Genomic DNA, 288,358 nt, shown 5'->3' on the forward strand with positions numbered 1-288,358 from the left:
TTTTTTTTTTAAATTTTGGCCGGGGTTCTCCTTAATATCCATACCAGACCTGAAGGGCCTGGTATGGAATTTAGGGGGACTCCCACATCATTTTTTTTTTTTTAAATTTTGGTTCAGGGTTTCCCTTTGGGGAATTCCCATGCCGTTTTTATCAATGAACTTCTATGTGTATTGTCGGCAATGCAATAGCCACGGGTAGTTTTAAATGGGTTTTTTCCTTCAAAATGTCATTTTGCTGTCAGACTGTTCTAAACACAGGAAACATGCGCCCCTTTACAGGCATACTATAGACACCCCCCAGGTACGAAATTTAAAGGGATATTACACTTTTATTGTTTGACTTTAAGCATTATTAAAATCACTGCTCCTGAAAAAACGTCCGTTTTTAAAACTTTTTTTTGCATTGATCCATGTCCCCTGGGGCAGGACCCGGGTCCCCAAAAACTTTTTATGACAATAACTTGCATATAAGCCTTTAAAATTAGCACTTTTGATTTCTCCCATAGACTTTTAAAGGGTGTTCTGCAGCATTAGAATTTGCCGCGAACACCCCAAATTATTCACTGTTCGGCGAACTTGCGAACAGCCAATGTTCGAGTCGAACATGAGTTTGACTCGAACTTGAAGCTCATCCCTATTTGAGGACCCTGAGGAGGTGATAACCTGGTTAGAATGCCAAGTGGCACCGGAGAGAGCAGACTGACACCGCTGTAAGTACGCTTCTTGATACCTCTTACCACGAACAATATAGCATACAACTCCCGTTACTTGTTGAAGACCTGACTAGAACACAACAGCTATGTGTTGGGCACTGAAGCGGACATATACTGATCTAACTGCTAGATTTAAATGCTCTTCACACTAGCCCGTTTATTTGTTCAGTGTGCTGGATTAAGGACCCGTTACGGAGCTGTGGGTTGTATCCTTGCTACGAGAGTCAAGTTCAGACTATACTGTTAACAAGCTGAAAGGGCATTAGCAAATGTTTTCCCTGGGGGGGGCTTTTTTACCCCCCCTTTTTAATTTTTTTCTTTTTTACTTTTTTTCCTTACCCCTATTTTTCATTTTAATTTGTTTTCCCCTGATATCTTATGTGGTTCATTATGCTTTCTGGGAGGACGGAGCCCCAGAGTAGACATAGTCCTGCCCCTAAATTGCAAAGTGCCGCGAGACTTTACCCCACTTAACACCAGAGGATATGGTTGTGAGATTGGGCGCCGCTGCAATGAACAATTATTTACCGCTTTCTTAACACGGAGCATATTCCGTCACCATTCTCTAGTGCGGTGGTTCCAAATACTCACCTATTTATGGCTTTACCATGCAAAGTTTTTTATTTTCTTGTTGGGGAATTTCCTTTGGTTTGGGGATGATGCCTGCAACAGTTGGAAAGGTTTTAGGGCGGGGTGGGGGGTGGTGGGGGGGATAGTTCAACCGTTGAACAGATTTGTATGTGTTGTATCTAGACTGCACACTAAACAAAGTTTGGCTATATTGCTGCAGATATTAAATGCTATGCTATACCTAGTAATGTGTACACTAAATATACGGTACAGACATATGAGAATACTAACCAAAAAATTAGACACACACATGATAGCTGAAATGTGTAACTGTATGGAGGAGAACACATGGGGACCTTAAAATTCCTCACCTGGAACGTGCGGGGCCTGCGTGAGAGGATAAAACGCTCGGCAGCCCTCACGTTCCTTAAAAAACAACACGCTGATATCATAGTCCTAGTAGAGACTCACGTGGAAGGGAGATTACAAATGGCTCTCCGTCGACCCTGGGTTGGATGGGCATTTCATTCGACATACACATCCCACGCACGTGAGGTATCAGTTTTAGTGGCCAAATCGGTACAATTTGAACTTATAGAGGTCTCCACAGACACACAGGGACGGTATGTCTTTTTATCTGTTAAATTACATGGGGAACCTTTTCTCATTTTGGCTTTCTATGTTCCTCCCTCATTCTCCATACCCATAATCTTAGAGGGATTTACATTCATGACCAAATACCCCACAGTCCAAACAGTTTGGCTGGGGGATTTCAACACCATGCTAAACCCCTCGGTAGATAGGCTTCAACCCTTGAATCCACATCCAATAACCAACAGAGAAACCAAATTTGCCAAGCTAATTTCCCCTTTTCACCTTGTGGATTCTTGAAGATATAACTACCCACACAAGCAATCATTCTCTTGCTTCTCTTCTTCCCACAACTCTATGTCTAGAATTGACATGATATTGCTATCACAAAGTCTCACACCTCGACTACTAGAGACAGTTTTCTCTCCCAGGCTGTTATCTGACCACAGCCCATACTGGATTACATTAAGCGTGCCCACTGACAAACCAAAACGGAACTGGCAATTAAATCCATTTTGGCTCTCACTGCTCCCTGAGGACGATGAACTCACGAATGAATGGAAGTTGTACTTCAGAAACAATGACCATTCAGCCCCCATGACAACAATCTGGGAGTCTTTTAAATCTCATGTTCGCATGATACTCTCAGCTCGCATCAACAGAATTAAACTAGACTCTTCTAGAGAGCTTGACAGAGCGGTAACGGTACTATCCCAAACTGAACAAAATTATATGGGTGATCCCTCTCCCGCAAACGCAGACTTACTTAAGCTTCAGACTAGAGTGGCAACCCAACTCCAATATGAGAAAGAGCGGCACAAAATGTTCTTTGCTAAACAAAAGTTGTTTGAGCACGGGGAAAAGGCTGGCAAGCTCCTAGCATACCTGGTACACAATGAGGATAGACCCCCGGTGGTGATATCCCTGTATGGTCCTGGTGGTCAATCCATTACTGATCCCCACACAGTCACCTCCATGTTTAGAGAATTTTTTAGAGACCTTTACACTTCAAAAAGTTCTGAGGACAAGGGCCCAATGAACTCCTTTTTGGAGGAGACGGCACTTCCTCAGTTAACAGAAGACCAGGTTAACCTCCTCGAGGCACCTCTAACCGAAGAGGAAATAGCGGTGGCAATTGCTGGATTTGCCAGATCCAAATCTCCTGGCTCAGACGCCTGCCTATAGAATTCTACTCCCAGTTCAGCGATATTTTGATCCCAAAACTTCTAACCTTATATAACCACTTATTCGAGACATTTACACTTCCCGCTTCTATGAGAGAGGCAACAATAGTCCTCATACCCAAACCGGGAAAAGATCCAGGATACCCCGAATCCTACCGCCCAATCTCCCTATTACAGGTGGACATCAAGATATTAGCCAAGGTACTCTCCCTCCGACTCAATCAAGTTATTCTTTCATTGATCCATGCAGATCAAGCGGGGTTCATGCCTGGTCGTAACACTTCGTTCAACTTACGGAAATTATTCATAAATTTACAGGCCACACATGAAAATGTAGGATCCCGGGTGGTTGTCGCGCTTGACACGGCCAAGGCGTTTGACTCGGTGGAGTGGGGATACCTATGGCAATGTTTAGGAAGGTATGGTTTTGGCCCCAGGTTCCTTAAGTTCCTTAAGTGGATCAAGCTACTTTATCAAACTCCTACAGCTAGAGTGGTGGCGAACGGGTGGCCGTCTCAAGAGTTTGACCTCAGTCGAGGCACGAGACAGGGCTACCCTCTTTCCCCACTTCTTTATGCCCTAGCTGCAGAGCCTCTGGCCGTGTCTATCCGTGCACACCCAGGGATTGTGGGGCTACGAATGGGAACCTTAACCGAAAAAATTAGCTTATACGCAGACGATACCCTATTGTATCTCGCTGACTCAGGCCCTTCCCTTCAAAATGCACTACAGTTGATCGAACACTTTGGAACGTTTTGCGGTTTAAAGATCAACTGGGAAAAGTCCCAAATTCTACCAATAGATAGCTTCCCACCATCTGAGTCATGGACAGAAACCCCACTAAAAAGAGTAGATACAATCAAGTACCTAGGAATCCACATATCCAGAGATCCGACTGATTATATTTCCCTCCAATATTGAACCCCTCTTTTCACTAGTCAAAACCAAAATACACATATGGGCCCGTTTACCTCTAGGAGTATGGGGTCGCATAAATCTGATAAAAATGGTCCTCCTTCCATACATCCTTTACATATTGTGGCATACCCCAATTTATCTCCCATTAAAATACTTTAAGTCTCTTGAAGCCCTGCTCAAACCCTTTGTATGGGGGACTGGCAGACATAAAATCGCATGGTCAGCGCTTAAATACCCGACAGACATTGGGGGAATGGCCCTTCCGGATCTGAACCTCTATTACATTGCATCACAGTTATCACAACTATTTCACATAGACAAGACAGATAACTTACGTTTCCTGACCCTTCTTTGCTCCAAAAGGGTGCAACTTACCGGCGATTCCCTCTATGCAATATCGGCAGGATCTAGGAATACTGAGATGGGGGGTGACATGAAGTCCTTGGTATATCACTACAGACGTATTTGGGACCTCGCTTCCACTAAATTAGGAATACCTAGATTACCCGACCACACACCGATATGGCACAATAGAGACATGACAGAATTTATACGCATCCCGGACTTGGAGTTGTGGGAGTCTAGGGGAATTTACTATGTACACCATTTGCTTTTCAATGGAACCCTCAATACTTACAACACACTTAAGGAGGAATTTTCTCTTCCAAATGTTATGTTTTTCAGATACCTGCAAGTAAGACATGCGACCCAAACACAATTTTCGCAGGCTGGGGCCTCGCCTACTCTTCATCCCATTATGGCTATTGTTCAAAATGCAGACCCACGTGGACTAATATCCACATTTTATAACATGCTTCTGATTCCCACTTCATCAAAAATAGCGTTTGATTTGAAGCCTCGTTGGGAGAGAGAAGTGGGCCTAATGGAAAATGAGGAATGGGAGGAAGCTCTCGAGACATGCAAAGCAGTATCACCAAGACTTTCAGACAGACTTTCTCAGATTTACATAACACACAGAACATACCTTACCCCAATTCGAGTAGCCAGATATAAGCGTAATCAGTCTACTCTTTGCCAGGTATGTGGACAAAAAACAGGCACGTTCTACCATTTAATATGGACATGTACTAAGATTCAACAACTTTGGAAACAGGTTATAACGTTTCTGCACGATACTATGGGCTCCCCAATAGCGCTAGAACCAAAACAATGTCTCCTAGGGATATTCCCAGACACAGTAGACAAGTTTACCAAGGTATTCCTTCATGAAACCCTATTCTCTGTCAGGAAAATCATTGCAAGAAAGTGGATGAGGCCATCCCCCCACCCAATGTGGCAGAGTGGAAAGCAGAAGTTAACGCAACATTGCCGTACAAAAAATATATTTACATTAATAGAGGCTGTCCGACAAAATATAACAAGATTTGGGATCGCTGGCTGCAGGAACCTGAAACTTGTAATTAATTATAAGCTCGCTTAGTAATACAACACTTAGACCTCTGTAACTAAGGCTTTAGTTCAGATAAACACAGAGAAAGTACAAATCAAAAAATACCATCGTACATGTTGTTCTCCCACAATGGTCATGTCTGTACCACACACAATATCTCCCTTATAGACCAAAATGTATGTAACATGCATGAGAACGTTACATTATGCATATATATATTACGTGTACTAAAATTAAATAAAACATATGTTCAACGGGGGTAGGGGGGGAGGGGGGAGATAATATCACTCATTATATTGGTAGTATTTAATAGATGTTTCCATTTACTTTTACATTAGCATGTATTACTCCTAATATTGACTCTATTAACAGTGTATATCTCTCCTGTTTATCATGCAGTCTATGTATAATAGTACTACTCTGTATTTATATGCACCATCTTTAATGAAAAAAAAAAAATTATGAAATTCCCCATGATACGCTGAGGGTTCTGGGATAATGTGCCTCCACTAATTCTAATTTTGGGGATAGTAAAGGATCTGGACTTCAGAATCATTCTACTAGCTAACATAGAGCCTATTTTGTCGCCTTGGTAATAGAATCATGCTCTATTCCAACATAGCTGTTTTTCAGTCTTAGAAGTCAGGCCTAAGTTCAGGGCCATGCGGGCTGAATCTAAACCTTCGATGGGTACAGAATTCGGATTCACCTTGTGTTTCCTCGATAAAGTGGAAAACTAGTTTTTCAGCTGTTCTATGTTGATTTGTCTAGCCCTGTTGATCTGGGAAGCTATTTGAATGAGCTTCCCTCTGACTGAGGCTTTGTGTTCTGCCCAAAGGCATGAAGGAGTGATATTTGGAGTGTCGTTGGTTTGAAAGTAATCCACAATCACACTTTCGATTTACTTAGATATGATCGGATCAGTGAGGATGGACTCATTAAGTCTCCAGCGTCTGCTGGATCTATGGCCTGAGGGACGCTGTAGAGTCAGGAAAACCATAGAGTGATCCAACCTGGTGTAGTCCCTAATATAGGACTTAGATGCCAGTGGGATCGTGGCAGTGGCTATGAATACATGGTCTATCCTGGCAAAGAGTTATGTGGGCTAGAGTTGTGTGTGTAATCTCGCAATGTTGGGTTAATCTCTTTCCAAACATCCACCAAGCTGCGTTGAAAAAATGATTTTAGCGATATGCAGGCTCTGTTTAGAAGGTCAGGTAAGATGTTTGCCTGTGGGGCGGGATTTATCCAGACCCTGGTCAAACACAATGTTTGAGTCTCCCCCAAATATAACTCTACCTCCCAGCATAGGAGGCAGGAGTAGTAGCATGGACTGGAAAAATGAAAATTGCCCTTTGTTGGGAGTGTAATATGAAACAAAAGAGTATATCTGATCATCAAGAGCCCTTTTAATCCTCCGGGTCTGCAAGTTCTGATTTGAGGGAAAAATTACACTTGTGGGAGAATAGAATGGTGACCCCCTTGGTTTTGTCATCAGCGTTGGCCGTTTAAAAGGTAGGGAATTTGGAATGAATAAAAGTAGGGCAATACCGCTTAGGAAAATGTGTTTCTTGTAAAAGGGCCACATTTATTTTTCGAGTGTGCAAATATTGTAAGACTTTTTGCCTTTTGACCTTGGGGAGTTCAGACCTTGAACATTGTGAGAGACCACCCTTAAAGGGTGACATACTGGAGGGGTGTCAGCCATGGAGCAGAAGGGAGAACCAAACAATCAACATAAGGGCACTTACCACCGGGTCCCCATAGGTCCAAGAGCAACATCCAAGAATGAGAAAGTCACTTGGCTCCATTGACACATCCCCTGAGGCTTTCCCCGACTCGGTCACTGCAAAATAACAACAGTTGAAAAGGCAAAGAGGAAGGAAAGCAGAAGACAAGATAGTCTCCCGTAGGGTGGAGGAGATGGTTTCCACATAAGGATGGGCGACCCTAACATCAGTCCCTTTTGCGAGGAAGGGAGCAATCCTGTTGAGAGAAGGGTAAATACCTTCTCTCAACAGGATTCCCTCTGAAGGCGGAATTACAAAATGCATCAGGGCGTGACCACGCGACCTACCAGCTGGAGACAGGCAGCGTCATCCCAGGACTCATTGAGGTGGGTGGGCGTTCGGAGCTCCGACCAGCAGTGAGCCAATGCTGTGCATGTCTAGCTGTTTTTTTATCTTTATTGTGTAAGCGCACTTACTTAAGGGGGGTTTCCTGTGGGTTTTTTGCAATAAACAACTTTACACTATGGAGAGCCTCCCCTTCTATTTTTCTACATGATATTACATGATCTTGACTGAGGAGGATAGAGGGATTCTGGCGGTGGAGGAGCTGATCTGAAGGAGAAAGGAAATGACAGGCTTGTCTTTGTCTTACCTCTGGTAAGCTCACATCCATAGGGGTTATTCACGCGGTGATGTGGTGATGGTTTAGTTACCCATGGATATGTGCACTCTAGAAGAAATACATTCCCTGATTTTGATTATTGTCTGTCTTATGCAATGAACTGTTCTCATGAAATCTTGGAGTTTATGCAGTAGATACAATCAGTGTCCATACACTATTGCTGGTATTCTATGAACAATCGATTTGGGACTGTTGGTTCTCTTTCAGCTGCATTGGACTTTTTTTTTTTTTTTTTTTTTTTTTTTTTTCAATAATTTTTCAACAAATATAAATCAGCATAACAAAATGTATAAGGAAAAGTCATGACAATTTACATAGAAACAATCAAAATAAAATTAGTGCAAACATTGTAAAGAAGCATGGTGAGGATATCTGTATAGATAGAAATCAGCTTCTTCCCGAATTGGGTCATATATTAAGAGAGAAATAATTCCATACAGTATCTATGCTTCTATCTCAATTACATATTCAAAACACAAGGATGCTCAAGAGGACGTGTAAGTTGGAATCAAAAAGGAGCAGAAATGGAAGGTTCAGAAAAAAATTTTGAAAATTTTGAATCCTCCCAAGGTTTCCAAATTTTTTCAAATTGGGGAGTTTTACCTTCAATTTTTGCTGTTAAATGTTCCATCTTACGCATATCTGTAATAATGGAGAGGACGTGGTGTAAAGTGGGAGCGTTGGTAGAGAGCCAAAGTCTAGGGATGGCTCTTTTTGCTGCCAAAAGTACAAAAGACCCTAATCTCTGTAGTGGTTTAGGAATACCCGGAAAAGGTAGACCTAACAGGAAATGTATGGGTTTTAATGGAATAGATGTGGCGAAAAGTGATTGCAATATATTTTGTATCTCAATCCAATATGTACCTAAGACATGACAGTCCCAGAAAATGTGAAGGTGCATACCTACGGACCGTCCACATTTCCAGCACAAACTAGAAAGAGACGCATTTTGGGCATGTAGCAACTCAGAAGTTTTGTACCAAAGAAATATTATCTTAATAGCGGTCTCCTTTTGTGCCACACATCTGGAAACTTTAAAAGCCGACTCCCAGATTTTACCCCAATCTATTAATGAAATTGATCTGTTTAGCATTTTGGACCATTTTGTCATGTATCTATGTATGGAGTCATTTAAAGGGGGTGTTGTCTGGAGTATTTTATATATGGATGAGATTAGGTTTGGTTCGTATGGGCCATTTGTACACAATAATTCAAAAGCAGTGGGATTTTCTAAAGATAAGGAGGGGAAGCAGGATTGGAAAAAATGTTTAATTTGTAGGTAGAAGTATTCTGTAGATTTCGGTAAGGCGTGTTTTTCTTTAAGGACTGAAAAAGGGAAAAGCTTATGTGTTACTGGGTGAACTAAATGTCGCAGCTGAAACGTCCCCACGTGTGTCCATGCAATTGTTCGCAGGTATGATAATCCGTCCGGAATTTCTGGGTTAAAAAGGAAATTCTGGAGAGGGGAGCAAGGTAAGGAGAGATGAAATTTGTCTCTACACCTTTTCCAGATTGATAGTGTAAAAAGCATCGGGGAGAGACACAGAGACCTTAGTTGGGGTATGAATTTCTTAGAGGAAGGCCATAATAGATAGCATGGATGTACAGGGGCAGTAATCCCCATTTCAATTTCGGCCCATCTATTTGCAGCCTTCCTTGAGGTTCATGTTGTCAATACTCTAAGATGAGAGGCATAGTAATATTTAATAAAATCGGGGGAGGCTAATCCACCTTTAGCTCTAGGAGAAAGGACTACCGATTGAGCAATTCTATGGGATGCATTGTTCCAAACAAAGTTAAGGCACTTTCTCTGGAGATTTTTCAACTGCGACATAGGGACTGGGACCGGAAGTGTTTCAAAAAGGTACAATAATTTGGGCAAGACCAACATTTTAAGAACGTTAATCCTACCAAGAAGGGAAATTGGGATAGAAGACCAATGTTGTAGGAGTTTAGCAATTTCTGCAAACATAGGAGGGAAATTGGCTTGATAAAGTGGTATGAAGGGGTAAGATGAATTCCTAAATATTTTAGTGAAGTCTGGCACCATCTGTATTTAAATCTGTTTTGTAAGGAGCTGAGTATATCTGAGGGTATATTGATGGGGAGAGCTTCTGTTTTAGTCTGATTAATACAAAATCCTGATAAGGATCCGAATGTGGAGAGGGTTTCGTGTAAGGAGGGTAATGAAATCTCGGGGTGTGTGATGGTTAGCAGAATGTCGTCTGCGAAAAGAGAGAGTTTGTAGTTCTGATGTCGTAATGGGATTCCTCTAATATTAGGATGGGATCTAATAGCTGCTGCTAAAGGTTCTAGACTTAATATAAATAATAGGGGTGACAAAGGGCAGCCTTGTCTCGTACCATTACTGAGAGTAAATCGTTGCGAAATATAGGAGGACAGCTGGACTTGAGACGTAGGGAGGGAGTATAGGGTATGTAGAGCTCTTATAAAGGGGACTGAGAATCCAAATTGGGTTAAGACTGCGAAAATGAAGGGCCAACTTAAACGATCGAAAGCTTTTTGAGCATCTAAGCTCAAGACTATGGTGGGACGTTTAGTTCTATTTATTAGGTCTATCAGATCTATGGTTCTTCTTGTATTATCTCCAGCATGTCTCGAGGGTACAAATCCTACCTGGTCTCTGTGGATCAGGAACGTTAAAAGTGGGGATAATCTATTGGCTAATATCTTAGTGGAAATCTTGTAATCTGAGTTTAATAAAGCAATTGGGCGGTAGTTGTCGGGTAGTGCAGGATCCTTACCTGGCTTAGGGATTACCGTTATATTGGCATGTAAGAATTGTGAATGCGGGATGGATCCCTTAAAAAAGGAGGAGAATAGGGATTGTAGATAGGGGGTTAAAATATGTGTAAAGGTTTTATAATAGATGTAAGGGAGACCGTCAGGGCCCGGAGATTTGTGGGTTGGAAGATTTTTAATCACCTCTCCTATTTCCTCCCCAGTAATCGGAGAGTTAAGGGAGGATAGATGGTCAGCAGAGATCCTTGGTAGCGGGAGGGAATTTATAAATTTATCAAACTCTGATTGTGAGAATTGAGGATGTGAATCAGGACCTAAACAATTATAAAGCCTCTTATAAAAATCACCAAAGACCTTTGACATAGCTTTCGGACAGTATGTGGGGGTGCCATCAGATTGTATCAAGTGGTCGGGTATAGATAGAAAGGGCCGTGGTTTTAATTTGTTCACTAGCATCCTATGTGGTTTATTTGCATAATCGTAAAATTTTTGCTTAGCCCACAACATGGATTTGGAAATTTGATTCATATCAAAAGACTTAATCCGGTCCCGGATTGAGATGACATTTCTCAGTTTTTCCACCGTGGGGGAGGCCAACAGAGTTCTTTCCGCTGGCTGTTGTTGGGTAATAAGATCCTTTTTGAGTTGTACAGAATCTTTCTTTAGGCGTGAGCCTATAGCTATGCATTCACCCCTAAAAAAGGCTTTATGGGCCTCCCACAGGGTGGAAATCTCCGAGACAGAACCATCATTTAGCTGGAAAAACTCAGTTAGTTTCTGCTGTAGTTGGGTTTGAGATAAAGGGTTTTTAAGCAAAGATTCATTGAGGCCCCAGTGGCAGGTTTTAGTAAAAGACTTTGTCAATAATACATTGAGTTCAATGGGTGCATGATCCGACCGGGTAATAGGATTTATTTCAGAAGATACTACATAGGGCAATAGAGGGCCTGTAATAAGGAAGTAATCTAGTCTAGAATAAGACTTGTGGGGGTGAGAATAAAATGTATAGTGTTTTTGGGTCGGGTGTTTTATCCTCCAAGAATCAAATAGATTATGGGATCTAACTAGTTTGCGAAAGGATGTTGATAGTTTCTTAGAGGAAGATTGTGGGGTGGTTTGGAATAGAGTTTTCCTGTCCCTGGTCGGGGACATGCACACATTGAAGTTGCCTCCCATGATCATGAAAGGCTGGGAGAAGGGTTGTAGTTTCTCAAAAACTTTTTCAAGGAAACCGATTTGTCCTACATTTAATGCATAAATGTTAATCAAGGAAAAAGAGGTAGATAAGTGACTACACTTCAGGAATATGAACCTACCGTGAGGATCTAGGTAGGAGGAGAGTATTTTTATTGGGCTTGTGCGTTTAATAAGAATTGCCACTCCCGCTTTTCCAGAGGGATCAGAGGCAGTATATGCTACGGGAAAGTGTCTAGAAGCAAACTTAAAGGAGCCACTGGGTTTAAAATGGGTTTCCTGAACCATAATCACCTCTGCTTTGGATGATTTAAATTCTTTTAAGGCCTGACACCTTTTGCCTATGGAATTTAATCCTTTAACATTACAAGAGTAAACTTTGAGGGCCATATTTGGTTAAACAAAAAAGTGCTAATGCAGTATAAAGACTGTGAGCATATAAATGAGCATCCTTAAAAAGGAACATTTGAAAACAAACATTTCTTACAATTGTTATATTGATGTAAGTACAACACTGAAAAAACATATATAGGTCAAAAAGAGAAAAAAAGAAAAAAGACCTGCATATGAAAACTCCAAAGGAGGTAAAAAAATTAGAAACTAAATTGCATAAGAAGATGAAAAATGTTAAAAAAAGAAAAAAGAGAAAATAATTTTTGAAAAGCCTGAGAAAAAATTTCAGGCTGCCCAGGCATAAGCCTTGGGTCATGAGGGGGGGCATGTTAGCCTGCAGGGATTAATGGAGGAGGGGGGGAGGTGGGGAGATCCTCGTCTCTGTTTTTTGTAAAACCAAAAAAAGAACAAACAGACAGGAGGAGCAAAGGTATTTGGCATGTTATTATGAACAAGTAGATAAATCTTAAGACAAGCTGGTATATGACAGAGAAGTATATATAAGAAAAGAAAAAAAAAAAAAAATTAAAGGGGGGAAGAAAAAAAAAACCCCAAGAAGGCATTTAACAAAGACATCGGTAAGAGGTGTGACCTCTCAATAAAGTGACCCGATCACTGTGAGGTCACTAGGATATCCATGGTAAATATTATCTGGCCATGGAAAAAAGGCCAGAAAAATTGAGAAAAGAGAAAATAAAAAATAATAAGGTTGGATATCTGTGACGATTGGCTCGTTGTGGGGTAGAGAAGTTCTTCTGGGATCTTCGTTGAACTGGGGTCCAAATTTTGGCTGGAGTGGTAAGTGGTTTGGGGTTCGGAGCTTGGGGAATAGAATCTTCCTCAGGCAGGGGGGGAAGACCTAGGTTGCGGATAAAGGCTTCACTTTCGTAAAGATCTCTCAGGGAATGTTGAACACCATCTTTGGAAATGGTTAGGCGGAAGGGGAATCCCCAGCGGTATGGAACTTGATGGTTTTGTAGATGGGTAGTAACAGGACGGAAACTGCACCTTTTGGCCAAAGTGATTGGGGAGAGATCGTTGAATATCTGGATTTTGTGTTGTTTATAGTCAATACGTGACTTGTTACGCGTTGCAAGTGTGAGGGCTTCTTTGCTGGCAGTAGGAGGAGGCTTTGGGGCCAGAGATCTATGCGCCCTGTTCATACGCCAGTCTATGTCCGGAATGTGTGGGGCTAAAGTGACGAATAGGCCTAAAAGGTAGGGATGTAGTTCCTTGTCGCTCACCGTCTCAGGGATTCCCCTAATCCTCAGATTCTGGCGTCTTTCACGGTTTTCCAGGTCTTCCTGTTGAAGTTGAAGTAGGGAGACTGTATGTTTCAGGTTGGAGTTGTCCTCTTCGAGAACATGTACATATTGGGTCAGTTCATCGAATTTGTTCTCCAATGTGTTGGTGCGTTCACCTAGTTGGCCGATTTCACCCCGTAACTCCTTTGCTATTTTGCTCACTTCTTTAGCAATGCTGCGGGTTAATTCGTGTAGTAATGAGTTCAACTTTGTGTCTAGGACAGCTCGGGTGGAAGAGAGTGTTGGGAGGATTGAGACCTGTTATCATCTTGGGTCATGCCTTCCGGCAGAGAATGTGGGTTAGCAGTGTCCGAGGATCTCGGTTGTTCACTGGAGATCGGGGATCTTTGTTTATATAAGAAGCGATCCATGGTATTAGGGGTCTGCGACTTTGGCGGTGGGATAAAACCTCTATATATTGCCTTCTGGAAGCCAATCTTTCCCATGCAGTGTTAGGAAGGGTCTGATGTCTTGTTATGATATCGCTCCTGCGATTAATAGGGAACTGTTAGCTTTGTAGGAGCATCTCTTAAAGAGACGGGGATCAAAGGACTCCTCTTACATGTCTGCTTCCCTGCACGCCGGTCTGGGGATGGTCACATTAAGGATCAGGGAGTGCTGAGGTGACAGCTGTGAGATTTGCAGGTATATGAAAGAATTTGGTGCCTGCAAGTGATCTGTAGTTGGTTAAACTGCAGGGAATAGATTGTGGGGGTATTTGGAGTACCAAGATGGCCGCCGACTTCCAGGACTAGGCCGAAGCCGCGGTCTGTCCTGAAGGCTGAGGCCGGTCGGGGGGGTCCTATCCCGGGTCTGGACCGGGTCTCTAGGGCCTAAGAAACAGGGACTCTGGGGTCAGGTACAGCAGAGCAGCAGCGGAAGAAGGCTCGGGCGACAGCCCTTGTACTCACAGAGTCCAGGATGGCCGGTGGAGAAGCCCAGGAGTGGCGGCAGGCCGTGGGGGGATCCAGGATGGAAGGAGAGAATCCCACTCAGCTCTCCTTCATGCTGTGGGTGTCTGCCTCCTCTCGGTGGTAGCTCGGATGTCCCGGTCGGGAGGTTCCCAGAAAAGGATCCGTTCGTCCCCCGATCCGCGGCTTAAGCGAGCGTCAGGCTCCGGACAGGCCGCAGGCCTCAATATGGCAGCGGTAGCTGACAGTCCAGGGCAGGCAGGAGGCCCAAGGAAGCCCAGACCTGCCTGATTCCAAGCAAGATCCAGCCGGATCTTCAGCGGAGAGGGCTGGGGTCGTTCCCAGCAATAGACGGGCTCCCTCCCAAGGGAAACAAGGCAGGGATGGCAACGGATGGGAGATACCCGGACGGAGCCCAGCACACACACGTCCTCCCTGTATCACGTCCGGCCACGCCCCCTTGGACTTTTTTTATGATTATAAATTTCAGGTCTACTCTCACCCCCTTGGGAGTTTAGTGATATTATATTGATTAGCCTCGGACTATCTGAGAATAGAATTAGCAGAATTGAATTAGAGAATTGAATTATCTTCCCATAAGAGAGTATATTTTGTTGTATAAGGGTAAATACCTGTTCTTCAAGACAGGAGGAGGGGCATGAGCACCACTCCAGCCGTGAGGTGTCCCCAAAAAAAAGAGTGTAACTGTGGCATAAAGCCAGCTTATGAAACTAGCGCCCCAATGGTAATTGACTCTGAGGTAAAATAATTTTACAGGAAAGTACATGAACCTCTGGATTGTGAGTAGGTATGGAGAGGGAGGGGGGGAAGGGAAGAAGGTAGGGGGGGAATTGGGCCAATGCTGGGTAAGAAACGGTCTACATGAAGGGGGGCAAACCTAAAAAAACAAAACAAAACAAAACTAGGACTTGGAACTCCAGATCTGGGGTCCCATGAATCTGAATATACGAGGGGTTATACCCTGAGTAAAACATTTGGAAGTCATAAAAAAAAGGAAAATAAAACAAGGAGGAGGGGGGTGCAAAAACAAACCAGCTCAAACTAGGTGGAGAGAATAGAGTGATCGGTGGGAATGGAAACTGTCCCATCCCTCTATCTTTGCCACAAGTAGCTTTGGTGCAAACTTACCCAAATATGAGACAACCAACAAAGTAGTTCCATAAAGGAGGAAACCACTTAAATCAGCCTTAGCTGAGGCGTACAGGGTGAGAAAAACAAAGTTAGCTCTATGAGCTTCAGCGGGTGAACCAAATCTTCCTGGCAGTCAGTAAGGAAGTGAAGATCAACAATCCTGAACCCTTCAAGGGGGGGAGGGCTTCCTTGGACTTTTTGGATTCGGTGTTCTCTCAAATTGGTGGCAGCAGACTTGAAGCAAGTTGTCCTTTCGAGGAGTTAGAAGCAGAGCCATGTGAAGTTGTGGGTCATGCCGAATGAGGCCTAGATGTAGAAGAAGTCTCCCCCCTCTGTAAAAGAAGAAAACATATAGGCTTTTCCTTTGAAGAAGAGTTTGAGTTGAAATGAGAAAAGACACTAATACTTAATTACCTTTTCTGTCTAAATCTGAAGCAGAGGTTTGAGGGCTCTTAGTTTTTTTTTTTTCAATCATGGAGGGGGACAAATCCACAAAAATCTGGAGATTATGGCCCTGGAATGAGAGCTTGGGTAGAGAGCGAGATTGATGCATCACTTCCTCCTTAACGGCATAAAAATGTGGTTTTACCACAATGTCCCTTGGGAGTCTGGCTGAATGTGGGGGCTTAAGGGCTCTATGTGCTCAATCTGTGCTGTGGGATATCTGGGATCAGTTTTCCTTTATGAAGGCATGGATAGTATCAGGGACCCTGAAATTGTAACTCCTATTCCTGTTCTCAAGGTCATCTATTTTAGCCATAACTGTCTCTAGTTGATCTTGCAGGACTTGGATGCAATCTGTTTTTTTGTTTGTTCTGGAAATTGTGGAATCTAGTTTATTTTCCATAACTTCTAGACATGTGCAATTCGTTTCGTTCCAAAATAGTTTTTTAACGGATTTCGACAAATTTGTAAATTTGGAGATATCCAAACAAGAACCGATTTAACGTTTTTTTCCGAATTCGAAAAATCCGAATTTACAAAATCCATAAATTCAAAATTAGAATTTTTGAATTTCTGAAAATTTGAAAATACAGAAATACGAAAATCAGAAATGATAACTGATTGATAATAACTTAACTATTATTAACTATTAAATTATAGGTATTGGAAATGCCTTTTAAATTTGGCTGTTGGGGGAGCGTGACTGGCATGTGAGCAAGATGGTAAGGGTAGAGCTCCTCACACTGGCCCGCTATTCAGAGCATCAGAGTATCTGCCGGCTTCCCGCTGTCTCCTACCACATCCCGAAGCCCGACTATCACCTCCACTGCATCCATGTGAACATGTCACTCAAAAAAAAAGATGACCGGCTCCCCCTCCTGTGTCCTATATGTTCCAGCTGGCCACGAGGCACAGCCAAAATGGCACAGCGGCCGGAACAATATCAGATATACCTCTCCTCCTCTTGCAATCAGCACAGCCTGTTCTCTCCCAGCTGAGCCAGGACACATCCCTGAGTGCCAGAACAGAGCCCCCACTGTCTCCACCGGGAACCCCAATCTCCAGCAGTCCTGCAAAGGCAAAAATGCGCCTGGATGCCTCTGCAGTCAGCCATGAGGTGAGCCTCAGTACTGCATTAACCTCTTCCCTGCCGATACAAAACCTTAGCCTGACTTCATAGCTCCCTTCCCCACTGTGGGACAACCAGTGAGGGGCACCACGCTGAAGGACATGTTAATGTCCTTAAAAAGCTCTTTGCAAACTGACATGCTTTCACTCATGCACAGATTTGGCCACAGCCTAGATGTGCTGGAAGATAGAGTCTCCCACATTGAAGCTAACATGGGAGATTTCACTAACACCATAAATGACATCATTGATGCTCAGGAAGACCAGGCTCATGATTCTAGGTGGATAAAAGATAAAATAGCGAATATTGAGGATAGGTCCTGTCAAATAATATCAAAAACCTTGGTATACCAGGATCAGTACAGACCCCTGACCTATCCTCATACGCCTGAGGCCTAATTAAAGCTATACTGCCCCATACAAAAAATATAGTGCTGGTCATCGATCGCATTCACAGACTGCCTAAATCTACATTTCTCTCCGACACTGTGCCTAGATACGTGATTCTCCATTTTTTTACGTCAAAGAGCAATTTATGCAGAAAGCGAGAGCATTAGGCACCTTACCTGACCCCTATGACCAACTGCAAATTTTTGCGGACCTATCCCAGCACACACTGAGCCACTGCAGACAACTTATCACCGTCACCAAATCGCTATTTAACAATCATATCCAGTACCAATGGATAGCTCCAGCCAAAAATTTCCATCATTCATAATGGTACAAAGCACACAGTGTCCACGGTTCAAAATGGGATACGCCTCCTGCAGCAATGGGGCATCATTCCGGATACAATTGATGCAACTCCCATGGATCAGAGTACTCACAGGAGCCAGCAATCTTTCCCGTTACCACAAAGATCCAAAAGAACCCGTTAAAATCATTTAGCAGATGCAGGAATGTCCGCCCGGAGGCGAACCGGCGTGTTGCTTGCCCATACTCGGTTTTGTGAACTCTCTACCCCCAACCTCGCATTCCTTGGCACCATTTGTGCCTTGCCTCAGAAGTCAGAAGTGTTGACCTAGAGCAAGTTTTGATTTTCTCTCTTTTCTTTTTAGTTATTCCTTCATTCTTATGCCCCGTACACACGGTCAGATTTTCCGATGGAAAATGTCCGATCGGATCGTGTTGTCGGAAATTCCGACCGTGTGTGGGCTCCATCGGACATTTCCCATCGGATTTTCCAACACACAAAGTTGGACAGCAGGAGATAAAATTTTCCGACAACAAAATCCGATCGCGGCAATTCCGACCGTGTGTGGCCTGTTCCGACGCACAAAGTGCCACGCATGCTCAGAAGAAATTCCGAGACGGGACAGCTCGTTCTGGTAAACTTAGCATTCGCAATGGATACAGCACTTTCGTCACGCTGCAATGTTAAAATGGTTTAATACAGCGCACTCTTCTTCTTTATAATGTGACAAGAATTAAGTAGTTTTGCTGCTCATATTCACACACACTTCTCACAAACTTTTATTTGTGTTTTTTTTAGTGGGATTCCCTGAATATATTGTTATTAGTTGTCACATCTGACAGTTTTATATTATTTTTTTGGATTTTCAGCCTTATTTTTTCTTTAATGTTTTGATTTTTTCCAAGGCTGATCTTTGTTCAATGTTATTTTTAGTTTTACTCCAGAATATTTTTGGGTGTGTTTTGTGTGTCAAGTTACCCCAACACCATTGATATCTTTTATTATTTAATCTCAAGGAGATTGTTTGTTGTTGGTGTCCCTTGTTCATTTCACATTGTATATTTAAAATGTACCTGAATCCTCACAAACAAACTGTCCTTTTTGAAGTAAAACACATAGGAGAGTATAATTCCAAACAAAAATCCTTTATTAAGGGATCAGAACCAAACAAAGAGGAAGGCAACACTGGATCAACAGGAGAAATTAGCGAAGCCTGGGACCCCCACGGCAGACATCAATTCTTCAACATCAAAATTGGTGGCCTGAGGAGTCCATATGTAAGGGAGGGCAGTCTGGTCCAGAATTCGCAGAGATCCGGATAGCAGCAGATGACATCTGTGTCCCCAGGCTGTGGTACCACAAGAGGCTGCATCTTTTGGCCGACCAGACTGAACCCAGGGCAATCACTGTCTGGTCTTCCTTCCACGCTTCCTTCTGGGCTGTGGCTGTGCAGTTGGAGATGTGGCAGGAGGAGGAGGAGGACCTGGAGGAGGAGGAGGACTAGGAGGACCTGGAGGAGGACTGGGGGGACCTGGAGGAGAAGGAGGAGGAGGACCTGCAGGAGGAGGAGGAGGACCATCCCAAAGGTGTGTCTGAGGTGTCATTTGGCCCCTCATACCTTTCTCAAGAGCATCCAATATGAGGGCCTCACACATGACTTGTTGGCCCTCCTCCATCCTCTGCATTTTATATGCAATGAAGGCAGCAATGTTCTCCTCCATGGTGTGGGGTGCTCCCAGGACCTCTGTAGCCCTCCAAAAGAATCCTATAGCAGCCTCCTCTAGGGCACTCCTCCTACTGCCACTTTCTCTTTTCAGGGGGGGTGGAGGGACCTGCAGATCAGCCAGCCGGCTCGGCCCGGCCACCTCCTGGCTGAGACATCCCTGTGTATGAAAAAGGGACATGGTTGTAATGTTTTGCATCATCAATCACAATCCTAAATTAGTACTCCCAACTAACATCTAGTTAACATCATTGATTGGACAAGCAGAAATATTTCGAGGAATGCTATACCTGGCTCAATCTGGGCTCCTCCACATGTGGCCTGGAAGGCCCAGGTTGGGCGTCAGAAGCCTCAGCCGGGGGGGAAGGAAGCGTGGAAGGAAGACTGGAGAGGGATGGCCTGGGTTCAGTCTGGCCTGCCATAAAATGCAGCCTGTCGTAGTACAACATCCTGGGGACATAGATGTCATCTGCTGCTCCGGATCTCTGCGAATCCTGGACTTTCTTGCGCTCCCTTAGATATGTGCTCCTCAGGCAACCAATTAATATCTTTAAATAGGTGATGTCTGCCGTGGGGATCACCTGCGTCACAATTTCACACAATTGCACCCGTGCTGCCTTCCTCTTTGTTTGGTTCTTGAAATGGGGGTGTTTAATCTCCCACAGACAGGGCAGCTCCCGTAACATATCTATGAATACTGACATGAAGTCATTATCTTTGAGTAGCATATCCATGTTCACTGCAAGACACAACACAAGACAAAGCCTAATGTCAGACAAAACTCTCCTAATCTTGTTACAATATAGGCCTCAATCTAGAAGCAGTATAGGCACAAGTTTGTCTCTTACCTTCGTTCTTACGATCGGCGCGTCCAATGCTCCTTCCTCCACTCACAGATCGTACGTAATACGCACGCGTGTTACGCTTTATACACACTGCGCATGCGTGTAACTCCGCCCGCCCCTGATGTTCTTTCTAGTCTATTCCCCGCCCCTTTTCGTTCGGCGCAGTGGGTGAAGAGCACATGGCGGAGTTAGAACAGGTGCATGCTAATTCTAGCAACGAGGAGGAGGAAGAGGAAAGCCCGGATCCGGACACATCCCGATCCAGAAGGAGACGTTTTAAGGCCACAAATATGTCCTTTGGGGAGATGTTGGAGATGGTCGACATCATGAAGAAGTCCGACTATGATGGAAAGTATGGGCCTTACCCCAACCCCAACATCAGAAAGGCCAAGATCATGGCGAAAGTGGTCAAAAGCCTTCACAGGAATTTCGGGGTATGAAGATCTAAAGATCAGCTCAGGAAGCCGTGGTCGGACCTGAAGTTGAGAGAGCCAGAGCAGTACCGAAAGATCCGGAGAGTGCTGCAAAAAAGTAAGTAGTTGCGCTGTGTTCGTATTCCTTCTGTCTTTATTACGTTCGTGCTGCTCCATATGCTTTGATTAATTGTAACATTTAAAAGGGCAACTTTAATGTTCATGGGCCCATTATTTGTTCGTATCAAACATTTTTCTTTCGGCCTCTAGAACACCATTGTTTAGGCCATATGCATTTTCCTACATTTTTTTTGGGCCTACTTGGATGCCAAATATTTGTTTGTGTAGATGGGTTTGTTACTAGAATGAAATGCAAACTAGATTGTGTGTAAGGAGAGGACACTGAGCAGCTGTTTTCACATCTGGACACTGGAGCACTAGTGTGGGACACAAGAACACCATTTTTATTAGGGGGCCACACAGGTGCTCCAGTGTATACTATAGTACATCTGTGAAGCTTGTACCAAACAGGTAAAGTATTGTAGCTTGACAAAGGGCAATAAAAAAAATACATCTTGGAACTCGGCTAAAATAGACAATTGTACCCCACTTCCAAGCAATGTTTCCTATTTCTAGTTCTGCCATCAAATATCTGTGTGCTAATTATACCATTTTTGTTTTACATAGGGGAGAAAAGACTCGGAGGACACCCCTCATCTGAGGAGACCAGAGACCCCCCACCTCTGGAAGAAGGGGAACTTACACCAACACAAGCTGAGTAGGAGAAAGAAGAAGACGTGGTGGAGATTGGCACCACAACACGTGAGTGTCTGCGACCACAGGCTCAGGTAAAAGAGATGGATGGTGGCAGATTTTTGAGACCTGTTTTTTTTTTTCTTTATCTCTTTTTAGGTGTTCGTGATGTGAGGGATAGAGAACGCTTTACTTCAGAAAGTGCCCAGATCCTGATCGGGGAGATCATGGGGTGTAATGCCGAACTGCAAAACATCCAGCAAAAAATCCATGATGTTATTAAAAAAAATAATAACATCATTGATGTTTTGGGGCGAATTTAAAACCCCACAAAATCACTTTTTGTATTGTGGTTCAATCTTTTAAATTTTTTGGAAATGTTTTGAAAAGCCAAATTTGGAGGATGCACCCAGTGTGCCAACATGTGCTATCTGCCATCACGGGAGATCAATGGACGCGTTTTGGGGGTGCAACCCCTTCCTCAATTATAAAGTCGCGTTGAGGAAGGGCTTGCTCCCCCAAAACATGTCCCTTGATCCCCCCTGATGGCAGATAGCACATGTTGACATTGGTAAATTTGTGTGCATCTTCCAAATTTGGCTTTTCCAGGGGTGATTTCCCCCATCTGAACGCTATATCAAACCCAGTTCCTAAATACTGATGTCTGATATAGCCTTCAGGTTTTACCTAATGTGAACTTTGTAAGTTCAAGTTTTTTGGCTTTCTTGTTGGTTTTACACAGGCCTGTTTTATCTGAAATGGACATTTCAATTTTTGATAATGCTACTGCAAAAATTGTTATACAACAAACATGTTGGTTTGTTTTAAAAACCTTTGGTAAATGCACATGTGATTGTGCAGGTATAAAAAAGTGGCTTACTCAAGAATGTGTGGATTATTGTCTCAACACTACAACACTTTTGGGGTGATGTAATAGCTGTTTTATGCAAAAGTGGGGGTTATTTCCTAAGGGCAAATCCTCTTTGCACTACAAGTGCAGTTTCAGTGCAGTTGCAAGTGCACTTGTAGTGAAATGTGTTTTTGCATTTAGGAAATAACAGCCAACAGTGCTTTGTATAAGGTTACCCAATCACAACATTTTCTGCACTCAAAACATTTCTGTCAGGGTCAGCTAAAACAAACACAAGCAGTAAATGTCCACAAAGATTTTCTTTTTTTTTTTTATTTTAAAAAGGCTTCACATATTGTCTGGCATATTGATAGCCCCCTACCCGCAAAGAACTCCAGGTAGCGTAACCGGACATCACGGGCACTCAGGGAGGGCAAGCCAGGACGGCCACTTTCAAGCGCCATCAGTGTGGTTTGATGTAGGATTCCGGCCTCAGGCCCACTGAGCCAGCATAGTTGGCCGAATGTTTCCGTAAAAAGTTATGGAGAACACAGCACGCAAGTATTATATGGTTCAGTTTATACTCTGCCATATGGATAGGTGTCAGAAATAGGCGGAACCGGCTGAACAGGATTCCAAATGTGTTCTCCACCACTCTTCGGGCTCTGGCCAGCCGGTAATTAAAAACCCTCTGTTCCAGGGTGAGGGTCCTCATCGGGAATGGCCGCATCAGGTGGTCCCCCAGCGCAAATGCTTCATCAGCAATGAACACAAATGGGAGTCCTTCCACATTGTCCTCTTGAGCTGGCAAGTCCAAGTTGCCATTATGGAGACGCCTGTAGAACTCCGTCTGGGCGATGACTCCACCATCGGACATCTGGCCATTCTTCCCCACGCCCACATACAAGAAGTCGTAATTAGCCGACACCACCGCCAACATCACTATACTAATAAACCCCTTGTAATTATAATAGTACGACCCCAAGTTGGGTGGTGGGACGATGTGGACGTGTTTCCCATCAATTGCCCCTCCGCAGTTAGGAAAGTCCCACCGCTGGGCAAAGTGGGAGGCCACAGTCTGCCATTCCTGTGGCGTGGAAGGAAACTGTTGAGGAAAAAACAATAAACATTACTATTTTTACTCTGAAACATGGCAAGCAGATTAGACACAAACATTATGGGGCAACCTCCAGATAGCATTTATTAAGGGGAATTTAACAAGGCCAAAGTATAAGGTACACCTATCATATTCCCCCTCTCCCCCCCTCTCATGGGCCATTTCTAACATTATGGGGTGTGTGGAAATCTTGTACAGGTAACCCTCTTCACTTCATTGAGAGATGAATGCCTAAATAATGGGTCTTACTTGGAACAGCCCCTCCTTAGTTACACTATTGGCAGCCCACTGGACAGGTAAGAAGTGTCTGAATACAAAGATATAAATACACACTGTACACATTTGAGGACATTTGGACATTCTGCTATTACCTATCAAGATAATAATAGGATACAAAAACTTTAAACAGTACCATTGGAAAGTATACAGGCAGGCCCTTGCACTACATGCTTTGGGTAATTCAGCCATAAATCTGACAACAAAAGAGATGGGTATAGTGTGTATGGGTTTGGCAAAGTCAGCAGATAGATGATTGAGGATAGAGAATTGGGATCAGCTGACTTAGCAGTTGGGGGAGGGAGGGTTACTAAAAATTATTTGGGGACTCCACAAAAAAAAGCCTCTGGCACTCTACCTGAATTTAAATCAAAAATAACATTACCTAACATTTTAGGGGGTGTTTGGGGTAAAGCACTACTATAGAGCTGATAAAATACATTGTTAAGTGACTACATGAGGTGAATATAGGGGCAGGAGACACCATGCTGGGGAGGTTATTGAAGGGCAAATATGTATGAAGGACATAAAATAATAATTACATAAAAATCCAGCATGCATGAGAACAAAGGGGACATTCACAGCATATTACAATCATGGTAATTAGGGAATGAGGAAAGAAATACAATATATTATCAAACATTAAAGACAATAAAATGTGATATAAAAGGATAAAAATCTTACCTTCATATACTCCTTCTGCAGGACCTGTATGATGGCAGAACAGGTCTCTGGGATGATGATACCCAGAGCCTGGGGGGAGATGCCTGTCAAGAACTTCAAGTCCTGCAGACTTCTCCCTGTGGCCAAATACCGCAAGGTAGCGACCAACCTCTGCTCCGGAGTGATGGCTTGCCTCATGCAGGTATCCTGCCTGCTGATATAGGGGGTCAGCGAAGCCAACAAACGGTGAAATACGGGGTCCGTCATCCTGAGAAAGTTCCTGAAATCATCAGGATTATTCTCACGGATCTCACGGAGCAAAGGATATGACAGAACTGGTCAAGCTGAAGCAACCAATTCTTGGTCCATGAACTCCTCCCCACCCTGTTCATGGACTGGACTTGTGTCAAGGTCAGGACCCCAACACCAAGCCCCCGCACAGCACGAACTCTACGAGGAGTACGCATACGAAACATGGCTAGAAAACGGTCGGCTGCTCAGAACGAAGTAACAGAACGCACTGAAGAACAGCAAGGCCTGTGAAGAGCAACCTGAAAAACAGCAAAGAGCAGGCAAGATCACACAGAAAACTCTGATACGAACTGACTGCACGCACTGAAGAGCAGATACAAACCCACAAGCACAAACTGAACCGCAGAAAACGATCTGAAAGCCACGAGTCTGAAAAAGCACGAATCATCTCTCACCAAACTTTTGCTAACACGAGATTAGCAAAAGGAGCTCAAAGGGTGCTGCGCTTGGTTCTGAACCGGCCTTTTCTAGTCTCGTCGTACGTGGTGTACGTGACCGCGTGGTTGGCGATCGGAAATTCCGACAACTTTGTGCGACCGTGTGTAGGCAAAACAAGTTGGAGCCAACATCCGTCGGAAAAAATCCTAGGATTTTGTTGTCGGAATGTCCGAACAAAGTCCGACCGTGTGTACTATGCCCTATTACAGTTACCTTAGTGACAATAGCATGTTGATTGCTCTTCCTTTATCAATTTTGCTGACTGCTTACTTCAAAGCTCGCCAATCCCACAGCTAAGAAATATAAACCAATGACCATCAAAATCTTTTCAATCAATGTTAGGGTCTTAACCACCCAGCGAAACGGGCTTCTCTCTGGAAACTTGCTACTCAAAACCATTGCAATATCCTATGAGCCCAAGAAACACACTTTCAAGAGCCTAACCCTCCTACCTGCTCCAACAAAAACTTCACCAATATTTTCAAAGCCTCAGCTCCTGTAAAGAAAAAGGGCATAATAATTGCCATCAATAACTCTCTCCACTTCCAGTTACAAGAATGCATCAAGTATACTGAAGGCCGTTTCCTCATCCTTCGATGTACTATCAACAATGCTCCATACACCATCATTAATGAATATGCACCAAACGTCCACCAACTTCGCTTCTTCCGAAAACTACTCAAAAAAGTAGCCTCAATCGAACAAGGAGCAATCATTTGGTGCAGAGATTTTATTGCCACCCCAGACCCTGGTCTGGACTCCACCGTCTTATCCACAAGAAGCAGACCCGCACTAGACACCCTTCTATCCTCCTTCACATTATACGCTGTGTGGTGATGCAAACATGTAGAACATGTCACAACACCTACTCGAGAATAGATTTGTTTCTAACAGATCAATGGACCCTCCAGAAGATTTCCTTATCTACTATCCTACCCATAACATGGTTGGATCACTCTCTGATCTGCCTCACTATAGAGGACTGTCCGAAATCACCACCCGCTTACCTATGGCATATGAACATCAAGATTCCACAAACCACCCCATATGCAAGCTCCTTATGTGACAACCTTGAGGACTTTTTTCTTTAAATGAGGACTCAGTTGAAGATCCCAATTCACTATGGGCCACACATGTGTGGTATTTTTATTCAATTAGGGGCCAGGGATAGGAAGTTAAGGAAGCACCATCTTGACTCCCTTCGCTCAGAGATCCAGACCACTGATTTGCTCAATAAATCCCAACCTTCTACTGACCTTAAATCTAAGCTGATTAAGCTGCGACTTGACTTAAAGTGGAGTTCCACCCAAAAATGGAACTTCCACTTTTTGGATTCCTCCCCCCCTCCGGTGTCACAATTGGCACCTTTCAGGGGGGAGGAGGGAGCAGATACCTGTCTAATACAGGTATTTGCTCCCACTTCCTGGCATAGATCACCGCGGTGATTGCGGTGACCTACACCACTTCCGCCGCCTACCCCATCCTCCCCTGCTGTATTCTGTGAGACACAGAATACAGCAGGGACCTGTGAGGACGCGCAGCGCGGCTTGCGCATGTGCAGTAGGGAACCAGGAAGTGAAGCCGCACGGCTTCACTTCCTTATTCCCTTACCGAGGATGACGGCAGCAACAGCCGAGAGCCGAAGGGCGGATCGGCTTCGGCTGCCGACACCGCGGGCTCCCTGGACAGGCAAGTGTCCATATATTAAAAGTCAGCAGCTGCAGTATTTGTAGCTGCTGGCTTTTAATATTTTTTTTTCAGCAAACCTCCGCTTTAAGATCTCACCTCTTAGAAAATTTTGACCACCAACAAAAGCACCTCAAAATGCACTTTTATATTCACGGAAACAAATCGGGGAAACTTCTAGCCCAACAAATCCAAGGCCAGAACACTAAGACTCAAATACCTTACCTCTACTACCCCTTGAAGAAAACTAAAGTAATAGACCCACACACCATAGCGGATTCATTCAGTAGCTAATACAGCACCCTATATAACTTAAAGGCTGATACATCTCTTGCGCATCCAAATACAGGTTCTATACAGACCTTCCTTGACTTGGTTCACCTCCCTAGTCTCTTAGCTGATCAACTAATCAAGCTTAATACCCCGTTCTCTACCACCGAAGTGGGTAAAGCCATTGACTCCCTTCGAGGCACAAAGCCCCTGGCCCAGACGGTTTTGCAGGGGAATATTAAAAACTTTCAATATTATCCTATATTTCAACCTGTCCTGCATAAGCATATCACAAATGTTTTTAATGCTGCTGCTTCCTCGGCTTCATTCCCACAAGAAATGTTAAAAGCTTTGATCGTTAACATATCAAAGCCAGGTAAGGAACCTACTATACCCCAACATTTTTGGCCCATCTCCCTACTCAACCATGACACCAAACTTTACGCCAAAGTAATAGCCAACAGATTAGTGGACCTATTACCTTCTCTCATTCACCCAGATCAATCCAGGTTCACAAAAGGACACCAAACCTCAGACGCTACACGTAGAATGATCAATATCATTCACCATGCTGAGTGATTGGGGATGCCTTCTCTGCTACTCTCTCTAGATGCAGAGAAGGCATTTGAAAGAGTCCAGTGGCATTATCTAGATATGACACTGTATAAGTTTGGATTTTGCGGCCATATTCTCTCAGCCATTATGGCCGTATACTCCTGTCCCTCAGCTCAAGTTTACAAATCTGCCATGCTATCAAACCCTTTCTTAATAACCAACAGTACAAGACAGGGTTTCCTCCTCTCTCCCTTCATCTTCAACTTGGTTATTGAACCATTGGCCGAAAAAATTTGATCCCATTCAGGTATATCTGGTTTCAAATTTGGCTCCATGGAGTATAAAATTAATTTATTTGCAGATGATGTCATACTAATGCTGACTAATCCTTCATCTTCCCTGGCTTTGGTACAACAATCTTTAAAGGAATTTAGCCTTGCCTCCTACTACAAAGTGAACGCATCTGTCTCATATTTTGCCTTTAGGTTTACCACACAACTTACACACCACTATTGCAAACAAATATCCCTACGTCTGGGCTAAGGATTCCATATCATACGTAGGAATAAAACTTACAAAATCTGTGGCCTCCCTACACCGGACTAACTTTATGCCTTTCTTAAAAAATCTGCCTAAGGATTTAGAGAAAATCACTAAACTCACATTGTCCTGGTCAGGCAGATTATTTGCATTTAAAATGATCCAACTGCCACAGCTACTGTACCTATTTAGATCCTTACCCATTCCAATCCCACTAACTTTTTAATTCCCCACAATCGTTACTGAGAAGCACGGTGTGGCACAAGAAAAAAAAAACAGAACTGCTCAAGCATATCTCATTAAACACAGATCTATGGGAGGAACAGGGTATATCTGCTTCAGGGACTATTATGTAGCTTCCATACCAACACAAGCAAAATCATGGTTTCAACCTAGCTCTGCATGCCTGTGGGGTGACATTGAAGCCCTCCAGATTCCAGGGCACAACCTGAAGTACTGGCTACTTGGTACTCACTCAAGGAAGATGAGCAATACCAATTGTAAGGATGTTAGAGTGCTGCTTTAAGATATATTAGATAGAAGAAATGTATTTTGCTTTCTTATGCAGAAAATTAGACATGCAAAGATTATTTGCGAGCTATGTACTTGAACAGGATGTACGTGTGGTTAGCTTGACATTTAGCGATATATGAAGTGATAAAACAATGGTCGCATGTCTGGAACGATTGGCAGATTGCCTAGCATACGTGGTCACATATATATAAACTTATATTTAGATATAGCCTGAGGGATATCTCTAGGCAGAATATGCAATTTATGACGTTTTAAGCTTATTTTTTCATAAAGTCTATGCTTCAATCTCATTGGCTGATAATAAGAGGGAGGTTTTTCTCTCTCCGTAAGTGTATAAGATATATGCAAACCCAGTAAACCATTGTAATTTTGAATCACCATCCCATGTGTGTGTCTTGATTACCGATCGATCAGAGAGTCCTATAACCCATAGGTCCAACCCGGGTTCAAAGAAGAAATAGGGGCGACTTAACACCAATCTCTCCCCCACAATCATAGCCACAGTAAAAGCTTTTGATTATTTCATGGCTAACACTACAACAGGGGACAGCCCCTGTAAAATCCCAATTCCAATCTCTGTGCTTTCACTACTCATACCAGAAATGAATATGAAATCCTGGGAGGAAAAGGGAATCATACTCCTATCTGATCTATACTCAGGTGACCCCCTTATCCCATTTCCCTTCTTACAGGAATCCTTCGCATTACCGAACAAGGAGTACTTCAAATACATCCAAGTAAACTCACTGCCTAATTGGTAATCCCCATCTCCACAAATATGTTCACAGAAAAATCTGGAAGTACCTTGGGTCTGATACCATAGCTACTAAAGGTATTACCCTTTTCTATAGCTTACTACAAGCCAAATCCTCATTTATCAAAATGCCCCCTATGACCAAATGGGAAAGAGATATAGGTACTACTTTTAATGACCTCCAATGGAAAACTGCCATAACCTCTAATCTCCGCATGACATGCACCTCCAACTTATGGGACCTTACTTACAAATTAAATCTCAGATACTGCAGTAAAAGTGCACTAATCTACTTTAATATAGTGTAGTAAAAGTGTACTGGGACACTTCAATATACTGCAGTAAAAGCGTACTAACGCACTTCAATATACTACAGTAAAAGTGCACTAACGCACTTCAATACACTGTAGTAAAAGTGCACTTGGATGCACTTTAATCAATGGAAGGTGGTGTTTGGTGCACTTCAACTCACTACACAGACACGCTCCACTGACACACTACAATATACTGCAGTAAAAGTGCACTAACGCAATTCGATATATTGCAATAAAAGTGCCCTGATGCAACTAAATATACTACAGTAAAAGTGCTCTGATGCACTTGAATATACTGCAGTAAAAGTGCATTAATGCAATTCAATATACTGCGGTATAAGTGCACTAACACTATTCAATATACTGCAGTAAACCTGCCTTGACACACTAAACTGACACTAAAGTGAAAAAGGAAGGTTGCAGTAAACTCACACTGCACTATCACTATATTCACACTACACTGACCCTCTACACTCAAAATATAATCACAATTTCACACTATAGCACACTAACTAAATCAGGGGTCTCAAACTGGCGGCCCTCCAGCTGTTGCAAAACTACAAGTCCCATCATGCCTCTGCCTGTGGGATTCATGCTTGTAACTGTCAGCCTTGCAATGCCTCATGGGACTTGTAGTTTTGCAACAGCTGGAGGGCCACCAGTTTGAGACCCCTGAACTAAATAGTAGCTATGAACAAAGCCCTGTTCTATCCATCTCAACTCCAATATCACACTGCAAATGGCTGCTGTGGGAAGGAACCTTTTATAGTGTGGGGTGGGTCTATGAGCAATGAGCCATGATTGGCTCATCATGAAGTCATCATGACCTTCTCTAATCATGGCTCTGGCAGTGTTCTTGATTGGGCAAAGCCTTTATTGCTTCAGCCAATCAGGGCTTCTAATGCACTGTGCAGTGCAATGCATTGTGGGGTGTTCGGCAGGCCGAGCAAATGGTCGAACGCCCCAAAAATTTGGGTGTTTGCCGAATAGGCGAATAGCCAATGTTCAGGCTGAACTTATGCTTGGCCCGAACCATTCAACCAACACTAATTATCATATTGGTTTTAGGAGGTGTAAGTACACTTTTTAGTGTAATAATTGGAATTTAAGAATAAGTATATAATGTAATATAAAAATAAGTGGATTTTTTTTTTAAGATCGATAGTGCAAAAATACTGTTTTTTTTTTTCTTCTTTGCATATAGTCAGAAATTCTTTGCAAAGTGAATTTTTACCACATTTACTAATCTAAGGAAAAATTCTCTTGCAAAGTGAACAGTGTATTTGGTTTTAGAAAATAGAGTCATAGAGTCTCTTCTCTCATAAAAATGCTAATTGTCAGCATTTTATTTAAAGATCACACTTTAGTTTTGCTTTAAACATTGAGCAGTGGTTGACTGATCTCTCAACTACTCTGAACACAAATGTAGAGGGCTAATTTTCCACTGACATCCAATGTACAGTAAGAGGTCACTTCTACACAGACCACCAGTGTAAAAGAGAAAAAAGATGGATATTTTAGTGGTGTGATGAATCTATGAATCCTGAATACATATGGACCATAAAAAAGGAATAATAAATATGTACTACATATACAGTATATAATAAATTGATAATGTGACTGATTGCCCTAAAACTGCTAAAATTGTTACATGACTAGGGACAAAAAAAAAATCATCTTGCCCTTACCTTTTAACTGGGAATGAGTTTTCCTGCAGACAGTAAAGCTTGGATAGTTCACAGTAATGAATCTAGCAGATTTCTTGCAAGTTATCGTGATTTATGTGTAAAAATATTGAATGTAATAAGGAGGCAAATTAAAAGATTTTCAGCTAAACGCTAAGTCACATTTGATCAGTTCATATCTTTAGTCCAATTTGCTTAAGCATGTGCATTTTCCAGACTACATTCAAGATGCTGAAAACCCAAATCGTGCTAAGAAGACTTTGGGAGTGTTCATGCATTTTTTATGCTCTTTTGGATATTAGATAATGCTAGTATAACTTAAGAAGCAAATTTATTAACAGCATATATATTTTTCATACTGATTCCATAACTGTATATTTTTGCTTTGATGTGACTAGCTACAACAGTTATGGCCACTGCAGCCTAAAATGTAGTGCATCTTTATGATATTCTTTTACTTGATCACTTTTGGTCTGCTAAATATAGCTTCTTTTTTCATAGTACCACACTGTATTGTCTTAAAAGTTTAATAAAATGTCATAATAGAGTGTGCAAAAACACTTCAAACCCACAACTTCACATTGCCCAAACTCCTTCCACGTATCCCCAATTATTCCTAAGATATTAAAAACATAGATGACTTTATTTAAAATAGTAACAGCCATTCAGGTACCACATGCATGAGGAGACACATGTCTCAGCACCACAGAGCATGGTGGGAGCAGCACTTCACTGAAACAAGTCACATACAGTATCTCACAAAAATGAGTACACCCCTCACATTTTTGTAAATATTTTATTATATCTTTTCATGTGACAACACTGAAGAAATTGCACTTTCCTGCAATGTAAAGTGGTGAGTGTACAGCTTGTATAACAGTGTAAATTTGCTGCCCCCTCAAAATAACTCAATACACAAACATTAATGTCTAAAACACTGGCAACAAAAATGAGTACACCCTAAGTTAAAATGTCCAAATTGGGCCCAAAGTGTGGCCACCATTATTTTCCAGCACTGCCTTAAGTCTCTTGGGCATGGAGTTCACCAGAGCTTCACAGGTTGCCACTGGAGTCCTCTTCCACTCCTCCATGAGGACATTATAGAGCTGGTGGATGTTAGAGACCTTGCGCTTCTCCACCATTCATTTGTGGATGCCCCACAGATGTTCAATAGGGTTTAGGTCTGGAGACATGCTTGGCCAGTTCATCACCTTTACCCTTAGCTTCTTTAGCAAGGCAGTGGTCATCTTAGAGGTGTGTTTGGGGTCATTATGTTGGAATACTACCCTGTGGCCCAGTCTCCAAAGGGAGGGGATCATGATCTGCTTCAGTATGTCACAGTGCATGTTGGCATTCATGGTTCCCTCAATGAACTGTAGCTCTCCAGTGCCAGCAGCATGACACTCCCACCACCATGCTTGACTGTAGGCAAGACACACTTGTCTTTGTACTCCTCACCTGGTTTCTGTCACAAACAATTGACACCATCTGAACCAAATAAGTTTATCTTGGTTTCATCAGACCCCAGGACATGGTTCCAGTAATCCATGTCCTTAGTCTGCTTGTCTTTAGCAAATTGTTTGTGGGCCCTTCTTGTGCATCATCTTTATAAGAGGCTTTTGCAAAGTGTCATTTCTTCAGTGTTGTCACATGAAAATATATAACAAAATATTTACAAAAATGTGAGGGGTGTACTCACTTCCGTGAGATACTGTAGCATTGCCTTTTTTTCTTAAGTGTTGCAAGCGCTCTCTTTTCCTCCTCAAAGGTGCATAGCAGCCCGTTTATTTTGTTAACTGCTAAATCACCCATCTCCTCCTCCTCCTACTTTTTAAGTGTGCATGGCAGCCACTTATTATCCCTTTTCATTATTGTCCTCCATCTCCACCAATACCACCATATCTACTTTGGTTTCAAAACATTCAAAACATTTTTTGGCCAGTGCTGCTCATATACTCTATTCCTCCTTTATCTCTTGCACCTGAAGAACAGCCACTTGCTTTACTAGTGTTGCTCATGAGCCCTCATCCTCCTCTAATTCAGCTTATTTTGCCATATTCCTTTTGAATGACTAGAGACAAGACTTTAATAATGATACTGCTGCTGGAGTGGAAGAAAGAAGTTTCTCCAAATGATCCCCATGCCCTGTGTCTTCCATTTACACAAATGTGTTGCTTACATTAACCACAGTGTCAGGTACTTAGCCACCATTATTTTGCCTGGAAGTCATACTCCAGCCACCATTACTTTTCACAGAAGGCAATCCATGCTCTCCACCAGCATGTGGAATGCCATGAGCCACAAGGAGGCAGATTAGTAATACAAAAAGGAGGGTTTGTGTGCTAGTGTAGAGCAGGAGGAGAAGGGTTGGGTGCTGGAGGTGAGGGGGGTAGAAGAAGAAGGCTCCAAGAGGGATGTTTCACCCCTACCTGATACAATAGGAAAATCTGGGGGATCTACTTTCACTATCCCAGAAGGAGCCCAGCAAACCCCACTTTGAGGATGTGACCTATAGCAAACTCTTTTCCATTCTTCCTAATTGTGCAAGGATCCACCATGCTGAAGGTATAGCTGCAAGGGGTAAACCTATGCCTATGGGCTGCCTTCAGCACAGGGGGAAGAGCAGACAGCCAAAAATTAGGTAGGGAAAGCTTACAGCCAGGTGGAAGGAAAGGCAGCAGCAAATATTAGAGCATAATTCTACAGTTATATGCTGCTTGTTCTTCTCTTTTATAAAAAAAGAGGTTATTCACACCTAAAGCGACAAGCAAAAGTTATACTAATGGGGGGGGGGGGGTGTATGTTTAACAGTATTTTGTGTTTATAGCCTATTTTTTCTAAATAACTCTCTTATTTATTTTTTCCTTGTAAGGCCTTCCAAGCCCTAGTGAAGAAAACATGGGCGGGGAAAGCAAGGCAAACTAGCTACTACAGATAATAAAAGCCCACCTTGTCCATATGCAAAAATAAAAAATGGGTTCCTTGCAAAATAAGTTGCCAACTCAACTCAGATATTGACTTTGCAGAGGTGACAGCTATAAGACATTCTCTTGGTGTTATCTGCACATGATTCTCTGATGTAAAATAGTTTTTTATTTGTCCTCAACTGCATTCGTGGGCTCACCTGACAATGTTGAATAAAGATAGCATAATGGAAAAAGGTGGATACTTAGGTTTCAAAAGAGATGGAAGTCTCAATCAAGAAACCCAATGAAAGAGAACAAGCAAAATTTAATAATTAACACATACAGCAAATATGTGAAACAGATCAATGATGCGAATTGAGAATGGAACTGTTTAATAGTTTAGAAAGGACATTTCTGAAGTGCAGAGAAAATGATATTGTTACACAAAAAATTAATAGTGGGCTCTCTGTGCTATGGGGCGGAGAGGTCACAAAGTCAAAGCACACACAAAATCTTCATCAGAGCACCCTTCAAGGAGTCATGGACGTTCATGGTGAGTGTGCCCAATCACAGCTCTGAAACACACCTGTGCAGTGGCCAGGGAAAGATCTATGGAATGGGGCATAGTTGACAGGCAATATCAGAAACAGGGACAAACAAAAGGTCAGGGTGGGTGTTGAACAAGCACAGTCAGATACAAGTTCGTAACTGCAAAAAACAAGACTGCAGAATAACCTGCTTCGACTTCCATGGACAAGAATACCTATGAAGTGCTTGTGTTATGTCTTTACATCTTTAACAAAGATATTTCACTTAAAACAAATGGAACTTCTGTTCTAAAGAGCACTGATGTTGATGCCAAAGTTAAAGGTTTGCTATCTACTTTGCTGTGACTATTGCATGGAGGCCAAAGCAAACATTAAGGACATTTGTTTAAAAAAAAGTTATATATTTTTCCATCTTGTTCTGCTTAGTCATACAGTGTTAGTCACACTACTATTGATAATGACACAAAAGCTTAAAAAAAGACTGAAGGTACCACAGATATAGCAAAAACAATGATGAAACTGTAGAGAATACAGCAGTGTAAAACTGGCCAGCAGTAGGAGTTAATCATTGGAAACAGGCCTAACTGCTGTATTCCAATCTTTTAGTTTATCTACAGTGATGAGGGAAGGAGTGCAGTAAATAACATTGATGGTGAGTGAGGTGGTTTAGGTGTACACTGTACGTGTTCTTATTTTTTCCCTTTCAAACTATGAAAAAATAAGCTCCCGAATGGACCATCAGCAACAGCTGCCTTATGTGCTCTAATCATCCCAAGCTTAAAATAATAATCTAAAAAATTAAGGGAAAAGAGTCAATATATTAGAAAAAAAATCATCTAAGATGTTGCCAATTAGCTATCAGTTGTTGCAGACAGATATTGATCCTAAAAATGATTTTAAGTGTAAAGGTGTAAAGGTCCATGCATACAGATAGGGCCCATAAGAAAAGGTACTGAAGTACTGCAATCTAAAGAACTCAAGCAAAGTTTGTAAGAAGTAAACCCAGCCTAGAAAATGTCATATGAATTTTAACAGTTGGAAATACGGATATGAAGTTACTTGCCTGAGCACTTTGTGTTAAGGGGTGGCAATGCTCTACCCTGTCTCCCACAACCTCCTGACTAGAGATGGGCTGAACAGCCCCCTGTTCGGTTCATGCCTTAACTTTGGAACTTCGCAAATGTTTGGAGTTAAAAGACGAATCCCAATAACCTCCCTGGTGGTAATTCCGAGTGTGGCTTGGGGTTAAATTTCAGTACCATTAGCGGAAACCCCGAGCCACACTCAGGATTGCATCTCAGGATCCTGGTGCAGTATACTTACCTTGTCCCCAGAATCCTGCGATGTCCCCCCCGCTGTGTCCATGGGCTGTGTCCTCTGCCCAATGCTCTGTGTGCCGGGCTCCACTCCCTGCGAGTGCCGCGTCGCATGGGGGTGGAGCCCAGTGGCAAATTCAAAAAGTACACAATACATAACACATATAGTAATGTAATCTGTAAGATTGCAGTGTACTGTATCGAATCATTTCACATCCCTTTTGTCCCTAGTGCTTTGTCCAATGCCCTGCATGCCGTTTTATATTATATATACTGTTCTTTCTGCCTGGAAACTTAAGATTGTCCATGGCAACCAAACAGTCTCCCTTTACATCAAAAGCGGTTTTAGACCAGCTAGAAAACAGCGATAGTAATTTAGAACACTTGCAGAATTGAGCGATAGTGAATCGTAGGGAAATTCATTTTATAATCATTATATTAATATTTTTTCTAATTATAGTTATTTATTATATTATAATTTATTGTTTCATTTTTCAAACTTTATCATACCCAGGATGCCTACTAGACTTTTGTTTGGACAGATTTAAGTGTGTTATTACTAAGAATTACAGGCCTACAATATAAAATGCCAAATGTCTATGCAAAACAACGTACCGATTTAAAACGCAAAAATCTGACATAATCATACCGCCAGGGTGGCTATAGTCTACGTATGGAATCCGAACGGAAAAAATCTAAAGTGCCAATTTTGAAGGCTTATATGCAAGTTATTGGGCATACAAATGGTATGGGGGTCTGGGTACTGCCCTGGGTAACATGTATTAATGCAAAAAAGTTTGAAAAAAAAGATCATTTTTAAATGAGCAGTGATTTACTGATGCTTAAAGGCAAGAAAGGGGGCTTCCATCATGGCAAATATGGAGTGTGGTGGTCCCATCCCTTATGTACTAAATCATAAAACAAAGAATCTCCAAAGAATTCGCTTTGACATCATTTTTTCAACACACGTATCATTTCTATTCAATTCCGGTCTGGCACAAATGATAATACAATATTTGATCTGAAAGGCCATGGGTGCTACTTGAACACAGAGTCATTCCTAGGGAATCCATACATGTACACAACTTTTACAACTCTCAAAACCCCTGATGCTTAAAGTGATACTGATGCTTAAAGTGAAACAAAAAAAAAAAAAAATGAAAAACTCCTTTAAATATAAAAACATTTTTTTTCCTCAGTTTAGGCCGATCCGTATTCTTCTACATATTTTTGGTAAAAAAAAAATCACAATAAGCGTTTATTGATTTGTTTGCACAAAAGTTATAGCGTTTACAAAATAGGGGATAGTTTTATGGCATTTTTATTAATTTTTTTTTTTTACTAGTAATGGCGGCGATCAGCAGTTTTTATTGTGACTGCGATGTTATGGCGGACATGTCGGACATTTTTTACACATTTTTGGCACCATTGTCATTTATACAGCAATCAGTGCTATAAAAATGCATTGATTCCTGTATAAATGACACTGGCAATGAAGGGGTTAACCACTAGGGGGGGGGGGAGGGGTTAAGTGTGTCCTAGGGGAGTGATTTCTAACTGTCAGGGGGATGGGCTGGTTTGTAACGTCACAGTAAAAGTGTGCAGTAAAAGTGCACTGACACACTACAATATAATGCAGTAAAAGTGCACTGGCTCACTACATTATAATGCAGTAAAAGTGCACTGGCGCACTACAATATAATGCAGTAAAAGTGCACTGGTGCACCATAATATACTGCTGTAAAAGTGCACTGACACACTACAATAAAAGTGCACTGACGCACTACAATATACTGCTGTAAAAGTGCACTAATGCACTATAGAAAAGCAGCCTGCTATTACTGCAGTGTGAATGAACAGGCACAGCTGTGAAAAAATCAATTGCAGCCTGCAAAATTAGGAGATATTCCCTTTAAAAACACACATTCAGTTTGTTATGGTTGTAGACAGTGCAAATGGGGGAGCTGTAAAGAAGCTGGAGGATGTACACTAGTGGCATTAAGATGAAAAATTCCAGTACCTTTTGCAATTAAAAAATGCTCATATAGAGTGTGTTTGTACAGGGGTTTAGGAGAATTTAGGAGTGTTTAACGTTTTTTGCCATAAAGCTCCAATGAAAAATGCAAACCAGAAAGGTTTTTATGCCTCTAAGCGCTGATCTTAAAATATGCCCTCTAAACATCATAATGTGCATGGAGACCTAGGATAACATTGAGCTCCTTCTACAAGCAAAACACAAAACTCCTGTATCAGCAGCACTCCCTATACTTACCTTATCACAGCTAAGCACATTGTCAATATGGCTGCTGAGATCCCACCTTTTAATAGTGAGGGGACTGGCACATAACAAGGCCATTTTAACCGGTTCCCGACCGACTCCTGTACATTTACGTCGGCAGAATGGCATGGCTGGGCAAAGTAATCTACCCGTACGTTACTTTGAATTTTCTGCCGTGTGCGTGCGTGCGCCTGCCGCGATCTCCGTGAGTTGGGTCGCGGGTCCCGTGCACTCGATCGCCGCAGGCATACCCGCGATCGCCTCACGGAGAGGACGAACGGGGTGATGCCATTGTAAACAGCATCTCTCCGTTCTGCCTAGTGACAAGTGTCACTCGATCTCTGCTCCCTGTCATCGAAGCAGAGATCAGTGACGTCACACACCAGCCCATCCCCCTGACAGTTAGAAATCACTCCCCTAGGACACACTTAACCCCTCCCTGCCCCCTAGTGGTTAACCCCTTCACTGCCAGTGTCATTTATACAGGAATCAATGCATTTTTATAGCACTGATTGCTGTATAAATTACAATGGTCCCAAAAATGTGTAAAAAATGTCTGACATGTCCGCCATAACGTCGCAGTCACAATAAAAATTGCTGATTGCCGCCATTACTAGTAAAAAAAAAATATTAATAAAAATGCCATAAAACTATCCCCTATTTTGTAAACGCTATAACTTTTGCGCAAACAAATCAATAAACACTTATTGCGATTTTTTTTTACCAAAAATATGTAGAAGATTACGGATCGGCCTAAACTGAGGAAAAAAATGTTTTTTTATATATTTTTTGGGGAGAATTATTATAGCAAAATGTAAAAAATAATGCATTTTTTCAAAATTGTCACTCTTATTTTGTTTATTGCGCAAAAAATAAAAATCGCAGAGATGATCAAATACCACCAAAAGAAAGCTCTATTTGTGGGAAAAAAAGGACGTCAATTTTGTTTCGGAGCCACGTCACACGACCGCGCAATTGTCAGTTAAAGCGACGCAGTGCCGAATTGCAAAAAGTGCTCTGGTCAGGAAGGGGGTAAATCCTTCCGGGGCTGAAGTGGTTAAGCCACCTGAAATGAGTTCAGGTGTTAGGAAGTGCATTATTGGTAGTTATTTGATATGGCAATGAATGGCTGCAGCAGCTCACCATTTTTGTGAGCTGCAAATAGGTTGGTCTTGCAGCAAGCCCAATGCACAATCCAAACCCATAGCCATCCCCACTTGAAACTTTCGTAAAACAGAGCATCCTTTTATTATTTGTGTGCGGAGGGAGTATAGCAACATTTTAAGCAAAAATACCATCATTGCAGTTAAAATATGCTGAATAAAACTAATAAACCTTAGAATAAGCGTGAATTAAATCAATCTTTTTGCTTTATCTATGCACCTTTATGGTTCCTTTATCAAATGTTAGGTCTCCAAAACAAACAACATACATGAATATAAGACCATGGACTTCATTCACTAAAACAGATCTTATGCGGTATTTAGGTGATCTGCCACATTTTTCCAAAATATCACATGTGATGCTGAAAACATCAGTTCACTATCCCTTTGTGCGGTAAAATCCAAAACCGCTTGATAAATACCACATAAAACAGCATTAAAGTCAATTCACAAAAGGAAACAAAAATTAAAAATGCATGCAGTAAATACATTGTGGTATTTAAGGAATGGATAACTTTGGTTTGTTAAGGAGCCACCACACCTCAATGGGCAGGGCATGGAAGTGTTTAAAAAAAGGTGCCAATTCACAATCTAATGAGAATTTGGTGAGTCATTATTGACATTTGGCAGCTGGACGTAGCATTGTTCTTACCAAAATCACTAACAGCTTTTTGAGGCTATTTTGTTGGAATTTTAAGCCATTCAAAGGAGGGCGAGAAGAAGAAGAGTGGTTATAATGTGTCAGGACACCTTACCTGATCATTTCATAGAAGTAGAAGCGCTGACTAAATTTTGCCTGCCCAAGGAGCTGATTATGGTGCTGTCTGGGGGAATTGTGAGTTGCTAGCTGTCCTGCATTTTCTTGGCAAGGCCTCATTTCAGATGGTAGCTGGAGAGGTGGTTGGAGTATCCTAGCCATCTTTTTTCACATCTACTTAATTTGGACCTGCAGGGTTTCAGGCAAGATGTACCCAAATACAGGTATATATACTTGCCTACCACACATCATGAGTGGGATCAAATTAAGAATGGTTTCTATGCGATAGATTGCACTCATGTTCCTTTTTCTTCTCCATCTGATAAAGAGCACATACACTATATTGCCAGAAGTATTGGGATGCCTGCGTCTACACGCACATGAACTTTAATTTCATCCCAGTCTTAGTCCATAGGGTTCAATATTGAGTTGGCCCACATTTTGCAGCTATAACAGCTTCAACTCTTCTGGGAAGGCTGTCCACAAGGTTTAGGAGTGTGTCTATGGGAATGTATGACCATTCTTCCAGAAGTGCATTTATGAGGTCAGGCACTGATGTTGGGCCTGGCTCACAGTCTTTGCTCTAATTCATCCCAAAGGTGTTCTATCAGAGTGAGGTCAGGACTCTGTGCAGGCCAATCATGTTCCTCAAACTCGCTCACCCACACTATATTGCCAAAGTTAGTGGGCCACCCCTCCAAATCATTTGGTGGAAGGGGGATTATGGTGTGGGTTTTTTTTTCAGGGGTTGGGCTTAGCTCCTTAGTTCCAGTGAAGGGAACTCTTAAGGTGTCAGCATACAAAGACATTTTGCACAATGTCATGCTCCCAACTTTGTGGTAACAGTTTGGGGATGGTCCCTTCCTATTCCAAGATGACTGCATACCAGTGCACAAAGCAAAGTCCATAAAGACATGGAAGAGCAAGTTTGAGGTGGAGGAACCTGACTGGCCTGCACAGAGTCCTGACCTCAACCCCAATAGAACACCTTTGGGATGAATTAGAGCAGGGACTGTGAGCCAGGCCTTCTCATCCAACATCAGTGCCTGACCTCACAAATGACCTTCTGGAAGAACCATCAAACATTCCCATAGACACACTTCTAAACCTTGTGGAAAGCCTTCACAGAAGAGTTGAAGTGGTTATAGCTGGAAAGGGTGTGCCAACTCATTATTGAACCCTACGGACTAAGACAGGGATGCCATTAAAGTTCATGTGCGTGTAAAGGCAGCTGCCCCAATACTTTTGACAATATAGTGTATATCATAATAGAAAGGGATACCACTCACTAAACTTCCAGGTTGTTTGAGATGCAATATGTTCATCCAAAATGTGGTCACTGGCTTGCCTGGATCTGTTCATTAAGCCCACACATTAAAACAGTCGCAGCTCTACCAGGATTTTGACAATATCAGATTAACCGGAGGCTGACTTCTCGGTAACATACCTTTTATTATAATATATATCTAAATGCATGGCACATAGATAAATTGATAATGGAAGTTTACTGTATATTCATATGTTTAACTCACACCTTCCAAAAAACAATACAAATCAGATTGTTTGGCTTGGCTCATCTATTGGCTAGTGATGGCTATTAAACAAATAATCAAAATCAAAGTGATAAAAGACTTGTTGCTTCTGTTTTATTACATCATACAAGCGATCGGGGCAAGGAACGTTCTGCCACTTTTCATTGTCCTTCTGCCACAGTAGGTTGCATTATTCCCTAGTTTACTATTTAAATGCCAGGGCCCAGAAAGGATGGTGGGTGGCGTTTAGAAAAGGGCAACCCCTTCTGCCCCTTGTAGATTTATTTGGCTGCCTGGAGAGAAAAGAACATTGCATTCGCAACAAAATTACACCAGGATTGCAGCTGCATCTGCAGCCATGATCCAGTCTAATGCCCCGTACACACGATCGGACATTGATCGGACATTCCGACAACAAAATTCTAGGATTTTTTCTGACTGATGTTGGCTCAAACTTGTTTTGCGTACACACGGTCGCACAAACTTGCCGGAATTTCCGATCGCCAACCACGCGGTCACGTTCACCACGTATGATGAGACTAGAAAAGGTCAGTTCAGAACCAAGCGCGGCACCCTTTGGGCTTCTTTTGCTAATCTCGTGTTAGTAAAAGTTTGGTGAGAGACGATTCGCGCTTTTTCAGACTCGTGGCTTTCAGATCGTTTTCTGCGGTTCAGTTTGTGCTTGTGGGTTTCTATCTGCTCTTTAGTGCGTGCAGTAAGTTCGTATTGGAGTTCTCTGTGCGATCTTGCCCGCTCATTGCTGTTTTTCAGGTCGCTCTTCACAGGCCTTGCTGTTCTTCAGTGCGTTCTGTTACATCGTTCTGAGCAGCTGACCGTTTTCTAGCCATGTTGCGTATACGTACTCCTCGTAGAGTTCGTGCTGTGCGGGGGCTTGGTGTTGGGGTCCTGACCTTGACACAAGTCCAGTCCATGAACAGGGTGGGGAGGAGTTCATGGACCAAGAATTGGTTGCTTCAGCGTGACCAGTTCTCTCATATGCCTTTGCTCCGTGAGATCCGTGAGAATAATCCTGATGATTTCAGGAACTTTCTCCGGATGACGGACCCCGTGTTTCACCGTTTGTTGGCTTCGCTGACCCCCTATATCAGCAGGCAGGATACCTGCATGAGGCAAGCCATCACTCCGGAGCAGAGGCTCGTCGCTACCCTGCTGTACTTGGCGACGGGGAGAAGCCTGCAGGACCTCAAGTTCTTGACAGGCATCTCCCCCCAGGCTCTGGGGATCATTATCCCAGAGACCTGTTCTGCCATCATACAGGTCCTACATAAGGAGTATATGAAGGTAAGATTTTTATCCTTTAATATCACATTTTATTGTATTGAATGTTTGCTAATATATTGTATTTCTTTCCTCATTCCCTAATTACCATGATTGGGATATGCTGTGAATGTCCCCTTTGCCCTCATGCATGCTGGATTCTTATGTCCTTCATACATATTTGCCTTCACTAACCTCCCCAGCATGCTCTCCTGCCCCTATATTCACCTCATGTACTCACTTAACAATGTATTTTATCAGCTCCATAGTAGTGCTTTACCCCAAACCCCCCGTAAATGTTTTGAAATGTAATTTGTGCTTTAAATTCAGGCAGAGTGCCAGAGGCTTTTTTTTGTGGTGTCCCCAAATCATTTTTATTAACCCTCCCTCCCCCCAACTGCTAAGTCAGCTGATACCAATTCTCTATCTATCCTCAATCATCTATCTGCTGACTTTGCCAAACCCATACACACTATACCCATCTCTTTTGTGGTCAGATTTATGGATGAATTCCCCAAAGCATGTAGTGCAAGGGCCTGCCTGTACACTTTCAAATGGTACTGTTTAAAGTTTTTCTATCCTATTATTATCTTGCTAGGTAATAGCAGAATGTCCAAATGTGCTCAAATGTGTACAATGTGTATTTATATCTTTGTATTATGACACTTCTTACCTGTCCAGTGGGCTGCCAATAGTGTAACTAAGTAGGGGCTGTTCCAAGTAATACTCTGTATTTAGCCATTCATCTCTCAATGAAGTGAAGAGGGTTACCTGTCCAAGATCCCCCCCTATAATGTTAGAAATGGCCCATGAGAGGGGGGGGGATATGATAGGTGTACCTTATACTTTGGTGTTGTAAAGTTCCCCTTAATAAATGTTATCTGGATGTTGGCCAAGAATGTTTGTGTTTTTAATCTGCTTTCCATGTATATGTGCAAAAATACTAATTTTTTTTGTTTTCCTCAACAGTTTCCTTCCATGCCACAGGAATGGCAGACAGTGGCCTCCCACTTTGCCCAGCGGTGGGACTTTCCTAAGTGCGGAGGGGCAATTGATGGGAAACACGTCCACATCATCCCACCACCCAACTCGGGGTCGTACTATTATAATTACAAGGGGTTTAATAGTATTGTGATGTTGGCGGTGGTGTCGGCTAATTACGACTTCTTGTATGTGGACATGGGAAAGAATGGCCGGATGTCCGATGGTGGAGTCATCGCCCAGACGGAGTTTTACAGGCATCTCCAGAATGGCAGCTTGGACTTGCCACCTTCAGAAGACAATGCGGAAGGACTCCCATTTGTCTTCGTAGCGGCTGAAGCATTTGCGCTGGGGGACCATCTTATGCGGCCATTCCCGATGAGGATCCTCACCCCGAAACAGAGGGTTTTTAATTACCGGCTGGCCAGAGCCAGAAGAGTGGTGGAGAACACATTTGGAATCCTGGCCAGCCGGTTCCGCCTATTTCTGACACCCATCCTATGGCGGAGTATAAACTTAATCATATAATCCTGGCGTGCTGTATTCTCCATAACTTTTTACGCAAACATTACGCCAACTATGCTGGCTCGGTTGGGCCTGAGGCCGGAATGATACATGAAACAACACTGACGGTGCTTGAAAGTGGCCGTCCTGGCTTGCCCTCCCTGAGTGCCTGTGATGTCCGGTTACGATACCTGGAGTTCTTTGCGGGTAGGGGGGCCATCAATATGCCAGCAAATTTGTGAAGCCTTTATCAAATAAAAAAATAAAAAAAGAAAATCTTTGTTGACATTTACTGCTTGTGTTTGTTTTAGATGACTCTGACAGAAATGCGGTGAGTCCAGAAAATGGCGTGATTGTGTAACCTTATACAAAGCACTGTTGGGTGTTATTTACTAAAGGCAAAGACACTTTGCACTACAAGTGCACTTGAAACTTCACTGAAACTGCACTTGTAGTACAAAGAGGATTTGCCCTTAGGAAATAACCCCCATTTTCACAGAAAGCACCAATTAGAGCCCCACAAAAGTGTTGTAGCGTTGAGACAATAATCCACACATTCTTGATGAACAATCTTTTTAATACCTGCACAATCACATGTACATTTAGAAAAGGTTTTTAAAACAAACCAACATGTTTGTTGTATAACAATTTTTGGGGTAGCATTATAAAAAATAGAAATGTCCATTTAAGCTAAAACAGGCATGTGTAAATCCAACAAGAAAGACACAAGTCTTGAACTTACAAAGTTCACATTTGGTAGAATTTGAAGGCAATATCAAACATGAGTATTTAGGAACTGTGTTTGATATTGCGTTCAGATGGGGTGAAGTCACCCCAGGAAAAGCCAAATTTGGAAGATGCACACCAATTTACGAATGTCAACATGTGCGACCTGCCATCACGGGGGATCAAGGGACGTGTTTTGGGGGAGCAACCCCTTTCTCTCAGCTACTTTATTATTGAGGAAGGGGTTGCACCCCCAAAACGCGTCCATTGATCTCCCATGATGGCAGATAGCACATGTTGGCACACTGTGTACATCCTCCAAATTTGGCTTTTTGAAAAATCGCTAAAACATTTAGAACATTGTAGCACACCAAAAAACAAAGGGATTTGGAGGGGTTTTAAACTCGCCCCAAAACATCAATGATGTTTTTATTTTTTGTAATAACATCATTGATGTTTTTCTTGAGGTTTTCCAATTGTAAATTACAGCCCATGATCTCCCTATTAGGATCTGGGCACTTTCTGATGTGAAAGGATCTGGATCCAGAACATCACGATCACCTAAAAAGAGAGAATCCAAAAAAAAAAAGTATCAAAAATATGCCGGCATCCATCTCTTACCTGAGCCTGTGGTCGCAGACACTCACCTGTTGTGGTGACAATTTCCACCACGTCTTCCTCCTCCTGCTCTTCTTGGGTTGGGGGTATTTCCCCTTCTTCCAGAGGGGGGGTCTGTGGTCTCCTCGGATGAGGGGTGTCCTCTGAGTCTTTTCTCCCCTATTTAAAACACAAATGGTATAATTAGCACACAGATATTTGATGGCAGAACTATAAATCTGAAACATTGCTTGGAAGTGGGGTACAATTGTCTATTTTGGCCGAGTTCCAAAATGGAGCATTTTCAGTGTCCTTTGTCAAGCTTCAATACTTTACCTGTTTTGTACAAGCTTCACAGATGGAGACCCCCCTATAGTATACACTGGAGCACCTGTGTGGGCCCCCTAATAAAAATGGTGTTCTGGTGTCCCACACTAGTGCTCCAGTGTCCAGATGTGAAAACAGCGTCTGAGTGTCCTCTCCTTACACAGAATCTAGTTTGCTTTTCATTCTAGTAACAAAGCCATCTACACAACCAAATTAGTTTCAGACAAGTAGAGCGTAAAAATTGTGGCCAAATGCATATGGCCTAAACAATGGTATTTTATAGGCCGAAAGAAAAATGTTTGATACGAACGAATAATGTGCCCATGAACATGAAAGTTGCCATTTAAAAATGTACACTTGTAAGAAAAGCACATGGAGCTGCACGAACGTAAGAAACATAAAGAATAGGAACACAGGACAACTAGTTACTTTTTTGCAGCACTCTCCAGATCTTTCTGTACTGCTCATGTTCTCGTAATTTCAGGTCCGACCACCGCTTCCTGAGCTGATCTTTCGATCGTCGTACCCCGAAATGCCGGTGCAGACTCTTGACCACTTTCGCATAATCTTGGCCTTTCTGACATTGGGGTTGGGGTAAGGTCCATAATTTCCATCATAGTCGGCCTTCTTCAGGATGTCCACCATCTCCAACATCTCCCCAAAGGACATATTTGAGGCCTTAAATCTCCTTCTGGATCGGGACGTTTCCGGCTCCGGGCTTTCCTCCTCCTCGTTGCTATAATTAGCACACACCTGCTGTGTATCCGCCATGTGCTCTTCCCCCACTGCGCCGAACAAAAAGGGGCAGGGAATAGTCTAGAAAGAACGTCATGGGCGGGCGGAGTTACACGCATGTGCAGTGTGTATAAAGCGTAACACGCGTGCGTATTACGTACGATCTGTGAGTGGAGGAAGGAGCATCGGAGGCGCCGATCGTGATAACGAAGGTAAGATCTAAACTTGGGCCTATACTGCTTCGAAATGGAAGCCTATATTGTAACAAGATTAGGGGAGTTTGGCCTGACATTAGGGTTTGTCTTTTGTTGTGTCTTGCAGAGAAAATGGATGGCTTCAATGACCACAACTTCCTTCTCCTGTTCATAGACAAATACAGGGAGCTGCCCTGTCTGTGGCAGATGAGACACCCCCATTACAATAATAAACAAAAGAGGCAGGCAGCGCTGGAGAAACTGCTGGAGTTGGTGAAGCCGGTGGTCCCCACAGCAACCATCCCCTATTTAAGAAACAAAATTGGTGGCCTGAGAAGCACTTATCTTAGGGAGCCCAAAAAGGTCACAGATTCCCAGAGATCCGGAGCTGCAGCAGATGACGTTTATGTCCCCAGGCTGTGGTACTATGAGAGACTGTGATTTCTGACAGACCACACTGGAGTCAGGGAATCCCTCTCCACTCTTCCTTCCACCCCAGATGAGGCTTCCGATGTCCAACCTGGGACTTCCAGTCAGGAAGAAGTGGAGGAGCCCAGCTGGAGTCAGGTATAGCATTGTTCTCCAGATTTCTGGTCAATAAATAAATGATGTTTACTAGATGTTATTATTGATCACTAATTGCTGATTGAAAAAAGTGTTTTACATATCAATAGACAGTAGTGGGCAACCAAAATTGGGACAAGAATGAAAAATCCTGGGCTCAGAATCATAGTCTGTTATATTTGATAACATTCAATTTGCAACAGTCAGGAGGTGACAATTGTGTGTGATTGATGAATAAAAAACTAAAACTATGTCCCTTTTTCATACACAGGAAGACCTCAGCTAGGAGGAGGCTGTGGAATGTGGCAGTCAGGAGGAGGCGGGGATTAGTGGCAGCCAGGAGGAGGCGGGGCTAAGTGGCAGCCAAGAGAAGCCTGGGACCAGTCGCAGCCTGACTGAATCGCAGGTTCCTCCCCTCCGCCTTCCATACAAAAGAGTGAGGAAGACGACTCACATGCAGGATTCAGCGCTCAGGCTCATTCAGGAGGCTTCTGCGTCCCTCCGAGCCTTACCCACTCCTGAAGAGGCCTTTGCCTGCATGGCTGCCACAAAACTGCAGGGCATGCAGGAGGGTCAACGCAAGCTATGTGAAGACCTGCTTTATAAAATCCTAACTAAGGAGGTGAGTGGGGAACTAACACCCAAGACCGACGTGATTGAGTTGGACCATCCTCCTCCTCCTGCTGCCACAACTCCACCACCAGAGCCACCACGTGGAAGGAAGCGTGGAAGGAAGACAAGAGAGTGATGGCCCTGGGTTCAGTCTGGTCTGACAAAAGCTGCAGTCTCTCGTATGTCCACAGCCTGGGGACACAGATGTCATCTGCTGCTTTCCGGATCTCTGGGACTTCTGGACCAGACTGCACTGCCTTAGATAAGGACTCCTCAGGCCACCAATTTTGCTTGAAAATAGTTGATGTGTGCCCTGGGGGTCCAAGGCTTCACCCATTTCTGCTGTTTCTCCAGCGTTGCCTCCCTCTTTGTTTAGTTGTGAGCCCTTAATAAATGTTTTTTTTTTTTAATTTATACTCTCCTATGTGTGTTTTCATCCAAAAAGGACAGTTTGGTGAGGATTCAGGTACATTTCTAAAATACAATGTGAAATTAACAAGGGACAACAACACCAAACAATCTCCTACAGATTAAGATTAAATAGAACAACATATCAATGGTGTTGTGGTAACTTGACACAAAAAACACACACAAAAATATTCTGGAGTACAAATAAAAATCCAAAACAACAAAAATCAGCCTTGAAAAAAATACAAACCAAAAATAACTAATCTGCCTTAAAACCAAAAAAAAAAAAAAATACAACACCAAAATAATGTTGTCAGATGTGACAAATCAAAATATATTGAGGGAATCCCGATAAATAGTAAAGAAAGAAGTTTGTGAGAAGAGTGTGTGAATATGAGCAGCAAAACTTAATTCTTCTCACATTATAAAGAAGAAGAGAGTGCGCTGTATTAAACCATTTTTTACATTGCACCGTGACGAAAGTGCTGTATCCATTGCGAACGCTAAGTTTACCAGACCGAGCTGTTCCGTGTCGGAATTTCTTCTGAGCATGCGTGGCACTTTGTGCGTCGGAACAGGCCACATACAGTCGGAATTGACACGATCGGATTTTGTTGTCGGAAAATTTTATAGCCTGCTCTCAAACTTTGTGTGTCGGAAAATCCGATGGAAAATATCCGATGGAGCCCACACACGGTCGGAATTTCCGACAACACGCTCCAATCGGACATTTTCCATCGGAAAATCCGACCGTGTGTACGGGGCATAAGTATTTCCACCTAAGCCAGTTTACATATGGCCTAAGGCTTTCAAATTAAAATTATGTCTAGCCAATGAATACAACATGTATGTAAAAATGTTTACTATTGTTATCCACTAATCATGATATATTAATGGTGTTCTAAAAATAATGATTTCAATCTGTATTTTAGGTGATTCTGGCTATCCTCTCACTTCAACACAAGCAGATTGTTGAAGATCTGAGCCCTTGGTGCATATGTCATATGTAATGGCAATACTTTTCATTTTACACAAAAATCTTTGGAGATATATCTTTTGTGAAAATGTATGCCATGCAAAAGCATTCTTGTATATTTGATTACAAAAAACTTAATTAAAAAGATATGAAAAAAGGGTGCGTGGCTAACCGCAGAGCAGTATGGAAGCCTGACTTCACAGCTCCTGCACCGAACAGAGAACTGATCCTCTACCTTAATAAACCGGACCACCAAAATGCAATCAGCGGACCCCCACATCCTGGGGAACCAGACCGGAATATCCAGGAAATTAAAGGAATACAGACAACCAAAAAAACTGACAAATTTCTTCATTCTCCCTCAGGGAGATAAAATCCAAGATGGCACCCACGGCGCCTCACAGCACACAGAGGATTCCTATATGGATTTACCTGATGCTGATGACTCCTCAATGTCACCCCAGGAAAATGCCTCAATTCTCCCATCCACCATCTGGACCGTCTTCCACCTCCAGCAGCCCAGCCAAATCGTGAATGCACTTGGATGCAGACAAGCAGACCCTGGAGGTATGGCCTGCATTAGAAAATCTCCTCAAACAGACGCCTGTATCCTCCCCTATAGCGGCCTTCCCTACATCTAACCAGCCGGTCATAGATACAATGCTAAAGGAGATGCTGATGTCACTACACAGTTCTCTCCATAATGACATCTCCTCCATGTTCACTGCATTTAAAGCGGAGATGATGTACACAGGACAAAAAGTGGGCCACATTGAAAAACAGATGAGTGCCATGACTGAAACTGTTAATGATTTGGTAGATGCACACGACCATACCCGCGAAGAACATCTCTGGGTGAGGGTCAAAATGGCGGACCTCGAAGAACGATCGAGACGCAATAATGTAAAGATACCCAAAACTATCCTGACAGCAGACCTGAATGCCTATGCAAGGAAACTTATCTCAACACTTCTACCAGATCTCACGCCGGTCAAAACCATCATCGATCGAATACATCGCCTCTCAAAACCACCCCACTTGCCTGCAGAAATACCTCGAGACACCCTGATGAGGGTACACTTCTTCCACACCAAAGATATGCTACTTGCTAAATCGAGACGCCTTGATCAACTTCCACCGCCATACGTAAAACTACAACTCTTTGCTGACATTTCTCAATATACTGTCAACTACAGACCATCACAAAACCCCTCAATAACCACAGGATCCTGTATCAATGGGGATTTCCAACCAACCTTCTGATCACCAGAAATGGAGTACGACACAGCATCCACACAGTGGAAGAAGGCATACAATTACGCCGCACATGGGGCATCATCCCCGAGTATGACTCAGCGGCCCAGACGTCCCAAACAGCAAACTCACAAGTTTACAACAAGAGACCGCATTCAAACTCCAACAAATGAACACCAGGTTAGTGATGTTACTAAGCTAACTTTAACCCTGCATTCCACTTCGGTGCCTGCTCATTGCAGATAGTACACAAATTTTACCCTCATCTTTGACCAGCAGTTCACTGGTTTACTGCCGACCCCTGCCTCCCTCACCCTTTCTATACCATACTAACTGCCATTTACTGTTTCCCTCCCTACCTTTCTTATCCTTGAGAGCACAAGCACATCTGAATCTGAACCTCCTTTACGACCGCAGCCTCATCTAAACTGCAAATCTAACGAGTACCACGGATTTCCCTGCTGAACACACCTCTCATCCAAGGAACTGCAAGTACTACCCTATTCTGAATTACTACCACAACACTTCCACAATGCCCAAATTCCTATCACTCAATGTGAAAGGGATAAACCATCCAGCCAAAAGGGCATCCCTATGGTGAACTGCACAAGACTCCCACTGCGAAGTCCTATACATCCAAGAGACGCACTTTAAGTCCAATGCAGAACCTCCATGTACCAACAAAAATTTTACCCACATATTTAAAGCCTCAGGCCCAGAAAAAAAGAATGGAGTCATGATAGCTGTCAAAAACACATGCTCCTTCACTTTCCACGATAGCCTTATTGACGTTGATGGCAGATATCTTGTTCTAGACTGCACCCTGAATAACAACAGGTACACCATTGTAACAGTTTATGCCCCCAACAAGAAACAAATCAACTTCCTATCCAAACTGATGAAGAAAATCAACTGTTTCAAATAGGTCAACTTATCATCTGTGGAGACTTTAATATAGTCCCAGATAACTTCATCAACTCTTCCTCCCACTCTAACAGATTACCCTCACCTATGGGATCCTTCATTAGGTCCAATGACCTACTTGATGTGTGGAGATGTCACCATATCACCGAAAGAGACTATTCTTACTTCTCCCCTTGCCATAATTCTTACACACGAATTGACTATTTCTTAGTAGACAAATGGACATTACCCAAAATATCTTCCTCAGAAATATCCACCATTACGTGGTCAGACCACGCGCCAGACACCATGACCATAGATGACTCACCATCGACCTCCCGAACACGGATCTGGAGAGCAAATGCTGCAATCCTTAACTCACCAATTCATTCTACCTACATCAGAGAACGCCTAGAAGAATACTTTGACACTAATATAGGAACTGTCGGAGATAACACTGTCCTTTGGAATGCCCATTAGGCATTCATAAGAGGGATCCTCATACAAATTGGTGCTAGAGAGAGGAGGAGGAGATCACAGCATCTAAAGCTACTTACTTCCAATATCAAAACATTAGAAAACCAAAACCAATCTACTCCTGATCCTGTAACAAAAACAAAATTAGACTCCCTTAGACAGGAATTAAAATCTCACCTGTTATAATCATTCGAAAAAGCACATACTTACTTTAGAGCAAAACACTACTCCACTGACAATAAGGCATGGAAAGCAATGACTAACAGAATCAAAGGTCATTACTCTAAAACTAAAATTACCCATTTATTTCATCCAGCTACCAAACAAAAACTGATAGACCCACAAGCCATGCTGACGCGTTTAGTCACTACTACAATATGCTCTATAATTTAAAAGATGACACCTCTGTCAAACAACTATCTTTACATGACATAGAATAATTTCTCCGCAAACTCAACCTTCCCAAACTATCCAAAGAACAATTATCCACATTAAACACTCCGTTTACTGCTCTAGAAATCAGGAACATAATCTCAGTTCTGCACTCTAACAAATCTCCAGGCCCAGATGACCTTACGAGAGAATATTACAAGCAATTTGGAACAATCCTTCTTAACTACAGTATGCAATGATGCTGCCTCGTCCTCCTCTCTCCCTCCTGAAATGCTAAATGCTCTGATTATCACTCTAATGAAGCCAGGTAAGGAACCTACATGTTCACAAAACTTTAGACCCATTTCTCTCCTCAACCTAGACAAGAAAATATATGCTAAATTAATAGCCAATAGATTACTCAATCAAATGCCCCTTCTAATCCATCAAGACCAATCAGGCTTAACAAAAGGGAGACAGACAACTGATGCAACATGAAGAATTGTCAACATAATCCATAATGCTGAGTCGACTCGGACGCCTTACCTGCTCCTATCTCTGGATGCAGAGAAGGCGTTTGATAGAGTCCATTGGGAGTATCTTAAAGCTACTCTCAGTAAATTTGGTTCCCAGGGACCCATACTGTCTGCCATAATGGCACTGTACTCCTCCCCCTCAGCACAGGTATACACCCATTTTTAATAATGAATGGCACCCATCAAGGTTGTCCACTCTCACCAATCATCTTTAATCTAGTGATGGAATCCATAGCAGAACATGTACGAAACAATAGCAAAATAACAGATTTCAAAATTGGCACTATAGAACATAAAATTAATTTATTCGCAGATGACGTGATAATGATGATCACAAACCCATTCCTCCCTAGCTTCGGTACAAATGTTATTGAAAAGATTTAGAGATGTCTCCTATAATAAGGTTAACGAACAATCTTACATTCTAGACTTAAGAAGGGATGCAATAACCAGTGACCTCCTTAGAATTTTTTATCCTTATCCCTTGGCTGACAACGGTATACCCTACCTGGGAATTACACTTACCAAATCCACAAAAGGCCTCTTCGCACATAACTAGGCAGAAGCCAAAAAAAGTTGATCAAAGAAACATTCAAAATTTCTAAGCACAAATTTTTTATGGGCAGGCCGCCTAGCGGCCTTTAAAATGATGGTTCTACCTAGAATACTATACATCTTCTGCACGTTGCCTATCCCGCTCTCATCTTCCTACCTCAACTCCCTCCAATCCATCCTGAGCCAATATGTTTGGCAAGGGAAAAAAATCCAGATGCAGCCAAGCAAAACTCATTAAACACAGATCTAAATGAGGGATGGGTTACATTGACATAAAAGATTACTACATAGCTAGCTACTATCCTATCACAATTGAGAGAATGGATGCATACAAAACCCACTACACTCTGGAGTGACATAAAAGACAATGCAACACCAGGAACAAACCTCATCAACTGGTTATTGAGTACACCCACAAGTAATCATCACCTCCAACGCTACTCCCCATCTATCCAAGCTTCCATCAAAGCATGTTAAACGTTACACCGCACCAAATGGTCACAACTTCCGACCAAGCCCATTCACATCCCTATCAACACTTTAAAGCACCTTACTCCTGACTTAACCTTCCTACGCTGGATTACAGAACAGGTGACTTAGACATACGAACTGCAACATAACAACTAGCAAATCTTTTTTACAAGTCCGAAAAGATCACAATGCACCTGCTAAAGATTTCTTTACCTACCATAGACTCCAAAAATGCCTTGCAGCTAACTCCTCCCTAGAAGGATCATTACCCACAAAACTATGGAACTATTTATTTACTGATAACCCCAAATCTAACGGGACCTCTCTCATTTACTCAGTTCTACAGGAAAAAAACATGTTTCACTAATCCAAACCCCTCCTTGATTGGGAAATAGACTTACAACTACAATTTTCTGACCAATAACGGCAAACAGCAATCAACGCTGTTTACAAAGCTACATCCTGCACCTCCTTCTGGGAACTTACACAAAAAAACACTAATGAGATGGTACTTTACACCACACAGAATAGCCAAGTTTCATAAACACACTTCACATGTATGATGGAGAGAATGGTACACTCCTACACATTCTATGGTCATGTCCTCAAATACAACAGCTTTGGTAAAATGTCAAAGACATGCTGCAAGAAATACTACATCTCCCTACCACACTAACTCCACAGTTAGCCATCCTTAACTTAAACATTGACGAAATACCACCGAACTTCAGACTAGTGACCACACATATTCTCTTGGTAACAAAACTTCTACTCACAAGAAAATGAAAAACCAATATCACTCCCCCATCTGGCTGAAGTAGTTAACTTAGTGCAAAAACATTTTACACATGAAACTCTCCTTTCACGTGGGAAGCACACGCATCCTAAAACACTAGACCTATAGAATCCTTGGTACATTTTGTACATAAAGAAAAATAACAACTGATAGACATATCTCACGCTCCAACAAAATACTGCTGTTCTATTCTCCCTTACCCTCCTTCCCTTTCCCCCATACCCCCACACACTTACCCTTACCCCATCTTACCCTCTCCCCTTCCCTCCCAGGTTATCAGTTATACATCTTGATATGACAATGTTTTAGTACCTGTTATTCTCTTCGTATTACTTATTTTAAACTGGAGTCCACACACACTGTTTAGACACACCTTTTATCAGCTCATGTTTGAGCAATGTTCAAGTAATATGTCATTATGCATACAGTCTAATGCGCTCTCATTTATATATCTGCATAATATGTAACCTGAAAAATTTCAATAAAAATCTATTGATAAAAAAAAATATGAAAAACAGAAAACCATGTTGATGAGATGTTTAAGCTCAAATAACTAGGCTCAACATTGTGTAGAATGACAATGAGGGAGATGTACTAAAACTGGAGCACATAAAATCTTGCCCATCTGTGCCTAGTAACCAATTAGCTACTAGGTGTTATTGTCAAAGCTTCATAGAGCAAGCTGATTTTATGTCCAAATATATGTGTCCCATTAGTGTGATTTATTCTCTATTAATGTTCTGATGTCAGGACAAAATGTGGGATTTTCTAGTCCTTTAACTTTCAGTGATAGGGAGAAACAGTAGAGATAGAGAGCGAATTTCCCTAATGGCGCAAAGACAGCAAGAAAAACTGACAGATGTTCATATCATAAAAAAAAACAAAAAAACAAAAAAACAAAACACACACACATTTTGCTTTTAGTTACATTTTATTGCAGTGAAATACAAGAGTCACATATAAAAAATAGACATTAGACATAAAACTAGGGGCTATAGTTTAATGTAATGAAAATGTAACAGTAGAGGAAGATGTAGAAGCAGGGAGTGGATTAATGCCGGAAGTCTTGTTAAGTCATTGACTGAATAATTCAAGTTTCTTTTTGTCAATACTTTGTTGTAATTGTAAAGAATTTCTGTATACATGCCTCCCTGCCTTTAATTTCAAGTTCAATGGCCTTTAAATTACCCTCTAACATTTCACAATGTTCTTTTTGAGCTTGATGGAACCTTTTACTCTCTTACTTGCTCAAAGTGAGGACATAATCTCTGCGTTTAAAAATGACAAGGTAAACACTTTGTAATATATCTATACCTTGTGGTAGTTAAGGTAGTGGCTCTTGGGGCTTTTTTACTTTTGATTTAGTTTTCTTTTATTTTTTAGAGTTTGGTTGCTCTGACCTTCTGACTTGGAGGGAAGTGAGTGTATAGCAATCTATACTGTGGGTAATATATACGAGCACCTTTTATACACAATCATCAGCTCAACTTTTGGCGACCCCAGAGCATTTAACCAACACAGAGAACCTGCAATTTATTAATCTATACCTGCCTTTAGGGATGAGCCTGATGCTCGAGTTGAACGTAAGTTCGACTTGAACATTGGGTGTTTGCCTGTTTGCCGAATAGCGAACAATTTGGGGTGTTCGCAGCAAATTTGAAAGCTTCGGCACACCCTTTAAAAGTCTATGGGAGAAATCAAAAGTGCTAATTTAAAGGCTTATATGCATGGTATTGTCATAAAAAGTGTTTGGGCAAAACATTTTTTAAAAACGTCCGTTTTTTCGGGAGCAGTGATTTTAATAATGCTTAAAGTGAAACAATTAAAGTGAAATATTCCTTTAAAATTTGTACCTGGGGGGTGTCTATAGTATGCCTTTAAAGTGGCGCATTTTTCCCGTGTTTAGTACAGTCCCTGCACAAAATGACATTTCTAAAGAAAAAAAGTCATTTAAAACTACTCGTGGCTATAATGAATTGTCAGGTCCTGGCAATACAGATAAAAGTCATTGAAAAAAATGGCATGGGATCCCCCCCAGTCCATTACCAGGCCCTTTGGGTCTGGTATAGATTTTAAGGGGAACCCCGCACCAAAATTTAAAAAAAATGACGTGGAGGTCCCCCCAAAAATCCATACCAGACCCTTATCCGAGCACGCAACCTGGCAGGCCACCAGGGACCCCCACGCCATTTTATTTTTAATTTTGCTGCTGGGCTCCCCTAAAATCCATACCAGATCTGAAGGGTCTGGTATGGATTTTGAGCAGGACCCCTACGTCATTTAAAAAAAAAAATTGATACAGGGTTCCTTTTAATATCCATACCAGACCTGAAGGGCCTGGTATGGAATTTGGGGGGATCCCCATGCAATTTTTTTTTTAATTTTGGTTCGGGGTTCCCCTTAATATTCATGCCAGACTCAAAGGGCCTGGTAATGGACTGGGGGGATCCCATGCCATTTTTTTCAATGACTTTTATCTGTATTGCCAGGACTCGACAATTCATTATAGCCGCGAGTAGTTTTAAATGACTTTTTTCCTTTAGAAATATAATTTTGTGCAGGGACTGTTCTAAACACCGGAAACTGCGTCACTTTACAGGCATACTATAGACACCCCCCACGTACAAAATTTAAAGGAAGATTTAACTTTTATTGTTACACTTTAAGCATTATAAAAATCACTGCTCCCGAAAAAACAATAGTTTCTAAAACTTTTTTTTGCATTGATACATGTCCCTTGGGGCAGGACCCAGGTCCCCAAACACTTTTTATGACAATAACTTGCATATTAACCCTTAAAATTAGCACTTTTGATTTTTTACATTCGTGTCCCATAGACTTTAATGGTCTTCGCGTGTTCGAACAAATTTTTTGCCTGTTCGCATGTTCTGCTGCAAACCGAATCGGGGTTGTTCGGCTCCTCCCTACCTGCCTTATATTTACGTGCTTACCAGGAACGTTCAGTCAGGAGAGGCAGGTGAAGCAGAGCCTCACCTGCCAAGAACATGGAAAATAAATTAAAAAAATATTTTATATATATATATATATATATATATATATATATATATATATATTTAGCTTTGTGGGTTGTAGCTCGGCAACCTGGAGTCACAGAGACCCCAAATATGGGGCTCAGAATGGTCATAGGTGCCAGAAGTCCCACCCTTTACAGCAAGGAGCACATCGAAGAGCAAACGCATGAAAGACAAAATCATCTACACATCAGAATGCATGTGCTTACACTGTGGAGACCTTCAGAGATTTAGAAAGGTTAGGACTGCAAGCGATACACAGGGTGCCGTGAAGAGGCCTTCTCCACAGTGGAAGCACATGCATTCTGATGGATAGATGATTTTGTCTTTCATGTGTTTGCCATTCCATGTGCTCCTTGCTGTGAAGGCCAGTTATAGGTGGGGGCAGGGGCCATCTCTTTGTTACTGGTGTAAATTTGGTCAGGGGACACATTGGGCAAGCTTTGCTGCCATTGTGCTATGTGCTGGGTGTCCAATGTGCCCCTGTGCCTTTAAATGAGGACTGGGTTACCTCCAGGTCCACCTATCGCTCATCTATTCATCAAAATGCATGTGTTTCCATTGTGGAGGGCTTCATAAATTTAGAAAGGTTAAGACTGCAAGTGATACACAGGGTGCTGTGAAGAGGCCTTGCAACTTACGCACGCTGGTTGGTGAGTTGAGCTGGGAATTTTTCTCTGGTTTTGTCTTTCATTCTTTCTTGTTCCCCTTTCTTGCTCCTGTACATATAGTGAGGAAAAAAAAGTATTTGATCCCCTGCTGATTTTGTATATTTGCCCACTGACAAAGAAATGATCAGTCTATAATTTTAATGGTAGGTTTATTTTAACAGTGAGAGATAGAATAACAACAAAAATATCCAGAAAAATGCAGTTCAAAAAAGTTATAAATTGATTTGCATTTTAATGAGTAAAGTAAATATTTGATCCCCTATCAAACAGCAAGAATTCTGGCTCCCATGTGTCTTTTATACAGGTAACGAGCTGAGATTAGGAGCATTCTCTTAAAGGGAGTGTTCCTAATCTCAGTTTGTTATCTGAATACAAAACACCTGTCCACAGAAGCTACCAGTCAATAAGATTCCAATCTCTCCACCACGGCCAAGACCAAAAAGCTGTCCAAGGATGTCAGGGACAAGATTGTAAACCTACACAAATCTGGAATGGGCTACAAGTCCATCGCCAAGCAGCTTGGTGAGAGGGTGACAACAGTTGGTGCAATTATTCGCAAATGGAAGAAACACAAAATAACTGTAAATCTCCCTCGGTTTGGGGCTCCATGCAAGATCTCTCCTCATGGAGTTTCAATGAACATTAGAATGGTGAGAAATCAGCCCAGAACTACACAGGAGAATCTTGTCAATGATCTCAAGGCAGCTGGGACCATAGTCACCAAGAAAACAATTGGTAAGACACTACGCCATGAAGGACTGAAATCCTTCAGTGCCCGCAAAGTCCCCCTGCTCAAGAAAGCACATGTACAGGCCCGTCTGAAGTTTGCTAATGAACATTTGAATGATTCAAAGGAGAATTGGGTGAAAGTGTTGTAGCCAAATGAGACCAAAATCAAGCTCTTTGGCATCAACTCAGCTCGCCGTGTTTGGAGGAGGAGGAATGCTGCCTATGACCCCCAAGAACAACATTCCCACCGTCAAACATGAAACATTATGCTTTGGGGGAGTTTTCCTGCTAAGGGGACAGTACAACTTCACAGCATAAAAGGGACCATGGACAGGGCCATGTACTGTCAAATCTTGGGTGAGAACCTCCATCCCTCAGCCAGGGCATTGAAAATGGGTCGTGGATGGGTATTCCAGCATGACAATGACCAAAACACGTGGCCAAGGCAACAAATGAGTGGGTCAAGAAGAAGCACATTAAGTTCCTGGAGTGGCCTAGCCAGTTTCCAGAACTTAATCCCATGAAAAATATGTGGAGGGAGCTGAAGGTTCGAGCTACCAAACCTCAGCCTCGAAACCTTAATGACTTGGAGAAGATCTGCAAAAAAAATCCCTCCTGAGATGTGTGGAAACCTTGTGCCCAACTACAAGAAACATCTGACCTCTGTGATTGCCAACAAGGGTTTTGCCACCAAGTACCAAGTCATGTTTTGCAAGGGGGTCAAATACTTATTTCACTCATTAAAATGCAAATCAATTTATAACTTTTTGAAATGCGTTTTTCTGGATATTTTTGTTGTTATTCTGTCTCTCACTGTTAAAATAAACCTACCATTAAAATTATAGACTGATCATTTCTTTGTCAGTGGGCAAACGTACAAAATCAGAAGGGGATCAAATACTTTTTCCCTCTCTGTATCTACCTCTGCCACTGATTTAAACTCTGTCTCAAAGTTTGATATTTGGAGCTGGAAGAAAATAAAAAAATATATATTGGTAAGATTTAGGCCTCATGCACACTGGATGTTATAAAAAAGCCAGTAGCATTAGCTGAAGAAAGCTGTAGCTGTCAAGTGAGCTTTTTTTGCAGTAGCATTTTTTAGCTGTAGCGTTTTTTAGCTTTTTTAAACAAAATTATACTCCCACAAAAGCTTATGGTTCACAAACTCAGAATAGCCAAGTTTTTCAGAGTTATGCCCCATACACATGGTCGGATTTTCCGACGGAAAATGTTCGATGGGAGCCTGTTGTTGGAAATTCCGACCGTGTGTAGGCTCCATCAGACATTTTCCATTGGAATTTCCGTCACACAAAATTTGAGATCTGGATCTCAAATTTTCAGACGACAAAATCCGTTGTCGTAAATTCCGAACGTGTGTACACAATTCCGACGCACAAACTTTCATGCATGCTTGGAATCAAGCAGAAGAGCCGCACTGGCTATTGCACTTCATTTTTCTCGGCTCGTCATACATGTTTTATAGGGATGAGCTTCGAGTTCAAGTCGAGTTCATGTTCGACTCGAACATCGGCTGTTTGCCAGTTCGCTGAACAGCGAACAATTTGGGGTGTTCGCGGCAAATTCGAAAGCCGCGGAACACCCTTTAAAAGTCTACGGGAGAAATGAAAAGTGCTAATTTTAAAGGCTTATATGCAAGTTATTGTCATAAAAAGTGTTTGGGGACCTGGGTCCCGCCCCAGTTGACATGGATCAATGCAAAAAAAAGTTTTAAAAACGTCCGTTTTTTCGGGAGCAGTGATTTTAATAATGCTTAAAGTGAAACAATAAAAGTGTAATATAAATATAAATTTCATACCTGGGGGGGTGTCTATAGTATGCCTGTAAAGTGGCGCATTTTTCCCGTGTTTAGAACAGTCCCTGCACAAAATGACATTTCTAAAGGAAAAAAGTCATTTAAAACTACTCGTGGCTATAATGAATTGTCAGGTCCTGGCAATACAGATAAAAGTCCGTGTTTGTAACAGTCTGACACCAAAATTACATTTCAAAGGAAAAAAGGTCATTTAAAACTACTCGCGGCTATTAATGAATTGCCGGTCCGACACAAAACACCTTGTCCCCATGTTGATGGGGACAAGGGCCTCATCCCCACAACCCTTGCCCGGTGGTTGTGGGGGTCTGCGGGTGGGGGGCTTATCAGAATCTGAAAGCCCCCTTTAACAAGGGGACCCCCAGATCCCAGCCCTCCCCCTGTGTGAAATGGTAAGGGGGTACCCTACCATTTCACAAAAAAAGTGTCAAAAATGTTAAAAATGAGAAGAGACACTTTTTGACAATTCCTTTATTTAAATGCTTCTTCTTTCTTCTATCTTCTGTCTTCTATCTTCTATCTTCCCTTGGTTTCTTCCTCCATCTTCTTCTTCTTCTGGTTCTTCTGGTTCTTCTGGTTCTCCCTCCAGTGTTCGCGTCTGGCATCTTCCTCCACGGTGCCAGCGTATTCTTCCCTTCGTCTTCTGGGCCACTCCGCATCCAGCATGGTGGGAGGCTCTCACTGTGTGACGCTTCTCCTCTTCTGACGGTTCTTAAATATTGGAGGGCGGGGCCACCTGGTGACCCCGCCCCCTCTGACGCACGGGGACTTGACGGGGACTTCCCTGTGGCATTCCCCATGACATCAGAGGGGGCGGACAGGGAAGTCACAGTGCGTCAGAGGGGGCGGGGTCACCGGGTGGCCCCACCCTCCGTTATTTAGGAACCGTCAGAAGAGGAGAAGCGTCACACAGCAGGAGCCTCCCACCATGCTGGATGCGGAGCGGCCTAGAAGACGAAGGGAATAAGACGCCGGTGCCGCGGAGGAGGATGCCGGACAAGAATACCGGAGGAGGAACCAGAAGAACCAGAAGAAGAAGAAGATGGAGGAAGAAACCGAAGGAAGATAGAAGATAGAAGAAAGAAGATAGAAGATAGAAGAAAGAAGAAGCATTTAAATAAAGGAATTGTCAAAAACTGTCTCTTGTCATTTTTAACATTTTTGACACTTTTTTTGTGAAATGGTAGGGGTACTTTTGTACCTCCTTACCATTTCACACAGGGGGAGGGCCGGGATCTGGGGGTCCCCTTGTTAAAGGGAGCTTCCAGATTCTGATAAGCCCCCCGCCCGCAGACCCCCAATACCACCGGGCAAGGGTTGTGGGGATGAGGCCCTTGTCCCCATCAACATGGGGACAAGGTTTTTTTTGGGGGCTAGCCCAAAGCACCCTCCCAATGTTGAGGGCATGTGGCCTGGTACGGTTCAGGAGGGGGGGTGCTCTCTCGTCCCCCCCTCTTTTCCTGTGGCCTGTCAGTTTGTGTTCTCGGATAAGGGTCTGGTATGGGTTTTTGGGGAGACCCCACGCCATTTTTAAAAAAAAAATTGGCGCGGGGTTCCCCTTAAACCTGAAGGGTCTGGTATAGATTTTTAAGGGGACCCCACGCCATTTTTTTAAAAAATTTTGGCCGGGGTTCCACTTAATATCCATACCAGACCTGAAGAGCCTGGTATGGAATTTAGGGGGACCCCCACATCATTTTTTTTAAATTTTGGTTTGGGATTCCCCTGTGGGGAATTCCCATGCCGTTTTTATCAATGAACTTTTATGTGTATTGTCGGACCGGCAATTCATTAATAGCCGCAAGTAGTTTTAAATGACTTTTTTACCTTTGAAATGTCATTTTGCTGTCAGACTGTTCTAAACACGGAAAACATGCACCCCTTTACAGGCATACTATAGACACCCGCAGGTACAAAATTTAAAGGAATATTACACTTTTATTGTTTCACTTTAAGCATTATTAAAATCACTGCTCCCGAAAAAATGGCCGTTTTTAAAACTTTTTTTTGCATTGATCCATGTCCCCTGGGGCAGAACCCAGTTCCCCAAACACTTTTTATGACAATAACTTGCATATAAGCCTTTTAAAATTAGCACTTTTGATTATTCATGTTCGTGTCCCATAGACTTTAAGGGTGTTCGCGTGTTCAAACAAATGTTTTGCCTGTTCGCATGTTCTGGTGCGAACCAAACAGGGGGGTGTTCAGCTCATCCCTAGTGTTGTACGTCACCGTGTTCTTGACATTCTGAATTTCCGACAAGATTTGTGCGACCATGTGTATGCAAGACAAGTTTGAGTCAACATCCATCGGAAAAAATTCATGGATTTTGTTGTTGGAATGTCCGATCGTGTGTACGGGGCATTAGAGTGTTTTTACAGCTGAAAAACTTCTCTCAAAACCTACTAGTTCTGCTTTTTTTTCTAGTCAGAAAATGCCCCTGCCAAAAACTGCTGATAACAGCCTATATGTGTATGGACACATAGGATAACATGATGGAGAGTTTATCGGCTGCAGAAAAAAAATGTCTGAAGCCAAAAACAGCAGCTGTAAAAACTTCCAGTGTCCATGAGGCCTAAATGTAGTTTGTACTTATCTAGTTTGCCTTTTCTAGACCATATCAAACAATTGCACAGCAATCATGTTGGGGTATCTTTCACAATTCCAAACAAACAAACGGGGAAGAAAGGCTGAACCTTTACAAAGGGTGTTTGTGTGCAAAGAACTATGAGCCATGTGTGCACTGCAGAACTATAAAGCCAAATGCTGGTATGAACATACAGAAATGAGGAGGGGACATGCGCAAAGGACTCCAAGATGGCTGCTTAAGCCTGGAGCTTTGCTTCACCCCAGCTGATCCATGCACCTCATTACTGCCTGTGACTAAGAGGACAGCAGACAGCCACCCCAGCACCTTGGGGACACCTCCTGGGGATGGCCAGGAGGGACCTACAGCCACATCTCAGCCGGGAACCAGACCGGTTTGCATCCAAGATGGTGACCGCAACACAGGCTTGCTCTGACATGGAGGAGGAGATGCCAGCGCTCACAGCTCTTCACCCCCCACTGGCAGCACCAGGCTCCACAGTGAGTACTGGCCTCACAGAGGCACCCTCCCCAGCCTCCACAGAATCATTAATAGGCCACACAATGGAGGACTTACTATTCTCCCCTATGGACAGAAAATTTTATAATCTATGCATTCACAAAAAATAGACGTCATCCTACTTCAGGAGACACACTTCCCAGGGTGGTATAACCCCTCTTTCCTGCATGCCAAATACCCCATGTTCTTTCTTTCAAATAGGGAAGGAAAATCCAAGAGAGTGGCAATCCTAATATCTAATAATTATAAATTTACACCTCAACTGGAACACAGAGATTTATTCTCATGAAAGGCACCATAGATGACCAATTATACTCCTTTATTTCATACTATACACCCAATCAGGGACAGGACGCTTTTTTCCAGACGATGCTTAAAACGCTAGACCATGGTGGGAGAGACTGTGATATATGGGGGCGACTCAAATACTACCCTGGACTAAGGTCTAGATAAATCCAGACCCCCTGGATCCCAACGTATTAGACCCCCCCAAATGGAGCCTAAAAATAGCTAAGGTAATTCATCTACAAGGTTTAGTCGATGCATGGAGAGAGATGAATCCAACTAAGAGGGATTACACACACTTCTCGTACCCGCACCAGTCCTTCCCTAGGATCGAGCACATTTTCATTTCCACTGCTATCATCCCTGCCATAGTTAAATCAGCCATTCAGGACACAGTGTGGTCGGACCACTCTATAATCGCACTCACCCTAAAGAGAGGCTACATTCGCTCTAATCTCCTTCAGTGGAGACTTAACAAATCCATCCTAAGTGACCCGGTCAGGGCTATGGAAATAGAAGAAGCCATAAAATAATATTTTCTTCTAAACAGGGTTGAGGGGGTGTCAGCTGAAACTCTATGGGTAGGCAAAACAATCCAAATCTCCTCAAAAATTAAAAAAGAACGAATGGCAGACATTGAAAGACTAGAAAGAGCATTCAAAAACCTGAAAAGCCTCCATAAATGAAACCCCAAACGAATGCACACAGATAAACTCGATGCAGCCCATCTCTCCCTAAATCTGTCTCTCAGCCAAGACCGAAAAGGTATATAAAGTGAAAATAGTGTTGACTGTGCTAGCCCAATATCATAGCATTGAATACACCACTCTTGTTCAACCGTGAAATAAATCATATAAATGACAAAAAAATGGGATATAAATTGTGCACAATGGTATATAATCGTTATCACATACTATCAATCTTTATCTTTATCATAACCATAAACACATACCCTAAATATACTTCAACATAACACCAATATAAACCTCCAATATTTGTGTATTTAATTCTAAATTTCAATGTCCAATTATTATAGATAATGTGCAATGTGCCAGTTTACACAGGGAATCCCCGTGTGGACTATCCACTGTGAATATATTATTCATGTGCTCTTAAATTATTCATCCGTGATTGCTTGTGACTATTTCACCACTCCAGTGACAACACCACCACCACATTGATTGGCCACTCACCAGATAATGGTATAAATGTGCCTTTGGTTCATTAAGAAGGGATAACCACTCCACTTATGTTGTTTGTCCTTGCCTTCCCAAATAAAACATTGGCCGTATAATATCCGTCCTCATAAAAAACAGACAGCAAACATTGCGCAGTATGCTTACACTGTTTATTTATAAAATGATTAAATAAGAGACTGTAAACTCACATATTGTACTGCCCATGAGCCGACACCAAGCTTATCTAGCAGGATTTCTTTTTTGGACCTTTCCATAGGTATTGAGGACCTTTCCCTGGTAACCCATACCTATCACAAAGGAGACCTCGGCCAACACCCTTCTGCGAGCCGATAGCCATCACACACATTGGTTGAAGGACGGCATCCCAGTGGGCCAATTCCTTCACATCAAATGAAACTGCACTAAAGCAGGTGACTACAGATGGGAAAGTGACGATTTATATCGACGCTTCCGTGAACGTGGGTACTCTCACAAACAGATCCACAGGGCAAAGTGGAAGGCAGCAGAACAGGAACGTTCTGCCCTCCTACAAAAATCTGACAAGATCTCTTTCACTTCCCCTCCTCCCATCACCGATTCAGGCCTCAGGCCCCGTAAGGATCATTACACAATTCGGTACCCAATGGGATACTGTAAGATCCATATTACAAAAACACTGGGGGATCCTGACAAACACCCCTGGCCTAGCACAAATAGTGGGGCCCTCCCCAAAGATGACGGCAAGGAGAGCACACAATCTGGGGGACTGCCTCATTCAATCAGAACACATTACGAGCCTGGACACCACTTGGCTGTCCCAATTCCCCAGGACTAGGGGGATGTTCCCCTGTGGGCATTGCCAAGTATGCCCATTTGTTCACAGAACCGCAGTCTTCAGTGACTCCCAAAACAAAATGGAGTTTCACTTAAAAAATCTAGTCAACTGTGCCACCAAGAGGGTTATCTATATGATTACCAGTCCATGCAACAAGATGTATATAGGTAAAACAAAACGACAACTTAGAATCCGTCTTGGTGAGCATATGAGAGAAATTGAGGAAAAGAATCCAGAGAAACCGGTGGCCAGGCGTTTCACCCAGTTCCATCATGGCAAACTCTCTGGTATGCGAGTGAAGGGTATTTATGTCCTCAACCTCTCCTCCAGAAGAGGAGATTTTGACCAGATACTTCAGCAACAGGAAAAACCGTGGATTTTCCGGTTGGGCTCCCTTGTGCCTATGGGCCTCAACACGGAACTAAATCTACAACCTTTCCTGGTGTCTTAGGTCTAGATATCTATTGGACTAGCTTTGGGGACTTGGCATAACATTTTCCCTTAGTCCCTACTGGTCCATGCAGCTTATTTTGCTGCTGTTGTACATGTATGGGTGGGTAGGTGGGCATCCCGGGTCACTCTGGTCTGCCCATACACCCACCCCACCAGGGCCTGTCCTCTGTTTGTTGTTTTTTCCTTGTCTTTCCCCCTTCCCTTTCCCCATTCCATTACCTTTTCCCTCCCCCTATGCCCCATCCCCCTCCCCCTTTTTCTCGGATGTGTAATTTTTCAGCCCTCTATATACAATGGATGATGTCAGTTTACTGATGCTAATCACTATTTTGCATTTAACTTTCTTTTAATACCATGCCTGGGTTTCCAATCATCCCATACCAGCTATATGTTTGGAATGGAGCCACACAGAAAAAAAGTGATTCAGTACAGTCAACACATTCTTAGACGAGTAATGCTAAGCAGATCACAGTAGTCCGGTCAGTATACAGCACAGGGATAGCCCCTCCTTTCTGTCATCAATTACTCTAGGTGGGCGTATCCAAGGCAGGAACGTCACTTTAAAAGGAGCCCTCGTAAACCACCTATCACGTCCAGACGAAGCTACACACCCCCAAATGTGAAACGGGATGACGTCATCTCTGCCCAGACGCCACGCTCAGACACTACTCCCTATTGGTGTCCATGGGCACGTGATTCCCTCTACTCTAGACCGCCCGGATATGTTGCCCTGTAGACATCAGTGAGACACCCCCACCAACTGGTACCCACCTTCAGCCTCCCTGATGCCCCATGGACTTTCCATGACCCTCTCCACAGTTCCCAGTCTTCCATTCCCCTTCCTCGAGCCCTTTTACCTCCGGGATTGATGTCAGCCTTATAGTCTTATCTAGCAATCTCTATTTCACTTCCCACAGTGGATAACAAGGCGGACACCAATTCATTGTGCGTCCGGACGCTGTTTTTGTTTTATGTATTTGTTTTATGTTGTTTTGTTCCCCCTGTCTTGGTCGCGACAGACCAGCCTTCATAGGTGGTCGGCGATATTTTATTAGGTACAGTACCATATTGGGTCATTACCCTGTTACCTGTCACATGTGTTTATGCCAATAAATTTTCACTTTTGATACTTACATCAGGTTGTTGCTCTTCTGTTAAGCCCTGCTTTTCTACATCCCCCCCCTGTTTGGGATATCTTCATTAGCTTCATTACCTAGCAGCTGGAATGGATGAAAAGTATCTCTGTGTGCTTCCTATGCCGGCATGCGGTGCAAGCCTCGTTTTCACTCGGTTTGTGGTTCAGACTTTGTTTTTGCCCGGCCGGAAGTGACGTAGTGACATAGTGTATTCACCCAGCAGCCTCTACGCGTTTCCCAATAGTAATTGCATCATCAGGAAGGATAAACGTGATCAAGATGACGCTCCTTCCCAAACTACTATATCATTTCAGATCCCTCTCGATTCCACTGAGGACAGATCACCTACGAAAGTTCCAAGGCAAAATTTTGAAATTTACTTGGGGAACCTCAGGTCACTGTCTCGCAAAGAGAATTCCATTCAGACCAAGAACACAGGGAGGGTTGGGGTCCCTACCTTGGTACTACCGAGCGGCACGCTTGGCACAACTATCAGTCATCTACACGGGCCTGGAAAAACCCGATTGGGTACACATAGAGTGGCAAGCAGTCCCGACTCACATGTTGGACTTTCTTTTTTTGTGCACTCCAAGAAACCGCCCGCCAATCATGTCTCCTGTACTTTCTAACTCGGTAGCCCTTTGGGATAGCCTGAAAAACCTCCCTTCCCTAACTTCAGATATGCAACCGCTAGCATATATTTTTCATAACCTCAAAATTACTCCAGGTATGAACATAACGGCCTTTCGCTGATGGTTGAATAAGGGATTATACCGTATTGGCCATATCTAACTCCTAGGGGTCCGCTCTCACTTAGCGATTGCAAAAATAAACTGGAAATGCCAGAATTTAGAGCAGTATAGATTTCTACAAATCTCCCACTTCTTAAATTTCCTATGGAAGAACAAATCAGAACCTCCAAGATTGACAGTTTATGAACACTGGTGTGGCCAAGCACAGAGCAGAGGGGGAGTATTTCTACTATTTACCTGTCACTGGTCTCAGATAGCACCAAGCTACTTTACATACATGCATGGGATAATGAAATCCAGGTTAGCTGGAATACTGAAATCTGGAATAGAAACTTTTTCCGAGCCTATAAAGGCATATGCAATATTGCTCTTATTGAGGTGAACCTCAAAGTGATTACCAGATGGTACCTAGTCCCAACCAGATTTGCAAAAATGTTCCCTTCCTCCTCACCTCTCTGCTTTAGAGATTGTGCATCACCAGGATCAATGCTCCACATCTCGTGGGAATGCTGAAGCTGAGGGAATTTTGGAACAGAATCTTTTACATGATCCGCAAGGTAACAGGATATCAGATCCCCAAGAATCTCACTATAGCCCTGCCCAATGACCATTTACCCAACACCAATAGAGCTACCAGGGACTTAATCTTTTTTATATTTTTGGGTGCTAAATTGACCATAGCAAGAGCATGGAAACAAACAAAGGTCATTTTTTTGGTAGCCAAAAGGAAAATTTTCTGGATAATGGCCCAGGAGAAAATGGTTAGCTCCCTGACTGGCATGGTAGTCTACATGGGAACCCTGGGTGACCTATATAGGTATTCCTGGATGAAAAGGTACACTTCAAAAGATGTGGAGAGCTCATGGAAGATTGGCTGAACTGCTTCCTTTCTTCTTTTTTCTTCTTCTCTACTTTCCTTCCTCCCTTGTGAAAATCTACTTTGTACTCTCCTGTACTACTTTTCAGAATTTGATCTTACCTGCAAGATCAAGGATAAATCTTACAGCAGCATCTCTAATTTAGTCCTTTCACCATACAGGTTATGTTCATTTATTTTTCCTTTTTCATTACTTGTCTTTATTATTGAGCAAGGAGATACTTACCACCTACTACATCTAGGCTCAGTTGGTTTCCTAACCTGCGGTAGTTGGTATAAGAAATGTCGATTGAAATGTTTTGTATGTCCTGACTCTCGTTATTATCCTGGAGGCATACAGCTAACCTCTACAGTTCAGTCGTATCACCTGTGTCGTAATTCTGCAAATTTCTATGTACAGAAAATTTTATTTGCTCTGTTTGATCTAATGCTCAATAAAAACTTATTGAAAGAACATAAAGAAATGAGGCATAAATGTCTTCCACAAGTGAGAAGCCATCTGTGCAACCAGCAGAGGACACTTATGCTTATCTGTGAAGCCAAAAGTCAGTATGAACATATAGAAATGATGCCTACATAAGTATCCCATAAGTAAGGAGAACCATGTGCCACAAGCAAAGCATAAAACTGTAAAGACAAATAAGGCTGGTAAAAGGAATAAAAGTGCTTTACCATTTGCCCCACAAGATCTGTGATATTTGGCTTTTCTTCTGGACACTCCCCTGCCATTGCTCCCTTTGTCAAAGCCCCTCAGAAGTGTTTCCCCTGGAAAAGAAGTACTGCCCATTGGATATTACGACATGCAATAAATTACTGCACAATTTCATTAGATAATTACTGCAAATTTAGAAAAAATATTGCATGCAGCATTTTAGAAGCTTTTTTTACTGAATGTCAAAAAAAGTTTTGAAAAACACTAAGCGGTATTTCACCACTGATCTTAAAGCGATAGATACTGCTTTGTAAAAAGAGCCCCATGTGCTTTATATATTAGGGTGCTTTTCTCTTTACTGGCACTCTTATGCCGCGTACACACAATCAAACTTTCCGCCAACAATACCGTGGATTTTTGTTCAAAGGTTGTTGGCTCAAACTTGTCTTGAATGCACACAGTCAAACAAATGTTGGCCAACAATTCCGAACGTGAGAACGCAGTGACATACAACACGTATGACGAGCCGATAAAAAGGAAGTTCAATAGCCAGTGTGCCACCCTTTGGGCTCCTTCTGCTAATCTTGTGTTTATCTCATGTTAGTAGAAGTTTGGTGAGAGACGATTCATGCTTTTAAGCCTCGTGCTTTTCAGTTTGTTTCTGCTTTTCAGTTTGTGCTTGTCGGATATTAAGGATATTAAGTTCACGACTGGGATCTCCCCCCAGGCTCTGGGAATCATTATTCCAGAGACCTGTTCTGCCTTTAACATCACATTCTATGTATTTATTGTTTGCTAATGTATTGTATTTATTTAATTATTCCCTAATTACCATGATTGTAATATGCTGTGAATGTCCTCTTTGTCCTCATGCATGCTGTAAGCTTTTAATGCTCCTTTTTTGTCCTTCATGCATATTTTCCCTCACTAACCTCCCCAGCAAGCTATCTTGGGACCATACACAACTAGTCTAGTCACTTAACAATGTATTTTGTCAGCTCCATAGTAGTGCTTACCCTAAACACCCCCTAAAATGTATACAAATGTTATTGTTGTCCTTAAATTCAGGCATAGTGCAAGAGGCTTTTTTTGGGGGGCCAAAACTAATTTGGAACCCCTCCTCCCCCCAATCGCTAAGTCAACCAATACCAATACTCTATCTGATGACTTTGCCAAACCCATGCACACTATACCTACCTTTTTTGTGGTCAGATTTATGGATGACTTCACCAAAGCATGTAGTGCAAATGCCTGCCTGAATACTTTCAAATGGTACTGTTTAAAGTTTTGTTGTCCTATTATATTGATAAGTAATTGCAGAATGTAAAAATGTGCTTCAATTAGGACAGTGTGTATTCATATTTTTGTATTATGACACTTCTTACCTGTCCAGAGGGCTGCCAATAGTATTAGTAAGGAGGGGCTGGCCAAAGTAACAAACCTTATTTATGCATTCAGCTCTCAATGAAGTGGAGATGGTTACCTGTCCAAAACATCGCCCCCCACCATAAAAGTTTTCCAATGGGCCATCAAAGGGAGGGAGAAATCTGATAAGTGGACCTTATACTTTTGTCTTTAAATACTCATTTCAATAAATGTTATACTTATATTGGCCCAGAATGTTTGTGTCTAATCTGCTTGCAATGTTATGTGCAAAAGTACTAATTTTTATTTTCTTGTTTGACTCCACAGTTGCCTTCCAACCCACAGGAATGGCAAACTGTGGCCTCCCAATTTGACCAGCAGTGGAACTTTCCAAACTGCGGTGGTGCAGTAGATGGGAAGCCTGTCTGGATTGTGCCACCCTCCAACTCGGGGTCATACTACTACAACTACAAGGGGTACAGTAGTATTGTGTTGTTGGCGGTGGTGTCGGCAACTTATGAGTTTCTGTATCTGGACATGGGGAAGAATGGCCGTATGTTAGATGGAGGAGTCATCGCCCAGACTGAATTTTACAGGCGTCTCCAGAATGGCAGCTTGGGGTTGCCACCTCCAGCGTATAACGTGGCGGGCCTCCCATTTGTCTTTGTGGCAGATGAGGCCTTTGGTCTGGGGGAGCATTTGATGAGGTCATTCCCCATGAGAACCCTGACCCCAGACCAAAGGGTTTTTAATTACCAGCTTAACCGTGCCAGAAGAGTGGTCAAAAATGCCTTTGGCATAATGGCCAGCCGGTTCTGTCTTTACCAAACGGCCATAAATATGGTTGAATACAAACTGAACCACATAATTTTAAGCTGCTGCATTCTCCATAATCTTCTGTGTAAGAATGCAGCCAACTATCTGGCCTCAGTTGCGACTGTGGCCGACTCACTGGCAGAAACAATGACAGCGCTTGAAGCTGGCCATCCTGGCTTGCCCCCTCAAAGCGCCTGTGAAATACAGCAAAGCTATGTGGACTACTTTGTGAGTAGGGGGGCAATTGATATGCCAGAGAATCTTTAAGCTGTTAAAAATATTTTTTTGTGAAAAACTAAACTCATATTTCATTTGATTTACTGCTTGTGTTTCTTATCTGTCTCCTAGGTTCTTTTATTTTTGGACATTTTCTTCAATAGTGCAAGCATAACCTATTTGATACATGAGGTGACAATCTCTTCTTCAGCTAACTATTATGTTGTGGTGTGGGTCTGCTACACACACACACACACACAATGTTTTTGTTGTTAATGTATGTAATGCATTAATGTTAAAAAATATTCCTCCTTTCAACTCCATGAATTAATTGCTTGTAGTCCCTAAAATGGCCGGATTTTAGCAAATTTTATAGCACAGTGGGGGTTATTTACTAAAGGAAAATACACTTTGCACTACAAGTGCACTGCAAGTGCATTTTAAAGTGCACTGAAAGTGCACTTGTAGTGCAAAGTGGATTTGCCTTTAGTAAATACCCCCCATTGTCACTGTAACTACACCAACTTACTAAAAAAACTGGTACTGAGCATTGAAAGAAGAAGCCACACATTGTTGAGTATAACAAATTTTACTCCATGCACATTCACATGTGCGTTATAAAAGGGTTTTTTTAACAAACCAATATCTTTGGTGTATAACATGTATGTTTGACAGTATATAGCCTTTTTTGTGGCTAAACAGGCATGTTTCAAACCATAACATACACATCCTCAACTCAGGAACTTACAAAGTTCAACTTTGATAAAGTGAAGGCCATATGAGACATTAGTATGTCCAAACTGTGTTGATTTTGCCTTCATCAGATAGGGTTATCTCACCCCTGTAAAAGCCAAATTTTGAAGATGCACACAAATTGGGACTCAATGTGTGGATTTCCCTCATGATCCCATGCCTAAAATGTGTGTCTTTTCCCTACATCTATTTTTTAAAGCCACAAAACACACAGTGTGTCAACATGTGCTATCTCCCATCTTGGGATATCAATGTACGCGTTTTGTGGGTGGAACCCCTACCTCGAAAATAAAGTAAGTGAGAGGAAGGGGTTGTACCCCCGAAACATGTCCATTGATCCCCCATGATGGGAGCTAGCACATGTTGATACACTGGGCCTTATTTTAGAAAGGACAATCCACTTTGCCGTACAAGTGCACTTCGTAGTGCAAAGTGGTTTTGTTTTTTTCTTAAATAAGCCATAGTGTGTCAACATGTGCTAGCTCCCATCATGGGGGATCAATGGATGTGTTTCGGGGGTGCAACCACTTCATCTCACCTACTTTAGTTGTGAGGAAGGGGTTGCACCCACAAAATGCGTACATTGATATCCCATGATGGGAGATAGCACATGTTGACACACTGTGTGCATCTTCAAAATTTGGCTTTGCAATTACTTTAAAATTTAAAAAAAATATAAAACAATAACGACAAAATTTCCATTTTTTGGTGGTTTTAGATTTTGGCTAAAACATCAGTGATGTTGGTCAGTCTTTTTTGAACATCATTGATATTTTGCTTGACCTTCTCTAAATCCCGATTGCACACCATTATCTCACTGATGAGTACTTGTGCACTTGCACTGTTGAAGTGAGTTTCTTCTTCCACAACATCCACATCACCTAAAAAGAAAAAAAACACCATGTATTATAAATATGTAGGCATACATCTATTACCTGAAGCTGTGGTCTCAGACACTGACCTGTTGTGGTCACCATTTTGCCCACTTCCTGAACCTCTGCATCCACATCATCAGGTTGTGTGCTGAGTTCCCCTTCTTCAGGAGATGTGGGGTTCCTGGTGTTCTCAGATGTCATGATTATTTTCTCCCCTATGTGAATACAAAAAAGGTATACTTAGCAGACAGATATTTGAGGTGAGAAATAGTAATATGAAACATTGCTTGGAAGTGTCGTCCAATTGTCTGTTTTGGCAGAGTTCGAAGCTACAGACATGATTTTTTCCCTTTCAAAAGCTGGAATACTTACCTGTTTTGTGCAAGTTTCACAAATGGAGAGACCCCTAGTATTCACTGAAGCACCTGCATGGGACACCATAAAAAGGTTGTTATGGTATCCCACACTAATGCTCCTGTGTTCAGAAGTGTAAACAGCTGCTGAGTGTCCTCTTCTTACACTGAATCAAGTTGGCATTTCATTATAGTTTCAAACACACCAAGACAACAATGTAATAAACTTCTTTTAATCCAAATAGGCATGAAAAAATGTAGTTAACCTGCATCTGCCAAAAACATCCTATTAGTGGTCAAACTAATGATGTTTAATATGAATGATTACTGTGCCCACGAACCTCAAACTTGGCATTTTTAACTGTACAACAGTAAAGAAAAGCAAATGGACCAGCAACTAAAGTAATAATAATAAAAGGAACACACGACAAATACTTACTTTTTTGCAGTATTTCCTGATACTTCTATACTGATCCAGCTCCTTCAATTTCAGGTCTGACCAGTGTTTCCTCAATTGCTCCTTGGATCGCCGTACCCCAAAAGTCCTGTGTAGACTTCTCACAACTTTAGCCATCTTGGCCTTTCTCACATTTGGAAGAGGGGGTAGAGAAAAGGAAGCACCACCTAAGTGCAGTATTAATGTAAAAATTTTAATAGCATAAAAATTGAACACTTACAAGAAAGACAAATTAAAAGGCTCATCTGTGAGTAAGCAGTGTGTATCTTCCTCAGTTTCCAGTCCGGAAGTAGTTAACAGCGTTGTAGGGCTTCCGGATACATTCCAGGGGGAGGGGTAACATCGAGGGAGTGTGCTTGGCCAAGCACACTCCCTCGATGTTACCCCTCCCCCTGGAATGTATCCGGAAGTCTTTGAATGACCTGTGACGTCACGCACCTCCTCTGTGCGTTCCACGCCAGTCTCAGCTTCTCTCTGACGGCCACAGGAAGAGAGATAAGCTACCAGTCTCCATCTGCAGCCCTACAATGCTGTTAACTACTTCCGGACTGGAAACTGAGGAAGATACACACTGCTTACTCACAGATGAGCCTTTTAATTTGTCTTTCTTGTAAGTGTTCAATTTTTATGCTATTAAAATTTTTACATTAATACTGCACTTAGGTGGCGCTTCCTTTTCTCTACCCCCTCTTGCAATACCACAGAGCCAGCTCTCTGAGGACAGCAGCCGCCTTTAGGACCTATCATCCCACTAGCCAGCCCTTCACATCTTGTACGATCAGAGACTATATTAACCCCTGGACTGCCACTACTATGGCCATGGACTTTATGCCTGGCTAATTTTCTATACCCCCAGGATTGTATGCATCTTCTGTATAAGTGCTTACAGTTATTATCTCCTTTTTCTCACATTTGGGTTTCTGGGTTTCATACTTCCCATCATAGTCTGCCCCCTTCAAGATGTCCATCATCTCCACCATCTCTTCAAAGGACATATTTAAGGCCTTATATCCCATCCTGGATCCGGAACTGCCTTGCTCCGGGCTTTCCCCGTTGCTGCTCTTCTCACACCTGCTGTGTCTATGCCATGTGCTCTCTCACTGCTGCAAAAGAGAAGAGGCGGGGAATACACTAGAAAGAAGGACAGGGGCGCAGTGTATATAAAGCATAACACGCGGGCATCGTGCGTATGATCTGTGAGTGGAGGACGGTGGATCGTAAGTGCCAATCGTGCAAACGAAGGTACAATTGTAACTTTGGGCATCAGTGGTTAGTAGCCTATACTGCTTATATTGGGACAAGATTAGGAGAGTTTAGCCTGACATTAGGGTTTGTCTTGTGTTGTAACTTGCAGCTAAAATGGTGGATAAATTCACTGACCCAGACTTCCTGCCCAAATTCTTAGACATGTACAGAGAGTTGCCATGTCTCTGCCAAGTCTAAAACAGGGACTACTCCAACAAGCAAAAGAGGAAGGCAGCTCTGGATAAACTGTTGGAATTGGTGAAGCCGGTGTATCCCACGGCAGACATCAACTATTTGAAGGCCAAAATTGGTAGCCTAAGGAGCACATATAATAGGGAGCGCAAGAAGGTCCAGGATTCCCTGAGATCAGGAGCAACAGAAGATGACGAATATGTATCCAGGCTGTGGTACTACGACAGACTGCGATTTTTGTCAGACCATACGGAACCCAGGCCATCACTATCTACACTTCCTTCCACACTTCCTTCAACATCAGATGAGGCTTCTCATGTCAAACCTAGGCCTTCCACCCAGGAAGATGTGGAGGAGCCCAGCTTGATCCAGGTATAGCACTGTTCAACATAGTTATTGTCAAAAATTGAATGATGTTAACTAGATGTTATTGATCACTAATTTCTGATTTAACAAAGTGGCTTACATATCAATAGACAGTAGTAGCCAAAAATGTTTGGGACAAGAAGGAAAAATGCTGAGGTCAGAATGATGGTCTTTTCTATTTGTTAACATTCAATTTGCAACAGTCATGACCTCAAAATTGTTTGTGATTGATAAACAAAAAACAGGAGGTGGCTGTGACAAGCAGCCTGATGGAATCTCAGGTTCCTCCCCTCCGGCCTCCAACCAAAAGGACCAGGAAGGCAAGGAACCTGGAGGAGTCAGCGAGTGCTTTAATTTGCCAGGCTACTGCGGCAATTACAATGACCCCTGGTGGCCACGAGTCATTTGGATATGTGACAGCAAGTAAACTCGAACACATGGAGGAGGGCCAACGCCTGATCTGTGAGGAAATCATTCTTCAGGCCCTAAACAAAGGGATGAGGGTCCAACTCACAAATCAAAGCCATCTGTGTGAGTTGGACCATACTCCTCCACCACCTCCAGCAACACCACCAACACCACAGCCACCCAACCCACCACAACAGCATGGAAGGAAGTATGGAAGGAAGTTTTGAGAGTGATGGCCTGAGTTTGGTGTGGTCTGGCAAAAGACGCAGGCTGTTGTAAAACCACAGCCTCATGACATATATGTCATCTGCTGCTGCTCACGATCTCTTGGAGTCCTGGATGGTATTTTGCTCTCTATTAATGGACTCCTCAGGTTACCAATTTTGACAGTCAAATAATTGATGTCTGCCCTGGCGTACAAAGGCTTCACCATTGCAACTGTTTCTCCAGCATTGCCTTCCTCTTTATTTTGTTATGACCCCTATTAAATTTCTAATTTTTGTTTTGACAAATACTTGGCTATGTGTTTTACTTCAAAAAGGACAATTTGTTTGTGAGTAGGCAGGTACATTTCAAAAATACAATGTCAACTTAACAAGGGATAGCAACATAGTTGTATCTTTGAAGTTAAAAAATACAAGATAATAATAGTGTTGTGGTAACTTGACACACAAAACGCCAAAAAAAAAAAAAAAAATTATGGAGATCACTAGAAAAAAAAAAAAAAAAAAAACTATTCTGGAGATCACGAGGAAAAAAAAAACAACAAAAAAATATGGAGATCACTAGGAACAAAAAAGATTATTCTGGAGATCACTAGAAAAAAAAAAAAAAGAATATTCTGGAGATCATGAGAAAAAACCAACAAAAACAAAGATTATTCAGGAGATCACGAGAAATAATAAAAAATCCGTTTGTCAGAACTCTGTGAATATCAGCAGCAAAGCAACTTCATTATTATAGCATTATAAAGAAGAGAATGCGCTGCATTGACAGATTTCAAAATTTGCCGTGTGATGAATGTACTATCTCCATTACGAACGCTAGTTTTAGAGGACCGAGCGCTTCCAGCTCGTACTTGATTCTGAGCATGCGTGAACTTTTGTGCGCGGACTTGTGTACAGTACACATGATTGGACTTTCCGACAACAAAGTTTTGTTGGCGGAAAATTTGAGAACCTGCTAGCAAACATTTGTTGGCAGAAAGTCCGACAGCAAATGTTCGATGGAGCATACACACGGTCGGCCTTTCTGCCAACAAGCTCACATCCAACATTTCCTGTCGGAAAATCCAACCGTGTGTATGTGGCATAAGAGTTGTGTTTATAAAACAATTTGCATATAAATCCATCCATTGCAACCCCATGCAAATACAGTCTGTACTAATAGTGCAAAGATGAATATTTTCAAGTTATATTCTCTACAGAGCATTGAAAAAAGATGCGAATGGGGAAAATATTGCAATATGTACACTATATGGAGCTGAGGAGCATATTTATTTACTATGATACTCAGTGCCATCTACTAGCATAATGTAGTATTTTCCCCATTCACTCTGTTTTCTTTTCAATGAAAATATTTCATCAGCAGCATATATATCTGAAAATATTACATTTTGTCCCATTTGTACAGAACAGATTTACATGCTGATTTGATGGACAGCTTTGTGTTTTTTTATTTTTTTGATAAATACACCCGTTAGTTTATTTACTTTATTTACTTAGTTTACTATACTTAACTATATACACACACACACACTCACTGGCCACTTTAATAGGTGCACCTTGCTAGTACTGGGTTGGACCCCCTTTTGCCTTCAAAACTGCCTCAATTCTTAATTGCTTGTGGCATAGATTCAACAAGGTGTAACATTCCTCAGAGATTTTGGTCCCTAATGACAAAATAGGTGCACCTTGCTAGTACTGGGTTGGACCCCCTTTTGCCTTCAAAACTGCCTCAATTCTTAATTGCTTGTGGCATAGATTCAACAAGGTGTAACATTCCTCAGAGATTTTGGTCCATAATGACATGATAGCACCATGCAGTTGCTGCAGATTTGTCAGCTGCACATCCATGATGCAAATCTCCCCTGTTCCACGCTTGCTTTGGCCAATCACAGCGCGCTCTCAATCATCAATGCAGCCTCATCAGTCCACATCAATACAGCAGCCTCACCGTTGCCATCAATGCAGCAGCCTCACCGTTGCCATCAATGCAGCAGCCTCACCATTGTATCAATGCAGCAGCCTCGCCATTGCCATCAATGCAGCAGCCTCACTATTGCCATCAATGCAGCAGCCTCACCATTGCCTTCAATGCAGCAGTCTCACCATTGCCAGTGCAGTCTGATCGATGCCCATCTGCAGCCTAGAGGAGACAGGGAGGGGGGCGGGACGAGCGCCGACAGATTACATACAGCGAGAATCTCCTATGATAGACAGAACAGTGGTCCAATGGCGGCCCAGGAGACGGGACTTCCTATTACAGAGGCCGCCAAGTAAACAGGAGATTCTCACTGTATGTAATTTGATGGCGCTCGTCCCGCCCCCCTCCCTGTCCCCTCTGAGGCAACTGAAATTGAAGTATTGGCGTATAACACGCACACACTATTTGCACCCGATTTTCATGGGGAAAAAGTGAGTGTTATACGCAAATAAATACAGTATATATATATATATATATATATATATATATATATATATATATATATACACACACATATACACTCTGCATTCATTGTAGCATATATCTACAGTGCATTCCTTGGTGTACTGTTTCTAATACACTTCAGACAGTATACACAGTATCTAATACAGTGTGTACAGTTTCTATTAAACTTCTGGTGGTGTACACAGTATACAATGCAGTGCAGCCATTGTACACTTTCTAATACACTTCAGGGGGTGTACACAGTATCTAATACAATGTGGTGTTTCAAAACAAAAAATACACCATGTCTGGAAGGCCACCAAGGAGAGGCAGACGCTCACAGGCAACTAAAAGAGGGCAAGCAGCCTCTGTGTCTACAGTCAACAGTGGTGGTCATGGACATAGTGCATCCTCTGCAGGTGACCGTGGAGCACGCTTGTCCTTTTTTGCTGCTGCTGGCTGTGTTATTGAGTCACAACATGCAGAAGAGTTGGTGGAGTGGATAATGAAGCCGTCCTCATCCTTACCATCCTCTGTCACCCAGGCTTAGAGTAGTTTGCCTTCCAACGCAGCTGCCAAAGTGTCGTATTCTGGCTCCTTGTCCACAGTAACTCCTTCCGTAGCTCCACCATCACGCACGGAGGAGTTCCCAGAATTATTCAACCACAGTGTCGGGTACATGCTGCTGGAGGATGTGCAGCGATTTGAAGGCTCAGATGTTGGTTCCCAGGTTGAGGAAGGGAGTATGTACATGTACATCGCTCTAAGGCAGTTTCTCTTAGACCCTGCTGCTCCAAAAAGCCTCTATCCCAGGTGGAGGGTGCAAGCCCTGTATACAAACAGATACTTAGAAGAAAAGAAGGCTAAACAGCCAAACTCCTATGCAATTTCTTTATTCAAGTGCCGGATACAAAAGTGAACAACAGGTATCAGCTTACATGTTTCACACCAAGGTCAGGTGCTTACTCATAGCTTGAGGAAGGGAGTAACATAAGCCTAGAGAGAGGGGGTGCCACAGAAGGACAAGAAACTGACAGTCATGTTTCACAGCAGGGCCCGTTCCTGCGCCCAACAATAGTATCTGTGAAGGGATACAGTGTTGTGGCACCACCACCACCCAAGGCCCAGTTTTTCTGGCCGTTTAACAGGGGCATGTAATTACAATTCGTGATATAATATTTCACAGCAGCGCCCGTTCATGCACCCAACAAGAGTAACTGTAAGGGCTTACAGTATTCTGGTACCACCAACACCTAAGGCCCAATTTTTTGCAGAGTATATAGGGCGGGCCGTAAAGTATATATACTGCTGTTTAGAGTATATTGTGCCTGGGGGCCTGGGGTTCCCATTAATATCCATACCAGACCTGAAGGGCTTGCTATGGATTTTGGGGGAGACATCCACACCATTTGGTATTAGTGGTATTTTTATCCATATAGCTGGGATCTGACAATACATTACAACCGCGAGCAGTTTTAAATGACATTTTTTCCTTTAGAAATGTCATTTTGCTGTGGCACTGTTATAAACATGGGAAAGATGTGCTACTTTACAGGTATACCATGGACACCCCAGGCACGATATTTAAAGGAATATTTCATTTTTATTGTTTCACTTTAAGCATTATTAAAATCACTGCTCCAGAAAAAACTGCAGTTTTTAAAACTTTTTTTGCATTGATACATGTCCCCTTGGGCAGGACCCAGGTCCCCAAACACTTTTCATGGCAATAACTTGCATATAAGCCTTTAAAATGAGCACTTTTGATTTTTTATGCTCGTGTCCCATAGACTGATGCCCTGTACACACAGTCTGACTTTCTGACGGAAAATGTGCGATCAGGGCTTGTTGTCGGAAATTCCAACCGTGTGGGCTCCATCGGACATTTGCCATCGGATTTTCCGGCACACAAAGTTTGAGAGCAGGCTATAAAATTTTCCGACAACAAAATCCGATCGCGTCAATTCCAACCGTGTGTGGCCGACGCACAAAGTGCCACGCATGCTCAGAATTAATTCCGAGACGGAACTGCTCGGTCTGGTAAAATTAGCGTTCGGAATGGATATAGCACTTTCGTCAGGCTGCAATGTTTTAAATTGTTTAATGCAGCGCACTCTGTTCTTCTTTTTAATGCTAGAAGAATGAAGTAGTTTTGCTGCTCATATTCACACAGACTTCTCAAAAACTTCTTTCTTTATTATTTATCATGATTTCATCAATATATTTTGATTTGTCACATCTGACCAAAAAGATATAAATTATTTTTTTTTGTTTGAATTTTTTTCAAGCCTGATCTTGTTTTTTTTTTACTCCAGAATATTTTTGGGTGTGTTTTGTGTGTCAAGTTACCACAACACCATTATTATCTTGTATTATTTAATCTCAAGGAGGTTGCTTGGTGTCTCTTGTTAATTTCACATTGTAGTTTTGAAATGTACCTGCCTACTCACAAACAAACTGTCCATTGTGAAGGAAAACACACATAGGCAAGTATAATAAAACAAAAAATCCTTTATTAAGGGCTCAGAACCAAACAAAGAGGAAGGCAACGCTGGATAAACATCAGAAATTGGCGAAGCCTTTGACCCCCAGGGCACACATCAATTATTTTACAGGAAATTGGTGCCTGAGGAGTCCATATCTAAGGGAGTGCAGTCTGGTCCAGAAGTCCAAGAGATTATGAAAGCAGCAGATGACATGTATGTTCCCAGGATGTGGTCATACAAGAGCCTGCATCTTTTGCCAGACCAGACTGAACCCAGGGCCATCACTCTCTGGTCTTCCTTACACGCTTCCTTCCTGGCTGTGGCTCTGGTGTTGGAGGTGTGGCAGGAGGAGGAGTAGGACTTGGAGGAGTAGGACCTGGAGGAGGAGGAGGAGAAGTAGGACATGGAGGAGGAGGAGGAGGACCATGGGTGAGCTCACAAATGTGGCTTGCACATGTGAGTTGGTCCCTCAACCCCTTATTTAGAGCTTCTAAAATTACAAACTCACATAAGAGGTGTTGGCCCTCCTCCATTTGCATCATTTTGCATGCAGTTAGCTCACCAAAATCCTCTTCCACACTGTGAGGTGTTCTGAGGGCCTTAGTAGCCTTCCAAAATAGGCTTATTGCTGCCTCCTCCAGGTTACTCCTCTTCCTGCCACTTTGTCTTTGAAGGCGGAGGGGAGGGACCTGTGTATTGGGCAGCCTGCTTGGCCCGGCCACCTCCTGGCTGAGACTTTCCTGAGTATGAAAAAGGGACATGGTTTTAGTTTTTGGTTCGTAAATCACAATCATAAATTAGTACTCCAAACTAACATCTATTTAACATCATTGATTGGACAACCAGAAATATTGCTATACCTGACTCAAGCTGGGCTCCTCCACATGTTGCTGTCTGGAAGGCCCAGGTTGGACGTCAGAAGCCTCAGCTGAAGTGGAAGGAAGCGTGGAAGGAAGAGTGGAGAGTGCTGGCCTGGGTCCATCTGACCTGACAGAAAATGCAGTCTGTCATAGTACCACAGCCTGGGGAGAAAAATGTCATCTGCACCTGCTGATCTCTGGGAGTCCTGGACCTTCTTGCGCTCCCTTAGATATGTGCTCCTCATGCCACCAATTAGGATCTTCAAATAAGTGATGTCTACCGTGGGGATCACTGGCTTCACAAATTACAGCCAATTATCTAGCGTTGCCTTCCTCTTTGTTTGGTTCTTATATTCAGGGTGGTTTACCTGCCACAGACAGGGCAGCTCCCTGAACATATACATGAAGATTGGCATAAAGTCCTGATCATTGACTAGATCCATTTTCACTGCAAGACACAACACCAGGACACAACACCAGACAAACCCTAATGTCAGCCTAAAGTCTTCTAAGCTTGTCCAAATACAGGCCTCAATCTAGAAGCAGTATAGGCCCAATTTTAAATCTTACCCTCGTTAACACGATCGGCGCCTCCAATACTCCTTCCTCCGCTCACAGATTGTACGTACTACGCACGCGTCTTACACTTTATATACACTGCGCATGCGTGAAACTCCGCCCGCCCCTGACATTCTTTCTAGTCTATTCCCTGCCCCTTCTCGTTCGGCGCAGTAGAGGAAGAGCACGGCAGGTGCGTGCTAATTACAACAACAAGGAGGAGGAGGAGGAAAGCCTGGAGCCTGAAATGTCTGGATCCAGAAGGAGACGATTTAAAGCCTCAAATATGTCCTTTGGGGAGATGTTGGAGATGGTCGACATCCTGAAGAGGGCCGACTATGACGGGAAGTATGGACCTTACCCCAACCCCAATGTCAGAAAGGCCAAGATCATGGCGAAAGTGGTCAAAAGTCTGCACCGGAATTTTGGGGTATGATGATCCAAGGATCAGCTCAGGAAGCGGTGGTCGGACCTCAAATTAAGGAAGCACGAGCAGTACAGAAGGATCAGGAGAGTGCTGCAAAAAAGTAAGTATTTTGTCGTGTGTTCCTATTCTTTATTTTTACGTTCTTGCTGCTCCATGTGCTTTTCTTAACTGTTGTACAGTTTAAAATGGCAACTTTCATGCTCATGGGCACATTGTTCGTTCGTATGAAACATTGTTCATTCGGCCTAGAAAACACCATTGTTTTGGCCATATGCATTTGAATACATTTTTGCTAGCCTACTTCTCTTAAAATAATTTTGTTGTGTAGATGGGTTTGTAACTATAATGAAATGCAAACTAGATTCTGTGTAAGGAGAGGACACTCAGCAGCTGTTTACACATCTGGACACTGGAACACTAGTGTTGGACACAAGAACACCCTTTTTATTAGGGGGCCCACACAGGTGCTCCAGTGTATACTATAGGGGTGTCTCCATCTGTGAAGCTTGTACAAAACAGGTAAATATTCAAGCTTAACAAAGAACAAAAATAATTCTTCATCTTGCAACTCTGCCAAAACAGACAATTGTACCCCACTTCCAAGCAATGTTTCATATTCCTATTTCTGCCATCAAATATCTGTGTGCTAAGTATGCCAATTTTTTTTTTACATAGGGGTGAAAAGACTCGGAGGACACCACTCATCTGAGGAGACCACAGAACCCCCACCTCAGGAAGAAGGTGAAATCCCCAAAAGCCAACAGGAGGAGGAGGAAGGAGACATAATCAAAATAGTCACCACAACAGGTGAGTGTCTGCAACCACAGGCTCAGGTAAGAGATGGATGCCGGCATATTTATGGTGTTTTTTTGTTTCTATATTTTTAGGTGATCGTGATGTTGTGGATCCAGGTAATTTCACCAGTGAGAGTGCACAGATCCTGATCGGGAATATCATGGGGTGTAATAGGGACTTGGAAAACATCCTGAAAAACATCAATGATGTTCAAAACAAAATGAAGAACATCACTGATGTTTTACGGAGAGTTTAAACACCTCCAAATACCTTCCCTCTTTTGTGCTTTTTGGAATCTAAAAATTTCTCACATTTTTTTACATGTTCTCGAAAAGCCAAATCTTGAAGATGCACACAGTGTGAAACATGTGCTATCTACTATTATGGGAGATCAATGTAGGCGTTTTGGGGGTGCAACCCCTTCCTCAATAATAAAGTAGCTGAGAGGAAGGGGTTGCACCCACAAAACACGTCCCTTGATCCCCCGTGATGGCAGCTAGCACATGTTGACATTCGGCAATTTGTGTGCATCTTCAAAATTTGGCTTTTCCAGGGGTGACTTCACCTCATCTGAACGCAATATCAAACACGGTTTATAAATACTCATGTCTGATATTGCCTTCAATTTATAACAAAGTTGAACTTTGTAAGTTCCAGATTTGTGTATTTCTTGTTGGTTTTAAACATGCCTGTTTTACCTTAAAAGAACATTTCTACTTTTATTAATGTGACCAAATAATTGTTATACAACAAACATGTTGGTTTGTTTTAAAAACCTTTTATAAATGCACATGCGATTGTTCTGGTATTAAAAAGATTGATAATCAAGAATGTGTGGATTATTGTTTCAATGCTCGAAAACTTTTTATTGGTTAGATTGAGTTTTTCTGTGACAATAGGGGTTATTTCCTAATGGCAAATCCACTTTGCACTACAAGTGCAGTTTCAGTGCAGGCTCAAGTGCACTTGTAGTGCAAAGTGTCTTTGCCTTTAGTAAATAACACCCAACAGTGCTTTTGAATGTTACACAATCACACGATGGCCCCCCTACCGGCAAAGTATTCAAGGTATCTTAGATGGACCTCGCAGGCACTCAGGGGGGGCAAGCAAGGATGGCCAGCTTCAAGTGCCATCAGGGTTGGTTCATTTACATGAATTCTGGATTCAGGCCCAACTGAGCCAGCATAGTTGGCAGAATTTCTCCTTAAAAAGTTGTGTAGAACACAGCAAGCCAGGATGATGTGATTCAGTTTATACTCCGCCATGTGTATGGGTGTAAGAAATAGGCGGAACCGGCTGGCCATGATTCCAAATGTGTTCTCCACCACTAATCTGGCTCTGGCCAGCCGGTAATTAAAAACCCTCTGGTCCAGGGTGAGGGTCCTCATAGGGAATGGCCGCATAAGATGGTCCCCCAGCGCAAACGCTTCTTCCACAGCGTGGGGTAAAGCACTACTATGGAGCTGACAAAATACATTGTTAAGTGACTACACGAGGTGGATATAGGCCCAGGAAAGCATGCTGGGGAGGTAAGTGAAGGCAAATATTTATGAAGGACAAAAAAAAATACATAAAAATCCAGCATGCATGAGGACAAAGGGGACATTCACAGCATATTACAATCATGGTAATTAGGGAATGAGGAAAGAAATACAATATATTAACAAACATTAAATACAATAACATGTGATGTTAAAGGATAAAAATCTTACCTTAATATATACCTTCTGCAGGACCTGGATGATGGCAGAACAGGTCTCCGGGATAATAATCCCCAGAACCTGGGGGGAGATACCTGTCGAGAACTTGAGGTCCTGCAGGCTTCTCCCCATCGCCAAGTACCGCAGGATGGCGACTAGCCTCTGCTCCGGAGTGATGGCTTGCCTCATGCAGGTATCCTGCCTGCTGATATAGGGGGTCAGCAAAGCCAGCAAATGGTGAAATACGGGGTCTGTCATCCGGAGAAAGTTCCTGAAATCATCAGGATTATTCTCACGGATCTCACAGAGCAAAGGCATATGACAGGACTGGTCATGCTGGAGCAACCAATTCTTGGTCCATGAACTCCTCCCCACCCTGTTCATGGACTGGACTTGTGTCAAGGTAAGGACCCCAACACCAAGCCCCCACACAGCACAAACTCTACGAGGAGTACATATATGCAACATGGCTAGAAAACGGTCGGCTGCTCAGAACGAAGTAACAGAACGCACTGAAGAACAGCAAGGCCTGTGAAGAGCGACCTGAAAAACAGTAATGAACGAACAAGAACACAATGACAGAGTCAAGCGTAATTCGCTGCATGCACTGAAGACCAGATACAAACCCACAAGCACAAACTGAACAGCAGAAAACGATCTGAAAACCACGAGTCTGAAAAAGTGCGAATCGTCTCTCACCAAACTTTTACTAACACAAGATTAGCAAAAGCAGCCCAAAGGGTGCTGCGCTTGGTTCTGAACTGCCCTTTTATAGTCTCGTCGTACAAAGTGTACGTGACCTCGTTCTTGGCGATCGGAAATTCCGACAACTTTGTGCGACCGTGTGTATGCAAAACAAGTTTGAGCCAACATCCGTTGGAAAAAATCCATAGATTTTGTTGTCGGAATGTCCGATCAATGTCCGATCGTGTGTACGGGGCATAACAGTGTTCAAACAAATTTTTTGCCTGTTCACATGTTCTGCTGCGAACCAAACCGGGGGTGTTCGGCTCACCCCTAGTTATGAGTGGCTATTTGAGTTACTGTTGCCTTTCTATCATCTAGAACCAGTCTGCCCATTCTTCTCTGACCTCTTACATCAACAAGGCATTTTCTTCAGTACACACAACTGCTTCTCGCTACATATTTTCTCTTTTGCGGATCATTCTCTATAAACACTAGAGATTGTTGTGCATGAAAATCCCAGTAGATCAGCAGTTTTTGAAATACCACATTCAAAGTCACCTAAATCTCCTTTCTTCCCTATTCTTATGCTTGGTTTGAACTTCAGCAAGTCATCTTCACCACAACTAGATGCCTGAATGCATTGAGTTGCTGCCATGTGATTGGCTGATTAGCAATTTGTGTTTACCTAATAAAGTGTCCCCTTTAAAGATATTTTCCATCACTTTTTACATAAAGTTGTAAAAGGTCAAGTTTCTGCTTTAGCAAAGAGTTGTGGTAAACTGCACATACTTGTGTAAATATGAAAAAAAATTATCTCCTGACTACTTGATGACTGTAATAGCCTGTAATTGGCTATTGTAGTAATCAGTCAGTAAAACCTACCCCCTGTATTCTGTTTCTCCTTTGAATGGAGAAGACAAAATACATTGTTTTGTGAGAAAATTTTAAAAAAGGGTCTGTGTAAAAAAATAAATAAAATAAAATTGCTAGATTGGGACTTGATCTAGGTTGGTGTCAGGGTCAAGGGTCAAGCTTAAGATAAAAGGTTATTTTTACAGACAAGGGCTGGAATAGGGGTCAAAGGTTAGTTATTGTATGTTAGGCAGGATAAAAAAAAAAAAAAAAAACTTTATTTATGTCAATATCAGTGTATTTTAGGTAGAAAAAAACAAATATGCACTATTGTTCCTTTGCTCTACTGTAGATACAAACAGCAAATATTATACACGTGCACAATAAAAAGATTTTTGTGTATGTGCTTGGTCATGCTCATGGTGAGAAAGTCATTGCTAAATTAACCACTTAAGGACCCAGCCTCTTTCTGAGATTTGGTGTTTACAAGTTAAAACAGGTTTCTTTGCTAGAAAATTAATTGGAACCCCCAAACATTATATATATATTTTTTCTAACACCCTAGAAAATAAAATGGTGGTCATTGCAATACTTTTTGTCACACAGTAAACTTTTTACAACAGTAAAGTTGGCCCAATTTTTGTTTTATATTGTGAAAGATAATGTTACGCTGAGTAAATAGATACCCAACACGCTTCAAAATTCCTCCCACTCGTGGAATGGCAACAAACTCTTACCCTTAAAAATCTGCATGTTTTGAGTTACAGAGGAGGTCTAGGGCTAGATTATTGCTCTCACTCTAACAATTGCAGCGATACCTCACATGTGTGGTTTGAACATCATTTTCATAAGTGGGTGCTACTCATGTGTGCGTTCGTTTTTTTTCTTATGCATTTTACCTTTTATTTTTTATTTTTACACTGTTCTTTAAAAAAAAATTGTGTCACTTTTATTCTTATTACAAGGAATGTAAACATCCCGTGTAATAGAAAAAAAGCATGACAGGACCTCTTAAATATGAGATCTGGGGTCAAAAAGACCTCAGATCTCATATTTACACTAACATGCAATAAAACATAAATAATTAAATGTCACGTGAAGAAAATAAAATGTCCCTTTAAGAGCTATGGGCGGAAGTGACGTTTTGACATCGCTTCCGCCCTGCAATCATATGGAGATGGGTGGGGGCCATCTTCCCCTCACTCGTCTCCATGCCTAATAGGAGGAAGAACTCGATCGCCTCTGCCGCTACCAACAGCTTCGGTAAGCGCAGGAGGGCACCATAGTATGGCAGGAGTGAATCCGCCCAAGAGAATCCACTTTTAACTTCTATCTGAAAGTGTACCACCCGCTGAAAAAGAGGATACCAGGGTTATGGCAGCTAGCTGCTGCCATAACAATGATATTCCTCTTCAAAGTAGTGACGTAAAACAACGGCAGGCAGTCCATAAGTGGTTAAACAAAAAAGGTAATAAGATCTGTTTTACCTTCATGCATTAAGGGGTTAAATATTGTATTGGTAAATGGAGACTGTAATGTGCATGGAATGAAATTAGATAACAGCAACTTATCATCAATAAAACACAACCTCTGTTCAGGAGCATAAGCAGATGCACTATCCATGGGCCTGCACACAGCGTGCAATACAAGTATAGAAGAAAATTGAGGCTGTAAACACATGTAAACCTGCCCAGCACTATACCATGTAACAATATGGTTTAAAATCATATATCTATTTTGACCATGAGTAATGGACCTTACTCAACTCTACCCTCTCAATCTTGAATTTATCTATATTAGTACATTGCAAACATGTTTCAATAAAGCTAAAGCATGTTTTAATAAAGCTGAAACAGCTTTATTGTAAGAAAAAATTCTGAATGGTCACCAAAGTAAGAAGTAAGAGAAAATCTTCCAATAGTTGTAAAACAGGGACATCAGTGGCTGGTGAGGCACTGACTAGTGCAACACATGTGAGGTATAGTCGCGAACATGAGAGCACTAGCACTAGACCTCCTCTGTAACTCTAAACATGTAACCTGTAAAAAAATTTAAAGCGTCACCTATAGAGATTTTTAAGTACTGAAGTTTGGTGCCTTTCTACAAATGTGCACAGTTTTAAATTGTGACATGTTAGGTATCTAATTACTCGGCATAACATCTTTCACATTATACAAAAAAAGAATCCGGCTAACTTTAGTGTTTTTTTTTAATTCATGAAACAGTTTTAAAAAAAAAGTTTGAAAAATTGCTGCGCAAATACCGTGTGACATAAAAAGTTGCAATGACCACCATTTTTCATTTTATTCCCTAGCGTATCTGCTAATATATATATATATACACATAATGTTTGGGGGTTCTGAGTAATTTTCTAGCAAAAAAAAATTATGATTTTTACACGTAGGCGAGAAATGTCAGAGTTGGCCTGGGTGGCAAGTGGTTAATTACCATAAGTAAGTAATATACAAATAATTATTGTTTTTAAGGTAGTTTACTATATTTTCCTTGTCAAAAGAAGTTTATTGAGTATACAATGTTATAAAGATACATAAAGATACATAAAGTAAGTTTACAAGGATCTATAAAGTAAGCTCATTGTTTTACAGTAGGGTTTATATAGGTAAATATCATGAAATTTCAAATATTAAACATTGGGTTCACGTAAACCTAAATTAAAGATATATATCATTTCCTTAGTTACTTTTGTAGGTATTTAAATGATTTATACCTACTATACATATTGTTTACAAGTAGAGTGTATATAGGTCAAATAAATTCTGATAATGAGCTTTAATCGTAAGGTGGAGAAAAGGAAAGAGAAAGAAGAAAAAGGGTTGAAAGGTAGAGGTATGGTCCACAAGGTTGTCCCGTTCGTCAGCTTATTATTCTTTTTAGTTCTCTTTGAAGCCTTAGCATGGGTGTCTCTGTAAGTCATTTAATCTGTTACCATGGCAACAGGACAGAGTCATTGAAATTTGACAAGAACTGTTGTTTTATCCAAGGATGCCAAAGTTTTTCAAATTTTGGAATTTGATTTTGATCGATGGCTACCATCTTAGCATGGGACATTGTATTATTCATTCTGTGAATTGTTTCTGCTAGTACCAATGTAGGAGATTTCCATGCCTTGGCCACTGTTTGTTTTGCAGCCGTTATTAGTTGGATCATAAGCTTGAATTGAGAGAGTGTTAACCATTCCGGTTTTAGATTAAGTAAAGTTAAATATGGATCTGGTTGTATTATTTTTTTAAATATTTTAGATGCAATCACGAAGACTTCCTTCCAGAAGGTTTGGATTACTGGGCACGTCCACCATATGTGTAAATATGTGCCTATTTCTGGGCATCCTCGAAAACAAAGAGTTGAGGTATTAGGTGAATATTTTGCCACTCTAGCAGGTACAAGGTACCAGCGAGTTAGGACTTTATAATTTGTCTCCAGTGCCAAGATGTTGGGTGAAGATGACTTAGATGTGAGCCATATATTAGACCAGTCCGTGTCTTCTAAAGTTCGTCCCAGGTCCTCCTCCCACCTCTGAACGTAAGAGGGTCTATTATGATTTGCTACTCCATATAATTGATTATAAAGTGATGAAATTGTACCTTTAGCAAATGGATCTTTTGTACAGATTGATTCAAAAATGGATAATTGGGATAATGGTGTATCCCCTTTTAGGAATGGTGTATAGAAATTTTTGATTTGGAGATAGCTAAATATCTCAGAGTTTGGTAGATCATATTTTTCTCTAAGCGATGGGAATGAAAGGAATGATTTAGATGCTATGAAGTCATTTAGTGTCTGAATGCCTGATGTTGTCCAAGCTTTAAAAGAATTTGGGTAGATCCATGCTGGATAAAAGGCCGGATTTCTGATAAAAGAAAGGAGAGGATTGTGTGGAGATTGTAACTGATATTTGGTTTTTAGTTTATCCCAGAGAGATAAGAAGTGTTTAGTTATGGGATTATGAATTTTAAAGCGGTCTTTAGGATCAAGCCATAATAAATTTGATATTAATAGAGGGTCATTTTCTGAAGCCTCTATAAATACCCATAATGGTATTTCCTGTTTTGCATGGTATTTGGACAGACTGGCCAAATGTGCTGCTCTGTAGTAGTTAGTAAAATTAGGGTATCCCAGGCCTCCTTTATTTTTGGGAAGATGTAGTGTGTGTATAGGTATACGTGGTTTAGAAGAGCCCCATATAAACGAAGTTGCTCTTTTTTGTACTATTCTCAAAAAATAGGAAGGAATTGGAATAGGGAGGACTCTGAATAGATAAAGCAATTTGGGTAGAATAGTCATTTTGATTGCATTAATCTTCCCTATCCAGGATAAAGGAAGTTGCGACCATTGTTTTATTAGATTTGTGATCTGTCTTAATACAGGAGGATAATTGGTTGAGAATAAGTCAGAACAAGATGCTGTTAAATGAATTCCAAGATATGGGATTGATTTTTCTGCCCATGTGAATGGGAGTGCAGCCCTAGCCGGGATCAATTCCATGTTTGTGAGTGAAATATTAAGCGCTAGGCATTTCTTAGAATTAATCATAAGGCCGGATAGGGCTGCAAATCCATCAAGAGCTGGTATTAAGTTAGGACCAGAGACCTGTGGTGATGATAGAAAAAGTAATATATCGTCTGCAAATATACATAATTTGTGTGTAATACCTCCTACTTCAATGCCGGTTATAGTTTGGTTTGTTCTGATGTATTGGGCCATGGGTTCGAGTATAAGGGCAAATAATAAGGGAGATAATGGGCAACCCTGTCTGGTACCTCTTTCGATATTAAAGGCTTCAGATTTGTATCCAGCATATTTTATATAGGCTTTGGGTTTATTATATAATGCTTTGATCCATGTTAAAAAGTGGGGTCCAAAACCCCATTTTTGTAATGAATATTGCATATATTGCCAGGATACTGTGTCAAATGCCCTCTTAATATCGAGAGATAGAAAACATAAAGGGATTTTCCGTTTTTTAGCAATATGTGCCAATAACACTGCCCTGCGTATATTATCGCCTGCCTGTCTATTTGGCATGAAGCCTACTTGATCTCTATGTATTAATTTTCCTATAATGCTATTGAGGCGTTTTGCTATTATTTTTGCTAATAATTTAATATCGAGGTTTAACAGAGAGATAGGCCGATAATTCACACAGGAAGTATCATCAGAAAGGGGTTTTGGGATCATACAAACAATTGCCATTAGTGTTTCTTGCCGAAAAGAATGTCCATCTAGAAGTTTGTTAAAAGTTTTAGTGAGAATGGGAGAGAGTATTTCTGAGAATGTTTTATAGTATAAAGCCGAGTAGCCGTCTGGGCCTGGTCTTTTGTTAAGTTTTAGGTCTTTTATGGCGTTAGCAACTTCATCTATAGTTATAGGCTCATCCAAACTGCTTTTTTGATTCTGAGATAACTCAGGTAAGGTTATTTTTGAGAAGAAGGATTCAGCTTCTGTAGGATTAAATTCATTGTTTGTCTTGTATAAAGTTGCGAGATGTGAGTGAAATTTATGGACTATTTTAACTGGATTACAAGTGTAAACATTTTTTGATAATTTCAAACGTATTGGTTTGAAAGATTTGTTAGTTGAATTTAATGCCCGAGCCAAATATGTACCTGGTTTGTTTGTATTCATGTAGAAATTGTGTTTGGAGCGTTTAAGGGATTTATCAACTGACTCAGTGAGAAATAGATCGTATTCCAATCTAGATTTTTCCAGATGAGATTTTGTACTCTGAGATGGATTATCTTGAAATGATATGTAGGCTGCATTAAAATTGAGTTCTAGTTTTTTTGCTAGATTTTTGCGTTCCCGTTTAAATAGTGCCATTTGTCTTTGTATTGTACCACGCAAGACAGGCTTATGAGCTTCCCACAGTGTTATTGGGGAGATGTCTGTTGTATTATTAATTGATATGTATTCCTTTAAAGCTTGTTCAATGGCCATCTGATGTAGTGGGTGTTTGAGCATTATGTCCGGTAAGTACCACGTTGGGTCATGCGCTTTTGGTATGGCTGAGGCTATAGTAGTGTATACTGCATTATGGTCAGACCACGGAATCGGAATTATATCTGATGCAATAATTTCTGGTATCATTCCTATTGTTAGAAAAATATGATCTATTCTGGTGAAGGTTTGATGAGGGTGCGAGAAATAAGTGAATTTCTTTTTCATTGGGTTACTTTCTCTCCATGAATCTACCAGATTGTATTTGGAAAGAAGTTGAGAAAAAGGTAATCTAGAGGTTATTTTGGATGGTGTAAAAGGTGATTTATCTAGAAATGGGAGGAGGACCTGGTTCGAATCCCCACACATTATTACTGTTCCTATTTTGTGTGTATTAATCACTTGTAATATATGTGAGAGGAATGGTGTAGGTTGTTTGTTAGGAGCGTAGTAGGAAATCACCGTGATTGCTGTATCCATTATATAACCCATGAGTATCAGGTATCTACCTTCTGGGTCTTTAATTTCTGATGATAAGGTGAATGGTGTGGATCGGTGAAATGCAATTAGAGTTCCCCTTTGCTTGGTACAGGCAGAAGCCGTGTAAACTTGTTGATAAAAAGGAGAAATATATTTTGGAGTAGAATCTTTGGTGAAGTGTGTTTCTTGGAGGCATACTATGTGAGCCTTCTTGTTATGGAAAGTACGGAAGGCTTTGGTCCTTTTTTGAGGGACATTTATTCCCTGAACATTCAGGGAAAGTATATTCAGTGGTGCCATGGCAATAGATCAAATAGTTTTGACTTACTTTTTGTTATGCAGAGCTGACTGCGCAGATCAACCTGTGTGGACTGAAGAGATGAATAGATAGAAAAGAAACCAGTGAATTCTGGAGTAAAGAGTAAACAAAAAACATATGAGATTAGATGATACATTGTATAAATTATTTTTTGCAAGTAATCACAATTTACCCGTGAAAGACAATAAATAACTCTCTCAGGGGAATAAGTGCCTTCGTCACACTCCCACATAATATGGTTGGGAGAATGAGGAGGGCTAATGGGGGTACACGGATCTTCCGCTTACAGGAGAGAAGTGCTATGTCAAAAGACATCAAAATGATGTTTCATTAATTGGAGTGCAGAATATAGTTTTTGTTGAAATTATTTATTCCAGGGTGGTTGTATATGGTTAGTCTTGCCCTAGGCTAAATAATTCAGTTAGAAAGGTACTGTTAATAACTTTGGTATTGATGAAGATAGTTTGAATTATTTTGGGATTTTAACCCTTTTAGAGTAAACAATTACATATTTTATTCATATGTAACTGTTTAGATATGTTAACTCATAAAATTGAGGTTGTATTGCTTCAGATTAGAATAAACAAAAACATAATTCTAGGAACTAGTTAGGTAATAATATATTTGTTTTAAGAAAAGAAAGAAAAAGCTTCCATTACTTCTGGATTATTGAACATATTTGTCCTAAAAAGTAATAAATCTATTGTTATTACCTGATAATATATAACTGAACAAGAATTTCCTTATTTCACTTATATATTCTAAGGCTATATGAATCAGAAGTAATAAGAAATATAACTGGAATGTAACATGATCCCACACAGTGTGTGACTATCAGAATGCAGTTACATTCAGTTATAAATATAGGTTTTTTTTATAGAGAACCATCTCTTAGTATAATAAATGAAGAGATATTAGGAATTAGGATGTCAGTCCATTGAATCTTCTTGGTCCATGGATGATGTGGCATAACGGCCTCTTTTGTGAGAATGATGATTCCCATTTTGTTCTGAAATTTTCTGGGTGCTGCCTGAAGGTGAAGATGACGCCATTCTTCTGCGTGTGGGAGTGTTGCTGCTTGTGGGTTCTGTCAGATTTAATTTTAAAAGGGTTTGTTGTAGTTCATCTGCTGATCTGCTTCTGTAAATTGTACCTTGGTAGTTAAATCTGACTGAAAAGGGGAAGCCCCATTGATACATAATGTTGTGGCATTGCAGTTCCATTAGTTGGGGTTTCATGGATCGTCTTTTAGTAATAGTAAGTTGGGATAGGTCAGCAAAAATTTGATAATTGTGTCCTTGAAAATTAAGTTCCTTTTTTTCTCTTGCAGCAATTAGTATTTGTTCTTTCGTTCTGTAATAATGAAATTTTGTGATTATATCACGTGGGGGTCCATCTTTCTTTTTGGCTGTGAGGGCTCTGTGTACTCTGTCCAGTTCTAAACGTTCAATAGGGATATCTGGCTTTGGTTCTTGTAATAGAGCAGTAATAGTAGATTGCAGGTCTGTCACAGTTTCAGGTATTCCCCTTATGCGCAAGTTTGAACGTCTGGCTCTATTTTCGTAATCTTCGAGCTTAGTTTGAAGTATTAAATTCTCTTTTTTTAATTGTTCCAATTCTGTTATATTTTCTTGGGTTGTAATTTCAATTTCATCCATTTTTATTTCTAAGGCTGCGGTGCGGTTTCCCAGCTCTCTTATTTCTTTGGTTAGGCTTTTTGTTATTTGGTCTGAGGTTTGTTTTAAAGCCTTATGAAGCATCTTTTCAAATTGTAATAATATTACTGGGGATACTGAGGAGGCTTGTGGAGAAGTTTGTGAGAGGATTTGTTCTGTATCTGACTCAAATGGAGAGTCTTGCTGTGACATTTTCTGTCTGTGAGAGCGCCCTGATGCTGTATCTTGTGAGGTGACTGGAGCTGCTTCAGCTGCAGTGAGTGCCTGTGAGCTCTTTGTGAGGTGATTTTTATTTCTGCCACGGTTTCCTCCCAGTACCATATTTCCTGCCCAAACTTTCACAGTTTGTTCCCTGGGGCAAAAAGGTTCAAATGGATACCTTTTGAGCCTGCAGGCTCCGCTTTGTCCTTCTCTTCTCTCCTCAGCGGTGTGGAGCTCTAACAATGCATGTCTGCTCTGCTAGGCTCCGCCTCCTGCCCTCGTTTACTATATTTTCAAACAACAAGCAGTAAACAAGCAGGTGGCTTAAAGGACAAATTACTGAAGTTTGAAGCTATAACTTCAAATTAGTAATTTCACAGAAAATAGATAAATAAATTATTATGTTATAATATATAGCATAATATTATATTATCCCTTTCATGACTAAGCCTATTTTTGAAATTTGGTGTTTACAAGTTAAAATCCGTATTTTTTGCTAGAAAATTACTTAGAGTTCCCAAACATTATATATATTTTTTTAGCAGAGAATCTAGAGAATAAAATGGCGATTGTTGCAATATTTTTTATCACACGGTATTTGTGCAGTGGTGTTTTAAACGCAAATTTTTGGAAAAGGGACACTTTCATGAATTTTAAAAAATCCAAACAGTAAAGTTACCCCAATTTTTTTGTATAATGTGAAAGATGATGTTACGCCGAGTAAATAGATACCAAACATGTCACCCTTTATAATTGCACGCACTCGTGGAATGGCGACAAACTACGGTACCTATGAATTTCCATAGGCGACGCTTTAAAAATTTTTTACGGTTACCAGGTTTGAGCTACAGAGGAGGTCTAGTGCTAGAATTATTGCTCTCACTCTGACGATTGCGGCGATACCTCACATGTGTGGTTTGAACACCGTTTACATATGCGGGCGCGACTTCCGTATGCGTTTTCTTCGCTGCGCGAGCTCGTGGGGACAGGGGCGCGTAAAAAATTTATTTATTTATTTATTTTATTTATTTTTTTACTTTAAAATTGTGTTTAAAAACATTTTTTTTTTTTTACTTTTATTGCTGTCACAAGGAATGTAAACATCCCTTGTGACAGTAATAGGTGGTGACAGGTACTCTTTATGGAGGGATGGGGGGTCTAAAAGACCCCCCATCCCTCCTTTACACTTCAAAGTATTCAGATCACCGAAAACGGCGATTCTGAATACTGTGTACTTTTTTAAATTCGGCGCCATTGGCAGCCGAGTAAACGGGAAGTGACGTCGCTTCTGCGTTTACAACAAGAAGGCTGGAACGAAGCCGCTCACAGCTTCGTTCCAGCCTGCCCCCAGCTGCCGAAGATTCCCGATTGGACACCGGGCCTCCCGATCGCACGGGAGGCCCGGTAACAGCGGCGGGAGGCGGCAGGAGGGGGGGATGTCCCCTCCCGCTCCTCCGGTATAACAACCGAGCGGCTTTTAGCCACATCGGTTGTTATACACGGATAGCCGATCGCCCGCTGGAAACAACGGTACCGGGATGATGCCTGCAGCTGCGGGCATCATCCCGGTATAACCCCGGAAAGCCGAGTACGCATATGTGCGTACGGTCGGCGGGAAGGGGTTATTTAGCCTTATACCCATAAACCCATGTCTTTTCCTTGTAGTTAAGGGGGCTGGGTTGGAAGGGAGCATGTGTCTTTTAGACACATGCCCCTTTCTATGACATTGCAGTGAGAGGAGAGCAGCATTTATATTGGACAGCTTGGACCAATGGTGCTTTACCATTGGTCCAAGGCTCCAAGCTGTCCATTGAGCTCAATGCCTTTTACAAGAAGTCAGAGGCGCTGTGAGCTCATCCTCTCAGTCTGCTGCAAACAGAGTGTGCCAGCTTGTATTTAAACTGGCTGCGCTGTATGTAACTTCTGACCGGGTGTGCAAGGAGCCCTGTATCTCCGGAACCATAGGTGCCAGGAGAACCGACCAGTGGTGGGGTAGGGCTTCAGCTACCTACCCCCTGCCGAGCTATGATCCTCAAAGCTCCATCATTTTTTTTATGTTCATGCCTCACCTGCCTCCACTGACTGCATGTCCCTGCTGTGAATTCTGTTCATTTTACAGAGTTTTCCTCTGTGTTCCTATTGCAACTCCAGGACAGAATGTGAAGGAAAATCTTCCTAGTGGGACACAGCAGGAAAGAAATCCTTCTAAAGCTAATGAAAAAAAAAAGTAATTTCTTTCCTTTATTAGTGAAACCAAAGAGTATGAATCTTAATAAATTGTAACCCACACTGTTACTTTACCATCTTTCACTTAAATAGATGGAGTTTTGGTAGAATTCTCCTTTAATTACTAAAAGCTGATTGCTTTAGATTAAAAAAACTAGACTGAGAATTTATCCCGGGAAGTGAAACTGATAAATTGATAATATACAAAACATAAAGACTACAGTCTTAGATGAATGGTGTATTTTTCACATTTTGTTAAATAAAACAAGAATTGAACCATTGCACTTTTTAACATTACAACAATTTCATCCAACAACAGTTTAAACAAATGGTAAAAAGAAGTACACTATCTGCCCTGTGCACAAACCTCTTAAATGTTATCCATCCCTTTAGCCTACACATTCACCACCAGCCATTACCCTTACTCTTTGATTGAAGTTCCAAAAGCATAGACAGCTTTTTATTTTCTTATTAAATTCAGCTTACCTCCTATTGCTGGACTGAAAAAAAAACAAAGCACAGTGGATACACTTTTCATTTGACAAAATATATATGAACTCTGCAACAACCTTAAGGTAACAATAAATCCAACTGTTCAATTCCATTGTTAATGCTGCGTTATGTCTCTGTATTTCAAAGTAATTGCTTAACAAAAATAAAAACATCACATCATAATTCAATTCAATGCCATGGTTTAAAGTTAAGAAATATTATTGTTAGATGACTCTATCACTGAACTTTTTCTGTTTGTCACAGAGAACAGAAAAGTCCTGCCTACATGCATTTAGAAATGTACATCCAGTTTTAGAGGTGTTTTTAAAAACCAAAATATGAAAATATGCACTACTTTAGGGAAGAGGATAAATACACAGTTAAAATATACACATTTAAAATGCAATAACCCAAGAATGGATTTTAAAGTGATTGTAAACCTCAGACATGAAAAGTGAACACATCACATCCTTTTATAGTGTGTACTAAGCTGAATCCTGTAGAGGATAGAAGGCTGCAAATAAACATGTACAACTTCTATAGAAGAATTAGTTTTATCACTTTGTATCACCTGAGGCTAGTCACTTCAGTGGGTATGTGTAAGGGTTTACAACCACTTTAAAATCTGTTATGCCAATTTTGTGGATCACAGGACATTGCCACACAGTATAGTAAAGCAGGAAAGTCCTCTACTTCCTCTATTGGTTTAGCTTTGCAGCTTCATATGTAATAATGAAACATTGCCAACTCTGTTAAGTGTAAAGCTGAACCAAAAGCAGTTAAGGAAATTACAAGCCTTTTGGCAAGTAAAACGATTCACATACTTAATACATAATTCAACTATATGCTTTTAGATGTTTGTCCCGAGGACATATTTAACTAAATAAATAGGCCTTAAAGAAGTAAAACATGCCTCTAAATGAACTAAGCTCCATTCATATAACTTCTTTAAATGAACATTTTCAGCTTCTCGGCAAAGTGCAGAAATGTTAGTTGGTTAAAAGGTGATGAACTGCATTATTCTTTCAGATCTCCTAATATTTCAGCTGCACACAGGTTAAAATTATTGAGGTAAAATGGGAGATGGAAGATGCACACAAAAAAGTAAGTGAGTGACCATAGTTCATGTTATCACTGCAGTCTGTAAATGATATTCCAGAGTTAGGAGATAATAAAATTATTGAAAAGCCTGGAACACACCAAAATCTTAGAAGAAAAAAAATGTGTACTTAATTCAATGCACATATAGAACATTTGAGAAGGTGTTGAACAACACACTATAGTCAGTGGACATCAAAACTATTAACTGCACCCCATAGTTAGTGCTTATGCTGAATATGACAAATTAGAAACTACACACAAAAATGATGATGACTAAATACCATACTGACTGCATACTTGGTCTGAAAAACAATGGGGATTACACACAATATTTAGTGCAAATACTGAAGCTGAGAAACTGTTGACTGCCTATCATACCAAATGCACACACTGGCACTCCCACGTCATAGAATGGCAATTTAGAAACTGGATACTGCACCAACTGAGCAAAACTAGATCCAACAAAAGGACAAAAAACACTGCTGGCTGCACTCATTGTGGGTTGCTAGACATGACAAAAAGTAATCCTTTATGGCTATAGCTAATAAAAATGTTTATGAATTGCACCCAAGAAGCATGGATAGAGCTGATAAATAGGAAACTGCAAATTGCATTCATTGCCCAAGGCTAGACCTGGCAAACTAATGACTGCACACTGCACCTGGCAAACCAATGGGGTTGATTTACTAAAGACAATGAGACTGTGAACTTCACAAGTGCAATTGCACTAATTTTAACCAGAGCTTAGTGAATGTGGTGAATCTTCATTTTGTAAGAAATACTCAATCAGGTGCAGGAAAAAAAACAAAACCAGCTTAAATTACTTCACATCCAACCTCATTGTGCGGCCATCAGGGGCATTGCTAGGACCACAAAAGATCTGGGGCTAGTGCGCATAGCAGCGAAGTAAAGAAAGTCATACGCTTGGGCTGGCATACACATGTAATTATATATATATATAATTAAACAGTATTTACACAATATATTTGGCTTCAGATTTTTTAATTTCTACTGATGAGATCTGTACCCACATATGTGACTGAGGAATATAGAAACCCAACTGTTGGCCAGCTTTATATGCAGGAAGAAAATAAAGCAGAGGGAGGGTGTTGTGGAAATTTTATGAAGATGTATTTTAATATGTATTGTCATAGAGTCCCTCAGTGTTAGTACTCCCGCAACCCGCTCTAAAGAGTTGACTGGGGCAGACTGACACTGATTGAGATCTGTTAGGTAGTGGAAAACTTCCTGTTGTTGGAGAGAGGTGTTTGCGGAGTGAGGATATGTCTGCCGGCGAAAGGGCCCCTGTGTGATGCACAGATGTTCATCTGGAGGGGTGTGTTCGCTCTGCAAACACATTATCGGTTTAGCGGATGTGCGCTTGTGTCCCCCTGTATGTCTGATCAACATATTTGTGGTGCCATGAGCATACACCTGCAGATAAGCTCCCATCAGCAGGATCTGTGTTCATTGGTTGTTGTATAAATTAATTTTTCCTGTGTTGACATTCACATCCTGTGTTGTTACATCCTTATTTGATCATATCCTGTGTTGACATTCACATCTTGTGTTGTTACATGCTGTGTTGTCACATCCTGTGTTGTCATATACTTATATGGTCATATCCTGTGAGGTCACATCCTTTGTTGGAGGCAATTGGCTGTTGGAGCCAGGACCTCCTGTTTATGATTTCTTTTGTTGTCTTTGAATAAACGAACCAGTGAACTGCTCGGCAAAGCAGTCATGCTGAGATGAGGATGTTAGTATGGTTATGTCTGTTTACTGGGGAAATGCGGGAGACATGGGTTAAGTAACACAGGTTATTTAAAGATGTATTATACCATTATGCTGAAAGGGTGCTTAATAGCACAAGAGTACAGTGGAATATCCACGACAGTTAAGATGGCGAGCCAACCAGGAGTGAACAGAATCTCCTTCACAATTGGATCGTTAGGCTGTCTGATGTGTTAGGTAGGTTCTGCTTTGCAAAAGAACAAATTTTTAATCTTTTAGTATAATGCTGGAATTTTTATTGTATGTTTGTTATGTGTAAGTAACTGTATGTTGTGTAATAAGTATTGTGATTACAAGTAGAGTGCATGAGTCTTGTAGATAGTTTAACTGACTCAAGACACAGATGGTTTGTATTGAAGTAGTTTTGAAAGCTTTGATTTGAGAAAATGGCTGCCGCATATTCAAGTGGCCATGCGGCTGAATGGGAGAGGGCCAACCAGTGTTGTTGATGGTCCTGGGTATGTGTTGAATTTCCAACTTTCAGAACAAAGTTATGTGTAATATGTTTGTGATGTATATGAGAAATAGAAATGGATAAATTGTGATTTACCTTTACCTTACCTTTGTATGGGACCAAGACACATGTCCCCATAAGTGTAAAAGTATTTTTAAGCAAAGGGTTTGGTTTTAAGTTGAAAATGCCTGCCGCATATTCAAGCGTCCATGCATTGTTGGGACATCACGTACAATAGGAGCTGTTTCTTGAATAGGCTATGCCCTGTGGGTGGTCTCAGGTTTCTAGATATTAGCATGGGGGGAGTTCTGTTGACCTTCTAACTTTCAGTGCCAAGTATTGTGTTGTATTTGGAACAAGAGTATAAGTTTGAAGCCATGTTATTGTGTGTTTTATGTATCGTTGTTGTGTGCCAAGGTCCCTAGTGGAACTGTTCCTAAAATGTTTGTAAGTGTTCATGTGGTGTCTCAGGTGTGTGGCTTTGTGGAGAAAGATTCTAGTGAAGAAGTCTGTTTTTGGCGGGATCAACAACTACATTTCATGTGTTGGTGTTTTGGTGTGGCCCTTTTGTCATCGGCCATTTTGTGGTCGCCGTGCGGCCGTGACTCGATGTTCATTTGTTACTACCATTTTATGTTTTATGTGGCTTTTTTGGATGTGTTGTTTGGTTGGAGAGCCTGTGTTTGAGGCCTCCCAAGGTCCCTAGTGGTATGTAGAATTAAATGCTTCTCAGAGTTCATATGGTGTCTCAAATGTGTAATTTTGTGGGGAGAAGTTTATGTTCCTAGTGAAGAAATCTCAATTTTGGCGGGATCAACAACTACATTTCATGTGTTAATGGCACCATTTGGTTGTGGCCTGTCTGTCATCGGCCATTTTGAGAGGTGCAGTTAAAGGATTTTGTGCTGTTTGGCCTGCGGGTCATCCTGGAGGGGAAGCTGCTCCAATTCCTTTGTGTGTGTGTGTAGCCATGCGGTCTACTTTGTCTACATTGAGGATGGGATGTTTCTTGTAACTGTTGAAGCTACAAGGAAGTTCCCACAGTCCAAGGGGGGTTTCTGGGAATTCATAAGTAAAGATTGTTATACCTGGATCCGGGATAATAGTGACAAAGTTCAGGCCCATGTGGATAAGGTTCAGATCCCTGCAAGGCAAAGCCAGAGCTATAGCTAGTGAAGGTTGAAGTCCTTTTAAGGGTCTGGGAATCTTTGGGGTTTACATTTTTTATTTTGCAGGGGATCATAGTTGAAGGAAGTAGGGGTATATATACTCATGTTATTTTTGTTTCTATTCCTTCCATATGCCGTGATGAGGTGCTACTGTTGCCTGATTGGTTGAGTGAACAGAGCCTGGGCAGTCGACGACGACCTGAAGCCCAACCCACGTACAAGACACAGAGGATCCCAGACCGACCGGCCTTCACGTCCTCCTCTAGGTCATCCCTCCTGAAGAACAGAGTCTACATATGGACTCATATGGACTGTAAGGACTGATTCATTTCCAGGTGTAAGAAGAAGATCATCGAGGGACACATGGGAGCATATGACAAGGAGGGACTGTTGTGGAAATTTTATGAAGATGTATTTTAATATGTATTGTCATAGAGTCTCCCAGTGTTAGTTCTCCCGCAACCCGCTCTAAAGAGCTGACTGGGGCAGACTGACGCTGGTTGAGATCCATTAGGTAGTGGAAAACTTCCTGTTGTTGGAGAGAGGTGTTTGCGGAGTGAGGATATGTCCGCCAGTGAAAGGGCCCCTGTGTGATGCACAGATGTTCGTCTGGGGGGTGTGTTCGCTCTGCAAACACATTATCGGTTTAGCGGATGTGCACTCGTGTCACCCCTGTATGCCCGATCAACATATTTTCTGGTGCCATGGGCATACACCTGCAGATAAGCTCCCATCAGCAGGAACTATGTTCATTGGTTGTTGTATAAATTCATTTTTGACATTCACATCCTGTGTTGTTACATCCTTATTTGGTCATACCCTGTGTTGACATTCACATCCTGTATTGTTACATCCTGTGTTGTCACATCCTGTGTTGTCATATCCTTATTTGGTCATATCCTGTGAGGTCACATCCTGGGTAGGAGGCCATTGGCTGTTGGAGCCAGGACCTCCTGTTTGTGATTTCTTTTGTTGTCTTTGAATACAAGAACCAGTGAACTGCTTGGCAAAGCAGTTGTGCTGAGATGAGGACGTTAGTATAGTCATGTCTGTTTACTGGGGAAATGCGGGAGACATGGGTTATTTAAAGATGTATTATACTATTATGCTGAAAGGGTGCTTAATAGCACAAGAGTACTATGGAATATCCATGACAGAGGGGGGAGAGGGAGGGGAGAGGGGGGAAAGAGAGAGGGGGGGAGAGAGAGGGAGACACCAGAAGCACCTTAATACCTTTAATTGTTTCTTCTGTCCCAGCCACCACAGCCATTATTTTGTTCTCCTGCTGGCTGCTGCCCTTAGGCATAAACACAGCGTGACTCTGGAGGGAGAATGGGGCATTGCTGCGCCTGTTCCATACAAGGAGAAATCGAGCACCGCCGCTGATCTCGTGCTGCTTTCCTCAGGCGGCTTATCACTCCACAGTTAACAGTACAGTGGGCGGTGCCGCAACAGCTGGATCACACAGAAGGTAAAATGTGGCTGCCGCCACTGCTGTCCATCCTTTCTCCCTTTCTCTTTACACAAAAAGCTGGACCCGCTTAGACACTCGGGGCTATTGACCCCACATTCGGGGCTCCAGCCTCAATAGCCACCCCTTAACGATGCCTATGTTAACCACTTGTCTTATTGAGCGACCTGACACTGAACAGTTTCTTCCTTATGCTGGAATTACCATTTAGATATTTGTATATTGCTATCATATTTCCTCTTTAAACTTATTCTTCCTGAAGAAGACAAGTTTATGTTTGCAGACATTTCTCACAACTGAAGTCCTCCAGCCCCCTTGTAAGCTGTGTTGCCCTTCTCTGGACTCTCTCCAGTTCCAGCACTTCCTTCCTGAGGACTGGTGACCAGAACTGAACAGCATACTCAAGATGTGGCCATACCAGAGTTTTGCAAATGATTGGATGATGTAAATCACCAGAGCTTCACTGCATTCATTAAGCATTCATTAAGCCCTGGGGAAATTAATTTAGTAGTTATTAATTAGTTAGTAGTTATTAATTTAGTAAATTAATCTCAATGACATATTGCACTTGGCTAGAGCTGGTAAACTAATGACTGCACACTGCACCCAGAACACATGGCAGAGCCAGTAAGCTGACAACTGGGCACTTCAACCAGTGCACAAAGCTGGAGCTGGTAAACAAATGACTGCACACTGCACCCAGGGCACAAGGCAAATGGCCTACCTAGGTAGTGTGGGTGAAGGGGCTGTCTGCCCTAGAAATAGCCATGTTAGAGATGCTTTAGGACCACACCCCTTGCCAGATGCACATTGCTATGTTACCCTTGGTTCTCCTGTACCATGGCTGGCTGCCCAATCTGACATCATATCATGCTTTAATGGAAGGAGAGGGTTTGCTTGGAAATGCAGAGTTGTAAGAGATTGGATGATTCTGGGGGAGGGTTTCTTTGCTGAAGGAAGGGGGATTGCTAATTGGATGGGTTGGGGGGGGGGGGGTTCTGAGGAATTGAGGAGCTGGGGGAGGGGATCTGTGCTGGTGAAAAGTTTTTGCTTTTGGATTTTTTTTTTCTTTTAGCTGGAATTTTTTTTGGGAGGGTGGGAGTGGGGGATTTTGCTGGAGATAGAGAAGGAGGCATTTTTGGACATATAGGGGGTTATTTACAAAAGGCAAATCCACTTTGCACTGCAAGTGCACTTGAAAGTGCACTTGCACTTTCAAGTACACTTGGAAGTGCAGTCACTCTAAATCTAAGGGGTAGATCTGAAATGAGTGGAAGCTCTGCTGATTTTATCATCCAATCACGTGCAAGCTAAAATGCTGTTTTTTATTTTCCTTGCATGACCCCCCCGGATCTACATCAACTTTACTTCCAAGTGCACTTTCAGTGCAAAGTGGATTTTCCTTTAGTAAATAACCCCCATAGTATCACAATTTGCCATTTGTTTTCCCCATATTGTTATGATTGCTTGTGTATTGTCACAATTGCCAGTGAGTTGTTTGCATATTGTCATAACATCATCATTACCAGTTTGCTGCCCCCTTATAGTTACAATTACTTGGTTGTTGCCACCATATAGTCACAAATGCCCATTTGCTGCCCGCATATTGTCACGCTTATGAATTTATTGCCCACATAACAATTGTTATCTAACAATTGGATGTTTTCTGCCAATGTAACATAATGATTGCCTGTTTATTGTATACACTTGCCTATTTGGGTCCCATGTTTTGTCAGGATAGCAATTTTTTTGTCTATGGATTGTAAAGGCCCAGCTGTTTCGAGTATCATATTACTATAATTTAATCCCCTGTAGACCTGACACTATCAAAACACGCTGCAACTATCCCTAAAGCCTCACTAATAAATCCTTGATTTTATTTTATTTAGCACACCATTATTATCCCCATGTTTTGTGCTGGCACATTATGTGCATAGCTAATAAATCTTTTTTTTTACCAACTTGATTATACTGTATATAAAACATTCAGATAAAGAAAATCTTCACTGTTTCCATTTTTTTCTGTCTGATATTAGAATTTGTTTAATTTCATTATCAGTACTGAAAAAATGGCATATAGAGGAACAGGGAGGAAGGATGTTGAAATATAAGCTGCCCTAGGAGGTGACTATGCTAGGTATGCCACAGCACATGGCTATAGCTGGCAAACTAATGACTGGACACTGCGCCTAGTGCACATTGCTAGAGCTAATTAACTAATGACTGTATATTGTACCTATTGAACTGATAAACTAATGACTACAAACTGCTCCACGTGCACATGGCTCGAGATGACAAACTGATGACTTGACACTGCTCCCAATGCACATGGCTAGAGCTGGTAAACTAATGACTACATTGCACCCAGGACATATTCCAACAGCTGGCAAACTAATGACTGCAAATTGCAACTAGGACACATTGTTGTGATATACTGTATACGTGCAATGGGAAATTCCGGTAATTTATTGTTATACAAGTAGTTCACTGACATCCTATTTCGGGGGATTCAGGAATTTGAATTTGAAGGAACAGTTGGTCATTGTATTCAACACATCTCACGGGGCTAATAACTTTCTGTCTAGAGATAATCTTGTATACTGTGTAACTTTTTTAGATTGTAAAATAAATTCAGGTACAGTAAAAGGTTGAGCTGCTAAAGCCGGGTATATACTAACAGTATTTTTTCGTGCATCCCGCTGTGTTGCACGAAAAAAACCTGACAGCTCCTGTCAGAGTCACTGTACTAACCATGCAAGGTTAGTTCAGCAATCTCCCCTGTTGAGCTGATGTGTTCTGACAGGGGGACGGCTCTCATTTGCTAAGAGCGTTATCAGGAGTGGATATGTGCAGTTCGTTTAGTTCCGAAATTGAAATTCTGACAATTTTTCATTTTTCTGAAATTCGGATGTATTCAAATTTCCGAATTACAATAGTACCGAATTTAAACAAAATAACGAAAAAATTGAATCAATTCGAATAGTTTTCAAATCAATTTCGAATAGTTTTCAAATTCCAATAGTTTTTTTTTTTAACTCTATATCTTATTTTTTCCAAAAACAAAAACAAAGGACTACATTTTTTATACATATCAACAAATAAACAAATAACATTATTTCTGTTTGCGTATCACAGAATGTAATTTAACATATTATAGTTCAGTTTTCTTTACATATATATGACTTATTGTCAACCACAGCAGAACCAAAAATAACACAGCGTATACAGAGAGAAAAAAACGAAAAAAAAAAAAAAAAACACAACCCACACACAGATTCTTCCCCTGTTTCTGGTATATCCATTCTACATACATGCACATTTGTCCGTATACGCACCTTATGCACGCACACACATACATGCATACATATATAATTTCCCCGTCCTCATCCCCCCCAGCATTTCACAAATGCTGTTTACCAGGGAGAGAAAAGAAGGGGGAAAAAAAACAAAACAGAATGCTCCCACTCTCTCTCCCTACCCCCTAGGCCTCCATCTGCTTTAGTTATATCTGCAATAGTTTTGAATAGTTTTCAAATTCGAAATGTTTTCAAATTTCCAAAGAGAATAAAATAGAAAAGAAAATAAAGGAATAGAATAGAAAAAAATAATAGAATAGAAAATAATCTAATAGAGTAGTATAGAAAATAATAGAATAGAATAAAAAAAGAATAGAATAAAATAGAAAGAATTTAACCATCTTCCGAAATTCATATTTTGAATAGAATAAATTCGAATTTGAACAGAAAAGAATAGATTAGAATAGAACAGAATAGAAAATAATAGAATATAATAGAACAAATTCCCTTCTAGTCTGTTTTTATTTTCTATATTATTTTGTTCTGCTTTAATCTATTATATTCTATTCTTTTATTTTCTGTTATATTCTTTCCCATTCTATTATACATTTTTCTATTCTATTCCTTTATTTTCTATTCTATTTTGTTCTCTTTGGAAATTGGAAAACAATTCAATTTCGTTCAAATTTGAAAACTATTAGAGTTTGAAAACTTTTCGATTCCAAATTTAAAATCAATTCGAATTTGAAAACTATTCAAATAAATTTGAATTCTGAATATTTAAATCGATTTGAATAAACAAAACAAATTCCGAAAACAAATTAAACGTATTAAACTAATTTAACTAAACAAGTTTATGTAAATATCGAATCAAAACAAACATACACACAGGCCGAATGTCGCCCTTTTTTTTTTGAACCGGTCATTGTCTTCTCACATTCAGCCCATGAGTACCCGGCTTAAAGTGGTTGTAAATCAGAAGGTTTTTTTTATCTTAATGCACTCTATGCATTAAGATAAAAAGCCTTCTGTGTGCAGTAGCCCCCCTCAGCCCCCCTAATACTTACCTAAGCCCCCTTTCGATCCAGCAATGTCCATGAGTATCTCGGCGCTCCAGGACTCTCCCTCCTGATTGGCTGAGACACAGCAGTGGTGACATTGGCTCCCACTGCTGTCAATCAAAGTCAGTTAGCCAATGAGGAGAGAAAGAGCAGTGGCATGGCTCAGGTGCCCCCATAGCAAGCCATTTGCTGTGGGGACACTCAACAGGAGGAAGGGGCCAGGAGTGCTGAAGTGGGACATGAGAAGAGGAGGATTGGGGCTTCTCTGTTCAAAACCACTGCATGGAGGAGGTAAGTATAACATGTTTGTTATTTTTATAGAATAAAAACAAGACTTTACAATCACTTTAAATCTGTGATAGTGATTTGGTTGAAGAATTAGAACAAGATACCAGTGATACTTCTGTCAAAACTGATACTTTCTTTTTTTCTGAGGAATAGGCAGTATTGCAATTAGAGCAATTGCAGGCAGACTCTGAACTGGGTTCTTGTGGAGTCCACCTAAGCACTATGCATAGGGGAGATAAATATTTCTACCCTCTGGTTGCGAGCAGTGCTGCTGTCTACTCCTTTCAGAATATATTTGAAAAAAAGCTTATCATGCCTATCTGAAGAATGCTAAAAGTTTTGTCATTTGTGCAGCAGATAAAGGAGGTGCTATTCTAGTATTAGATGCAGAACAATATCACATGGAAGCATTGAGGCAACTAGGCGATCCCTATCTGTGTACAGAATGCCTCCAGGTAACCATATTGCATTTTACAGAAAAGTACAGCACTGCAGAGTGAAATGAAAAGACAATTTTTCATAACATTCAATTACAATATTACTTATATCACAATTGTATACACTATATTATTTTTTTATTTGCTATTTTTTTCCCACAGAAGTGGAGTTAGCCTTTAATAGGGATGAGCCGAACACCCCCCAGTTCGGTTTGCACCAGAGCCTGCGAATGGACCGAAAATTTGCACGAACGTTAGAACCCCATTGAAGTCTATGGGACTCGAACGTTCGAAATCAAAAGTGCTCATTTTAAAGGCTAATTTGCATGGTATTGTCCTAAAAAGGGTTTGGGGATCCAGGTCCTGCCCCAGGGGACATGTATCAATGCAAAAAAAACTTTTAAAAACGGCCGTTTTTTCAGGAGCAGTGATTATAATGATGCTTAAAGTAAAAAAAAAAGTGAAATATTCCTTTAAATGTCGTACCTGGGGTGTGTCTATAGTATGCCTGTAATGTGGCTGGTCTTTCCCATGCTTAGAACAGTCCCTGCACAAAATGACATTTTTAAAGGAATAAAAGTCATTTAAAACTGCTTGCGGCTTTAATGTAATGTCGGGTCCTGGCAATATGGATGAAAATCAGTGAGACAAATGGCATGGGTACCCCCCAGTCCATTACCAGGCCCTTTGGGTCTTGTATGGATCAAACCCGCACCCAAATTAAAAAAGAAAAGGTGTGGGGCCCCCAGGCCCTATATACTCTGAACAGCAGTATACAGGCGGTGCAAAGAAGACAGGGACTGTAGGTTTGTCGTTAAGTAGAATGTGTTTGAAATTTTGAACTGGTACATTTTTTTTTTCCAATAACATTTTTATTTTATTCTGTTATCAAAATTTACATTGCATAGAATACAACGGGTGAAGCATTAGAAAAATGCGATACATGGTATGAAACAGACAAGTACAGGTACATATAGTGTTCTCCTTAGTGTGTTGCGAGAGGGTTATGGTTTCTAAGCTAGCATAGTTACAACAGCTTCTCAACATCACAAATTAAGGATAAACCTCTGATATCTAGTAACAAAAGTAACTTTTGTAATAAGAACAGGAGAAGGGGAAGAAAAAAGAGAAGGAAAAGAACAGGGAAAGAGAAGGAGTAAAGTCACCTGAGTGAGTCAATGATCTGTTTATAAAGAGTCCTCCCGGAGGTGCCACAGCTCCCAGACCTTATCGTGGGCTTCCAATCTGTCCTGCATCCTGGCCGTCATCCTCTCGATCAGTTCCACATCTTTAATCCTTGCATACAGTGCTTCTGAGGTAGGGGGGGGGGTTTCTTTTTCCAATTCAATGCTATGAGGCATCGTGCTGCCGTTAGAATGTGGCGTGCTCATTTTTTATTGGTTTTTGAAAGCTTTAATGGAGATAGGCCTAATAGGAAAAATTTAGGAGTCATAGGAAGTGATTTTCCTAGGAGATTGGTCAGTAACTGCTGAACTTTTCCCCAGAAGGTGACAATTTGGGGGCACTCCCAGTAGATATGAAGAAGGGTACCCCTGGCTCCCGAGCATCTCCAGCATCGATCTGAGCTGGTGGGGTAGATGGCATGGAGTACATCTGGGGTCATGTACCAGAAGAAAATTATTTTGTATGCGTTTTCTTTATATAGTGTGCAAATTGAACTTTTCGCTGCCTGAGACCATATCACCTGCCATTGTTCCGTGGACAGTTCCTCCTTAAGGGCTTTCTCCCACTTAACCATATAGAGGTGTTTGCCTTGCGCCTCTGTTGAGTAGGAATTTAAGATTTTATAGATATCAGAGATCAGCCCCCTCTGAGTCAAACCTGTCATAACCAAGTTTTCAAAGGGGGTTAAGGAGGAAAATCGCAGGTCAGGCGCTATGGTCAGGGCATAGTGGCGAATCTGTAAATAACTGTAAAAAGCTTGGCGTGGTATATCATATTTAGTTTGGAGTTCGGAGAAGGTTAATAGCCTACGTGTTCTAGGATCTACTATGTTGCCGAAGTGGAACAAGTTTCGGGAGGACCATGGGAAGGACATCTGGTGTGTGAGGCTATCCGGCACTTTGGGGTTGCATATAAAGGAAGTTAACAGCGATTTTTCAGAGGAGAGACCATGTGGGGAGCGCAATGCTTTCCACGTTTTACGGAGTTGGGACATAGCTCCTAATAGACGTTCAGGGGGCACCTCCGCATCCGCACACCAGAGCAAGCTATTTGGGTGGGTTGGGGCCAGCCAGATCTTCTCAATTTCTGTCCACTTATTGTAGGACCACCGGGTGGACCACAAGATTATAGCTCTGAGTTGAGCGGCTTGGTAATATTTAATTAGATTCGGTAAAGCAAGGCCGCCATCAGACCGAGCTGCCATAAGGACTGATTGGGGAATTCTATGCTTTTTATAATTCCAGACAAATTTAAGTAGATCTATCTGAAGTTTCCTGAGATGTTTGTATGAGACTGAGATGGGTAATGTTTGAAATAGATTTTCATTTTAATGGATGCTATTCGCCCCAAGAGGGAGAGGTGATGTTTTTTCCATCTAAGGAGCATGGCTCTGATAGAGTGAAATAGGGGGGGGGGAATTTTCCTGATAAAGAGTAGCGAATGTTGGAGTAATGCGGATTCCTAGATATTTTAAAGATATAGTTTTCCAGTGATATGGGAAGTTGGCCTGTAAGTGTGCGATTTCCGGTTCTGGGATATTTATTGGGAGGGCTTCTGATTTGGATGCATTAATTTTATAGCCTGATAGGGCCCCATATTTATCAAGCTCGGCGTGGAGATTCGGGAGGGATATTCTAGGTTGTGTCATGGTCATAATGATATCATCAGCAAACAATGAGATTTTAAACTCCCTACCGCGAACTGGTATCCCGTGGATATCCGGGTTACCTCGGATGTGGGCTGCTAAAGGTTCCACGCATAGCGCAAACAGTAGGGGAGAAAGGGGGCACCCCTGCCGTGTACCGTTGTGTATTGAGAACGGGGCCGAAACGGCAAAGGGGGTTCTGACCTGTGCAGTGGGGTTGGAGTATAGGTGCTGTACCGCTCGCAGGAAGGGGCCCTTCATTCCTATGTGTTGTAGGGTGGCGAACAGGAAGGGCCAACCCAAACGGTCAAAGGCTTTTTCGGCGTCCAAGCTTAGAAGCAGAGACGCCAAGTCCTCCCTGTTCGCCACATCCACCAGGTCAATCACCTTCCTCGTGTTATCTCCCGCCTGTCTAAGCGGCACGAAACCTACCTGGTCTTTATGTATGAGAGAGGGGAGAACTACATTCAGGCGGATTGAGAGTATTTTCGTGAAAATTTTTAGGTCGGAATTCAAAAGGGCAATGGGTCGATAATTGGCACATAGTACGGGGTCTTTGTCTGACTTGGGAATCAGGGTAATAAATGATCTTTGCATATCAGCTGGAACTGGAGTGTCCCTGAGAAAGGTGTTAAAAAGTCTGCTCATATGTGGGAGTAGGAGTGGAAGGAAAGTTTTATAGTATTCGTATGGTAGGCCGTCGGGACCTGGTGACTTACGGGATGGTAATGATTTGATCGTAAGTTCTATTTCCTCCTCTGTAATGGGTGCGTTTAGGGCCTCTAAGTCTGTAGTTTGTAGGCGGGGGACACCACTTTGTTCTAGATAACGATGTAATCTAAGTGAGATCTCTGGGGTGGGGGGATTTTTCGGAATGTCCGGATTGTTATAGAGTTCGGTGTAGAAGTCTGCAAAGGCATGCGCAATATCTTTGGGGTGGGATAGTAGGCAGCCCTGTTTATTCTTAATTTGGTGGGGCGTTGTGTTAAGGGAGTCCTCCCGTAATTTTTTTGCCAGTAAGGAATGTGCCTTGTTCCCCCTATCATAGTACACCTGCTTTAACCGAAGCAAGGCTTTCTCCACTTGCCCCAGTGCAAAGTCCCTCAGGATCGTCCTAAGCTTAATAACCTTCCTGAGAAGGGGTACGGTAGGGGATGTTTGAAGCTGCGTCTCTAGAACCTTCAGTTCCCTCTCAGTTCGGTGTTTCGTGGCTAATGCGTCTTTTTTCATGGCCGACGATAGGGCTATGCATCTACCCCTGATAACCGCCTTATGGGCCTCCCATAGCGTAGCAGGAGAGATGTCAGGGGTGTTGTTTTCCTTAAAGTAAAATTTCAGGGAAGAGGTTATTTCCGTGGTTGACTGAGGGTGTTGAAGGAGAAAAGTGTTTAGTCTCCAGTTACAGGGTCTAGGGTTGGGGGACTGCGTGGTGAGCCTGGAGCGGGCCGCCGCGGCCTCCGGCGCCATATTGGCTGTGCTCTTAGACGGGCTGTCGGTCTGCGGGAAGAAGGACCGGAGGTCCGATGACGAGCCGGGTGGTGGTTGTGACGACCCCCGTGCTTTAGTGGATCGGGGGGCCTTAGATCTGCCCATGTAGCTGTAGCGTAGTGTCCCCAAATCGATCTGTAGCTGCGGGCTTAGAGAGAGCAGACGGCTCAGGCGTCCATCTAGGTCGGCTTCCGGTCACGCCCTCCCTGGTACATTTTTAACGTGTTTAGCTCCAGCCAAAAAATCTATTTTAAGCTTTTTGGAAAACATAGGGATGGGTTATCACCCCTGTGACATTTGTTTTTCTGTCTGTGCTCCTCTTCAGAACATTTCACCTCACTTTTGTCCCAATGACAAATGTTTTTTGAAAATTTGGGGTTTTTAGTGAAACAAGGATTGGTGATAAAGCATCAGTGTAAAGGAGAAACGTTTTTCTCATATTAACTCTTACAGGAGAGAATTTCCCTTCCTAGGGGTAGATTTCATCTCACTTCCTGTTGTCTCCTTCTGCTTGCAAGTAGGAGTCATTTGTAAGTTGGATGTTTGAAAGTAGGGACCTGCCCTATATACTCAGCAGAAATTTGGGCCTTAGGGGTTGTAGCCACAACACTGTAAGCCCTCACAGGGCCCTGCTGTGAAATATTAGATCAAGAATTGTAATTACATGCCCCTGTTGAACAGGGGCAGAAAAATTGGGCCTTTGGTGGTAGTGGTGTTGGTGCCACAACACTGTAAGTTCTCACAGTTACTCTTGGTGGGCACAGAAATGGGCCCTGCTGTGAAATATTAGATCAAGAATTCTAATTACATGTCCCTGTTGAACAGGAGCTGAAAAATTGGGCCTTAGGCACTGGTGCTGGTGCCACAGCACTGCAACCCCTCACAGATACTCTAGTTGGAGCGCAGAAACTAGCCCTGCTGTAAAGAATTGCATCAAAAATTGTAATTACACGCCCCTGTTAAACAGGGGCTGAAAAATTGGGCCTTAGGCACTGGTGGCGGTGCCCAGAATCAAAAATGTTCTTACAAGCTATCAGCATGATCATTGAGGAGGAAGAGGATAATTACTCAGCATAACAGGATAGTCACTCAGCATCAGCATAAGCAGTCTTTGAAGGGATCTGACATTTAAAAAAAAAAATATTCGGTTACATCAGCATCAGGTGCTTGGTAGCTGGTGGTGATTCAAGACTGATTCATTTTTATGAAGGTCAGTCGATCGACCGAGTCGGTGGACAGATGCACCCTGTGATTGGTTACAAAGCCTCCAGCAGCACTGAATGTGCGTTCCGAAAGAACGCTGGATGCAGGACCGGCCAGTAGCTCAATTACATACTGTGCAAGCTCTGGCCAGTGATCCATCCTCAAGACCCAGTAACCCAGAGGATTTTCGGTGGGAAAGGTGTCCAAGTCAGATCTTGCCCCTAGGTATTCCTGCACCATGTAAAACAGACTCTGGCGATGGTGGCTGGAACCGATCATACCTTGGGGCTGCGGACTAAGAAATTGTCTGAAAGCATCGGTCAGATGGCCACCTTCTCCACTGCTCTGTCTTTGACTGACAGAAGCCTCAGCAACACGTTGTCCAGAAACAGGAGTTTGTAACCTCCCAGTCTCTGGGAACGCGTTGCACAGACCTTTCTGCAAGGCCTCCCGAAGATGTTTCATCCTCTGCTCCCTCTGCGACGGCAAGATAAGGTCCGCAACCTTACCCTTGTAACGTGGATCAAGGAGGGTTGCCAGCCAGTATTGTTCCTTCTCCTTGATACCACGAATACGAGGATCCTTACGCAGGCTTTGCGGGATCAGGGAGGCCATGCAGCATAGGTTTGCTGAGGCATTCGGTCCGGAGTCCTCTGGGTCACTAAAGACGACATGATCTGCAGCCACCTCCTCCCAGCCACGTACAAGTCCATGTGTTTCTTGGGACTGTAAATGATCCCTTAAAGACTGCTGCCGATGCTGAGTGCCAGGCTCTACCTCCATACTGACACAATCCTCATCCTCCTCCTCCTCCTCTTCCTGTGTGATCGGCGGGCATGCAGGAACACTGTCTGGATAAAGGGGGCCTTGAGAGCTAAGGAAATCCTCCTCTTCCTGCCTCTGTTCTGCCTCAAGTGCCCTGTCCATTATTCCATGCAGCGTGTGCTCCAACAGGTGGAGAAGGGGGACAGTGTCACTGATGCATGCACTGTCACTGCTCACCATCCTTGTGGCCTCCTCAAATGGTGACAGGACAGTGCATGCATCCCTGATCATGGCCCACTGGTGTGGGGAAAAAAAACAAGCTCCCCTGACCCTGTCCTGGTGCCATAGTCGCACAGGTACTCATTGATGGCCCTCTGCTGCGTGTGCAGCCGCTGCAGCATGGCCAACGTTGAGTTCCACCTGGTGGGCATGTCACAGATTAGGCAGTTCTTGGGCAGGTTAAATTCCTTTTGGAGGTCTGCCAGCTGAGCACTGGCATTATATGACTGGAGGAAATGCACACAGACTTTCCTGGTCTGACTCAGGACATCCTGTAAGCCTGGGTACCTGCCCAAGAAGCGCTGCACCACCAAGTTAAGGAAATGAGCCAAACAGGGCACATGGGTCATTTGTCCCTTTCGGAGGCTGGAGAGGAGGTTGGTGCCATTGTTGCAAAGCACCATTCCTGCCTTAAGTTGGCGTGGCGTCAACTACCTCCGAACCTGCCCCTTCAGAGCTGACAGAACCTCTGTCCCAGTGTGGCTCCTGTCCCCCAAGCACACAGCTCTTTTGGCATCTTTTGGCCTGTGTACTTGCGTAGCCCCTTGAACCCCTAAGGAACACCGCTGGTTCCGAGGACAAAGCACAGGAAGAGGCCATGGAGGAAGAAGAAGAGGAGGGGGTGGAGGAGAGAGGTGTGTCAGAATCACTAGTAGTGGCATTTTGGAGGCGTGGTGGTGGAACAACCTCCAACACTACTGCACCTTGTCCTGTATCCTTCCCAGCTGCCAGAAGAGTCACCCAATGCACCGTGAAACTTAGGTAACATCCCTGTCCATGCCTGCTGGACCATGAGTCAGCGGTAATATGCACCTTACCACTGACCGCCCTGTCCAGGGATTGCCTTCCACATGCTGGTAGAAAGCCGGAATCGCCTTCCGTAAGAAAAAGTGGCGTTTGGGAACCTGCCACTGAGGAACTGCACATTCCACAAACTCACGGAAGGGGGCAGAGTCTACATACTGAAAAGGTAGCAGTTGAAGTGCTAGCAATTTTGCCAAGCTAGCATTCAACCGCTGGGCATGTGGATGGCTGGCAGCGAACTTCTTTTTGTGGTGCAGCAGCTGGGGCAGGGAAATTTGCCTGGTACAATCTGATGTCGGTGTACCGATAGAAGATTGCCCGCAAGTACTTGGCTGTGACACACCTAATTCTACACCTTCATTCCTCTCAGTGCAGGTCTCAGAGAGGACTGAAGGTATAGTGGGGTTGGAGATTCCAGCTGATGAGGAGTAAGGAGAGGTCCTCTTTGTTTTTGGTGTGGGTCTTTTAGGTACGCTTGCCAACGAACTGCATGGCAGGTCAACATATGACTGGTCAAGCATGTGGTGCCCAAGTGGGAGATGTTTTGGCCACGCGAGATATGCTTGAGACATATGTTGCAAATAGCAGCGGTGCCATCTGATGCACTCGTCTCAAAAAAGGCCCACACCAAAGAACTTTTGGAATAACGTGCAGAGACAGCAGTGCCCTGCACATGCGGAGCTCTGAGGTGTGATGCAGTCAGTGTTCTGCCCTTAGGCTGTCCCCTGGAGGGCATCCTGCCTCATCAGTGATGTGCCTCCTCCTCCTCCTCCTGTCTCCTATCAGGCACCCACGTTGAGTCAGTGACCTCATCATCCCCTCTCTCCTCATCACTGGAGCAAACCTGGCAGTATGCTGCAGCAGGGGGAACATGACTGCCAGATTGCTGTCCTTCTTGGGCACCCCCTCTGTCCGTGCTCACGTTACTACCTTCATTTAGCTCAGTATCATCATCAGAGCCTTCTAAACGCTGGGCATCCTCCTGGAGCATGTACCCAACACTGTGGTCAAACAGTTCAAGGGATTCCTCAGGAGGACATAGTGGGGCTAGGGAAGGAGTGACTGATGCCATTGAGCTGAGGGAAGAGGCCACGTTGACAGCTGCTTTGCCAGACAAAGTACCCTGAGCATGGGTGAGAGAGGATGAGGAGGATGATGATGGCTTGGTCATCCACTCGACCAAGTCTTCCGCATGTTGCGGCTCAACACGGCCAGCTGCCGAAAAAAAGGCCGAGTGTGTCCCACGGCCACGTGCTGATGAGGATGCACCGTGTCCATGACCAGCACTGTTGCCTCTAGACACAGAGGCTGCTTGCCCTCTTTTATTGGCTTGTGACTGTCTGCCTCTCCTTGTTGGCCTTCCAGACATACTAATGGCCTGCAGTGAGATGTAGCTGCACTAAGCTGGGATATATATATATATATATATATATATATAGATATATATATATATATATATATCTATATATATATATATATATAGATATATATATATATATATATATTTTGATACTGCAGCTAGCAAAATCAACTGCCTGCCTGTAGTATTATTAGTATGAGAACACCACCAATCTTCTACAGGTAGCTTTAGCTAAACACTGTGCAGAGGTCGCACTACACTAACTTGTAGCTTTAGCTGAACACTGTGCAGAGGTCGCACTACACTAACGTGTAAATAATGTTGTTGCCTGCAGTCGTGATAGGATCAGGAAAACAACACCAACCTTCTACAGGTAGCTTTAGCTGAACACTGTGCAGAGGTCGCACTACACTAACTTGGGGCTTTAGCTGAACACTGTGCAGAGGTCGCACTACACTAACTTATAGCTTTAGCTGAACACTGTGCAGAGGTCGCACTTCACTAACTTGTAGCTTTAGCTGAACACTGTGCAGAGGACGCACTATACTAACGTTTAAATAATGTAGCTGCCTGCGGTAGTGATAGGATCAGGAAAACACCACCAACCTTCTACAGGTAGCTTTAGCTGAACACTGTGCAGAGGTTGCACTACACTAATGTGTAAATAATGTAGCTGCCTGTGGTAGTGATAGGATCAGGAAAACAACACCAAAATTCTACAGGTAGCTTTAGCTGAACACTGTGCAGAGGTCGCACTACACTAACGTATAAATAATGTAGCTGCCTGCGGTAGTGACAGGATCAGGAAAACAACACCAACCTTCTACAGGTAGCTTTAGCTGAACACTGTGCAGAGGTCGCACTACACTAACTTGTAGCTTTAGCTGAACGCTGTGCAGAGGTCGCACTACACTAACGTGTAAATAATGTTGTTGCCTGCAGTCGTGATAGGATCAGGAAAACAACACCAACCTTCTACAGGTAGCTTTAGCTGAACACTGTGCAGAGGTCGCACTACACTAACTTATAGCTTTAGCTGAACACTGTGCAGAGGTCGCACTACACTAACTTGGGGCTTTAGCTGAACACTGTGCAGAGGTCGCACTACACTAACTTGTAGCTTTAGCTGAACACTGTGCAGAGGTCGAACTACACTAACTTGTAGCTTTAGCTGAACACTGTGCAGAGGTCGCACTACACTAACTTGGGGCTTTAGCTGAACACTGTGCAGAGGTCGCGCTACACTAACTTGTAGCTTTAGCTGAACACTGTGCAAAGGCGCACTACACTAACTGTAAATACTGTAGCTAATAGAACTAATAGGATCAGAAGAACACCAGCAATTTTCTTCAAATACTGTAACAACACCTGCCTGCCTGTCAGTAGGAAGATAATAACAGGAACGGATCTAGCTAAACTGAATATAGTGTGTATATATATATATATATATATATATATACACACACAACACCTGGGATGCATATATATACACAATACACTGTAAGTGCAGCTAACTGACTGACTGTCCTGCCTAATCTATCTAACTTAAATCAATTGACACTGTCTCTCTGTCTCTGTCTCTCAACGCCAGAACACACTACACAGGGCCGACGTGCAGGCGGCCTTATATAGTGTGGGGCGTGTACTAAACCCCCTGAGCCATAATTGGCCAAAGCCACCCTGGCTTTGGCCAATTACAGCTCTCTATACAGACGGCGCTGTGATTGGCCAAGCATTCGGGTCATAGTGCATGCTTGGCCAATCATCAGCCAGCAATGCACTGCGATGCCGCAGTGAATTATGGGCTGTGACGCGCCACGCGAATTTGGCGCGAATGGCCCATATCGTTTGCAATTCGGCAAACGATCGAACAGACGATGTTCGAGTCGAACATGGGTTCGACTCGAACACGAAGCTCATCCCTAGTCTTTAACTATAAATACAGCTGAATATCTTGTGGATGAAACAATTGTACCGATCTTTGATCATCTACCTAATATACACAAATTGACAGATGTTGTCCAAGGTTGGCTGATAGTAGCTGGCATTGGTTCACTACAGGAAATACTAGGGGAGTGTATAGACATGAATTTGCAGCCACTAGTCCTGCACCTCCCAGGATATCTTGAGGACACTGGTTCTGTGTTGTCTCAGGTTTGTAACATCACTTGGGTTCTTGAGTTTCTGTGAGTGACCCTAGATATCAATGCTTTGTATTCTTCGATACCCCACTCGCTTGCAATCCAAGCTTTCAAACATCACTTGGAATAGTACAGTTCTTACACTAGGAAACTTCAAGAATAGCTTTTCTAATAAGTTCCTATTAACGCATACCTTTTTTATGTGCGATGGATCATTTTACTTACAAATCTGTGGGACTTCAATGGGAGCAAAATGTTCTCCTTTCTTGGAAAATTTGTGAATGAGATGGTGGGAGGAATACTTTCTCTTCTTACACACCAATCCCTTTGGATAATATATACAGTTGTATGGAAGATTACTTGACAATTTATTCATGGTGTGGGATGAGGATGACAGTATGTTTACACATTTGCTTACATATATAAATGATAATGATTTAAATCTTCAATTTATTAGCAACCAACATAGATGTTCTATTGATTTTTTGGGATGTTACCTTAAAGGGGAATATGTCAAGGAGCCAGGTACTTACTAGGACTTTTTGTAAGTCTAGTGCTGGCAATTCTGTTTTATTAGCCAGCAGGTGTCACCCATCCCACAACATAAAATCCATACCTACAGGTGAGTTTATAAGGGCACATAGAAATTGCTCCTCTGAAGAAGGGGGAAAGCCAAACCAAAAATAGTCACCAGGTAAGCCAGTGAAACAGAGTGCCTTCACCCACAGAGAGATGTGTCCTATTGTGTGAGTCAGCTGTGATGATCCTAATTAGACTCACAGCTGTGGAGGTGAATGTCAGGGCCAGATGAGGACTATATGTCTGTTAAATGAAAGGACCCTGAACATAATGAGGTAAAAGATAAGACTATTAGCTGGAACAATCAATAAAAAAAATCAGTAATACATGTGATAAAGTAGAGAGAAATAAATCAATCAATATTGACTAAAAAGCAGATAGCCGAGATAGGAAACTCAGTCCTCTGACTGCTTAACCACTTCAGCCCCGGAAGGATTTACCCCCTTCCTGACCAGAGCACTTTTTACAATTTGGCACTGCGTCGCTTTAACTGCTAATTGCGCGGTCATGCAATGCTGTACCCAAACGAAATTTGCGTCCTTTTCTTCCCACAAATAGAGCTTTCTTTTGATGGTATTTGATCACCTCTGCCGTTTTTATTTTTTGCGCTATACACGGAAAAAGACCGAAAATTTTGAAAAAAATTGATATTTTCTACTTTTTGTTCTAAAAAAAATCCAATAAACTCAATTTTAGTCATACATTTAGGCCAAAATGTATTCGGCCACATGTCTTTGGTAAAAAAAATGTCAATAAGTGTATATTTATTGGCTTGCGCAAAAGTTATAGCGCCTACAAACTAGGGTACATTTTCTGGAATTTACACAGCCTTTAATTTATGTCGTTTCTTGAGGTGCTAAAATGGCAGGGCTGTACAAAACCCCCACAAATGACCCCATTTTGGAAAGTAGACACCCCAAGGAAATTGCTGAGAGGCATGTTGAGCCCATTGAATCTTAATTTTTTTTGTCCCAAGTGATTGAATAATGACAAAAAAAAAAAAATTACAAAAAGTTGTCACTAAATGATATATTGCTCACACAGGCCATGGGCATATGTGGAATTGCACCCCAAAATACATTTAGCTGCTTCTCCTGAGTATGGGGATACCACATGTGTGGGACTTTTTGGGAGCCTAGCCGCATACGGGGCCCCGAAAACCAATCACTGCCTTCAGGATTTCTAAGGGCGTACATTTTTTATTTTACTCCTCACTACCTATCACAGTTTTGAATGCCATAAAATGCCCAGATGGCATAAACCCCCCCCAAATGACCCCATTTTGGTAAGTAGACACCCCAAGCTATTTGCTTTGAGGCATGTTGAGTCCATGGAATGTTTTATTTTTTGACACAAGTTGCGGGAAAGTGACAAATTTTTTTTTTTTTTGCACAAAGTTGTCACTAAATGATATATTGACCACACAGGCCATGGGCATATGTGGAATTGCACCCCAAAATACATTTAGCTTCTTCTCCTGAGTATGGGGATACCACATGTGTGGGACTGTAGGAGTCTAGCCGCGTACGGGGCCCCGAAAACCAATCACCGCCTTCAGGATTTCTAAGGGCGTGAATTTTTGATTTCACTCTTCACTGCCTATCACAGTTTCGGAGGCCATGGAATGCCCAGGTGGCACAAACCCCCCCCAAATGACCCCATTTTGGAAAGTAGACACCCCAAGCTATTTGCTGAGAGGCATGGTGAGTATTTTGCAGCTCTCATTTGTTTTTGAAAATAAACAAAGACAAGAAAAAAAAATTTTTTTTTCTTTTTTCAATTTTCAAAACTTTGTGACAAAAAGTGAGGTCTGCAAAATACTCACTATACCTCTCAGCAAATAGCTTGGGATGTCTACTTTCCAAAATGGGGTCATTTGGGGGGTTTTGTGCCACCTGGGCATTCCATGGCCTCCGGAACTGTGATAGGCAGTGAAGAGTGAAATCAAAAATTTACGCCCTTAGAAAGCCTGAAGGCGGTGCTTGGTTTTCTGGGTCCCGTGCGCGGCTAGGCTCCCAAAAAGTCCCACACATGTGGTATCCCCATACTCAGGAGAAGCAACAGAATGTATTTTGGGGTGTAATTTCACATATTCCCATGGCATGTTTGAGCAATATATCATTTAGTGACAACTTTGTGCAAAAAAAAAAAAAAAATTTTCTCTTTCCCGCAACTTGTGTCACAATATAAAATATTCCATGGACTCGACATGCCTCTCAGCAAATAGCTTGGGGTGTCTACTTTCCAAAATGGGGTCATTTGGGGGGGGTTTTGAACTGTCCTGGCATTTTATGCACAACATTTAGAAGCCTATGTCACACATCACCCACTCTTCTAACCACTTGAATACAAAGCCCTTTTATGACACTTTTTGCTTACATGAAAAAATTATTTTTTTTTTGCAAGAAAATTACTTTGAACCCCCACACATTATATATTTTTTTAAAGCAAATGCCCTACAGATTAAAATGGTGGGTGTTTCATTTTTTTTTTTTCACACAGTATTTGCGCAGCGATTTTTCAAACGCATTTTTTGGGGAAAAAAAACACACTTTTTTAAATTTTAATGCACTAAAACACACTATATTGCCCAAATGTTTGATGAAATAAAAAAGATGATCTTAGGCCGAGTACATGGATACCAAACATGACATGCTTTAAAATTGCGCACAAACGTGCAGTGGCGACAAACTAAATACATTTTTAAAAGCCTTTAAAAGCCTTTACAGGTTACCACTTTAGATTTACAGAGGAGGTCTACTGCTAAAATTACTGCCCTCGATCTGACCTTCACGGTGATACCTCACATGCATGGTGCAATTGCTGTTTACATTTGACGCCAGACCGACGCTTGCGTTCGCCTTAGCGCGAGAGCAGGGGGCACAGGGGTGCTTTTTTTTTTTTCTTTATTTTTTTGCTTTTTTATCTTATTTTTAAACTGTTCCTTTCATATATTTTTTTTTTTAAATCATTTTTATTGTTATCTCAGGGAATGTAAATATCCCCTATCATAGCAATAGGTGGTGACAGGTACTCTTTTTTGAAAAAATTGGGGTCTATTAGACCCTAGATTTCTCCTCTGCCCTCAAAGCATCTGACCACACCAAGATCGGTGTGATAAAATGCTTTCCCAATTTCCCAATGGCGCTGTTTACATCCAGCGAAATCTAAGTCATGAAATGCTCGTAGCTTCCAGTTTCTTAGGCCATAGAGATGTTTGGAGCCACTCTGGTCTCTGATCAGCTCTATGGTCAGCTGGCTGAATCACCGGCTGCATTCTCAGGTTCCCTGTTGAGACAGGAGAGCCAGAGAAAAACACGGAAGACGGTGGGGGGGGCATTCCCTCCCACTGCTTGTAAAAGCAGTCTAGAGGCTAATTAGCCGCTAGGATTGCTTTTACATGAAAGCCGACCGCTGGCTGAAAAGAATGATACCAAGATGATACCTAAACCTGCAGGCATCATGCTGGTATAACCACTCAAAGTCGTGACTGGCGTACCTGAAGACAAAAAAATGGTTAACAATAAAGCACAGTAAACGGTAAAGTATAAAAAATTGCAGACCTGAAAAACAAACATGATAAAACATAATAACAATAAAACATTGCAGAATAGAATACAGTAAAAAAGAGCAGAACAATAGAGAGAATAGAGAGAGAGAGAGAACAATAAAACGACAACTATTTTTTTTTATTATATATTTTTGTATGTTTTTTTTTTTTTTTGTTTTTTTTTTTTTACACTTTTTTTTGTAACTAACTTTTATAACTGTAACTGGTTCCAGGTTCGGGTCTCTCAAAATGTGATGGCATCTTGGGAGACCCTGTGAAAGTGTGCCTAGTCTGTGCAATGCTGTACCCTACGCTAATACTCAACTAGTGAATGGTAGCATTCAAAACATTCACCAATGCAAAGACCAGGATTGTCAGGACAGGAGGGACAATAATAGCGGGTGTCACGCCTTATATCCGCGCTTGCTGCAGACACAACATCTTTTTTGGGGGGGTTCGTTGGGTAGGGGTACTCGGGAGGACATAAAGAAAATGCCGACTGCATTTGGTTGGGGATGTGAATGGGGGAAGTACGGGCGCTGCAGAAGTGGTCGGTTCCCAATTAGTATTGGCGAATGCAGCAGGAAGGGCATTATGGGCACGACGGGCCTGTGTTTGTCTTTTTGGTGGCAGCGGGACACTACTTGTGCTTGCCACCTCACCAGCTTGAACTGCATTTATGGGACTCGCCACATCACCAAGTGTTACTGCAGTGCTGGTTTGACTACGACCGGGGTGTACTAGGCCGCTGGTACTTGCCAGTTCACCAAAACGCTACCAAAAAAACTGTTAGCGATCGCAGGGATCAGGCCTGACTCTGCGAACGCTGCAGTTATGCGTTTAGTGTTTTGTAAGTGACAGTGATCGATCGATACTGCACTTGGGTGGGCTGGGCCGGGCTGGGCGGAGGGGCAAAACGCAGGTGCTAGCAGGTATCTGGGCTGATCCCACTAACACTGCGTTTTTGGGAACCCTAAACTGCTGGGGACGCTAGTATAGATCTGATCGGATCAGGTATTGATCTGATCAGATACTATACCACTAAGGGAGGTGTACGGTGTGTGCGTGGGTGTTAGCGCGACTGGCGCTAACCTGACGCTGCCTGGGGCTGGTGCTTGCCAGTTTACCAAAACGCTACCAAAAAAACTGTTAGCGATCGCAGGGATCAGGCCTGACTCTGCGAACGCTGCAGTTATGCGTTTAGCGTTTTGTAAGTGACAGTGATCGATCGATACTGCACTTGGGTGGGCTGGGCTGGGCCGGGCGGAGGGGCAAAACGCAGGTGCTAGCAGGTATCTGGGCTGATCCCGCTAACACTGCGTTTTTGGGAACCCTAAACTGCTGGGGACGCTAGTATAGATCTGATCGGATCAGATATTGTTGCGTTCAGATACTATACCACTAAGGAAGGTGTACGGTGCGTGCGTGGGTGTTAGTGCGACTGGCGCTAACCTGACGCTGCCTGGGGCTGGTGCTTGCCAGTTCACCAAAACGCTACCAAAAAAACTGTTAGCGATCGCAGGGATCAGGCCTGACTCTGCGAACGCTGCAGTTATGCGTTTAGCGTTTTGTAAGTGACAGTGATCGATCGATACTGCACTTGGGTGGGCTGGGCTGGGCCGGGCGGAGGGGCAAAGCGCAGGTGCTAGCGGGTATCTGGGCTGATCCCGCTAACACTGCGTTTTTGGGAACCCTAAACTGCTGGGGACGCTAGTATAGATCTGATCGGATCAGATATTGATGCGTTCAGATACTATACCACTAAGGGAGGCGTATGCTGCGTGCGTGGGTGTTAGCGGTACTGGCGCTAATCTGACGCTGCCTGGGGCGACACATATCACCGCCGGGCGATCAGGGGGCTAAACCTTTATTCGGTAATAAACGGCAGGTGCCCTGACACTATGAAAAATAAACCAACTAACCAGCGTCACCCGTAACAGTTATACGGTGATCAGTGGTGAAAGGGTTAACTAGGGGGCAATCAAGGGGTTAAAACATTTATTAGATAGTATATGGGGGTCCCTGTCGCTATAAAATGCTGACGGCGAACCTAAATATTTACGTTCCTAACTAGCGTCACCAGCGACACTAATACAGCGATCAGAAAAATGATCGCTTAGCGACACTGGTGACAGGGGGTGATCAAGGGGATAAAACTTTATTAGGGGGGTTAGGGGGGTACCGTAGACCTAAAGGGGGGTAACACTCACTGTCCTACCACAGTAACTGTCACTAACTGACACCATGCAGTAATCATAAAAAAAAAAAATACTGCTTGGTGTCAGTGTGACGGGGGGGGGGAGGGGTGATTGGGGGGGGGATCGGGGGGCGATCGGGGGTGTTTTGTGTGCCTGGCATGTTCTACTGTGTGTGTTGGTGCACTTACATGTCTTCTCTCCTCGGCGCTAGAACGGAAACTGCCGAGCCGAGGAGAGATTACATCACATCCTCTGCCTGTGTGTACTATACACAGGCAGGGGATGTTCCTCATTGGCTGGGAGCGATCGCGAGGGGGGGGCCATGATCGGATGGTCTCCCCCTCGTCTCTCATCGCTCATAGCCAAATGCCGACCGCCGCTGGCACCGGGGGGGGGGTCCGATCGGACCCCCCGCCCGCGGGAAGGCAATCACGTATGGGTACGTGATTTTGCCTGCCCGTGCCATTCTGCTCACGTATATATGCGTGAGGCGGTCAGCAAGTGGTTAAACTAAGAGGGTGCTGCTGCAAGGCAGTGTGGGTAGGCGTTGCAAACCTGTGTTGAACAAGGAAGGAGAGAGAGCAGTGCACATTTCATAGTGCAGTATGAATGAGGAAGTTTAATTAGCAAAATTGAAGATAAAATTTTACACTCACAAATATCAAAAGGAGGAGCAGAGTCTTGACAGATGGCTGAGATGGAACCAGAGTCAGTGTAGGAATAGTCTCAAATCCCCAGCTTGGCCAGCAAAAAAGGTGGGCTGCTTGAGGAGATGACACTGCTGGCAGGGATGAATGGATCTGCCATGAGGTCTGGAATATGCAGCTGTAAGCCTCCTGCAGTCACTGCAGTATTCCCCCAGCAACAGGAACTTGGTTTCAAGGCAAACTGCTTCTTTATCAACCTAAAAAAAAGACTGGGCTACCTTGTTGAAATAGAGCTTACACGGAGAGCAGGTCCAGAGCAGAGGCGTAACTAGAACCTTCAGGGCCCCTGTGCAAGAAACCATGATGGGCCCCCTGCCCCCTTCCATCCAAGCCCTAAGCTTCCAATTTTGGGAGGGTGTCCGTGGACGTCCTAGCAAATCCAAACTTCCTGCATGCCCCCTGGGATGTGCATCCAGAGCAATCGCAGCGGCCCTTTACCATGTGATCAGCTGATCACATGTAAACAGACTTGCAGGTTATACACAGCCCCTTCCTCCCACGCTGTGTCTGTGTTAGGAGAGGACTGCCATTAACTGCCAAGAACATCAGTAAATTGTTTACACTGATAATCAGTGCCCCAATCATCAGTGCCATCTATCAATGCCACCTATTAGTGCCCATCAATGCTGCCTATCAGTGCTCATCAATGCCACCTATCAGTGCCCATCAATTCAGCTTACAAGTGTTACCTATCAGTGCTCATTAATGCTGTGTATTAGTGCCCATCAATTCTGCCTATCAGCACCACCTATCAGTGCTCATTAAGGCAGCCTAACAGCGTCCATCAGTGCCACCTAACAGTACTCTTCAATGATGCCCATCAGTGCTCATTAATACTGCCTGAGTTCTGCCTATCAGTGTTCCTCAGTGCCCAACAGTGCAGCCTAAGAGTTCTGCCTATCAGTGTTCATCAATGCCCATCAGTGCCACCTATCAGTGACCATCAATGCCACCTATCAGTGCAGCCTATCAGTGCACATCAGTGCCTCCTATCAGTGCTCATCAATACGGCCTATCTGTGGCTATTAGTGCTTCCTGTCAGAGCCCATCAATGCCTTCTACCAGTGCCCATCAGTGCCTCCTATCAGTGCCAATCAGTGCCTTCTATCAGTGCCCATCAGTGCCTTCCATCAGTGCCTATCAGTGCCCATCAGTGCCCATAAATGCCTCCTATCAGTGCCCACCAGTGCCTCCTATCAGTGCCCACCAGTGCCTCCCATTGGTGCCTTCTATTAGTGCTTATCAGAGAATCCTATTAGTTCCCATCAGTGCCTTCTATCAGTGCTCATCAGTGCCTTCTATTCTATCAGTGTTCATCAGTGCCTTGTATCAGTGCCCATCAGTGCTTCCTATCAATGCCCATCAGTGCCTCCTATCAGTGCTCATTAGTGCCTCCTATCAGTGCCCATAAATGCCTCCTATCAGTGCCCACCAGTGCCTCCCATCGGTGCCTTCTATCAGTGCCCGTCAGTGCCTTCTATAAGTGCTTATTAGTGCCTTCTATCAGTGTCCACCAGTGCCTTCTATCAGTGCTCATCAGTGCCTTCTATCAGTATCCATCAGTGCCTTCTTTCTGTGCTCATCAGTACCTTCTATCAGTGCTCATCAGTGCCTTATATCAGTGCCTTTTATAAGTGTCCATCAGTGCTCATCAGTGCCTTCTATCAGTGCTCATCAATACCTTCTATCAGTGTCCATCAGTGCCTTCTACCAGTGCTCATCAATGCCTTCCATCAGTACCTATCAGTGCCTTCCATAAGTGCCAATCAGTGCCCATCAGTGCCTCCTATCAGCGCCCATAAATGTCTCCTATCAGTGCCCACCGTTGCCTCCCATCGGTGCCTTCTATCAGTGCTTATCAGAGAATCCTATTAGTTCCCATCAGTGCCTTCTATCAGTGCTCATCAGTGCCTTCTATTCTATCAGTGTCCATCAGTGCCTTCTACCAGTGCTCATCAATGCCTCCTATCAGTGCCCATCAATGCCTCCTATCAGTGCCCATTGGTGCTTCTTACAAGTGCCCATCAGTGCCTTCTATCAGTGCCCATCAGTGCCTTCTATCAATGCCCATCAGTGCCTTCCATAAGTGCCAATTAGTGCCCATCCGTGCCTCCTATCAGTGCCCATAAATGCCTCCTATCATTGCCCACCAGTGCCTCCTATCAGTGCCCACCAGTGCCTCCCATTGGTGCATTCTATCAGTGCTTATCAGAGAATCCTATTAGTTTGCATCAGTGCCTTCTATCAGTGCTCATCAGTGCCTTCTATCAGTGTTCATCAGTGCCTTCTATCAGTGTCTCCTATCAATGCCTATCAGTGCTTCCTATCAGTGCTCATTAGTGCCTCCTATCAGTGCCCATAAATGCCTATCAGTGCCCACCAGTGCCTCCCATTGGTGCCTTCTATCAGTGCGCATCAGTGCCTTCAATAAGTGCTTATTAGTGCCTTCTATCAGTGCCCACCAGTGCCTTCTTTCAGTGCTCATCAGTGCCTTCTATCAGTGTCCATTAGTTCCTTCTATCTGTGCTCATCAGTGCCTTCTATCAGTGTCCATCAGTGCACATCAGTGCCTCCTATCAGTGTTCATCAATGCCTTCTATCAGTGTTCATCAGTGCCTTCTATCAGTGTCCAACAGTGTCCTCTGTCTTCTCAGGACAGCATGGCTCTGAGCGGAGAGCATTTCTCTCATGTAACAGCAGCACAGAGCCGGCATTGACAGTTCTATTTCCCCCTCCATCCGTCCTCTCTCGTATGGGATGAAAGAGGACACGGATGATCTGCTCCCCCTTCTCCCCCCTCCCCTCTCCTGTGTGTGCTCCACAGAAAATGTGAGCTCATTAGCTTTGCACTTGACTGCCAATGGAGCACACACAGGAGAGGAGAGGGTGGAGAAGGGGGAGCAGATCAGCTGTGTCCTGTGTCATCCCGTGCAAGAGTGGACGGAGGAAGAGGGAAATAGAACTATCAATGCCGGTGTCTCTGTGCTACTGTTACATGAGAAAAAATGCTCTTCACTTAGAGCTATGTGAATAGCAACCCTGCTGGGTCCCCCCACAGTGACAGAATGCCAGGCCCCATCGCAAGTGCGACTGTTGCGACCCAGGTAATTCTGCCACTGGTCCAGAGCGATATGGAGTGCCTCTAGACCTATCTGGTCTTCTTCATCTCACAAATCTGTTCAAGTCCTTGAAAAGATTAAATGGTTTATTTAGAGAAGTGGGAGCAAAGTTGAGGTATTTTCATAAGATTGAAACTTCATTGTTGGAAAGTTGTGTAAGGGGCCCCCAAATTTCTGATGGCTGCCTTGCAGGCTTGTGATCTTTTCTAATCAGTGCCATAGATTTTTTGAACTGTGACCATGTGAATAGTTTGTAAAAGTCTATACAACATGGTGAAGCATTGAGGGTAACAGGAGGGTACTAGGGGGAGTGGCCGGACGAGATACAAGGAGGACGTATGGATGCTGTGCTCCGTCCAGGCAAATAATATCTACAGCCATCCCTGCCTTATCCTTCCTCGAGGAAAAGATATATACAGCAGAAAACAATCTAGGCCCTCTCCGCTACAGATCCGGCCGGATCTCGACTGAAATCAAGCCACGTCTGGCATCTCTGGGCCCACTGCCTGTCCCAAACTACGGACGCCCGCCGCCATATTGGGGCCTACAGCTCATCCGGAGCCTGTCACCTTCCATCGCTGTGGACCGGGAGATCAGTACAGGCCTTAATTAGGATTCCCCACCCAGGACACCGCCGGGGAATGCTGGATGCCCGTACAGTGGAGGAGAATCGAACGGGATCCCCTCCCTTCATCTCTGGTCCCCCCACGGCCTACCGCCATCTCTAGGCCTACCAACTGGACATCTTCAGCCCTGGACTCTGTAAGTAATAAGGCATTCGCCTGATACTCTCTCCGCTGTTGCCCTTCACAGTGACTGACCCCCGGAGACCCTAACTTTATACCCTAAAGGTCCGATTTGGGCCTGCGAAGAGAGGTACTCATCCGACCGGCCTATGCCACTAGGAAAGTCTGCGGCTCCGGCCTAGTCTTGGAAGCCGGCGGCCATCTTGGTACTCCAAGTACCCCTCCAGCCTAATTCCTTTAATCTATTAATCTATTAATTACCTGCAAACATCATAACCATTAATTATCTGCAAACTTCATAACTACTCTCTCAGCTCTCCCTGACATCTAATGTGACCACCTCCAGTTCGGCGTGCAGGATAGCAGACATGTAAGAGGAGAACTCTGGTCCCCATCTCTTTATTACATGCTCCTACAAAGCTAGCGGATCCTTATTAATTACAGGAACGATACAACAACAGGCTACCTGATCCTCCCTAACACTGCATGGGGAAGATTGGCTTCCAGAAGGCAATATATAGAGGCTTTATGCCACCGCCACCATCACGGACTCCCAATAACATGGAGCGTTTTTTATATAAACAGCGATCCCCGACCTCAAGCGAACAGCTGGGATCCTCGGACACTGCTGATTCTCATATCCTGCCGGAAGGCTTGACCCAGGATGATAACAGATCCCAATTATCTCAACACTCTCTCCCACCTGACCATCCCATAGATGTAGTGACAGTAGCTGTTCTAGATACAAAGTTGAACTCATTACTACATGATCTAACCCGCAGTATCGCTAAAGAGGTGGGCAAAATAGCGCATGAGTTACGTGGTGAAATTTATCAGCTAGGAGAACGCACCAACACATTGGAGAATAAATTCGATGAACTGACCCAATATGTACATGATCTCGAAGAGGACAACTCCAGCCTGAAACATACAGTCTCCCAACTCCAGCTTCAACAGGAAGACTTGGAAAGCCATGAAAGACGTCAGAACCTGAGGATTAGGGGAATCCCTGAGACGGTGAGTGACAAGGAGCTTCGTCCCTATCTTTTAGGCCTGTTTGTTACTTTAGCCCCACACATCCCGGACATAGACTGGCGTATGGACAGGGCGCACAGGTCTCTGGCCCCAAAACCTCCTCCTGAAGCTAATCCCAGGGATGTTATCATCTGCTTCCACTTCTACGAGAGTAAAGAAGCCCTCACATTTGCAACGCGTAACAAATCACGCATTGACTATAAACAACACAAGATTCAGATATTCAATGACCTCTCCGCAATCACTCTGGCCAAAAGGCGCAGTTTCCATCCTGTCACTGCTCATCTACAAAACCACCAGGTTCCTTACCACTGGGGATTCCCCTTTCGCTTATCCGTTTCTAAAGATGGCGTTCAACATTCCCTGAGAGACCTTTACGAAAGTGAAGCTTTCATCCGCAGCCTAGGCCTCCCGCCTCTGCCCGAGGAAGATTTTCCACCCCAAGCGCCGAATCCCAAACCACTCACCACACCAGCCAAAATCTGGACCCCAGTTCAACGAAGATCCCAGAAGAACTTCTCCACCCCACAATGAACCAATAACCACAGATATCCAACCTGACGTGACTTACTTTTTTTTTTCTCAATTTTTGCCCTCTTTTTTTCCATGACCAGATAACACTTGTCATGGCTACCTCAGTGACCTCACTGTAACTAGGTCACTTTATTGAGAGGACACACCTCTTAATGATGGCTCCATCTGACACCTTTTTGGAGGCCGTTTTCCACCTTTAACATTTTTTCCATTTTCTTTTATTAGCTTGTCTAGGATTCTTTTGCTCGCTTATAATAATATGCCAAGTACCTTTTTCCTTCTGTCTGTTTGAAGCAGAGTCGAGGACCTCCCCACCTCCCCCCTCCTCCATCAGTTCCTGCAGGCTAACATGCCCCCCACTATGACCCAAGGCTCTTGCCTGGGCAGCCTGAAATTTTTTTTCAGGCTTTTCAAAAATCATTTTTTCCTTTTTTACTGTTTTTTTCTCTCTTCATTCAATTTTTTCCCTGTTTTTTTTTTTTACCTCCTTTGACGTTTTCATTTGCAGGTCTTTTTTCCTTTTTTTCCTTTTTGACCTTTATATGTTTTTTCATTGCTATATTTACAATGCTGTACCAACTGCAAGATATGTATGTTTTCAAATGTTCTTTTTTGAGGATGTTCATTTATATGTTCACAGTTTTTATACTATACTTGCATTTTTCTTTATGACCAAATATGGCCCTTAAGGTTTATTCCTGTAATGTTAAAGGATTAAATTCCATCGGCAAACGATGGCAGGCTTTGAAAGAATTTAGAACATCCAGAGCAGAGGTGATTATGGGTCAGGAAACCCATTTTAAATCTGGGGGCTCCTTTAAATTCACTTCTAGACACTTTCCCGTAGCATATATAGCTTCTGATCCCTCTGGGAAAGCGGGAGTGGCAATTCTTGTTAAACGCTCATGCCCTATTAAGATTCTCTCTTCCTACTTAGACCCCCAAGGTCGGTTCATATTCCTGAAGTGTAGTCACCAAAATACTTCCTTTTCTCTGGTAAACATATATGCACCAAATGTAGGACAAATCGGTTTCCTTACAAAAGTTTTTGAGAAATTACACCCCTTCTCCCAGCCTTTTATGATCATAGGAGGCGACTTCAATGCGTGCGTGTCCCCGACCTGGGATAGAAAAACTTTATTCCAAACCACTCCACAATCTGCCTCCAAGAAATTATCAACATCTTTTCACAAACTAGTTAGATCCCATAATCTTTTTGACACTTGGAGGATAAAACACCCAATCCAAAAAAATTATACATTCTATTCTCACCCTCACAAGTCATATTCTAGACTTCCTTGTTACAGGTCCTCTACTTCCCTATGTAGTCTCTTCTGAAATAAATCCAATTACCTGGTCGGATCATGCACCTATTGAACTCAATGTCCTGTTGATGAAGTCTTTTACTAAATTCTGCCACTGGCGCCTCAATGAATCATTGCTTAAAAACCTTTTATCTCAAACCCAACTACAGCAGAAACTAACTGAATTTTTCCAGATTAATGATGGCTCTGTTTCAGAGATTTCCACCCTGTGGGAGGCCCACAAAGCCTTTTTTAGAGGTGAATGTATAGCTATAGGCTCTCGCCTAAAAAAAGATTCTGTACAACTCAAAAATGACCTAATTACTCAACTGCAGACAGCTGAAAGAAACTTGCTGGCCTCCCCCATGGTGGAAAAATTGAGAAATGTCACCTCAATCCGGGATCAGATCAAATCTTTTGACCTGAACCAAATTTCCAAATCCATGTTGTGGGCCAAGCAAAAATTTTATGATTATGCCAACAAACCACACAGGATGCTGGTTAACAAATTAAAACCATGGCCCTTTCTATCGATCCCCAATCACTTGATACAATCTGATGGTACACCCACATATTGCCCGAAAGCTATGTCAAAAGTCTTTGGAGACTTCTATAGTCGGTTATATAACTGCTTAGGTCCTGATTCGCATCCTCAATTCTCACAATCTGAGTTTGATAAATTCATGGATTTCCTACCGATACCAAAAATTTCCGCCGATCATATAACCTCTCTTAACTCTCCGATTACTGGGGAAGAAATAGGAGAGGTGATTAAAAATCTTCCAGCCCACAAATCCCCAGGCCCTGACGGTCTTCCTTACATTTATTATAAAACTTTTGCACAAACTTTAACCCCCTATCTACAATCCCTATTTTCCTCTTTCTTCAGAGGATCCATTCCGCATTCACAATTCTTACATGCAAACATAACACAGTAATTCCCAAGCCGGGTAAGGACCCCGCATTACCCGACAACTACCGCCCTATTGCTTTATTAAATTCATATTACAAAATTTTTACTAAGATATTAGCCAATAGATTATCCCCTCTATTAACGTCCCTGATCCACAGGGACCAGGTAGGATTTGTTCCCACGAGACATGCTGGAGATAATACAAGAAGAACCATAGATTTGATAGACCTAATAACTAGAACCAAACGTCCCACCATAGTTTTGAGCTTAGATGCTCAAAAAGCTTTTGATCGATTGAGTTGGCCCTTCATGTTCACAGTTTTATCCCGATTCGGATTCTCAGGTCCCTTTATACAGGCTCTACGAACACTATATTCCCTCCCTACATCTCAAGTCCAGTTGTCCTCCTATATCTCACAACGATTTACTCTCAGAAATGGCACCAGACAAGGATGCCCTCTGTCACCCTTATTATTTATACTAAGTCTCGAACCTTTAGCAGCAGCTATTAGATCTCATCCTAATATCAGGGGAATTCCACTACGACAACAGGATTACAAACTCTCTCTATTCGCAAACGACATCTTACTAACCATCACACATCCTGACACTTCTCTACCCTCCTTGCATGAAACTCTCTCCATATTTGGGTCCTTATCAGGTTTTCGTGTTAATCAGACCAAAACAGAAGCTCTCCCCATCAATATACCCTCAGACATGCTCAGCTCCTTATAAAACAGATTTAAGTATAGATGGTGCCAGACCTCACTGAAATATTTAGGAATTCATCTTATCCCCTCATATCACTCACTTTACCAAGCTAATTTCCCTCCTTTGCTTGCAGAAATTGCTAAACTCCTACAACATTGGTCTTCCATCCCAATCTCCCTCCTTGGCAGAATTAACGTTCTCAAAATGTCGGTACTGCCCAAATTATTGTATCTCTTTGAAACGCTCCCGGTCTCAGTCCCTATGTCGCAGTTGAAAATCTCCAGAGAAAGTGCCTTAACTTTATTTGGAATAATGCATCCCATAGAATTGCTCAATCGGTAGTCCTCTCCCCTAGAGCTAAAGGCAGGTTGGCTGCCCCCGATTTCATTAAGTACTATTATGCCTCTCACCTTAGGGTACTGACTACATGGACCTCAAGAAAAGCCGCAAGTAGATGGGCTGAAATTGAAATGGGGATTACTGCCCCAGTACATCCTTGTTATATGTTATGGCCATCCTCAAAGAAATTCATGCCCCAACTAAGGTCTTTGTGTCTATCCCCGATGCTTTTTACGCTATCTATCTGGAAAAGATGTATGGATAAATTTTCTCTTTCCTTACCTTGCTCCCCTCTCCAGAATATTCTCTTTAACCCAGATATCCCAGATGGACTATCTTACTTGAGAACACTTCCATGGACTCATGCAGGCATATTTCAACTGCGACATCTGGTTCACCCAGTAACACGTAAGCTTTTATCATTCTCAGATCTCAAAGAAAAACACGATTTACCAAACTATATAGAATACTTTTACTTACAAATTAAACATTTTTTCCAATCCATCTTCCCCTCATTATCCTTAGAAAAACCCACAGATTTTGAAATGTTGAGTACAAATGGCCCATATGAACTAAAACTAATTTCATCTATATATAAAATACTTCAGGCAGTACCCCCTTTAACTGACTCCTCACATAAATACATGGCAAAATGGTCCAGAATGCTAAATAGATCAATCTCATTGTTAGATTGGGGTAAAATCTGGGAGTCGGCTTTCAAAGTTTCCAGATGTGTGGCACAAAAGGAGACCGCTATTAACCACTTAAGGACCGCCTCACGCCGATGTACGTCGGCAAGGCGGCACGGGCAGGCAAAATCACGTACATATACGTGATTTGCCTCCCGCGGGTGGGGGGTCCAATCGGACCCCCCCCGGTGCCCGAGGCGGTCCTGTTTTGTCCCCCGGCGATCGGAGGTGAGGGGGAGGCCATCCGTTCGTGGCCCCCCCCCTCGCGATCGCCGCCGGCCAATCAGATCACTTCCTTTGCTGCTGTATGCTAAACAGCAGCAAAGGAAATGATGTCATCTCTCCTCGGCTCGGTATTTTCCGTTGCAGCGCCGAGGAGAGAAGACTTCACTGTGAGTGCACAACACTACACACACAGTAGAACATGCCAGGCACACAAAACACCCCGATCGCCCCCCGATCCCCCCCCCAATCACCCCCCCCCTCCCTGTCACAAACTGACACCAAGCAGTTTTTTTTTTTTTTTTTTCTGATTACAGCATTGGTGTCAGTTTGTGACAGTTACAGTGTTGGGACAGTTAGGGTTAGCCCCCTTTAGGTCTAGGATACCCCCTAACCCCCCCTAATAAAGTTTTAACCCCTTGATCACCCCCTGTCGCCAGTGTCACTAAGTGATCATTTTTCTGATCGCTGTATTAGTGTCGCTGGTGACGCTAGTTAGTGAGGTAAATATTTAGGTTCGCCGTCAGCGTTTTATAGCGACAGGGACCCCCATATACTACCTAATAAATGTTTTAACCCCTTGATTGCCCCCTAGTTAACCCTTTCACCACTGATCACCGTATAACCGTTACGGGTGACGCTGGTTAGTTCGTTTATTTTGTATAGTGTCAGGGAACCCGCCGTTTATTACCGAATAAAGGTTTAGCCCCCCGATCGCCCGGCGGTGATATGCGTCGCCCCAGCCAGCGTCAGATTAGCGCCAGTACCGCTAACACCCACGCACGCGGCATACGCCTCCCTTAGTGGTATAGTATCTGAACGGATCAATATCTGATCCGATCAGATCTATACTAGCGTCCCCAGCAGTTTAGGGTTCCCAAAAACGCAGTGTTAGCGGGATCAGCCCAGATACCTGCTAGCACCTGCATTTTGTCCCTCCGCCCGGCCCAGCCCAAGTGCAGTATCGATCGATCACTGTCACTTACACGGCACTAAACGCATAACTGCAGCGTTCGCAGAGTCAGGCCTGATCCCTGCGATCGCTAACAGTTTTTTTGGAAGCTTTTTATTGAACTGGCAAGCACCAGCGGCCTAGTACACCCCGGTCGTAGTCAAACCAGCACTGCAGTAACACTTGGTGACGTGGCGAGTCCCATAAGTGCAGTTCAAGCTGGTGAGGTGGCAAGCACAAGTAGTGTCCCGCTGCCACCAAAAAGACAAACACAGACCCGTCGTGCCTATAATGCCCTTCCTGCTGCATTCGCCAATCCTACTAATTGGGAACCCACCACTTCTGTAGCGCCCGTACTTCCCCCATTCACATCCCCAACCAAATGCAGTCGGCTGCATGAGAGGCATTTTTATGTCCTCCCGAGTACCCCTACCCAACGAACCCCCCCAAAAAAGATGTTGTGTCTGCAGCAAGCGCGGATATAGGCGTGACACCCGCTATTATTGTCCCTCCTGTCCTGACAATCCTGGTCTTTGCATTGGTGAATGTTTTGAACGCTACCATGCACTAGTTGAGTATTAGCGTAGGGTACAGCACTGCACAGACTAGGCACACTTTTACAGGGTCTCCCAAGATGCCATCGCATTTTGAGAGACCCGAACCTGGAACCGGTTACAGTTATAAAAGTTAGTTACAAAAAAAGTGTAAAAAAAAAAAAATATATATAAAATAAAAAAAAATTGTTGTCGTTTTATTGTTCTCTCTCTCTCTCTATTCTCTCTCTCTATTGTTCTGCTCTTTTTTACTGTATTCTATTCTGCAATGTTTTATTGTTATTATGTTTTATCATGTTTGTTTTTCAGGTATGCAATTTTTTATACTTTACCGTTTACTGTGCTTTATTGTTAACCATTTTTTTGTCTTCAGGTACGCCATTCACGACTTTGAGTGGTTATACCAGAATGCTGCCTGCAGGTTTAGGTATCATCTTGGTATCATTCTTTTCAGCCAGCGGTCGGCTTTCATGTAAAAGCAATCCTAGTGGCTAATTAGCCTCTAGACTGCCTTTACAAGCCGTGGGAGGGAATGCCCCCCCCCCACCGTCTTCCGTGTTTTTCTCTGGCTCTCCTGTCTCAACAGGGAACCTGAGAATGCAGCCGGTGATTCAGCCAACTGACCATAGAGCTGATCAGAGACCAGAGTGGCTCCAAACATCTCTATGGCCTAAGAAACCGGAAACTACGAGCATTTTATGATGGATGTAAATAGCGCCATTGGGAAATTGGGGAAGCATTTTATCACACCGATCTTGGTGTGGTCAGATGCTTTGAGGGCAGAGGAGAGATCTAGGGTCTAATAGACCCCAATTTTTTCAAAAAAGAGTACCTGTCACTACCTATTGCTATCATAAAATGAAAGGAACAGTTTAAAAATCAGATAAAAAAGCAAAAAAATAATAAAGAAAAAAAAAAAAAAAAAAAAAGCACCCCTGTCCCCCTCTGCTCTTGCGCTAAGGCGAACGCAAGCGGCGGTCTGTCGTCAAACGTAAACAGCAATTGCACCATGCATGTGAGGTATCACCGCGAAGGTCAGATTGAGGACAGTAATTTTAGCAGTAGACCTCCTCTGTAAATCTAAAGTGGTAACCTGTAAAGGCTTTTAAAGGCTTTTAAAAATGTATTTATTTTGTTACCACTGCACATTTGTGCGCAATTGTAAAGCATGTCATGTTTCCATGTGTATCCATGTACTCGGCCTAAGATCATCTTTTTTTATTTCATCAAACATTTGGGCAATATAGTGTGTTTTAGTGCATTAAAATTTAAAAAAGTGTGTTTTTTCCCCAAAAAATGCGTTTGAAAAATCGCTGCGCAAATACTGTGTGAAAAAAAAAAATGAAACACCCACCATTTTAATCTGTAGGGCATTTGCTTTAAAAAAATATAAAATGTTTGGGGGTTCAAAGTAATTTTCTTGCAAAAAAAAATAACTTTTTCATGTAATCAAAAAGTGTCAGAAAGGGCTTTGCCTTCAAGTGGTTAGAAGAGTGGGTGATGTGTGACATAAGCTTCTAAATGTTGTGCATAAAATGCCAGGACAGTTCAAAACCCCCCCAAATGACCCCATTTTGGAAAGTAGACACCCCAAGCTATTTGCTGAGAGGCATGTTGAGTCCATGGAATATTTTATATTGCGACACAAGTTGCGGGAAAGAGACAAATTTTTTTTTTTTTTTTTTGCACAAAGTTGTCACTAAATGATATATTGCTCAAACATGCCATGGGAATATGTGAAATTACACCCCAAAATACATTCTGCTGCTTCTCCTGAGTACGGGGATACCACATGTGTGAGACTTTTTGGGAGCCTAGCCGTGTACGGGACCCCAAAAACCAAGCACCGTCTTCAGGCTTTCTAAGGGCGTGAATTTTTGATTTCACTCTTCACTGCCTATCACAGTTTCGGAGGCCATGGAATGCCCAGGTGGCACAAAACCCCCCCAAATGACCCCAGGTATAGTGAGTATTTTGCAGACCTCACTTTTTGTCACAAAGTTTTGAAAATTGAAAAAAGAAAAAAAAAAAATCTTTTTTCTTGTCTTTCTTAATTTTCAAAAACAAATGAGAGCTGCAAAATACTCACCATGCCTCTCAGCAAATAGCTTGGGGTGTCTACTTTCCAAAATGGGGTCATTTGGGGGGGTTTTGTGCCACCTGGGCATTCCATGGCCTCTGAAACGGTGATAGGCAGTGAAGAGTAAAATCAAAAATTCACGCCCTTAAAAACGCTGAAGGCGGTGATTGGTTTTCGGGGCCCCGTACGCGGCTAGGCTCCCAAAAAGTCCCACACATGTGGTATCACCATACTCAGGAGAAGCAGCTAAATGTATTTTGGGGTGCAATTCCACATATGCCCATGGCCTGTGTGAGCAATATATCATTTAGTGACAACTTTGTGCAAAAAAAAAAAAATGTGTCACTTTCCCGCAACTTGTGTCAAAATATAAAATATTCCATGGACTCAATATGCCTCTCAGCAAATATCTTGGGGTGTCTACTTTCCAAAATGGGGTCATTTGGGGGGGTTTGTGCCACCTGAGCACTCCATGGCCTCCAAAACTGTGATAGGCAGTGAAGAGTGAAATCAAAAATTTACACCCTTAGAAATCCTGAAGGCGGTGATTGGTTTTCGGGGTCCCGTACGCGGCTAGGCTCCCAAAAAGTCTCACACATGTGGTATCCCCGTACTCAGGAGAAGCAGCTGAATGTATTTTGGGGTGCAATTCCACATAGGCCCATGGCCTGTGTGAGCAATATATCATTTAGTGACAAATAAATTTTTTTTTTTTTTTTTGTCATTATTCAATCACTTGGGACAAAAAAAATAAATATTCAATGGGTTCAACATGCCTCTCAGCAATTTCCTTGAGGTGTCTACTTTCCAAAATGGGGTCATTTGGGGGGTTTTGTACTGCCCTGCCATTTTAGCACCTCAAGAAATGACATAGGCAGTCATAAACTAAAAGCTGTGTAAATTCCAGAAAATGTACCCTAGTTTGTAGACGCTATAACTTTTGCGCAAACCAATAAATATACGCTTATTGACATTTTTTTTACCAAAGACATGTGGCCGAATACATTTTGGCCTAAATGTATGACTAAAATTGAGTTTATTGGATTTTTTTTATAACAAAAAGTAGAAAATATCATTTTTTTTCAAAATTTTCGGTCTTTTTCCGTTTATAGCGCAAAAAATAAAAACCGCAGAGGTGATCAAATACCATCAAAAGAAAGCTCTATTTGCGGGAAGAAAAGGACGCAAATTTCGTTTGGGTACAGCATTGCATGACCGCGCAATTAGCAGTTAAAGCGACACAGTGCCAAATTGGAAAAAGACCTCTGGTCCTTAGGCAGCATAATGGTCCGGGGCTCAAGTGGTTAAGATAATATTTTTTTGGTACAAAACTCCTGAGTTGTTACATGGCTAAAACCCTTCTCTTTCTGATATGTGCTGGAGGTGTGGACAGTCCGTAGGTATGCACCTTCACATCTTCTGGGACTGTCACATCTTAAGTGCGTATTGGACCGAGATACAAAATTTATTACAATCACTCTTTGCCACATCTATCCCATTAAACCCCATACACTTTCTTTTGGGCCTACCTTTCCCGGGCATCCCTAAACCATTACAGAAACTAGGGTCTTTTGTACTTCTGGCAGCAAAAAGAGCCATCGCTAGACTTTGGCTATCTACCTCCGCTCTCACTTTACACCATGCTCTTTCCATTGTCACAGATATGCGTAAAATGGAACACTTAACCGCAAAAATTGAAGGTAAACTTCCCCAATTTGAAAAAATTTGGAAACCTTGGGATGATTCAATATTTTCTCCTGATTCTCTCAATTCTGCTTCTTTTTTATTCCAATTAACACTACTTCTTGAGCATCCTTGTGTTTGAACATGTAGTTGAGACAGAAGCATGGATACTGTATGGCACTTTTTTTTTTTTGTTTGTATGACCCAATACGGGAAGAAGCTGACATCTACCTGTACAGATATCCCCATCAAGCTTATTTACACTGTTTGTACTTAGCTTTTGAATGCTTCTATGTTAAATTGTCATAATTCTTTCTTATATCTTTTGTTATGCCGATTTATATTTGTTGAAAAAAAAAATTAAAAAAAAAAAAAAAAAAAAAACAGGAGGGTACTGACAGATCTATATCTCCCTGCTGGCTTGATTGACTTAGCCATGCAGCTGTAGATAGTTCTTACCCATAACTACTTTGTTTGGATAACCAGTTCTTCCAACAGCTCCAGGGCACAGCCATGGGTTTGAATGTAGCTCCCAACTATGTCAATTTGTATATGGTCCATGTTGAAGAAAAATATGTCAATAGCCATGATTCCTTTTTACACTTACACTACAGATTCGATTTTTTGAGTCAGGCCAGACTCATGTTGGAGAACTTTGTTGGGCGGGTACCCTTGCTGAGCTATATAAATCATTTAAAAAAGCCTTGTCCAGGGATAAGACATCCTTGATTAAGTACTATATAATGCAAAAGTTCCACCTAAATGTTTTCCTGTGGTACTTACCCCCCTGTGTCAATCCCCTCAAATTCAGCATATTTTTAGGAAATATTGGGCAGTTCTGGCTAGTGATCCAAAGTTGGAGGAGGTATTCAGAGAACCCCCCATTGTTACTCATAAAAGGTCAGAAATTCTGTGATACATGTTGATTTCCAGAGTCAAGGCAGACCCAAGGTTAATACCACTTTGCTAACGGGCTTATAATCACCATGGAGCATTATTCTCTGTGTCCGCCGTGCCCAGTGCAATTTTTGTTATGTGGGGTAATTCCTTTGCACACCCATGTACGAGTAAGATTTCCTATGAGCCTTTTTTCAATTGTTCTAGTCAGAATGTAATTTATCTCATTAACCACTCCAATACCAGGCACTTATACACCTTCCTGCCCAAGCCAATTTTCAGCTTTCAGCGCTGTCACAATTTGAATGACAATTGCGTGGTCATGCAACACTGTACCTAAACACATTTTTTTATCATTTTGTTCCCACAAATAGAGCTTTCTTTTGGTGGTATTTGATCACCACTGCGATTTTTATTATTTGCGCAACAAATAAAAAAAGACCGAAAATTTAAAAAAAAAAGTTTTTCTTTGTTTCAGTTAAAATTTTTTGTAAATAAGTGTTCTTTTTCAATGATGGGCACTGATATGGCTGCACTGATGGGCACTGACAAGGCAGCACCAATGGGCACTGATGAGGTGGCACCAATGAGGTGGCACTGATGAGGTGGCACTGATGGGCACTGATAATGGGCAATGATAGGTGGCACTCGTAGGCTGCACTGATGGGCACTCATAGGCGGCACTGATGGGCACTCATAGGTGGCACTGATGTGTACTTATGGGTGGCACTGATGGGTTGCACAGATGGACACTGATGGTCACTGATAGGTGGCACTGATGACACTGATAGCTGGCATTGCTGGGCATAACTTGTCTGTACTGATCCATAATGCTGCCAGTCAGTGCCCATTTGTGGGCACTGATTGGCATGTATTGGGCATATTTTTTTATATGTGGATGGCCATGGGGTACATACCTGGCCATCCACATGCTGGGGGCTTCCCCAGTGGTCCTGGCGGCTTCCCTGGTGCTCCAGTGTGGGCATCCGTGGGGAAGCTGCGCTGATAAATAATCAGCTCAGACTCCCCCGTCAGGAGAGCCACAGATCGGCTCTCCTCTGCTCGTGTCTGTCAGATGCGAGTGATGAAAAGCCGATCAACGGCTCTTCCTGTTTACATCATGATCAGCCATGATTGAACACGGCTGATCACGTGGTAAAGAGCCTCCGTCGGAGGCTCAGTAACCGAGATCGGTGTAGTGGTGTGTCAGACTGACACACCGCACCACCGATTGCCACGATGTGCGCCCCCACGGGTGCGGGGCGGCTGTTATCCTGCTGGACGTCATATGACGCCCAGTCAGGATAACTGAACCAAAGCCCAGTTGTCATTTTGCTATAGGCCAGGCGGAAAGTGGTTAAGTGTCTGTGGATTAGGACAGGGTTCAAAATTTCAAGTCCTGAGCTACTAGCCAGGACTTAAGAGTTACTAACCACCAGTTGCCCCACCCAAGCCCTACCCTACCCAGCCTTAATCCCACCCCTAAACACGCCCTCGTAAATTATCTCATGAAATTACACTGTTAAATGCTTTATTCAGGATTAAGTTACAAAAATAATTATTAACAACAACAACAACAACAACTTTACCAATTTTAATCTCCCCCCTCCAATCCAGCACATCTATGCTTTCAATATTCCCCCCAATCCATCATACCTATGCCTCTAATTCCACCCCCCAATCCATGATACCTATTCCACCCCCCCAATCCATCATACCTATTCCACCCCTTCAAATCCATCATACCTATGCCTCCAATTCCACCCCCAACCCATCATACCTATTCCACCCCCTTCCCAATCCATCATACCTATTCCACCCCCCTTTCCAATCCATCATATCTATGCCTCCAAATAAGCCCCCCAATCCAGCACATGCTTGCTCACAATCCCACACCCCCTCCTTCCTCCCAACACACATCCTGTTTAATCCCCCATTGTACCAATGCCTCCAGCACATTTTTTTACCATTCTGCAGCCAAGGGGGTCAGTCATCGGTGCACACTGAGGGCGGACCGAGATGTGCAGCAGGAGAGGGGCGGTCCCAGGTGGCTCTTTATGCCTATTGAAGTGCACTGATTGGCATGTATTGGGCATTTTTTTTATATGTGGATGGCCATGGGGTACATACCTGGCCATCCACATGCTGGGGGCTTCCCCGGTGGTCCTGGTGGCTTCCCTGGTGGTCCAGTGTGGGCATCCATGGGGGATCTGCGCTGATAAATAATCAGCGCAGACCCCCCTGTCAGGAGAGCCACAGATTGGCTCTCCTCTGCTCGCGTCTGTCAGATGCGAGTGAGGAAAAGCCGATCAACGGCTCTTCCTGTTTACATCGTGATCAGCCATGATTGGACACGGCTGATCATGTGGTAAAGAGCCTCTGTCGGAGGCTCAGTAACCGAGATCCATGTAGCGGTGTGTCAGACTGACACACCGCACCACCGATCGCCACGATGTGCGCCCCCATGGGTACACGGCGGCTGTTATCCTGCTGGACGTCATATGACGCCCAGTCAGGATAACTGAACCAAAGCCCAGTCGTCATTTTGCTATAGGCCAGGCGGGAAGTGGTTAAGTGTCTGTGGATTAGGACAGGGCTCAAAATTTCAAGTCCTGAGCTACTAGCCAGGACTTAAGAGTTACTTGCCACCAGTTGCCCCACCCAAGCCCTACCCTACCCGCCCTTAATCCCACCCCTAAACATGCCCTCGTAAATTATCTTATGAAATTATACTGTTAAATGCTTTATTCAGGATTAAGTTACAAAAATAAATATTAACAACAACACAACTTTACCCATTTTAATCTCCCCCCTCTAATCCAGAACATCTATGCTTTCAATATTCCCCCCAATCCATCATACCTATGCCTCTAATTCCACCCCCCAATCCATGATACCTATTCCACTCCCCCAATCATCATACCTATTCCACCCCCCCAAATCCATCATACCTATGCCTCCAATTCCACCCCCCAACCCATCATACCTATTCCACCCCCTTCCCAATCCTTCATACCTATTCCACCCCCTTCCCAATCCATCATATCTATGCCTCCAAATACGCCCCCCAATCCAGCACATGCTTGCTCACAATCCCACACCCCCTCCTTCCTCCCAACACACATCCTGTTTAATCCCCCATTGTACCAATGCCTCCAGCACATTTTTTTACCATTCTGCAGCCAAGGGGGTCAGTCATCGGTGCACACTGAGGGCGGACAGAGATGTGCAGCAGGAGAGGGGTGGTCCCAGGTGGCTCTTTATGCCTATTGAAGTGCAAGGTCTGTGTGTCTGGGCGGGGATGTGCAGCAGGAGGGAAGTGGAGAGGGGCGGTCCCAGGTGGCTCTTTAATGCCTATTGAACAGCACGCTCTGCGAGCCTGCGTGGGAATGTGCGGAAGGAGGTGGAGAGGGGTGGTCCCAGGCGGCTGACTGTATGTATTGCAATGATAGCGCTGCGAGCCTGTGTGTGGTGGGGGGCTATACATTCCTAGGACAGCACAGCCCTGTCCATATTCGCCCTCCTCATTTGTTTACTCGCCAAATGCGAGTAGGCGAGTGCACATTTTGAGGGCTGGATTAGAATATGTGGGAAAAACAAACAGAGAAGTTTTTATATAGGTGAACACAGAAGTTACATTAAGATATCCGTGGCAAAAGATTTTTGGGTGGCAGGGCATAACTGTTCTTAGTTATACTTTGCAGTTATTGAAATGGTTATTACTCCTAAAGGAGGTGGCAACCTGGGTTGCCTAATGTTACAGAGAGAATGACTCTGGATCTATAAATTGGATATGAATGAAGATAAAAAAGTGTTTATTCTACAAATAGTAAAAAAGACATACTGGGGGTCTAACTCCTTAAAAGCACAAATTATTGTTCCTACACATATAGTAAGAACCATAACAGACACCCCTGAAGGTAGAGTTTATTTCCTGCATGTAATATCAAGAGCATATAGCAAAAACTTGAGAATAGTAATCGACTATAAATCCAATAAATATCACAGCAGGAAATAGTAACCCGTTTCACCTGTATTGGCTTCCTTAGGGGGTTAAGGGGGAATGTGGTTTGGAACAACTGAAAAGACAAAAATATATACATGATACCATAAACAGTGAACACTTATTGTTAATTTACATTGATTGTCCATTGACTTACAATTTAGATAAAAGCAGGACACTCGATATCAGGAGAGATGTATATAGCCCCCTCCTATCTATCAGTATTAAAGTTATATATGTGCTTCTAGTTAGTATTTTTTCCCTCAATGTGAGGTAAAGACCCTTCGGAACTGGTATGGATTTGGAGGGTAACCCCGCGCCAAAATAAAAAAAAAAAAACGGCGTGGGGTCTCCCAAAAATTCATACCAGACCCTTATCTGGGTATGCAGCCTGGCAGTTCAGGAAAGGGGGGTACAAGCAAGCGCCCCCCCTCCTGAACCATACCAGGCTACATGCCCTCAACATGGGGGGGCGGGTACTTTAGGGCCCCAAAGTACCTTGTCCCCATGTTGATGGGGACAAGGGCCTCTTCCTGACAACCCCGGGCTGTGGTTGTCAAGGTCTGCAGGTGTGGGGCTTATTGGAATCTGGAAGCCCCCCCATGTGAATGGGTGTCAGGTACATCGTACCCCTACCCATTCACCAAAAAAGTGGCAAAAAGTAATAAACGCATGAAACAGTTTTTGACAAATCCTCTATTAAAAAAAAAAAAAAAATAGTGTCTCTTGATGTAAATCCATTGTAAATCAAACTGCCCACTGACCCGAAAAATGAAAAAAAATGAAAAATGTTCCGCCGCCTGGGAAGACTTCTGCCGAATGCCTTCTCTGCGCTTTGACATTTCTTAAATAGGTAAGGGGCAGGGCCACCCGCCTCCTGACATCATGGACTAGTGCATGCTGGCAGAGTTTTTTTTTTTTTTGGGGTTGGCGGGTGGCATGATTAACAATAGATTTACATTGAGGGACACAATATTTTTATTTTTTAATTAGAACTGTCTCTTGTGTTTATTACTTTTTGCCACTTTTTTGGTGAATGGGTAGGAGTACGATGTACCTGATACCTATTCACATAGGGGGGCTTCCAGATTCTAATAAGCCCCCTGCCCACAGACCCCGACAACCACAGCCCAGTGTTGTCAGGAAAAGGCCCTTGTTCCCTTCAACAAGGGGGCAAAGGTGCTTTGGAGTCCCAAAGCATCCCCCGCCCACAAACCCCGACAAATACATCCCAGGGTTAAACCAAATTGTACACACGCTGTGCTTATCAAAATAAAGAATAAGAAATTTCCACTAAAATATTAATAAAGTGATATTGTGCTTAACATATACAAAATCTATTAATAACTATTAATACTATACTATACGTTAATGTGCAATAAATTTCAATGAATGAATAAATAGGAAAAAGTGCTCCAATAAGCCTGTGTATTGCAAATATTCCACAAAGCTTGTGCAATTTTCAAACATTAATAGATAATTCAACACAAACATCCATGCAATTTAGTGTTGCATCCAAGCATATCATTACTGCATCTATGCAATATGGTGTTAGTGCAATGTTCGAACAATAAAAAGTAAAAAAATACAAAAAACGCATCCATGCGATTTGGTGCTACATCCATGGGATTCTATTCAATTCAGTGCTGTGTTGCTGTGCAATGATTAAATTAACAGTCCGATTTAGTGTTGCATCCATGCATTTCAGTGCTGCATCTATGCAATATGGTGTTAGTGCAATGTTCAAACAATAAAAAGTTAAAAAATACAAAAAACTGCATCCATGCGATTTGGTGTTGCATCCATGTGATTCTATGCAATTCAGTGCTGTGTTGCTGTGCAATGATCAAATTAACAGTCCACAGATCTTCCACAATCCATTCATGTGTTATGGTGAACACAAACTAAAGTGCTGTGCGCTCATACAAGTGCTCCCCCCCAGGTGATAGCCCCTCACCTTAGGGCATGCGACCTGGCAATTAAGCTTGGTCAGAATGCGCCTTAGAACCTCTCTGGGTTCGATGTTATATGCAGGGTCCTGGATAGATTTGCACTGGTGCCTCTGTTCCTTACAGCAGTCCCGTTTGTACCTCAATATATCAACATAAAAAGAACTTTATGGTGCAGTATGTACTAAATTTATTAAAATCATAAACAAATCCCACAATGGGTACTCACAGTAACAAGGTGCTTAAGGGCGCCACACTAAAACAGCAGAGACGAACGGGCAACAGCGGCCGGTATGGGGTGGCGTGCTAATCTGTCCCAACAGGTTGTATGTATAAATCACCCCCTGATGAAGATACGAAATACCCCTTGTATCAAACACGCGTAGGGGAAGGGGACAGGATGGAACGTTATACATACTACCTGTTGGGACAGATTAGCACGCCACCCCATACCGGCCGCTGTTGCCCATTCATCTCTGCCGTTTTAGTGTGACACCCTTATGCGCCTTGTTACTGTGAGTACCCATTGCGGGATTTGTTTATGATTTTAATAAATTTAGTACATACTGCACCATGAAGTCCTTTTTATGTTGATATATTGAGGTACAAACGGGACTGCTGTGAGGAACAGAGGCACCAGTGCAAATCTATCCAGGACCCTGCATATAACATCGAACCCAGAGAGGTTCTAAGACGCATTCTGACCAAGCTTAACCACTTAAGGACCGCCTCACGCCGATGTACGTCGGCAAGGCGGCACGGGCAGGCAAAATCACGTACATATACGTGATTTGCCTCCCGCGGGTGGGGGGTCCGATCAGACCCCCCCGGTGCCCGAGGCGGTCCTGTTTTGTCCCCCGGTGATCGGAGGTGAGGGGGAGGCCATCCGTTCGTGGCCCCCCCCCCCCGCGATCGCCGCCGGCCAATCAGATCACTTCCTTTGCTGCTGTATGCTAAACAGCAGCAAAGGAAATGATGTTATCTCTCCTCAGCTCGGTATTTTCCGTTGCAGCGCCGAGGAGAGAAGACTTCACTGTGAGTGCACAACACTACACACACAGTAGAACATGCCAGGCACACAAAACACCCCGATCCCCCCCCGATCGCCCCCCGATCCCCCCCCAATCACCCCCCCCCCCCCTGTCACAAACTGACAGCAGCAGTTTTTTTTTTTTTCTGATTACTACATTGGTGTCAGTTTGTGACAGTTACAGTGTTGGGACAGTGAGTATTAGCCCCCTTTAGGTCTAGGATACCCCCCTAACCCCCCTAATAAAGTTTTAACCCCTTGATCACCCCCTGTCACCAGTGTCACTAAGCGATCATTTTTCTGATCGCTGTATTAGTGTCGCTGGTGACGCTAGTTAGTGAGGTAAATATTTAGGTTCGCCGTCAGCGTTTTATAGCGACAGGGACCCCCATATACTACCTAATAAATGTTTTAACCCCTTGATTGCCCCCTAGTTAACCCTTTCACCACTGATCACCGTATAACCGTTACGGGTGACGCTGGTTAGTTCGTTTATTTTGTATAGTGTCAGGGAACCCGCCGTTTATTACCGAATAAAGGTTTAGCCCCCCGATCACCCGGCGGTGATATGCGTCGCCCCAGGCAGCGTCAGATTAGCGCCAGTACCGCTAACACCGACGCACGCAGCATACGCCTCCCTTAGTGGTATAGTATCTGAACGGATCAATATCTGATCCGATCAGATCTATACTAGCGTCCCCAGCAGTTTAGGGTTCCCAAAAACGCAGTGTTAGCGGGATCAGCCCAGATACCTGCTAGCACCTGCGTTTTGTCCCTCCACCCGGCCCAGCCCAAGTGCAGTATCGATCGATCACTGTCACTTACAAGGCACTAAACGCATAACTGCAGCGTTCGCAGAGTCAGGCCTGATCCCTGCGATCGCTAACAGTTTTTTTGGTAGCATTTTGGTGAACTGGCAAGCACCAGCCCCAGGCAGCATCAGGTTAGCGCCAGTACCGCTAACACCCACGCACGTACCGTACACCTCCCTTAGTGGTATAGTATCTGAACGGATCAATATCTGGTCCGATCAGATCTATACTAGCGTCCCCAGCAGTTTAGGGTTCCCAAAAACGCAGTGTTAGAGGGATCAGCCCAGATACCTGCTAGCACCTGCGTTTTGCCCCTTCGCCCGGCCCAGCCCACCCAAGTGCAGTATCGATCGATCACTGACACTTACAAATCACTAAACGCATAACTGCAGCGTTCGCAGAGTCAGGCCTGATCCCTGCGATCGCTAACAGTTTTTTTGGTAGCATTTTGGTGAACTGGCAAGCACCAGCCCCAGGCAGCGTCAGGTTAGCGCCAGTACCGCTAACACCCACGCACGCGCCGTACACCTCCCTTAGTGGTATAGTATCTGAACGGATCAATATCTGATCCGATCAGATCTATACTAGCGTCCCCAGCAGTTTAGGGTTCCCAAAAACGCAGTGTTAGCGGGATCAGCCCAGATACCTGCTAGCACCTGCGTTTTGCCCCTCCGCCCGGCCCAGCCCACCCAAGTGCAGTATCGATCGATCACTGTCACTTACAAAACACTAAACGCATAACTGCAGCGTTTGCAGAGTCAGGCCTGATCCCTGCGATCGCTAACAGTTTTTTTGGAAGCTTTTTATTGAACTGGCAAGCACCAGCGGCCTAGTACACCCCGGTCGTAGTCAAACCAGCACTGCAGTAACACTTGGTGACGTGGCGAGTCCCATAAGTGCAGTTCAAGCTGGTGAGGTGGCAAGCACAAGTAGTGTCCCGCTGCCACCAAGAAGAAGACAAACAGGCCCGTCGTGCCCATAATGCCCTTCCTGCTGCATTCGCCAATCCTAATTGGGAACCCACCACTTCTGCAGCGCCCGTACTTCCCCCATTCACATCCCCAACCAAATGCAGTCGGCTGCATGAGAGGCATTTTTATGTCCTCCCGAGTACCCCTACCCAACGAACCCCCCCAAAAAAGATGTCATGTCTGCAGCAAGCGCGGATATAGGCGTGACACCCGCTATTATTGTCCCTCCTGTCCTGACAATCCTGGTCTTTGCATTGGTGAATGTTTTGAAAGCTACCATGCACTAGTTGAGTATTAGCGTAGGGTACAGCATTGCACAGACTAGGCACACTTTCAGAGGGTCTCCCAAGATGCTATCGCATTTTGAGAGACCCAAACCTGGAACCGGTTACAGTTATAAAAGTTAGTTACAAAAAAAGTGTAAAAAAAAAAAAAAATATATAAAATAAAAAAAAATTGTTGTCGTTTTATTGTTCTCTCTCTCTCTCTCTATTCTCTCTCTCTATTGTTCTGCTCTTTTTTACTGTATTTTATTCTGCAATGTTTTATTGTTATTATGTTTTATCATGTTTGTTTTTCAGGTATGCAATTTTTTATACTTTACCGTTTACTGTGCTTTATTGTTAACCATTTTTTTGTCTTCAGGTACGCCATTCACGACTTTGAGTGGTTATACCAGAATGCTGCCTGCAGGTTTAGGTATCATCTTGGTATCATTCTTTTCAGCCAGCGGTCGGCTTTCATGTAAAAGCAATCCTAGCGGCTAATTAGCCTCTAGACTGCCTTTACAAGCCGTGGGAGGGAATGCCCCCCCCCATCGTCTTCCGTGTTTTTCTCTGGCTCTCCTGTCTCAACAGGGAACCTGAGAATGCAGCCGGTGATTCAGCCAGCTGACCATAGAGCTGATCAGAGACCAGAGTGGCTCCAAACATCTCTATGGCCTAAGAAACCGGAAGTTACGAGCATTTTATGACTTAGATTTCGCCGGATGTAAATAGCGCCATTGGGAAATTGGGGAAGCATTTTATCACACCGATCTTGGTGTGGTCAGATGCTTTGAGGGCAGAGGAGAGATCTAGGGTCTAATAGACCCCGATTTTTTCAAAAAAAGAGTACCTGTCACTACCTATTGCTATCATAGGGGATATTTACATTCCCCGAGATAACAATAAAAATGATTAAAAAAAAAAAAATGAAAGGAACAGTTTAAAAATAAGATAAAAAAGCAAAAAAAAATAAAAAAAAAAAAAAAAAAAAGCACCCCTGTTGCCCCCTGCTCTTGCGCTAAGGCGAACGCAAGCGGCGGTCTGTCGTCAAATGTAAACAGCAATTGCACCATGCATGTGAGGTATCACCGCGAAGGTCAGATCGAGGGCAGTAATTTTAGCAGTAGACCTCCTCTGTAAATCTAAAGTGGTAACCTGTAAAGGCTTTTAAAGGCTTTTAAAAATGTATTTATTTTGTTGCCACTGCACGTTTGTGCGCAATTGTAAAGCATGTCATGTTTGGTATCCATGTACTCGGCCTAAGATCATCTTTTTTATTTCATCAAACATTTGGGCAATATAGTGTGTTTTAGTGCATTAAAATTTAAAAAAGTGTGTTTTTTCCCCAAAAAATGCGTTTGAAAAATCGCTGCGCAAATACTGTGTGAAAAAAAATAATGAAACACCCACCATTTTAATCTGTAGGGCATTTGGTTTAAAAAAATATACAATGTTTGGGGGTTCAAAGTAATTTTCTTGCAAAAAAAAAATTATTTTTTCATGTAATCAAAAAGTGTCAGAAAGGGCTTTGTCTTCAAGTGGTTAGAAGAGTGGGTGATGTGTGACATAAGCTTCTAAATGTTGTGCATAAAATGCCAGGACAGTTCAAAACCCCCCCAAATGACCCCATTTTGGAAAGCAGACACCCCAAGCTATTTGCTGAGAGGCATGTCGAGTCCATGGAATATTTTATATTGCGACACAAGTTGCGGGAAAGAGACAAATTTTTTTTTTTTTTGCACAGAGTTGTCACTAAATGATATATTGCTCAAACATGCCATGGGAATATGTGAAATTACACCCCAAAATACATTCTGTTGCTTCTCCTGAGTATTGGGATACCACATGTGTGGGACTTTTTGGGAGCCTAGTCGCGTACGGGACCCCGAAAACCAAGCACCGCCTTCAGGCTTTCTAAGGGCGTGAATTTTTGATTTCACTCTTCACTGCCTATCACAGTTTCGGAGGCCATGGAATGCCCAGGTGGCACAAAACCCCCCAAATGACCCCATTTTGGAAAGTAGACATCCCAAGCTATTTGCTGAGAGGTATAGTGAGTATTTTGCAGACCTCACTTTTTGTCACAAAGTTTTGAAAATTGAAAAAAGAAAAAAAAAATATCTTTTTTCTTGTCTTTCTTAATTTTCAAAAACAAATGAGAGCTGCAAAATACTCACCATGCCTCTCAGCAAATAGCTTGGGGTGTCTACTTTCCAAAATGGGGTCATTTGGGGGGGTTTTGTGCCACCTGGGCATTCCATGGCCTCCGAAACGGTGATAGGCAGTGAAGAGTAAAATCAAAAATTCACGCTCTTAAAAACGCTGAAGGCGGTGATTGGTTTTCGGGGCCCCGTACGCGGCTAGGCTCCCAAAAAGTCCCACACATGTGGTATCCCCATACTCAGGAGAAGCAGCTAAATGTATTTTGGGGTGCAATTCCACATATGCCCATGGCCTGTGTGAGCAATATATCATTTAGTGACAACTTTGTGCAAAAAAAAAAAAAAAGTGTCACTTTCCCGCAACTTGTGTCAAAATATAAAATATTCCATGGACTCAATATGCCTCTCAGAAAATAGCTTGGGGTGTCTACTTTCCAAAATGGGGTCATTTGGGGGGGGGTTTGTGCCACCTGGGCATTCCATGGCCTCCGAAACTGTGATAGGTAGTGAAGAGTGAAATCAAAAATTTACACCCTTGGAAATCCTGAAGGCGGTGATTGGTTTTCGGGGTCCCGTACGCGGTTAGGCTCCCAAAAAGTCCCACACATGTGGTATCCCCGTACTCAGGAGAAGCAGCTGAATGTATTTTGGGGTGCAATTCCACATAGGCCCATGGCCTGTGTGAGCAATATAATATTTAGTGACAACTTTTTGTAAATATTTTTTTTTTTTTGTCATTATTCAATCACTTGGGACAAAAAAAAATAAATATTCAATGGGTTCAACATGCCTCTCAGCAATTTCCTTGGGGTGTCTACTTTCCAAAATGGGGTCATTTGGGGGGGGGGTTTGTACTGCCCTGCCATTTTAGCACCTCAAGAAATGACATAGGCAGTCATAAACTAAAAGCTGTGTAAAATGTACCCTAGTTTGTAGACGCTATAACTTTTGCGCAAACCAATAAATATACGCTTATTGACATTTTTTTTTACCAAAGACATGTGGCCGAATAAATTTTGGCCTAAATGTATGACTAAAATTGAGTTTATTGGATTTTTTTTATAACAAAAAGTAGAAAATATCTTTTTTTTCAAATTTTCGGTCTTTTTCCGTTTATAGCGCAAAAAATAAAAACCGCAGATGTGATCAAATACCATCAAAAGAAAGCTCTATTTGTGGGAAGAAAAGGACGCAAATTTCGTTTGGGTACAGCATTACATGACCGCGCAATTAGCAGTTAAAGCGACGCAGTGCCAAATTGGAAAAAGACCTTTGGTCCTTAGGCAGCATAATGGTCCGGGGCTCAAGTGGTTAATTGCCAGGTCGCATGCCCTAAGGTGAGGGGCTATCACCTGGGGGGGAGCACTTGTATGAGCGCACAGCACTTTAGTTTGTGTTCACCATAACACATGAATGGATTGTGGAAGATCTGTGGACTGTTTTTTTTTTTTTGTTTAATAATTGTTTATTAAGGAATTTTTACAAAAGAAAGATAAGATAAACAAATAACATATTATAAACAATCTTATGAGTGAAATACAGAAGGTGCGTTGTGCACCTAATCTTAACATAACGCAACATTTAAATAATTGCCACTGTAAGTGCATAAAAGGATGAATGGACAAATAAAGCCATAGACTAAACAGAGGCTTATAACTTATGTGAGCATAATAGACAATCAAGAAATAAGATTGCAACTAAATAGAGTAAGTAGTTGGAAAAAGAAAATAGAACGAGAGACAGATAGAAGGAAAAAGTGAGGGAAAAGAATATATGGAGGTAAGAATGGAAGAGAGGTTAAAGAGTGGGATCAAGAGGGGGGGAGGGGGGGTGGCATGCGTGTCGTCATACTTTAGTGTAACATTACCAATAAGTATGAAAGTATGTGGAGGTAGGATAAACCACAGTCAGGAGAGGAGAAATCTCTGAAATTAAGTCATAAGGGTCTATAGAATGGTTAAAAATTTAAGCTCATACTGGTTGGGTTATGATTTCCTTATAGTGGGATAAGGATGTGAACTTTATCCAGGGTGCCCAAGTTAAAGTGTGTCTCTGGGAAGTACCTCTAATGCTGTGAGTTATGTCCTCCAAATGATGAACCTCTGAGATCTTATGTAACCAATTTTTTACAGACGGGATTGTGGGTTCACCCCACAGAGTAGGGATTAGGGCCTTGGCAGTATTCAGTAAATGAGGAAGGAGTGAACGTTTATAGGTACCAATTGTTTCTTTAGTAGCATGAAAGAGGACGGTCCAAGGATCTAGAGGGAGATTGATGTCTGTAATCTGTAATAGAAGATTAAGAACATTGGTCCAGAAGGGCCGAATGAATGGGCAGTACCACCAAATATGAGCATGTGTGGCTTTGTTCCCGCATCTCCTCCAGCACAATGGGGAGCTGTCGGGGAACATTTGGTGCATTTTAACTGGGGTATAGTACCATCTGGAAAGTAGTTTGTAGTTGACTTCTGCCATTTTTGAAGCGAGTGAGGAGACATGAGCGAGTTGTAAGACTTTATCTTTCAGAGTGTCTGTGAGGGGAGAGCCTAAATCTAACTCCCATTTAGCCAGGAAGTGTGGGTATGAAGGATTAGAAAGATCAGTAAGAGCTTTGTAAAATAATGAGATACCATGCAGAGGGGGGTCTTTTGGGTGGAGTATTTCTTCTATGCTATTTAGATCCTGTAAGCCTCGTAATGGGTGGGGAAGGGATCGTATAAAGCGTTGCAATTGATAGTATCTCCACTTATCCATAAATGTGATAGGTTTAGAGCAGAGGATCCCCGGAAGAGGTTTAATTACATTGGCATTTAAGACGTGATGCAACAGAAGAGGTTCTCCTGGAGACCAGGATTTAAATCCTGGGTCCAATAGACCTGGTAGGAAATAGTGGTGGTTAAGAAGAGGCATCAGAGGAGAGTCATAGTTCCAGGAAAATTTCCTGTGCATGGCATCCCAGATATCCAATGTGGACGAGGTGAGTGCTGAAACAGTGTGGGTAATATTCCTAAAAGCTTGGGGTAACCAGGGGGCAACAGAAAGATCTACACCACTCAGAGAGTATTCTAGTTGTACCCATAGTTTTGAATTAACAGAGTATTTCCAGTCTGCCAATCTAGACAGTATGACAGCATGGTAATAAGACTTAAAATTTGGGAGTGCCAGACCCCCAGAACACTTGGAGCGAAAAAGAACGTCTCTAGATATTCTGGGGCGGCTGTTCTTCCACACAAAGTGGGAGATCATCGCTTGCAGAATAGTGAAGAACCCTATAGGTACACCCAGTGGGATCATCTGAAAAATAAATAATATGCGAGGGAGAATGTTCATTTTGATGATGTTTATTTTCCCCAACCATGAGTGTGATAGATTAGCCCATTTTCTTAGGTCCTCTCTGATGTTATTTAACAGCGGGATGTAATTATACTTAAAAAGTGAGTGCAGTTTAGGTGTAAGGTATATACCCAAGTATTTCATGTGAGTCTGTTCCCATCTGAATGGAAAAAAGGGTTTCAAAGAGGCCGCTTCTGACCTGGGGAGGTTAATGTTTAAAATTTCAGATTTGGAAAGGTTTATTTTAAAGTTTGATATCGTTTGAAAGGTAGAGAATGCTGACATTAAGTTAGGTAGAGAGATACGTGGTTGTTGGATAAAGAAGAGTATGTCGTCGGCATAGGAGGCATATTTGTGAGTTCTGGCACCTACTTGGATACCTCGTATATTTATATTGCGTCTAATTGTGGCTAGGAAGGGCTCTAAAGTGATAGCAAAGAGAAGGGGGAGAGAGGGCATCCTTGCCTAGTGCCATTATGCAAGGTGAAGGGATCACTTAACGAGCCATTTATGCGAATTTGCGCAGAGGGGGCAGAATAAAGTGAAGAGATGCAGTGAAACATCTTTGGGCCCAATCCAAAGTGACGTAAGGTCATCTTAAGATAGTCCCAGTCCACCCTATCGAATGCTTTTTCAGCATCAGTAGAAAGAAGCAGGGTGGGCTGGGCACATCTTTGAACATACTGGATTAAGGAAATAGTCCGTAAGGAGTTATCTTTAGCCTCTCTATGTGGTATGAAACCTGTTTGATCTGCCGAGATCCAATTGGGCAGTAGAGGGAGTATGCGGTTGGTCATCACCTTGGCAAATAGTTTAATGTCAGTATTTATTAAAGAAATTGGCCTGTAGCTGCTGCAAAGAGTGGGGTCTTTACCGAGTTTAGGTATAACAGTAATATGTGCTGAAAGGGATTCTGGGCATAAACCTGAAGATTGGGAAATTGAGTTAGCGTAGGCCGTGAGGCGAGGAAGTAAGATGTCTTGGAATGTTTTGTAATAAAGAATAGTGAACCCGTCAGGGCCGGGAGCTTTACCTGAAGGGGAGGATTTTAAAGCGGTCTGGAATTCTTCAACTGAAAAATCTGCTTCCATCTCCCTAAGGGCTGACCTAGACAGTTTAGGGAGGTTTGCCGCCCTCAAATAGGAGAGCATGCGAGAGCGCCTCTCTGATGGGGACAAAGAAGATAAACCATTTGTAACATTATATAAATCTGCGTAGAATTCCCTAAAGGCTTTGGCAATATGTGGAGTTGCATGAACAAGCTTCCCCGTTGGAAGTTTAATTTTAGGAATAAAAGACTTAGTTTGTGTAGCCTTAAGGGATCTAGCAAGTAATTTGCTTGGTTTATTGCCCCATTCATAGAATTTCTGTGATATGCGATGAAGTTTCTTTTTAGTGTCTAAGTCTAGAAGGTTTTTCAGTTCTTCACGTTTAAGCGTGAGGGCTTTGAGATGAGCGCTGTGGAGTGAAAGTTTATGTTGTTTATCAAGGTCAGTTATTTGTTGCAGTACCTGTGCAATTTGGTGACCATGCTCCCTTTTTTTCCTTGCACCTAGCTCAATGAATCGTCCTCGTATAGTGGCCTTATGAGCTTCCCATACAATAGATGGGGAAGTTACAGAAGGTAAGTTCTCTTTAAAGTAATGCGTCAAGTGAGAGGCCAACATGGAGACTTCAGTTTGATGATAGAGAATGGAATCATTAAGTTTCCAGTTATTGGTGCTACGGGTTAAGGTGGGCATTGTCATGCGCATTGTCACAGGTGCATGGTCAGATAAAGTTGCGGTTCCTATATGTGTAGATTTGAGGAGAGGAAGATGGAAGTGGTCCAGAAATATATTATCTATTCTAGAGTAAGACTGGTGTGTCGCAGAGAAGTGTGAGTAGTCTTTGTCCTTAGGGTGGAGCAGGCGCCAGACATCTATTAATTGATGATCTATGAGTCTTTTTTTAACAAAAGCTAATCGTTTAAACGATATGTTTGATCGGCCCTGGGACGTATCCATTGTAGGGTCGAGGGGCATGTTTATGTCACCAGCAAGGACAATAATACCTTTGGCAAATTGTGATAGTTTAGTGAGGATTTGTGAGAAAAAGGTTGGTTGATTCTGATTCGGACAGTATATATTTGCAAACGTGCATTGGGTGTTGCCTATAAAGCCCTTAAGGAAGAGAAAGCGACCAAAGTCGTCTGCTAGCATATCTGTTAGGCGAAAAGATATCCCACTACTGAAACCAATGGCAACACCCTTAGCCTTGTTGGTGTCAGAGAGGCTGTAATACCACTGCGGAAAGTAGGGTGAGGTCAATCTGACCGGTGTAGTGTGGGTTAAATGCGTTTCCTGAAGAAAGGCAACAGAGCAAGCAGTATGCTTTAGCTCACGTATTACTTGGTGTCGTTTAGCAGCAACGTTAAGACCGCGGACATTATAAGATGTAATTGTCAGAGTCGCCATTGGTACAACAGAGTGGGACATCCTATCCTATACTTCCACGCATGCCAAAGTGGAGGGGGGGGGGAGGAGGTTGGGGAAAAATAGTCAGAAAAGGTAGAAGAAAGGAGAAGGGAGAACACAAAGAGAAAGCATGTAAATGCAATAACACAATTGTGGGAGTAATCAGTAAGACACGCAGAAATCTGCAGTGGTCCCTGTGGGGAGAGAAAGAACAGGCGGCCATCCAGAACTCCAATGAGAGTCTGGGTGAGAGACCTTGTGGGCCGCCCGGTCTCACCAACCCCAAAAGGGAAAAGGGGGAAGGGGGGCAGGGTATGCACCAAGGAAAAAGAATGAGAGAGCAGTGCGCCCCGCCAGCACTCGGCCTGTTAAATAAAAAACATATATCAGATTACCTGTAATGAGCTCCAGCAAAAAAAAAAAAATTGAACATGAGAGATATAACATAACAAACAGGAAAAGGGAAGGTTATGAAAACCAAAGCAATATTAATTACAACATCAAGGTAAACCTAACGAACCCTGCAATAAAGAATGCAATTGAACCTTTCAGATCCAGAAAAACTGAATTTAAACAATGGGATACCCAAAAGAAAAAAAAAAAAAAAGAAAAAATGAATGTCAGGTCTACTTCCTCTAAGCCAATGAGGCTGAAAATAGAGTTCAAAGAGTCTGACCCAAGCATAATGAAAATTTAAATTTTGGGTATCCGTAAACACTTAAAAAAAAAAAGAAAAGACAAACAGAGATGAGTAGAAAAAGGCATATCTCAGCCATGTTTCTGTGCGGATCCCGGGATTGACGTGCGCCTTTTCTTTGACGGAGTTTTCCTCCAAGGGGGGTCCAAGGGGTTTGAGAATTTCAGAATGGGGTCTTGCCAGCCTGGGAGGTCCACAGGTGGAAGATTGAGATCCTGAAGGAATGTAGAGAGTTCCTCTGGAAAACGAAGAGTATGAGAGCGACCACCTTTGGTGGCAATCAAGCAGGCTGGAAAACCCCATCTGTAAGTAATCCCTTCTGTGCGCAGGTGTTCAAGGAGCGGTTTTAGGGCTCTGCGACGATCCAGAGTTTCCTTGGACAGATCAGGGAATATTTTAAGTACTGCTCCGTCAAAGTCAATGTTAGGAGTGTTTCGCAGTTTTGTCATGATGGCGTTTTTATCCTCGAAGTAGTGCAAACGACAAATGACATCTCTGGGTTGGTCTGAATTTGCATTACGAGGGCGCAGGGCGCGATGTACACAATCAAATTGCAGTGGGTCAGTGACAGGATTTTCCAGGATTGTACTGAGAATTCCTCGGATCGATGGCTCTAGGTCATTGTCTCTGGTTGCTTCTGGTAGGCCTCTGATACGTAGGTTATTTCTACGGTTACGATTCTCGAGGTCCTCGCGTTTGTAGAGAGAGGCACGATGAGCAAATGTGAGCTGGGTAACAGTCTCCTGTAATTCTATTATGGCTGATGCTTGGGAGTCCTGACGCTGTTCCGTTTCCTCTACCCTAAGCAAGAGGTGGGACATGTCAGTTCTCACAGCGGTAATTTCTTTCTTAATAGATTTCTCCAAGCTGTGAAACATACCAGCAAGTTCTTTTTTAAGACCACTCATCAACGATGTCATTTCTGAGCCAGCAGGGGATCCGGGATCCTCCATGAGGTCTGAGCAGTAAGATGAGGCAGGGGAACTTTCCCTAACTGAGGCAGCATGGGAGGAGGGAGAGATACTCGGTCTTGAAGTTCTGCCTTGTCCACTGCGTGCGCCAGCTAAATATTGCTGGATAGAGCCTGAGGCAGTTGTATGAGGTTTCAAACCCTTCCCACATCTTTTGCCTAATGTGGAACGAGTTTTAGGTGTCTTGGCGGGCATAGCTGGAGCTGTAAGGCCGGTGGCTGGACAGGGCCCCTCACACTCACATCAGATTACATGCACAAAATGGTCAAAAATATAGTCCCAAATATGGTATCCAATAACCCAGGGGACTCCTGTAGGTACTGTGGGAGGTGGTAATGGGCCACTCAGTGCACAGATTCTATGAGAGGAGAGAGCCGTGCTGCCAATACAGTAAAATGAAGAGGGATGGAGGAGGGTGTATGTGGAGTAGCAAGATGGCCATCTACTTCCAGAACTAAGTCGGAGCCGCAGACTTTCCCACAGATGGGGGTCGGCCGGTTTAGTTCCGCACCCCTCAGGACACAGCGTTCCCTCTGTGGGCACAGACTTTGGAGCCCAGATGCTGCAGAAGGTTAGAGTCTTTGTGCGGTTCATGGGTAAAGGGGAGAGCCGCTACTCACTGTGTCCCTGGTGCTGGAGAGGTCAGGCCGACAGGTCGCAGGATGGCGTCAGGCCACGGGGGATCAAGGCAGAGGGACCGGGCTCTCAGGCAATCCACCACCTCTATCTTCTTGTGGTCTCCTATCTGACAGCAGGCCCCAAGATGGCGGCGGGCGTCCTCGGTGTGGAGCAATCCGTAGGCCCGGATCAAACTAGTCAGCCAGGACAAGAAAGGCCCCTCCAGGAATACAGCAGGGGGGTTCAGAAGGTAGTGTGAGTGTGACTAAGGCTTATAAATGTGGAATGGGGCCCGGATGGCAGTGGATTTATTGTGCCTTTGTGGAGCTTCGGGTGTACCAAGATGGCCGCGGGCTCCGGGAGTAGGCCGGAGCCGGGGACTTTCCTGAATGCGGCGGCCGCTGCGTGGGAGAACACCGCTCCGTTTGGGCCGCCGTGTGGCTGAAGGCCTCCAGAGGTTAGTCAGGGTGTGTGGAGAGTCCCCAGGCAGGTTTTCCAGGTGGATGCTGGATTTTGTGTGCTGCAGGGTGTAGTTTAAAAGGAGTAATGGACGGAGCCCAGAGCACACACGTCCTACTCCTTGCAGCGTCAGGCCATGCCCCCCATCTGTGGACTGTTAATTTGATCATTGCACAGCAACACAGCACTGAATTGGATAGAATCACATGGATGCAACACCAAATCGCATGGATGCAGTTTTTTGTATTTTTTAACTTTTTATTGTTTGAACATTGCACTAACACCATATTGCATAGATGCAGCACTGAAATGCATGGATGCAACACTAAATCGGACTGTTAATTTAATCATTGCACAGCAACACAGCACTGAATTGAATAGAATCACATGGATGTAGCACCAAATCACATGGATGCGTTTTTTGTATTTTTTTACTTTTTATTGTTCGAACATTGCACTAACACCATATTGCATAGATGCAGTACTGATATGCTTGGATGCAACACTAAATCGCATGGATGTTTGTGTTGAATTATCTATTAATGTTTGAAAATTGCACAAGCTTTGTGGAATATTTGCAATACACAGGCTTATTGGAGCACTTTTTCCTATTTATTCATTCATTGAAATTTATTGCACATTAACGTATAGTATAGTATTAATGGTTATTAATAGATTTTGTATATGTTAAGCACAATATCACTTTATTAATATTTTAGTGGAAATTTCTTATTTTTTATTTTGATAAGCGCAGCCTGTGTACAATTTGGTTTAACTATTTTGCATGGTTATGAGACATGCGAAACGTTAGCAGCTGATCATTTGCAAAGATATACTATTTTGGAGACCAGATTTGGTCAATTACCTGGAGGCTCACAGGACTACAAATTAGCATTCTAAGTACATCCCAGGGTTGTCAAGAAGAGGCCCTTCAACATGGGAACAGGGTACTTTCCCTATGGTACCCCAGGGTACCCCTCCTATGTTGAGGGCATGTGACCTGGTATAATTCAGGAGGGGGGGCTCTCGCTCACCCCCCCTTTTTCCTGACCTGCCAGTCTGCATGCCCGGATAAGGGTCTGGCATGGATATTGGGGGGACCCCACACCATTTTTATTTAAAATTTTGGCATGATATTCCCCTCCAAATCCCTACCAGACCCGAAGGGGCTGATACTGACTGGGGGGTACCCCACACCAGTTTTTGCTTTATTTTTTTCCTTGTCAAAAGAAGTTTATTGAATGTTATAAAGATACATAAAGTAAGTTTACAAGGATCTATAAAGTAAGCTCATTGTTTTACAGTAGGGTTTATATAGGTAAATATCATGAAATTTCAAATATTAAACATTGGGTTCACGTAAACCTAAATTAAAGATATATATAATTTCCTTAGTTACTTTTGTAGGTATTTAAATGATTTATACCTACTATACATATTGTAGTGTATATAGGTCAAATAAATTCTGATAATGAGCTTTAATCGTAAGGTGGAGAAAAGGAAAGAGAAAGAAGAAAAAGGGTTGAAAGGTAGAGGTATGGTCCACAAGGTTGTCCCGCTCGTCAGTTTATTATTCTTTTTAGTTCTCTTTGAAGCCTTAGAATGGGTGTCTCTGTAAGTCATTTAATCTGTTACCATGGCAACATGACAGAGTCATTGAAGTTTGACAGGAACTGTTGTTTTATCCAAGGATGCCAAAGTTTTTCAAATTTTGGAATTTGATTTTGATCGATGGCTACCATCTTAGCATGGGACATTGTATTATTCATTCTGTGAATTGTTTCTGCTAGTACCAATGTAGGAGATTTCCATGCCTTGGCCACTGTTTGTTTTGCAGCCGTTATTAGTTGGATCATTAGTTTGAACTGAGAGAGTGTTAACCATTCCGGTTTTAGATTAAGTAAAGTTAAATATGGATCTGGTTGTATTATTTTTTGAAATATTTTAGATGCAATCACGAAGACTTCCTTCCAGAAGGTTTGGATTACTGGGCACGTCCACCATATGTGTAAATATGTGCCTATTTCTAGGCATCCTCGAAAACAAAGAGCTGAGGTATTAGGTGAATATTTTGCCACTCTAGCGGGTACAAGGTACCAGCGACTTTATAATTTGTTTCCAGTGCTAAGATGTTGGGTGAAGATGACTTAGATGTGAGCCATATGTTAGACCAGTCCGTGTCTTCTAAAGTTCGTCCCAGGTCCTCCTCCCACCTCTAAACGTAAGAGGGTCTATTAAGATTTGCTACTCCATATAATTGATTATAAAGTGATGAAATTGTACCTTTAGCAAATGGATCTTTTGTACAGATTGATTCAAAAATGGATAATTGGGATAATGGTGTACCCCCCTTTAGGAATGGTGTATAGAAATTTTTGATTTGGAGATATCTAAATATCTCAGAGTTTGGTAGATCATATTTTTCTCTAAGCGATGGGAATGAAAGGAATGATTTAGATGCTATGAAGTCATTTAGTGTCTGAATGCCTGATGTTGTCCAAGCTTTAAAAGAATTTGGGTAGATCCATGCCGGATAAAAGGCCGGATTTCTGATAAAAGAAAGGAGAGGATTGTGTGGAGATTGTAACTAATATTTGGTTTTTAGTTTATCCCAGAGAGATAAGAAGTGTTTAGTTATGGGATTATGAATTTTAAAGCGGTCTTTAGGATCAAGCCATAATAAATTTGATATTAATAGAGGGTCATTTTCTGAAGCCTCTATAAATACCCATAATGGTATTTCCTGTTTTGCATGGTATTTGGACAGACTGGCCAAATGTGCTGCTCTGTAGTAGTTAGTAAAATTAGGGTATCCCAGGCCTCCTTTATTTTTGGGAAGATGTAGTGTGTGTATAGGTATACGTGGTTTAGAAGAGCCCCATATAAACGAAGTTGCTCTTTTTTGTACTATTCTCAAAAAATAGGAAGGAATTGGAATAGGGAGGACTCTGAATAGATAAAGCAATTTGGGTAGAATAGTCATTTTGATTGCATTAATCTTCCCCATCCAGGATAAAGGAAGTTGCGACCATTGTTTTATTAGATTTGTGATCTGTCTTAATACAGGAGGATAATTGGTTGAGAATAAGTCAGAATGAGATGCTGTTAAATGAATTTCAAGATATGGGATTGATTTTTCTGCCCATGTGAATGGGAGTGCAGCCCTAGCCGGGATCAATTCCATGTTTGTGAGTGAAATATTAAGCACTAGGCATTTCTTAGGATTAATCATAAGGCCGGATAGGGCTGCAAATCCATCAAGAGCTGGTATTAAGTTAGGACCAGAGACCTGTGGTGATGATAGAAAAAGTAATATATCGTCTGCAAATATACGTAATTTGTGTGTAATACCTCCTACTTCAATGCCAGTTATAGTTTGGTTTGTTCTGATGTATTGGGCCATGGGTTCGAGTATAAGGGCAAATAATAAGGGAGATAATGGGCAACCCTGTCGGGTACCTCTTTCGATATTAAAGGCTTCAGATTTGTATCCAGCATATTTTATATAGGCTTTGGGTTTATTATATAATGCTTTGATCCATGTTAAAAAGTGGGGTCCAAAACCCCATTTTTGTAATGAATATTGCATATATTGCCAGGATACTGTGTCAAATGCCCTCTTAATATCGAGAGATAGAAAACATAAAGGGATTTTCCGTTTTTTAGCAATATGTGCCAATAACACTGCCCTGCGTATATTATCGCCTGCCTGTCTATTTGGCATGAAGCCTACTTGATCTCTATGTATTAATTTTCCTATAATGCTATTGAGGCGTTTTGCTATTATTTTTGCTAATAATTTAATATCGAGGTTTAACAGAGAGATAGGCCGATAATTCACACAGGAAGTATCATCAGAAAGGGGTTTTGGGATCATACAAACAATTGCCATTAGTGTTTCTTGCCGAAAAGAATGTCCATCTAGAAGTTTGTTAAAAGTTTTAGTGAGAATGGGAGAGAGTATTTCTGAGAATGTTTTATAGTATAAAGCCGAGTAGCCGTCTGGGCCTGGTCTTTTGTTAAGTTTTAGGTCTTTTATGGCGTTAGCAACTTCATCTATAGTTATAGGCTCATCCAAACTGCTTTTTTGATTCTGAGATAACTCAGGTAAGGTTATTTTTGAGAAGAAGGATTCAGCCTCTGTAGGATTAAATTCATTGTTTGTCTTGTATAAAGTTGCGAGATGTGAGTGAAATTTATGGACTATTTTAACTGGATTACAAGTGTAAACATTTTTTGATAATTTCAAACGTATTGGTTTGAAAGATTTGTTAGTTGAATTAAATGCCCGAGCCAAATATGTACCTGGTTTGTTTGTATTCATGTAGAAATTGTGTTTGGAGCGTTTGAGGGATTTATCAACTGACTCAGTGAGAAATAGATCGTATTCCAATCTAGATTTTTCCAGATGAGATTTTGTACTCCGAGATGGATTATCTTGAAATGATATGTAGGCTGCATTAAAATTGAATTCTAGTTTTTTTGCTAGATTTTTGCGTTCCCGTTTAAATAGTGCCATTTGTCTTTGTATTGTACCACGTAAGACAGGCTTATGAGCTTCCCACAGTGTTATTGGGGAGATGTCCGTTGTATTATTAATTGATATGTATTCCTTTAAAGCTTGTTCAATGGCCATCTGATGTAGTGGGTGTTAGAGCATTATGTCCGGTAAGTACCACGTTGGGTCATGCGCTTTTGGTATGGCTGAGGCTATAGTAGTGTATACTGCATTATGGTCAGACCACGGAATCGGAATTATATCTGATGCAATAATTTCTGGTATCATTCCTATTGTTAGAAAAATATGATCTATTCTGGTGAAGGTTTAAAGAGGGTGCGAGAAATAAGTGAATTTCTTTTTCATTGGGTTACTTTCTCTCCATGAATCTACCAGATTGTATTTGGAAAGAAGTTGAGAAAAAGGTAATCTAGAGGTTATTTTGGATGGTGTAAAAGGTGATTTATCTAGAAATGGGAGGAGGACCTGGTTCGAATCCCCACACATTATCACTGTTCCTATTTTGTGTGTATTAATCACTTGTAATATATGTGAGAGGAATGGTGTAGGTTGTTTGTTAGGAGCGTAGTAGGAAATCACCGTGATTGCTGTATCCATTATATAACCCATGAGTATCAGGTATCTACCTTCTGGGTCTTTAATTTCTGATGATAAGGTGAATGGTGTGGATCGGTGAAATGCAATTAGAGTTCCCCTTTGCTTGGTACAGGCAGAAGCCGTGTAAATTTGTTGATAAAAAGGAGAAATATATTTTGGAGTAGAATCTTTGGTGAAGTGTGTTTCTTGGAGGCATACTATGTGAGCCTTCTTGTTATGGAAAGTACGGAAGGCTTTGGTCCTTTTTTGAGGGACATTTATTCCCTGAACATTCAGGGAAAGTATATTCAGTGGTGCCATGGCAATAGATCAAATAGTTTTGACTTACTTTTTGTTATGCAGAGCTGACTGCGCAGATCAACCTGTGTGGACTGAAGAGATGAATAGATAGAAAAGAAACCAGTGAATTCTGGAGTAAAGAGTAAACAAAAAACATATGAGATTAGATGATACATTGTATAAATTATTTTTTGCAAGTAATCACAATTTACCCGTGAAAGAGAATAAATATCTCTCTCAGGGGAATAAGTGCCTTCGTCACACTCCCACATAATATGGTTGGGAGAATGAGGAGGGCTAATGGGGGTACACAGATCTTCCGCTTACAGGAGAGAAGTGCTATGTCAAAAGACATCAAAATGATGTTTCATTAATTGGAGTGCAGAATATAGTTTTTGTTGAAATTATTTATTCCAGGGTGGTTGTATATGGTTAGTCTTGCCCTAGGCTAAATAATTCAGTTAGAAAGGTACTGTTAATAACTTTGGTATTGATGAAGATAGTTTGAATTATTTTGGGATTTTAACCCTTTTAGAGTAAATAATTACATATTTTATTCATATGTAACTGTTTAGATATGTTAACTCATAAAATTGAGGTTGTATTGCTTCAGATTAGAATAAACAAAAACATAATTCTAGGAACTAGTTAGGTAATAATATATTTGTTTTAAGAAAAGAAAGAAAAAGCTTCCATTACTTCTGGATTATTGAACATATTTGTCCTAAAAAGTAATAAATCTATTATTATTACCTGATAATATATAACTGAACAAGAATTTCCTTATTTCACTTATATATTCAAAGGCTATATAAATCAGAAGTAATAAGAAATATAACTGGAATGTAACATGATCCCACACAGTGTGTGACTATCAGAATGCAGTTACATTCAGTTATAAATACAGGTTTTTTATAGAGAACCATCTCTTAGTATAATAAATGAAGAGATATCAGGAATTAGGATGTCAGTCCATTGAATCTTCTTGGTCCATGGATGATGTGGCATAACGGCCTCTTTTGTGAGAATGATGATTCCCATTTTGTTCTGAAATTTTCTGAGTGCTGCCTGAAGGTGAAGATGATGCAATTTTTCTGCGTGTGGGAGTGTTGCTGCTTGTGGGTTCTGTCAGATTTAATTTTAAAAGGGTTTGTTGTAGTTCATCTGCTGATCTGCTTCTGTAAATTGTACCTTGGTAGTTAAATCTGACTGAAAAGGGGAAGCCCCATTGATACATAATGTTGTGGCGTTGCAGTTCCATTAGTTGGGGTTTCATGGATCGTCTTTTAGTAATAGTAAGTTGGGATAGGTCAGCAAAAATTTGATAATTGTGTCCATGAAAATTAAGTTCCTTTTTTTCTCTTGCAGCAATTAGTATTTGTTCTTTCGTTCTGTAATAATGAAATTTTGTGATTATATCACGTGGGGGTCCATCTTTCTTTTTGGCTGTGAGGGCTCTGTGTACTCTGTCCAGTTCTAAACGTTCAATAGGGATATCTGGCTTTAGTTCTTGTAATAGAGCAGTAATAGTAGATTGCAGGTCTGTCACAGTTTCAGGTATTCCCCTTATGCGCAAGTTTGAACGTCTGGCTCTATTTTCGTAATCTTCGAGCTTAGTTTGAAGTATTAAATTCTCTTTTTTTAATTGTTCCAATTCTGTTATATTTTCTTGGGTTGTAATTTCAATTTCATCCATTTTTATTTCTAAGGCTGCGGTGCGGTTTCCCAGCTCTCTTATTTCTTTGGTTAGGCTTTTTGTTATTTGGTCTGAGGTTTGTTTTAAAGCCTTATGAAGCATCTTTTCAAATTGTAATAATATTACTGGGGATACTGAGGAGGCTTGTGGAGAAGTTTGTGAGAGGATTTGTTCTGTATCTGACTCAAATGGAGAGTCTTGCTGTGACATTTTCTGTCTGTGAGAGCGCCCTGATGCTGTATCTTGTGAGGTGACTGGAGCTGCTTCAGCTGCAGTGAGTGCCTGTGAGCTCTTTGTGAGGTGATTTTTATTTCTGCCACGGTTTCCTCCCAGTACCATATTTCCTGCCCAAACTTTCACAGTTTGTTCCCAGGGGCAAAAAGGTTCAAATGGATACCTTTTGAGTCTGCAGGCTCCGCTTTGTCCTTCTCTTCTCTCCTCAGCGGTGTGGAGCTCTAACAATGCATGTCTGCTCCGCTAGGCTCCGCCTCCTGTCCCCTCTTTGCTTTATTTTTTAACCAGCACTCTTTTTTATTGTTCAGCTATCAGTAGGGAAACCTATTGACAGCTGATAACTCATCGGTTGTTAAGGATGCCGCAGTCGGCTTTCCGGCCCCATTTCTTAACCAGTGTACACTGGGTCCTGATTGGGCAAAGCTTTCCCCAAACACGATGCAGGATGCACCATGCAGCGCTCAATGCATTGTAGGGTGTTAATCAGGGCGAACACCCAGGCGAACATACTGAAAATTCAGGTGTTTGGCGAACGTCAGAACGGGCAAATGTTTGGCCTGAAGTGATGCTCCGGCCGAACCGTTCGCCCATCCCTAATGAAACACATCCTGAGTGTCAGCATGTCAGCTATCCTTGTGTATTGATGTTTGTTAATTGCTGTACTTTTAATCTGGATTCTCTTCCTGTTTTGGTGAAACTGTATATGATGCTTCTAGCTGAGACTTTACATTTGTCTAGATACAGGAACTTTGGAGAGATATTGTGCATGTACTACAATTTATTGTTATGTCTTTAAATGCTTCCTTTCAGAAATATATGAAACTTGAAAAGCTAGCTGTCTGAAGTGCTGTTTGTTATCTATTTAGAGTGTACTATCCCTGGGTTTTTCTTAAGGAAACCCAGTCTATGGTTCTAGCACCCTCACCCGGAGCCGGTGAGTCATCCCATCAGGGCACGCACATCACATCCAGCGGGGGTTCTGCAGGTCGCCTGAGTATCTACTACACTTGGGTTCCATCACCAACCCCCCTTTTCCCTCCATCCCGTTATAGCTTGTGATGGTTTAATTGGATGGCTCTCCTGGTTTGACCCTTGTTGCTCCCTGGACAGCTTGTCATTTTGCAATATGTTTCCAAGCTTTTCTTCTAAGCATTGTGGATCTATATGACTGTTTTCATGAACTGTTTTTTTTCCTATGAACTGTTTTTATTAATTTATTCACATTATTCAGTTTACATGTCTGGAAGTTGCAGTCTGATTTTTTGATATCCAGAGCGCTGGACTAATTGTGTTTTGGTTTTGTTGTTTATCCATATCTATCAGCTATGGTCGTTCCAGCTGCACTGGTATCTTATTCCCCCCCTAGCCACCATATATTATATTTTAGCTCCCCGGGTGTCTATATATATTGGCGCTGGGAAATTGCTATTGTTTTGTGTAAGAATTGTAATTACATGTTCCTGTTGAACAGGGGCAGAAAAATTGAGCCTTAGGCACTGGTGCCACAACACTGCAACCCCTCACAAATACTCTAGTTGGAGCGCAGGAACGAGCCCTGCTGCAAAGTATTGCATCAAAAATTGTAATTATACGCCCCTGTTAAACAGGGGCTGAAAAATTGGGCCTTAGGCACTGGTGCTGGTGCCACAACACTGCAACCCCTCACAGATACTCTAGTTGGAGTGCAGGAACGAGCCCTGCTGCAAAGTATTGCATTAAAAATTGTAATTATACGCCCCTGTTAAACAGGGGCTGAAAAATTGGGCCTTAGGCACTGGTGCTGGTGCCACAACACTGCAACCCCTCACAGATACTCTAGTTGGAGTGCAGGAACGAGCCCTGCTGCAAAGTATTGCATTAAAAATTGTAATTACACGCCCCTGTTAAACAAGGGCAGAAAAATTGGGCCTTAGCCACTGGTAGCGGTGCCCAGAACCAAAAATATTCTTACAAGCTATCAGCATGATCATTGAGGAGGAAGAGGACAGTCACTCAGCATAACAGGATAGTCACTCAGCATTAGAATAGGGAGTCTTGAAGGTATCTGACGCTTCAAAAAAAATGATTCGGTTACATCAGCATCAGATGCTTGGTATCTGGTGGTGATCCAAGACTGATTCATTTTTATGAAGGTTAGTTAATCGACCGAGTCAGTGGACAGGCGCACCCTGTGATCGGTTACAAAGCCTACAGCAGCACTGAATGTGCGTTCCGAAAGAATGCTGGATGCAGGACAGGCCAGTAGTTCAATTGCATACTGTGCAAGCTCTGGCCAGTGATCCATCCTCAAGATCCAGTAACCCAGAGGATTTTCGGTGGGAAAGGTGTCCAAGTCAGATCTTGCTCCTAGGTATTCCTGCACCACGTAAAACAGACGCTGGCGATGGTTGCTGGAACCCATCATACCTTGGGGCTGTGGACTAAAAAATTGTCTGAACGCATCAGTCAGATGGCCACCTTCTCCACCGCTCCTTCTTTGACTGACCGAAGCCTCAGCAAAACATTGTCCAGGAACAGGAATTTGTAACCTCCCAGTCTCTGGGAACGCGTTGCACAGACCTTTCTGCAAGGCCTCCCGAAGATGTTTTATCCTCTGCTCCCTCTGCGATGGCAAGATAAGGTCCACAACCTTACCCTTGTAATGTGGATCAAGGAGGGTTGCCAGCCAGTAACGATCCCTCTCCTTGATACCACGAATACGAGGATCCTTCCGCAGGCTTTGCAGGGTCAGGGAGGCCATGCAACGTATGTTTGCTGAGGCATTCGGTCTGGAGTCCTCTGGGTCACTAAAGACAACATGATCCGCAGCCACCTCCTTCCAGCCACGTACAAGTCCATGGGTTTCTTGGGACTGTAAATGCTAGGGATGAGCGGAACACCCCCCTTGTTCGGTTCGCACCAGAACATGCGAACAGGAAAAAAGTTTGTTCGAACACGCGAACACCGTTAAAGTCTACGGGACACTAACATGAATAATCAAAAGTGCTAATTTTAAAGGCTTATATGCAAGTTATTGTCATAAAAAGTGTTTGGGGACCTGGGTCCTGCCCCAGGGGACATGGATCAATGCAAAAAAAAGTTTTAAAAATGGCCGTTTTTTCAGGAGCAGTGATTTTAATAATGCTTAAAGTCAAACAATAAAAGTGTAATATCCCTTTAAATTTCATAGCTGGGGGGTGTCTATAGTATGTCTGTAAAGGGGCGCATGTTTCCCATGTTTAGAACAGTCTGACAGCAAAATGACTTTCAAAGGAAAAAAGTCATTTAAAACTACTTGCGGCTATTGCATTGGCCGTCCGACAATACACATAAAAGTTCATTGATAAAAATGGCATGGGAATTCCCCACAGGGGAACCCCGAACCAAAATGTAAAAAAAAAATGATGTGGGGGTCCCCCTAAATTCCATACCAGGCCCTTCAGGTCTGGTATGGATTTTAAGGGGAACCCCACGCCAAAATAAAAAAAAAAAAAAAAAAAATACCAGACCCTTATCCGAGCACGCAACCTGGCAGACTGCAGGAAAAGAGGTGGGGACAAGAGAGCGCCCCCCCTCCTGAACCGTACCAGGGCACATGCCCTCAACATTGGGAGGGTGCTTTGGGGTAGCCCCCCAAAACACCTTGTCCCCATGTTGATGAGGACAAGGGCCTCATCCCCACAACCCTGGCCGGTGGTTGTGGGGGTCTGCGGGCAGGGGGCTTATCAGAATCTGGACGCCCCCTTTAACAAGGGGACCCCCAGATCCCGCCCTCCCCCCTGTGTGAAATGGTAAGGGGGTACTTACCCATACCATTTCACTAAAAAACTGTCAAAAATGTTAAAAATGACAAGAGACAGTTTTTGACAATTCCTTTATTTAAATGCTTCTTCTTTCTTCTATCCTCCTTCATCTTCTTCTTCTTCTTCTGGTTCTTCTGGCTCTTCTGGTTCTTCCTCCGGTGTTCTCGTCCAGCATCTCCTCCGCGGCATCTTCTATCTTCTTCTCCTCGGGCCGCTCCGCACCCATGGCATGGGGGGAGGCTCCCGCTCTTCTATTCATCTTCTTCTCTTCTTCATCTTCTTCTCCAGGCTGCTCCGCATCCATGCTGGCATGGAGGGAGGCTCCTGCTGTGTGATGCATCTCCTCTTCTGACAGTTCTAAAATAATGGGGGGCGGGGCCACCCGGTGACCCCGCCCCCCCTCTGACGCACGGTGACTTGACGGGACTTCCCTGTGACGTCACAGGGAATGCCACAGGGAAGCCCCGTCATGTCCCGTGTGTCAGAGGGGGCGGGGTCACCGGATGGCCCCGCCCCCATTATTTAAGAACCGTCAGAAGAGGAGACGCGTCACACAGTGGGAGCCTCCCTCCATGCCAGCATGGATGTGGAGCGGCCAGGAGAAGAAGATGAAGAAGAGAAGAAGAGAAGAAGAGGAGAAGATGAAGAGAAGAGCGGGAGCCTCCCCCCATGCCATGGGTGTGGAGCGGCCCGAGGAGAAGAAGATAGAAGGCGCCATGGAGGAGATGCTGGACGAGGACACCGGAGGAAGAACCAGAAGAGCCAGAAGAAGAAGAAGATGAAGGATGATAGAAGAAAGAAGAAGCATTTAAATAAAGGAATTGTCAAAAACTGTCTCTTGTCATTTTTAACATTTTTGACAGTTTTTTAGTGAAATGGTAGGGGTACCCCTTACCATTTCACACGGGGGGGGCCAGGATCTGGGGGTCCCCTTGTTAAAGGGGGCTTCCAGATTCCGATAAGCCCCCCGCCCGCAGACCCCCACAACCACCGGCCAGGGTTGTGGGGATGAGGCCCTTGTCCTCATCAACATGGGGACAAGGTGTTTTGGGGGGCTTCCCCAAAGCACCCTCCCAATGTTGAGGGCATGTGGCCTGGTACGGTTCAGGAGGGGGGGGGCGCACTCTCGTCCCCCCCTCTTTTTCTGTGGCCTGCCAGGTTGCGTGCTCGGATAAGGGTCTGGTATGGATTTTTGGGGGGTACCCACGCCGTTTTTTTTTTTTTTTTTGGCGCGGGGCTCCCCTTAAAATCCATACCAGACCTGAAGGGTCTGGTATGGAATTTAGGGGGAACCCCACGTCATTTTTTTTTTTTAATTTTGGCCGGGGTTCCCCTTAATATCCATACCAGACCTGAAGGGCCTGGTATGGAATTTAGGGGGACTCCGTCATTTTTTTTTAAATTTTGGTTCAGGGTTCCCCTTTGGGGAATTCCCATGCCGTTTTTATCAATGAACTTCTATGTGTATTGTCGGCAATGCAATAGCCGCGGGTAGTTTTAAATGAGTTTTTTCCTTCAAAATGTCATTTTGCTGTCAGACTGTTCTAAACACAGGAAACATGCGCCCCTTTACAGGCATACTATAGACACCCCCCAGGTACGAAATTTAAAGGGATATTACACTTTTATTGTTTGACTTTAAGCATTATTAAAATCACTGCTCCTGAAAAAACGGCCGTTTTTAAAACTTTTTTTGCATTGATCCATGTCCCCTGGGGCAGGACCCGGGTCCCCAAACACTTTTTATTACAATAACTTGCATATTAGCCTTTAAAATTAGCACTTTTGATTATTCATGTTCGTGTCCCATAGTCTTTAACGGTGTTCGCGTGTTCGAACGAACTTTTTTCCTGTTCGCATGTTCTGGTGCGAACCGAACAGGGGGGTGTTCGGCTCATCCCTAGTGCAGAGTGGTATGAGAGCCTGTGCAGGAGTCCGTATTCCGGAAGCTAGCAGTCTTCAAACAGCAGATGATAGTCAGAGGCACAGGCAACGGATGCTGAGCAGGAGCTAAAGACAGTCAAGCACAGGCTGGGTTCGGCAACAGATGGGCAGCAGAGGTACAGGAGGAGCAGGCAGAAGCGAGGTCAAACAAGCTGGGGTCAGATGCAGAAGGGTCCAAAAGGCAAGCCGGGTCATCAACAGATCAGGAACACAGGAACTAGGAACAGGAACTAGGCACAGAGCTGTTGATCAGGCAGCACTGATCAGGGGGAGAGGAAGGCCTAAATAGGCTGATTGGCGCCTTAAAGCTGCGCCCGTGCACGGGCGCCATTACGCACAGGCGCCCGCACACCCGCATGTGCCCGAGCGTGCCCCCAGATAGCGGCGCGCATACCGGCACCACCAGACCAACGCATAGTAGCGCCCACAGGCGAACGCGCACTAACGCGAACGTGCATATGCACCCGAGCACCACCGCGTCCGCCACGGCCAGCCGGAATGCCTACACCAGTGCCCATAGAGGCAGGCGCCCATGCACCCACAGGAACGCGCGCACCAATGTGCCCAGACGCGTGATGACACCCAATCAGGTAACCTCTCTGACAATAAGAACACCTGCACTTGTCTTCAGGTAGCTATACTGTAGGTGCAACTGTGCAGGGTACACAATACACTAACTGGAAATACTTCAAGAGCCTGCCTGTGCTATTAATGTGATCAGAAGAAGCACAAGCACTTGGCTTCGGGTAGCTATACTATAGGTGCAACTGTGCAGGGTACATAGTACACTAACTGGAAATACTTCAAGAGCCTGGCTGTGCTATTAATGTGATCAGAAGAAGTACACAAGCACCTGGCTTCAGGTAGCTATACTGTAGGTGCAACTATGCAGGGTACACAGTACACTAACTGGAAATGTTTCAAGTGCCTGCCTGCCCTATTGATAGGATAAGAAGAAGCACACAAGCACTTGGCTTCAGGTAGCTATACTGTAGGTGCAACTGTGCAGGGTTACACAGTACACTAACTGTAAATACTTCAAGAGCCTGCCTGTGCTATTAATAGGATCAGAAGAAGCACACAAGCACTTGGCTTCAGGTAGCTATACTGTAGGTGCAACTGTGCAGGGTTACACAGTACACTAACTGGAAATACTGTAAAAAAACCTGCCTGCCTGTCAGTATATTAGGAACGGAATAACAGTAACGGATCTAGCTAAACTGAATACAGTGTATATATTATATATATATATACACACACACACAACACCTGGGATGTGTATATATACACAATACACTGTAAGTGCAGCTAACTGACTCGACCTGCCTACTCTAACTTAAATCAAATGTCTCTCTGTCGCAACACAATACACAAGGCCACCACGCAGGTGGCCTTATATAGTCTGGGGTGTGTACTAAACCCCCTGAGCCATAATTGGCCAAAGCCTCCCTGGCTTTGGCCAATTACGGCTCTCTGTACACACGGCGCTGTGATTGGCCAAGCATGCAGGTCATAGTGCATGCTTGGCCAATCATCAGCCAGCAATGCACTGCGATGCTGCAGTGAATTATGGGCAGTAATGCGCCACTCGAATTTGGCACGAACGGCCCATAACATTTGGAATTTGACGGACGACCAAACACACGATGTTTGAGTCGAACATGTGTTCAACTCGAACACAAAGCTCATCCCTAGTCCTATCACACATTTTCCATCGAAAAATCCTATCGTATGTATAGGGCATTACAGTAAAGAACACTCTACGCAGTTTAAGGATAAACTTCTTTTCTTCTACTTTTAATGAGTAGCTACTTGTCTTAATAAACTCCCTTACGCAAAAAAAAAGTTTTATCCCTGCTGTGGGGTCACCAGTATCGTATTTGTAAATTTAAATCATATCCCCTCTCAAGCGTCTCTTTTCCAGAGAGAATAAGTTCAGTGCTCCCAACCTAACTAACATCCTCCAGTCCCTTTATTAGCTTTGTTGCCCTGCTCTGTACTCGCTCCATTTCCAGTACATCCTTTCTGACAACTGGTGCCCAGAACTGGACAGCATATTCCAGATGAGGCCGGACCAGAGTCTTGTAGAGTGTAAGAATTATCACTTTATCTCTTGAGTTAATCCCCTTTTTAATGCATGGCAATATTCTGTTTGCTTTGTTAGCAGCAGCTTGGCTTTGCTGAGCCTATCATCTTCTAGGACCCCCAGGTCCTTTTCCATCCTTGATTCCCCCAGAGGTCCCCCCCCCCCCCGTGTGTAGATTGCATTCATATTTTTGCCACCCAAATGCATTATTTTAAATTTTTCCACATTAAACCTCATTTGCCATGTAGTTGCCCACCCCATTAATTTGTTTAGATCTTCTTGAGAGGTTTCTACATCCTGCGGATAAGTTATTGCCCTGCTTAGCTTAGTATTGTCCACAAACACAGAGATTGAACTTTTTTTAAAATGTAATCTTCTTTTGCAAACCTATTATGCGTTAAAATGGTCTCTCTATGGTTCTAGACCACTACTTCAAAGTGCAAAGTGCTGTAATAACTAAACCGCAAACATGTGTGTAAAATTAAATAAATATATAAATGTGAATTGATTACATACAAACAGTGTTTTTTTTAGAACGACCATTTTAGAGAGACCATTTTAACGCATAATAGGTTTGCAAAAGAAGATTAGCGCACCTTATTTTACATTTTAAAAAGATTACTTTTGAGTGAGTGATCACTGATTTTTGGTTGCAGCTTTTCTAAATACTACACAAAATAATTTAGTCCACCAGCGCTTGAGTATCACAATAATTACAGAGATTGAACTGTTTACCCCATGCTCCAGGTCATTTATGTACAAATTAAATAGGATTGGTCCCAGCGCAGATTCCTGGGGGACCCCACTTTCCACCCCTGACCATTCTGAGTACTTCCCATTTATCACCACTCTCTGTACTCACCCTATGGTCCATGCCAATGGACCTTACTTTGTACAGTAAACGATTATGGGGAACTGTGTCAAATGCTTTTGCAAAAACCAGAAACACCACATCTACGGGCCTTCCTTTATCTAGATAGCAGTTCACCTCCTCATAGAAGGTTAATAGATTGGTTTGGCAAGAACAATTCTTCATGAATCCATGCTAATTACTGCTAATGATACCGCTTTCATTACTAAAAATGTGTATATAGTGCATTATTATCCCCTCCAAGAGCTTGCATACTATTGATGTTAGGCTAACTGGTTTGTAATTCCCAGGGATGTATTTTGGTGCTACATTGGCTTTTCTTCAATCAGCTGGTGCCATTCCAGTCAAACTGTCAGTAAAAATTATGAACAATGGTCTGGCAAATACTTGACTGAGTTCCATAAGGACCCTCGGGTGCAAGCCATCTGGTCCCGGTGACTTATTAATGTTAAGTTTTCCAAGTCTATCTCGAATTCTGTTCTCTGTTAGCCATGAGGGTGCAATTAACTCTGCAATTAACTCTTTATGTACTATACATAAAATTACTGCAGCGCTCCCTGCAACTTATCACCATATAACCAAAAAAAAGAGAAAGTACAACCTTATTTTCTCTGTGAAGAATACACATATAAAATGTTCCCACACCCTTGATCCATATGTAATAAAACACTAAAATAATAAAATAAATCAAACAAAAATAAATTCAATCAATATTGTGTAATTGCAATATTACTATATATATATATATATATATATATATATATATATATATATATATATATATATATATATATATATATATATATATAGTAATTTATGTAGTGCCAACAGTTTGCGCAGTGCTTTACAACATCAGGGAAAATGGTACAATTACAATACAATACAGGAGGAATCAGAGGGCTTGTTAGGGCTTACAATCTAGAAGGGAGGGTCAAGTGGAACAAAGAGTAGTAGCTGTGGGGGATGATCAGATGGACAAAATTAAAATACAGTTGTCAGGTGTGGGTAGAATAGGCTTCTCTAAAGAGAATGGTTTTCAGGGATCATCTAAAAGCTAATAGAGTAGGAGATAAGTGGACAGATTGGGGTAAGGTGTTCTATAGACATGGAGAGGCTCTGGAAAAGTCCTGGAGGTGAGCATGGGAGGAGGTGACGAGAGCTAGTGAGCAGGAGTTCTTGCCAAGAACGAAGAGAACAATTAGGTTGGCATTTTGAGACTAGGTCAATGATGTAGCTGGGGGCAGAGTTGTGGATGGCTTTGTAGGTATTAGTTAATAATTTAATTTGTTGGGTGAGCAGAAGCCAGTGGAGGGATTGACAGAGAGGAATGGCAGACACAGAGCGATTAGTAAGGTGGATGAGTCTGGCAGCAGCATTCATGATGGATTGAAGGGGGTAGAGTATGTAGGGGTAAGCCAATGAGGAGGGAGTTGCAGTAATCAAGGCGAGAGATGACTAGGGAGTGGATTAAGAGCTTTGTGGTGTCATTGGTTAGAAAGGAGCGTATTTTAGAGATGTTGCGGAGGTTGAAGCGGCAAGATTTAGACAGTGATTGGATGTGGGGTTTAAAGGAGAGTTCAGAGTCCAGGACTACACCTAGAACCTTGGCATGCGGGGATGGGCTGATAGTTGTGCCATCGATTTTGACAGAGAGATCGGGTGAGGGGGCACGTGGTGGAGGAAAAATTATAAGTTCAGTTTTGGATGAATTAAGTTTGAGGAAGCAGTGTGACATCCAGACTGAAATAGAAATAGATTTGAGTGTCATCAGCGTAGAGATGGTATTGGACCAGGGTGGAAGTGTGGATTGAAAAAAGGAGGGGTCCAAGAACAGAACCTTGGGGGACTCAAACAGAGAAAGGAAGAGGAGAGGAAGAAGTAGAATTGTAAGCAACGCTAAAGGTGTGGTTGGATAAGTAAGTAGAGAACCAGCGAAGAGTACAGTCATGGAGGCCAAAGGCATGGAATTTTTTGAGGAGGAGGGGGTGGTCAACCGTATCAAAGGCAGCAGAGAGGTCCAGGAGTAGGAGTACAGAATAGTGTCCCTTAGTTTTGGCCTTTAGTAGATTGTTTGTTAGTTTTAAGAGAGTGGTTTCTGTGGAGTGTTGAGGGCTAAATACAGACTGAAGGAAATCAAGAAGGCTATTATCGACAAGGTGGACGCTAAGTCGGTTGTAGACTAGACGCTCAATGAGTTTGGATAAAAAGGGGAGCAAGGAGATGGGGCATAGGTTGTTAAGATTGGATGGGTCCAGAAAGGGCTTTTTAAGTATGGGGCTGACAAGTGCATGTTTTAAAGAGTTAGGGAAGATGCCAGAAGAGAGGGAGAGATTAAAGATGTGGGTTAGAGAGTGTAGAATAGAGCCAGAGGGTGAACGTAGCATTTGCGAGGGAACAAGATCCAGAGGGCAGGTGGTAAGATGGACGTTAGCAAGTAATTTAGCAACCTCATCAATAGTGGTGGGGTTGAAAGAGGGGAGCAATGATTGTACCTGTGAACATGAGGTGTAAGGTGTGGAGGGTATCTGAACAGTAGAGATCTCCTTGCAAATTGTATCAATCTTCTGTTTGAAGTGATTGGCGATCTCCTGAGCAGTGAGTGAGTTAGTGGGTGGAGGCAGTGGAGGACAAAGTAGAGATTTGAAGATAGAGAAGAGTTGACGGGGACGGGAAGATATGTTTTTAATGAGAGTGATGAAATAGGTCTGCTTGGCACTAAGGAGGCTGGAATTGTATTTTTGGAGGGCAGATTTATACTGGCAGAATTCTGTCTGGGACTTTGTCTTGTGCCAGAGGCGCTCAAGAGTACGGCTGTGTTTTTTCAGACTTCTAGTATCATCCGTTTGCCAGGGTTGAAGGAGATGGGGCCTTATTCTGTGTGTAGTGAGGGGGGCCAGTGTGTCCAGTGAGGCTAGAAGTGAAGTGTTGTAGACAGAAGTGGCTAGGTCGGTACAGGACAGCGGTGCGATTTTGTCATAGAGGTGGTCAGTCGCAGAGTAGAAGAAGAGAAGGGTTGAGCTGGCGAAGGTTTCTACGGGTAACCGTTAGGCGTTTGGAGGGAGAGAAGGTGGAGGAGAGGGAGAGAGTGAAGTTAATAAGGTAGGGATCAGAAAGAGGGTAAGGATAGTTGGAAAGGTTAAATGGAGTGCATAGGTGGGAAAAGACGAGGTTGAGGGTATTTCCTTCAGAGTGAGTAGGAGCATGTATCCATTGCTTCAGATCAAAGAAGGAGGTTAGACTGAGAAGTTTTGAAGTTCTGAAGGAATGTTTTGAAGGAATGTTGGTATTAGTAGGGATGTCAAAGTCCCGAGGATGATTGTGGGGATATCAGAAGAGAGAGAAAGTAGGGTAGCCAGGCAGAGAAGTCATCAAGAAAGGTTGATACTGGTCCAGGGGGCCGGTAGATCACAGCTAGCCTTAGAGAAACTGGGGAGAAGAGATGAATACAGTGCACCTCAAATGAGGAGAGTGACAGAGAAGGAGGTGGGGGGAGTACTTGAAAGGTGCAATGTGGGGCTAAAAGGATTCCAACAACCCCCCCTTTGCGTCCACTGGGTCTGGGGGAGTGAGTCTACAGAAGACCACCATGGGAAAGAGCAGCAGAAGACGCAGTGTCAGATTCGTGAAGCCAGGTTTCGGTAATGGGGAGTAGATTAAATGAGTTAGCGATAAAGAGATCATGGAGGGAGGTGAGTTTGTTACAGAGTGGGCATTCCAAAGGGAGCAAGAGAAAGGGAGTCTGGTCTTGGGAAGAGGAGAAATGGGAACTAGATTGTGTGCATTGCAGCTGCAGCCAGAATGTGTAGGGTAATGGGTGCGTTGAATACAGTTAAACAAAGGGGGCCCAGAGTTTGGGATTGACATGGACATTCACTGTACTGTTCATTTAAGCACAAGAGACTTCATTTTGTTCTCACTGTTGAAATATGTTCTGTAACCTTCACCTAACACACAGTCACATCTCCTACTAAACGCTCTCTACTCCCCCCTCCCTTCTCAAGGTTTTACTTTTGCAATTGTTCTATTCGCTTTTAATAATATATTTCCATATTTCCATTTGTTAGCTTTCATAACATATTTCTATTTGTTAGTTTTTAATAACATCTCACACCACCCCTTTCTTATCTATGTATAAAATAACATGTAATAATACATTTTGACACTGAACGGACATTTTAAACACAGTGATTGAGTCCTGTGAATCTGTACCTGCAGCTGCAGTATTAACTTTGTTTTAGAGTCCCAATCAGAAATCAGTCATAACAGGGATACATCACCAGAGGATAAGAGAAGCAGAAGGGTGAGGGAGGTAATGTGGGAGTGTGATTTACATGAAGGGACATGCCCCAGTGGTCTGGAGTATTGGGCGCGTGGATTTAGAATTAGCAGGAGTTGGTGAACGCAGTAATGAGGAGAGGACAGAAGTGATGGTGATATATATAAGGTGTGGGGTGGAGGAGAGGTGTGCAGGAGAGTTAGTTTAAAGATAGAAGACACCGCAGCCAGAAGGAGTGGTAGACAGTGCATTTTAGAAGGGGGAGGAAGAGCTGAAAAATATAAACAAGGTCACCTGTTATGTATTTTTCAAGGTGTTTTCTTGTGTTCCTACGCTTCGTGCATTCGCTGAAGTGCAGAGTTAGAAGTGCTCCCACTTATAGAAATACCCCCACTTTGAGAAAGAACCCCATCTGCAAACGTGCCACCCCTTGGCAAACGTGCCTTTCCCAAGAGATGCTTAGTTATATACTGCTAGCAATGGGGGGTGTGTACTTCTAATTACAAATGGACAGCTAATAGAGATAAGAAAAGGCCATAATTTAGAGGTAAGGCATAGGGAGGAAACGAAAACAAAAGCAAGGCATGTGGACAGTCTACAAATGGTTAAGCAAAAGAGCATACCAGAGTTAAAAAGGCATAAGGAAAACACTTTTCAGTATTGCGATTAAAGCTGGAGTTGCATCAGTGTGAGCATACCATAGCAATTTAGGCTAGGGAAAACAAACACTTTTCAGTTTTCAATTCTGGGTGGATGGCAGTCAGCTGCAGACAGAGACACTTCACAGACCTGAGAAGAGACAGAGAAGAGATCTTCAAATGATGAGTGCAGATTCCGAAGTACTCCCACTTATAGAAATACCCCCATTTTGAGAAAGAACCCCATCTGTAAACTTGCCACCCCTTGGCAAACGTGCCTTTCCCAAGAGATGCTTAGTTATATACTGCTAGCAATGGGGGGGGTGTACTTCTAATTACTAATTAAGGAGGTAATACAAAATGGCTGGCTACGCAGAGCAAAATTCTCACTTAAGAAACAGACTTACAAATGGACAGCTAATAGAGATAAGAAAAGGCCATAATTTAGAGGTAAGGCATAGGGAGGAAATGAAAACAAAAGCAAGGCATGTGGACAGTCTACAAATGGTTAAGCAAAAGAGCATACCAGAGTTAAAAAGGCATAAGGAAAACACTTTTCAGTATTGCGATTAAAGCTGGAGTTGCATCAGTGTGAGCATACCATAGCAATTTAGGCTAGGGAAAAGAAATACTTTTCAGTTTTCAATTCTGGGTGGATGGCAGTCAGCTGCAGACAGAGACACTTCACAGACCTGTGAAGAGACAGGGAAGAAATCTTCAAATGATGAGTGCAAAGTCAGAAGTGCTCCCACTTATAGAAATACCCCCACTTTGAGAAAGAACCCCATCTGCAAACGTGCCACCCCTTGGCAAACGTGCCTTTCCCAAGAGATGCTTAGTTATATACTGCTAGCAATGGGGGGTGTGTACTTCTAATTACAAATGGACAGCTAATAGAGATAAGAAAAGGCCATAATTTAGAGGTAAGGCATAGGGAGGAAACGAAAACAAAAGCAAGGCATGTGGACAGTCTACAAATGGTTAAGCAAAAGAGCATACCAGAGTTAAAAAGGCATAAGGAAAACACTTTTCAGTATTGCGATTAAAGCTGGAGTTGCATCAGTGTGAGCATACCATAGCAATTTAGGCTAGGGAAAACAAACACTTTTCAGTTTTCAATTCTGGGTGGATGGCAGTCAGCTGCAGACAGAGACACTTCACAGACCTGAGAAGAGACAGAGAAGAGATCTTCAAATGATGAGTGCAGATTCCGAAGTACTCCCACTTATAGAAATACCCCCATTTTGAGAAAGAACCCCATCTGTAAACTTGCCACCCCTTGGCAAACGTGCCTTTCCCAAGAGATGCTTAGTTATATACTGCTAGCAATGGGGGGGGGGTGTACTTCTAATTACTAATTAAGGAGGTAATACAAAATGGCTGGCTACGCAGAGCAAAATTCTCACTTAAGAAACAGACTTACAAATGGACAGCTAATAGAGATAAGAAAAGGCCATAATTTAGAGGTAAGGCATAGGGAGGAAATGAAAACAAAAGCAAGGCATGTGGACAGTCTACAAATGGTTAAGCAAAAGAGCATACCAGAGTTAAAAAGGCATAAGGAAAACACTTTTCAGTATTGCGATTAAAGCTGGAGTTGCATCAGTGTGAGCATACCATAGCAATTTAGGCTAGGGAAAAGAAATACTTTTCAGTTTTCAATTCTGGGTGGATGGCAGTCAGCTGCAGACAGAGACACTTCACAGACCTGTGAAGAGACAGGGAAGAAATCTTCAAATGATGAGTGCAAAGTCAGAAGTGCTCCCACTTATAGAAATACCCCCACTTTGAGAAAGGACCCCATCTGCAAATGTGCCACCCCTTGGCAAACGCGACCTATTACAAGACCTTCCTCCCTATTTTAACCCCACATATGCTGAATCTCTTTAGATCTTTGATGAAAGGCACAATCCCTCAACCCAATTTCTACACGCTCATATTACTGTTATCCCAAAACCTGGAAAAGACCTTTCCCTCCCTGATAATTACAGTCCCATTGCATTATTGAATTAAGACTATAACATTTTTACAAAAATTTTAGCAAACAGACTTTCATTATTACTGCCATCCCTAATCCACAGAGGCCAGGTGGGATTTGTCCCTACCAGAAACGCAGGTGAAAACACTAGAAGAACCATAGACCTCACAGATCTCCTCACTAAAACAAATCGCCCTGCCTTGGTTTTAAGCCTTGATGCCCAAAAAGCTTTTGACAATCTAGATCGGTCATTTATGTTTGCTACTTTATCCCATTATGGCTTCTGTGGTTCCTTTCTCCAGGCCCTATGAGCATTATACTCTATACCCTCCTCCCAAGTCCAACTTGCCTCCCATCTGTCGCAGCCGTTCCCCTTACGAAATGGCACCAGGCAGGGCTGCCCGCTTTCACCCTTGCTTTTTATTCTGAACTTGGAGCCTCTGGCCGCTGCCATACGCTCCAGCCTGATATAAGGGGGGGTGTGGTTGTGACAGGAAGAATGCAAACTTTCTCTCTTTGCTGATGACATACTGCTTACATTAACACATCCACTTACTACCCTCCCCTCCCTACACAAAACCCTAAACTCATTTGGCGTCCTATCAGGCTTTAAAGGGGTTGTAAAGATGTTTTTTTTTTTTTTTTTTAAATAACAAACATGTTATACTTACCTTCACTGTGCAGCTCGTTCTGCACAGAGTGGCCCCGAACCTGGTCTTCTGGGGTCCCTCGGCGGCTGTTTCAGCTCCTCCCCGCAAGCATTTACCACCTTCATGCGAGCTCCCTCGCACGGTGGTGAGTGCTTGCGGGCGCGCTCCCGTGATACAGCCGGCGGCTATAGCCGCTCGCTGTATCACTCGGCCCCGCCCCCCGGCGCGCCGCGTCATCGGATGTGATTGACAGCAGCGCGAGCCAATGGCTGCGCTGCTTTCAATCCATCCACTGCAGCCAATCAGCGACCAGGCTGAGCTGCAATGAAGCTGACGAGGACGAGGAGCGAAGATTCGAGGTAAGTAAAACGGGGGGGCTGGGGGCGGCGGTACTGTCAAAAGTTTTTTCACCTTAATGCATAGAATGCATTAAGGTGAAAAAATTTTTACCTTTACAACCCCTTTAAGATAAACTCCTCTAAAACTGAGGCCCTTCCCATAAATATTCCCCAGCCTCTCCTGGACACCCTCCAACAGAACTTCAAATATCATTGGTGCACTCAAAAGCTTAAATAATTGGGAATCTCCATAACCTCTTCCTACTCCACCCTTTAACAGACTAATTTCCCCCCCACTGTTTGTTGAAATAAATCGCTTATTGAAACATTGGGACACCCTCCATCTCTCTCTTTTCGGAAGAATTAACGTATTAAAGATGTCCATTCTCTCTAAACTGTACATGTTCAAGATGCTCCTGGTAGCGATCCCGCTTCCCCAATTGAAAATGCTTCAATGGTCCTTTCTCAATTTTATATGGCACAATACCTCTCATAGGATAGCAGGGTCGGTGGTCCAGTCTTTGAGGTCTAGGGCTGGGGTAGGTGCCCTAGGTATCTACTGAAATATTATTATGCCACCCACTTGTGAGCTGTCATCTTTTGGACATCTCGCTGTGCCCCGAATAGATGGTCCGAGATTGAAATGAGTGTCACATCCCGTGTACACCCTTGTTTTATGTTATGGGTACCCTCGGACAGACATATGCCCCAGTTGAGAGATCTCTGTCTGGCTCCCATGCTCTTTACGCTAACCATATGGAAAAGATGTGTTGGGAAGTACTCCCTTTCCTCTCCTTGTCCCCTGCTGTTAAATATACTATTTAACCCGGATATTCCGGACAGCCTATCTTACTCTCGAAGGCTACCCTGGACTCAAGCTGGAGTCTTTCAACGCTGCCATTTGGTACATCCAGTTACCCATATATTTCTATCTTTCTCAGATTTACAGTCCAAACTTCAGATCCTGAAATCCCTCTTCTACTCCTATTTACAAATTAAGCATTTCCTTTCCGTTAGATCCCCTGACCTCTCGCTAGCCAAACCTACCAACTTTGAACTCCTATGCACCCAAGGCCCATACGAATCTCACTTAATTTCATCTATTTACAAAATTCTCTATGAGGCTATAGCCTTAACAGACTCTAGCCACTCCTACATAAGTAAATGGGTTTGTATCCTTCAACAAACCATCTCCCTATCAGACTGGGGTAGGATTTGGGAGTCTTCCTCTAAGGTATCCCGCTGCATGTTGCAGAAGGAGACAGCTTACAAAATTATAATGTTCTGGAACAGGACTCCTGATATCTAATGCGCCAGAAACCCAGAAGCATCTAGACTGTGTTGGAGATGTGTCAAGGAGATAGGCTCCCATTACCAGATTTTTTGGGAATGCCCCCTAATTGTCCCCTTCTGAACTTATATTCAAACCCTTATACAAGACCTCCTACATGTAGATATACCCCTGAACCCCCTGCACTACCTGTTGGGACTCCCTTTCCTGGGTATTTCAAAATCTGCACAGAAGCTGATGGCTTTCATACTCCCAGCTGCCAAAAGGGCAATTCTGTGTTGTTGGCTGTCCTCCTCCCCTCCTACCAGTTCTCAGGTTCTATCTAATATAGCTGACATATGATGGAACATCTGACTGCTACTATTGAAGATTTCTTGGTTTGGTTTAACAAAGTTTGGGAAGCCTAGGATGATTCTATTTATTGTCCAGAAAGACCCCTCCCCCTGAATGATAGTCATTTCTTATGTACAATCTTATTTATATGCTGTATAGCTATCTGTTTGCATAACTTATCTCTTCATGGTGCTACTTCCCCTACCCTTCCACTTTTGGTTCTATGTTTATTTTTGTCTCTACTATTTTAATTATTTTATTTTTCCTTTCTTCTCTTTTATTATTTTTCTTTTCTTTCTTATCCATTTGAACAAATTTAGACAGGCCATATTAGCTTTTTACAATATCTTGAAATGTTCTTTGATAATATGTTATACTCTGATTCTTCAGTCCTGTTAGACGGATGTCTCCAAGCAACAGTTTAAGCTGTCTGAATGTAACTTTAATGTTTATGTTCCTCTCATTGTGTGTGTCTTTGGCAATGTTTTGTTACCTCTGTATGACCCAAAAATTCTTTAATAAATATACAATTTAAAAAAAAAAAAAAATTATATTTGCTTGATTTATTATAGCATTTTATTAACTTTTTATTGGATTTGGATCAAGAGTGTGGGGATATTTTAAATGTACATACATACATTGTTCACAGGGAAAAAAGCCTATGTTTCTTGTTTTTTGGATTTAATTATATAGTTATATGTTAGGAGCACTCTGCTGATTTTATAAGATGTAAGAAACACTGCATTGATTTTATTTATAATTGTGGTTATTGTGTGAAGAACAAAGAGCGCTAGCAGCTCTCGTCTGTAGGTATTTAGTGGATAGTATATAGCAGTGCAGGCATTTATATACCTGTAACTCTTTATGTACTGATGCTGTGATTTGTATGCGCTTTAGCCTATTTTGTTGTTTTACACTCTCTGTCATGCCCTAAAATGTAACAGAGTTGAAAAAATATGGCAACCCTCACAGTGGCAAAGATCTTCACAAACAGTGCCAGCAGCAGCGTCCATTGGCAACACGTAATTCACTGTTGACTTTATGAAGAACTTGACTTACAGTACGTATAGCAGAAACAATTCAATCTGATTTATTTCAGGTTGGAAAAAAGGCTTTTTTTCCCCAGGTAGTTCCCCAAGCAGCAACGTGTTTTTAATCAATCATGTGCCTGTTTTGACTGGTAGATAGAGTTTGGCCTATAGCTCGCTGAGGCTGTCCCTAGTCTCACTGAGGCAAACCTGTCCTACCACTGGCCAATTTCTATCAATCTCTCATTAAGAATCCAGAGACTGCAGATGATGCAGTCGTGTAAAATTGGCTAGCAGAAGGGCATGTTTAATATCCTAGAGGAAAAGAATACAGGCAGATTGTTTTACTGGTAAAATGCACCAAATATTACAGAAAGCTACAGTAGGTCCAAAATTACTTGAGACAAAAAGTACCGACTGGGGCTTTACTACAAGAATTAAAATACTACAGATGATACAGCAGTAAAACTGGCCAGCAAGATGATAGTTGCATTTAGAGATATTAGGCCTATCCAGTACATACCAAATTTTTATTTTATCTGTGGGGATGTTGGGGTAGGGTGAATATGGGTGATATAACGTAAGGTAGTTTAAGTACACACTGTACTTATTTTTTATTTTCATCTTTCAAACTATGAAACAATGTGTTGTGTACAAAAGGCAGCTCCAAGACAATATCTTTAGTAACAAGTGAATGCTGCACTTTGAGCACCCCAAAGTTATAAAAGTCTCTATCATAATAAAAATAAAAAAGAAATTAAAGAAATAGAAACCCAGAAATAACCCTCTGAAAGGAAAGCCTTGCTGCAAACTAAAAAAACAATATATCCCCAAAATAAATTAAACCTTCAAAATACCACCCCCAAAAACAATAACCCATTTTAAAGGGAAGCCTTTCTTCCAAAAAAAATGTTATGAATAGTAAAGCAGGTAAGAGTGACAGATGACCTCAAATCAACTACAATGTAAAATGAAAGACAAAAAAGCTCCCAATAATACTAAAAATTAAAAGGCATCAAAAGGGGTTGATTGCCTAAAGAGCTAGCAATCAGCATTAAAATGCAGTTTCCTAACTCATCCTTTACTTTCCTAAGCGGCTTGTGAGATTTACCTAAAACAGATCCAACACTATGTGACACTATGGGGTTTATTTTTTAACCTGACTAACTATGTAACTTTATGAAACTATGTAACTATCATTTACTAAAGGCAAATAGACTGTGCACTTTGCAAAGTGCATTTGCACTCTGCAAGAGCAATTGCTCCAGAGCTTAGTAAATGAGCAGAAGATCTGCTGACTTCCATCATCCTATCATGTGCAAACAAATATGCAGCTTTTTTAATTGTCCTTGCACATAATTGGGTATTCTTTGTAAAGTGAAGCTTTACCTCATTTATAAAGCTACAGAGCAACTACACTTGCAGAGTCAGACTGCTGGTTGGAAGCTAAACAGTGGGGACCTTGAGTGGAGTGTGAAAAAGTTTTGCTTTTTGACTGCTTGTGATTGCTGGATTGCATTTTTAAGTTATTTTTGGGGCTTTTCCTTGTAGCTTTTTAACACCTTTTTCTGTCATTTTTTAAACAGCTTTTTTTTTTCTTGAGTTGAAAACAAGAGGTTATAACAGCGGTCAAGTACCTGTGTAGGGTGAGTGTGTACCTGTGTATTGTAAGTACATGAGTGCTGCGAGTGCACGTGGGCTGTATTGAGTATTAGTGTAAGGTAGTACCTGTGTGATGTGAGTACCTGAGTGTTGTCTGAGTAGTGTGTGTGGATCGTTAGTACTTGTGTATTGTGTGTGTGTGTGTGTGTACATGGGTCTGCGAGTGCACGTTGGTCAGCGAGTGCCTGTGTATTGTCTTGGTGAGTACCTGTGTATTGTCTTGTTGAGTTTTAGTGTCAGGACTCTAGTTGTTAGGTAATTTGGACAGGGTATAATCCCCAAACCTCATTAAATTAGTAGGTACGATGCCCAGTGGGTGTGGCGAATGCGACTCGGTGTACATCTTGCGGCATGTATGTGTTCCTTGATCATCCGATCAAGGGTGAATACTGCTGTGCAAAATGTAAGCACATTGTTTCCTGGAAGCCCAGGTTCTGAATATGGGGAAGCAACTGTCAGCACTGAGAAGACCCTCCATACTAAAGGAGAGCCAGGAACATACATGGCAGGTGCCGGAAGGGGCCAGCACAGAGGTGGGTGGAGACAAAGAGGTGTAGGCACTAGGAAAGAGTAGATGGGTGACAGCGAGGAAGGGTAGAGGGGGAAGTACCAGGGAGGCCGATCCAGGGCTGGAGCATCCCAATAAGTACCACTGGTGAAAGCAGTCAGGGACCAGCACTGCTGGGGCTGAGGGACTCTCCTAGCTTCCGGGGGAAGAACTCCTCCAGTGAGAGTAGGGGGAAGTGAAGGGAAAGGAAAGACAGATTCTGGTGGTAGGGGACTCAATTTTTAGAAGGACAGAGAGGGCAATCTGTAACAAAGACCTGAAGCGCCCAACTGTATGTTGTCTACCAGGCGCTCAGGTTTGGAACATCATGGATCCGGTGGACTGATTACCAGGAGGGGCTGGGGAAGACCTGGCTGTCATGGTGCACGTTGGCACCAATGACAAAGTCAGAGGCAGATGGAGTGTCCTAAAGAACAATTTTAGGGACTTGGGAGCTAAATTGAGGAAAAGGGCCTCCAAGGTAGTATTCTCAGGAATACTACCGGTACATTAAGCCACACCAAAAAGGCAGAGGAAGATTAGGGAAGTAAACAAGTGGGTGAAGAGCCGGTGTAGTAAGGAGGGGTTTGGATTCTTGGAGGACTGGGCCGACTTCTCAGTCGATCACCAGTACTATAGAAGGGACAGACTGCACCTAAATGAGGAGGGTGCAGATCAGCTGGGAGTAAAGATGGCCAAAAAGTTAGAGGGGTTTTTAAACTAGGCGACGGGGAGGGCCCAGAGGTAAAGATAGTCAGTGCAGAACAAATTCCAGAGGGTAGTATTGGGGGCATTAGTGGTTGGTTAACTAAAGCACATAAAGGTAAGTATAGTAACAAGTCCTAGTTGCAATCTCGGTACACCCAATAAGAGGATAGTATGCGACCGGTCTAAATAGATACTGTTGTACAAGGAGGATTTGGATTTTGTGGGAATTTCAAAGACCTGGTTCAACAGCTCTCATGATTGGCTGGTAACCATTCAAGGGTATATCCTTCACTGCAGGGATAGAGAGAGTAAAAAAGGGGGATGGGTGTGCCTATATATCAAGAATAATGTACAAGTGAATGTGAGAGATGACATCACTAAGGGAGTTAGGGAGGAGGTGGAATCCTTATGGGTAGAGCTCCAAAAGGATGAAGCTAAGGGAAAAATATTACTGGGAGCATGCTATAGGTCCCCTAACCTGAGGGAGGAGGGGGAGGTGGATCTCCTATCACAAGTTGGATTAGCAGCAAGGATGGGAAGTATTATCATAATGGAGGATTTTAATTATCCAGACATAGACTGGGCGGAGGAAACCACACATTCGTCTAAGGCTCGCCAGTTCCTAAATGTCTTGCAGGACAATTTCATGGTTCAGATAGCAGATGCACCAACTAGAAATAAAGCATTACTGGATCTACTGATTACCAACAATACAGACCTGATCACAGATGTGGAAATATAGGGCAATTTAGGAAACAGCGATCACAGGTCAATTAATTGGCTTCAGTATTAATCACACAAATAGGAAACAAAAGAGAATACAAAGACACTGAATTTCAAAAGAGCCAACTTCCCTAAACTACGAACATTGTTAGAAGGCATGAATTGTGATAAAATCTTAGGAACAAAGAACACGGAGGAGAGATGGGTTTGCTTTAAGATCATATTAACCACTTCAGCCCCGGAAGGATTTACCCCCTTCCTAACCAGAGCACTTTTTACAATTTGGCAATTTAACTGCTAATTGCGCGGTCCTGCAATGCTGTACCCAAACGAAATTTGCGTCCTTTTCTTCCCACAAATAGAGCTTTCTTTTGATGGTATTTGATCACCTCTGTCGTTTTTATTTTTTGTGCTATAAACAGAAAAAGAAAAAAAATGATATTTTCTACTTTTTGTTATAAAAAAAAATCCAATAAACTCAATTTTAGTCATACATTTAGGCCAAAATGTATTCGGTCACATGTCTCTGGTAAAAAAATGTCAATAAGTGTATATTTATTGGTTTGTGCAAAAGTTATAGCGTCTACAAGCTAGGGTACATTTTCTGGAATTTACACAGCTTTTAGTTTATGACTGCCTATGTCATTTCTTGAGGTGCTAAAATGGCAGGGCAGTACAAACCCCCCCCCAAATGACCCCATTTTGGAAAGTAGACACCCCAAGGAAATTGCTGAGAGGCATGTTGAGCCCATTGAATATTAATTTTTTTTGTCCCAAGTGATTGAATAATGACAAAAAAAAAAAAAATTACAAAAAGTTGTCACTAAATGATATATTGCTCACACAGGCCATGGGCATATGTAAAATTGCACCCCAAAATACATTTAGCTGCTTCTCCTGAGTATGGGGATACCACATGTGTGGGACTTTTTGGGAGCCTAGCCGCGTACGGGGCCCCGAAAACCAATCTCTGCCTTCAGGATTTCTAAGGGTGTAAATTTTTGATTTCACTCTTCACTGCCTATCACAGTTTCGGAGGCCATGGAATGCCCAAGTGGCACAAACCTCCCCAAATGACCCCATTTTGGAAAGTAGACACCCCAAGCTATTTGCTGAGAGGCATGGTGAGTATTTTGCAGCTCTCATTTGTTTTTGAAAATGAAGAAAGTCAAGAAAAAACATTTTTTTTTCTTTTTTCAATTTTCAAAACTTTGTGACAAAAGGTGAGGTTTGCAAAATACTCACTATACCTCTCAGCAAATAGCTTGGGGTGTCTACTTTCCAAAATTGGGTCATTTTGGGGGGTTTGTGCCACCTGGGCATTCCATTGCCTCTGAAACTGTGATAGGCAGTGAAGAGTGAAATCAAAAATTTATGCCCTTAGAAAGCCTGAAGGCCGTGCTTGGGTTTTGGGGTCCTGTATGCGGCTAGGCTCCCAAAAAGTCTCACACATGTGGTATCCCCGTACTCAAGAGAAGCAACAGAATGTATTTTGGGGTGTAATTTCACATATTCCCATGGCATGTTTGAGCAATATATCATTTAGTGACAACTTTGTGCAAAAAAAAAAAATTGTCTCTTTCCCGCAACTTGTGTCACAATATAAAATATTCCATGGACTCGACATGCCTCTCAGCAAATAGCTTGGGGTGTCTACTTTCCAAAATGGGGTCATTTGGGGGGGTTTTGAACTGTCCTGGCATTTTATGCACAACATTTAGAAGCTTATGTCACACATCACTCACTCTTCTAACCACTTGAAGACAAAGCCCTTTCTGACACTTTTTGTTTACATGAAAAAATTATTTTTTTTGCAAGAAAATTTCTTTGAACCCCCAAACATTATATATTTTTTTAAAGCAAATGCCCTACAGATTAAAATGGTGGGTGTTTCATTTTTTTTTTTTCACACAGTATTTGCGCAGCGATTTTTTTAAAACGCATTTTTTGGGGAAAAAACACACTTTTTAAAATTTTAATGCACCAAAACCCACTATATTGCCCAAATGTTTGATGAAATAAAAAAGATGATCTTAGGCCGAGTACATGGATACCAAACATGACATGCTTTAAAATTGCGCACAAACATGCAGTGGCAACAAAATAAATACATTTTTAAAAGCCTTTAAAAGCCTTTACAGGTTACCACTTTAGATTTACAGAGGAGGTCTACTGCTAAAATTACTGCCCTCGATCTGACCTTCGCGGTGATACCTCACATGCATGGTGCAATTGCTGTTTACATTTGACGCCAAACCAACACTTGCGTTCGCCTTATCGCGAGAGCAGGGGGGAACAGGGGTGCTTTTTTTTTTTTTTTTTCCTAATTTTTTTTTGCTTTTTTTATCTTATTTTTAAACTGTTCCTTTAATTTTTTTTTTTTTTTTAATCATTTTTATTGTTATCTCAGGGAATGTAAATATCCCCTATGATAGCAATAGGTAGTGACAGGTACTCTTTTTTGAAAAAATGGGGGTCTATTAGACCTTAGATCTCTCCTCTGCCCTCAAAGCATCTGACCACACCAAGATCGGTGTGATAAAATGCTTTCCCAATTTCCCAATGGCGCTGTTTACATCTGGCGAAATCTAAGTCATGAAATGCTCGTAGCTTCCGGTTTCTTAGGCCATAGAGATGTTTGGAGCCACTCTGGTCTCTGATCAGCTCTATGGTCAGCTGGCTGAATCACTGGCTGCATTCTCAGGTTCCCTGTTGAGACAGGAGAGCCAGAGAAAAACACGGAAGACGGTTGGGGGGGCATTCCCTCCCACTGCTTGTAAAAGCAGTCTAGAGGCTAATTAGCTGTTAGGATTGCTTTTACATGAAAGCGGACCGCTGGCTGAAAAGAATGATACCAAGATGATACCTAAACCTGCAGGCATCATTCTGGTATAACCACTCAAAGTCGTGAATGACGTACCCGAAGACAAAAAAATGGTTAACAATAAAACACAGTAAACGTTAAAGAATAAAAAATTGCATACCTGAAAAGCAAACATGATAAAACATAATAACAATAAAACATTGCAGCATAGAATACAGTAAAAAAGAGCAGAACAATAGAGAAAGAATAGAGAGAGAGAACAATAAAACGACAACTATTTTCTTTTTAATTTTATATATATATATATATATTTTTTTTTTACACATTTTTTTGTAACTAACTTTTATAACTGTAACCGGTTCCAGGTTCGGGTCTCTCAAAATGTGATGGCATCTTGAGAGACCCTGTGAAAGTGTGCAAAGTTTGTGCAATGCTATACCCTACGCTAATACTCAACTAGTGCATGGTAGCGTTCAAAACATTCACCAATGCAAAGACCAGGATTGTCAGGACAGGAGGGACAATAATAGCGGGTGTCACGCCTATATCCGCGCTTGCTGCAGACACAACATCTTTTTTGGGGGGGTTCGTTGGGTAGGGGTACTCGGGAGGACATAAAGAAAATGCCTCTTATGCAGCCGACTGCATTTGGTTGGGGATGTTAATGGGGGAAGTACGGGCGCTGCAGAAGTGGTAGGTTCCCAATTATTAGGATTGGCGAATGCAGCAGGAAGGGCATTATGGGCACGACGGGCCTGTGTTTGTCTTCTTGGTGGCAGCGGGACACTACTTGTGCTTGCCACCTCACCAGCTTGAACTGCACTTATGGGACTTGCCATGTCACCAAGTGTTACTGCAGTGCTGGTTTGACTACGACCGGGGTGTACTAGGCCGCTGGTGCTTGCCAGTTTACCAAAACGCTACCAAAAAAACTGTTAGCGATCGCAGGGATCAGGTCTGACTCTGCGAATGCTGCAGTTATGCGTTTAGTGTTTTGTAAGTGACAGTGATCGATCGATACTGCACTTGGGTGGCCTGGGCTGGGCCGGGCGGAGGGGCAAAATGCAGGTGCTAGCAGGTATCTGGGCTGATCCCCCTAACACTGCGTTTTTGGGAACCCTAAACTGCTGGGGATGCTAGTATAGATCTGATCGGATCAGATATTGATCCGATCAGATACTATACCACTAAGGGAGGTGTACTGTGCGTGCGTGGGTGTTAGCAGTACTGGCGCTAACCTGACGCTGCCTGGGGCTGGTGCTTGCCAGTTCACCAAAACACTACCAGAAAAACTGTTAGCAATTGCAGGGATCAGGCCTGACTCTGCGAACGCTGCAGTTATGCGTTTAGTGTTTTGTAAGTGACAGTGATCGATCGATACTGCACTTGGGTGGGCTGGGCTGGGCGGAGGGGCAAAACGCAGGTGCTAGCAGGTATCTGAGCTGATCCCGCTAACACTGCGTTTTTGGGAACCCTAAACTGCTGGGGATGCTAGTATAAATCTGATCGGATCAGATATTGATCCGTTCAGATACTATACCACTAAGGGAGGCGTATGCTGCGTGTGTGGGTGTTAGCGGTACTGGCGCTAATCTGACGCTGCCTGGGGTGATGCATATCACCGCCGGGCCATCAGGGGGCTAAACCTTTATTCAGTAATAAACGGAGGGTTCCCTGACACTATAAAAAATAAACGAACTAACCAGCGTCACCTGTAATAGTTATACGGTGATCAGTGATGAAAGGGTTAACTAGGGGGCAATCAAGGGGTTAAAACATTTATTAGGTAGTATATGGGGGTCCCTATCGCTATAAAATGCTGACGGCGAACCTAAATATTTACCTCCCTAACTAGCGTCACCAGTGACACTAATACAGCGATCAGAAAAATGATCGCTTAGCGACACTGGTGATGGGGGGTGGTCAAGGGGTTAAAACTTTATTGGGGTGGTTAGGGGGGTATCCTAGACCTAAAGGGGGCTACCACTAACTGCCCTACCACACTAACTGTCACAAACTGACACCATGCAGTAACCAGAAAAAAAAAACTGCTTGGTGTCAGTGTGACGGGGGGTGATTGGGGGGGATCGGGGGTGATCGGGGATGTAATGTATGCCTGGCATGTTCTACTGTGTGTGTGTGTGTTGTGCACTCACATTACAGTCTTCTCTCCTCGGCGCCGGAACGGAAAATGCCGAGCCGAGGAGAGATGACATAATTTCCTCTGCCTCTGTGTACAATACAGAGGCAGGGAAATGATCCCATTGGCTGGGAGCGATCGCGAGGGGGGGGCCACAAATGGATGGCCTTCCCCTCACCTCCGATCGCCGGGGAAGATTTGCCGACCACCGCAGGCACCGGGGGGTCCGACCCCCCACCCGCAGGCAGGCAAGGACGTACCTGTAAGTCCTTTTGCCTGCCCATGCCATTCTGCCGACGTACATCGTCGTGCGGCGGTCGGCAGCTGGTTAAATAAGGGCATTAGCCAATGCATCCCATTGGGTAGTAAATTTAAAAGAGTGAACAGAAGTCCTGGATGGCTTAACTCCAATGTAAAAATGCATATAAAAGCAAAGGAGAAGGCCTTCAAAAAATACAAGGTTGAGGGATCATCATCAGCATTCAGACTTTATAAAGAATGCAACAAGAAATGTAAGGGTGGCTAAGATAGAACACGAAAGGCACATAGCGGAGGAGAGCAAAAAAAAAAACATCCTTAGAGATTCTTTAAGTATGTAAACAGTAAAAAAGGAGGACAGACCATATTGGCCCCCTAAAGAGTGAGGAAGGACATCTGGTTACAAAGGATGGGGAGATGGCGAAGGTATTGAATGTATTCTTCTCCTCAGTCTTCACAAGGGAATCGGGGGGCTTCAGTAACCAAAACTGCAGTGTTTATCCTTATGACACATCACAGGAAGCACCTCCATGGTTAACGGAGGACAGAATTAAAATTAGACTTGGGAAATTTAACATTGATAAATCACCGGGACCAGATGGCTTGCATCCGAGGGTACTTAGGAAACTTATTGTCAGAAAATAAGTCCATTGAGGTAGTAAGTTCCAATATTGTCCACCTTCACCTTCACCAAAAGAAGAAGAGGGGGAGAAGGAGAGAAACTGTCTGAGGAGAAGATCCCACTCTGTGTGTGGGAACCCTTACCCAAACCAATGGACCCCCTCAAGAGCGAGGTCATAAATGCAGGCAGATTATGCCCTCTGCAGGGACTGGTAGATCTTCGGCATCTTCTAAATCCTCCTGTTATGACTGACAGCCACTCGGCGGAGATCGATGGAACCAGGCACACAAACACTCCAATCTAGGGATATACACTCGGACCCAAAGTCACGAATGTTAAAAAAATAAAAATGGACTCCAATGGTGAAATACTGTATAAAACTGAGATTTTAATGCTTCAAAAGGAGTGAGCGGTAAAAACCACAACAATACAAATAAAAAACAAATAAAACAGCCGGCAAAGCTTAAAAAACAAACACCCATGTTCCGGGGTCACATGTGGTGTGATGGCATCAGTGCATAGCACCGCCCTACATGTTTCGTAATACCTTACGTCTTCTTGGGGCAGGGGCGATGCGCTGATCCACCACCTTTATATAAAACAGCTACAGCCAAGCCTCGTTATCATCTGGGCACCATGTTGTGACTCACAAGTACTCTGATGCAAACGCAAGGGCCAAACCTCGATCTAATGATGTCACATAATGATACTTGTGAAAAATAAAATAAAACTGGTAGTTTAAAAATAAATATTCAAACTACTCTACCACAATGCAATGCCTATGATGCATTAAATAGAATAAGATAAAGTATTTTAGAACTTCTTCAAAAATTACAAAGATAGAATAAAAAAGAAAAAGGAAAAGAAAAAGAAAAAAAAAAAAATAATTGTAATTTTAAATTGTAATTTTAAAACTCTGCGAACATCACATCGAGGTTGTGCTCTCCCAAGATACAAAAAAATAATGAGACTGACATATTCATGACATATTCATAATATAAACCTCTAATCATTCATATAAAAAACATTTAAAAAGGATTTAAAAAGGAGGCAAAAACATTAATGACAATCAGACATTATCAATAAAGGCATTCATCTCTGTATCGATGTTCAAACCAAGAGGCCTATGCCATCTGATTTTATAAATCCAACTCATTTCAAGCTTGGAAATAGTCCACCTCTTAGGTCCCCCTCTCCAAGGTAATCTCAACGTATCAATCCCCACCACTGAAGTACCCTTATAGGGCGTACACACGGTCGGACTTTGTTCAGACATTCCGACAACAAAATCCTGGGATTTTTTCCAACGGATGTTGGCTCAAACTTGTTTTGCCTACACACGGTCACACAAAGTTGTCGGAATTTCCGATCGCCAACCACGCGGTCACGTACACCACGTACGACAAGACTAGAAAAGGCCGGTTCAGAACCAAGCACGGCACCCTTTGGGCTCCTTTTGCTAATCTCGTGTTAGTAAAAGTTTGGTGAGAGACGATTCGCGCTTTTTCAGACTCGTGGCTTTCAGATCGTTTTCTGACGTTCAGTTTGTGCTTGTGGGTTTGTATCTGCTCTTCAGTGCATGCAAGCAAGTTCCGCGTGACTTTAGGTAGTCATTGTATTCTTGTTTGTTCGTTACTGTTTTTCAGGTCGCTCTTTACAAGCCTTGCTGTTCTTCAGTGCGTTCTGTTACTTCGTTCTGAGCAGCCGACCGTTTTCTAGCCATGTTTCGTATGCATACTCCTCGTAGAGTTCGTGCTGTGCGGGGGCTTGGTGTTGGGGTCCTGACCTTGACACAAGTCCAGTCCATGAACAGGGTGGGGAGGAGTTCATGGACCAAGAATTGGTTGCTTCAGCGTGACCAGTTCTCTCATATGCCTTTGCTCCGTGAGATCCGTGAGAATAATCCTGATGATTTCAGGAACTTTCTCAGGATGACGGACCCCGTGTTTCACCGTCTGTTGGCTTCGCTGACCCCTTATATCAGCAGGCAGGATACCTGCATGAGGCAAGCCATCACTCCGGAGCAGAGGTTGGTCGCTACCTTGCGGTATTTGGCCACAGGGAGAAGTCTGCAGGACTTGAAGTTCTCGACAGGCATCTCCCCCCAGGCTCTGGGGATCATTATCCCAGAGACCTGTTCTGCCATCATACAGGTCCTGCAGAAGGAGTATATGAAGGTAAGATTTTTATCCTTTTATATCACATTTCATTGTATTGAATGTTTGCTAATATATTGTATTTCTTTCCTCATTCCCTAATTACCATGATTGGAATATGCTGTGAATGTCCCCTTTGTCCTCATGCATGCTGGATTTTTATGTAATTATTATTTTAGGTCCTTCATACATATTTGCCCTTCACTAACCTCCCCAGCATGGTGTCTCCTGGCCCTATATTCACCTCATGTAGTCACTTAACAATGTATTTTATCAGCTCCATAGTAGTGCTTTACCCCAAACACCCCCTAAAATGTTTGGAAATGTTATTTTTGATTTAAATTCAGGCAGAGTGCCAGAGGCTTTTTTTTGTGGTGTCCCCAAATAATTTTTAGTAACCCTCCCTCCCCCCAACTGCTAAGTCAGCTGATTCCAATTCTCTATCCTCAATCATCTATCTGCTGACTTTGCCAAACCCATACACACTATACCCATCTCTTTACTGGTCAGATTTATGGATGAATTCCCCAAAGCATGTAGTGCAAGGGCCTGCCTGTATACTTTCAAATGGTACTGTTTAAAGTTTTTGTATCCTATTATTATCTTGATAGGTAATAGCAGAATATCCAAATGTCCTCAAATGTGTACAGTGTGTATTTATATCTTTGTATTATGACACTTCTTACCTGTCCAGTGGGCTGCCAATAGTGTAACTAAGGAGGGCCTGTTCAAAGTAATACCCATTATTTATGCATTCATCTCTCAATGAAGTGAAGAGGGTTACCTGTCCAAGATTTCCACACACCCCATAATGTTAGAAATGGCCCATGAGAGGGGGGGAGGGGGAATGTGATAGGTGTACCTTATACTTTGGCCTTGTTAAATTCCCCTTACTAAATGCTATCTGGAGGTTGCCCCATAATGTTTGTGTATAATCTGCTTGCCATGTTTCTGTGAAAAAATAGTAATGTTTATTGTTTTTTCCTCAACAGTTTCCTTCCACGCCACAGGAATGGCAGACTGTGGCCTCCCACTATGCCCAGCGGTGTTACTTTCCTAACTGCGGAGGGGCAATTGATGGGAAACACGTCCACATCGTCCCACCACCCAACTCGGGGTCGTACTATTATAATTACAAGGGGTTCAATAGTATAGTGATGTTGGCGGTGGTGTCGGCTAATTACGACTTCTTGTATGTGGACGTGGGGAAGAATGGCCGGATGTCCGATGGTGGAGTCATCGCCCAGACGGAGTTTTACAGGCATCTCCAGAATGGCAGCTTGGACTTGCCAGCTCCAGAGGACAATGTGGAAGGACTCCCATTCGTGTTCGTTGCTGATGAAGCATTTGCGCTGGGGGACCATCTGATGCGGCCATTCCCAATGAGGACCCTCACCCCGGAACAGAGGGTTTTTAATTACCGGCTGGCCAGAGCCCGAAGAGTGGTGGAGAACACATTTGGAATCCTGGCCAGCCGGTTCCAATTATTTCTGACACCCATCCATATGGCGGAGTATAAACTGAACCATATAATACCTGCATGCTGTGTTCTCCATAACTTTTTAAGGAAACATTCGGCCAACTATGCTGGCTCAATTGGGCCTGAGGCCGGAATCCTACATCAAACCACACTGACGGCGCTTGAAAGCGGCCATCCTGGCTTGCCCTCCCTGAGTGCCCGTGATGTCCGGTTATGATACCAGGAGTTCTTTGCTGGTAGGGGGGCCATCAATATGCCAGACAATCTGTGAAGCCTTTTTATAATTAAAAAAAAAAAAAAATCTTTTTGGACATTTACTGCTTGTGTTTGTTTTAGCTGAGCCTGACAGAAATGTTTGGAGTGCAGAAAATGTCGTGATTGTGTAACCTTATTATACAAAGCACTGTTGCCTGTTATTTACTAAATGCAAAAACACATTTCACTACAAGTGCACTTGCAACTGCACTGAAACTGCACTTGTAGTGCAAAGTGGATTTGCCCTTAGGAAATAACCCCCATTTTCTCATAAAACAACAATTACATCACCCCAAAAGTGTTGTAGCGTTGAGACAATAATCCACACATTCTTGATTAACAATCTTTTTAATACCTGCACAATCACATGTGCATTTACCAAATGTTTTTCACACAAACCAACATGTTTGTTGTATACCAATTTTTGTGGTGGCATTATCCAAAATCAAAATGTCCATTTTATAGAAAACAGGCCTGTGTAAAACCAACAAGAAAGACACAAATCTTGATCTTACAAAGTTCACATTTTGTAGAACTTGAAGGCAATATCAGACATGAGTATTTAGGAACTGTGTTTGATATTGCGTTCAGATGGGGGGAAATCACCCCTGGAAAAGCCAAATTTGGAAGATGCACACAAATTTCCCAATGTCAACATGTGCTACCTGCCATCACGGGGGATCAAGGGATGTGTTTTGGGGGAGCAAGCCCTTCCTCACCGCTACTTTATTATTGAGGAAGGGGTTGCACCCCCAAAACGCGTCCATTGATCTCCAGTGATGGGGACACACTGTGTGCATCCTCCAAATTTGGCTTTAGGAAAAATCACAAAAACATTTAGCACATTGTAGCACACAAAAGAAGAAAGTGATTTGGAGGGGTTTTAAATTCGCCCCAAAACATCAATGATGTTTTTATATTTTGGAATAACATCATTGATGTTTTGCTTGATGATTTCCAATTGTAAATTACACCCCATGATCTCCCCGATCAGGATCTGGGCACTTTTGGATGTGAAAGGATCTTGATCCACAACCTCACGATCACCTAAAAAGAGAGGAACCCCAAAATAAATTTGGTTTAAAAAAAATGCCGCCATCCATCTCTTATCTCAGCCTGTGGTTGCAGACACTCACCTGTTGTGGTGACTAGTTCCACCACGTCTTCTTCCTCCTGCTCAGCTTGTGTTGGGGGGATTTCCCCTTCTTCCAGAGGGGGGGGGGCTCTGGTCTCCTCAGATGAGGGATGTCCTCCGAGTCTTTTCTCCCCTATGTCAAACAAAATGGTATAATTAGCACACAGATATTTAATGTCAGAACTATAAATAGGAAACATTGCTTGGAAGTGGGGTACAATTGTCATTTTTTGCGGAGTTCCAAGTTGTCATTTTTTTAATGCCCTTTGTCAACCTGCAATACTTTACCTGTTTAGTGTGAGCTTCACAGATGGAGACCCCCTATAGTATACACTGGAGCATCTGTGTGGCCCCCCTAATAAAAATGGCGTTTTTGTGTCCCACACTAGTGCTCCGGTGTCCAAATGTGAAAACAGCTGCTCAGTGTCCTCTCCTTACATAGAATCTAGTTTGCATTTCATTCTAGTAACAAAGCCATCTACACAACCCAATTCTTTGAAGACAAGTATAGGGCGTCAAAATGGTGGCCAAATGCATATGGGCTAAACAATGGTATTTTATATTTGGAACGAAAAATGTTTGATCCGAACGAATAATGTGCCCATGAACATGAAAGTTGCCATTTTAAACTGTACAACAGTTCCTAAAAGCACATGGAGCAGCACGAACGTAATAAACACAAAAAGAATAGGAACACAGCACAACTACTTACTTTTTTGCAGCACTCTCCGGATCTTTCTGTACTGCTCATGTTCTCGTAATTTCAGATCCGACCACCGCTTCCTAAACTGATCTTTCGATCGGCGTACCCCGAATTTCCGGTGCAGACTCCTGACCACTTGCACCATGATCTTGGCCTTTCGGATATTGGGGTTGGGGTAAGGCCCATACTTTCCATCATAGTCGGCCTTCTTCAGGATGTCCACCATCTCCAACATCTCCCCAAAGGACATATTTGAGTCCTTAAATCTCCTTCTGGATCGGGACGTTTCAGGCTCCGGCCTTTCCTCCTCCTCCTCCTCCTCCTCCTCATTGCTACAATTAGCACGCACCTGCTGTCTATCCGCCATGTGCTCTTCCCCCACTGCGCCGAACGAAAAGGGGCGGGGAATAGACTAGAAAGAACGTCAGGGGCGGGCGGAGTTATACGCATGCGCAGTGTGTATAAAGCGTAACACATGTGCGTCTTACGTACGATCTGTGAGCGGAGGAAGGAGCATCGGAGACGCCGATCGTGATAACGAAGGTAAGATCTAATCTTGGGCCTATACTGCTTCGAAATGGAAGCCTATATTGCAACAAGATTAGGGGAGTTTGGCCTTACATTAGGGTTTGTCTTGTGTTGTATCTTGCAGAGAAAATGGATAGGTTCAACGACCACAATTTCCTGCCCCTGTTCATAGACAAGTACAGGGAGCTGCCCTGTCTGTGGCAGGTGAGACACCCCCACTATAATCACAAACAGAAGAGGCAGGCAGCGCTGGAGAAACTGCTGGAGTTGGTGAAGCCGGTGGTCCCCACAGCAACCATCCCTTATTTAAAAGCTAAAATTGGTGGCCTGAGGAGCACTTATCTGAGGGAGCGCAAGAAGGTCACAGATTCCCAGAGATCAGGAGCTGCAGCAGATGACGTTTATGTCCCCAGGCTGTGGTACTACGAGAGACTGCGATTTCTGTCAGACCACACTGAAGTCAGGGAATCCCTCTCCACTCTTCCTTCCACTCTTCCTTCCACCCCAGCTGAGGCTTCCGATGTCCAACCTGGGCCTTCCAGCCAGGAAGAAGTGGAGGAGCCCAGCTGGAGTCAGGTATAGCATTCTTCTACAGATTTCTGGTCAATAAATAAATGATGTTTACTAGATTTTATTATTGATCACTAACTGCTGATTGAAAAAAGTGTTTTACATATCAATAGACAGTAGTGGGCACCCAAAATTGGGACAAGAATGAAAAATGCTGGGCTCAGAATGATAGTCTGTTATATTTGTTAACATTCAATTTGCAGCAGTCAGGAGGTGAAAATTGTGTGTGATTGATGAAGAAAAAACTAAAACTATGTCCCTTTTTCATACACAGGAAGACCTCAGCCAGGAGGTGGTTGTGGAATGTGGCAGTCAGGAGGAGGCGGGGATTAGTGGCAGCCAGGAGGAGGCGGGGCTAAGTGGCAGCCAAGAGAAGCCTGGGACCAGTCGCAGCCTGACTGAGTCTCAGGTCCCTCCCCTCCGCCTGCCACATAAACGAGCCAGGAAGGCGACTCCGAGTCCCGTGCAGGATTCAGCGTTCAGGCTGATCCAGGAGGCTTCTGCGTCCCTCAGAGCCTTACCCACTCCTGAAGAGGCCTTTGCCTGCATGGCTGCCACCAAATTGCAGGGCATGCAGGAGGGCCAACGCAGGCTCTCTGAGGACCTTATTTATAAAGTCCTATGTAAGGGGGTGAGTGGGGAACTAACACCCAAGACGGATGTCATTGAGATGGACGATCCTCCTCCTCCTCCTGCTGCCACAACTCCACCACCAGAGCCACCACGTGGAAGGAGGCGTGGAAAGAAGACCAAAGAGTGATGGCCCTGGGTTCAGTCTGGTCTGACAGAAGATGCAGTCTCTCGTATGACCACAGCCTGGGGACATAAATGTCATCTGCTGCTTTCCGGATCTCTGGGACTTCTGGACCAGACTGGCCTCCCTTAGATATGGACTCCTCAGGCCACCAATTTTGCTTTTAAATAATTGATGTCTGCCCTGGGGGTACAAGGCTTCACCCACTTCTGCAGTTTCTCCAGCGTTGCCTCCCTCTTTGTTTATAGTTGTGAGCCCTTAATAAATTTTTTGGGGAAATTCTACTCTCCTGTGTGTGTTTTCATCCAAAAAGGACAGTTTGTTGGTGACGATTCAGGTACATTTCTAACATAAAATGTAAAATTAACAAGCGACAACAACACCAAACAATCTCCTACAGATTAAATAGAACATATCAATGGTGTTGTGGGAACTTGTCACAAAAAACACACAAACATTTTCGGGAGTACAAATCAAAATCGCAAAAAAAAAAAAAAAATAGAAACACAAAAAAAGAATCTACATTAAAGCCAAAAAATATATAAAAAATATACAAAAAGGGGCGTGGCTTGGCTGGAATCCGGAATGGCCGCCTGAATACAGAGCTCCAGCTATCCGAGGAGAAACAGCAGCCTTTAACGGGAAACAACCGCCCGAATTAATGATGGGGAAACCCAACAGAAGTGTCTCGGCCCCCCGGACACCGAAAGAGCAGACTACACAGCTCAGCCGCAACATCCCGGAGATATTCCGGACACTCCGCTCCGGTGATCACGAGGCCGATCAGACACCACAGGCCTCAGGCCTCGGCCAGGACTCAGACTCTCAGATGGAAAACGAGACTACTCGAGCACGTCGCCCCAGCTCAGTAGTTAACCTGCCGGATCTACAACATGTAGCAATGGACATCACCAACAATATTTAAAAGCGGCGATTTTAGATCTCAAGATGGACATTCAGGCGGTGGCGGCCCGCATAACGGAAGTGGAGCAGACCACGCAGCTCCATACAGCTGCCATCAGGCAAGTACAGCACACTTACGATACCCAACTCTCCTATCTGTATGATTTACACCGTCAAGTCGAAGACCTCGACAACAGGGGCAGGAGACATAATATTCGAGTTAGGGGGGTACCGGAAAACTTGGAAGCAGGCTCACTACCCCAAGCTATCTGTACCATCTTTAACGATTTATTAGACCGGCCGCCAGATTCCCCCATTGAGATGGAGAGACTACACCGGGCTCTCAGACCCCCCCTCGAGATAATGAGCCCCCGAGAGATGTAATCTGTTGTGTAGTCAACTTCCCGCTCAAGGAAGAAATCCTGAGAAAAGCCAGAGAAAGAGGCCATTTACACCATAATGGCACTGAAATTAAGCTCTTTCAGGACCTCTCTCCAACCACACTACAGAACAGGCGCGCCCTGCGCCCTCTGCTGGAGCTTCTTAGAACGCGGAATATACAGTATCGCTGGAAGTTCCCGTTCTGTCTGTCCGCCACCGCCAGAGGCCGCACTGCCCTCTTGAGATCACCAGACGACCTTCAGGCTTTTTGTGATCAACTCGATCTGCCACCAATAGATCTTCCGGATTGGTGTGCGTTCCACTTCCCGTCTGAACCGTGGAAGCCGGTGACACACAACCCCTCACCCAAATCACAGAGGCATCGCTCTAGACGCAGGAGATCGGGACCCCCGTCTCCCGGAGCACATTCCTCCCGACGAGACCTGGAATACCAAGCCAGAGGCCAACCGGTAACCCCACGCAGGAATCACCAGGAAGCCTGACAAAACCATCGCCAATTCTTTTTGATAGCTGGACATTACCTGAGTAGGTCTGTTGTTTTGTTTTTCAGAGAGATCCATCTTCCTGTTTTGGTTCACAGTTTGCATCCTTTTGTTTTATGGAACTCATGACTCATCTCCAGTACACACACTGGAACTGTGTAAAGCCTCACTTATGCAGAAAGGACCATGACTCCCTGGCTCGCTGTTATGCCCCTTTAAAAATCTGACACTATGGCTCTTACCAAGGTCCCGTAGAAATCTCCTGACCGGAACAAAGTAAACCAGAACAGAGTTAAAAACCCTTATAGGCCCACGCGGAAAGAATATTGCCCGAACATGCAGTGAAGAATTGGGATACCTTCACTACACCAGACTCTCGAGACCTTTGCACTATTTGCTACGACCTTCAAGCATACAGCTGATGTGCTCCCCTGCCTCCGATAGGACAGCTGAGGTCTTTTAGCGTGGTCAGAAGTTAGCACATCGTTCTCCTGAGACTTTTCCAGTACACTGGGTATTTCAATGTCTGCATGCTCACCAACACCTTTGGGAGACAACGTATGTGTAAGCTGAATACCTACACTGCTATTAAATATATGGGACTCAATACATCTGTATTGGTAAAGTGATCGGTTTAATAATATTTCTCTACCTAGGGTCACCTTCACTTTCCCCCCCTGCTCCCACCCATACCTACACTTTCCCCTACCCCATTCTTCCCTTCTCCCATTACCTCCCTTTGTCTTTGCCCGGCCCTTCTTCCCCCCCCCCCCTCCCTTTCTCGTCCCCCGGTCCCCAACCTCTTTTCATATGGATATATACGCTAATTATCTCAGTATAACTTTGCCGTATGAATACGTATGATGCTTGTGGGTCACTGAGGCAGACGCGTGCGGCTCCCCCCCCCTTTTTTTTTTTTTTTCCCTATAATCATAATTGTCATCTGCCATTCAGCGTAGATGATAATGGCTCTGAGACATACCAAACGAACAATATCCTAGGATATTACGTACTACCCTAATATACATGAAAAGGGGGCCGCGCGATGTGCCTCGGGGGCTCATAGAGCTATAATGTTATGATGTCATAAGTGTTAACACGAACAGTCAACACAGAACCTTGTATAACATAAATAGGATGGTAACCCCCTGGGGGGGGGGAGGAGAGGGGGGAGAAAAAGAAGAAAAAAGGAAAAAGAACCCAGGAAAGGAGGTGGTCCCATATCCCATACCCCTATTCTCAATGCCCAGCCCTGAGACGGAGACTTATGGTAACATGGTCCTATACGCTTTTACAAGGAGGGAGGAAGAACTAGCATGCACAGGCATAACGATGTGAAGCCCCCCCCATAAAACTTTGATGGGGAGGCGAGTAAATAGTTCTATGAGTCACGATATCTTTGTTTATGTACAACACATGTTCTGAATCTCTCTCAGTTTTTACTGTCCAGATATAAGATCTATACATGTTTCCCACCGGCGAGCTCTCAAGATACTTATGTTGAGTTTAATGTTGATAGGAAGCAATAGTCCCATTTTTATTTTCTTATTTGCACTATTCCCTTTTACACTACTATCTACGCACACTCCTCTCTAAGGCCAAGGAGTAGGACCCCAGACACGCTTACCAACCCCCAGCAGCAGCACTAAGAGTTAGTCTGCTGACCAACCAGCTCTCTATTTTATAGGTGGATTGGCACTTTCTTTTCCACCTCTGGTATTTCTCTCCACCCTATACCCTACTCTCCCCCTACTGATCCTCTACCCCTCTAACTTTCTCTATCCTTGACGGGACTCCCCCCCCCTCCCCTTCTTTCTATTTTTCTACTTCTTTGACTCCTCGCAAGCTCTGCCCCAACACACTTCGTAGCTATTAGCTGAGCCACCCCGACACGAACTGACAATCCTCAGAGGAAATAAATAAACGCCCGGGTTCTGATCTTTCACAAACAAATAAAAAAAAAAAAAAGAGTAATAGACAATGCCTCACTATGCTCCTCTGGTTTTGAAATGTGTTTCTCTCAACGCAAAAGGTCTTAACGTACCGGAAAAGCGCTCACAGGTCCTGTCCTCTCTCACCAAGCAAAAGGCCCAATTCATCTTCCTACAGGAGACTCACTTTCGCTCTAACTCCATCCCAAAAATCTCCAACCACATCTACCAAACGGACTTCCATTCCACCAATCCCGTAGCTAAGACAAAAGGAGTTTCCATACTTGTTTCTAAACAGGCTCCATTTCAGCTTTCAGACTCGTTACTGGACCCTGAGGGTAGATTTGTATTTATTAAAGGTACCTATGCTTCTAAGCCAATAACACTGGCAAACATATATGCTCCAAATGAACACCAGGTATCTTTCTTTAGGAAAATAGGTGACCTTCTGACCTCCTTTAAAGAGGGTATTGTACTACTAGGAGGTGACTTCAATGTACCCCTCAACCCAAACCTTGATACCTCCTCAGGAACCTCAATGCTATCCTATCGAGCCCTAAGACAAATTAAATTAGAACTTCAAGGCCTAGCGCTGCACGACACATGGCGCACAATGTTCCCCTCCGTGAAGGATTACACCTTCTATTCTATCCCTTTTCAAAAATACTCAAGACTGGACTCTCTTTTCCTTTCCCAAACTGACTTAACCTACCTCACACAGGCCACGATCGACCCTATGTTCTTGTCTGACCATCACCCCATCTTAGTAACCCTGACCTTCCCAGACTTGATCCCTAAAACAAAAAACATGGAGACTTAATTCCTCCCTACTGAAAGATACGGAGTTTACCTCACGCCTGACAGCCAGTATCGACACATACTTCAGGGAGAACTCCACCCCAGACATATCCCCTACCACTTTATGGGAAGCCCACAAATGTGTGATCAGGGGGGAGCTGATGGCCCAAGCTGCAAAAGTAAAAAGGCTACAGCAGGCCACCATAGATAACCTAATCACCAACATCAGGCGGTTGGAGGCCACACATAAACAATCCCACTCACAACAGACACTGCAGGAACTGATGCATTCACGCTCAACGTTATTAGAAGAATTAGGTAAACGCACCAGGCGCCAGTATGTTCTCCACCAAAGAATCTTTTACGAGCAAGGCAACAAATGCGGCAGATTACTGGCCAGAGCAGTACGTACATCTAGACCGTCTAACACAATTTACCACATAAAGACCCAACAGGACACTACATCTAAAAATGAAGACATAGCCCATGAGTTTGAACTATACTACAAAAATTTATATAATCTTAGGACCCCTAATTCAAACCCTGAGCAAGCACTAAGTAGAACAGAAGCGATAAAGAGCTTCTTGAACCAATATGGCCCACAATCAATCTCACAAACACAAGCAGAAGAATTAGAGCAACCACTTTCGACAGAAGAACTGCAGGCCGCCATACGACAGATGAAACCGGGTAAAAGCCCAGGTCCAGACGGGTTCACCCTGCAATATTATAAATGCTTCGCCCAGTCCCTAGCTCCAAAAATGTTATCCACCTTCAACTCTCTAGCGGACCCCACGACGAACATGGGGCGCATGTTGGAGGCGCACATAACAGTAATCCCCAAGGAGGGAAAGGATAAGACACGAGTACAAAATTACAGACCTATTTCACTACTCAATGTGGACATCAAGATTTATGCCAAAATCTTAGCCAATAGAATGTCCACTTTCTTGCCAAGCCTTATCTCGTTAGACCAGGTCGGTTTTGTCCCTGGACGAGAGGCCAGGCACAACACCATTAGAGCATTAAACATACACCACTGGCTCACGACCACAAAAACGCGAGGGTTCTTTCTGTCTTTGGATGCTGAGAAGGCGTTCGACAGAGTGGCCTGGGACTACATGGGAGAGGTCCTGAAGAGGATTGGTCTTCACCCGCGCATGTTGTCCCACATCTTGACACTATACTCCAATCCGAGTGCAGCTGTGAGAGTAAATGGCCACCTGTCGAACGCCTTCCCCATAAGAAACGGTACACGACAAGGCTGCCCCCTTTCACCATTAATTTTTGTACTCTCCTTGGAACCCCTCCTTAACAGAATAAGAGACAATTCCGATATCACAGGCCTGACAATTCAGGGAAAGGAGTATAAAGGTATCTGCCTTTGCAGATGATGTTCTACTCTCCCTGACTTCTCCGACCACTTCCATACCTAATTTACTTAAAGACATAGAGCATTTTGGAACCCTATCGCATCTAAAGATTAATTATGCAAAATCCCAAGCCTTGAATATCACCCTTACAACACAGGAACTCAAACTCTGCCAATCTTCCTTTCCCTTCCAGTGGAACCAACAAGAACTAACCTACCTAGGTATCCAAATCACCACTAAATTGGAAGACTTATACAGGGTTAATTTCCTTAAGGTCTTAAAGAAAGCGCAACTGGATTTAAAAGCATGGGGGAACCTCAGTGTCTCCTGGTTTGGTCGCTCCGCTCTTTTAAAAATGATAACTCTACCACGTTTTCTTTATATTATTCAGTGCCTACCCATCCATCTTCCAGCATCCTTTTTTGCAGCATATAGGAAGATGTGCACACTGTTTCTATGGAAAGGCTCCCCTCCACGCATCAAATTCACTAGGCTCACACGAACAAGACTTAACGGAGGTATAGGGCTTCCAGACCTCCACAAATACTTCCTAGCGAACCACCTTGCCCGAATCGTGGACTGGAATGTCCATGAGCCGGGTAAGCTTTGGGTCACCCTGGAGAAATCTATCTCACAACTTCCACTGGAGTCTCTTCCCTGGATTGCCCCAAATCAAGTACCACAGGAGATATTGACGCATCCCCTCATCTCAGCCTCGTTAAGTTCCTTTAGACGAACAATTAAAATCAGGTCAATTTCCTCTGTCCCTGGCCCGTTAACCCCATTGAGAGGCAACCCTGAGTTCACCCCAGGGCTCTCACCATCCTTTCTAAACCAAACATGGCCACACAACAGAATGTCAACCTATCAGTTCTATGTAGACAAGATCCCAAGAACATATGAGAACTTAGTTGAATCATCCCCCCTCAAATCCTTCCCCTTTTGGACATACAGACAGATCAGACACTTTCTATCAACTCAAGGTACGACACTGACCTGGACTAGACAAATAACTCTATTTGAGGAACTGTGCACCAGAACCTCCCCACAAAGACACCTAATCTCGTACATGTACAATATGCTAATAGAAGATACCTCTTGCACCCTAGACTCCGCACGTGCAGCATGGGAAGCAGATCTCCAGATGACCTTCACGGAGGAGGCTTGGTCACGTATCAACGAATATATACATAAAGGCTCCCTTAATGTAGCTATTCAGGAGAATGGCTATAAAATTCAAACACGCTGGTATAGGACTCCATCACTTTTACATAAATTCTCACCAGACTTACCAGACACCTGCTGGAGATGCGGGAAAGCAAAAGGCACACTGCTACACATATGGTGGAACTGCATATCCATACAGCCATTCTGGAAAGAGGTTCACGACCTCATCACGCATATCTCAACATACTCTTTGACCTATTCTCCAGCCCAATACCTCCTACATCACACTCACCTGACTAGAAACGAGTACTTTAAATCATTAGCTATGCACCTGGTGAACGCAGCCAAACTATGTATCCCAACACATTGGAGATCCACCTCCACTCCCACGATTGGGGAGTGGTTCAGGAGGATTTCTAAGATAGAGGAGATGGAGGAGCTGGTGCACATTTCACAAGAACGAATCCAAAAATTTACGACCACATGGGCCTGTTGGACACATTTCAAATTATCCCAACGCTATAATGCTTATACCACCTGAAGATCTCTCTGATTAGACCATCAAGAATAAAAAAACAGTTCGGTTCGTGTCGGGGTGGTAATGCCCTATAGAAGGAACCAAATAGACCGTGTCCTCTGTCACTACCCTCCCCTCAAAACTCCACTATATCTTCACTACCCAACCCGCCATTCTTTTTCCTAGTTCCCACACTTCTCTACTCTTCCTCCATATTCTCTACACTCTTCTTTTATAACCCCCCTTTCCTCATTTCTTACCCAAGATCGTTAACTTAACAAAGGGGCCATAAGAATCCCTATGAACACCCCATCAAAGGTTATGTATAGAGTCACACGATTCTGACAAAAGCTAATGTAAATCCTGAATCGACATCTGCATGTTTGTATTTATGTAGTATATTGTATTGAAGATTATTGTGACAAAATTTCTGTATGAAACCCTTGTTATTGTACAAGCTATTATCTTGCATACCCTTTTTTTTTCAATAAAAACTATTATGGAAAAAAAAAAAAAAAATATACAAAAATATGTTGTCAGATGTGAGAAATCAAAATATATTGAGGGAATCCCGATAAATAGTAACGAAAGAAGTTTGTGAGAAGTGTGTGTGAATATGAGCAGCAAAACTACTTAATTCTTGTCACATTATAAAGAAGAAGAGAGTGCGCTGTATTAAACCATTTTGAACATTGCAGCGTGACGAAAGTGCTGTATCCATTGCGAACGCTAAGTTTACCAGAATGAGCTGTCCCGTCTCGGAATTTCTTCTGAACATGCGTGGCACTTTGTGCATCGGAACAGGCCACACACGGTCGGAATTGACGCAATCGGATTTTGTTGTCGGAAAATTTTATCTCCTGCTGTCCAACTTTGTGTGTCGGAAAATCCGATGGAAAATGTCCGATGGAGCCCACACACTTTCGGAATTTCCGACAACACGCTCCAATCGGACATTTTCCATCGGAAAATCCGACCGTGTGTACGGGGCATTAGAGTTCTGTTTATTATTATTATTATACAGGATTTATATAGCGCCAACAGTTTACGCAGCGCTTTACAATATAAAAGGGAGACAATACAGTTATAATACAATAAAATACAAGAGGATTAAGAGGACCCTGCTCAGAAGAGCTTACAATCTAATAGGGTGGGGCAGGTGGTACAAAAGGTTGTAACTGTGGGGGATGAGCTGTTGGAAGTGGTAGGAGATTAGTTGGAGATGTGATAGGCTTTCCTGAAGAGATGAGTTTTCAGGGATCGCCTGAAGGTAGCAAGAGTAGGGGATAGCTGGATAGATGGAGGTAGCGAGTTCCAGAGGATTGGAGAGGCTCTGGAGAAATCCTGGAGACGAGCATGGGAGGGGGAGATGAGAGCTTGAGAGCAGGAGGTCTTGAGAAGAGCGGAGAGGTCGATTTGGGTGATATTTGGAGACAAGATTGGTGATGTAGCTCGGGGAAGAGTTGTGAATGGCTTTGTATGTTGTGGTTAGTATTTTGAATTTAATTTGCTGGGTGATTGGGAGCCAGTGTAGGGATTGGAGGAGAGGGTTGGCAGACACTGAGTGGTTGGTAAGATGGATAAGTCTGGCAGCAGCATTCATGATAGACTGAAGAGGGGATAGCCTATGTAGAGGTAGGCCAATGAGAAGGGAGTTGCAATAGTCAAGGCGAGAGATAACAAGGGAGTGAATGAGGAGCTTGGTGGTTTCATTTGTTAAAAAGGGGTGAATTTTAGAGATGGTACGGAGGTGAATTCTACAAGCTTTTGACAACCATTGGATTTGAGGCTGAAATGACAAGTCAGAGTCTAAGATTACACCTAGTACCCTGGCGTGAGGGGAGGGACTGATGGTTGCATTGTTGATTTTGATGGAAAAGTCATGGAGGGGAGCACGGGCGGGGGGGAATATTAATAGCTTAGTTTTAGAGAGATTTAGTTTAAGGAAGTGGTGTGACATCCATGCTGATATGTCAGTTAGTAAGTTAGTAATGTGAGAGGAGACTGAGTGAGGTGAGGAGTAGACAGATAGATTTGGGTGTCATCAGCGTATAAGTGGTATTGGAAGCCGTTGGTGGTTATCAAGTGACCAAGGGAGGAGGTGTAGATAGAGAAGAGAAGGGGTCCAAGAGCAGAGCCTTGGAGGACCCCCACAGAAAGGGGCAATGGAGAGGAGGAGACAGAGTTGTAGGTGACACTGAAGGAGCGCTGTGATAAATAGACAGAGAACCAGGATAGAGCAGAATCTCAGAGGCCAAGGGAATGTAGTTTATTGAGAAGGAGCGGGTGATCAACAGTATCAAAGGCCACAGAGAGGTCAAGTAATAGGAGTATGGAGTACTGGCTGTTGGTTTTAGCAGTTAGTAAATCGTTAGTGAGTTTTAGTAAGGCAGTTTCCGTGGAGTGCTGCGAGCGAAAGCCAGACTGTAAGGGGTCAAGAAGGTTATTTTCACAGAGGTATGAGCTAAGACGGTTGTATCTAAGCATTCTAGAAGTTTAGAGGTGAATGGGAGCAATGAGATGGGTCTTAAGTTGTTCAGGTTGGTAGGGTCCAGTGAGGGCTTTTTAAGTATCGGAGTGATCTGCGCATGTTTTAGAGGGGAGGGGAAGATGCCACTAGAGAGGGAGAGATTGAAGATGTGAGTGAGGGAGCATAGGATAGAAGAAGAGGGTGACCGTAGTAGTTGTGAGGGAACAGGATCCAAGGATTGGTTAGGTGGGCATCTGAGAAAAGTTTTGTAACCTCTTCAGTAGTAGCCAATTCAAAACAGGAGAGTGTTGAATGTGCTGCTAGGCAAGGTATGTTGGGTGGGGAAGACATACGCACAGTGGAGGTGTCCTCACGAATTGCATCGATCTTGTCTTTGAAGTGATTGGCAATCTCTTGGGCAGTGAGTGAGTTAGTGGGTAGAGGGGGTGGGGGACGAAGCAGAGAGTTAAAGGTTGAGAAGAGCTCACAGGGACTGGATGACAAGGAATTAATAAGAGAGACAAAGTATGCTTGTTTAGCAGCATGGAGGCAGGAATTGTATTTTAGAAAAGCAGATTTGTATAGGGTGAAGTCTTGCAGGCATTTGGTTTTACGCCACAGTCGTTCAAGAGCACGGCAATGTCTCTTGAGATTTCTAGTGTTCGTAGTTTCTCCGGAAGAATGGAACCCAACACATGATCATTTTTAATTATGTGCCAATGCTTGCGTAGGAGATTTTTAATTGAAAAATGTTGGTGGGATAGCCCGTAATGAAAGGACAAAACAAATTATTGTTCTCATGCCCCACTACCGCAGGTTTACCTGTCAGTAAATGGTCGCAATCCAACATTTGTACCTCCGTAAATTTATGATTTAAGAAAGACATCATAACCCTTATCTATAAGTCTGTCTGTAAGGATTTTAGCTTGTTCATTAAAATCTTCCACTCACGTACAGTTGCCTCTTTCATACATACTGGCTCTTGGGAACCAAGTTGATCCAGGAACTGTCGCGAGAAATAAAAGAACTGTGATCTGTAGTCTTAAAGTGAGTAGACGTCAACAAGACATCCCTTTCACTCCAGATTTTAAAATCGAGAAAATTGTTAGTATGTTGACTAGCTACATACTTAAATTCAATGCCTCTATCATTATTATTTAAATTAATCATAAATGTGTGCCCCCGAACTTTGCCCCCATTGCCACACCCTTGTTCTGGAGGTAATATTGATATTGATTAGTACGTCTGGATGGAGAGATTAAACGTATTAAAGATAAGCTCTCCTCCCATACTAATAGCGAAGTATATAAAGAACGTTCTGTTAACCTTAACAAACTGCTTGAAAAGGAAGAAATTGAACAAAAAAAAGAAAAAAAATTAATAGGGATATTGGTGACTATAAGAATGGAGCTGCCTTTGATTGGCAGAGTAAAATCTTAGCCAATGAGGCTGAGTTAACAGGCCATCTTGATGTGCCTCCTCCTCCTTGTAGGGAAGTTATCAGACAGAAGGAACCGGTAGTCATTTATATAGACCTGTGCCTACCCAAAGCCAGTACCCCGCGAGCTCTAGATGAGTCTCTGACCTTTTTATGGGGAAATGGGAGGAGGACGTCATCTATGCCGATATGAGACCTGAATTGGCCCTTTGGGCAAGATACTTTGATGACGTCCTCCTCCTATGGAATGGCCCCCTTGAATCTTTGCACACATTTATGATTAATTTAAATAATAATGATAGAGTCATTGAATTTAAGTATGTAGCTAGGCAACATACTATCAATTTTCTCGATCTTGAAATCTGGAGTGAAGGGGATGTCTTGTTGACGTCTACTCACTTTAAGACTACAGATCGCAATTTTTATCCCTCGCGACAGTTGTCATCACAGTTCCTGGCTCAACTCGGTTCCCAAGAGCCAGTATGTACGAAAGAGAGGCAATAGAGCAAGTGGAAATGGAGCAAGTACAGAGAAGGGCAACTAAGCTAATAAAGGGTCCTGGAGGATATTAGTTATGAGGAAAGGTTAAGAGCACTGAACTTATTCTCTCTGGAGAAGAGACGCTTGAGAGGGGATATGATTTCAATCTATAAATACCGTACTAGTGACCCCACAATAGGAATAAAACTTTTTTGCGGAAGGGAGTTTAACAAGACATGTGGCCACTCATCAAAATTAGAAGGAAAGAGGTTTAAACTTATACTACGTAGAGGGTTCTTTACTGTAAGAACGGCAAGGATGTGGAATTCCCTTCCACAGGTGGTGGTCTCAGCGGGGAACATCGATGGTTTCAAAAAAACATTAGATAAGCATCTGAACGACTGCAACATACAGGGATATACAATGTAATACTGACAAAATGCTAAAACACTGCTAAAGCACCGCAAAAACTGTGCTATTTCTTTAGAAATGTTGTAATAAAATAATGTTGTTAAAAAATTCCCTTTAATAATCACAATATTAGGCTCTTTAATCTGTTTCTATTGTATTATATGCATTCTCTTGTTTGGTTCACTCTTAATAATACCACACATCATCATATAGTTCTATTGAGAAAGATAGATTTTTAATGTTCTCTTTAAAGTGTTTGTGCACCTGCTGATGTTATGTTACATTTAAGTTGTACAATAAATATAATAATGTTACAGTCATTTCCAGATACAATAAAAAAGGAGGGAAAATCTCCAAAATGGCATCAACATAATTAAGATATAAAATCTGTATAAAAGCAATTTAGATAAGCGTTATATGCAATAATATGTTCTAGATATTGTAGTTGGATATTCAAATTGTATCTTTTTGAAATCTGATTTGGCTTTAATAAACAGTGGGGTTGATTTACTAAAACTGGAGAGTGCAAAATCTGGTGCAGCTGTGCATTTTAGACAATTAGCTTCTAACTTATTGAACAAGCATCTAGCTTTTTCAATAAAGCTTTGATAAAAAAAATTGGAAGCTGATTGCAAAATCTGGTGCAGCTCTGCATAGAAACCAATCTCCAGTTTTAGTAAATCAATCCCTGTGTTTCCATAAGTGGTAGACAATGCAAAATAGTATTGCCATCAAGTATGACAATATTATTTTTGTATTTATTACAGGCATATATATAGCATGGCTTTATATTTACACCAGTCCCACCTTAGAAACAAAGGTCATATCTCACATGTATACTTACACAGGTCTTTGGAGTGTGGGAAAAAACACAAGTACCTGGAAGAAATCCATACAAGCACAGGGCAGAAGTGCCACCAAGCTACTGTGCTGCTGTAATTATCAATTGCTATTCAAAATAACATGATTTATGATGTATCTAAGAACATAAATATGCTGACAAATATATGTAATAGAGAAGTGTATAAAGGGGCCCACACTACCAAGCGCTTAGTTGACACAGTTAGAATTAACTCTCATTCAAACCAAATCAATCAGATAATAGCTAACTGAATTGAACTTAAAATAAAAACCAGTCTTTGGCAGCTGTTAAATAAATCTTCAAACAAAGCTCCCCAAAAACATAACACAAAAAATTGCGCTCCTACATCAACAAATAATTAATTGATGTAAACTGCAAATGAATGCAGTGCTGGTATTGTACAAACAAACAAAAGTTCACAGAGGAGATCAAAGGAATATGTCTCTGCTTTGCAATAGATTCTTGGGCACACTCTCTCACTCTGTGTACGAATCCCTCTCCCTGTGAAATGGGCACTTACTAGACCTTGGCAAGTGCAGAGCCTGAATGAATGATCTCATCAATCCTCCTCCTGGGAAGTTGTTTAACACTGATGGATGGTTCTAGGATGGGTGTGTCTGGACATCAGGGAAAGATTGGCTTGTCCAACTGATAGACGGAGCAAACATGGTCTGCAACTGACTGAGTTACCACTAGACATGTGCATTCGTTTTCGTCCGAATGAATTTTCATTCTAATTTCAGGGATTTTCGTGTTTGTTTTAACAAACGATAACGAACGCCAAGAATCCAAAACTCGAAAGATCCGAAATAAAAAAATGCTTTATTTTTGTATCGTTGCAGCAACAGTTTGATATAGATAGAAGATTTGACATGACAGTGACAATAGCGATCTGTGTCTATCGAACCTGTGGTTGAATGTGCCTAACCTAACTCTATTAGTCCAAGATTATTTGACATTATAGAAAGAAAACAGAGACAGAGAGAAAAGATTCGACATTATAGAGACATGAAAATTTGACGAAGCAGCTAAAAACATACGATCGACGCGAACGGACATTTACGGTAAAATGCTCCGCCCACAGGCTATAGAAGAATTCTAATGTTGTTTGATTGGTAATAATAATTAATAAATATAATTTTTACTAGTCATACAACATTAGGATTCTACTATAGCTTGTGGGCGGAGCATTCAACTGGAAATGTACGATAGCGGCGTCGTACAGTTTAGCTGCTTTGTTGAATCTTCTTAGAACATCCAACAGATACCATAAGCCTTCAATTGACAGATTCGACCTTAATTAATCTGGATTTTCGGACAAAAGCATTTTTTATAACGAAACAAAATAAATATAAACGAATTTCAGGAGTAACTAAATACATTTATTTTTTGGACGAAACCCGAAATTCAGAAACATAATATTTCAGTGTGCACATGTCTAGTTACCACCTTGCTGAGAATAATCTTCTTAATCCCTTTCAGTCTGGATTTCGCCCTCAACACTCTACAGAAACTGCTCTCATAAAACTGACAAATGATCTGCTAACAGCTACTGTAAATCCAATGGAAACTATTCTGTACTTCTACTCCTGGACCTCTCTGCTGCCTTTGACACAATGAACCACCCCCTCCTCAAAAAAAAAACTCCAAACCTTTTGTCTCCATGACTGTACTCTTCGCTGGTTCTCATCTTACTTATCCAACTGCAACTTTAGCGTTACTTACAATTCTACTTCCTCCTCTCCCTTTCACTGTCAGGATACCCCAAGGTTTTGTCTTTGGACCTCTCTTATTCTCCATCTACATCTCCTCTCTGGGTCAGCTGATAGCCTCCCATGGCTTCCAATACCATTTCTATTCTTGAGATATTCACGTTTAAAGGTTTTTATTGAAAGATCAACATATGGCAACAAGTATAATGTATCAATTAAAGGTGTTTTAGTAGTTACATGTAAATTAAAGAAGCAGGTTACGGCATTGTATTAATATAACACACAGATGCCAAAATTAATGTTAGATCATTTCCCTTTTTATGATAGAGTTTTCAGACTGTTTCAATATTAGCTTACATTAATATTTAGAAGATCATTATCAGTTAATGAAAGAAAATTTGGTCTATTTGTGTCTGAGTTCTTATGTCTGTTAAATATATTTGATATCACCTGTTGCTGTTAGGTACCTTATGAGAAGATATTAAAATCTCTCTCTATCCCTCAGCTCACTCCTTCAGTCTCCTCACATATCACTAATTTAGATATCAGCCAGACATATCAGCCTGGATGTCACACCACTTCCTCAAACTCAATCTATTCAAAACCAAGCTCATAACTGTTCCTCCCCTACGTGCCTCTTTCCCTTATTTCTCTGTCAAGATCAATAGCGCTACTATTAGCACTTCCCCAAATGCAAAGATTCTAGGTGTAATCCTGAACTCTGAACTCTCATTTTGGCCCCATATCCAATCACTGTCCAAATCTTGTGAAGAAGTGCCTGATCCCCTGTGCTACTATGTGCACAAATGGATTGCATAAAAGAAATGTATAAATTGAACCAAAAAAGAGATATAAGATAAAGAGAAAACCTAAAGTGAATATATGTGTATGGGTCTGCTGCTGAATGCCTGCTAGTGTTCTAATTGATTGTAAGCAGTGATAAAAATAAGATATGTGGTACAATGCTCCCCACCAGTACTGAATAGTAAAACACATTGATAATGTATAATGCTACACACTAAGAGCACACTAAATGTGAGGTCCTGTACATCATTAGAACCAAATACAAAAAATACAAAATTAATTTGGGGCAATAAAATAGCACTCAGAATAATATGTATTATAACTTACTATATAAGCCCCCAGCATGTCATTGGGCCCTGATAATGTCACATGGAGTGCGACAAAACTAGTCGGGGCAGGGTCTGGTGACTTCAGCGCACTCTCAGCGATACTTAAAAGGACTGCACACCTTTATTGTGCTACGCATGATATCTGAGTGCACCAGAGCTAGTGCACTGAAAAATGTGAGTGGTTTTAAAGGGTTCAGCATTGTGTCAGCATTTTGTCAGTTTTAGGATTTCTTTATGAGTACTACCAATAAGGATTGTCGCAGGAGATAGATGATTTACTTATCACTAAGGATCTAACCACCCACCAGAGGTTTCTTTAGCCCCTTAAAGGGGAAGTCGCATATTGACCCATGGAAGGTCAGTAATGGAGGTGAGCTCCTAGTTTGGAAGGTGGCAGGCACTGGAATTTGCTGTGAACCTTTTATGGGACCCATGGACTAGTCTCTTCAGATTATTGGACTTTTTGTGTTTCAAGCTAACGTTACATCACTGGAAACACCTATCACTGGTTTAGGCATCTCAGTGGTGTTTTATTTAAAGTGTATTTTGTTGTTTATTATTTAAATATTGCACACAATGTATTTGGTTCTAATTATGTATAGGACCTCACATGTAGTGTGCTCTTAGTTTGTTGTACTATACATTATGTATATAGGATAGTTCAATTCTAGTGGGGTATAGGAGAAATTGCCCACATCCCTAATATGTAACACAGAAACAGAAAAAACAAAATTATGTTAAAACTAATGTAACACATTGCTCATAATGAGATCATAAACCACTAATTTACATCACTCTTGTACATTTGGACAGAGTGATACTCAACGCGTTTCAAAGTCATGCGTTATTCCTCTACATCAGGAGCAAGTGGTATGAATATCTATGATATCTACAATTTATAAGGACAAAAACAATAAGTACAGGATATATGCATACAGGTAATTATACAGTAGTTGATATACAGACAGGCAATCAATACATTAAATACAGTGTCTACTGACCATGTAGAAGCAGGTGTCTTGGTATGTCACATCAACAATCTTTAAAAGAGTAAGGAAGTATAGTTGTACTGGTCCTACCAATGCCCAAAGGAGAAAGGAGACGGGCAAGACCACCCCGAATGATGACCAAAAGGGGGGCAAAGGAAGGGGAATCCTGACTCAGACCGAACAGTCCATACCAAAAATGAAGATGACAAGAATCATGAGAATGAGTTAATAAATAGTATATATGCACATGTGAGTAACATGCACATACATACACAAACATATGTGAACCCCATAGCCACTCCAAAGAGTGTGCCTGAACCCACCTCAGTCAATAGGAGCACAGTATAAAAGCTGGGATTGGAGAATCCAGGAACCAAAAAGTAAGAAACTTACTATTGGTATATCTAATCTATAAGTAAAAAACATTGGAATATTGTCCAACTCTAGACCATATGGAGACATCATTTAAAGATGAATGGGAAAACAATCTCTCTTCCTTGTCAAAGGGGATGATGTCCCTCTTGATTAGTGAATATCAGAGAAGAATTAAAGATTTAGATAAAGATATTGATTCTACATATGCCCAATTAGCTAATTTTTAAAAAGCCATGCGGCATACTCACAATATGAGAAGGAGATAAATGAACATTTAGAACAATATAACTGAGACATATTGACTACCAATGAGAAGAAATTCCTTAGAGATAAAATTGCCTGTCAAGAGAATAAGGCATATAACTGGAATAATACATATTCCAGAACTAGAACCAACTATAGGACTAGACAAAATATTAAGGAATAGGGTTTGTCTGATGCCTCATCTGTATCTTCTCTCCTATTTCCTCTAGAGGATTGTCCAGATTTAACAAATCATGTCAAACCAAAAGGAAGTCACCTGGTGGTAGGACCCACGAAAACCAATAAAAAACACATCACTGAACAAGCCTCTTCCAGCAATAACAATAAGAGTTCTCACAAGGCGTTAGATAACAATCCAGATGGTTTGGGCTCTACGCTTTCTACTCCTGCAGCTGCTTCCGTCCTAAATACTTCACTCAACTAATTTTCTAAACCTATTGCACACTGCACAGAGGCCCAAACCTCTATGATATCATCATGAATAGATCCTTTGGGATCAAACACTGAACAAATCTCAGATCCCACACCACAATTAAATCGAATTTCTAATTCTTCACTTGAGACTCACCTCAATATTGTTAATCTATCCACACACACTCTAACACCAGTGGAGACAGAAGTTCTAGCACAAGGTTTAAGTTCTTGCCCTAGCAATGATCTCGATAAATTCAAGGTCATTAGAGATCTCCAATTATTCGCTAGGAAAGTAATTCTTAAGCAATTATATTCCAAAGAGGGACTCAGTAACCTTTGCCTTGAACCACAAAAATTGCAAGCTATAGATTCACTTCTTGCCCCTTTAGAGGAAAATTACCCCCCTGACTTTATCAATCAGATTGATCTGGAACACTTACATCAGTGTCTGGACCAATTCAAACAAGTTACATATCGAACGAGACCAAATAAGAAAAAATATGACAAATTTCCAGCACTGAACACCAATTCTAATTGCATGGCATTTATTAAGTTAACATGTCATGAAATTAGAAATCTCAAAATAAACATAGGGGTCACAAGAATTTATGCATTGGTGAAGCGAGGCCCTTCAATCCTTGGCATCAAATTCCATGATCATGGTAAAACCCTCCGACAAGGGGGGCAATATCATCATCATGGATAACCAAAAATATATTGATATGTGCGATAAAATTCTCAAAAATAAACAATGGTACTGCTGTATTCCATCTATCAAAATCATGGGGTTCCAAAGGAATTTTATGAATTGGTCGACAGCGCCTATGAAAACAATGCAATATCTAAGAACGATTGGAAATTTATACGCACAGTTTCCCCACGTACCCCTACGTTCTACTCGCTGCCAAAAATGCATAAAAGTGTACAACACCCTTCGGGGAGACCAATTATCTCAGGGAACGGATCATTTACATAAAATTTAAGTAGATTTGTCGATGGCTACCTCCATCCGCACGTACTTAACCTACCAAGTTATGTACGTGACACGGTACATTTGTTGCAAAACATAGATGGACTCTCTCTCCTACAGCTTTACTAGTTGCCATCAACGTTGAGGCCAGAGGCGTCGCTAGGGGGTGGCTATTGGGGCTATAGCCCTGAATCTGGGGCCCATAGCCCCGAGTCTTTTGCCCCAGGGGTTCCTGCCTAACCAGCGGGCCGTGGCCTTGCCGCAGCCTGGCCAGGTGTGTGGCGGGCGGGCTGCATGAGAGAGCCAGGCAAGCTGATGACAGAAGCGAGCAGGCGGACAAGCAGAAAAGACATCATCTTTCTTCGCCCGCCCCCGCATCACTGCTCTCCTTACTCGGAACTGGCGTGTCCCATCTGGTCTATCCATTAGCGGAGCTTTCCTCGCATAAACGGTCTCTCTGCAGCCTCTGTGTCCTGTGACAGCTGCTTGTGATCCTCCCCTGATGGTTTCTTCAGTCCATTCTTCAGTGGAGCCCTTCGTGGATAAGCGGGATATGGTGGCACCTGGCGTTGACCTGGCGACTGCTAACAGGTGTCTCACACATACTCAGATTCCCCTGACATCCCTGGTGTGTGCAGTGTGGCTCTCTGTCTCAGTGGCCAGGAGACCCGCTGAGCCATCCACCTGGGGATCCTAAGTTCTGCACACACATAAGAGCAACCTAAATATGATATCGGACTATCTATCATTGTTTTTAATAAAGTGAATTCTCTTCTTGTTTTTTTTTTTTTTTTTTTTTTTTACTTATTTGAACTTTGGCTACTTTGCTTGCAGTTCCTGTAAAAGCTCAGTATATGATGTGGACTCTCTGGGAATTCCTTTTTTACACATGAATTTGCGGACTATAACATTTCAGTGGTGTTATTCATGGACTTTCAATTTAGATTGATTTAATTTAATTGAATTCAATCTGATTTAATTTTATTTATTTAATTATTTATTTATCTAATTAATTGTCATCAATTCAATTTAATTGATTTATTGTATGTATTTGTTTTCAAAAAATGGGGGAAACAGGGGATGATGGGATTATTGCGGTGCCACCAAAATTCAAAATTACTAGAATGATATTTTATATAAAATCATTTATTTTATTGATATCAAAAACATCTAAAATGTTTACATGAAGGAGTACAAAAAATATACAAAGCAAAAACAAAAACAGAAATACAGTGCAAATAAATGACCGTCACCAAAGATGTTGAGGGGTGATCATAGTCTTATGTTCCCAACTAGTTTTGCCAAAACATTGGCTTCATCAGGGGAATGTAGAGATGTACTGCAGAGAGTAAAACCACTATAATAAAGAAAAAATGCATTATTGGATCAACATAATCTTGTAATGCTGGAGGCAAGCCAATCGCATCGCATAGCGGTCAAATTGCCGCCCCCCCATATCCCACGGTCTTCCCACCCCTCACACACCTAAAACATACCATGCGGGCTCCAAAATGCAAGGGGGACACCACCAAGACACTGAGAATGGAAGTTGCACTCAGCCCAGTATTTGGCTACAGGGGAATTAAAGGGCGCCTAAAAAGAGAAGTATAGCATATAAATATTGAAAATTCTTTTAATTGTGTTTAACAAAAGGGACCTAAGCCTCAATTACATACCCTAATTATATGCAAAACCAAGGCACTCAATGTTGCACAAGGGAGATTCACAGCGCAGTCAGTTCATGTAAAAAAATCGCATGAATGCGATCAAAAGGACTGTAAATTAGATTCAAGAGAGGGGGAAAAAAAAAAAGGTATGGGAAAAATGATATTGATACACATAAATATATCAGTGAATTTCAGATTTGAAGGACATAGTGAAATATGTTGGATATAGTGAGTAGGGCCCTACTCACTATATCCAACATATTTCACTATGTCCTTCAAATCTGAAATTCACTGATATATTTATGTGTATCAATATCATTTTTCCCATACCTTTTTTTCCCCTCTCTTGAATCTAATTTACAGTCCTTTTGATCGCATTCATGCGATTTTTTTACATGAACTGACTGCGCTGTGAATCTCCCTTGTGCAACATTGAGTGCCTTGGTTTTGCATATAATTAGGGTATGTAATTGAGGCTTAGGTCCCTTTTGTTAAACACAATTAAAAGAATTTTCAATACTTATATGCTATACTTCTCTTTTTAGGCGCCCTTTAATTCCCCTGTAGCCAAATACTGGGCTGAGTGCAACTTCCATTCTCAGTTTCTTGGTGGTGTCCCCCTTGCGTTTTGGAGCCTGCATGGTATGTTTTAGGTGTGTGAGGGGTGGGAAGACCGTGGGATATGAGGGGGCGGCAATTTGACCGCTATGCGATGCGATTGGCTTGCCTCCAGCATTACAAGATTATGTTGATCCAATAATGCACTTTTTCTTTATTATAGTGGTTTTACTCTCTGCAGTACATCTCTACATTCCCCTGATGAAGCCAATGTTTTGGTGAAACTAGTTGGGAACATAAGACTATGATCACCCCTCAACATCTTTGGTGACGGTCATTTATTTGCACTGTATTTCTGTTTTTGTTATTGCTTTGTATATTTTTTGTACTCCTTCATGTAAACATTTTAGATGTTTTTGATATCAATAAAATAAATAATTTTATATAAAATATCATTCTAGTAATTTTGAATTTTGGTGGCACCGCAATAATCCCATCAACCCCTGTTTCCCCCATTTTTTGAGATCTTCGACTCGGGATGAGGTGCCGTATCTGGTAGGACACACCACCCACCATCCAATTATGTATTTGTTTTATTTTTTTGTTTTTTTTATAATAAATAACATTTTTTAAATATTTTTTATTTATTTAAATTGTTTTCTCTTTTTTCGTTTTTGTGAAAGTTTTTTGCTGGCTGAGAAGTAACTTTAACTGTAGTTTTGTTAGCAGAGGGCCTGCCATGATCTTCAAATTGTAACCTTATCATTGCCGGTGTCAGCGGCGGCTGCCGCCATGGCTCTGCCTCTACCCACCGCCCAGCTGTGAGTCATTTATTATTACAATGTAACAAGAGAAATAATGCACTTCAATCACCCTAACACCATAACAACCATGGTGCCGTGATGATTGAAGCGCGTCCCCCCGCCCGGCCTGCAAAAAGGTTGGTGAACGCTGTTTTGGGCTCTAGCCCCAGATCTTTTGCAGACCTAGCAACGCCCCTGGTTGAGGCACTCTATAGTTTAATCCCCCATGACCAGGGCCTGGCCTGTATAAAACATGCTATTTCTCAGACAAGTCAAGATGATCACACACTGAACCAATTTGTCATTGATGCACTGTATTTTATATTACAACATAATTCTTTTTTCTTCAATGGTTCCCACGCCCTTCACTACCTCTAGGTGCAGGTGACTTGCTGTGCCCCATCCTACGCCAATCTGTACCTGGGGGAGTGGGAACATATAATTTGTATATCAGAGAGCCTCTCTCCTTTCATAAAGTGTGTGGTACGCTGGTATAGATATATCGACAATATTTTTATGGTTTGGAATGGTTCCATCAAACTACTTCATCTCTTTTTTCAGTCCATCAACGACAACACTTTCAATCTGCACTTTACCATGAATCATTATACAGACTGCATTACCTTTCTGGATTTTCAGATCCATAAGGACAGTGGCGGTCTGCTAACCAGCAGCTTTTTTTGAAAACCTATGGCAGGTAACTGTATCCTACATGCTAAAAGCTTCCATCCTCGACCCTTGGTCACCTAGATACCTTATAGTCAGTGTCTGAGGATTAGATTTAACTGTACAGAAGATACCGTCTTTAAAAGGGAAGCAGACACATTAAAAACAAGACTACTAGCATGAGGTTACTCACATATTTGCCTGAAAAAATTCTTTAAGCTAGCATGTGCCAACACACATCACAATCTTTTATACAATAAAACCAATAAATCAAAGACAAGTGGTCTTATTCGGATCATTACAAGGTTTTATAACCAGCATAAAGAAATTAGGAGAATCATGAAAAAGTATTGACACATGCTCACTATGGATCCAATTGCCGGTGCCTTTGTCCCTGAGACTCCGACATTTACTTTTAGAAAAGCTAGATCAATCAAGGACAGTCTTTTCTCTAGCGAATTCAAAGGTAGTTCAGTCAGGGCCCTTGTAAGAGATGGGGCACCCTTAGGTGTGGGGGTTGTAACTATTGCAGGTTTAGGCATTTAAACTATCCTAACAATTTACCAAATGGAGAAAAATATCAACCAAAACACTACGCCAACTGTAAAACAGAAGGCATAGTGTATTTACTTCTCTGAGTGCTCTTGTTTTTTATGTGGGCAAGACTAAAATGGAGTTTTGGCAAAGGGCCTACAGACACATTCATGCCATAAAAGCTTGTGATCTTGATTTCCCCTTGGGGAAACATGTTACTGCAGTGCATGGGAGCTTTTTTCTTAAAATATCTTTTCTAATTCTAGATCTGATTCATCCAGGGACACGTGGTGGTGACTGGAACAAGATTCTGCTCCAACATAAGCAGAAGTGGATATTCCATTTAAACGCCACATCTCCCCCAGGATTGAATGAGTCTCTATCGTTCAGACCCTTTCTAGAAGGATTTAAGTCAGGGGTCTCAGAAATTAACCTATAATTAATGACTTAGCTCCACTGCTCTCTCTCTCTCTTTCCTTTAGGTATCTCCTACTTTATTGCTATCGTTAACAACTGGATAGGTGATTATTTGCTAATGTTGGTGACTATGATCCCTTTATAATTATGTTTGTACATACTTTATATTTGGGGTCACGTTGTACTAAACGTTTCCATTCCTTGTCTTCCTTGTCAACTGTAATTGGAATGCTAATTATGTATTTCCCTGTATTACCACTTTTTTACTAGCATTTATGTTATTTTGTCCTTCTTTGCTCCCTTTTTGCAGTGTATGGCTGTGCTTGCCTTCTCCTCCTTGCCCATTAGATGGGGCTGGGTTCCATGGCCTCCCTGTGACTGCCATCCAGCGCACAAAGACCGTCGGGTGACTACATCATCAAGCCGGCCTTTGTTTACCAGTTGCCATGCGACCGGATAGCTTTCCAGTTGTCATGGCACCACCTGCGCTGGTGGGCAGTTGACGCGGGGCTCTGTCACTCTGGCATGGGGTGTGGCTTTCACCTCTGTTGGGCAGTGTCTGAGCGACTCGTGTTTCTGTCGCCTTACACCATGCCCACCATGGCTGCTTGCCTGCGCTCTTGCGGTGGTTTCGTGCACCACTCGCCCGGAGGGCGCTCTCTCAACCACTGACCGCATCCAGACCAATGTGGATGCCCCACCCCTCGGCTGTGGGTGCCTCCCCCCTTTTGCCCCCCACTTCCCTCACTCAAAGCATATAAATTCCAGCAGATGTAACATACACTCTTGCTGACTCCCTGGTAAAAAGAAACTCTCCCAAATCTGGGATGTTCATATGAAAGATCATCCACTTGGTAAGCTCCATCTATAATGCTTTATGCTTGGTTTGAAGAGAGGCTGTATTTCTGTTTATTCGATTGTGGCTTGGCATTCCTTTTTTGCATATGCCTTATTATGATATTTTTTTTGCTTCGGATGCCCTGTATATATTCACTGGATGTATACAGGCACACTGATAGGTCTTTTGTGCATGTATGTATGCACAGACCTTATATGCAGTGAACACCTGATTATGACAATCATTGATTGTCTGTCACTCCTTTTTAGGTATACTTCACTATTAAAGATATAGATATATACAATAAAGGTGATCTCTCAGACCCGTTTTCAGTGGACATCGTTTTCCCGTAACATCAATCTCTAAGTAAACAGATATATACTTATACTTTTTTATTGATTTTAGTCCCTCGGCTTTAAACTGTAGCACTGTAGCAAAAATGCACAAATATGTGTATACTGACTTCTATATACCAATATTCCATTGTTTTTTACTTATAGATTAGATATACCCATAGTACGTTTCTTACTTTTTGGTTCCTTCATCCTCCAATTTGGAACTATCCCAGCTTTTATGCTGTGCTCCTATTGACTGAGGTGGGTTCAGGCGCACTCTTTGGAGTGGCTATGGGGTTCACATATGTTTGTGTATGTGTGTGCATGTTACTCACATGTGCATATATACAGTTCATTAACTCATTCTCATGTTTATTGCTAGATTCTTGTCATCGTTATTTTTGGTGTGGACTGCTTGGTCTGGGTCGGGTTTCCCCTTCCTTTGCCCCCCCTTTTGGCCATCATTCAGGGTGGTCTTGCCCATCTCCTTTCTCCTTTGGTGTTGGTAGGGCCAGTACAGCCATACTTCCTTGCTTTTTTTAAAAATTCTTGATGTGACATACCAAGACACCTGCTTCTACATGGTCAGTAGACACTGTATTTAATGTATTGATTGCCTGTCTGTATATCAACTCCTGTATAATTATCTGTATGCATATATCCTTTACTTTTTGTTTTTCTTTTTTGCCTTATAAATTGTAGATATCATAGATATTCAAACCACTTTCTCCTGATGAAGAGGAATAACGCATGACCTTGAAACGCGTTGAGTATCACTCTGTCCAAATGTACAAGAGTGATGTCAATTAGTGGTTTCTGATCTCATTATGAACAATATGTTACATTAGTTAAATTAGTGTCTATATTTTTAGATCTTGTATTATTAAACTTATATATTTTACATACATATTTTTGCATACACATTCTTTGGAGTCATTGCCCTTTAAAGTCCCACCAGAGGGTCCTTTTCTGTTTCTGTTATATATTATCAGTGTTTTACTATGCAGTACTAGTGGGGAGCACTGTACCACATATCTAATTTTTATCAATTTTCAAATCTCACTGCCTCAACCTCCGCAACATCTCCAGAATATGCCCCTTCCTAACCAATGATGCCAAAAAGCTCCTAGTTCACTCCCTGGTCATCTCTCGCCTTGACTACTGCAACTCCCTTCTCACGGGACTACCTATACATAGGCTATCCCCCCTTCAGTTCATCAGACTCATCCACCTTACCAACCGTTCAATGCCTGTTCTCCTCTCTGTCAATCCCTCCACTGGCTTCCATTCACCCAACAAATTAAATTCAAAATACTAACAACAACCTAAAAAGCCATCCACATTGCGGCCCCCAGTTATATCACTAATCTAGTCTCAAAATACCAACCAAATCATTCTCTCATAGGACCTCTTTCTCTAGAGTTCCCTTGTCAGCTCCTACTATGCTCGCCTCCAGGACTTTTCCTGAGCTTCTCCCATCCTCTGGAACTCCCTACCTCAATCTATCTTACTATCTCCCACTCTGTTTGAGTTTAGATGATCCCTGAAAACCCTTCTCTTCAGAGAAGCCTATTCTTCCCCTACCTAATAACTGTACTTTTATTTTCTCCATCAGATCATCCTCCACAGTTATTACCTTTTGTATCTCTTGACCCTCCCTTCTAGATTGTAAGCTCTAATGAACAGGGCCCTCTGATTCCTCCTGTATTGTCATGGTACTGTCTGCCCTCATGTTGTAAAGTGTTGCACAAACTGTTGGTGCTATATAAATCCTGTATAATAATAAACAATAAGTGTGTGTGTGTGTGTGTTTCTGAATTCTGGATAAGGTGTAGTTATCTACCCTAGGGCATGGAAAAACACATGAACTGATATGTCTTTGCTCAGTCTAGCATATTTAATGTATATATAATAGTGAGGTATACTGTCTGCACAATCAAACTGGTGTAATGGGTGCTTGAAAAAAAACAGGTTTTACTCTAGCAGCACCCATTCCAAATTATCTCTGCACCACAATATCTAGGCATTTGCACCCCAATGCCTAATATCTAGGCATTTTGCAGAATTTGAACAATCATAGTTTGATCTTAAGTTTTTAGTTATAGACGATGTACCCACACACAGGAGAGGGGGGGAAGAATTTTTGCATGAATTAAGTGAAGTATGGTGGAATAACAAGCTGAGGTTATTAGTAACAACTCTCATACATTTTTTTCTTTTTTCAGGACATCAGACTGTGTACTGGTGAGTGACTCAAGTTATCTGATAGCTCTGCTAGTAGGCTATCAACAGCAGCATACAGTATATCCTATTGTGGATATGGACTTTGCTACTTAAGATAGGATGACAATGTTGTAACAGTTTGATTTTGAACAATCATAGTTCTTTGACATTTAGAATGATCTCTCTCTCTCTCTCTCTCTCTCTCTCTCTCTCTCTCTCCATACACACACACACATACAGTATAGAGAGAGAGGGAGAAAGAGAGAAAGAGAAAGAGAACAGATGTTCGCTTGAAAATAACTATCAACAACAAAAACATTTACTCTCAGGTGAGTACCAAAATATAACAGTGCTCTATCATATGGAAATTTAGACAAGATGATTTCAGTAATTCAATTTGTTTCAGTAGAAAGCTTTTTAAGGATTCATTACCTAGATTCAAAACTGTAAACTTTGAGACTTTAAATTATAAAGCTTTATAGCTGTGGGTAGTTTGTCACTTCAAATACTTATAAGCTTAATCACTTAAATCTCATAAAAGCATTAACATGTTATTTTCATTTTTAAAAATATTTTTAATCAATCTTCATCTTTTAATAAATTAATAACTGGTTTCCTGCCATGAAGTTTCTTGCTCAAGCACTTTCTGTCATAGGATGACTGTCTCCCAACTGTGCTCCTGTGTTGCCACATGAGTATATGGTGGAAACTACAAGTGATCAACACACATTGAGGTTGATGTACTGAAACTGGACAGTACAAAATCTGGTGTAACTCTGCATAGAAACTAATCAGCTTCCAGTTTATTTTCTTTGTCAAAGCTTAAATGAACAAGCCGAAGTTAGAAGCTGACTAGCTACCATGCACAGCTGCAACATTTTGCACTCTCAAGTTTTAGCAAATCAACCCCATTATGTGGGCATTGTCCACTATTATCACCATGAGGAAACCTGCCCTATAAAATTCCATGCAGGTCTTGCTGGGGAACATGCTGTACATGTAGACAGGAAATGGGTGCAAGGAGGCCATGCAAGGAGGCCATGGGAGATAGGCAGCACTAGGATGAAACAAAGTTTGAAAAACAAAAAAAAAAACATGTATTTAACTTACTAAATGTCCCTCATTAAGAGTTTACATCTATTTCACAATGTAGTCACTAGTAGCATATGCTTTAATTAAAGCCTTATGCCCTGTACACACGACCGGTTTTCCCGTCAGAATAAACTCTGAAGGTTTTTCCGACAGAGTTCAGAATTCCGTTGAAACTGTCTTGCGTACACACGATCACACCAAAGTCCGACCGTCAAGAACGCGGTGACGTACAACACGTACAACGGGACTAGAAAAAGGAAGTTCAGTAGCCAGTAGCCAATACCTTTTGTCTAGTACTTGCTTCAGAGCATGTGTCGTTTTTGTTACGTCGGAACATCATACAGACGAGCAGTTTTCCCGATAGGAATTGGTTCCGTCAGAAATATTTAGATCATGTTCTCTTTCTAGGTCCGTCAGAATTTTCAACTGAAAAAGTCTGATGAGGCATACACACGATCAGCATATATACGATGAAAAGCTCCCGTCTGACTTTTTCTGTCGGACATTCCGCTCGCGTGTACATGGCATTACTCTCCCTCAAACATGTTAGATACTAATAAAAAATAAAATAAATGAGGGGGAATATTCTGTCTTGAAAAAACTATCACTACGCATGCACAGGACTGCTGGCATTCTCATGCATACCCCTCAGTGTGTGCACAGGCAGGCTCACATGCTCACTATAGTCATTGGTGCCAGAGAGGCTATTTAAAAGCTGAGCTCATGCCTGACTTAGTGCTAAATGGTCTTCAGATATCTTTTTTGACCAGAGATCCTAAATCTCACCCCTGTTATTAACTTGGTTAAAATCTAACCCGCTTCTAGATTTCTCCCTGGCCTATTTTTGCTTATACGTTTTTACTATTGACTCTGGCCTGAACTCCTGACTGTCTATGATTCTGCTACTGATTCTATACCTTGCTACCCTGTCTGTCCCAAACAATGACTCTGTTCCTGATAAGGTACCTGTTATTGACCCGGCCTGTAATCTGACATGCTTATCTTATGTGTCTTTGTAGTACTGCTGGCTAGATACCTGTATATTCCCTCTCATTTTGATCGTGCCTCACCATTGCCCTGGGAATTTCCAACTGAGGGGTCTACTTAAATCTATGTCATCTATGTCTGTGTGACTACCACAGACTCCACCTTCATCTGCATTTGCCTGCCATATTGACCTTTGAAACTCCAACTGAGAGGCCTACCGCCTACCTTAATGATATCACCTTCTGAGCCCCTGAGTACCCACGCCAGAATGTTTTGCTGAAGACTGCAGTAAATGTGGGCTTTTGAAAATGTTTGTGAGCTGTACTTTGCACTGAAACAATGTACCTACTTTATAGACTACCAAGGTGGGCTTCATCATCTAACTAATAAGATATACTGCAGTCCTGGGCACATCGGTTGTTAGAGCAATACAGTCCTCTTAATAATATAGTTACTTCCTCTTTTGGTGCCATTGACAAGTTTTTATGAGGACTCTCAATGCTTTGCTACAACCAAAACCAGCCTTTATTAATTTCAGCTGTGCCAGAGGCCAGATGAATGCCACCTGCCAGAGAGATGAAACCATGATTCATCAGACCCTGGAAGAATTTATACAAGCATCTGTCCAGATTGACCACTGTATGAAAAAAGTAAGGCAAATGAACAACCTAGTTCCTTCCCACCTGAATGATTCCCACAGCTCTTTGACTTCCATGTCTTTCACTGAGACATCTAAACCAATGCATCTGAACTACATGAGGCCATTCATTAGGAACATGCTCCAATGAGATCTGTTTTGCTCTCCCTGCAGCCCACTTAAGAGATATTCAGTAGGACAGTCCTGCAGGAATTTATGACTCGATTGGCAGCTAATGCATTTTATTTAAGACTTGCCATGCAAAGTGATACATTGACAACATCCTTCCTGGAAAAAAAATATGCATATAGAAATAGAATTATTATCTATGAGGCCTTGCAGGTCCCACGTGCTAGAATTCCATCTTTTTATGCATTACCAAAAATCAATAAGACTATAGTAAGGCCACCTGGCCATCCGATCATTTTGGGAATAGGAGCCAAAACAGAAAAAGGTAGTCGTCTAGTTGACACATTTCTGCAACAGCATGTACTTGGTCTTCTGTCATACATTCAGGATACAATGGAACTATTGAACAAATTTCATGATATTATAATACCATCAGATAGTATATTAGTCTCCTTAGATGTTGAGGCTTTATACTGCAGTATCCCCCATAAATTGGGGATTTCTGTGGTGGAGAAATTCTTGAATGAAAAGGATGTTTCAGCTAAACCCTACAATGCCTTCATTTTGTGTCTGCTGTTTCATATTCTTACTAAAAATGTATTCATGTTCGATGGCTCTTACTACCTCCAGGTACAGGTGGTTGCAATGGGGATATGCCAACCTGTACCTGGGAGGTGGGAGCAGCAATTGTTTTCCGATGACTCTTTGTCTGTATACCTTTCCAGCATTTTAAGCTGGTACGGGTATATATATGATATATTCATGGTGTGGCACTCCAGTAGGACAGTCCTGCAGGAATTTGTGACTCAATTGGCTGCTAATGCATTTCATTTAAGGTTTACCATGCAAAGTGATCCATTGACAATATTCTTCCATGACATTAACATATTTAGACATGGGGATGGCACACTAGGCACATCCTTATTTAGGAAACCCACCATGGGAAACACTATACCCCACGTGACCAGTGCAAATCCCCAGCCTTTAATTAGGAGCATTCCATATTAGCAATGTTTGCAGAATAAACAGAATTGCTCCAATGTTGAGCAAATATGAATGGAGGCCAAACTTTTGAGGTCCAGATTACTTCAGAAAATGTACACAAAAAACACTTTTAAGTAATGAATACAATAAAGCATGCCAAAAAGACAGACATGAGATGCTATTTGACAGTAGAACTAGCAAACAACTGGACACTATAAGAATTGTTACCACATATTCCAGTCATCACCACTTAGTAGAGGAAGCCATAGGCAAACATTGGCACCTCCTAACTGGTGATTCTATCTTGAGGAAATACACCAAAGAGTATCCTCAACTAACAAACAGGAAGGGTAGATCGCTTAAGGACTGGCTGGTTCAAAGCCATTTTCAGGGGATCCCCCCTGGATTGACACTAGGAAAGGCATGTACAAATATGGGGCATGTGATTATAGCAAATTGATTTTGGAAGGGCCATCATTTGTCTTGCCAAATGGGTGCAGGCATACTGTAAAGCATTATGTTGACTGCCAAACTCAAGGCATCATATACATTATGTTTTGCAGATGCGGGAATTCTATGTCGGCAAGACAATCAGAAATTTTTGGAGAAAGATATATAATCACATCTACTACATCCGAAATAATCTTTTGTATACTCCAATAGGAATACATGTAGTCCTTAAACATAAACACGACACATCTATGGCCCATTTTACGGTTCTGGAAAAGGTTCTAGTAGACCCAAGAGGGGGTAAATTTAATTTAACATGATTGCAGCGAGAGGCAAGGTGGATTTTTAATTTAAATGTCACCTCCCCGCCAGGCCTGAATGATGCCTTGAACTTTAAGCCCTTTTTGTGATAGGTGTACATTGTTCAGGGCTTTTTTTTTTTTAAATGCCAAAAATGTGTACTATAGTTTTGATAATTTTGTGAATTGTCTAGTTTTTCGTTCTTTATTGTTTATGTTGTGTTGTTTTTACATGGTTAATATATGCATTTTTGAAAGTACATATATTATCAGTGGGGCACACAATTTGATGTGCTGTGCCTCTTGGGTGGATATGCATTACCCAAGGTTTTGCCCGTGATGGTGATGTGCTAATTGCGCTGCGGCTTCTTGTTATAAGAAATTGTGCTTTATATTAGGCGTCCATGTATGGAAAACATCTGGGGGTGGGAGTGCATATTGTTGCTTCTTTCTGCCTGGCCAAGGAGGTGGTGTTGAGATGGTTGGTAACATGGGAAGCCCCCTTATGTTATGAGGATCCTTGTTAAGTGGTCTCTTGTTGGCGGAGGTTCCCGTTTTTGTTTATGTCCATGTAGTTGCGCCCCACTTGGCCTTTAATGTAATATACCCGGCCCCGAATATGACGTGTGGGCTCAGAAATGCCGCCACTCATGCACGCACCAGTGGCTTTAGTTTTGGTTCACACTTGCGTGATTGATGATGTACCTTGCATGCGCGAGGCAGCGATGGTTACTCACACGGTCAAACTGGCTAGTGACTGGGTGCCTGCTATACAGGGGCAGCTACTTGCACTAAGAGGTATACGCCCTCTCATGCACAGATACACAAACAACTCAGACAACATTAGGCTGCAAGATGCGGTGCACGAGGACACACATACCGTTAGCCTTTGATTGATAGCAATTAGGGAGGGTGCAGTGTTTGGACATCATTTTGGCACCAAAACTCGCTATAAATGTGGAAGCTCTCAGTGGTGTATTTGTGGATGGTGGTAGGCAGCTGCTACAGACTTGCTGGTAAGTGCATACTTGCTTGGTTACTAGGGATGAGCCGAACACCCCCGGTTTGGTTTGCAGCAGAACATGCGAACTGACAAAAAGTTGTGCAAACACGCGAACACCGTTAAAGTCTATAGGACCCGAACGTGAACAATCAAAAGTGCTAATTTTAAAGGCTAATATGCAAGTTATTGTCATAAAAAGTGTTTGGGGACCCGGGTCCTTCCCAGGGCACATGTATCAAAGCAAAAAAAAAGTTTTAAAAATGGACGTTTTTTCGGGAGCAGTGATTTTAATAATGCTTACAGTGAAACAATAAAAGTGAAATATTCCTTTAAAGATCATGCCTGGGGGGTGACTATAGTATGCCTGTAAAGTGGCGCATTTTTCCCATGTTTATAACAGTCCCTGCAGCACAATGACATTTCTAAAGGAATAAAAGTCATTTAAAACTGCTTGCGGCTGAAATGTATTGTCGGGTCCCGGCAATATAGATGAAAATAATTGAGAAAAATGGCATGGGTCCCCCCCAGCCCATTACCAGGCCCTCTGAGTATGGGTATGGGTCTAGCATGGGTAATATGGGTATTAAGGGGAACCGTAACCAAATTTTTTTTTAAAAAGGCGTGGGGCCTCCAGGCCCTATATACCCTGAACAGCAGTATACAGATGGTCCCCGGGTTACAAACAAAATAGGGACTGTAGGTTTGTTCTTAAGTTGAATCTGTTTGTAATTTGGAACAGGTACATTTTTTAAGTGTAGCTCCAGCTAAAAAATCTATTTTTAAGCTTTTTGGATAACAAAGGGAAGGGTTATCAACCCTGTAACATTTGTTTTGCTGTCTGTGCCCCTGTTCAGAAGATTTCACCTCACTTTCTGTCCCAATGACAATTGGATTTTGAAAATTTGGGGTTATTAGGAAAACAGGGATTGGTGATAAAGCATCAGTGGAGACACCTTTTTCCCATACTACAGGAGGGAATTTCCCTTCCTAGGGGTAGATTTCCTCTCACTTCCTGTTGTCTCCCTCCGTTTGTAAGTAGGAGTCGTTTGTAAGTCGGATGTTTGAAAATAGGGGACCGCCTGTATATACTATACGGCCTGCCCTATATACGGCAGGAAATTGGGTCTTAGGTGTTGGTGGTACCAGAACACTGTAAGCCCTCACAGTTACTCTTGGTGGGAGCTGGAATGGGCCCTGCTGTAAAATATTATATTAAGAATTGTAATTACATGCCACTGTTAAACAGGGGGCAGAAACATTGGGCCTTTGGTGGTGGTGGTGGTAGTGCCACAACACTGTAAGCCCTCACAGTTACTCTTGGTGGGTGCAGGAACAGGCCCTGCTGTGAAATATTATATCAAGAATTGTAATTACATACCACTGTTAAACAGGGCAGAAAAATTGGGCCTTTGGTGGTGGTGGTGGTGCCAAAACACTGTAAGCCCTCACAATTACTCTTGGTGGGCGTAGGAATGGGCCCTGCTGTGAAATATTAGGTCAAAAATTGTAATTACACGCCCCTGTTAAACAGGGGCACAAAAATTAGGCCTTAGGCAGTGGTGTTGGTGCCACAACACTGGAACCCGTCACAGATACTCTTGTTGAGTGCAGGAACGAGCCCTGCTGTGAAATATTTGAGCAAAAATTGTAATTACACTCCCCTGTTAAACAGGGGCAAAAAATTGGGCCTTAGGTAGTGGTGGTGGTGCCCTGAACCAAAAATATTCTTAGAAGCTATCATCATAAAGATTGAGGAGGAATAGGATAGTCACTCAGCATAATAGGATAGTCACTCAGCATAGGCAGTCTTCAAAGGATCCCACATCCATAGAAAAATCAATCGGTTACATCAGCATCAGGTGCTTGGTAGCTAGTGATACAAGACTGATTCATTTTTATAAATGTGAGACGATCAACAGAGTCTGTGGACAAGTGCACTCTGATTGGTTACAAAGCCTCCAGCAGCACTGAATGTGCATTCAGAAAGAATGCTGGATGCAGGACAGGCCAGTAGCTCAATTGCATATTGAGCAAGCTCTGGCCAGTGGTCCATCCTCAAGACCCAGTAACCCAGTGGATGTTCTGTTGGAAAGGTCTCCAAGTCTGATCTTGCCCCTAGATATTCTTGCAACATTTAATTCAGACACTGGCGTGGGTTGCTGGAACTAATCAGACCTTGGCGCTGAGGATTGAAGAATTGTCTGAAGGCATCGGTCAGCCGGCCACCTTCTCCACCACTCTTTTTGTAACTGAACGAAGCCTCAGCAACACGTTGTCCAGCACCAGGAAATTGTAACCTCCCAGGCTCTGGAAACGCATTGCACAAACCTTTCTGCAAGGCCTCCCGAAGATGTTTCATCCTCTGCTCCCTCTGCGAAGGCTGGATAAGTTCTGCAACCTTACCCTTATAACGTGGATCAAGAAGGGTTGCCAGCCAGTAATGATCCCTCTACTTGATACCACGAATCCTAGGGTCCTTTGACAGGCTTTGCAGGATCAGAGAGGTCATGCAGGGTAAGTTTGCAGAAGCATTTGATCCTGAGTTCTCAGGGTCACTAAGGATCACATGATCCTCAACCACCTCCTCCCAGCCATGTACAACTCCAACTTTCTGGGGACTGAAAATGATCCCTTGAAGACTGCTGCTGATGCTGTGTTATCCTCCACCTCCATGCTGACACAATCCTCCTTCTTCCTGTTGATCGGCGGGCCCGCAGGAATACTATCTGGATAAAGGGGGCCTTGAGAGGTAAGGAAGTCCTCCTCTTCCTGCCGCTGTTCGGCCTCAAGTGCCCTGTCCATTATTCCACTAAGTTCAGGTTTCTGAGAGGACTGGAGGTATAGTGGGGTTGGAGATCCCTGCTGATGAGGAGCAAGGAGAGGTCCGCCTTGTTCCTTGATGTGGGTCTTTTAAGTGCTCTTGCCAACAGACTGCATGGGAGGTCATATGTCTGGTCAAGTATGTGGTGCCCAAGCGGCTGCTGTTTTAGCCATGCTTTATACGCTTCAGACATATATTTCAAACAGCAATGGTGCGATCTGCTGCACACGTGTCAAAAAAGGCCCACACCAAAAAACTTTTCAAAATATGTGGGGAGTCAGCAGCGCCCTGCACTTGCTTAGCTCTGCAGCATGATGCAACAGGGTGGCTGCCCTTAAGCTGCTCCCTGGAGGACATCCTGCCTTGTTGGAAATGTGCCTCCTCCTCCTCTCTTCTATCAAGCACCCAAGTAGAGTCATTGACCTCATCATGCCCTCCCTCCTCGTCACTGGAGCAAACTTGGCAGTATGATGAAGCTGGGGGAACATGACTGCCAGTTTCTAGACCTTCTTGGGCACCCCTTCTCTCTAGGCTCACGTTACTCCCTTCCTCAACCTGGGTACCATCATCAGAGCCATAAAATCGCTGCGCATCCTCGGGCAGCATGTACCCGACACTGTGGTCGAATAGTTCGGGGGACTCCTCCGTGCATGATGGTGGGGCTAGGGAAGGAGTAACTGTTGACATGGAGCCGATGGAATAGGCCGCTTTGACAGCTGCATTAGCAGGCAAACTACTCTGATCCTGGGTGACAGAGGATGAGGAGGTTGAGGACGGCTTTATTATTCATTCCACCAACTCTTCTGCATGTTGTGGCTCAATAACACGGCTAGGTGCAGAAAAAAAGGACAAGCGTGCCCCACAGCCACGTGCTGAGGATGCACCGTGTCCACGACCAGCACTGTTGACTGTAGATACAGTGTCCTCTTTTAGTGGCCTGTGAGCGTCTGGCTCTCTCCTTGGCCTTCCAGACATGTAAATTTTGTTTAGCAAAACCACACTACACTGTATTGTGTACTGCGTACACCACCAAAAAAGTAGTAGCAACTGCACTATGGGTGCACGATACTGTGTACACCAACAGAAGTGTAATAACAACTATGGGTGCACTGTATTGTGTACTGTGTACACTGCCAGAAAAGTAGTAGCCACTGCACTATGGGTGCATGGTACTGTGTACATAACCAGAAGTATAATAACAACTATGGGTGCACTGTATTGTGTACTGTGTACACCACCAGAAAAGTAGTAGCAGCTGCACTATGGGTGCACGGTACTGTGTACTGTGTACACTGCCTGAAGTATATTATAAAAGGTACACCAGGAATGGCCTGCAGTCAGATATAGGCTACACTGGATGCAATATATATATATATATATATATATATACACACTGCATCCAGTGTAGCCTATATATATATATATATATATATATATATATATATATATATATATATATATATATATATATATATATTTATATATATATATATATATATATATATATATATATATATATATATATATATATGAGACTGACTGGGTCTGACTACACAGGGCCGACGTGCAGGCAGCCTTATATAGTGTGGGCCGTGGACTTAGTCTTAGACTTAGCACCCTGCCTTTGGCCAATTATGGCTCTCTTAGCTGAGGGTGCTGGGTTTGGCCAAAGCATGTTGGTCATGGTGCATGCTTTGGCCAATCATCATACAGCAATGCACTGCGATCTCGCAGTGCATTATGGGGCATTACGCGGTGCTCGAATTTGCCACAAACGCCCCATAATATTCATTTTTCGATGAACACCCGATGTTCGAGTCAAACTCATGTTCAACCTGAACATAAAGCTCATCCCTATTGGTTACTATAGCAAATCCCTTCAACATGCTAACTGTAACTAGACTGTGATATCTTACATATGTTTGTTATTATCCCCAGATGGTTTGCCATACTTGGTCAGCCCAGATTGTGGATATGCACTTATATTCTAATTGGCACCTGGGAGAAATTGATGTCTTCTTTTTGGCTATCTTTGTGTAACACCTTAAAGAGGAAGTCCCAAAAGTCAGCAGCTACAAATACTGCAGCTGCTGACTTTTAAATATGAACACTTACCTGTCCGGGGCGCCCGCGATGTCGGCACCTGAAGCCGATCTGTCGCTCGGCTCTCGGGTGCTGCCGCCGCCATCTTCAGTAAGGGAATCAGGAAGTGAAGCCTTGTGGCTTCACAGCCTGGTTCCCTACTGCGCATGCGCGAGTCGCGCTGCCATCTCTCTTCCCTCTTGTTATGTCTTGAGGCCGTCTCTCAGGAAGGATGCTATGGTCTATATCTGGGCCTGTGAGAGCTATGCATGGTCAAATACTATCAGGACTAAGCCCTCTTGGCCTCACTTACTACTATTCATTCCCAAATGTTCTTGGGCTTATCTGTCAGTGGATTTTATCAATGGCCTTCCTTACTTCAAGGGCAAGACTGTCATCTGGGTAACAGTGGACCTTTTCACTAAGATGGCTCACATTGTGTCCTTACCCAAGCTATCGTTTTTTTTTTACTGTTTTTCATATTGCAAAAATTAAAAACATACAGCATCATAAATTGTCATATATTATTTTCAAATTGCAAAAAACATTATTATTATACTCTATCCCTGCACCCTCCCTCCAACTTAACCTTTTCCCTCCCCCCACCACACATCACCCAAACATTATCTATACCTATCAACATCCTGATTATCTAACTCTATAACCGAAAAGGAAGAGGAAAACCTTGCCATTGACAGGGGGAAGATATAAGGAAGAGACCATATGGAAGAGAGAGAAGAAAAAAGAAACGGCAGAGGCGCTCATACAGGACATTTCATTTTCTGCAGCCAAGGTCCCCACATTATCTCAAACTTTTTGAGATTATTCTGCCTAATATACAACACTCTCTCGCTCCAAACCATGGAATTGATAGTTACAATCCAACTCTCCACCGTCGAGGGGGTCTGAGCCTGCCACTTCTGTGCAATCAGTTTTCTCGCTTGAAACAGACTCAGCACTACCTTGGTAGTACCGGGCAGGACTCTATCTTCCTCCAAACACCCTAATAGGCATGTTTTGGCTTTGGGTTCTAGTGAGCTCATAAAGGTTTTATTTATCCTAGTAATTATCCCCCCAATATCTAAAAAGCTTTCAACACTTCCATACCATGTGAATAAGGTCTCCCGTCGCCTTACACCTGGGGTACTCATCATTTTGTTTCCAACCAAGTTTAAACATTTTTTGGGGGGTTTAATAAGCTCTATGGATTAGAAACAAATGAAAAAGCTTCTGTGAAGGGGAGATTGAGACCAGGGCTCTTTGTTCTAAAATCTTATCCCATTGTGCCATAGTTATTGTCCCTATGTCTCTCTCCCACCCCTATTTGCTCTTAAGAGGACCCATTCCACTTATAGTTCTCTCTCCCAGCTTAGTGGACATCTTGGAAATTAAACCTTTAGTAGAAGGTGAATTGATGATTGTCCACTCTATGATTTGAGACCTGAACTGTGCTTGGATGGCATGTCTAATCTACAGGTATTTATAGAACGTCTTGTTTGATATGTTAAATTCCCGCCTAGATCTAGAAAAGACTTCATGAGGTTGCCCTCGAATAATTGAATCAGGCGGCTAGTACCGTGCCTTTCCCATTCCCAGGCTCTCTCTATACCTCTTATTTCAGCCAGGTTTTTGTTATGCCATAAAGGGGTATATTTTGTTAGCCCTTTATACCCCATGAATGCCTTTGTTACCTGACACACTTTGTGAACTAATTTTATAGCCGGGAATCTATTAGTAAAAGAATCTGCCTCTAATGCCTCCACTAATGTATTGTGTGGGACCCCCTTTATTATCATTCTATTATTAGGATTCCCACCACCTATGATTCCACAACCCACTAGGTGTTGCAGCTGGGATGACAAAAAAATATAATCTCGGATGTGGAATCGCCATACCACCATCTTTATTCAGGTAATTGCAGTGTTTGCAAGCTAATCCTAGATTGGCCCCTTTTCCAAATGAATTCCCTAAAAAGGGATTCTATTTTCTTAAACCACTTTTGACCTATCCAGATCTGAGAGTTGTGGAGCGTATACAATATCTGAGGTAGCCATATCATTTTTATTAAATTACAACGCCCTGCAACAGATAGGGGGAGACGGCACCTGATGTCTCCCTTTTGTTTTCGTTTCAATAACAATGGGGCTAAGTTATTATTAGCATACTGGTTTATGTCTCTCGTGATCCAAACACCCAGGTGTTTCAACTTAGTCACTACTTTCAGGTGGGAGATTCCCGATAGTATCTGGTCGAAAAGTGGGTCAGCAAAGCCGACTTATCCCAGTTGATGACCAGACCAGCGAGGCACCCAAACTCACCCACCATTTGTATCATTGGGTTTAGTGAGGCTTCCACATCCCCAAGAAAGAACAGGATGTCATCTGCGAACAATGCTATCCTGTCTTCTTCTAGCTGGCGCCGGAACCCCTGTATGCCTGGCCTTGATCTAGTCATAATTGCTAGGGGTTCCATTGCAAGAGCGAACAATAGGGGAGACAGGGGACAACCCTGTCTCGTCCCTCTCTCCAGCTGGAACACTTCCGAGTATTTGTTATTGGAACAAAAGATAAGGTTTAGGGACTGGTAAGGCCGATGTTCCATCCCTTGGGACTTTGATTGAAATTGTGGCCTGGTAAGGTCACACATTTCCATCCCTGTCATATATGGAAAAAGTGTGGGAGAACAAGAGGGTGGGACTTTATATGAAGCCTGTAACAGCAATAAAGTAAATTGGTCCATTTACTTCATTTCATTTTATTCACCCCCTTTCCAACCCACACTTAGGTCATCTTGTGTTCCTCTGCCTGCCCTGGTTGCTGCCTGTGGGGGCGCTTCGGATGAGATGTCCGCCGCAGCTCCCGGTTGGGAGCATTTCTGCGGATGGCTATGATACCTGGTATCACACCACCACCATACGAACCTAGTGAGTTAACAGGTTTTTGGTCTCTGGGTTCCACCCCACCAATTTACATATTTGCTTATAGTTCATCACCTAAGCCAATCTCTTTACCCATAGATACATCTTGTGCTTGCTCCTGACGAGTGGCCCTCTAGCCACGAAATGCGTAGAGCTGCCATACGTTTCGTTATCAATTAATACTACCCAATATCAAGTTTACCCTTAATACCCCTCCTTAGGATCAACGAGGTCATAGGCCTTGCAAGCACCATTATGCATTACCTGTTTTTATCTCAAATTGTTTTGGTGAACCCTGGAAGTTTATTACTTGCTATACTATGTGATAATGAGCTTATAACACTTTATGTACTGTACCACCATGTTACTATTGTTATGTATTTTATATTTGCTATATTTGGCTGTACCCCATGGCAATCAATAAAATCCTCCAAACATCTCCACCAATTTACTTTATTGCTATTATGGTCTTCATATAAAGTCCCACCCTCTTGTTCTCCCCCCTTTTCCAAGTATTCGTTGTTGATTTTAACTTTTGCTCTTGGTTCTTTATACAGTAACTTCACCCAACTAATAAAGGAAGGGCCAAACCCAAATCGGATTAGCACCTTCCATAGGTAGTCCCATTCTAGACTATCAAAGGCCTTGGCTGCATCCAAGGCCAAGACGGCCTTAGGACCTAAGTTATCAGTGGGAATCTGTATGTTTAAGAAGACTCTTCTAATGTTAATGCTTGTTGATCTATTGGGAATGAAACCCAACTGGTCCGGGTGTATCAACCCTTGAATACAACTATTTAAACGGGTTGCTAAAACTTTCGCCAAGATTTTTATGTCAGTGCATAGTAATGAAATTGGGTGATAGGAGGAGACATCCAGGTGGTCTTTCCCCTCCGTAAGTATTACATAATAGTGGCTTCTGACATTGAAGTAGGAAGTCTCCAATTAGCTAGTGCAAAGTACCTCTCCATATCTTTTATATATTTCCACTGGAAGCCCATCTGGGGCCAGTCATTTTTGGCTGGACATTTCAGCCACTGCTGGTATTAATTCCTCCAAAGTCACTGGTGCCTCCAAATCTATTCTATCTTGCTCTGACAAGGACGGGATTGATATTCCCTGGAGAAATTCATCCGTTATTTCACTCCCTTCATCCCTGTTGGATTTATACAAAGACCTGTAATAATTACTAAATACCTGCATTATCTCTATCATGTCGGTGGTAATGTCCCCCCTTGGGGTGCTAATCACCGAGATGGAAGAGGGGGGAGCATTGGATTTAATCAGGAGGGACAGCATACGGCCAACCCTTTCCCCCTCCCCAAAATGGCACTGCCTCTGAAATATACGCCTATTCTCCGTCCTCCTTGTAATAGCCATTTTGTACACTTGTTGTTTATCTAACCATTCCCTCTGCCTTTCTAGGGTTGGATCTTTGACATAGCGCTTCTCTGCCAGTGTCACCTCTCTCCTAATATCCCCTTCCCACTCTCTGGCTTTCCCCTTAGTTCTTGCCACCTGTTGGATCAAGAGGCCTCTGAGATAGGCCTTCAAGGAGTCCCAAACCACGTCCGGCAATGCTGTACTTGTATTAATTTGTACATATTCCTTTAGACTAGACACCACTTCTCCAGAACTGCCAATCAATTCCAGCCAACACGTGTTTATTTTCCACGCTCTAGAAAGGGTCTTATCCCCGACATTTATTGTCAGCACAAGCTGAGAGTGTTCCGAGACTCCTCTTGGACCATACTCTATACTAATTATTTGTAAATGGGTGGTGCTGCGCTAATCCTAGGTGCATGAACCAATTTAGCTTTAGTAATGAGCGTTGCTTGTGTAAATTAAGTAGTATGTAAAAAAGTGTACAATAGTGGTATTAATAGGACTAATAGAGTGGCTAAAACAGTGGTGCTTATAATACAAATACCAACTATGATCTTGACATGAATATGAATACAGTATAAAAGGTGACAAAAATATTGATAAGGTGAAAACCATATACTGAAACGTAAATAGCAGTGATAATAAAAATAGCTAAAACATCGGTAGCTGACAGTGATCCTAAATAAAGTGCATAACAGTTGAAACTATGTGCATCCACAGCTTTGGGATATCAATGTGTATAGTGCAAACATAAGGTGCAATGTGAAAACCTTTTAAACAGTGAGGTAGTGATTGACTACTTTTTCCATAAAGTGCATAATGTGCAAATATTCCTCAGACAAATAATAAATAAGTGTCCCAAATCCTGGAGAATAAAAAATCGTATAAGAAAAAACTTTCACAAGAGAAAAAAAAAAAAAAAAAAAGTCTGTTGAATTAAAAAATGTGACAGCAACGTCCTGGCATGCACACGTTGCAATTAAAGTGCTAGAGTGTATCACATCCAGTGCTTCTTCGTGTGCAGACACTCAGGTAGGTAATGGCCCCTTACCTTAAGTTAATAGGGCAAAAGCATGTAACCAGGAGAGCTTTTTTTAGGATCCGCCTATGGGCTCCAGCGCGTCCCTCACCAGCCTACCTCCTAGGATGGAGTTCCCTCAGATGTAGTACGGGGGGGGGATGTAAAACATAATAGGCAGGAAGAAAGCCAATAGTGTAATCTCGTTTGATAGATTAAACCTCTTTTTATTGAAAATTATAGGTACTCACATTAAGATAAATAAAACAGCAAATTTGGTCCGACGAGCGGCGAGCTCGTATGCCTCTGTAGTGTATGCATCCTGTCTCGTCCCTACGCGTGACGTCACACCACACATGACATAATCTGCCTATTATGTTTTACATCCCCCCCGTACTACATCTGAGGGAACTCCATCCTAGGACGTAGGCTGGTGAGGGACGCGCTGGAGCCCATTTTCTCTTGTGAAAGTTTTTTCTTATACGATTTTTTATTCTCCAGGATTTGGGACACTTATTTATTATTTGTCTGAGGAATATTTGCACATTATGCACTTTATGGAAAAAGTAGTCAATCACTACCTCACTGTTTAAAAGGTTTTCACTTTGCACTTTATGTTTGCACTATACACATTGATATCCCAAAGCTGTGGATGCACATAGTTTCAACTGTTATGCACTTTATTTAGGATCACTGTCAGCTACCGATGTTTTAGCTATTTTTATTATCACTGCTATTTACGTTTCAGTATATGGTTTTCACCTTATCAATATTTTTGTCACCTTTTATACTGTATTCATATTCATGTCAAGATCATAGTTGGTATTTGTATTATAAGCACCACTGTTTTAGCCACTCTATTAGTCCTATTAATACCACTATTGTACACTTTTTTACATACTACTTAATTTACACAAGCAACGCTCATTACTAAAGCTAAATTGGTTCATGCACCTAGGATTAGCGCAGCACCACCCATTTACAGATTTATCTATAAGGTCAGGTGTTCACCTTTATCGGTGCATGCAGCTTTTCCATTTTTAGCCGCTTCCATACCTGATAGCGTGGGAATAACCCACCTCTATACTAATTATTGTTGATATTGCCTCCCAGTTACCCAAAATCGATTCTAGAGAGAGTGAGATAAGAACTTGAGAAGCATGAAAACTGTCTTTCTTTCGGATAGCGCATTCGCCATATGTCACTCAATCCCATTTCCACTAGGAATCGGGATAACTGACTCTCACCTGTTGTATTGGACCTATGACCCGACGGGAATCTATCTAGACTCCCGTTGAGCACTTCATTAAAGTCACCCACCGCTATTATCGGGGTTCCTGCTTTATCCACCACAAACGCCAATAACTTGTGCAGAACCTCTAGCTTGAATGGGGGGAATGTAAATGTTCGCCAGCACAAATAATTTGTTTTCAATCGAACAAAGCAGAAAAATATAACGGCCTTGCTCATCAATACAACTTTCCCTGCAGGAGAACATCACTCCTCTCCCAACCAGGATACTTACCCCCCTTGAGTAGGAGGAATAGACCGAGTGGTATTGAGTTTGGAACTTCTGACTGCGCAATTGTATTGCCGTGTCGTTAGTCAAATGTGTCTCCTGCAGGCAAAGTAGACCTGGCCCCCTCCCCTCTAATACCGATAGAACAGTGGCTCTCTTAATTGGATCCCCTAGGCCCCGGACATTCCATGAGGCTATACTGACTCTCTTTTCTTGCATGGTAAAATGAAAAAAAATTAATCAACACTAGAAAGTAACACAAAATTAAGTGAAAAAGTGATTATCCTAACAATCTCACCCACAGCTCTTGAACTCAAGTGGTTTTTCCAATCTGTGTATTTCTCCCTCTCACCATATCCTTCCCCTCTCTCAATTTGTGTCTTGCAAAATACTAATATTATTAATAGGGATGAGCTTCAAGTTCGAGTCGAACTCATCTTCGACTCGAACATTGACTGTTCGCAAGTTCGCCGAACAACGAACAATTTGGGGTGTTCGCGGCAAATTCGAATGCTGCGGAACACCCTTTAAAAGTCTATGGGAGAAATCAAAAGTGCTAATTTTAAAGGCTTATATGCATGGTATTGTCATAAAAAGTGTTTGGGGACTTGGGTCCTGCCCCAGGGGACATGGATCAATGCAAAAAAAAGTTTTAAAAACAGCTGTTTTTTCGGGAGCAGTGATTTTAATAATGCTTAAAGCGAAACAATAAAAGTGTAATATCCCTTTAAATTTCGTTGCTGGGGGGTGTCTATAGTATGCCTGTAAAGGGGCACATGTTTCCTGTGTTTAGAACAGTCTGCCAGCAAAATGACATTTCAAAGGAAAAAAAGTCATTTAAAACTACTCGTGGCTATTAATGCATTGTCGGTCCGACAATACACATAGAAGTTCATTGATAAAAACGGCATGGGAATTCCCCACAGGGGAACCCCGAACCAAAATTTAAAAAAAAAAATGACGTGGGGGTCCCCCTAAATTAGCCCAAAGCCCTTCAGGTCTGGTATGCATATTAAGGGGAACCCCGGCCAAAATTAAAAAAAAAAATGACGTGGGGATTCCCCCTTCACCCACAAGCGAGCTGGGTACAGCAGAGCATGTGCTAGCTTATATTTCTGCAAAGTTCGCTTAATGGGTATATATTCCGTCCTGTGCTTCTGGAGCTCCGGTGAGAAGTCTGGGTACAGTGAGACCCTAAACCCATTGTACATAATGGCCCCCATCTCTCTGGCCTTGCGTAATAGGATCATCTTGTCATTGTAATTAACAAGTTTCAAGAGCAATGGCCTAGTATATTCATCTGACTGGCGGGCCCTGAGGGGAACTCAGTGGGCTCTTTCAATCGCAAATAGTGCTGTAAAAGTAGCGGCCCCAAAAGTTTCCCTAAACCACTCCTCAAGGAAAGCTATGGGATTGGGACCCTCCCTCCTCTCTGGTAAGCCTATCACTCTCACATTATTTCTGCGATTTCTGTTTTCCATTTCATCAAGTTTAATAGCCTGTGCAGCTATTTGTTCCTGTAGTCCCTTGATTTCTTGCTTTAATGGGAATAGGTTGTCCTCAACTGTACTCAGTCTCTCTTCTAAGGCAGTAGTCCTCTATACAGTCTTCCACAGTACCTTACTCATTGAGAGTAATTCATCTTTAATACTTTTTAGCTGACTATTGAGGCCCACAATTGAGTCTTTGCAGGCATTAACAGCAGAGAGAACATCCCTCAATGTCAGCTCCTCACCCTCAAAAGTGGTACTGGTCATACTAGTCACCCCAGCCACAGATTTTGTTGATACTGGTCCTGTTTTTCCACTCCCTGTCCCCTTGGTGCTCACGGTTTTATTGCTGGATGGGGTGGTAGGGTTTGAGGATATCTGGCCATGCCCTTGACTTCTTCTATCCAGTGCGGGACCCGCCTGAGATTTGACTTGCACCATTGGCTGCTGCTGACTCCCCTTAGTGGGCAAACCTGTATGGGCAAAACGTTCCAATTTGGTTGCGGCGGCTGCTGCAGTCGCTGCCACCTGGTTCCCCTTCTCCTTCCCTTTTGCAGAGCGAGTCATTTGCGTCCCTTCCTGTGGTGTCTGCTCGTCAGCTGATCATTTTTTAGAGTTGCCACAAGTTTCAGCAGCAGTTCAGCAGCAGCAGTTCAGTGGTTAATTTGGCCAAAAAGATTTTATAGGCTGTTAATGCAGGCTATTATATGAGCAGTTGGTACAGAGAGGGGGGTTTAAATCTCCAGGGGGGGCTTCCCGTTACCCCTGCAGCACATTCACCGCTTGTACCTCCCTCACCTCTCTCGCCGTAGCGTCTGTGGCCATCCGAACAGCTAGTCGGGCCAGTGACGCCCCAGCAAATCCCGCACGATTTCACGGGATCACAGCGGGAGCTCGGGCAGCTCCGTTCTCTTATGCGGCAAGGGCTCTGGGGTGACTGCAGCTCACTGTCCAACCGGGAAACCCCCCGAGCAGCTTCAGATCCGGATGTAGCCCAGGTGTCAGGGAAGAGACAGGCGTCAGAGGCATCGGCTTCTTAGCAATCCACAGAGCACCCGGTACGGCCAGTTCACCACAAGGAGCAGACCAGTTAGTGCAGGGACAGGGAGCGGGACAGGGAGCAGAGGAGAGACACCATACCCACTCACACACTCACTCCTTCCTCCATCCGGTCACGCCCCCCAGCTTCAGCTTGTTCAGTTAGGATCGGTTCACACTGGCCCAAGCTATCTTCAGTAAAACAGCTTCCTGCTCTCTTTTTATACAAGAGATCATCAGGCTTCAGGGCATTCAGACAAACATTCTTGCAGACTGTGGATATCAGTTCATTTCCCATTTTTGGAAGGCATTCTGTTCACAGTTGGTAATTGAGCTATCTGTCTCTCCCACCAATTACCACTATATATAAGATAAACAGAGAGTGTTATCAATCCCTAAAACACTTTCTCCACTATTTTCCACTGCCTTCTTCTGTGTCTATGGTCTCCACCCCAGGTCCTACTTCCTTTCTCTTACAGTTCTAATTTTCCAAATGTCGACAAGCTTGTGGACCATTTTTCTGCCATATGGAATCTGCTCACAGCAACCTTGAGCATTCTTCTGCCTCCCAGAAAGTCTCTGCTGATAGCCAATATTTGGCTACCCTCACCTTTAAGGTTGGTGATCTGGCATGGCTATCCACTTGTAATATCTTTCTCATAGTCCACTCTCACAAACTAACACCAAGGTTCATTGGATCTTTCAAAGTCATTAAATAGATCATCCCTGTTTGCTTCTATCATAAACTTCCTCCATGAGGATACCCAGCTTCTTTCATGTTTTCTTGTGGAATCAAGTCAACTTGGATACCATTGTCTCCTATAAACCTCCAATTATTGTCATTGGTCAGAAAACTTTACAGAAAAATAGGACTTTTAAGGTGCCCTCTCATGAAGGTTTAACACACAACTGTTAAAACACAAGCGTTAAAAAAAAAAAAAACACAAGTGTTTATTAAAGCCATAAAAATATAAAAAATTGCACAACATATTTACTTATAAATAAACAAACATATACAGAATGTTTCACAGTATATTGTAGTTTCTCTCTCCCAAATTACATAGACTAGATACTGATGATGTTCAAGAAGACTTTGGTGAAGGGGAGTTCCACAATTCATCAAAACACGTTTTGTGAATACCAGAAACCCCACTTCTTCAGGTGTTATGAAACTATAAGTGACAAATTAACATTGACTTCAACACTATGATTATAATATCCACAAACATCCAAACATTGTAAATACCTTTCTTTCTTAACTTTTGTACATGGAATTTAAGGCTTGGGTACCACCAAACTGCACCAAGCCTCCCAATGGGGTAATGTTAGGAGTGTAAGAGATTTTCTTTTGAGATCTGTTCTGTTCACCCTGCAGCCCCGCCACTCTGCCTGACCTGGGTGTCAGTTGATGGGCAACAGGCTCTGTTGACATTTCCCTACTGGCAGCACTCTCCTTAAGCTGCTGAAGCTGCATTCTCATTGTTATGCAGCAGGTCGGCTCCATATGCCTAGCCTCCTCTGCTCTGATTGGCCTTTCTGATTGACCACTTAAGGACCGGAAGAATTTCCCCCCTAATGAACAGTCCATTTTTTGCGATACAGCAATGCATCGCTTTAAATGACAAGTGCGATGCTGTACCCAAACAAAATTGATATCCTCTTTTTTTCCCACAAATAGAGCTTTCTTTTAGTGGTATTTGATCACCTCTGCTGTTTTTATTTTTTGTGCTATAAACAAAAAAAGAGCGAAAATTAACAACATTATATATTTTTTTTTTATTCATTTTATACTTTTTGCTATAATAAATATCCAAAAATAAAATGGAAAAAAAAAACTTCTTCATCAGTTTAGGCTGATATATATTCTTTTACATATTTTTGGTCAAAAAAATCACAATAAACGTATATCGATTGGTTTGCGCAAAAGGTATAGCGTCTACAAAATAGGGAATAGATTTATGGCATTTTTATTGCATTTTTATTATTATTATTTTTTTTACTAGTGATGGCGGTGATCTGCGATTTTTAGCGGGACTGCAACATTGCGGTGGACAGATAGGACATTTTTGACACATTTTTGGGACCAATTACATTTATACAGCAATCAGTGCTATAAAAATACACTGATTACTGTGTAAATGTCACTGGTATGGAAGGGGGTGACACTAGGAGGCGATCAAGGTGTTAAATGTGTTCCCTCATGTGTGTTTCTAACTGTGGGGGGATAGGACTGACTAGAGGAGGAGACAGATTCGCTGTTCCTACTTAGTAGCAACAGACAACGTGTCTCTCCTCTCCTGACAGAATGAGGATTTGTGTGTTTACACAAATGTGATGTGTGTGCATTTACACATGCGTGCCCGGTGAACATCGGGACCCCCCCCGCCGTGCAGCTGGCGCGTGCGCCTGCTAGAGCTGTTTATAGGGCCGGCGTACAGCTACGTCGATTTGTGGGATTGTGACGACCTGCTGCAGTATAATGACGGCGGCTGGTCAGCAAGTGGTTAAATGTCACAAGCCAGGGTTCTGAGTTTCAATTGGAGTGTTAGGTTTTGCAACATAATTATAACATATGCTGTCATTTAAAGTGATAACATCACAGCTACGCAGGTGCAACATCTCAAGGCAAAGCAGGACCTTTGTCAGGCTAATGAAAGGTCTTGTGAGGTCTTGCAACACCGTGTCTGCACTTTCTGCGATGTTATGGCTTGAAATAAACTCTTGGACTTTTGACCACTGTCCATGGTGTGCTGGTTACATATGTTCTTATTTAGGCTGATACCAGATAAGCTGCTGGCAGTTGTTATAACTTCAGACCCTGTCCTGGAGCATGTGCAATGGGAATATATCAAGTGAGAGGTTCAGCAAAACAAAATCCCTTTAAAGTGTAACCATATCTTTGGATTGAGGAAAAGTGGGGGCATAGGGAGTGGGAGACACTACAACAGTGTTGTTCTAAGCTAAGACTTTCTTTAGCCTGCATGTACACAGACATATTATATTACTTCCAGCTAGCAGAAAATTATAGAATAAAAAATGCTTGTTTTGGCACATAATTATGCAGGTTTATGTGTGATTATGAGCATAGGGCATTCAGATGTGTATGTGCATAAACTCATTCTATTCGCTAGGATATCTCTTTATTCTAGCCACTATATTAAAATGTAAGGACATGCATGCTCATTTACATGTGTTTATATGTATTTACATGCATATGTGTATAAATTATGCCAGTAATCTCTTTTCCAAACATAGATTTAGGATAGTTTTTTATGCCTCTGAACGCTGCTATACAATTAGGACTTTAAAGGAGAAGTATAGTTTAAGCTAGTTTGGCTGTACTTCTTCTATGGATCACAAGATGCAGTTCGTTCTGCACTCCTGTGACCCTCTTTCAACCAACAGTGGGTTGAAGCCCACTGTCGGCTGACATCACTCCAGGTCCAGGCTCGAGAAAGATCCCGACCATATGGTGAGGACCCACCCAGATGCCTGGCCGGCACCTGGCTCAGCCTCTCAGTGATTAACTGAGAGGCTGAGCGAGCCCCTCCCCCCTCTACAGCCCAGCACTCTAATAAGCGCTGGAGGGGAGAGCAGAGAGCCACTGTCTAACAGTCATGGCTCTCTGCTCAGAGTGAACGGGGAGAACTAAGCGATCAGCTGTGTTTAATTCTTGAGGTAGAGTCGGCAGGGGACAGCTGCATCTCAGATCCATCCTGCAGCCATCTAGGTGAGTATGATTTTTTTATTTTGTTGCTTCCCATACTTCTCTTTTAAATGCCACACTATGCTTGACACATTGGCTGAAATAGAGTTGCATGCAGAGGCATAAAAAAATGAAAATTTCCTGTAAAAGCTATATTTTTTCCTGCCCATTTGCTTGAGGCCTTATTGCTTTACAACATAAGTGTGCAGTTACACCTTAAGGGATTAGTTTTTTTTTCTAAATTCCATATCCCCTATGTACCAATATAGGAATCATGTACTTTTTTGCAAAAATATCAAAGCTTTCCGAAAAATTACCAGCACTTACCTTACCGTCCTCCCTCCATGTTTCCAAACGTATCCATTAGTCATTTCTTATAGTACAAACTTACAGACCACAAAGAAGCTTCACAACTTTTTTTTTTTAGAGTGGAGTGCGTTGGTGCATTTTTTACTGCAATTTTTGGTGCTGAAATTGAAATGCAAGGAAACGCACAGATGTGAATGGAGACTCATTGTTCTTGTGTTACCACACCAATTTCACTTTCAGGCCCCATTCACATCGAGCATAGTGGGAGCGAACATTTTGTAGCTTGTTTTTCCTTAGACTAGTATAGGGCAGCCTGCTGATTTCAATTAGCTATGCTATATGTGGCTTATAGGACATTTTGACGTTTTGTGGGTTGCCTGTTTTTTACTGTGTGTTTTACAGTATTTGCCCCGTCATTTTTTTACATGTCAAAATGTGTGTTTGCTTCTGTGTTTGGTGTGTCATTAACAATTAACCACTTCAGCCCCGGACCATTTGGCTGCCCAAAGACCAGAGCGTTTTTTGCGATTCGGCACTGCGTCGCTTTACTGACAATAGCACGGTCGTGCAACACTGTACCCAAACAAAAGTGACGTCCTTTTTTCCCCACAAATAGAGCTTTCTTTTGGTGGTATTTAATCGCCTCTGTGGTTTTTATTTTTTGCGTTATAAACAAAAAAGTATGCAGTATTTTTTACTTTTTGCTATAATAAATATCTCCCAAAAATATATAAAAAAACTATTTGTTTCCTCAGTTTAGGCCGATATGTATTCTTCTACATATTTTTGGTAAAAAAATCGCAATAAGCGTATATTGATTGGTTTGTGCAAAATTTATAGTGTCTACAAAATAGGGGGTAGTTTTATGGCATTTTTATTTTTAATTTTTTTTATTAGTAATGGTGGCAATCTGCAATTTTTATCAGGACTGCAACATGGTGGACACATCGGACATTTTTGACACATTTTTTGGGACCACTATCATTTATACAGCGATCAGTGCGAATACAAATGCATTGATTACTGTGTAAATGACACTGGCAGTGAAGGGGTTAACCACTAGGGGGCAGTGAAGGGGTTAAGTGTGTCCTAGGGAGTGATTCTAACTGTGAGGGGTCTGGGCTTGAACACACAGGACAGTGATCACTGCTCTCGATCACAGAGAGCAGTAGCTCACTGTCCTGTCACTAGGCAGAAAGGGGAATGCTTTGTTTACATAAGCATCTCCCCATTCTTTCTCTCTGTGACATGATTGCTGGCACCCAGCGGACATCGACTCTGTGGTCACGGAGACCGCTGCGGTGCGCACGCGACAACGCTTCTTAAAGGGGATGTACCTGTACGCCCTTTTGCCTGCCAGTGCCATTCTGCCGACGTACATCAGTGTGCGCTGGTCGGCAAGCGGTTAATGGCACTGAAAGGGCAACTAGTAATTTTAGGTGTATAAATCTGATTGTACAATCTCCTTTAGATCTGCCATTAATTATGTAGTTCAAGAGTCTGCCTGATTGGATATAGAGTGATTGGCTTGATAGGTGTTTCCTTCTATTATATATATTTGGTAAATCTAAAGGAGATTGTACAATCAGATTGTATAGTGTATGGTCACCTGTATACACCTAAAATTACTAGTTGCGCTTTCAGTGCCATTAATTGTTAATGGCACACCAAACACAGAAGCAAACAAACATTTTGCCATGTAAAAAAAAGAGTGGAAAATGCGCACAGTAAAAAACATGCAACCCACAAAATGACAAAATGACCCATTAACCACATGTAGTGAAAATAAAAAGTAGCGCATAGATTGTGCCAAAAGTGTTCAATCAAGAAAACAACTAAAAAAACAAATATCCACAAAAAATAAACATAACAGTGAAAAAACTTATAATGCCGCGTACACACGGTCGGACTTTCCGGCATACTTGGTCCGGCGGACCAGAGTGTGCCGAACAATCGGCCCGTGTGTAGGCGCCGGCGGACTTTTCCGGCGGACTTTTTCCCAAAAGCCCGCCGGACCTAGATTTGAAGAAAGTTCTAAATCTTTCCGCCGGACTCAGTTTCGGGCGGAAAGTCCGCTCGTGTGTGTGCTGGTCCGACGGAAAGCCCGCGCGTGTGTATGCTGGTCCGACGGACCAGATACGACACGAAGGCAGGGTATTGCATCTCGCGCTCGCTGCAATAGGAAAAACACATTTTCCTATTGCGGCGAGCGCGGGGCATACCAGGCCCTTAGGTCTGGTATGGATTATAAAGGGAACCCCCTACGCCAAAAAAACGGCGTGGGGTCCCCCCTAAAATCCATACCAGACCCCGATCCGAGCACGCAGCCTGGCCGGTCAGGAAAGGGGGTGGGGATGAGCGAGAGCCCCCCCCCTCCTGAACCGTACCAGGCCGCATGCCCTCAACATGGGGGGTGGGTGCTTTGGGGGAGGGGGGCACCCTGCGGGGCCCCCCACCCCAAAGCACCTTGTCCCCATGTTGATGAGGACAAGGGCCTCTTCCCGACAACCCTGGCCGTTGGTTGTCGGGGTCTGCGGGCGGGGGCTTATCGGAATCTGGGAGCCCCTTTAATAAGGGGGCCCCCAGATCCCAGCCCCCCACCCTATGTGAATGAGTATGGGGTACATGGTACCCCTACCCATTCACCTAGGGAAAAAGTGTAAGTAATAAAACACACTACACAGGTTTAAAATAGTTTATTAAATAGCTCGGGGGGGATCTTCCTCCGGCTTCGGGGGTCCCTCCGCTTCATCTTCTCCCGGCGTCCTGTTGGTTCTTCTCCCGGTGTTCCAGTTCTTCGGCCGGCTCCTCTGCTGTCTTCAGGTAGCTCTCTTGCCAGCAGAGGTCCGGACTTCTGGGCTTCTGGGCTTCTTCTCTTCTCTTCTCCAGATGTTGACACGACGCTCTCTCCGGCTGGACTGCTCTCCGAGGGCTGCGTTGTGACTTATATAGGCGGAGACCCCGCCCCCTTTTGATGTCACAGTCCCTGGGCATGCTGGGACTGTGACGTTTTAGGGGGCGTGGTCAACATCACCCAGTGACCACGCCCCCTAAAACGTCACAGTCCCAGCATGCCCAGGGACTGTGACATCAAAAGGGGGCGGGGTCTCCGCCTATATAAGTCACAACGCAGCCCTCGGAGAGCAGTCCAGCCGGAGAGAGTGTCGTGTCAACATCTGGAGAAGAGAAGAGAAGAGAAGAAGCCCAGAAGCCCAGAAGCCCAGGAGCCCAGGAGCCCAGGAGTCCGGACCTCTGCTGGCAAGAGAGCTACCTGAAGACAGCAGAGGAGCCGGCCGAAGAACTGGAACACCGGGAGAAGAACCAACCGGACGCCGGGAGAAGATGAAGCGGAGGGACCACCGAAGCCGGAGGAAGATCCCCCCCCGAGCTATTTAATAAACTATTTTAAAAACCTGTGTAGTGTGTTTTATTACTTACACTTTTTCCCTAGGTGAATGGGTAGGGGTACCATGTACCCCATACTCATTCACATAGGGTGGGGGGCCGGGATCTGGGGGCCCCCTTATTAAAGGGGCTCCCAGATTCCGATAAGCCCCCGCCCGCAGACCCCGACAACCAACGGCCAGGGTTGTCGGGAAGAGGCCCTTGTCCTCATCAACATGGGGACAAGGTGCTTTGGGGTGGGGGGCCCCGCAGGGCGCCCCCCTCCCCCAAAGCACCCACCCCCCATGTTGAGGGCATGCGGCCTGGTACGGTTCAGGAGGGGGGGCGCTCGCTCGTCCCCACCCCCTTTCCTGACCGGCCAGGCTGCGTGCTCGGATCGGGGTCTGGTATGGATTTTAGGGGGGACCCCACGCCGTTTTTTCGGCGTAGGGGGTTCCCTTTATAATCCATACCAGACCTAAGGGCCTGGTATGCCCCGCAACGGGGCTCGTAAGGTGTCAATCTCGCCGATAAAAGCGGCAAGATTGACATCCTTTTCTAGTCCCGTCGCACCCGAGTCACGTTCAAAATGAACGGACTTGTCCGTGTGTGGGCAAGTCTGTTCATTCGGAAAGTCCGCCGTAACTCCGGCGAAAGTCCGTCGGAAAGACGGGCGGACTTAGCCCGCCGGAAAGTCCGGTCGTGTGTGGGCAAGTCCGTCCGTTTTAAAGTCCGGCGCACCTGGCGGACAAAGTCCGTTGGAAAGTGTGCCGGACCAAGTAGGATAGAAAGTCCGACCGTGTGTACGCGGCATAAGTCTTTCAATATAGGTGAATAAAGTCCTATCGGTGAATGGGGAACAAATAACATGGAATGTCCCACTGAAAAACATGCGTGGATACGGGGAGGCAGATGTTATAACACGGGTGAATCAACAAATCGTCCCCAAGTTGTATCTCACAATGACATGCGACTTGGTAAAGATGGTGTGTAAGAAACTCTTACCAGATGCGATGGACTCCCTTGTCAGCGACAGGGAGTCACTCGAGCAGGTTGCCTCTCAGGGCCAGTGAACGGACATCACAGCTCTGCGAACCTTCTGGGTCAAACTCTGCGCGGATCTCCCGGGGCCGCCAGGTGGGTCCTCCCAAAGGATGGCCGAGGTGCGGATCAGAGGTAACAGTGCGTCACGTACAAAAACTGGATTGAAGGCTGGTTGAATCTCTCAGTAGGTATGTGGAGAAAAAAATGAACAAGCTCCACATAGTGTAGATGAGCAAAAATAGGATTTTTATTGCTAAAAACGCCAGATAACAATAAAATGTGATCACAGAGTATAAAATAAAAAATGGGCAACAAGAAGGATGCTGAAAGCGTCCGACGCGTTTCGATCAATGGATCGTATATTGGGGCATACAGCATCCCCTCCAAGTTGCCTAATATTTATAAAAAACATTCCAAAAGAGCAAATTGTATGTGCTGTCAAACAACATTCCCCATTGGATGAATGGGGTCACATGATCGCACCTGACTAGATCTAGCAGGTGTGAAACATCATGCATTTGCATACATAGTGTGTGATTAACCTGTTGTATGTCACCAAACAGACCTCACATAGAAAAATAATTGAATAGTACAACATCAGAATGTTCAAACGTTTGGTAATGAAATGAAATAAAGAGGGAACGGAATTTAACCTGTTATATATCATCAAAAAGACCTCACATAGAAAAATAATTGCATAGTATAACATCTGAATTTTCAAACATTTGGTAATGAAATAAAATAAACAAGAAACAAACTTTCAGGCACAATACTCCCATTGCTGACACTTCTGTGTCTGCTCCAAAGCAACAGGGAGTCAGTGCCAATCAGGGACTGCGTCTCAGGGGGCGGGCGGAGCCAACCACCAATAGCTGTAAAGACAGGAAGTCACTGGCGGCGCCGCCCAACCTCCATGAGACAGACATAGGGAAGTGATGTCAGAGCACAGGGCCGGCTCCACGTCCATCCCCTGTCATGTGATGCCTCTCTCTAGAAGTCAAGGAGAGGAAGAGGGAGGGGGGACAAGCGTCAGATGGGACGTTCTCAACGCCGGTGCCCACACTCCTCCCCCGTGTCCCCGGAAGTAACATAAAACGTAAATAGCAGCCAGAAATCCCACCTGAAAGGTGGAAAACTGGCAAAAAGTTACCTGCAAAGTGGGGAAAAGGACGCACCACTGAACATATAGCAAGGCACAAGGGCGAGGGCCATGCAATTAAGTGGCGCGCCTGAAAAGAAGGGTAATGCTCGGCTAACTTCTGACAGTTGAAAACCGAGGGACCCGAAAGCCAGCATTAAATACATCAATGCTGGCGAGAGCCCCCAAAGTGTATTAATAATCCCTTCCTATCAAAACAACAGACAAAATAAATGAATAAAATGCATTGTATTCTAAAAACATGATATGAAAAGGGTTCGTGAACACTGAATCTACAGAGTAAGAGCCATCTTAATAATATTAACCATGCACATGCTAGTGTGAAAAACCAACATGAGGGAGGTATAGCTCACCCCTGAGCATAATGTAAGCGCACCACCTAAAAATTGCGCCAACACATGGGAGAATAGAATTGTGTGGAAATAAACATGGAAGATAATATTAAAGGGGAACACCTGAAAATATGTACAGATGTGATGAAATAAATGCAAAAAAAGGTGTTAGGATGAGTTGATAAACGAGTTGAGGTCCCACTCCACGTTCATCCCAAACGGGAAGAAGGACCTCAACTCGTGAATCCAGTATGTCTCGAGACGTGAAACTCCACGCAGACGTGACTCACCCCTCCAGTGCGGGACAAACTTGTCAATAACCTGGAACAAAGTGCCTGTGGGGTCCCTGTCATGGTGTTCCAGGTAGTGACGTGGCACAGTGTGCTTGTCCCTACCTTTTTTGATTGCAGCCACGTGTTCATTAACCCGAACAGAAAAAGTTCTGATCGTGCGACCCACATATTGCTTGTGGCAGGGACAGGTTATCAGATAAACGATGTTTTGCGAGGAACACGTGGTGAAATGCTTCATGGAGTAGATGCGGGAAGTGACAGTGGACTTAAAAGTGACACTCTTGCGTCTTCCCCCAATATTATGTAGGCAGACCTGACACTTACGACAGGGGTAGTAACCTTTACACTCCTGAAAGAACGACACTTTTTTTTTTTTTTTTTTTTTGGGGGGGTCTATTATAAAAAAGTGTCGTTCTTTCAGGAGTGTAAAGGTTACTACCCCTGTCCTAAGTGTCAGGTCTGCCTACATAATATTGGGGGAAGACGCAAGAGTGTCACTTTTAAGTCCACTGTCACTTCCTGCATCTACTCCATGAAGCATTTCACCACGTGTTCCTCGCAATACATCGTTTATCTGATAACCTGTCCCTGCCACAAGCAATATGTGGGTCGCACGATCAGAACTTTTTCTGTTCGGGTTAATGAACACGTGGCTGCAATCAAAAAAGGTAGGGACAAGCACACTGTGCCACGTCACTACCTGGAACACCATGACAGGGACCCCACAGACACTTTGTTCCAGGTTATTGACAAGTTTGTCCCGCACTGGAGGGGTGAGTCACGTCTGCGTGGAGTTTCACGTCTCGAGACATACTGGATTCACGAGTTGAGGTCCTTCTTCCCGTTTGGGATGAACGTGGAGTGGGACCTCAACTCATTTATCAACTCATCCTAACACCTTTTTTTGCATTTATTTCATCACATCTGTACATATTTTCAGGTGTTCCCCTTTAATATTATCTTCCATGTTTATTTCCACACAATTCTATTCTCCCCTGTGTTGGCGCAATTTTTAGGGGGTGCGCTTACATTATGCTCAGGGGTGAGCTATACCTCCCTCATGTTGGTTTTTCACACTAGCATGTGCACGGTTAATATTATTAAGATGGCTCTTACTCTGTAGATTCAGTGTTCACGAACCCTTTTCATATCATGTTTTTAGAATACAATGCATTTTATTCATTTATTTTGTCTGTTGTTTTGATAGGAAGGGATTATTAATACACTTTGGGGGCTCTCGCCAGCATTGATGTATTTAATGCTGGCTTTTCGGGTCCCTCGGTTTTCAACTGTCAGAAGTTAGCCGAGCATTACCCTTCTTTTCAGGCGCGCCACTTAACTGCATGGCCCTCGCCCTTGTGCCTTGCTATATGTTCAGTGGTACGTCCTTTTCCCCACTTTGCAGGTAACTTTTTGCCAGTTTTCCACCTTTCAGGTGGGATTTCTGGCTGCTATTTACATTTTATGTTATTTCCGGGGACACGGGGGAGGAGTGTGGGCACCGGCGTTGAGAACGTCCCATCTGACGCTTGTCCCCCCTCCCTCTTCCTCTCCTTGACTTCTAGAGAGAGGCATCACATGACAGGGGATGGACGTGGAGCCGGCCCTGCGCTCTGACATCACTTCCCTATGTCTGTCTCATGGAGGTTGGGCGGCGCCGCCAGTGACTTCCTGTCTTTACAGCTATTGGTGGTTGGCTCCGCCCGCCCCCTGAGACGCAGTCCCTGATTGGCACTGACTCCCTGTTGCTTTGGAGCAGACACAGAAGTGTCAGCAATGGGAGTATTGTGCCTGAAAGTTCGTTTCTTGTTTATTTTATTTCATTACCAAATGTTTGAAAATTCAGATGTTATACTATGCAATTATTTTTCTATGTGAGGTCTTTTTGATGATATATAACAGGTTAAATTCTGTTCCCTGTTTATTTCATTTCATTACCAAACGTTTGACAGGGGATGGACGTGGAGCCAGCCCTGTGCTCTGACATCACTTCCCTATGTCTGTCTCATGGAGGTTGGGCGGCGCCGCCAGTGACTTCCTGTCTTTACAGCTATTGGTGGTTGGCTCCGCCCACCCCCTGAGATGCAGTCCCTGATTGGCACTGACTCCCTGTTGTTTTGGAGCAGACACAGAAGTGTCAGCAATGTGAGTATTGTGCCTGAAAGTTCGTTTCTTGTTTATTTTATTTCATTGCCAAATGTTTGAACATTCAGATGTTATACTATGCAATTATTTTTCTATGTGAGGTCTTTTTGATGATATATAACAGGTTAAATTCCGTTCCCTGTTTATTTCATTTCATTACCAAACGTTTGAACATTCTGATTTTGTACTATTCAATTATTTTTCTATGTGAGGTCTGTTTGGTGACATACAACAGGTTAATCACACACTATGTATGCAAATGCATGATGTTTCACACCTGCTAGATCTAGTCAGGTGCGATCATGTGACCCCATTCATCCAATGGGGAATGTTGTTTGACAGCACATACAATTTGCTCTTTTGGAATGTTTTTTATAAATATTGGGCAACTTGGAGGGGATGCTGTATGCCCCAGTAGACGATCCATTGATTGAAACGCGTCGGGAGCTTTCAGCATCCTTCTTGTTGCCCATTTTTTATTTTATACTCTGTGATCACATTTTATTGTTATCTGGCGTTTTTAGCAATAAAAATCCTATTTTTTCTCATCTACACTATGTGGAGCTTGTTCATTTTTTCTCCACATACCTACTGAGAGATTCAACCAGCCTTCAATCCAGTTTTTGTACGTGATGCACTGTTCCCTCTGATCCGCACCTCGGCCATCCTTTGGGAGGACCCACCTGGCGGCCCCGGGAGATCCGTGCAAAGTTTGACCCAGAAGGTTCGCAGAGCTGTGATGTCCGTTCACTGGCCCTGAGAGGCAACCTGCTCGAGCGACTCCCTGTCGCTGACAAGGGAGTCCATTGCATCTGGTAAGAGTTTCTTACACACCATCTTTACCAAGTCGCATGTCATTGTGAGATACAACTTGGGGACGATTTGTTGATTCACCCGTGTTATAACATCTGCCTCCCCGTATCCACGCATGTTTTTCAGTGGGACATTCCACGTTATTTGTTCCTCATTCACCGATAGGACTTTATTCACCTATATTGAAAGACTTATAAGTTTTTTTCACTGTTATGTTTATTTTTTGTGGATATTTGTTTTTTTAGTTGTTTTCTTGATTGAACACTTTTGGCACAATCTATGCGCTACTTTTTATTTTCACATGTTTCTTTGGTTGTTGTCACCTTGTAAGTAGCTGCTCCACACTATATATTTTTTCAATTTAGCGCAGTGTACACTTTTATTATATAACCACATGTAGTGCATCCAATTGAAATGAACAGGCTGCCCTATGCATGTCACAGGAAAAAAAAAGCCACAAAACGTTTGCTCCCACTATGCTAGATGTGAATGGGGCCTGAAAGTGAAATTGGTGTGATAACACAAGAACAATGAGGCTCCATTCACATCTATGTGTTACCATGAATTTCAGGAATGAGCTGCACCAAAAATCACAGTAAAAACTCACCAAGCTCCGCTCCAAAAAAAAGTTCTGAAGCTTCTTTGGGGTGATTGCTGTGTGTAGGGCAGCCCATCCAGATGGATGGGCTGCCCTATGTGTGATGAGTGAAAATGCTCCAAAACACCTCCCTACCTCGCTAAAAAAAAAAAAAAAAAATGCATGTGGGAATGCAAGTTTCCACTATGCAGAGATGTGAACGGGGCTTGACAGCTGAGTGTTTCTGTCCACTCCCTCCTATGTACTTGTATAAAGATGGCCATACACTATGCAATCTGATTGTACAGTATATTGTGTATTAAGTGATCACTGATTGATTGCATTTCATTTAAAAAAACATGCAGCTGGGAGTGGGAAGGTGGATGATGCAGGGTGTGTGCTAATGAGGTCAGCTGGTCAACTCCTTCCTGTGTCATGACCTACAAGTCTGTAAGGAAGTAAGACAGAAGCAATAGATACGTTTGGAAACATGGATGGAGGACAGTAAGATAAGTGTCTGTAAATTTTATGGAAAGCGTTGATATTTTTGCAAAAAAAGTACATGAATGCTATATTGGTACATAGGGGAGCTGGTATTTAGAAAAAAAAAGTGAACAAAAGTGAACTTATCATTTAAGCAAGCAGATATTATTTGCTTATATGTATTATAATCAAAAATCAATTAGAAAACAGTCAAACTAAATTGAACTGGTAACATTGACTTTGGGCTTTAATAATCCATTACATTATGTAAAAGTTACATCACAGCAGTATCCTTGTACACAGGAGATTTTTATAATTATTTTTTAGGTGAATATTTTGGGTAGAATTTAACTTGTAATCAGGGCCGGATTAACATAGGGGCTATTGGAGCTGCATCTCCAGGCCCCTTACCTTAAATAGGCCCTTTTGCCAAAAAAAGAAGAAAAAAAAAACAACTATCGACTTCGAGGGTCCTGGCTTGGCCTACCCCACCAAAATTAGGGGCTCCTATCATCTATGGTTCAAGGGATATGGGGCTCCTTGCACAGCCTGTCAGAAGCTACATACAGAGCGGCCAATTAAAGGAGAACTCCAGCCTAAGCTCGTTTTGGCTGGGCTTCACCTATGGGTCACAGGAGTGCAATTCGTTTTGCACTCCTGTGACCTGTTTTCAGTGGAGAGCAGTCTGAAGTCTGCTCTCCGCTGATGTCACTGCTATCAATCAAGGCAGCGTGTCATCCTGACTTCCGAAGTCTGGATCCGCCAGGTTCCTGGACTGATGGCAGTCTCATCGACCCCCTGAGACGGCTGCTCCCCACCCCTCCACAGCTCAGCAGCTCTCCTCTCGGGGATCTGTGAGAACCGAGCCATCGGCAGTGTTCGGTGGCTCGGTTCTCAGTGCAGAGATGGCGGGGGACAGCTGCAGCATCAGTCTGATGCTGCATCCACCTAGGTAAGTATGAATCTAAAAAAAATAAAAATAAAACATACTTCTCTTTTAAATACAAGCTGACACACTCTATTTGCAGCAGACTGAGAAGATGAGATCACAGTGCCTCTCCTCACTTCTTGTCAGGGGCAGCCAACTGTGCCCATCATATGCAGCCAACTGTGCCCATCATATGCAGCCCTCTGTACCCATCAAATGCAGCCAACTGTGCCCCATCAATTGCAGCCTCTGTGCCCATAATATGAAGCCACTGTACCCAACAAATGCAGCCAACTGTGCCCCATCAAGTGTAGCCTCTGTGCCAATAATATGCAGCCACTGTGCCCCCCCATCCGCTGTGGTGGGCTGTGTCCTCCGTGCATGTCTTCTTCCTGTTCTGCTAGGCGGCCAATGTCAAACCAAATATTCATTTGCTTTGCTAACATACCTGGGTGGACTGCGAGTGAAATGGTTTGCGCTCACAGTTCACCTATTTTAAAGCCTATTCAAGCCTATGGCTCAAATCAGGTGCTTCAAAATCACCCCTCCACCGCTGTAATTCAGGCGTCCGAAAAGGGGCCGGACACCTAAATAGGGGGTGGCTACAGGGCCCATGGATAGATTCATGTAATGCATGAATCTAGCCATTCTACAGAGGGGGGTGGCTGGAGAGAGGGGGTGGCCACTGGCCATACTCCCCACACTCCTCTTGTACATACTGCTCACTGTCTTACCCTCCACGCTTGTCTCCTGTACATACTGCTTACTGTCATACCCTCCACACTCCTCTCCTGTACATACTGCCCACTGTCTTACCCTCCACACTCTTCTCCTGTACATACTGCTCAGTGTCATACCCTCCACACCCCTCTCCTGTACATACTGCCCACTGTCATACCCTCCACACTCCTCTCCTGTACATACTGCCCACTGTCATATCCTCCACACTCTTCTCCCGCACATACTGCCCACTGTCATACCCCCCTGCACTCCTCTCCTGTACATACTGCACACTGCCATACCGTCCACACTCCTCTCCTGTACATAGTGCCCACTGTTATACCCCCCACATTCCTCTCCCTCACCTGCACATACTTATCACCTTATTATACCATACTCCTCGCCTATGTCTTACCCACAAAAACATTTCTTTAAAATTATATTGAATATCCTTAAGGTTACAAGCTCTAGAGTGGGCACACTTTTGTTAGTTCAACTAAAGGAAATCTTCTCAGTCCTCATATTTGTTCTGCCCATTATTAGTACTCATTGAATTTTGTGATTACTACTGTGATGTATAGAAGAACATAGGAGATCTCAGCTATTCTAAATATACCACTGGTAAAAAAAAGTGTCCCTTAAAATATTTTTGAAACGTTGGCAACTATGCACTTGGGCGCTGTCCAAGGGCCACCGGGTCAGTAGGGGGCCCCATGAGAGGCTCCTGGGATCCTATGATATTAAAGCGGTAGTAAACTTTGCTAAAATTACTACTTTATAGAGGCCCTGAGGTAGGTTATGCCATAATGTACAAGTATGCCCAACATATACCTCTCTCATTCCCTTTCTCTCTCTCTCTCTCTCTCTCTCTCTCTCTCTCTCTCTCTCTCTCATTCTCCCTCTCTCTATTTAATTTAATCTATTATAACAAAAAATTGTTTGCATTTTTATTTTATTTATTTATTCATTTTTATAAAAAGCCCACCAAAATCCTCAGCACAAGGCCCATGATGTTCTTAATCTGGCCCAGCTTGTAATGTCTATTATGTGTAGTGTTTAAAATAAAAAATTGAAGATGCCAATGGCTTTAGAAATTGCAGACAAATACAAAAATTTGTAGTCTAATTGTATTTATCATTTGTCTTACAAAAATCGTAATCATTTTTTATATATTTATTACATTTTAAAATGTACAAAATCAATGTTAGTACATAAATCCAATGTATCCAACGAAGTGATGGCCATAGGAAAGAGAATAGGTACATTCAGCATTCAGACACCAATATGTATAACAGATAGGCTTACGATATGTGAAAAACAATGAGCAACAAACATATGTGACTTAAAGGCATCATACAGAGAAGTTGTCCTACGTATAGTAGAAAAAAAAACAGCTAGAGGCTTGGATATTTGTCAAAATGAGTTGCCTAGGAAGATATTTTGAATACACACTGTCTAAGTACTATATAAAAAAACTATCCATACACCACTTTGAGACAAGCAGAAGCAGTTATAAGTATGAAGTGGGAGAAAGACAGCATATACCAAACAAAACCAACAGCAGAAAAGGAGTAGGAAATAATCCACTAGTTAAAGATGGGAGATGAATTCTGAATAGGAACATTTGATTTGTTCCTGTTGTTCTGCCCAAAAATCAAAATTACATTTAGCTGTGTGCCAATCTTTCTTGTGTTCTGGAGTAGTAGAAGTAGTAATATTCATTTGAGTAACCCTGAGTGCTTCACTAGTCTTCTTATAGTTGCACATGGAGGATTTTTTAAAGAGGTGAAGTAAGCAATAATTTTGCCACAAATAAAAGCTTTACCAGTCTCACAATATAAATTAGGATCACTCATGTGACCGTTATTGAAGGATTCATATTCCCACCAAAAGGTGCATAAAATATGCAAAAAATCCTCCTTAGGGGCTAAATAAGCAGGGAAGTACCAGTTTAGGGACCTCCTGTGCCAATGGGTCTGTCAAGATTAGAGAAATAGGGATATGGTTCGAAATGACCAAATCGTGGATGGTAGTATCTTGAGTGATAGAAAAAGGGGGGAGAGAAAAATAAATAATCAAGCCCGGCTAAGGAATCCTGGGATGGAGAGTAAAAAGTGTATTCCCTGTCCACCGGCTGGGCTAAATGCCAGACATCAAATTTAATGCAGAAATGATATGGGTAAGTGAAATAAGTGTAGGTACCGATCTGTCCTGGGATTGGGGGCAGGGCTGATTATGGGACTTACGATCTCCAGAATGCAACACTGTGTTGAAATCCCCTCCCAAAAATATCTAACAGCGAGGGATTTGCAAAATCCAGGCTGGCATATTATTAAAAAGAGAGCTACCCGGAGAATTTGCGATGTAAATTTTAGCTATCTGGATAGTTTGAGATGCAAAGTGAGGGCCTATAGAAACTTTACAGCAAGACTCCTTCCTGTCAGCGACTGAATGGCATAGGAAAGGTGTATATGAAGCAGAATAATGCTGCATACACACAATCGGAAATTTGGCCAGCAAAAGACCAATGAGAGCTTTTGGTCGGAAAATGCGACCGTGTGTATGCTCCATCGGAGTTTTGCTGGTGGAATTCCTGCCAGCAAACAATTGAGAGTAGGTTCTCAATTTTTCGGTCGGAAAAAGTTCCTATCCGAAAATGCGATCGTCTGTACAAATTCCGGATGCGCAAAATTCCTACGCATGCTCGGAAACAATTCAACGCATGCTTGGAAGCATTGAACTTAACTTTCTCGGCTTGTCGTAGTGTTGTACGTCACCGCGTTCTTGACGGTTGAAAGTTCCGAGAACTTGTGTGTGACAGTGTGTATGCAAGGCAAGCTTGATTGGAAATCCGTCGGAAAAAACTTGGAAAATCCGCTCATGTGTACGCGGCATAAGGACTCCCGTCAGCTGAGAAGCCCACAAATGTATCCACCCATAGATTCTTCTGGTGGTGGAAATCAGCCTCTGCTAAATGGACGCCATTTTCATTCTAGCCGGGGGGGATTTGAGGGCATGAACAAAGATGATTTAACGAGCACAAAGAGCTTCCCCCGGGCATAACAATTAGGGATGGGTGAACGGTTGGCCCGAGCATAAGTTTGGGACAAACTTTTGCTGTTCAGACATTCATTTAACAGCCGAAACAAACCGGTCGACCCTTTGTTCGCCCCCCCCCAAACTGACCACAAGGCATTGTGGCACTGAACAGTGCACTGCAAGCCGTGATTGGCTGAAGCAGTGAAAGCTTCAGCCAATCTGGGCACAGAACATTGTCAGAGTCATGATTGGACACTGTCATCATGACTTTGTCCAATCATGGCTCATTCCTGCCCCACAGTATAAAAGTATTCTTTCAATGGCAGCCATTTTCAGTGTGATCTTGGTGTAGAGAGAGATAGAACAGGGCTCTGTTCAGTGCTATTAGTTAGTTAGTGTGCTATACTGTGCTATTTTGCTTCAATTGTCAGTGGAGAATATTAGTTTAGTGTCAGTCTAGGGATAGTGTGAGTGTAGTGAGGAGGACCATAATTCAGCTTTTCATAGTGTGCAGCTAGAGTAGGGACAGCTCAGATAGTTTCAGTGTAGTGTAGTGAGACCGTAAGACCTGACCGTGAGACCGTGTCAGTAATCTTGACATTAGTATATAGCTAGAGTAGGGACAGTTCAGATAGCTTATATCTAGTGACGGTTGAACACCGTCTATTTGATTGCGTTACTGCCAGTTTAATGCCATATCATTTTGCGTGCGTTACTACCAGTTTAATGCCATATAGTTTTGCGTGCGTTACTGCCAGTTTAACACCATATCGTATTGCGTGCATTACTGCCAGTTTAACGCCATATAGTTTTGCGTGCGGTACTGCCAGTTTAATGCTATATAGTCTTGCGTGCATTACTGCCAGCTTAAAGCCATATCGTTTTGCGTGCGTTACTGCCAGTTTAACACCATATAGTTCTGCGTGCATTACTGCCAGTTTAAAGCCATATAGTTTTGCATGCGTTACTTCCAGTTTAACGCCATATAATTCTGTGTGTTACTACAAGTTTAACGCCATATAGTTTTGTGCATTACTGGCAGTTTAGCGCCATTTACTTCTGTGTGCATTACTGCCAGTGTAACGCCATATAGTTCTGTGCGTCACTGTATATTTGGCGCATTATTTTGTAGTATATTATATTGTATCCGTGGAGTCTGTCTGTGTAGTGTGAGTACTCAAATTAAAGGGCACCAAACACCTCTTTACATTGATTAAAGTGCTTCTACATACAGATTTCAACTTCTCCTTTACATTTGCTTATAAGCACCGCCACCTCCCTCCCAATAATATCTGGGAGAACAACAAGGAGATGCAGACGTTCCCTTGGCACTGTAAGGGGGCCAGCAACAAATGTGTCCACAGGCAAAGGTGCTATCCAGCCACAGCATGCAGAGGAGGTGGTGGACTGGCTTACTAAACCTTCCTCATCCTCCGCATCCTCTGTCACACAAGCAGAGACAAGTGTGCAGTCCCCTGCAGTTGCCAGAGTGGATAAACCTGCCTCCTTGCCCACATCTATTCCTGCCATAGCCCTAACATCAGCCATTGAGGAGTCAGCTGAGTTATTTGACCACAGCGTCAGCCACTTGCTCCTTGATGATGCCCAGATATTACTGGATTCAGATGCTGGTTCTGAGGTTGAGGATGACAGGAACATGAGCCTAGAGAGAGGGAGGAACACTGGTAGACAAATTGGCATTAATGTTCCCCAAGCCGCAGTGTATTGCCGAGTTGTCACCAGTGGTAATGATGAAGATGGAGGAGATGGAGATGATGAGGTCACTGATGCGACTTGGGTGCAAGATAGAGCAGAGGAGGAAACTGAAGGTGAGGCGGCACAATCCCAAGGAGGTCGGCATCACAAGCACATCAAATGTGGCAAAAACATCAACCATTTGGGTACCACATGCCTAACAAGGCATTTAACATCCAACCACTCAGCCAGTTGGCAAGAGCACCTAAAAGCCACACAAAAGGGGCACAAATCTGTCCCTCCTCCTCCTCCTTACCCACTTCAGTCTGCCCCTGCAATACCGAGTCATTACCTTACAGCAGCCTCCACTGACAGGGATGATGGTATAGCACAGGGTCTCCAAGGTCCTAGTAGCTCATCTACTAGCAGCACACCACCAGCTGTAGACTGTAGCAGGCAAATTTCTCTGCCCCATCTTCTGCAGCGGAAAAAAAATACAGTCCCTGCCACCCACATGCCCAGCGCCTGAATGCAAGCTTGTCAAAGCTGTTGGCTCTCCAACTTGTGCCTTTCAGCCTGGTGGATTCTGGCCCATTCTGTGAATTCACACAATGTGCTGTACCACAAAGGCATTGTTGGGCAAGGCAGTCAGCCATAAAATCCACCTTACTGTTGACACATGGTCCAGCAAGCATGGGCAGGGACGATATATTTCATTCACAGCACACTGGGTAATGCTGCTTACAACTCGAAAGGATGCAGGACAGGGCTCAGTGCTGCAGCTTGTTGTGCCCCCACGTCTCCATACAGCTGGTGGTGATGATGCCAGACCTGTGAGCTCTACCCCCTCTTCCTCCTCCTCCTCCGCCACTTCCATGCCCTCCTCTGCAGAATTGTCCTATGAACATCAGGTACCCCCTAAGCGTTCAAAGGCCTTTTCCCAGAGTCAGGCTAAAAGGTGCTATGCAGTGCTTCAGCTGGTGTGTTTAGGGGACGGGAACCACACAGTAGCAGAGATTCTTGCAGCTCTGCAAGGACAGGCCTGTTCACACCACACCAGCTGGAGCCAGGAATGGTGGTGTCTGATAATGGCTCAAACCTCCTGTCCGCCGTTAGACAGGGAAAGTTGACACATGTGCCATGCCTGGCACATGTCCTCAATTTGGTGGTGCAGTGTTTCCTAAGTATGTACCCAGGGTTGCAAGATGTACTAAAGCAGGCCAGAAGAGTCTGTAGCCATTTCAGGCGGTCATACACAACCAGTGCTCGGTTGGCTGAAATTCAGCTGGAATTGCACCTGCCCGTAAACCGCCTGATTTGTGACATGCCCATCAGGTGGAACTCAACTTTGGGAATGCTGCAGCGGCTAAACATGCAGCAGAGGGCTGTCAACGAGTACTTGTGTCAGTACGGCACGACGACAGGCTCAGGCCACCTCAGCTTTTTTTCCCCATGCCAATGGCTGATCATTAAGGATGCATGCACTGTATTGTCACCATTTGAGGAGGCCACAAGGATGGTGAGCAGTGACAGTGCATGCATCAGTGACACAATCCCTGTTGTGTTCCTGCTGGAGCAGACTCTGCATGGCATTATGGACAGAGCATTGGAGGCAGAGCAGCAGGAGGAAGAGGAGGACTTCCTTCCCTCTCAAGGCCCACTTTATGCAGACACCATCATTCCTATGTCACAGAACACACAGTAGGAAAGAGGGGAGGAGGATGAGGAGCAGGATTCTGGCACTTTCATAGGCTTTGAAGAAGAGGAAGTCATGCGTCAATTTGTAAGCGATGGCTTTCCAACCCCAGAACCCTTGGGAGTAGTACATGGCTGGGAGGAGGAAATTCCAGATGCTGTCATCTTGAGTGACCCCAAGAAGTCTGCTTCTCAAGCCTCTGGGAATTTGAGGCGCATGGGCAACCTAATGCTTCAAAGCCTGCGAAAGGACCCAAGAATATTTGGCATAAAGGAGATCGATGATTACTGGTTGGCAATCCTCCTCGACCACTGTTATAAGGGGAAGGTCTCTGAACTCATCCCATCCCCACAGAGAGTGCAGAGGATAAAATATCTTGAGGACATATTAAAGAGGATTTTATTGAACATTTTTCCTGACTCTAGTAGGTTACAGTGTGGTGGAAAACGTCGTTTTGAGTCTTCCATTGGTTAAGACAGGAGGGTTGGTGAAGGCATCCGCCTAAGTGAGGCATTTCAGAATTTTTTTAGTCCTCACTGCCCAGGGCTATCAGCTTCCACATCCCATCGGCAGCGTCTGCATCACATGGTGGATGATTACCTCGGGGCCAAAACAGAGATGGAGAGCTTTCCAGCTGACAATCCAGTGGCTTACTGGGTCATGAGAATAGACCACTGGCCAGAACTTGCCCAGTGTGCTATTGAGTTGTTGGGCTGCCCTGCATACAGTGTGCTTTCAGAATGGGCAGAACATGTGAACAGGAAAAAAGTTTGTTCAAACATGCGAACACCGTTAAAGTCTATGGGACACGAACATGAATAATCAAAAGTGCTAATTTTAAAGGCTTATATGCAAGTTATTGTCATAAAAAGTGTTTGGGGACCCGGGTCCTGTCCCAGGGGATCCCATGGATCAATGCAAAAAAAGTTTTAAAAATGGCCGTTTTTTCAGGAGCAGTGATTTTAATAATGCTAAAGTCAAACAATAAAAGTGTAATATCCCTTTAAATTTCGTAGCTGGGGGGTGTCTATAGTATGCCTGTAAAGGGGCGCATGTTTCCTGTGTTTAGAACAGTCTGACAGCAAAATGACATTTGGAAGGAAAAAAGCCATTTAAAACTACTCGCGGCTATTGCATTGCCGGTCCGACAATACACATAGAAGTTCATTGATAAAAACGGTATGGGAATTCCCCACAGGAGAACCCCGAACCAAAATTTTTTAAAAAATGACGTGGGGGTCCCCTTAAATTCCATACCAGGCCCTTCAAGTCTGGTATGGATATTAAGGGGAACCCCGGCCAAAATTAAAAAAAAAATGACGTGGGGGTCCCCCTAAATTCCATACCAGACCCTTCAGGTCTGGTACGGATTTTAAGGGGAACCCAGCGCCAAAAAAAAAAAAAACGGTGTGGGGTCCCCCCAAAAATCCATACCAGACCCTTATCCGAGCACGCAACCTGGCAGGCTGCAGGAAAAGAGGGGGGACGAGAGAGCACACCCCCTCCTGAACCGTAAGGCTACATGCCCTCAACATTGGGAGGGTGCTTTAGGGTAGCCCCCAAAACACCTTGTCCCCATGTTGATGAGGACAAGGGCCTCATCCCCACAACCCTGGCCGGTGGTTGTGGGGGTCTGCGGGCGGGGGGCTTATCTTAATCTGGAAGCCCCCTTTAACAAGGGGACCCCAGATCCCACCCCCCCTGTGTGAAATGGTAAGGGGGTACAAAAGTACCCCTACCATTTCACTAAAAACTGTCAAAAATGTTAAAAATGACAAGAGACAGTTTTTGACAATTCCTTTATTTAAATGCTTCTTCTTTCTTCTATCTTCCTTCATCTTCTTCTTCTTCTTCTTCTGGTTCTTCTGGCTCTTCTGGTTCTTCCTCCGGCGTTCTCGTCCAGCATCTCCTCCACGGCGTCTTCTATCTTCTTCTCCTCGGGCCGCTCCGAACCCATGGCATGGGGGGAGGCTCCCGCTCTTCTCTTCATCTTCTTCCTCTTCTTCTTCATCTTCTTCTTTTCTTCTCTTCTTCTCTTCTTCATTTTCTTCTCCGGGCCGCTCCACATCCATGCTGACATGGAGGGAGGCTCCCGCTGAGTGACTGCGTCTCCTCGTCTGACGGTTCTTAAATAAAAGGGGGCGGGGCCACCAGGTGACCCCACCCCCATCTGACTCACGGTGACTTGACGGGACTTCCCTGTGACATCACGGGGAATGCCACAGGGAAGTCCTGTCATGTCCCGTGCGTCAGAGGGGTTATTTAAGAACCGTCAGACGAGGAGACGCCGTCACACAGCGGGAGCCTCCCTCCATGCCAGCATGGGTGCGGAGCGGCCCGGAGAAGAAGATGAAGAAGAGAAAAAGAGAAGAAGAGAAGAAAAGAAGATGAAGAAGAAGAAGAGAAGAAGATGAAGAGAAGAGCGGGAGCCTCCCCCCATACCAAGGGTGCGGAGCAGCCCAAGGAGAAGAAGATAGAAGACGCCACGGAGGAGATGCTGGACGAGAACGCCGGAGGAAGAACCAGAAGAGCCAGAAGAAGAAGAAGAAGAAGATGAAGGAAGATAGAAGAAAGAAGAAGCATTTAAATAAAGGAATTGTCAAAAACTGTCTCTTGTCATTTTTAACATTTTTTGACAGTTTTTTAGTGAAATGGTAGGGGTACTTTTGTACCCCCTTACCATTTCACATAGGGGGGGCCGGGATCTGGGGGTCCCCTTGTTAAAGGGGGCTTCCAGATTCCGATAAGCCCCCCGCCCGCAGACCCCCACAACCACCGGCCAGGGTTGTGGGGATGAGGCCCTTGTCCTCATCAACATGGGGACAAGGTGTTTTGGGGGGCTACCCCAAAGCACCCTCCCAATGTTGAGGGCATGTGGCCTGGTACGGTTCAGGAGGGGGGGGTGCTCTCTCATCCCCCCTCTTTTCCTGCGGCCTGCCAGGTTGCGTGCTCGGATAAGGGTCTGGTATGGATTTTTAGGGGGACCCCCACGTCATTTTTTTTTTTTAATTTTGGCAGGGGTTCCCCTTAATATCCATACCAGACCTGAAGGGTCTGGTATGGAATTTAGGGGGACCCCGACGACATTTTTTTTTTTTAATCTTGGTTCGGGGTTCCCCTGTGGGGAATTCCCATGCCGTTTTTATCAATGAACTTCTATGTGTATTGTCGGACCGGCAATGCAATAGCCGCGAGTAGTTTTAAATGGCTTTTTTCCTTCGAAATGTCATTTTGCTGTCAGACTGTTCTAAACACGGGAAACATGCACCCCTTTAGAGGCATACTATAGACACCCCCAGGTACGAAATTTAAAGGGATATTACACTTTTATTGTTTGACTTTAAGCATTATTAAAATCACTGCTCCCGAAAAAACAGCTGTTTTTAAAACTTTTTTTTGCATTGATCCATGTCCCCTGGGGCAGGACCCAGGTCTCCAAACACTTTTTATGACAATAGCATGCATATAAGCCTTTAAAATTAGCACTTTTGATTTCTCCCATAGACTTTTAAAGGGTGTTCCGTGGCATTCGAATTTGCCGCGAACACCCCAAATTGTTCGCTGTTCGGCGAACTTGCGAACAGTCAATGTTCGAGTCGAACATGAGTTCGACTCGAACTCGAAGCTCATCCCTATTAATAATATTAGTATTTTGCAAGACACAAATTGAGAGAGGGGAAGGATATGGTGAGAGGGAGAAATACACAGATTGGAAAAACCACTTGAGTTCAAGAGCTGTGGGTGAAATTGTTAGGATGATCACTTTTTCACTTAATTTTGTGTTACTTTCTAGTGTTGATTAATTTTTTTTCATTTTACCATGTAAGAAAAGAGAGTCAGTATAGCCTCATGGAATGTCCGGGGCCTAGGGGATCCAATTAAGAGAGCCACTGTTCTATCGGTATTAGAGGGGAGGGGGCCAGGTCTACTTTGCCTGCAGGAGACACATTTGACTAACGACACGGCAATACAATTGCGCAGTCAGAAGTTCCAAACTCAATACCACTCGGTCTATTCCTCCTACTCAAGGGGGGTAAGTATCCTGGTTGGGAGAGGAGTGATGTTCTCCTGCAGGGAAAGTTGTATTGATGAGCAAGGCCGTTATATTTTTCTGCTTTGTTCGATTGAAAACAAATTATTTGTGCTGGCGAACATTTACATTCCCCCCATTCAAGCTAGAGGTTCTACACAAGTTATTGGAGTTTGTGGTGGATAAAGCAGGAACCCCGATAATAGCGGTGGGTGACTTTAATGAAGTGCTCAACGGAAAAAACGGCAGTTTTTAAAACTTTTTTTTGCATTGATCCCCTGGGGCAGGACCCAGGTCCCCAAACACTTTTTATGACAATAACTTGCATATAAGCCTTTAAAATTAGCACTTTTGATTTCTCCCATAGACTTTTAAAGGGTGTTCCGCGGCATTCAAATGTGCTGCGAACACCCCAAATTGTTCGCTGTTCGGCGAACTTGTGAACAGCCAATGTTCGAGTCGAACATGAGTTCGACTCGAACTCGAAGCTCATCCCTACTGATCATAGAATGTGTCTGTCCACAGACTCTGTGGACCGTTTAACTTTTATAAAAATGAATCAGTCCTGGATTACCAGCTATGAAGCCCATGATGCCGATGTCACTGATTAAGTCTTTTTGGGATGTGGAATCTCTGCAGGACTTTGAGGCTGCCTAGCTTTGAGGGTGTTCAATCATTTCATCTGGAAGAATGTTTTTGTTATAGGTTTCATGGGCACAATTAACACCCAAAGACCAATTTTTCTGCACCTGTTTAACAGGTGCATATCATTGCAATTTTTTACAGCAAGGCAAATTCTTGCTTTCATCAAGATTATCTCTATAGGGTTACAGTGGGAAGGCGCCACCGACACCCAAAGACCAATTTTAACACACCCGTTACTTCTATCCAAAGTCAAAGTGACACCAGAATGTATGGAAAAAATCTTTAATCTTGTTCCCAGTGCACTACATTGTGGCCTCATCATACACACTGGCTCCCCAGCTGTTGCTGAGCAAAATAAAGGCAGGTTGCAGGAAAAATGTATTTTTTTTGGCTTTATAAATTCAATTATTACTGCAGCAGATTCTAGACATGGAACAGATCTGCCACTTTACAGTTAGACTAAGGGGACCCCCCTGGTACGATATTGGAAGGGATTTTTCATTTTTAGGCTTTCACTATAAAAATCAAAAAATCACTGCTCATTTAAAAATTATGTTTTTTCACATACTTTTTTTTTTTTATTGATCCATGACCCCCAGGGCAGGACCCGGACCCCTATAACCATTGTATGCCTAATTACTTGCATTTAAGCCTTCAACATTGGCACCTTTGATATTTGACTTCGGGTCCCATTGACTTTAATGGGGTTCGTTTTTCGGGTCCGAACGTTAGCGGTGTTCGGACGTTCTGGTCCGAACTGAACAGGGGTCCATTCGGCCCATCCCTATATATGATCACCGATTATTTATTTAAATTTCATATAAATTGTATATAAGCATGATAACCAGTCCTGCATATTTGTATTATGAGAACCATATTACACTAGTGAAGAACTTTTGCACTTGGCACATTTATAATTATTTATTTACTGTATTTATTGGCGTATAACACGTACTTTTTCACCCTGAAAATTGGGTGCAAATAGTGTGTAGGAGGGATCGGGGAGGGGGGGTGGTACGAGAGCTGTCAGATTACATACAGCCAAAAACTCCTGTTTAATCAGCACCTCTGTAATAGGAAGTCCCTTCTCCTGGGTTGGCATTGGACCAGTGTTCTGTCTATCATAGAACTCTGTGTTAAAGAGGCCACTGAGGAAACAGGAGATTCTCGCTGTATGTAATCTGACGGCGCTCATCCCGCCCCCCTCCCTGTCCCCTCTGAGGCAGCAGTAATCTGAGGTGAGGCTGCAAATGGGCACTGATCAGGCTGCATTCATGGCAATAGTGAGGCTGCATATGGGCATTGATCAAGCAGCAATGATGGGCAATTGTGAGGCTGCAGATGGGCATTGATCAAGCTGCACTGATGGGCAATTGTGAGGCTGCAGATGGGCATTGATTAAGCTGCATTAATGGTCAATTGTGAGCCTGCAGATGGACATTGATCAAGCTGCATTGATGGGCAATTGTGAGGCTGCAGATGGCATTGATCAGGCTGCAGATGGGCAATAGTGAGGCTGCAGATGGGCAATGGTGAGGCTGCATTGATGGGCACTGACCCTTATTTTGCTTCAAAGTGCTTTATTTAAAATTTAAGTTTTTTTTCCTGAAACTTCCCTCCTAAAATGAAGGTGCGTGTTATACACCTGTGTGTGTTATATGCCAATAAATACAGTATATTATTTATATATTGTTTGGAGCATAATTTTATTATTTTCAATTAATTATTTTGGTTTCACTTGAGAATTAACACAAAGTCACACAGAGTGTTGCACAGTGATATCCCAACCCAGGCAGTAATTTCATCCTAGAACAGCGCCATACCTACCTTTTTTCACCCTTCATTTGGGCTTAGGCCCGATCACCTAAGATATTTTTCATTGCCTGTTTCTCTCTCTGGCCCCCAAGGTGATATGTATGCAATACTGCGGTCTTGATGCAGGGTTTTATTTTTGCTCATTCTGTTGTGATGAATTGGTAATTTCTTCTATATTCTTCCTGACCTTGATCTTGCTATTTTTTTATTGTTCTATATTGGGATGAGCCAAACACCCCCCCTGGTTCGGTTTGCACCAGAACATGCAAACAGGCAAAAAATGTGTAGGAAGTGAACACCGTTAAAGTCTATGGGACACGAACATGAAAAATCAAAAGTGCTCACACCTGAGGGTCTGGTATGGATTTTAAGGGGAACCCTGTGCCAAAATGAAAAAAAATGGCATAAGGGTCCCCCTAAAATCCATACAAGACCCTTATCCAAGCACACAACCTGGCAGACTGCAGGAAAAGAGGGGAGACGAGGGAGTGCCCCCCCTGAACCGTACATGGCAACATGCTCTCAACATGGGGAGGATGTTTTGGGGTCCCCCCCAAAACATCTTGTCCCCATGTTGATGGGGACAAGGGCCTAGTCCCCACAACCCTTGCCCAGTGGTTGTGGGGGTCTGCGGGTGGGGGGCTTATAGGAATCTGGAAGCCCCCTTTAACAAGGGTACCCCCAGATCCCGCTCCCCCCATGTGAATGGGTATGGTAACTTGCATATAAGCATTTAAAATGAGCACTTTTGGTTTTTCATGTTAGTGTCCCATAGACTTTAACGGTGTCCTGCGGCTCTTCGAATTCGCCGGGAACACCGCATAATGTTCGCTGTTTGCGAACAGGCAAACACCCAATGTTCGAGTTGAACTTACGTTTGTCTTGAACATCGGGCTCATCCCTAGCCCTGTATGTACATTGACTGTGTCCTGGCTGATGTGCAATCCATAGCTAACCTTTTTAGATACCTCTTTGCATGAACTGCATTGGACTTTATGAGAGAGAGAGAGAAAGATGCCTTCCTAACTGAAGGTGGTTCTTTCAGAAGATTGAGATGGCTAGAATGCAGAAATTGGTCTGCATCTGATGGTGAGCAAAAAGTGAGAGCGTCCCCATCTGGGATTGTAAGGTGTAGGGTGGCCGGATAGGCAAGGGTACATTTATTGCAATTAGGGAACAGAATAGAGCATACCTGAGCAAAAACGTTATGTCTGCGAGAGACTTCCAGAGAGTAATTTGCAAAAATCAATATGAAGAGTATAATGGTGCTGATAACATTGTAGAATCGACTGATAATCCACATAATAACTAGCCTTTGGAATTTCCTATTCTTGTTTGGAGGGCTGAGTCGACTACTGTATGTAGCAACCGTCCATCCCCAGCGCATCGACAATAGTGATAGAACATAGGCTCATTAGTGAACTTGTTTTATAAGATTCTGGCAATCCAATAATGTGGAGATTGTTCCACCAGGATCAATTTTCCAAGTCCTCCAATTCATCCCGGAGAGAGGGCCTGTACTTTATCATGTAGATGGAGAGTTTTTGTCGCTTGCTGTAGTTCATACTATAAGGAGGAGATCCTGTGCTCAACTTAGTCAAATGCTGGGATTGTCTTATGCAGCTGCTCAATACCTTGGGTCAGAGCCCATAGCAGCAGTAATAGTGGGTGTAAGAAGTACAGCCACTGCCTCAGCTATGTGCACATAGGATGTGTCTGTCTCAGTAGCAGAAAAAGCTGGGGGACAGGGGAGAGCACCGCCGCTCCCTGTAACAGCAGCAGAACCTGCCATGATGTTATCTGAGAACTGCTCCATGTGACAAGACTGATGAGGCAGGGAATTGGAGTGGGGCTGAGATCGCTACACAAAATTATCCGTGCAGGCACTCAAAGCTGTCAGTTGCCTGTGGTGGTGCTCCTGTGTAGGCTTTACAGGCTGTTTTCTATCGAGCTCAGCAGGAGCTCCACTGCCTCACCACCGCTCCATGTAGAGCTGGAACTGAAAGCCATTACATTAGTTTTATTAGTAAACATTTTTTTCTCTCACATATTATTAATTAATTAATGAAGATTTTGGTTTTTGTGTTTATTTTGTTATTCATATGTGTATATTTTTGATGTTGTTTGTATGTTGTTATTTTGGTAATTTTCAAAGTGAATAAAATATATTTTAAAAAAGTAAAAGAAAAGTGTATTTCCCAGCATAAAAGGTATTAACCAAATAAAGATTGCAAACACATTTACTGTAGCTGGTTTTATAATTTGAAAAATTATATGAGAACTTCTCAGCCACCTACCAAATCTGAAAACAAATATTTCAATTCTATTGATCTACTAGTAGTATCTCAAGCGCAATTCAACAAATGAACACCCAATTCTCAACAACTGAGATTATAAAGGTTATCAATTATCTACAAGCCAAGAAATCCCCAGGAGTTTATAGTACTTTAAATGAGTACTATAAAAACTTTATGCAAATTCTAAGTACATACTTATGCTCTATTTTTAATTTAGGTGCTTTACTGGGATCCTTTCCAAACAAAATGCTTCAAGCCACAGTGGCTTGTGAACAAAGTGGATTAACTAAGTGGAGCTAAAAACACAAGAATTGGAAACAAAAGATGTTTAAAACCTTTATGTAATATGTTAATTTTCCTATAAAAACCCAGGGATTTTAAACAAACACTTTCCTAGTAAGTGCACTGTTAACTTTTACCTAACATACTATTACATACACTGGTGCAACAATATAAAATACTAATGTGCTACTAAAATACAAACACACTTTAATAGTATAAAACCATGTAAAGTGCTACCGTATAATTCACTTCATCCAAAAAGCTATAATGCAGTTATTGCATTAAATTATCATCTTTAATATCACACACACAGTCCAATTTAATTTCTTCTGTCATGTTTCCAATCTCCAATACCGCAATCCCCATTGGTGAATCCAATCCATGGAATCAGTTGTGGCAGTTTAAAACTGTAATGCCCCATAAACAAGGTCGGATTTTCCGATGGAAAATGTGTGATAGGACCTTGTTGTCGGAAATTCCGACCGTGTGTGGGCTCCATCACACATTTTCCATCGGATTTTCCGACACACAAAGTTTGAGAGCAGGATATAAAATTTTCCGACAACAAAATCCGTTGTCGGAAATTCCGATCGTGTGTACACAAATCCGATGGACAAAGTGCCACGCATGCTCAGAATAAATAAAGAGATGAAAGCTATTGGCCACTGCCCCGTTTATAGTCCCGACGTACGTGTTTTACGTCACCGAGTTCAGAACGATCGGATTTTCCGACAACTTTGTCTGACCGTGTGTATGCAAGACAAGTTTGAACCAACATCCGTCAGAAAAAATCCTAGGATTTTGTTGTCGGAATGTCCGAACAAAGTCCGACCGTGTGTACGGGGCATTAGCAATATTTTCCTTTTTCTATAAAGAAGCGTACATGCATTGGAACTGGGATAATGAGTAATAGCCAGGTTGAAGTTGTTTTTTTTTTTTTTTTTTTCAATGTCCAGTATGTTACATGTATGTATAAATTAGGCAACAGCTTCAGAATGAGTGCTTCCATGGCAGATATAAGTAAGTGAACCCTTTAGAAAATTGAATAAAGATCAGAAGGAACAAAATGTGATACAGAAAGAATTTGCTAACCTTGACAGGAATCTACTGCTCACTGAACAGACAGTTAATGAGTACATGTGGAATGTTGCGAGTTGGGTTACTGTAGTTAGAAGAAATGTCTGAAAAAGAAAGGTTGTTTAGGTGCTCAGGTCATGTCAAGAGAATTAGTAGACCAGGCTGTGTGGACTGCTCACAGATAACCCAAAACACATGTAAAGTGAATAATGATATTTATTAAGATAGATGATAAATAAGAAAATACAAACAGTGCACAACCAACCCAACAAACCCACCAACAACAATTTATACAGCAAGAGGCAGTACCAGAATCACAGATGTCAGCCAGGCCAGGGTCATACACAGGAAGATCAGTAAATGAGGGACAGGGAACCAACAGGACAGAGAGGGGATGGATCGGGCTGAAGAGTACAGGAAGACAGAAGGGACCGGGTCAGGATAAGCTTGGGAACAAGGTCGGATGCAGGCTCAGGATCGGTTAACAGGCGAACAAGGTCAGGGCTCAAGGAGAGAGATACCAAGGCAAGCATGTGAGGGCTTGCCGGGTATTTATAAGGCTGCCAATAATTTACCTCACATAACACCTGAGCGTAGAA

Source organism: Aquarana catesbeiana, linkage group LG08 (genome assembly GCF_042186555.1).
Source record: "Aquarana catesbeiana isolate 2022-GZ linkage group LG08, ASM4218655v1, whole genome shotgun sequence".
In the NCBI taxonomy this organism is placed as follows: domain Eukaryota; kingdom Metazoa; phylum Chordata; class Amphibia; order Anura; family Ranidae; genus Aquarana; species Aquarana catesbeiana.